At 35.1% G+C, this 229,322-nt stretch overlaps 5 protein-coding genes across 13 annotated transcripts; 1 reads left to right on the top strand and 4 right to left on the bottom strand.

Moving 5' to 3' along the window:
* The first annotated feature begins 2,039 nt into the window (after positions 1-2,039).
* On the top strand, positions 2,040-14,845 carry LOC138699647 (circadian clock-controlled protein daywake-like). The gene is made up of 6 exons (XM_069825687.1): positions 2,040-2,146; positions 4,397-4,489; positions 8,540-8,672; positions 9,641-9,774; positions 14,344-14,496; positions 14,577-14,845. Exons 1-6 carry the CDS (start codon positions 2,080-2,082, stop codon positions 14,732-14,734), a joined length of 738 nt encoding a protein of 245 aa, XP_069681788.1. The 5' UTR covers positions 2,040-2,079; the 3' UTR covers positions 14,735-14,845.
* Positions 14,846-17,845: 3,000 nt separating this feature from the next.
* On the bottom strand, positions 17,846-60,768 carry LOC138699646 (protein takeout-like). Of its 2 annotated transcripts, none has more exons than XM_069825685.1 (7): positions 57,033-60,768; positions 43,329-43,421; positions 40,365-40,515; positions 35,437-35,570; positions 29,442-29,591; positions 19,961-23,252; positions 17,846-19,722 (listed from the first exon to the last, which is right to left on the bottom strand). In XM_069825685.1, the coding sequence occupies exons 1-6, from the start codon at positions 57,097-57,099 to the stop codon at positions 23,092-23,094; spliced, it is 756 nt and encodes a 251-aa protein (XP_069681786.1). In that variant the 5' UTR covers positions 57,100-60,768; the 3' UTR covers positions 17,846-19,722; positions 19,961-23,091. The 2 variants fall into 2 exon arrangements, with proteins under 2 accessions (XP_069681786.1, XP_069681787.1); XM_069825686.1 differs by lacking the exon at positions 57,033-60,768 and adding an exon at positions 53,123-53,263.
* A 136-nt stretch (positions 60,769-60,904) lies between these two features.
* On the bottom strand, positions 60,905-120,405 carry LOC138699645 (protein takeout-like). 4 transcript variants are annotated; one of them, XM_069825682.1, is made up of 7 exons: positions 120,266-120,405; positions 93,117-93,234; positions 87,690-87,782; positions 76,140-76,290; positions 68,453-68,586; positions 66,233-66,382; positions 60,905-61,141 (listed from the first exon to the last, which is right to left on the bottom strand). In XM_069825682.1, exons 2-7 carry the CDS (start codon positions 93,178-93,180, stop codon positions 60,978-60,980), a joined length of 756 nt encoding a protein of 251 aa, XP_069681783.1. In that variant the 5' UTR covers positions 93,181-93,234; positions 120,266-120,405; the 3' UTR covers positions 60,905-60,977. The 4 variants fall into 4 exon arrangements, with proteins under 4 accessions (XP_069681783.1, XP_069681784.1, XP_069681782.1 ...); XM_069825683.1 differs by having other exon boundaries at positions 120,270-120,378; XM_069825681.1 differs by lacking the exon at positions 120,266-120,405 and adding an exon at positions 103,670-103,800.
* Positions 120,406-131,863: 11,458 nt separating this feature from the next.
* On the bottom strand, positions 131,864-158,086 carry LOC138699643 (protein takeout-like). Of its 3 annotated transcripts, XM_069825679.1 has the most exons (7): positions 157,594-158,085; positions 152,919-153,011; positions 149,675-149,825; positions 148,959-149,092; positions 141,998-142,147; positions 132,329-132,381; positions 132,120-132,252 (listed from the first exon to the last, which is right to left on the bottom strand). In XM_069825679.1, the coding sequence occupies exons 1-6, from the start codon at positions 157,655-157,657 to the stop codon at positions 132,365-132,367; spliced, it is 609 nt and encodes a 202-aa protein (XP_069681780.1). In that variant the 5' UTR covers positions 157,658-158,085; the 3' UTR covers positions 132,120-132,252; positions 132,329-132,364. The 3 variants fall into 3 exon arrangements, with proteins under 3 accessions (XP_069681779.1, XP_069681780.1, XP_069681781.1); XM_069825678.1 differs by lacking the exon at positions 132,329-132,381 and having other exon boundaries at positions 131,864-132,252; positions 157,594-158,059; XM_069825680.1 differs by lacking the exon at positions 132,120-132,252 and having other exon boundaries at positions 132,328-132,381; positions 157,594-158,086.
* Positions 158,087-170,649: 12,563 nt separating this feature from the next.
* On the bottom strand, positions 170,650-228,533 carry LOC138699642 (protein takeout-like). 3 transcript variants are annotated; one of them, XM_069825675.1, is made up of 6 exons: positions 228,411-228,533; positions 216,740-216,832; positions 198,873-199,023; positions 190,966-191,099; positions 184,421-184,570; positions 170,650-170,948 (listed from the first exon to the last, which is right to left on the bottom strand). In XM_069825675.1, exons 1-6 carry the CDS (start codon positions 228,475-228,477, stop codon positions 170,785-170,787), a joined length of 759 nt encoding a protein of 252 aa, XP_069681776.1. In that variant the 5' UTR covers positions 228,478-228,533; the 3' UTR covers positions 170,650-170,784. The 3 variants fall into 3 exon arrangements, with proteins under 3 accessions (XP_069681776.1, XP_069681778.1, XP_069681777.1); XM_069825677.1 differs by lacking the exon at positions 170,650-170,948 and adding an exon at positions 171,844-171,992; XM_069825676.1 differs by lacking the exon at positions 170,650-170,948 and adding an exon at positions 172,640-172,788.
* Between the last annotated feature and the right edge of the window lie 789 nt (positions 228,534-229,322).

The following is a 229,322-nucleotide window of genomic DNA, read 5'->3' as shown; positions in this document are numbered from 1 at the left end:
ACGCCTCTATATGAGTCTGGAGATCCAATCGAACCCTTACTTTTATAGATAGGATGAATGATGGATGTAGCCCAAATTTCCAGGTATTTCCCATACTTAAATAAATCATTAAACACAATTTGCACCCTTTGTACAAATTTATCATTGACAAGAGCAGCCTTAAATATTTTTGATGGCAGACCATCCCAGACTGGGGCTTTATTATTCTTCAAAGAGGAAACCGCTTTTCTAATTTCTGCCCGTGAAATATCTGCGTCCAGCTCCGGAACCTCCGGAAACCCCAATAATTCTTCCGGTCCTATCACTAATCCCCCCCACATCTCTCCTTCCCCATAAACGCCCCTAAAATATTCCCGCCATACTTCTGGTGTAATTTCGTTCCTTACCCATCCCCCACCTCTTATTCTTTTAATAGTGTGCCACATTTCAGATATATCCCCGTTCTCTACCACGCTAGAGGCTGTGCTCCAAGTTGTAGGTAAGTAAAGTTGAACAGCGGTCATACGTGAAAATTACAGTTCTTCGTGGCAGAAATGCTCGTCGCTGTCATTCTGAGCTACGAGATGCATTGGGTGATAGTGCGTTGGAACATTCTTCCTACTGCCTGATCTCAGTCCATGCGACTTTGATCTCATTGCGCAATTGAAGACATCGTTGCGTTGGAAGCGGTTTGCAAACAGAGATGGCATCTTAACAGCATTTCGACGAGAGGTGGTAGCCTACACATAGACGAATCGCACACATTACTTTTCATGGGGTTAATTGAAAGTAAGGTATTTGCTACGACGCCTGCTGATATTGAGGAGTTGAAAAGAAAAATACGAGTGGAGTGTAGAGAAACACCACCAGAAATCATTGCAAATGTTAAACAGGAATTTGTTGTGCGTCTTTCACATTGCCAGATCGTAAATGGGCAACATTTTAAACATTTAATTAATTGAACATTTGCTTCTGTAACACATTTATTTTAACTATTTTTTTACAATAGCAACGTTGGTTATAATCTCCGAGAGTATTCCAGTCTTTCGGTAAAAGTCCACATTAATTGTCTTGTTTACATTTTCGTCTTGTAACATTTCTCAAGTCCACATCTGTGGAGTAACGGTTAGCGCGTCTAGCCGCGAAACCAGGTGGCCCGGGTTTGATTCCCGGTCGGGGCAAGTTACCTGGTTGAGGTTTTTTCCAGGGTTTTCCCTCAACCCAATATGAGCAAATGCTGGGTAACTTTCGGTGTTGGAACCCGGACTCATTTCACCGGCATTATCACCTTCATCTCATTCCGACGCTAAATAACCTAAGCTGTTGATAAAGCGTCGTAAAATAACCTACTAAAAAAAACATTTCTCAATATTGATGACATTGTCTTTTTGTACGTTTTCTCATTGAAAGAGTAGGAAGTAATAAAAATGTAACCTATGAAAGTTGTTTGTTTTGAAGAGCTCTATCAAATGGTACCCTATTTGATCCCGACTCCCATTTGAAATTTTAAAGTGATACGACACTGACCCTACTTCCTGCTAAAGCTGATTGATGAAATCAAGCTCAAGTGAAAGTTTACATGTGATTTAGTTATAAATATTTTTGTTTTGAAAATTTTAATGCACTATTTCCGAAATAAATTACTGTTACGGGTGGTCTGAATCACCCTGTATGTTATATTAATCGCCTTTATTAAATAAGATTTAGTAAGTTTTTCGAAAAAATTTCCATTTAGCTGTAGCAGAAAATATGCGTGACTTTTGAAACGCACTGTATAAAAGTATTACCGAATCACTCATGGCTTTTACTGAAATACGTAGTAAATCTTAATCCAACTAATACGGGGTGAGTAAAAATTTTATATAATTTATAACGCTAGTTTTAACCCCAATTCTGTCACACGCTGTAGATATTTACGTACATCACTGTCACAAATTATTCCTTGAAGATAAGTCTCTTTTAAAAATATTGGAATTGATGTAACAAAAAGGGTAATCGATTTTTAATAAACGAATCATCATTATGTTCAAGGTAACCAGCCTAGGTACTTTATATAAAGAGTAAGCAGTACCGAGCATTACGCATATTTCAACAGACATCATGGAGAACTTGATACCTGTTTTGGTTTATGTGGTCGCTGTGTCAAGTGCCGAGGCTCTTAAGTTACGTACGTATTGAAACATTAATTTCAAGCTCATATGCAAACATTCTGATGGCGGCAGATAGACAAATTAATTTTTCTTCTTCCATCATGTTAATAAAATGGAAAGAAGAGCTTTTTCAAATTTTGACCACTCTACCGCAATTGCTATGTCTGTTAAAATAAATTTTTCCAATGAAATTGTGTTTCCTTTCTGTTAACGGCCCCTGGCGAACATATTTTTTACGGCCCTTGTAATTGCAGTCGAGTGGCCAAAATTTGTATAAGCACTTCTTTTGACATTATTAACATGGTAAAAGAAAAAAATAACTTTTTTATCTGTCCCCATCAGAACGTTTGCTTGTCAGTCCAAACTTTCCTACATTTCTTGTTGTAACGAAATGTAGTTCTTGGTATAAAACCTCAGGAACGAAAGTCGATCGTCCAGTCTTGAATAATTTTCAGACTCTTTTAGACTAAAATTAATTAATATAGTACCTTATGTTATGTTATTAATACAGACGCAAGGAATTATATTTTAAGTTGATTATTAATGTAATGAAATTACATAAACATATATGTATATATTTGTACTAAAAACGAGGTGTACGCTCAATTGTGAGAGCCACTGTACCTGTAAAATGTCTGCATTAGATCAAATAAGAAATATCACAGTTAAAGAATTTACGATGGTTGAAAAGATCAGATATAATGAACATAATATAAAAAAAAAATTGTATTGGAAAGGGCATGTTCAATGGATACCTGAGAAAGATTACCACAACAAATTATGTCATACCACAAGAAAGAAAAAAGTGGACGTCAGAAGAAATCTGACAAAATCGAATAACTGAAATAATGAATGTGGGACAATTACAATACTTGGGGATTGGCAGGCTCGAGAAAGATGACTTTTGGGAACCGAAACACGACAGTCGCAACCTCGTATGTATGTATGTATGTATGTATGTATGTATGTATGTATGTATGTATGTATGTATGTATGTATGTATGTATGTATGTATGTATGTATGTATGTATTTTTATTTTAGTAGGTTATTTTAGACGCTTTATCAACAGCTTAGGTTATTTAGCGTCTGAATGAGATGAAGGTGATAAAGCCGGTGACATGAGTCCGGGATCCAACACCGATAGTTACCCAACATTTGATCATATTGGGTTGAGGGAAAACCCCGGAATAAACCTTAACCAGATAACTTGCCCCAACCGGGAATCGAACCCGAGCCACCTGGTTTAGCGGCCAGACGCGCTGTTACTCCACAGGTGTGGATTATGTATGTATGTATGTATGTAAAATTAAATTATGGTTTATTTAACGACGCTCGCAACTGCAGATGTTATATCAGCGTCTCCTGTGTGCCGGAATTTTGTCCCGCAGGAGTTCTTTTACATGCCAGTAAATCAATTGACATGAACCTCTCGCATTTAAGCATACTTAAATGTCATCGACCTGGTCTTGGATCGTACCTGCAACCTCGAGCACAGAAGGCCAGAGCTATACCGAGTATGCTACCCAGGCCGACTGTATGTATGTACTGTATGTATGTATGTATGTATGTATGTATGTATGTTTTTTTTTTATCTTGATATATTACGAGTACTTAATCATTTGTATTTGCATGCCATTTAGTACGACTTTGCTAATGAACATTTTATGTCTTGTAACCCACATGTTTTCTCCTATTAGTATATTAACTGTATAGTATATCTGAAGTGAATTAATCGTCGAATTTATCTCGAGCATTTCAGGTCTTATAAATTGTGTGTGTGTGTTTGTGTGTGTGTTTGTGTGTGTGTGTGTGTGTGTGAGTATGTATATTCCCCTTATGTTATGTAACTGATTTTGATTATGTGTAATTTTCTACTTTGTTTTATATATTACGAGCATGTAACCGATCTTGACTATTTTTAATTTTATATTATGTAACTGATATTTTCTATTGTAATTTTCTACTATATTTTATGTAATTTCTAAGGTATTTTCTTTTGTGTTGTTTTGTAATCTAATTTTGTATTTCATGTATATTATTGAAACCTGGTTGAGTGGAAGAGAAGGCCTCATGGCCTTAACTCTGCCAGGCAAAATAAACCTCCTACTACTACTACTACTACTACTACTACTACTACTACTACTATGTATGTATGTATGTATGTATGTTATGTATGTGTGTGTCTATGCACTGTATGTGTATGCACGCATGTATTTTCTCCTTATGTAGTGTGTTGCATGGTACTTAGAACGTCATCATGTTTCAGCGCCGTACATAACTGCTTGCTCTGTGAAGGATCCTGACCTGAACAGCTGCGTCTTGAAGCAGGCAAAAGTGGCGCTTCCCGAGTTAATTAAAGGTGAGGCATCAGCATTTTTACTGGATATCGCCCTTTGTGAGCTGTAATAAATGTTGTTAAATTATAAACCTAATATGTTTTGTTCTAGTTCAAGGCTGTGATTTCAATTACTTTACTGAAGTGTGGAAAACGATCTTAAGCGAGAGATTTTCGGGGATTTTCATCATGCCGTAGATGTAAAAACGTTAGGGAACTACAAATGAACCCTAGATGTGGGACCCACTATGAAGAAGGACAGTGATTAACATTGTTACAGTCTGACAAGAGAACGGTCAACACTGGAAGGTTGCGTAGGACCTTCAAATTTGCACATTGATAATTACGTCTTATTAGTATAAGACATGCCAAAGAAAGTTGCGATAATAATAAGCACGATATTAAAACGATGTTCCGAATATCGCTGTGAATCTATGTGAATCTAGTAGTTGAGCTTAGCATCTATCAGAGATGAGGGACAAACAAGACTGCAACTCAACCTCTGTAAACAGCAGAGTTAAATAGGGTCTATCATTACGAACAAAATATTAACTGATTTCATGAAATTAAACAAACCCATAGTACAGGGACATCATTTTATGTTTACTTCAATTTTTATTATACCTGAGTTTTTTAATGTACTTCACTCCCACCCCTTCTACTAATGAAGTTCAACCGTCCTCCACACAGATCCAAGACCTCATATACAGTCATAGTAGCCTTACGGTCATAGTAAACAGTACGTTCCAAAAATATGTTCGCGTTTTCCAGTGACGAAAGAGCTTTCAGTATTGAATCATTTTCGCATAGGTATTGTCGTCCATTTACCTACGTCGTATCCCGGCTTCCCCCACCAGCTTTTATTCGCCAGCTAGCCTAGTGGCTGGGCTGTCTTAGCTCTTTTCTGAGAACATTAATTTATTTTAGGAACTGGACGTCTACGTAATATTATACAACTGTTTAAAATAATTAAATAAAAGGACCTCGTTAAGTAATTAACTGTCACGTGATTTCCTCCCTTTCTACGACCCTACGACGTAACCACTTGGACGGACAGTAGATAGCATGTGTGAGTAATTTTATTTTTTCTGATCGGGCAGAAGTGAAGATTGAATTTATAGTACGTAAGGTACTCTTTTATAGAGTAGGTACAGAATTATTTCAACATGAGTTACTAGTACGAAGAACGAAACTGGTAATTGGGATTAAGTACAATAGTCTATAGTGCGATAATATGCACATTAGAACTGAAGCCTGTATGGAAATGAATGGCCACCATTTTAAAAAATGTGTTTGAATATCCATATTATGATTATTTTTCAATTTAACTTCGTTCCCTATATTTAATATACAGGGACATCATTTTATTTTTACTAACATTTTTAATATTAACTTGCCTATCCATATTATGATTATTTTTCAATTTAACTTCGTTCCCTATATTTAATATACAGGGACATCATTTTATTTTTACTAACATTTTTAATATTAAGTTGCCTATACCTCTGGATCAACGCCGTTTGCTACCCCCTTCCACAAGTGGAGTTCGATGATACTGGCGTAATATACCCATACAAACAAATCACTTTACTAGGTATAGGAGGGAAGAAAAGTAGTTCATCGATTTACGTAAACTAGGAAATATTGCGCTTTTGAATTTGATCATTTTCATTACGTTTTTGTTTAATAAAAATACAGGACAGTATTAACAATGAGTGTTTTTACTCACGAACTGAGCTGTCAATGTGGACGTATTCCTTATGCAGTGTATATTATACTGTCTACAGCACATCCGACCTACCAAACTACTACTAATATTCCATGTATTTAACTGTCTTATAAATCGATTTCGAAAAATTTTTTTTCATGGAAAATTTGTTATAAGTGCGACCTTTCAGTGTACAAAATTTGAAGTTCCTATCCAACCTTCCAGTGTCGAACATTCCTTGTGAGTGTACTATGCAGGCTATGTGTAGGGCCTACACATATAAAAATGGTGCTTGGGAATACTGAAAAGGTTTGCCGAAGATCCGCGCGTATTGGCTTTAGTATAAGCATTCTATTACCGTATTTCTTGTGTAAGAAAGAATCAAATACATTTTAAATAAAAATACAATATTTTTCTCAAGATAAATTTTACATTCTTTCCTACTGAAAGCCCAAGCCAAACTGTACGTTCTCTTGGAGTATCTTTGTGATTGTTTTGATTTTCTGTGTCCTATTGTGTATTTGCTGACCCCGATCCTTAATACTTAATTGCATTAGGTAAAAATTGTATTGACCTTATTCAGAAACGAAATTTTGTTTATGGTATCCATATTTGCTTCGAAAACGGCAGAAAATTTAAGAAAAATAGTTTGATTTCATTTCCATTTTTAATTAGTTTTTGGTAGATTTAAGTCTTGAAGAGAAAGTTTTCTAATAATTATTTACACATAAAGATTGTACAAGACTTTGAATACGGGTACATAGATGTTCAGAAGATCTCTTCTTTCATACAGTTCTTTTTCAATCAATAAAACCTTTCTTCGGAATATGTATTATATGTCTTTCTCGTGTTGAATTTTACCGTAACTGGTTAACATGTTTCGGCCTGCTATTGGCCATCTTCAAAACTGGTTGTTGCTGGTCTTGGCGCCTTTTGTTTTGTTTTCTGTGGGGATGTGTCTGTGTAGTATAATGTGGAGTCAAAGAGTGTGTGTGTTCTAAATTGAGTTGTGTTGAGAATTTCATTTGGATGTGTTTTTATGTGTCTGTATATTTTGTATTGTTCTAGTGTGTTTAGTTTCTGGCTTTTTGGTTGGATGTGTAAAATTTCCATGTCTGTGTTTATGTCTCTGTAGGTGTGGTTAGCATTTATGATGTGTTCTGCATATGTGGAAGTGTTTTGTAATTTTGTTACGGCTGTAATGTGTTCTTTGTAACGTGTTTGAAATGATCTGCCTGTCTGTCCTATGTAGAAGTTGTTGCAGGTGTTACATTTGAGTTTGTATAGGCCTACGCCTGTGTGGCTGTATTTGTTTGTGTTGTTTGTGTGTTGAGATGTTTTTGTAGAGTAATTCTATTTGTCTGAAGAGGACGCCGTTTTTCCCAGTGTTAAAATATAATGGCTAGCTCTTTTGTATGTCTGCTCAATTTTCAAAATTTTAAAAAATATCCAAGATAAATATTAGTTTTTTTTTGCAGAGTATGATTCTATCTTGATAACTGTTCCTGAAAACTGGAACTCCAAGCACGTTTTATGTAGTGATGCCAACATTCGAAAATTACAGGATGATTCACGACTTTTTTAAGCACCCAAGGTTCCTGTTCTATGGAATTCGTGGAGCAAGAAAAGTTATGTTAACAAGGGTCTGATTTTCACCAGGCCTAGTATGTTATTTATTTGTAAAAAATGTACTCCGTCGCACTATGAAAAAGGCATGTGGTTCGTTCATGAACGTGTGTACTTCCAACGCGCATGCCTTGCCAGTGTATACCATATGCGAAACTCTATGTCCGTGGTTCACTTCTGTGCGGCAGAGTGCTTCGAAATAGAAGGATAACTTTTTTAAACATCTGCTTTAAAAACGGGTCGACCAATTCTTTCATTAATAAATGTTTTTTTTTAAGCATTTTGCATGTTTTTGTTATTGATTTCCATTCGTTCTGATCACAATCTTTCCATTGTGTTTATTTTCAAACAGCTGTGGCTACTGACAATAGGACCTATGTTTACATGACACTTTGTGCTCAAAATAGCCCACATAATTCTATCCTTAAGCTCTTCAGTCGTGATGAATCCTGCATATGAATATAAATAAAAATTACGTTAATATTCACTGATTTAGTGCCTTCAGAAGCCCTGTATAGTTTTTACTTAGCAACCATTTTTCTCTTGTTTTTTATTATATGGATATAATAAACTGATATTCCCATTATGTACTCGTATGTTGTAATATTATCTACACTAAACTTTCCATCCCCTTTGCATTTAGAATCTGCAATATGGGAAAATTAAAAAGAGAAGGTAACAGACTGCAACATATGTGATTCCAAAGTTTGATGAATGATTCTCTTCACATTTGATTCCAGGTGACCCCAAGTACAAGTTTCCAGTCCTGGATCCCATGATAGTGGAGAAGCTGGTGATCAAAGGAGCTCTGAATATAGAGGCAGAGGACCTCGTTGTCAAGGGGATCCGGAACACCACACTCAAGAGCATCGAGTAACTTTTTCTGCTTTAAAAATGTAGTGGCTGGGCAGAAAATGAAACCCATACTTGAAGGGAAGACTCAAACACGGTCAACCTCAGTTCGAGTCTTCCGATTTGCTGTATAGGCCTATATCATTCGGTCCATAACTGAATGTTTATAAAAGTCGAAGAAATCTATATTCAATCGTCTTTTTTACTTTTCTCACAATTTAAGTTTTAGATACAATAACTCTCTTTCTTCCCGTAATATTATTTTTGTTACTTCATTATAAGTTTCACAAATATTAAATAATTCATTCACCGTTTAGTTTATGGCCTACATAAGATTGGATGGTAGTTGCTTTAAGGAGCTATGTCTGTGTTTTATTTCATCTCCTTTTGTTAGAACTAAAACAATATATTTTAGTATATTATTTTAATGCACCGAAGTACATATGGTTTTTCCATGCAGATATTCTCCGTCATCATACGATGAAAGAGTAGTGGAACGGAGAAAAATTCTCTCCGGTACCGGGGTTTGAACCCGGGTTTTCAGCTCTACTTCTGATGCCCAAGCCACACCGGATTCCCATCCCGGTGTCGGATCGAATCCTCTCGGTTTAAGTTCCATCTCTTGGGTTCCCTCTAGTGCACTACGTCATAGATGTCTATGAACGTCCACATAATATGTGGACATTAGTCCTACGTTCATAGATATCTATGAGGTAGTGCAGAGGGCGGCCACTAGAGGGAACCCAAGAGGTGGAACTTAAACCGAGAGGATTCGATCCGACACCGGGATGGGAATCCGGTGTGGCTTAGTGGATAAAGCATCAACACTTAGAGCTGAAAACCCGGGTTCAAATCCCGGTGCCGGAGAGAATTTTTCTCCGTTCCACTAATCTTTCATCGTACTTTTTCATAATATATTTTAGTCTTTTTCTTGGCACAGAAGCTAGATCAACAAATATTGCATTTGACACAGATTTCTTGTCTTCCAGCTTTGACCTGAAGAAGAAGACGATGGTCATGGAATTGATTGGCCCGGAAGTGCACTTCGAAGGGAAGTACCGTGTCGAAGGAAAACTTGCGTCGCTCCCCATGAATGGCAAGGGCACTCTGGAAGTCTCGTTATGTAAGTACCTATCAAGTGGTTTGGACTTAATTGTCCTTTTTGACTCCTTAGAACTGTTTTATTTATTTTGCTTTATTGCCCATGCCCTGAAGATGGTCTTCTCATTTCATTATACCAATATGAATTTATACCGTATCATTAAAGGTTTTTTCATTAAACCGTGTATAACCAGGAGTGTCTGTAGTTACTGTTTCACTTCTATAGATTCTATTCAACCTAAATTGTTCTTCTTTACTGTCCGAGATATACAACAAAATAATAATGAATATACAGTTATTATTCTTTGCGTTTTCATTACTTTTACTTTCTCATTTATTTTTAATAGATTATAAGTTGACAATACACAAGTTATAGAGATAAGTTATTTGTCAGTCAAAATACTTCCGAGATATTTAAGAGACATACACGCATAAAGAAGTGTTGTACATGACATTAGAATGTCCATGAATAGCAATTTGTTGGAATATTTTTGATGAGTAGGCATAGGCCTACTGTTTATATTGATATAAACAAGTAAATTCATCTGTAACTGTTGCATATGGAATTTAGCCTGAAATTTGACCGTCACATAAAAATGCAACCCCCTCTCGCCGCTACTGCTCGCAAATGAAAGACACAGAGAGAAAGTATATATGTAACGTTCGAAAATGAATACACGTCATAAGATGAGATTACGAACTATCTTTTTGCTGATTAGCTTGAGCGAGCTGGCAACGCCTTAAAATAGTGGTCGTCAGTAGTGATTGAGGAAATAAAGTAAATACCGATGTATTGATAATGCAATATATTGTAAGCCTAATTTCGATAAACGATAAATATCGCAGAAAATATATCGACATGTCGAACGATTATCGATATATCGCTATTCTGTAAGCAAATTGCATTTTCAGGCTACATATTTTACTCTATTACAATAAAATTACTTAAATTTGAATATTCCTTTTTACCATTGAAATTAACATCATAACAGTTAAAAGAATATATGTACAATTTTAACAGTAAACAATACATTTTCAATACCATATGATGTAGGTCCTAACCTAAATAAAAATTATGGTGGAGGCAAGGGAACTTAAATGATATAGTGGGAAAGAGTTAAGTGGCTGAGTATTTGATATTGGAACACGATTCAATTATTCTAATTTTATATAGGATTCAATCCAGGATACAGATATAATGCAATTTTCTACCTAACAACGTAATCATTTTTAAATGTAAGTAAACAACTTGTAATTGTTTTTAAATTTAAGTAAACCGTACTTAGAATGTTACATGTTTTAACAAACTTCACAGTTGGTTTGATATAATCTTTCTATAGTAAGTTTTCATTGCAAGTTATTGTTACACTCCAACATTCTAAACAACAATGGTGATGATTATAGTGATAGAATTTTTATGCACTAAAATATATAAGAAAAGAGAATGTCAGCACTAGGTTTTGCATAGAAATCATAGACGTAAACAAATGTCACATCGGTATTAAATCCTTGTTTCTCTTTCCATTTCAGAATATAGAAATAAAGGTATGATATCCGTTTTGAGGTCAGACGGTTCCCTTTCAGGGTAGGAGTTGCTCCTGCCTTGGAGAACATTAATAACAATATTAAAACAGTAGTAGATAAACCTCCTGTCTGTCTTACGTTCGCACACGCTGCATTTTGAATTTGGTGCTGCATATTAAACAGTTTGAATTCGAATTCCAGTCCAGCCAATTAGAACAAGGTATTGAGTGAGGTTGCACAATTATGTAACTATCCACCTTCAGTAGCGCCATCTCTCGGGAATTATCGGAGTTGTCTAGTGTGGATTTTGTTGTTGATAATGATAATAATTCCACAAACAAATCGATAAATTTATCACAATACCGATATATTATACGATATATTGAATAAAAATTTCGATATCAATATATCGCTATATCGAAACGAAAATGTTGGTATTTCGTAAAAACCGATATATGGTTCCCATCTCTAGTCGTCAGTACTCGCTGAAATGGGTAAAGGGTAAGCGGAGCAACATGATGTGCCCTGTTATGCAGTAAAAAGAGGTAGAGAGCATACCCGCCAGCAGCTACGGATGCACCATAGTGCAGTATCTTCTCCGAGGGTAAGGGACGCTAGCCCGAGGGTGCTCTGTGCTGATGACCGCTGCCTTAAAAGATAGGCGGCATAGGAAAGCTATGCTTTGCAATGTTGTCAGATGGAGGGAAATTTTCCAAAGAATGGGAAATTCATATTTCGAAAGGGAAAAACTTTGTTTAAAAACTGAAAATTTCTCTTGAATTACTAAACGTATGGTAGTACTTTATGATTTATTAAAATATGCTATTAATAAGAAATACGAAAACACATTTTTAAGGCTCATTCACAATGAAAATTAAACATAACGTAGGCGTTAACTTAAAAATGTAAACGTTACTGTAAAATCAAGAACATTCACGATGGGAACATAAACATAACGGCAAAGATACTTGGTAACCATGCAAACATAACAACGACGTCATTTCCTCATATTCTGTCCTAATACTTCAGCGCTCCACGATTGTGTACTTTTTGCAAATCACGTAAACATAAGCATGAAAGTGTGGAGTTTGCAAACTTTCATGTTAACATCTAACGGCAATGTTAATATCAGTGTTTATGTGAATCATTGTGAATGATCCCATTTGGTAACCTGGGCGCAAACTTCTGTGTTTATGTTACGATTATGTTTAATTTTCATTGTGAATTGGCCTTTGCAAGTAAAGTATTTCTCTTTATTAACGGTAGACTAGAGATGCAGGCGTTGAAGAACTGAAGCACACAACAGTTAAAATATGTTTTTATCTAATTTAGTATTGTCAGGCAATACTGAATGAAAACAGTTACCGCGCGAATTTTCTTGTATTTCAATGATTGATCATTGGACTATTAGTACCGAATTTTGCAATACAAACTAAAAATATTATGAAAATTAAAAATATGTATATCATTACTAGACTGTCACTGAACGAATGATTGACTCACATACCTAGCAGAATATAATAACATAAATGACTATATAAGACTTATAGAGGAAAATCGGTATATGTTTCTACCTTCAGAACTTCAGAGTCCTTTACTTTACAATTATTCTGCCTTTAAAAATGTATATTTTTGAACTGAAAAGTAGTGAAAAGCGTTTTTATAAATATATAATAGGGTAGGAAATTTCTCTCGGAATCGGAAAATTTTTAGACAGACTATTTGACGGGAAGATTCTTTTACTGAACCTGACAACAGGTGATGGCACCTACACCTACACTCCGTTTCTGTATTCTGTGGAGTAAATCCACGCAGTTGGGTGGAACCTATGACAAGCGAATGAGCGGAGAATGTCAGTGTGGAAGTGTATTACGGGCTGCATCGGCTCACGGTCGCTAAGGGGTAAGATGCGCGTGGCAAAAAGTGATAGGTAGGGGTGGCATTTTAGACGCTTGTCTTCAATTAATGCTTTTTCCCAGAGCGGTCACCGGACTGGCCCCCTCCATTCACAACTTGCGCAAAGGACTTGTTTGGATTCCTATATTACACAGATTCCAGAAACGGAGTATAGTTTTGCGTGCGATAAGATATGCAGTATAGTCAAGCTATTCACCTATCGCTCTTGTTAATAACTTTAATTAGGTTACTTACTTACAAATGGCTTTTAAAAGGAACCCGCAGGTTCATTGCCGCCCTCACATAAGCCTGCTATCGGTCCCTATCCTGTGCAAGATTAATCCAATCTCTAACATCATATTCCACCTCCCTCAAATCCATTTAAATATCTACAGTGCTTGGGAAAAGTGGCATAAGTCAGTTTCCACAATCCTTTTTTGATAATTTATTGACAACTTACACTGGTTTATGTCGATTTGATTTTTTTCTGTATGAATTATTGTAATGAGAGAAATACTTATGTATTTTTTTTTCAAGCGAGCAGATGTTCCGTAAGTTATCAACAAATTATCAAAAGAGATTTGCGGAAACTGACTTATGTCACTTTCACTGAGCACTGCAAATATTATCCTCCCATCTACGTCTCGGCCTCCCCAAAGGTTTTTTTCCCTCTGCCCTCCCAACTAACACTCTATATGCATTTCTGGATTCGCCCATACGTGCTACCGAACAAAAATTATATATATATATATATATATATATATATATATATATTTAATTAATTGTTAACTCTTATCTACTAGTGCTTTCTGGTTGTGGTAATTGATGGCTTTACATGTCAACAATGTGACACTGAAACATGTGTTCAGGTTTCTGCCCTGCATGAGTCCTGATATATTTTATTTCACATTTTTATGATTAATTAATTAATAATCCGGCACAATCGCAATATCACACTCACATTCAAGAAATATTCCTGGAGAGTTGAGCCCGGAAATCGAACCCATGAGCTCCCGATCTGGAAGTCAGCAAACTGACAACCAGACCACGGAGACAGTCCAAACAGAAAATTGAGAACTGAGTTGTTTCAGTGCCCCTTGCGATATCGAGACTTTGAAAATATACAACTGAATAATCAAATGAAAGGGCTTCACCATAAATTATGATGCAGATGACCTGTACGTCAAGTATACGACGCACTATGAGCTGAAAACGATGAAGGACGGCCTGAAATATTTGGACTTCAAGGACTACGAAGTAGAGTGCGAACCGAAGGGAGTTAAGTCCCAACTGAACAACCTCTTCAATGGAAATAAAGTGCTGGGTGAGTAGCATGAAATCTGACGCGATTTCTTAAGTTTGAGTGCGATGTGGTGCTGACGTCTGGTCTCTGTCTCTTTGAAGGTGACGCCATGAATGATTTCATCAACAATAACTGGCGCGACGTGCTGAAGGAGATCGGCCCGTCCTTGTACGACGCTCTGGCTGGGGTGGCACACAAGATCTTTCAGGACACCTTCATGACAGTCCCCTACAAGGACATCTTCATGGACACAGAATAAACGTCAGACTTCTAATTGTCTATTGTTCTTATGGTTACAATTGTTGTAAGACTTACTTGTAGATTATACTGGTGTATGAGGTAAATAAATTGAATAATGTAGCTATGCGCCGTCTCCGTAAATCTTCGGTAAGCTAACCTCTCTAACTTATCCGATCTTACTCTCATTGACCAGCACTGTGAACCGTGCTCCTATAATAAATAATTCATTCTGTGCCGACTATCCTTTGCAGTGTTGTCAACTCGATTCTTAAAAATCCGCTGTGAAGCCGTGCAGAAACCGCTAAATTGCTATATTGTCAATGTAAAATTATATTATTTTGCCGCTGTGAGTGCTAAAAATACCCGCTAAATCCCTATATCAGCAATACAAATTTCATAAATTTTAACCGCTAAACTAACGCCGAAAAACGCTAGATCTAGCAGGAAAACCGCTGAATTGGCAACACTGATCCTTTGATTGAGGTTCTGGCTGATATTTACATCTATTATCAGGCAGTACATCTCAATTGACGATATGTGTCGGAGGAAGAACAATTGTTTGTACTGTATACATCTGAAGTCTGACTAGTGTAATATGTATCTAATCGGCGATGTATGCAATGGAGGGGGAAAGGAACTGGTCACCCTACTCCATTTTCTCCTGACCTAGGTGCCTCATAAGTGGTGCCTTCTTGTTATCACTTCTAGGTTCAGACCTGTCTTCGGACAGATGACTAAACAACAAAAACAACTGTAACAACTTGTGTGATAAATTCGAAACTGGTTTTATTGTAATACAGGTTTGTCATTCAAATGTAAGTAATAATAATAATAATAATAATAATAATAATAATAATAATAATAATAATAATAATAATAATAATACTTATTTACTTGCAAATGGCTTTTAAGGAACTCGTAGGTTCATTGCCGCCCTCACATAAGCCCGCCATCGGTCCCAATCCTGTGCAAGATTAATCCGCTTTCTGTCATATCCCACCTCCCTCAAATCCATTTTAATGTTATCCTCCCATCTACGTCTCGGCCTCCCCAAAGCTCTTTTTTTTTCTCCGGTCTCCCAACTAACACTGCATTTCTGGAGTCGCCCATACGTGCTACATGCCCTGCCTATCTCAAACGTCTGGATTTAATGTTCCTAATTACAGTATGTCAGGTGAAGAATACAATGCGTGCAGTTCTGCGTTGTGTAACTTTCTCCATTCTCCTGTAACTTCATCCCTCTTAACCCCAAATATTTTCCTAAGCACCTTATTCTCAAACACCCTTAATCTCTGTTCCTCTCTCAAAGTGAGAGTCCAAGTTTCACAACCATACAGAACAACCGGCAATATAACTGTTTTATAAATTCTGACTTTCAGATGTTTTGACAGCAGACTAGATGACAAAAGCTTCTCAATCGAATAATAATGAATCCCACAGTAATAATAATAATAATAATAATAATAATAATAATAATAATAATAATAATAATAATAATAATAATAATAATAATATGTTGCAGAATTACACAGTTTATGAACTAAATAAACTAGCACTATCACCATTTATAATTTTTTTTACATCTTCGCGTGGATCAACATAGATATTCCCTTGCAAGAAGAGGGCACGCGTTTGGGGTCGCCGAGTTTGATCATTCTGTTTCGGGTGGAAGCTACTCGTATGTGAAAGAAAGCATAAGCTAAAGTCATCCCCATTACAGGCCAAATAGGCCGAGATGGTGGCGGGGGGTGAAGGTTCCCACCTTCAATGACAATCAGCATTAATGGCAGTAGGGATGTGAGCCCTCAGTGCCTGCAGCCTTTACTTGGTACTCATTTCTGATACAGGCTGAGAGAACGCCAGGGCCATAATGCGGCCGAAGGATTGGAATGGGATTTTCGGGAGGGGGCACTATATGACCAAGCACTGCGACCTTTTACGATCTATTGCGCTAACGGCCAGAGGATTATATAATTAAAAACAAATTATGACCCCATCGGGAATCGAACTCCAAACCTTCTTGATTTGCAGCGTTACGTCTTAACAGCGATACTAGTCCACTGCAGTGAAGTAACGGTTAGCATGTCTGACCGTGAAACGAGCGGATCCAGGTTCAAATTCTGGTTGGGACAAGTTACCCGGTTGGAGATTTTCCCTCAACCAATTGAAGCAGAATTGCTGGGTAACTTCCGGCGTTGAACCTCGAACTCATTTCGCCATCATTAATTCATATGTCATCATCATCATCCATACCTTAGCACGGTGCAGCGTGGCTGTACTTGTACAAGAGCGCGGCGGTTCGGCTATTTAATCGTTCATAGAATAGGAGTGGTAAGCACAATAAGCCTAAGGCTGCAGCGTCAGCCTTCAGGTTCCTCCTTCGTACAAGAGAAAAAAAAAAACAGCAACGCTACTGCGCGCCCCAGAACAAAGTATAGTAAAGCCAAATTATGCAGCGCTCTAAGGTTATCGTGTTATTGACAAAAATATTTGTTGTCTGCTGCCTTCCAACTCCTACCAGATGTCTATTGCATTAGCTCAGAGCTAGCATGCCGGTTAAGTAATGGAGGCGTCGAGATCTTCCAGCTTTACCATCTTTTTCATTTCGCTACGTTATTCTACCGTAAGAATGTTGCTATAACTGCAGTCTAATGTATCCATGGATATGATTTCCATGCGTTAAAAATAATAAAGGAACGAAAGAATTAAACATCCTACATTCTAAATGAAGATTTTTATTAGGGTACATTACTTTGAGGAGAAATGTTATTAAGTCACGGCAGTTTCATCATGAGCTGATGATCACGAAATATTTCATCACTCTTAAAAGTGTATGTGTAGCATTAACAAAAATATTGAATCAGTGTCACTTGACCTTTAGATTTTCATATTCTTCTATCCACGGGTTCGGTTACCGCTTGGACTGTTTAACTGGTTGGATTTTTGCGAGGTTTTCCTCAACCGTAAGGCAAATGTCAGGTAATCCATTGCGAATCCTCGGCCTCATCTCGCTATCGCCAATCCCATCTACGCTAAATAACCTAGTATTTGATACAGCGTCGATAATGAACAAGTACTTAGTCGGCTAAGGTGCTTGCCAGCCGATCAGAAGTTACTCTTGGGCGCGGGTTCGATTCCCGCTTGGGCTGATTACCTGGTTAGGTTTCTTTCCGAGATTTTCTCCAACCGTAAGGGAATGTCAGATAATCTATGGCGAATCCTCGGCCTCATTTCGCTATCACCAATTCCATCGACGCTAAATAACTTAGTAGTTGTTATAGCGTCGTTAAATAACAAAGTAAACAATAAAATAAACAAGTAAAAAATAACAGTTTAATGAAATCATTACTCATTGTACACAATAAGAACTTATCGTGAGTATATTATCAAAATCATATGATTGCTAACACAAATTCAGGACAAAATGGAACGGATATTTCTACTTAAAGCATTCCGTTTCCAAGGAAGAAGATACTGCGTCAGAAAATAAAAACAAAAGAAAATTTCTGTATACTCTGGATAAGGGCGGTAAAATGAAATAGATGGACAACTCGCGACATCTTGCGTTTTGCTTAGGAAACATTGCTTTAGGTTTAGGAGCACAATTATTAGACTTACCCATTTGGGCTTGTGTTGATTAGACGTATAGATCCTAGGACGTTGGCACTTGGAACGTCACTTATGTAGCACAAAGTGATCGTGTTTTATTTCCGACGTATTCAAATCTTTCGAAACTTCTTGCATCAGTTCTTCAGCATGTTTGTGCGATGTCCGCAAGAAAATGTAAGTTACATCCCAGATCACATATATAGGCCTAACAGAGTGCTCATTCCTATGTTAAAATCGGTAGCACTTTGAAGAGAACAACCGCCAAGATCGCCGCTTGTCCGCCATAAACGAACACGACATGGCAGTACAGTCGCTAATGCAATTCAAATGGGGGTTATGACGTATCTCTTTATGTAACAACTAGATGGCAGTAGGCCTATAGTAAACACACTGCTCTGAGTAAACATGACAAAAGTTGTTACCGTCAAAGTCTATAAGGCCGAGCAATCTTGGTATATATAATCTAGGGTTACATTTAGTTCATGTAAGCTTAGCTTTAGAGTACATATTTTTATGTACTTAAAATAATACTTTCTTCTGTATTAGTTCTTAGTAATTACCTTTTCCGAAGGAAGCGAAGTTCCAAGCATAAAATGCATGTAAGAAGCGTCGTGAATTGTTGGTAGGGAGAGGGAAGAGACAGAGACAGCTAGTTATCTCCACCCTGTGTGAATATGTGTTTCTCACCCTAAATCCCACAATTTCTTAAAACGAAGAATTATAAACGGAGTAGGCACAGTAGAAATTTGATGTGTTATGACTGGCTGGGAGAGACTCATTGCTTTAGAGCGGTCTCTAGCGGAAGCCGTAGAAATAATATTGGCAACATTTGAAAAGTGATAATATGGCTAATGGAGGGAAATGCTGTCCACTTATCTAACCTCACTCTAACCTTGTCACACTCCTGGACCTCCTGTTACTTTGTTATCCCCCCATCTAACCCACTCCAACCTTGTCTCAGTTTTTGTCCTCCTGTTACTGAAGTATCGGAGCATGTGCCCACGTCAAACCAATGGTAATAGTTACTCCATTTTGTTCTATTCTTGGTCCAGGGTAAATACCCGTCTATATTAACACTAAGTCGGTATTGCCATCTGTGAAATGGACGGTGAGAAGTAATGTTAGCAGACAGTGTGAACGAAGAGCTATTGAACAGTACAAACATTTTATATACGCTGGTTTTTCACGCAGTTCTGTAACACAGACACTGTTTCCGACATCTCTGCCACGCGTATAGCATAGCATGTGTTCATGTGTTCGAGGACATGTGAATGAAACTGTTGATATACAACAGAATGTAATGTCATTATGAAGCCCCTTTCGTGCAATGTGTCTGAAATGTTTTCACAGGTAATTGTATGTCTGAAATACTTTTCTAGCCTTCGAATTACAATTTTACTTAGGGTAAACTAGGGTCTGTTGGACAGTCGGGCATGTTGGACACTCCGTACTTTAACGTGTTATCACGCCACTTGTGGGCATCACATTCTGCTAGAAGTCAATGACGGAAGTAGCCACGACTGGGGCTACTTCCGTCATTGACTTCTAGCAGAATGTGGTGCCCACAAGTGGCGTGGTAACACGTTAAAGTACGGAGTGTCCAATATGCTCGACTGTCCAACAGACCCTAGTTTACCCTATGGCTTTTAAGGAACCCGGAGGTTCATTGCCGCCCTCACATAAGCCCGCCATCGGTCCCTATCCTGAGCAAGATTAATCCAGTCCCTACTATCATATCCCACCTCCCTCAAATCCATATTACAGTTTTATATTGCCTAAAAATACACATCCAAGAGTTGCCCAAATCTCGTAAATTTTGGAAGGATAATTTGTGTCTTAATTGTCTTACCCTGTTTAAAAGATAATCCGTGGCGCTACAGCCTTTGAAGGACCTAGACCGAACAGCCGGCTGCTGGCCTCACGCCCATATGCCGAAGCAGAGGTAGACGATCATCCAACCAGAATGGAGGTATCGTGTAGTCAGCACGATGATCCCCTCCAGCCGTTACAGCTGGCATTCGTAACCGGATTTCGCTACCTATCGTAGCTCCCCAAGTGCATCACGATGCTGGGTGGGCACCGGTCCCATACACTGGCCGAAATTTCATGAGAAAACTTCTTCCCACATGAGGATTCGAACCAGCGCGCATTCCGTAACGTGAGTCCTAGGCAGGATGCCTTAGCCCACGACGCCACTGCGCCAATCCTTCAAAAGTCAATGTAAGTTAATGTCATCTATCTGACCACTCCAGGAATCCAGAAGTAGTAGTGTGTCTTTCTTAACAACCGGGAGAAATACATCTCTTAAATATCTTCTCAAGAGATTTTTTGTCAGTTTTTTTGTCCGGAACTACTTCCATCGACCACGACATTAAATGGCTTATTGTGTACACGTTATTTTACTTCAGGTTCAAATTTCTTTAAAGAATATGTACAGTCGTGTTCCTAGACTTTCAGCTGCATACATATAGATTTGGACGGTGTACGAATGAGTGACAGATGCCATGGATTGCACTACTACTGTATTAATGTGAGTTAAGAGAAAACAAACATAGATTAGAGCAGTAATGCGAGATCTGTGATTATAAGGATGCGAGTGCGCACAAGAAGCGGCATAAGTAGCATGTAATTACAGAATACAGATTAAATTATCGTGAACATCCATCGAAAATCTATTTAAAATAACGTAGTCATCATTGTCTACATACTCATCTTCATCATTAGTAGCAGTAGAGGAAGGTCCAGGGATTAGATAACATTTCTGTCTTGTTTCTGCAAATGCAATTGTTCATTTCAGCGTCTTTCAGATAATCCTGTCTTCTTCCTGTTTTGGTCGATATTCTTAACCGTTTGAAGCGCTGTGGTTACAGTACGTAACCACCTTTTTAATTTGAGTTTTCCGTCTACTTACATGGTGGTTTCATTTCAAAACTACTTCGCTGCGTTCACTAATCCCTAGTAACGATAGAAGAACTTTATTTTTCCTATATTTGTGTTGCCCATCCTGTTCACTAAGATGGCCAATGTTGTTGTGTATATTATGCAAATCTAGTCTTTCAGGTAAGGCTCCCTGTAAAGCAGATTTGAATAATTTCAAGGGAAAAATTGTTCCGGGGCCGGGTATCGATCCCGGGACCTCTGGTTGAACGTACCAGCGCTCTGCCAACTGAGCTACCCGGGAACTCCACCCGACACCGTCCCAACCTTTCCCTTTATATCCACACAACTCGCGTGGGCTGACGAAACGCCAGAGACCACATCGAGTGCACACAATCTCTGTGTGACTTGGAATTGTTGTGTATAGTTGAGGTGAAGAAGACTCGCTACGTGTTTATTTCAGTTGTATGCTGAAATATCACAGTTAGGTAAGTTTTTATGTAGTATTATTTGTCTTTCGGACTTTTACAACATATTTCAGTAACAAGATTGTAATTTCTTCGACACATGTGGCATCAATATAGAAATAATGTGGTGGTTTCAAAAGAAAACCACCATGCAAACGGGTAGTTATGCTTACCATATCCAACAAAATGTTCCATTTTTGTTTTACTTTATTCATCATTGCTACAAGGAAGAGATAGTTGGTTACAATCACAAAGTGTTTTATGACAACTCTTTCATAAGTTTGAATCTAGTGCTCTCTCTAAGGCAGCAAAATATCTATGCATATGATGCAGTTAGACATTGGTTTACCACACGACGAAAGAAAAGACCGCGACATGAAACGTGGTGAGAGTGACAGCCGTACGTCATATGATGGAGTATCCTGGCTCAAGTGGAAGGATAGAAGGTCCATTCTTTTCCTTTCTAATTACCACGATCCAACTATTGTCGACACTATTTCAAGGAAAGAGAAGAATGAAACCACCATTGAAATTGCTTGTCCACAACTCGTGAAGGACTACAACAAACATATGGGTTATGTTAAAAAAACTGATATGTTCAAGTCCTATGAAATTGATAGAAAATGCAGAAAATGGTGGCACCGAATTTTTTGGCATTTTGTTGATGTCACTGTGACTAATGCCTTCTTGGTATATCCGTTGAGAGGTGAAGATGGAGAACTGACTCTGAAGAATTTCCGGTTCGCTATTGTTGATTGTTTAGTCGCAGCTAATACTCCAAAACCTATGGGGAGAAAGACAGTACTAAAACCTGTCCACCACTTCAAGCCAATGGTCCCATATGAGAAAAGATTCGACAGGGTGACACATATGCCTGTGCGTGGATCTTCAAGACGCTGTGCTTATTGTAGCAATAAAGTTCAACCACACGGGAGTAAATGGGCCTGCAACACATGTGAAGTCGCACTTTGACTTAATGAGACCAGAAACTGTTTTCTTTTGTATCATTCACAATAAGTCTGAAGTCATTGTGTTCTGCAGTATTGCATAGTGGTTTTACCATGAAACCACCCATTTTCTGTGTCAAAAATGGAAGTTTTTCAAAATTTTAAAATTTCAGCCACTTTTCTTAGACAAATAGAAGTTTAATTTCATTGCAAACAGAATTTTTTCTTTCCCTCTCGAATACGTGCATCAAAGGGATAAGTCATTTTCTTTAATTTAGTGTCTTTCATCCATGAAAAATTCCACATTTTTAGTAACATTAGTTACGCTATCAATATTCAATTATTATTTGTAGCGTTTGGCTGTAATTTTAAATATAATTGTAAATGCAGTGAAAAATGGAATGTAGGAAGGTAGGAACTGTTGAAAACTAAAGAATATAAACAGAGAACCATATGACAACACAATAATCAGATCGTCACGGCAATTTCTCGGGGAAAGCGACTTCGTAGGGAACAGAACTGGCAATACCGCTGATGATCGTGGTGATCATCTCCGTAAATGCTGTGAAAATCGCCGGTGATAACTCTGTGAACACATCCTTCCAGTTTTCGTCCAGGAAGATATTCATCTGCTTACCTGAAAATTGAATACATGACTTGTTATAGTTGTCCTTTCTATGACACACTAAAAAGTTCTTGTAACATTTGGTATATTGGCATCGACCGTGGTGTACGAGATCATGCAACGCCGGGAAGTAGGCTAATGAGGAAAGAGGCAAGTTTTACAAGTTACTTAAAATTTTCGTCAGATTCTCTCTTCCACATATGTGATATAGATATGCAGTTTCGGGCTCAGAGTTCATGCCTACAAATTGTTGTGTATCAACGTCGGTGTAGATTGTTTGAATCATTTGTTTTCTAAATAACATATTACACAGAGAATACCTTCAATTACTTTTTCTCAGCGTTTCAGACATTTTGTATTGTTTCCCTAAGTTTTCATTTGTAAGAACGTATAGGCCTCTCCATGATATATTATTATAGTATTGTGTACTGTCTGGTCCTTTCTGAAATATATAAAATAAAATAGCTATAAAATTATATCAAGAGTGATAAAAATTTATTTTATGTCTTAATTATATATAGGGACCGGATTTTTATTTAACATCGAGGTGTGAAATATGTGCATATTTATGTATGAAAAATAAGCTCAATATGTACCAAAATATGTAAAATCATGAAAATATTTAATATCAGTATCTAGTAGGTATAGGATAGGTAAGAATCTCCAGTTGTGATTTCATAGAGCACCCGACTTTTTTACCGACACACTTGACACATTACTAATTTTCCATCTGTAGTGAAAGCTTCGTCCATCGCAATCCATGATTTTATTTGTGTCGTTAGGGTTGAAGATACAGGGGTAATTTTAGTTAGTTAAAAGCAGTAGATAAACTCACTTGCACTTTATACTGTAAGTACTAAAACTAGAGAACTGAGTGAAATAAATGACACAACAGTACCGCAAGCACTGTTTCGCTTTACTGGATTAGGAGAAAATAGGAGATGTGGGACACATACATTTTAGCTGCTCCCTGTAAGAAACAATGTGCCTACTAAAACCTCAACCTATAGGCATTTACAAACTGTTGTTTGAAAAGTGACATTCCTGTCTCATTCAGAAGGGTAGGATTATTCCAGCCGAGAACCATACTTTGTAATTGCTCGGAAAATCCTATTTCCGTATAGGTCTACTATTTATTTAAATCTTTCAACATCTTTCCAGTTTGTTCCTTTACTCCAGATTCTTTTCAAAAGTCGGCTACTTTATTGCGGCTCATGTCACATTTGATATGGGTTTTCCCTGGAAGGATTAGAAGAGAGTGGGTAAGGTTGTAAATTGCATGGGAAAGGCTTGTTAAGACGTGTGCAGAACAATTATAGTTCGAGACAAACATGTCATCCTCATCCCACTCCACCGCATGAAGGCAACGCTACTTTCTGAGTGATTCTTTACAATACAAGGTAGTTGTATGAGAAAGGTTGCCTTTTGTTCACTCATATTTACAATGTACGGTATGGGGTGAGTGCCTCTATTACTTTATGGAATTAAGGACGTTATGTTCCGTCCCGAAATATATCCTTTCTTGGGTAGGTAAAAAGGCTTTTTAAATCTGTGTATTTCAAATTGTAAACTTCCCCAGCAGAAGTTTCTTTCTTTCTTTTTTTTTTTTTTTTTTCCTTTTAGAGAAGTAAAAATGAATAAATTCCCTAAATATGTTGATTTATGTAATAGCAAGCCATAATATGTAATGTGCGGTAAATATGTAAAAATATGTAGTATCAAATTTTATTATATTAATGGTAATTACAAGATTCGCAAAGATTTGTTATTTATATACGGTTAAGTTGAAAGGAATATAGGCCTAATATATAATTACATAAAAATCCGGTCCCTACTCATATATTATAGTAGTTTTACTCCTTAGATACGAGATACATAAGGAAGTACATTACACCCGCGCGTGCATTAGGGATTTATAACGTGCCCACGGGCCATTAAAGTTTACAGATTATTGCAAGAGAGTAATGTTTTCAATTTACACAAGTTCTGAAACTGAACAAAACACAAAATACAGAAATTAATCAAATGAAACACGAATTAGTCTTTGGTGGAATTTAAATATAAATTACATAGTTACAGACAATTTCGAGAGAGTAATAATTTGTATTCAGTTTCAATAGCCAATTCACAAACTTCTTGAGGAATATTGCATCCATTCAGTTTGTATGAGTTTGTTACTAACAAACTCCCTTGTTACCATTTCATTAGTAACTTCATTGTTGACTCTGACGTATATAAAATTGACAAACATTCATCAAATTAATGTGATATATTAATATTTATTTCCTTTTCTAGTAAAGAAGTAATACATAAATTATTGTGTGCAACTGGGAAATTATTCATAATTAATACACCTCGGGCCACAGACCCTCGGTTTAGCAAATCTGTTGCCCTCAGTGCTTAATTATCTATAGTAATGTCACAAGAGGTCTGAGATCTGGCGATAAATCCACGAGCGAAGCGAGTGGATTTATTTGGGAAATCTCAGACCTCGAGTGACATTTATTAGGACTATTTCGTGAATAAAATAAACATGTAAATAATATGTGCCTAAAATTGGCTCACAAAATGTTAATAATTGTATTTATGAATATTTAACCTATTTAGACATTGTGAAGTCGAAATAGATGTATAACGATTACTGCAATAAAGAATTTTAACGTTATTCAGTAATGCCAATTGAGAAAATGGAAATAAAGTTTTAAAAATGTTAATTACATGTACTGCGCTTTTCTCTTGTTATTACAACAGAAATACGTTTTTAATATCTGCTGAAATCATAATTTAATTTAAACATTTTATAGTATAATTACAAATAATCTAATTAATACATTAATTAAATGAACAATTTGTTATAAAGGAGTGTCATTTTCTTTAGATACAATGGACATGGAATTAGAAGATGAAGATGTAGGTATGGAAGTAGGATTTCGCACTTTATTTAGTAAAATGGATTCATGCTCATCGATTTACGTGGAAACTGTTGGTGACACTCAATAAACAAAAGAACGATCATGCATAAATTGATATTGATAAATCGAGCTGCAGAAATTATCGCGATGTATGACTGTGATAGGTTGGCATTCAAAATTTCATTACACTTTATTGGCCGAAAATGGAATGACGTCATATAAACGAAATAGTCAACATAATACACTTGATACATAAATAATTAGTTCGAATATGATGTTGAGACGTTGGTTAAGACATGGAAGTTTCATATCATTTTTTCTGCGAACAAAAGAAGTCGATTATCACTTAGCAATGACACAATAAACAAAACGCTGTTTACTGCAAGATAACTAGCAAAATGTGTGTTTCGGTTTGCAAAATTTGAACGTGTAACATCAGTTCAACATCGCTTTAAAAATTAGTGAGGTCGTGGCATCCAAATTCTTCAGATCTAACGCCACCCGATTTCTTTTTTTGGGGTTTAGTGGAGAATAATGCCTATACGCAGCGATCAAGGGATACTGATGATCTGAAAGTGAAGATTTTCTCAGCTTTTGGAAGCACCACGCCCGAGATGTTATATCACACATGGGAGAAATGTCTCATGGTGTGAATTGTGTTGTGTACACAATAGTGGCATGTTGAGGTCTAATGTGAACAAAACTCCTATTCCTCTAGAATATTTATACACATTAATGAAAAATAAATAGGAGTAGTTCTCATGATACAGCGTTTTTATTTTATGTAAGGTAGGTGTCCCTGATATGGCCATGCTAAGGTTTGAGAATGTTTCTAGCCGCCATTTTGAAAAAAAAATGTTAACCACTTTTTTTACTCGTTCTCAGTCTAATGGACGTTCTTAAAATAATTTCCTTTCCCCATAAAAATAGCATTAATTGTCCAAAAAGTCCCAAATTCCAAAAGTCTACATAGTGACCATATCAGGAACATGTGCACATGAAACGGCCACCCTTGTTCCATGTTCTACAAATCGTGATTGTTTTCAGTTTGATAACGCAGTTGTGCTAAAATTAAATAATTTTGGTGTAAAATGAATAAACATGACACTTAACAATCTTTTTTATAATTCAAAAGTGTAGTCAAAACAGGCTTTTCTATAAAAAATTAAGTTGTTTTTCTTAAAATACAAAATTTTTGCGTAATCCCAGCTATAAGGCATGTAAATTTGTCAGGTGAAAAAATAACAGTGAAATGAACTTGATATGGCCATGGTGCATTTGATATGGCCATATCAGGAGCGGGTAAGCTTTCACGGAAATCGTTTGATTATGAACAACCCGTAAAGGATACGCCACCGACGACAACACCAATCAACAGAACATTAAAAACTGAATGGAGTACTATGGTTTTCATGAAACAAGTCTTTGAAAAACATGCATAAAATAAAGGAGACTTACCAGAGAAAAATAAGAAGAGGTCACATGAAAACCGCAAAACAGGCAACTGTCGCCATATTGCTCAACCTGACTGGATGGAAAACGATCAAGTGACATACCAGGATGTCCTTTCACTGGATGCTGTTGCAATTTAGCGGATTTTTGGTTAACTAACTCACAATAGAGGGGTGGCCATATCAGAAACATGGTCATAACAGGAGCACCCACCTTATTCCCAAACGGTTTACGATTTTTTGGTTCTACAGAATTTGTTCCATTAATAACCATACTCTGTAGTATGCAGTGAATAATATGTCCAACTCTTAATGCGATTATGGAGTTTTTGCATTATACTGCTGGTCGTTGTTCTTTCTGGAACTTTTAAATACTATTTTCAATTTTCGGTTTCATCCCACTCCAAATAAACACCAACCCGAAATTCGCTGATCTAAATTAACATTATATTTATGTCAAGAAATTTTGACTTGCTTGCTAAGTGTCTAGAAACTGGGTTGGCAACACTGTGATTGTGGATTGTCGATCTTCCTTCTCGTTTATTTGCAGAATCTGTGCAATGCTAGGAAGTTCGCAACAAACCTTATATTTGTGATTATATTAGATCAGTGATGTCAAAGCAAGCGCATTTTTCTGACTTGACGTAGGGCGCGGGCATCAAGCGCTAGGTATGAAAGGAGGAAGGATTGTGTATATGAGTAAGCAACCTGTTGGATTAAGAAAACAGTGGTACACAAACTTTAAACGGAACGTGAAATTTTATGTCGTTATTTTTATATGGTTTCTTTCTGTTTGATATTAACTATACTGTATGTAAAACGAAACTACTAACACCAATTTCTTAATATTGCAGTTGTGTTGTAACGTTAATAACATAAGAAAGAGATAAGAAGGGATATTTATATAAATTCTATAGTAGTACAACTTACAATACTATAATAAGTGAATGAAACGCATAATTCTTAAAGAAAGTGTTATCCCAGAGAAAGAGATTGATTCTGGCATGATAAGTTTGAATTGATATTGATCCCATCTTTAGCCTTATAAAACAAGTGATCAATAAACTAATCGAAACAATATTATAGCAGGCTACAAACCAAAGTTACCTAGGTACCGTATATGTTTTAATTGTAACTAATATTACATAACAAAACTCTTATCGCATTATGCTTTTAAGTTGATATTGGTGAGCAAATTCCTATCATTAGAATATTAAATTATTTTCTCGAAATGTGCTGAAGCTATAGATCTGACGTTTTTACAACACATGGGCACATATCTTTTGTTTATGATGTAACAGTAGTTGCTTTGTTAATTTATTTCCTTACAAACATTTTCCATGCGAATATTTTCAAAATTTTCAGTACACTATCTTCAGTATTACAATTTTACGATACATTAGATTTCGGAAAAATTCTTTCAGTCCCTGCAAGGCTACTAAATAAACGTACTGTATCTGAAAATTTCACTTTTCTATAAAAAAAAGAGTTGAGAAAATATTCCTTTTGAATAAAAAAGCAAACTTGTGAAAAATGAGCATTAAAATTAAAACTTACACTCTTATAATACATTTATACTTTTCAGACAAATCTAAAAATTAACATGGATACAGTTTTAATAAGTTCTCTTGCTTTTATCCATTGAATCAATGCTGCCATCCCTATACATAGCTCGATCAAGCGGCATATACTACCTCTTTCGTCTGTCTCTTTCCTTTCCGCTGTAAAGCGCTCAGGCTCTCCTGAGCTGTAAAGCGCGCGTTTGCGCCTATGAGCATCAGTTGACATGACTGTAATAGATCCTTCATAGTTTGAATGGAGTATTTAGCGATACTTACCTAGAGTCTTGTCTCCGTTGAAAAGGTTAGTCATATGGAAATACGCTCTCTCTGGAAATACTGAAGCCCTCGGGTTTTTCTGAACCATGTAGTTGTTCCCATTCTTTGGTTCTATCGTGAAGTCATGGTCGTAGGTGACCTTAGAATTAACTGAAAATTAAAATATGGAAATTGACTCCGAATTAACATTAAAATCTCTCACAAATGAGGATGGATTATAACTCAATATCTCAACACTAAAGACAAAAGGAATGGTATTCCGAGGGTCATAGCAGAAAAATTAATATACAATAAAATCATAGATAACGTTTAATATTTTCCTGCCTGGAATGAGATATCACATGAGCTGAAAATGTGTACAAAATCTTACAAGCTAGAACTTCGAAAGGCATAACTATTAGAATAAATAAATGAAATGGAGTTCGGCGAAGTGATGGACGTGTCTGGTTCGACATTTGACTGCAGTACTTGAATAGTAAATAAAAATCAATGTATGAGACAGGGAATAATACAGATATCTGCTACAGCAGATTAACCAGTCGTATCAGAAGAGGAAAAAAAATTCTATTCTTAACGGAAGAAGTTGAGCTAGTTCTTAGGGAAATGAAGAATGGAAAAGTAACAGGAGTGATGAAATCTCCATTGAATTAGTTAAATGCTTGGACGAAGAAAAGAAGGGAATCATATTATTGTGCAAAGAAATATATTACAAAGGCAAGTGCATTGAAGATTTCGGAATACAGTGTTGCTGTCAGAAAGATAATACCAAGAAATGTGATGAGTTCAGGATCATCAGCCTGATATCGAAGTTGACGAAAATTCTCCTTCAAATATTGAATCGGCTTTTATATTCTAAGATGGAAGAACAGTTGGAAGAAGAGCAATTTGGCTTCAGGAAGGGAAAAGGTACAAGAGATTCAATTGGACTTTTGCGAACAATTGGCGAAAGGTATCTAGAGAAAAATAAAGAGGTGTATGTAGTATTTTGGACCTGAAAAAGGCTTTTAAGAGAGTGGATTGGAATAAACTTTTGGGGATCCCGAATAAAAAGAGAGGAGGTTATTAAGTAGACCTAATCTTTATGTGAAACAACGAGTTAAAATCAAGATAGAAGAAGAAATGTCAGAGAGGAGCGAAATGTGGAGAGGAGTACGACAAGGATGCCATTTAACACCTACTCTATTCAACATCTACTTGCAGGATTTAGTGAATAAATGTCTTCAGAACAGCGGAGGGGTGATAATAGGAGGGAGAAGAATAAAGTGCATAGGATTTGCTAATACATGGTGTTGTTACCAGAGGAAGAGACGATACTAAGGGATATGTAACAGGAGCTAAATGACAGTTCTGAGCAGTATGGGATCAAGATAAATGCATACAAGACAAAGACCATGGTTATCGGAAGAAAAATAAAGAAGGCAGACGTGCGAATCCGAAGTGAGACAGTGAAACAAGCGGACAGCTTTAAATACTTAAGATGTATGTACTATAAGCAGTAACATGAACCGTTACCAGGAAGTCAAAAGGAGGATAGCAATGGCAAAGGAAGCTTTAATAGAAAAAAGGAGCACTTCTGTACATCTTTGGAAAAAGAACTAAGGACTAAATTAGTGAAGTGCTTTGTATGAAATGTGATATTGTGTGGGGCAGAAACTTGGACATTACGACGAAGTGAAGAGAAGCGAATAGAAGCATTTGAAATGTGGATATGGAGAAGAATGGAACGTGTAAAGTGGACAGACAGAATAAGAAATTGAAGCTGTGCTGGAAAGAGTGGGTGAAGGAAGAATGATGCTGAAAATGATCAGGAAGAGAAAAAGAAGTTGGTTGGGTCACTGGCTGAGAAGAAACTGCCTACTGAAGAATGCGCTGGAAGGAATGGTGAACGAGAGAAGACTTGAGGAAGAAGAAGACATCAGATGATAGACGACATTAAGATAATATATGGATCGTATGCAGAGGCTAAGAGGAAGGCGGAAAATAGGAAAGATTGGAGAATTCTGAGTTTTCTGTGAAAGATCTGCCTTGCGCAGAAAACTGCCAGTGTAATGAATATCTTGATAACAGCTGTAGAAATACATTTATAAAAATTACCAAAGACTGCTGTAAAACGAAAAGGTTTCTAGCGATAGCTAATGTATATGAATCAAGCTTGAAGTAACGTAAGGTGTCGAAAATTATATATATGAGTGGGCTAGTCATGCACATAAAATGTGTCCCAAGTTCAAATTCTGGTTTATTCACCCTTAAATTATATGTGTTGCGTAAACCCGTGCTCCAGGCAACACAGGGTTTACCCGTGTATGTGTATGTATTTATTCACACTGCAATGGGTATATACCCGGTGGCAGTGGTAACTAATTACACTCAATAAAGACAATAATAAACACAATTAATAAAAAAATACAATTGAATCGGTCGGAGCTAAAAGGAATTAAGTCAAAATATGAAGTTTTGGATTATGCAACAATTTGAACAACTGATGTCATGCGCACCGAACGATGCAAGAAGGAACTAAGACTTTTATATATTCTTTTGTCTTCTATAACATAAAAATATAATATTTGTGTTATTAGTAGAAAATTTTTTGCTTCTCCTGAAAGGTTGTCAAAAGTGACTTGATTCCTTTCAGCTCCGTCTGATTCAATAATAAAAATACTAATAATTAATACTAGCAATAATTAATAATAATAATAATAATAATAATGCCAGGGAACATCCTAAGTTAAAATAACATTTAAAGTAAATCTAATTTGTGCTTTAAACCCAAGTTCGAACTAAAACCCACGAGTATATGTTCATACCTGCACAAGTACCCTTCAACACTACACTCATTTCGCTGTCAACTCACTCACTGCACTGGAACTATGACACATTTCACTGATTCTATCCTGATTTCACTAACACTTCAAAAATATTTCACTGTTCAAATACTTTGCACTGCCGCTATAAACTATAAAGCTTCACTGACAGGAACACGTTTCACTTACACAACACACTTCACTGACACTACATAATTCTTCACTGATAGTACACTTCAATAACAAAATATCAATTACACCCTTTAAATACTGCGTATAATTATCGTCTATTAGTAAAGTCCTTAAGCCTATTTTTAAATATATTTTTGGTTGTTGGTAAAGCCTTTAGTAAGTCTGCAGGTAAAGCGTTCCAGTCCCTGATAGCACGATTGAGAAAAGAAAACTTTCCAGTGTCCGTCCTCTGTCTTCTTTCCCTCAGCTTATAAGAGTGGTCATTCCTTGAAGAGTAATTTGGCGGCTGCAACCTATTTTTTATTTCTCTCCAGGCAGGCTCACCGCTGTATGTTTTGAACAGTGCGCATAATCGAATTCACGTTCTCCTGTCCGTGAGTATGTCCCATTTTGATGGTGAATTTTTCCGACAACACTTGAGAGCCCGTTTTTTAATCTTTTCCAGTGTCTTAATATGTTCTAGTCTGTAAGGATCCCAACATGCAGCACCATATTCCATTACTGGACGTACTAGTGATTTATATGCAATCTCTTTGGATTTATCAGAGCCTTTTCTTAGTACCCTCATCACAAAGTGTAACGCTCTCCATGCTTTTCCCGCTGTGTCTGTAACGTGTTCCCCCCAGCCGAGATCGCTGCTAAATGCTATTCCGAGGTATTTACATTTGTTAACTTCCGGAATGGTTTCACCCCCTAACGTATACGATGCGCTTATTTTATTTCTTTTCCTTGTAAAGCTGATGGCTTTGCTCTTTAGAGAATTTATTTCCATTTTGTTGGCTATTGCCCAATCTTTTATTCTATTTAGGTCAGTCTGAAGAAGAGTAGTGTCTTCATAACTTTTTATTTCCCTACATACCATACAATCATCCGCGAATAAGCGAACCCTAGACAAGATGTTAACTGGCAGATCATTTACAAAAGCCAGGAATAGAAGAGGCCCCAAGACACCCCCTGTGGGACTCCGGAAGTAATTTCAATTGGGTTCGATAATTCCTCTCCCACCCGTACTCTCTGAGTGCGACAAGTTAAAAATTCCTTGGTCCACTGGAGTACTCTTGAATCAATCCCCGTTGATTGTAGTTTAACCAACAATATATCGTGTGGGACTACATCGAATGCGCGTGAAAAGTCAATAATCACTGCATCTACTTGACTACTGGAATCTATTCCGTCTTCTAAATCCTGACATACAGTTACCAATTGACTCTCACATGAATAACCCCCCCCCCCCCCGAAATCCATGCTGACAGTTATGTAACCAATTTGAGTCATCCCAATGCTGCCTTAGATAAGCTGAAATCAAGTGTTCCCTCTGTTTGCAAACCACAGAGGTGAGGCTGACCGGTCTGTAATTTTTTGTATCTGAGCGAGACCCTGACTTATAAATTGGCACCACTATTGCATCTTTCCAATCTCGCGGGACAGTACCATTGTTAATTGATATTTCAAATATACGTACTAGATAGGGAATCATGGCTTCCCCTCCCAATTTTAGCACTTCTCCGGCGATACCATCAGGTCCTATTGATTTATGAGCTTTCAATTTAGAGATCGTTCTCCTTATGTCCCTAGGCTTGATAGAAAACTGACCCGTATTTTCCACAGAAGCTATGTGTGGTATTATTGTCCTAATCCCAAAAACAATGGCATAATAGGAATTTAATTTTTCTGCTTTTTCGCTAACCCGTACGATAAATTGATTGCGGTCATTTTTTAGGGGGAGGCTCGAATAGTTTTCCTTGCGTCGTTTCTTCACATATTTATAAAATTCCCCCCACCCGTTTTGTTCACCTTTGAAAAGTTTATTTAGGTAATTTTCCTGCGCTGTCTTCTTCGCATTAAGCAGTTCTTTCGATAGTTGCGTGAATTTTTTTTGTTTTGCAAAGCTTTCCTTGCGCTGTCTGTAGGATTTTCTTAGTTTTCTTTTCAGTTTCCGTATGTATTTATTATAATATTCCGGATCGGGATTGTTTGATAAGCGTTTAACCGGGATAAATTTCTGTATTCCTGTTAATATAATTTGCTTGAACTGCGCCCAGCATTCTTCTACACTACTGCCCTTTATTACCCATGATGAGTACTTTTCTCTAATATAATTTTGGAAGCCTTCTCTGTCCGCTTTGTTATATTGCAAGATACTTTTGTTCTTTTTTCCGCTTTGCTTGTACTTAGCATTCCATAATATTTCAAGAATTACCGCGTCGTGGTCACTAATACCTGGAATCACTTCAATACCTGCGACTATTTCTGAGGGTCTTAAAAGAAATATGTCTAGTAGGGAATCTCCCCTTGTCGGCCTATCTGTTACTTGTATTAAGTTATGTTTCCAGATGAGTGAGTTTACTAATGACTGGGCTTGACTCATCCATCCCTCTATTGTGCCCTACCAGTTTACCTGGGGCAAGTTCAGGTCTCCGGCAATGATAACATATTGTCCGCGGATTTGTCTGTTTTCCAACATATATCTTAATTTACACTGTACGTTCAAGCCTTCTTTCGGAGCCCTGTATAAACCGATGATGTGTAATATGTTTCGTGAATAAGCATCCGCTATGTCTACACCCAACATTTCGAACTCCGAGTCTTTAAAATTTTCAGCGCTCTGCAGGCACTCTTTTACACATATAAAAACTCCTCTCCCTGTTCCTACATGGTCGCGTCTGTATGTTACATAATCGTTTCTAAATACTTCTGAGTCTGTTACTTCGCTGGATAGCCATGATTCCGTTCCTATTATGACTCCAGTTTCCCTGTGACATTAGAGCAATTCTCCATCACCACCATTCATTACGAGTGTAATGTAGACCCACCGCCTGTGGTGCACTCTGGATAGTTTCTGACGAACTAAGTAGCCTACGCTTCTCTATGTTTTCTGGCAAAAGATTACACATTCTGCCATTTAATTTTTTTTTTTTTTTTGTACGATGAGAAACTGATGAAGTTTAAATGGAGAAAAAGTTATGTAGATTCTAGTATAACTTAACGTTCGAAACTCTCACCCATCGTGATGTTGATATCTCCATTTCCATTGATGGGCAAGATCAGGATACGGCCATTTACTTCGTATTTGCCGAGGACTTCTGCGCGCGGGAGAAACATCTCGTAGGAGACCGTCTGATTTTTGAAGTCAAAACTGAAAAATAAAATATAATAATAGTAATAATAATAATAATAATAATAATAATAATAATAACACAATCTTTATAAATTAATTGAAGTTAGCTTATACATAATCATAACAACTTGAATTGTCATGCTCACTGCCGACGTTTGATTCTTAAATCTTAAAATACTTATTGTTATTAACCGCTATATTTATAATTCAAAAGCATGAATTTAAATAACTTTGATTTAACGTGTCAATTTCGCAGTTACTGCACAAGATACAGTCATTTAATAGGTAGTCTCCCCTATTGTAAATTTAACTGAAACAATGGCTCAATATTTGCTGTAGATGTGTTAATAGATTGACGAGCAATGCCCATTAGGTTAGCTCAAAAAGATTTAAGTCTGTTTAAAAATTTGCTTACTGTCAATCCATTTTGTACCATTAATCACGTTTTAATTCCACACCTAGCATTGTATTTTAATATGTTTATCCATGTATATTTTGACTTTGACTTTATCTATAACTCTAGTGGCCTATAGTTTTTGACAATAAAATTTATTTATTCATTTAATATATATAGTATATATTAAAATAATGTAATAATATATACGATAACATTAATGGTCGAAACAGACAATTCAGTACCTTAGAGTAGAGTAGAGTAGAGTACAGTCTCAAACAACTAGGATATAGACATGGATAATTAGCCGTTTTTACTTACAAATAGCTAGGATATAAACATGGATAATCAGGCGTTTTTACTTATAAATAACTAGGATATAGACATGGATAATCAGCAGTTTTTACTTATAAATAACTAGGATATAGACATGGATAAAAATCAGCCGTTTTTACTTATAAATCGGAGCCGTGATACTAATTCTTGACTACTCATAAGTTTTAGATTGTACTGGTAATTGATGGAAGCTGAGTGACCTACAGAAAACTGTGATGGGGGTTTTGGTATGAAATCCAACTTTTTACACTTCTCGTCTTATAGCTATATTTGATTTAATTTTTATCGTCCAGATAGTTATCTTTAATCAGTTGCAAGCTTCTTCGAAGTTAGTTGAATTCCTTAATCCTTTTTTTTTATTTCTTCGTGTATCTTTCAGTAAGAAGGTTCCATTTTCGAACTAGATAATATTTTATAGGCCTACAATACTCTTTGATGTTGTTATTTTAGTTGCTACGTGGTTTTGTACCACGTTATTCCACGTATGGATTTGTTACGTTTTTAAATTGCAATTTACATTTGCAAGTTTTTCAAATTTTCCCGAAAAAAAAAATATTTCAAGAGTTAGTATTAAATAAGATAAAAATATATCACTGTTCGAGCTGAATGCACAAAATACAGTTTTAGAATAGCGTACAAGCTTAATCGCAGTAGGTTTATGTCAGAGTGTTGAGGCACATGTACTTGACGTAGCTTTGCGTGATACTTCATTTCTCATTAGTTAAACTTGTTGAACAAATATAAACTTTCTATCTTCGATATTTTTCAGTCTATCACACTGGACTACTATTGACAGAATTAGCATAACTCGCAGATAATAATGGAAACTGATCTAGTTACATTGTAATTAATAAGTTACATAAATTCATTTTTATTGTGACCAGTCTGGTTTGTATTCGTTAAAGACAAGTATAAATATTATTGGAGGACATCTCGGCTGTGGGTTTAAACCTGTTTTTGTTTCCTAATTATGCAAGTCACTTGTTTCTTTATTGAGTATTTACCAAACAGAAAACTTTCAAAGGGTTTTGCTCTCAAGTTTAGATGGTTTTCTTTTGAGTCAGTAGTGATTAGAGACGGGCAAAATATGAAATGCCATATTCTAAACCATTCCTGCTAGCGGTATAGGAACAAGGACTTTCACGATTCATGATGATTAGAATTCGATTAACGTTTAAATATTTTTCATGTTTCATAACAATTTGGTAACATGTTCATATGTCATTAAAATCTTAACATTTTCCCATGTTTTGCATGATTTGTTACCCTACATATAATTACCAGTGAACCGGGTTTTCCAGACGTAAGAAGACAATAGAGATGTTGCTGGGTCTGTAGTATAGGATCTGCCCTTGGACACGAAACTGTGTATGAATGAATGAATGGATAAATGAATGAAGGAAGGAAGGGAGGGAGAAATGAATGAATGAATGAAGGAATGAATGAATGAATGAATGAATGAATGAAGGAATGAATAAATTAATGAAGGAAGGAATGCATGAATGAATGAATGAAGGAATGAATGAAGCAAAGCATGAAGGAAGGAATGAATGAAGGAATGATTAAATGAAGGAAAGAATTAATCAATTACTTAAGGAATGAATGAATGAATGAATGAATAATTGAATGAATAAATGAATGAAGGAAAATAATTAAAGAATGAAGAAATGAATGAATGAATGAATAATGAATGAAGAACTGAATGAATGATGAATGAATTAATGATGAAAGGAAGAATGAATGGATGGATGAGTTATTGAACTAATAGAGATTTTTCAAGGAAACAATTGAGAAACTAAAGCCACCCATTCCACCAACATTCCGGGATATCCAGGGGTAAGTGAAATTTCAAAATTCCCCTTTCGATTCATTGAACTCGTAGCGTCATTGAATTTGAGGAGCCAAAACAAAATAAGTGTTTCCTTTTCCACAACTAGCTCATTCTTTCGAATCCAGTAAAAGTATTTTCAGTGTTGCATGCCATACCCAATCTTCTATGTTTTAAATGTGTTTCAAATTCAACCATCAGTTTTTCTGTGTACTTAACTTTTTCTCCATTTACAACTTCATGGGTTTTTCATATTAACTGACAGAATGTGTAATCGTCTACCAGAAAATATAGAAAAGTTACTTATGTTGCGCTGTCACCAGTGTTGAGTCCAGACATTGTAAGAACTATATACCAATATGTTTATTTTCTTTTGTTTTATTCTTTTCAGAGTAAAAAATTGAGGTACTTGGTTACTTGTATTTTTTGCGTTCAGGTAAGGATTTGATGATGATGATGATGATGATGATGATGATGATAATGATGACTACGACGATGATCTGTTAAATTATGCATATGTATTGTACTTTATTTGGTAGCGCATGAAATATAGACAAAACTACTGGGACATTCGAAAAGTAATGACAACACAGTTACTGTTTCACACTAAATTTATTTAGGTTACTTTTGACATTACATACTTCAAATACAGTCTCCTGCCATGTCAACAATACGTTGCCATCTGCAGCAGCATTTCTGGATATCCCTCTCACTGATCAGTCTAAAGCTTTTCTGATGTCAACTCTTGATTGAAAGCGATTGCTACGCTTCCACTCAACTTGCAATAGTTCAGTATGGTAGGACTTCTCTCCCACAGGCTTCTTGTAATGTCCTAAAGCACTGAGTTCCATGTTTTTCTCTTGCAACTTGGATTTTTCTGAAGCAACTTTGTTCGTGCCTTCAGGGCTATATTATTTACTACAAATCAGAAACAGCCTCTGTACTTACAAAGTATGGCTACTTCTAAACTTTCAATGTTGCAGATTTAAGAAACAATCGCTGCTCTATTATTTAGTACAAGATTCCAACGGTTACCGCTAGGAACAGTGATTTACAACATTGTTGCCATTACTTATCGAATGCCCTGTATTAATCTGTAAGACCTTATTTCGTAAACAATGATGTAGTCCTGCTCTATGTGTTTAGGAACGAAGATATTTTATGAACAGTAATCACACTAGAGGTTTTAATTTATCTAAAGAAAATCAAAACTCGAGTGGAGTTTAATTGACTATTACATGATTAGAAAAAATAAAGTACTCTAATACAATATAATATTAATTGACTTACTAAAATTCTATTTCACTAATATTAGCTTCACCAGAACGTTTGAACGGAGCCGCCATTTTCATTTGACTATCTATGCGGTAAACAAATGACGATCGCAACGCATGTTTTACAGTATCGTAAAGGATTTGCAGTTTGAAATGTTGGCTAACAAAGAAACAAATGCTAGGGAAGCGATAAAAGCAAAGTGATAAAATCAAACAAATGTTAGGGAAGTGATAAAATTGTAGCGATAAGTAGCCATGATTGGTTGATTGAAACACGTCCTTTCGTACCGTTGTATTGGTCAAAAGTAGTATGACGTATTAAAAGTGTAATAGTCATTGAAATATTTATTTCATATTTTGCCAAAATAAATTTCATTTTTTTTCAAAATGTGCTTCATATAGTGCCGGTAACTAGTAGGTCTAATGATTGTATTTAAAGCGCTGACTAACCTGGAAGCAAAATGGAGACCTGCAAGTTGGTATCAGAAGAAGAGATGGGAAAATTTGGTAAGGCTTGAGCCTAATACTCTAAGGCAGGGTGCGAATTAACGGGTGGGGGGGGAATGGGGGGATTTCCCCCCTGTTGGAACATTATCCCTTCTCATAAATTCATATTAACATCCCTCCAGGGATAACTTCTATCCCCCCCTCACAAAATATAATCGTTTCCATACAAGTATATTTTATAAAGTACAATGTAAAGTAAGCAAAGAAAATAATATTGGTGTGTTATCATCACCGGCAAGCTGACAACAATCAATAACTTAGGAATTACACATCTTATCTTAAGCCTGTTCATGGATATAATTATTATTACAATCAAGATGCAAGACAAGCAACTCAGTGCGACCAAGCGTTGAGCCGTATCGAATGAGGATAATAATAATTTTATGTGTGACATTCTCTATCTAGGATTTACCCCCCCCCCCTTAAGAAATCTTAATTCGCACCTTGCTCGAAGGTGACGTGTCACTACTTACTCTGTCTTCCGTATATCGCTGTCCATCATGCCGAAGATATCGGCGTCCTTCAAGATCAGAGTCAGACCGACTCGTTGACCTCCTCCATCGGTCACTTTAATTTCCTTGATCCGAAGTGGATTCAGAGGCGGCACGTTGTACTTCCGGTCACCTGTAACATCACACAACAAAATTATTTGGTTTATAACATCAGATTGTCGATCAAACGTTCCTACGACACACCTACGCACTGCACAGTGTGTTTTTAATCTATATTCCTAGTCAACTCCTAGGACATTTTGCGACTATCTGGAGTTTTACTGTTGGGAATACTAGTCGCTGTTGCAGCGTATATTATTCCATGGTAATTGGGGTCCAATCCGACATTTGTCTTTATATAACTGGTATATCAAATGCCGGGTAATCTTTTGGCGAATCCTCGGACCTCACCTCATCTCACTACATCTCGCTAATATATTCTAAAAAATTGCAGAAAATTGTAAAAATTGTAGAAAGTTACAAAATTGTGAAACTGTAAAAATTGTAAAATATTGTAAAAATTTGTAAAAATTGTAATTGCAATATTGTAAAATTTTGATTTGTTCCACGTCTTAAAGCTTCAGTGTTCATGTAAGATCTATGGATTACAATAAATGAATGAAATGAATGAATGAACGAGGAAAACCACGGGAAAACTGCGATCAGATTTGTTGACACCGGAGACTGAACCTGGGACCTCTGAAATGCGAGTCCATTGAGTTACTACTGAGTCATTTCGCTCGGTTACACTGTTTTTGCTTCCAAGTTGTTATATTGTGTTATGATTACATGGTTGATATGGGTTAGAAGTGGAGTGTGGGACAAGCCCTTCTGAGGAATGGCCTATAAATTTTAACTGGAGCCCTCTATTAGAGACAGGGTTCTCTTATGCGCCGTCAATGTAAGATATGGAACACGCATCTTTACTTTCCTTCTTCAGGAAAGCATATTAAAGATTTTATCTTCTTCTTTATTCAGCTATAAAATTTCAGCAGTTGCTTCTAATTCCTGTCCGCCATAAGGATCTATCATTCCACTGTCCATCTTCTAAGTCGAATTTAGTCATAACTTTTTCACACTACTACCCCAATTTAAACGAGTTCTTCCTCTTTTCCCTCTTTCTGTGGGGGACCAATAAATTATCCGTCTGGGCCATCTTTCCTCCTCCATTCTTTGTACATGTCCGTACCACTGCAGTATCCGTTCCTCAATCCTGTTTACTACCGTTTCTTCTGTTCCCATCTCTGCTCTAATAAAATCATTTCTTACATGCTGCAACCGAGAAACTCTCATACTTCGACGTATCCCATCCATTTCAGTGCTCTCCAACGTTTTCCTCCGTCTATCATTCAAAGATTTTATCACCCTTTAAATTTGATCGCGTTCAGTTGATCTGAGGCTGTCAACATTGAATCTTACGGCTAGCACGACAACTTCTAGACCACCGAAGACGGGTAATAATTGAGCCGTTCAGAGCAAAAGTGGTGTAAGTCAAAATTGGGTAATGAGATTTGAAGTAAAAATTCTGTAAAATAGAGCGCTAAGTAGCAATTAATATGTCCTTCTTGCTATCCACTGACTACTGATAGTTTAAATAAATTGAATATTAATTGCTACTTTGCGCTGTATTTTACAGAAAGTTTACTTTAACCCTCATTACCCATTCTTGACTTACACTACTTCTGCCCTGAACGGCTCAATTAGACTTCGAAGTTCAGGTCCCAGTCGGAGAGATACAGGTTAACTGATAGCAGAGTATTGAGCGGAGGTGAGGGGAACAGCCGAGGGTTTGTTTACTTTTTCCATCTATCGGAACTATCCACTGTGCTATGTGTCTACGACTGATTGAAAGTTTCGTACGTACTGGCACTGAAGGTGGGACAGTTTGGATAACGTGAAATTACTGCGATGTCTGTTGTTGTTTAGTCAACTGTGCGAAGACAGGTTTGCATCTCACAAGTGAAACCAACAAGGCACAACTTACGAGGCAACTAGGTCAGGAGATAATGTGGTAGGGTGGCCATGTATTTCCCACTCCATTGCATACATCGCCGATTAGCTACATATTACACTAATCAGACTTCAGATGCATACAAACAATTTCTTGCTCTGAACAATAACAATCCAAGTGAAACAAATTTTAAAATATGATTTACTAAATTTCTTCTGCAAGAAAAAACCTTACAAGTATAAATAAGTGTCATTATTTTATTTTATAAAGGCAAAAGGTGTCAAACTGCTGACGAAAATACAGAATTATGGACTAAACATTTATAATTACATGATTTTTGTAGTAACGGTATCTATATGATAAATTATAACGTATAAAACCAAATTAGAAATAGAAGATATTGAGAATACGTAATTTAAATTAGCATTAATATACTGTATTTAATGTACTGTATATTTTTAAAAAGTATCTTGTGAATTTGTGATACCTGTACATTTCAGTTCGTTTGATTCTCAGTTGACTCTCTTTTGTTGTCAAGTTAACCTACAAAACTTTCATTCTGACTTCTAACTAAATACAATATTTAAGTTATTTTCATTTTAAATTATCTTCGTTTTTCGTACTCTATGCTCAATTGTCCCCCCGAACGTGTCTCCCAGCTTCCCCTGTGATGTTCCGCAGGGCCGGTGAGGTGAGTCTCACACTGTAATTGATTATTTATTTGTATTATTTCCGTCTGTAACTTATTTATAACGAAAAAATAAGGATTTTATTACAGATAAGTTACAAACGAAAATAACGCCAATAAATAATGAATTTTTGGTTCTCTATCAATTCCCCAAAAGGTTCCCACATATTAGTTAGCATCCTATAGGCCTAAGTATCCTATATAAAGATTTAATATAACTGTGTAAAACACAAAACATGTTTTAACGACCTTCTTACGCGAAGAGGAATATTTCCTTTTCAACATTCCATGATAATTTCCCACTTACCTTTGATGACGCTTGCCACTGCTTTTTTACCGCTCTGTAATGCGCATGCGTTGAAGTTGGGATCGCTGCGAGCGCAGGGCGTGAGGTATGGAGCTGGAAAATGAAATAAATAAGTACATGTATTATGTTGAAAGAGTGGATGTAGTTAGTAAATTGAAATCTTGATACTTATAGTAATCATTACTGTAAAATAGCAGTTCTCTGGCATGACTAGCATACTTGTGTCTCACAACATATTTAGTCAATTTCTGTTATTTCCTGCGAAGTATAAACGATCGGAACATTAGAATTGTGATGTAACTTATTTTAAAATATTAATCATGCAGATCATTAAACAATTAAATTTAAAACTTACAATGATTTATTATTATTTTGTTCGGGGCTCCCTATTAAGGGAGAAGATGGTTGAAACTTTGGTCATTTTTTTTTCGAGAAAAGAAACATTTTCAAATTTTTGCAAAATAATAATCATTGATCTTTCATTTACATGTTGGCCAATTTTATAAACATAATCGTCCTCAAAATTCATGTTTTAGTATTATTTCACAATTGCAAACAGGTTTTCGTGACGAAATATCGACATCTTAAAATCATTCTCCATACCTTAAAATTGCTGTATTTATTTACATTCAATACTGTAGGTTCGAAACAAATTTCACGCCAAGAAATTGAAATATTTACTGTCTGTTCTGAAAGTTATTTCCGACAAAACTACAGTTCCTTTTTTTTTTTATTTACTTTTTGATCAAGGGAATATTTTAAGAAGTGAAAAATAAAATATATTATTCGGGCACTAAAAAATTAGATTTTTGACTGACTTTCAAGTCACTTGTACATTCACATTTTATATTATGGGTCTGTTGTTAAATTGCATGCGTTTCAAAGATCAATCAATCAATCAATCAATATTCCCATCATTCCTGCGTGGAACACTGGAACATAGGGGTCTCAGAAAGCTTCTCCATCTGACTATTCCTGGCCAACTCCTTGATCTCACTCCACGTCTTCCCCATCGTTTTTGCTTCTGTGAGAACAGTTCGTTTCCATGTTATCTTGGGTCTGCCAATTCCTCTGCTACCCTGCGGATTCCAGGCCAATGCCGTCCTGTCTGGGTCATCTGAAGGTCGGCGAAGTGTATGTCCCAGCCATCCCCACTTCCTATGCCGAATTTCAAGTTCAACTGGTTTTTGCTTAGTTTTTAACCATAGGTTTTCGTTGGATATCTGGACCGGCCAGAATATTTTTGATATGTTTCTCAAACATCTATTATTAAAAACTTGTAGTTTCTTCATAATAGTTTTGGTTATTTTCCAGGTTTCACAGCCATAAAAAGCACGGATTTGACATTTGTGTTAAAAATTCTCAGTTTAGTATTTATTGTATAGGCAGCAATCTTCCATATAGGCTTTAGCAGCCCAAAGACATATCTTGCCTTCTTTATTCTTACTCTCACATCGCTATCTGTACCACCATTCTGGGAGACTATACTACCTAGATATGAGAATTCCTTCACATTTTCAATTACGCCGCTGCTTAGAGTTAGAAGAGTAGGTTGGTTGGCACCTATGCGCAATTCTTTGGTTTTATTAATATTGGTTTGAAGACCCATCTTCTGTGCTTCCTTTTCCAATTGTTGCAGTTTGGCTTTCATATGTTTAAAGGAATGAGCTAAGAGACAGATATCATCCGCATAGTCTAGATCAGTGATGTCAAAGCTAGCGCATTTTTCTGGCCTTGACGTCGTGTGCGGGCATCAAGCGCTAGGTATGGAAGGAGGAATAAACAGCATGTTGGATTAAGAAAACAGTGGTGCACAAACTTCAAACGGAACGTGAAATTTTATGTCGTTATTTTTGTATGGCTTCTTTCTGTTTGACATTTTCTATATTATCTGTAAAACAAAAGTACTAACACCAATTTATTAATATTACGTTGTGTTTTAAACGTTAATAACATAATAAAGAGTTAAGAAGGAATATTCACATAAATTCCATAGTAGTACAACTATACTGTACCAAGTGGATGAAACACATCATTCATAAAGAAAATGATATCCCAAAAAAAAAAAAAAGAGATTGAGTATGACATGATAAGTTGGAATTGATATTGGTGGTACCTTTAGCCTTATAAAAGTAATCAATAAACTAATCAAAACAATATTACAGTACAAAGCAAAGTTACCTAGGTGCTGTATATGTTTAAAGTGTAACTAATATTCCATAACAAAACTCTTATCGCATTATGCTTTTAACGTGATATTGGTTAGCAACTTCCTATCATCAGAATATTAAATTATTTTCTCGAAATGTGCTGAAGCTATAGAGCTGACATTTTTACAACACATGGGCAGATATATTTTGCTTATGATGTAACAGTAGTTGGTTTGTTAATTCATTTCCTTACAAACAATTTCCATGTGAATATTTTAAAAATTTTCAATACACTATCTTCAGTAATACGTATTTACGGTATATTAGATTTACGAAAACATTGTTTCAGTACCTGTAAGGCTACTAGATAAATAGGCCTATATCTTAAAATTTCACTTTTCTATAAAAAAAAAAGAGTTGAGAAAATATTCCTTTTGAATAAAAAAAAACGAACTTGTGAAAAATGAGCATTAAAATTGAAACTTACATTCTTATAATGCACTTATACTTCTCAGACAAATCTAAAAATTAACACGGATACAGTTTTAATAAGTTCTCTTTCCTTTATCTATTGAATCATTGCTGGCCATCCCTGTATATAGCTCGACCAAGGGGCATATACTACCTCTTTCGTATGTCTCTTTCCTTTCCGCTGTAAAGCGCTCAGGCTCTCCTGAGCTCTAAAGCGCGCGCTTGCTCCTATGGGCATTAATTGACATGACTGGTCTAGATCTTCTAGTCTACCGGAGAGCCCCCAACGAATTCCTCTAGGGGAAACATTCACTCTTCTTAGAGTTCCATCTAAGATCAAGTTAAAAAGGAGCGGTGATAACAAGCAGCCTTGCCTTACACCTATGCCGACATGAATGGTTTCTCCAATATTATTCTTATGAATTACTCTGCAGCTGGCATTTCGATATAATTCTTTAATGATGTTTATAAGTTTGATAGGAACTCTTCTTTAGTGTAGAACAGGCATGTCAAAACCCTGCACATTGTGCATTCGCGCACTTTGTGCACTGGTCTCTGTGCAACGTGCAGTTCCTATTCCCCTACCTGGAGGGAGCGAATCGGCTTGGAGGGGAGCGCGACAGGGCTGTACAGTACCTATAGTAGCAGATCAGCTTTTGTTTCAGTAACACAGATCAGTACGGGTGCTCATTGAGCTGTGATTGTGAATGCGTTATGGAAAATAAAGTGAGGAGTCCACAGATATAACGAAGAAGAGAAATCACGAATCATATAACATAACTGTTATGATGTTTTCCTCAGCCAACAGTAATTATTTTAAAATGAAAGGCTTTCATCATATCATGTGGACCTAATAGTGAAGTGAGAATTTAAATCATATTAGTAAAGTTCTCAAAATATGATATTCGCCTGCTCTTATTTCTTAATTAGTACTCTCACGGCAAGACAAACATGACAATGATGTTGTTTTGGAGTCTGTACTAATACAGCCATCAATGGTAAGACGACTTACAACTTTTATTTGATAAGCTGATAAGTGATGGGAATATAGTGAGGAATACATGTGAGGATCTTGATGTTGTAAGGGAAGGAAGAAAGCAGCTATTTGTAAGGCGGAAATATTTTCTGGAAAAATAATACATAATGGCGAATTTTCCATCTCACGTTACCATATTATCTTAATATACTTACATTAATAAATCCTTAAACCTGACATAAAGAAAATGTCCTCGCTTCACAGCTTGTGAAGTACTCTTTTAACTCAATTCAGCAACGCTCCCAACTTTCTAAAACTTCTCTCAACGTTTTCCAAATAAACTATATACTGTATAAATTTAAATTCAAGCTTAATTTATCCAATTTATTAATAATAATGTGAATTTATATTAATATACAGGAAGGAAATGATTCCAGTGGAAAAGCCTCACAATGTCCTATTGCATGTAATTGAGAGTAAAATATTTTCTTTCTAAGCATTTGTGCAACAATGGACCAATAATGCTTGAGAAACAATGAAAAAGTATTACTTTGAAATAATCAGTACCTACTACGTAAAATGAAATATTGTGTTCGTTTTTTGTTGTTTCGAAATTACTGCAATATTTATATTTTCTTCAAATACTGTATACAAATCAAGTAAATAAATGATTCTTTACAAACGACTGCATTGTGAATTGTAACTGAGTAAGTCTATTGTTTCTTGTGTTACAATTATTGTAAAATATAGACACTGACAATAATTGTGTTTTTTCCTTCCGCTAAGTATGTTTATAATGTCCAAATGTCAATTTAATTGAACACTAGAAGCGCAGAATAGATTCTTGTACATCCCTCCCGCTAAGAACTGGTAAGAGCAACACGTGAATGATGCAATCTGCACAGACCGGCGTTCCGCGCACATACACTGCACTGTCAGTGTCTGATTTCTGACATGCCTGGTGTAGAGTCTGCCAGATGTCTGTGTGATTCAGAGTATCAAACGCTCTTACAAAGTCTATAAACACTAAGTACAAAGGTGAGCGGAATCGTGTCAAAGATGCTGTACAATTTTTTTTCAGGCCTGTAACTGATATTTTATGGGTGTAGATATATTTTGAAAAAGTTAAAAATTAGAAAATATATATATATATATATATATATATATATATATATATATATATATATATATATATATATATATATATAGGCAGCGCATTTCCGTTACAGCGGATCGAGTAGTTTCTTCTTGTACATCTATTACGTCACGTGGATAAATAAGCAGGGTAATATTGCAAGCAGGTACGCATGGGGTCATTGAATAACAATGATGTAATGTATTATAAATATGCCCCTGTAACTTCATATGACGTAGAAAGAACATTCACCTAGTTTAAACAAATTTTATGTGATGTTTGTAAAAGATATGCATTTCATAACCTCAGAATATATGTATTCGTTCACTGCAACAGGATAGGTTTTAATAAATTAATTATTTGTATATATTGTGTAAAATGTAAATATTGCTCATTTGTATATTGATTTTTGTTATTATTATTTTGTCCCTGTAACGTCATGTGACGCAGGAAGTAGGCCTACGTTTTCTTTAGCTTAAACAAATTTTTACTGGCAGTTATAGTAAAAGATGTGAATTTCAGATGTGAAAGTCAGAACATTCGTTTTTGTTCACCGTAATGGAGTTTATTTAATTAAATGAATTGATTATATATATTGGGAGTATAAGGGTACAGTACATCAGTTATTCATAGGTTTCAAAAATGCGTATGACTCGGTTAAGAGGGAAGTATTATATGATATTCTTATTGAATTTGGTATTCCCAAGAAACTAGTTCGATTAATTAAAATGTGTCTCAGTGAAACGTACAGCAGAGTCCGTATAGGTCAGTTTCTGTCAGATGGGTTTTCAATTCACTGTGGGCTAAAGCAAGGAGATGCACTATCACCTATACTTTTTAACTTTTCTCTAGAGTATGCCATTAGGAAATTCCAGGATAACAGAGAGGGTTTGGAATTGAACGGGTTACATCAGCTTCTTGTCTATGCGGATGACGTGAATATGTTAGGAGAAAATCCACGAACGATTAGGGAAAACGCGGAAATTCTACTTGAAGCAAGTAAAGAGATATGGTTGGAAGTAATTATATCCCGAAAAGACAAAGTATATGATTATGTCTCGTGATCAGAATATTGTACGAAATGGAACTATAAAAATTGGAAATTTATCCTTTGAAGAGGTGGAAAAATTCAAATACCTGGGAGCAACAGTAGCAAATATAAATAATACTCGGGAGGAAATTAAACAGTAAATAAATATGGGAAATGTCTGTTATTATTCGGTTGAGAAGCGTTTATCATCCAGTCTACTGTAAAAAATTGTGAAAGTTAGAATTTATAAAACAGTTATATTACCGGTTGTTCTTTATGGTTGTGAAACTTGGACTTGAGAGAGGAACTTAGGTTAAGGGTGTTTGAGAATAAGGTGCCTAGAAAAATATTTGGGGCAAAGAGGGATGAAGTTACAGGAGAATGTAGAAAGTTACACAACACAGAACTGCACGCATTGTATTCCTCACCTGACATAATTAGGAACATTAAATCCAGACGTTTGAGATAGGCAGGGCATGTAGCACGTATGGGCGAATCCAGAAATGCATATAGAGTGTTAGTTGGGAAACCGGAGGGAAAAAGACCTTTGGGGAGACCGAGACGTAGATGGGAAGATAATATTAAAATGGATTTGAGGGAGGTGGGATATGATGATAGAGACTGGATTTATCTTGCTCAGGATAGGGAGCAATGGCGGGCTTATGTGAGGGTTACAATGAACCTCCGGGTTCCTTAAAAGCCAGTAAGTATATATAGTATTTACAGTTAATGTGTATCATGTTTACTATAATGTTCTAAAATATATTGTATATACTAGATACTAGTTCAGTATTATTATCGATCTAATTATATTTTGTCATACGTAGCACTAATATTTTGTACAGAGCTAGTTTCGCAGTGTTAGTGCGTTTACCTATGTGGTTAAAAAGTAGCTATACAGACTATTTCAATTTAGTAGCAATCCCACTTACAGTTGCCATGCTCCATTATTATTATTATTATTATTATTATTATTATTATTATTATGTACCGAATCTAGGTTATACCTTTCGTAACGTCCTGATGTAAGCATTTACAGTCAGACTTTGAACCCTAAAACTCCAGGCTACACTAACCGATAACTTTCGTAATTCTTTGGGAACGAAAATGCACTGCCTGGTAATAACTGGAAAAAAAAAATTGATACGAATGAAGCTTGGGGACATTAATAGGCCTACTAATAACGAGAGGAAAAATTAAGTTTATAGTTTAAAAAATCTAGAAAATAGAAATCTCACCTATTTCATCCCTTAACTGCTCTTCGGCCACGGTCCCACGGTTGAGAATCACTGTTCTACTCTACATCTTGGGCCAGGGGTAAAGTGAGGAAAAGGGGGGTCTCATCATCAAAAATGTTGGGAAATGCTGCCCTAGATCGTCTTCTTTTATATTATCTGACTGTTATATTTATATTACATAATTAATGAAATAAATGCTTCTGGAGTATCTCAAAACTTCATTTTTTGTTCAAAGAGAAAGTTAAACGGTTAATTATTTATTCTTATTTCTATCGTTAAGCAGCATTCTTTACCTTGTCTAGCAACCTTGCAGACTGCATGCGTGAGGCAGAGGAACTCTGGGAGCCCAGACGGCGCCGATCAGCATCAGACTGCCTTGAACCAGATTAATTAATTAATTAATTAATTCATTCATTCAATGTTCTGCCCAAGAGTAGGTCTTTCACTGGAAGCCCAGCTTTCTCCAATCTCTCTTATTTTCTGCCTTCCTCTTTTTCTTCTCATGTGATCCATATAATATCATAATGTCGTCTATCACCTGATATCTTCTTCTGCCCCGAGCTTTCATCCCCTTCACCAGTTCTTCCATTGAATCCTTTGGTACGCAGTTTCTTCTAAGCCAGTGCCACAACCAATTCCTTTTCCTCTTCCTGATCAGTTTCAGCATCATTCTTTCTTCACTCACTCTTTCCAGCACAGCTTCAATTTCGTATTCTGCCTGTTCACTTCACACGTTCCATTCTTCTCCATATCCACATTTCAAATGCTTCTATTCGCTTCTCTTCGCTTGGTCGTAACGTCTTAAGTTTCTGCCCCCAAACAATGCCACACATCAGTTTCTACTACTATTGATATAGCTACTATCACTACTAACATCACGGATTTCTGCTACTATTATTACTAGTACTAAGCCTAGTTACTACTACTACTACTACTGCTGCTGCTGCTGCTGCTGCTATAGCTATCACTCTATTATTGTCACTACTACTATTACTACTACTACTACTACTACTACTACTACTACTACTACTACCGCCAGCACCAATGAAGCTATTACTACCACTATTGCCACCACCAGCAATGAAGCTGTTGAATTAAATTTTAGAAGAGGGAACTACGACTTACAGGATCTATTGCTCTAACCCTCGAACTGGAAGCACTGCCAACCCACACCGGCTGCTTACACTAAGGTTCACTGCATATCCAAGTTTAGAGCAGACAACCTCATCCGTCCTTAGGCCAGCCCCTTACGTTTGTCACTAGCCGACTTTCGGGGAATGCGTATGAATGATATTTGTCGCAGAAAGGTCGCGCTCTTGTACAAATAAGCCTATAGCATGCTGAATCGTGAACTTAACTAGGGTATGGGAATGATAAATGATGTGGAAATGAGCCCGAGGTCCAACATCGAAAGCTGTCCAGCCCTTCCGATTCTAACGGTTGACGGAAAACCACGGAATAAACCTCAATCAGCTACCTTGTCCCAGCCAGGATTTCAACCCGGGTCCACTTGATTCACAGTCGGACATGCTAACCGTTATCCCACAGCGGTGAACACTGTAGCTATTACTACCACTACTGTGACTAGGAAAATCTTTCTATTGCTACTGGATAACAGGTCACTTCATTATTAAATGTTTAATATTTCTCCCGTCTCTGATTAGCGATAAGCGAGGAGGCTATTCTAGGGATATGTGGGATTTCCTGAATAAATCCTGGGTATTCACTAACCTCACAATCAATCAATCAAGTGGCACACAGCATAATAATAATAATAATAATAATAATAATAATAATAATAATAATAATAATAATAATAATAATACTTTTAAAGTAGCCAAATGATGTATGCACAGATATAAAATACAAACCAATAACAGCATCATAACGGCGTTTGGTTACCTAGTGGCTCCAAGCAATTCGCAAAAGTGTAGGTATGTTTAAAGCGCGGCGTACACACTTCAGATCTGCTGTTCAGTGAACATGCCAAAACAAAACAAAGCTAAACTCTCGAACATCAGTGCTCTAATAGAAGGATTTGGTAGCGAACAGTTCATTAGGAAAAAAGAAAATGTATTTTATCAGAAGGAAGGATAAATTTATTAATTAAAACACTTAATATGTTTAGTCACTCGTTGTAGTAGGGTATATAGTAACTCATGAAGCAAGTAGTCTGTGTAAATATTTTTTTTTACTGTGATTTATTGTATTATTGTAATTTCCACCAAGTGTACATAGGCTACATAGACTGTATCCAGTTACAACGTTGGCTAAGGCGCTTGCATGTCGATCCGGAGTTGCGCTTGGGCGCGAGTTTGATTCCCCCTTGGGCTAATTATTTGGTTGGGTATTTTCCGAGGTTTCATCCAACCATAAGGCGGATGTCAGGTAATCAATGGCAAATCCTCGACCTCATCTTGCCGAATACATCTTATTATCACCGATCCAATCGATACAAAATAACCTAGTAATCTATACAGCGTCGTTAAATAAATCAACTCAAAAAAAGAATATGTTTGCAGGAAAAATATATTTTAATATTAGATTAATCAAGCATATGTGAATTACTGTTGTTATTGTTATTATTATTATTATTATTATTATTATTATTATTATTATTATTATTATTATTATTATTATTATTATTTCAGTATGTACCATTATCATTTTACCTGCTTCGGTGATATCTCGTAACAGTTGGCAACATTGAAAAGACGGTCATATTAGCTTTTAGGAAATAATCTTACGTGAAACCCACTATACCTAGTAACAGTGAGAATGAGGCTACACTCACGATGTATGTATGTTGTATTTTGTAACATACTATTGCTCCCTCTCAGGCTTCAGTATTTTTCTTCACTGCTTTGTCTCTCGGCACTCACTGATTCTATGTGTTGGCCTACACAAACCTTCGGCATGTACACTGTTACACCATCCTCGAGATGTGGGCAAATGACGTCATAAAATTAAATGTTAATTTATTGTCGTTTATAGCAGGCTTTGTGAACTAGCACCTCTTGCACTTTCACTTAGCGCTGTCAACAATTCAACTAATAGCTGTGTTGCGTCATTCTCTGTAGACAAAAAGTAACAATTCCAGTCAAGGATTGTCCCTCATTTTTTTCTTAAGTATCACGTGCTTCGGAACTTGTTATACGAAGCTCAACTCCTTATTAATTGCGTCAGGTTGCTTTAGTGTAGGCATGAGAAACTACAGCCAAGTCATTATCTATCAGACTGAATGGAATATTTTATCTCATCTAAGCCGCGGATTTTCTTCTTACACACCTCACTTGACGATATGTATCAGAGATTAGTGAAATATGTTACTAGTCAGCGATGTGTGAGGAATAGAGGGGGGAAAGGAACTGGCCACTCTCCTTCATTAAAATTAAATTATGTTCCATTTAACGACGCTCGCGTAGGCTTTGAACAGTATAGACTGACTTCTTGCTAATCTAGTTAAGGCAAGAAAATAAGATTCCAAGTTAGATTCTTCTTCTCTCCATATTCTTCGAACTGTTTCCCTCGTATTCATCCTTTAAGGGGTTAGGTACAGCTTACAGCAATACAATTTTGGAAATATTCAACATTTTTTTCCTCCATTACTTTATCTTGTACAATAATGAAAATTAGTATGTGTGGAACACTGTTCTTCTGCTATATGAAAAAATATTTTTACGATTTAAAAAATTATTTACATTTTTCTTGCAAAATTCACTTCACTGTGCAGTGATGAAGCGTTTCCCACATAACTAAAAAACTATCCAAGATTCTGTGATCAAATATTTTGTGTGTATTTATGCATATCATATCTACAGGGACATCATTTTATTTTTACTAACATTTTTAATATTAACCTGGCTACACCTTTGAATTAACGGATCGAGAACCAGAAACACCGTTTGCTATCTCCTTCCAGGACTAGAGTTCGATTATACTGGCGTAAAATACAAACAAATCACTTTACTAGGTACAGGAGTGAAGCAAAGTAGTTCATCCATTTACGTAAACTAGGAAATATCGCAATTTTGAGTTTGATAATTTTCATTAGGTTTTTGTTTAATCAAAATACAGTACTGTATTATCAATAAGTGTTTTTACTCACGAACTGAGTTATCCATGCGAACGTATTCATTATGCGGTGTATATTATACTGTCTACAGCACATTACAATATTGAGAATGAAGTTAAATTGAAAAATAATCATAATATGGATATGTAAACACATTTTTGAAAATGGTGGTCGTTCATTTCGATGCACGCTTCAGTTCTTTTGTGCATATTATCGCACTATAGACTATTGCATCTAATTCCAATTATTACCTGTTTCGTTCTCCGCACTAGTAACTCATGTTGAAATAACTCTGTACCTACTCTATAAAAGAGTACCTTTCGTACTGTAAATTCAATCTTCACTTCTGCCCGACCCGCACAGATAAAATTACTCAGATATGCTATCTACTGTCCTCCAAGTGGTTATGTCGCAGGATTGTAGAAAGGGGGAAAATCACATGACAGCTAATTACTCAACAAGGCCCTTTTATTTAAGTTATTTTAAACAGTTGTATAATATTAAGTAGACGTCCAATTCTTAACATAAATTAATGTTTTCAGAAAAGATCTAAGACAGCCCAGCCACTAGCCCTTACAGAAGGGCGAGCAGAAGCAAGTGGGGGACATCGGGATGCGACGTAGGCAAACGGACGACAGTACCTGTGCGAAAATATGATTCAATATTGAAAGGTCTTTCGTCACTGGAAAACGCGAACATATTTCTGAAACATACTATACTCACTAACTCACTGCGGTCTTCGTTCTGTGTGCAGGACAGTTAGAACGTCATTAGTAGAAGGGGTGGGAGTGAAGTACATTCAAAAACTCAGATACAATAAAAATTGAAGTAAAACTAAAATGATGTCCCTGTACAATATGATGCAAGATCACCTCTCTACCATTGATAGATTGTCTGATAAAAAATAAATTCATTTAAAAAATGGTCAAATATCAGTACTTTATTCTAACATAAAATAAAAAAAATATTATTTATTGAGGAATGTAGTTGAAAGAGCATGATATTGTAAACATGAGTTTCAGCAATAAAATAAAAGGGAAAGAATATGAAAATGTTAAGAAATTTATGAGTGATGAGGGAAACGCTTCATCACTGTACAGTAAACTGCCAATATTTTGAATTATGAAAAAAAGAATATAAATATTTTTTTTTAAATCGTAAAAATATTTTTTATGCAACAGAAGGATAGTCTTCTACACGTACTAATTTTCATTTTTTGTACAAGGTACAGTAATGGAGGAAAAAAAATGTTGAATACTTCCAAAAATGTTACTACTGTAAGCTATACCTAACCCCTTAAAGAAAGTATTTTTAATGTCATATAGCCTAAAATCCAACTTATTTTACATATCAATTTTCAGGGAAATCTGTTCAGCCATTATCAAGTGAAGAGGTAACAACTATAGGCTACGGACAGGCAGGCAAGCAGGCAGGTAGGTAGGCAGGTAGACAGATATATATATATAGATACATACAAACAAATTTAAATTTATCATTGTTTTGTATTCTCTCCGCAAATCATATTGTATTTTATTTTTAAGTTAGTTTAAACTGGTTTGTATCCTGGATCCTAGTGGTCAGTCCAGTGGTAGATGTCGGCCAGATGTCCCAAATTGTGGAATTAGTATTAGTTCAAGAGTGTGATTTTCGATCTCAGAATAGTTCATTATATATGTTAACACCGTTTTTTTTTGCAAAAGCGAAAATTACTAAAAAAATTTTGGTCACAGTTTTATTACTACCGTACATCTTCACTTTTGGGGTGAGCCTTACAATCGCATGAATCTTATATTCGGAAATATAAGGTATTTATTTATTTTATTTATTTATTTATTTGTTTATTTTTTAATTTTGGGATGAGCCATACATTCGCATGAACCATACATTATATTCGGAAATATAATTATTTATTTATTTATTTATTTATTTACTTATTTATTTATTTGCTAATAATTGTAACATAAAATATAATATATCCAGAAAAACTTTAGGTCGCCCCTGAAAGAGTAGAACTCGTGCTCAGGGGCGGATTCCTGAATTGAAATTGAGAAGTATATAATAGAATTTGTCTTATGTCTACTACGCAATAAGAATATGTAATTTAAATTTACAATTTTTCAATTTTTATAAAATCCATACATAACTTTTTAAATTTAATACTAGAACTATTAGAATTGACAAGATTAGGATATTTAAATATAAATTTGTTATATATTCTAGGGCCTAAATTAGCCGACTACTGTGATTAAATACTGTAGCAGTGTTACATTTTGGTTCAAACAGTCTTAAAGAATCCATACCTTTGTTTTACAACTGTGAGAATAAAATTCAAATTTATTTCGATTTTTATATATGAATTTTATTAATACAAATTTATCTTATGTTAAGAACATTGAAGTCTAAAAACAATTTTGAGGTGGAAAATCAATAGGTTTATGAAGACATATTTTAATTATTTTCTTCTGTAATAAATAAAGTGGATTAAAATTGGATTTAAATTATTACATGTGTTTTTCGGTAATGTGTTTCTACATATTTGACAATACATATAATACTACGGCGCGGCGTGTATAGTTGATATCGCGGCCGTCGACTGGAGAGACCTGCGAACATTGTAGAGCGTACTTACGAAGAGGCAGAGCCGCTTGCGAGATGCTGGTGCAGGTCAACAGCAGCAGGACAGACGAGTGCCGCATGGTGTAGTAGTCCAACACGACTGACTGTCGAATTCAGGGCCGTGCTGCTTTTACTCAATTCAGATTACCTCCTCTTTCTTGTTCTTTTGCTTTTTAGGTAGAAACAGATTGAAGGAGACGTTATTGAGACTCAAGTTTAAAATTAATGAGTGAGTGTGTGAGTAAATTAGTGAGTGGGTGAGTGAGTGAATCAATCAATCAATCAGTCAATCAATGAAAGAGGCAGAAATAAGGAATAATATCAATTAAAAGGTACACAATAAAAATTGCATCCTTGTAAGAGCTTTTGGGACTCATCTTATTAGCCTTTATGTGAACTCTTAGCTCAAATGTCATTTGTCTCACTTCCTTCACACTATCCCTCTGAAAGGATTTTAGTCAATATTGCAGGGGAAAAAGCCAACTATTAGATCGTAAACCATCCAGGCACGATTATCCGCAACAACATATTAAAAATGGACGGAGGAATCAAACATTAGACGCAAAAAGTATTGACAAAGAAACTATCTACAACTCCTCTGAAAGTCTGCACACGGTTAAATCACAGTCTAGTATATACAGTCACAAAGCTCAATACGTAGTAAATATGCATCCATAGATAGTTGCTAACCACTAGGATCGCTAATATCGCCTTATTACAGACAATGCGAAATATTACCGGCACAGTCTATTGTTCCTAGTATCCTCACAACTCAAGCTTCGTGACTGCATATACTAGACCAGACGTCTCCAAAACCGTACTCGCGAGTAAGCCCCTGAACGGAACCGAAGCCAGTACGTAATGAGCGCGTTCCGCCTCACCCATCCCCACCTGTACTGTACTCAATGTCTATGCGCAAACGAAGAGCAGTGGCGGACTGCCATTATCATTGTGTTGGTCGGAGTGTTCGACCGTTTCACAATATCTTCTAATCATGGACGTTATACATTCAAGGATGAATAATAAATTTTTCGTGTTAGTTGGGAGAATGTGAAATGCTTAATTTGTTCGAAAATTCTTAAGCGTGTGTTAAAATTCAACATACAACGACAATACTCGACTCTTCACAAAGAATATCATACAAGTACAGGTATGCTGGACATGTGAAAATAATTTATTTTGAGGCTATCTGTATAACTATTGGTTGTACATAATAATCAGTATATTACAATACGTTTACACTCAGTTCCGCATGACAGACAAATTTTTTTGTTTAATTTTAGGTGAAATGCTTAGGCCCACAAATATTTTGATAAATATAAAACAAGAAAATACAAACACAAATCATACACGTGTTCTCAATCTTAAACAAAAAACGTTTCTTGCTAGCTATGTTCTAGCTTGGAATATTGGAAAATCAATGAAGCCCTTTACAGAAGCATCATTTGTAAAATCGTGCATACAGAACGCTACTAAAATACTGTATCCAGAACAAAATCAAAGTTTAAGAAAATTAAATTGTTTCCAATTACAGTTCAAGGAAGGAATTTCAAGATTGTAAATGTAATTGAATCTGAAGTCGAAACCACAATTAGCCAGTTTGTAGCTTACTCACTTGCATTGGACGAAAGCACAGATAAAAATGACAAAGCTCACCTAACCATTTTCATCCGAGGAGTTAATGAACATTTCACTGTGACTGAATGTCTTATAGATGTAATTACACAATATAACTGGAGAAGATATTTTCCAGGCACTGAAAGTCACCATAGAACAGAAGAGATTGAATTTTCAATGGCTTGTGTCAATAGCAACAGACGTGGCTCCAGCTTCATAGTATGTCAAAATAATACATAAACGTATGATATTTCTTATTCTTTTGATGTTATTATTTGTAAACATACGCATACCGTTTCCGCCCCCCCACTGACCGCTCCCATCTGTTGAGGTATGAGTCTCTTCCCCTTCTCTAGTCTTACAGCACACTGTGTTCGGCGGGCAGCATCGAGAGCACGAATGACGATACGCTTTTTGGAGACCTCTGTACTAGACTGTGGTTAACTACTGAAATTGTAACCGCGGAACCAATGCAATCCATTGCCTTTATTTTTCTATTATGTATTATTATTATTATTATTACTAGTAGTAGTAGTAATAGTAGTAGTATTAGTAGTAGTAGTATTAGTAGTAGTAGTAGTAGTAGTAGTAGTAGTAGTAGTAGTAGTAGTAGTAGTAGTAGTAGTAGTAGTAGTAGACATTATTGAAGTGGGTGCAACAACAAAGTGTTAATAATACACATATTTTCAGACTCTTGCAATGTAAATATTACTGAAATTGCAGATTTGCTGTAATCAGGACTAGAGTATTAAATTTTATAAGAATTAACAAAATTAAGATAAAACATCTTTATAGTGCGACATTTGTTATATTTTTGTTAGTATTTAATAATTTTATTAACAAACACGTGTAAGCTTGTATTTCAGTTTTGTTTTCTAGAACGAATGTATTTGTTTTTAACCTGCAGATTCTGGTTTTAGGGCGGGAAATTGTAGCCCCATTTCTACTATGCATTGTAGAAAATTGGTGTGGATTGGGAGAAGAGGAAGCTGTTCATGAAACGAAACAACGACTTAAAATCGGGATAGGAGAAGAAATGTCAGAAGGAAGTAAAATTAGGAGAGGAGTACAAGGATGTCCTTTATCTTCTACCCTGTCCAACATTTACTTGGATAATTTAGTGAAGAACTGATTTCAGAGCATGGGAGGAGACATAGTAAGAGGAAGAAGAAAAAGGCTTATAGGCCCTAAGATTTGCTAATGATATGACGTTGTTAGCAGAAGAAGAGACGATACTAAGGGATATGCTACTGGCTACTGGAACTAAATGGCAGCTGTGAGCAGTATAGGATGAAGATAAATGAAAACAAGACGAAGAACGTGGTTATTGGAAGAAAAATAAAGAAGGTAAACGTGCGAATAGTTAGGAACTGAAAGCGTGAAGACAAGTAATTTGGAGAAGAGTTATGTGAAATTTTGTACAGAAGTGAAAGAGCGTGTATGATTCTTCGTTTCTTTAGACGAGCCCACGAGAGCAGCTCAAGAGACGGTGTTACATGGTCAAATTTCCGAATATTACAGACGAATCTTATACATACATTATGAACACGTTGTAATCTCTCATTTAAGTTAGAACTTAAGTTTGTTAACAAGGAATCACAGTAATCTGCAGTTTAATGATAGGGCTCTGCTATATTTTACGATACTATGAGTTTAAAATCCATATATTTTGTCTTATGGCATTCTACAGTTCAGTGAAAGAGTTCTGCTTTATTTTTCATTATGCAATTAAATTTTTTCCATATCGTATTTTACAGTTGAACGGCAGAATTAACGCTAACAGGTTTTTTTTTATTTATATATTTTTTTCTATCGTATTCTACACTTTAGCAGAAGCATTCTACTGTATTTTACGATACTATAGCTTTAAAATTTATATTTTTTTGCATTGTATCTTGAGTTTAACGGTATGGGTCTACTGTTTTATAATGCTAAGTTTTGAAAATTTATATATATATATATATATATATATATATATATATATATATATTTTTGATTCTGCAGTTGAGCGGTAGAGCACTACTGTATTTAATGATACTATGCTTCAAAATGAGTATTTTTTTCGTATCTTATTCTGTAATTAAGCGGTAGTGTTCTGCTATATTTTACGATATTGAATTAAATTTTTGTCTTTGAAATATTCCTATTTACCACACTTGTCTCGTAGTGTGTTTTGTAGGCGGAAATGTAATATTACGTTATTTTTGTTTTATCAGATGGTTATTATGCAGTTTTGTTGTATTCTTCATTAATCTTCAAACGACTCCGTTCAAAAACTCAAGAGTGAAAAGCTCTCCTTTATTTGGAAATAATCTACAAATTCCTGAAGTTTGGTATTCTTTCATTGTGGCAACTTCTCCGGGAACATATCGTCGAAAGACACTATCTCGTCGAATCGACTGATCATTGCAACCACGATTTTTGTAAACACTTGGAAGACGGTTGGACTCAACTCTTTGTAGATGTCCTTCCAGTTCTCGTTCAGAAACTCGTTCATTTGGTTGCCTGGAAACAAAAATTAATTTCATAATCCAACATATAAACCTACAATTAAAATATAGTTAGTCTATAGGTATTAGAAACGATTTGTCCTTGACCATATTGCGAAGTGAAAACTTTTCAACTATGTAATTAACGAATTACGTATAAAAGTGTATCCTTTTCTTTGCTTCATTTATGTTGCCTCTTCCTCCATTGCTAATGTCGGTAGTTCCGGATTTGATTCTCGATAGGGAAGAGAAAATTTCTGTCTCACAGAAAGTGTTTTCTTTCTCTTGTGTCTTGCATCAAGCCAACCACATATTTCTATTTTAGGAGTGTCTAATTTCGCTTCATGTTTTCTCAAGTTTTAATTCTTACAATGATATCGGTTCATTAGGGACAAAATGGTAGATGATGAAACTAACAATTTATAACCAGTGTCAACAGTTATACAGAGTGTTAAGGAAAAAGTATCCAATATTTTAGGTGGTGATAGTATGCATCAAAACAAGAAAATAATGTCTAATAAACATGGGTCCTACAACACATACTTTCTGAGATCTGAACACTTGTTCATAGGAGGTGCTCAATGTGCCGTCCATTCATGGCAATGCGTTTCTCTGCCAGACAGTACAGCAGACTATCAGATAATCATACCGTAGTTGACACCCCTGGCTTGGAACAATGATACGTTGCAAGGAATACTGAAAACAAAAGCCTGGTCGCGGATATGAGCGGAGTTCAGCTGAGATGGTGTTGTGAATTTTCGTAATCAGCATGTGTAGGCTGATGAAAATCCCCATGCAGTTGAAGAAAAAGGCATCAGCACCGATTCTCAATCAACTTATGGGCAGGCGTTCTTTGTGATAGATTAATAGGGCAATACGTGCTACCACAGAAATTAACTGGGGATCGTTATCAGGACTTTCTTATTAACGTATTAAAACAAATTTCAAAGCGTGAGTGATTCCTTACGGCGAAGGGCAGAGGAATGCATTACAATGAGTGGACGTCACATTGAGCACTCCTATGATCAAGTGTTCAGATCTCAGAAAGAATGTGTTGTAGGACCCATGTTTACTAGACATTATTTTCTTGTTTTGATGCATACTAGCACCTCCTAATATATTGGGTACTTTTTTAACACCCTGTATAAACTAAACAAGAGTTAATTTTCAAAATTAAAGTTTTATGTATAGAAATCAATTTTACATGCTCACTAGGGTCCCATGGTTCCATGATCATTATTTCTTGTCTTTGGCGAGTTCAAATTTCTGCTTTCAATATTTTAAAGGATTTTCTAGATAATTTATATAGGTTCGTTGCATATGCCTGTTTTGTATACTTGAATAAATTCAATTTTTTTACTCACTTGGAAACTACACTAAATATCATAATATAACTACAAATACAACTTTCTGTTGCTCTGTAAATATGTGTCCCAAGTTTGGAATATTAAGTAACCTTAAATTCGTATTAGTCTGCTTTTGACAGCTAAGTTTACCTGGAAGTACTAGTTATGTATAACTTAAGTGATCATTAACTTGGTTGATAGTTTTTTGTTTCTCCTGAAAATTTATGTTTCTGGACTGTTTTTTTTTTTTCAAGAAACCCTTCAAATATTCTGCCATATCGGCAAGTCGAAGACAGAAAATCGTGTTATCGGGCCTATATTATTGTTGGCAGGCGGGAAAATTCGAGTTTAGCGAGCGCAAAGAAGTCTATCAACACTTCTGCAATTTCCGCGCCTGCCAAATTGAAGCGTTCTCGTGACAACTATCAAAATCTTATGCACGTGCGAAGTACACGATAAGGCTGCTTCTTGTTTTTTTTTTTACTTGGTTATTTAACGACGCTGTATCAACTACGAGGTTATTTAGCGTCGATGAGATTGGTGATAGTGAGATGATATTTGGCGAGATGAGACCGAGGAGTCGCCACAGATTTCCTGACATTTGCCTTATGGTTGGGGAAAACCTCGGAAAAAACCCAACCAGGTAATCAGCCCAAGCGGGAATCGAACCCGCGCCCGAACTCCGGATCGGTAGGCAAGCGCCTTAGCCGACAGAACTACGCCTGTGGCTCGCTTCTTGTTTTGATTATCTGTTCTTTTAATCTCAACTTTCATCTATCATAACGTCTGTTTATTAAGTATATATTCGCACAATCAGCAGTGCAACTATGGAATGCTTTGTTGATTGCCGCAATGATTCGCCGACAACAGTACGCTGTTCTTTATTTAATTCTAACGTTCATTGATGTCACCCAGCACCAAAGTCGTACCGTGAGACGTGTACGAGGTTTCTGGAAAGACTGCGTTTTACACTTCTGTTACGCTCTGTCTCAGGGCGATCGGTATCTGTTATTTCTTGTATTGTGGTGACAAATCAGAGAAAATTCGGTAGTGCATAAAAATGAATGTATTTTTAGAACAGCTTATCGACAAGAAAATTATCAATTTTTAATTAGTTTTATCAACGATGCCGAACGAAAAATGTGACAAGTGTACTGCTCAAGCAGGGGTTGAAGGACACGCAACTTTAGCAACTGATGGTATCTTAGTATTCTTCTGTATAACAGAAAAAACAGCCAAGACCGACCAGCCGGCTGATGGCCTCACGGCCACATGCCGAAGCAGAGGTGGACGATCATCCAACCATAATGGAGGTATAGTGTGGTTAGCACGATGAGGCCCCCAGCCGTTATAGCTGGTTTGTGTAACCGGATTTCGCTACCTATTGTTGCTCCAAAATGTCAATAATAGTAATTTGCTTAAAATAAAATAAGTTTCTTTTTATTTCAACAGTGCATATTTTACTACTTTTAGTACATACATCCTGGTTTTTAAGTGCTTACGTACATGCATATTTTGTCGTTTTTTAGTGCTTATGAATCTGCCCTCTATTAATAATAATTTTCAATACACCAGACTTCGAATTACTGCAGTATTTCTGACCGAAAATAAAAAAAAATATTACTAGTCCTACAAAGAGAAAACCTTAAGGGGTTAGGTACAGCTTACAGCAGTAAAATTTTTGGAAATATCCAACATTTTTTCCTGCATTAATTGTATCTTGTACAATAATGAAAATTGGTATATGTAAAACACTTTCCTTCTGCTAGAATAGAAAAAAATATCTTTACGATTTAAAAAAACATATATATTTTTTTTTTCCTAAATTTAAAATGGTAGCAGTTCACTGTGCGTTTCCCTCATAACTCATAAACTTTTTAACTTTTTCATGTTCTCTCTCTTTGATTTTATTGCTGAAACTCATGTTTACAATACATTCCTAATAAATAATATTTGTTTATTTTGTGTTAGAAGAAAATACCGTACCGATATTTGATCATTTTTAAAACGAATTTATTTTTTATCAGACAATCTATTAAAGGTACAGAAGTGATTTTGCATCATATTGTATATATGACATGGATAAATACACATAAAAAATTTAATCGCAAAATGTTGGATAGTTTTTGAGTTATGAGGGAAACGCTTCATCACTGCACAGTGAACTGCCACCATTTTGAATTTTGAAAAAAGTATAAATAATTTGTTTTTAATCGTAAAAATATTTTTTTTCATGTAGCAGAAGGACAGTATTTTATACTACTAACTTACATTACTGTACACGGTACAAAATGGAGGAAAAAAATGTTGAACATTTCCAAAATTTTACTACTGTAAGCTGTACTCAACCCCTTAACCTCTCCTTCATTTCTTTGAATTGAAACGAACATTTTATTGAAGCTGTGTTAAATTGACAGGGGGTTTATAATTTTGTGAAGCGAAAGACTTCTGTTAGTAGTTGTCCACACTTTTATACAAGATTATGTAAAATAACAATACTAGTTATCGTGCTAAATTATACATGGCACCGATATTTTGTTATGATGTAGCACGGCCCTGGGCATAAAGGGGAAGAGAAAAGCAAAGGAGATACTCCCGTCCATGTCTTATTTTCCTATTTTTATCTTTTATCTCAATATGAGAAATCAGAGGATGCTAGAATGAGTTTTCAGCGATATACTACTTCTAAAATAAAAACCAATGAGGACCTTTTTAGAATTAGAACGAAAGGATTTCGTGGAGAAGCATTAGCTTCCATTGCTTTCATTTCTGAAGAGGAAGAGAAAGAAGCAGTAATCCATACTCTATAATTAAAGAATGTGAAAACTAACGATAAGCTAAAGCAGCCCTTCCACTCCTAGCTGTTAAAATAATTGAAGATTGATCAATTCCAACATCTTCTGGATTGATAATTTCATAAGTTTCTCTCTTCTTGAGATTTTTTTCTAATATATTCATAATTTTCTCTTTTAGGAACAGCATCTCCAAAAGCTTTTTCAATTAAACCAGAACTCAGAAGCATTTGAAATTGAACGAAGGTTAAAATCTGAACTAAATATTCCAGTTATGCATGACGATGTTTGCTATATCTGCTCCACTAAATCCTGGGGTTTGTTTAGCTAAATAGATTTTCTATTTTATGAGGAAGAAAAAAAGTTTGATAAACTTCATATCGATTTAAAAGAATATATTTTTTTTTGGAAAACTTTGTCATTACTCTTTTTAAGTAGATTATTTTTTCCGTGTCTTTAAAACTAAACTTAATCCATTTTGATTACTTCCTATAGCCGTGGCAAAAAAAGATTTCCCCCAAGATTTTCCATGAATGTAATCAGACATTTTACGTATAATTTGGTTAGCAGTGAGTTCTTCTTTTATTTCTCCTAGATTTAGATTGTCTTCTTTTAGGATGTGCCATGATAATGTACTCTTTTAATAAATCACTAATTTAGAAAGAAAATCAAATGCTTCCTTTTCGCTTACCCCGCTTTACAAACACACAGTGAGCACTGTGCATCAGTGATGGATTTTAGGCAACCAGCGAGAGCTGAATGTTAAGATACCTGCCTTTTACAATCCGTCACTCAGCAATGCTTACCTACCTGTGTACTCGTAACTTTCTCTGCCGGGGAAGGTAGAGTGGGCAGTTAAGGGCTAGTCTGCAATGATTAAGTTATTAACGCCCAGGCCTGATGTAGCATCACCGACAATATCGCTGAGACAGAATTACACAGCAAAGCATTTTTTACACTGAAACTTACTTAGGAATTTATCCCCGTTGAAGAGATTATCCATTTGAAAATACACCCTGGACGGCACAGCTACCGCCTGGGGGTTCTTGGGCCTTATGTGCCTGCGTCCGTCGATGACGTCTAGCGTGTAATCCTCGTCGTATGTGATATGGGCGTTATCTGAAACATTGTGGGTGTGTTAAGCATTGACGTATTAACAGGGAGGTCTTACTCTCGTGATTGTCTAGTCACTAGTGATACCTTCATGACTAGACGGATAATTTTGCTGTCTTTGGGATTTTTTTTTCTTCACAACTATGATTATGATCGTAACGGTGATTTTATCGGAGTACTATGCTAGACAAAACGATTGCCCGGCTACAATATTTCCAAGTCAAAGAATTCAACACTGCCCATGCCCAACGTCAAAAGTTATCCTTCACAACAGCTTCAGAATTGTACAAGCAAAGGTTAGATTGTCGTCATGTGACGTGGAATTTCCCGTGGCTTATGTGAACTACACGTTAGGATTTAGCAGTTTCAAAGACTGCAATATTTTTATCCAACATAGCACATTATGTACAATTGAAGCGTTGGGTCGAATAACGGTCAATGTTACAATTTTTCAAAATCGAATTGTTCCCGGGGCGGGTATCGATTTGGGGCCTCTGGTTGAAAACACCAGCGCTCTACCGAATGAGCTACCTAGGAACTCCACCCGACACCGTCTCAATTTTTTCCCTTGTGGGCTGACGAGACGCCAGAGACCCACATTGAGTGCACCCAAACTCTGTGTGACTTGGAATTGTGGTTTTCTATTAACGTACTTGCAGTAACGAATATAGATTTTCATAATATGTCACTAGTCACTTCTAGCGTATCCAGTTGTTTACATCGTAACGGGAGTTATTGCACGGGGGTTTCTCTGTACGAATACTGGGCACTTGAATTCTGTGTGTCAGGTTTCGACTGATCTATTAACTACGTAAAATGGACGACTGCAAGACAGTGACAATTTCTACGGTAGATATTGACTGGCTAAATAAACCTAAAAAAAAGTATCCAGACAAGTTAATATTAATAAGTGGAAATATGTGTCTCGAAAATCGCTGAGAGATATTGGTCTCGAGTATACAACAAAGAAGTCGCAAGTTAGTGGATAAGATTCCCCAAGTAATGTTAGTTCCTGTCCGTTATTTTTACAGTATTTTGTATTTGTATTCTAGTTTACACTTTACCTAGTGTTGGTTGGTCTATGTTGTGCTTTGCCACTATAGTTTATCTTAGATTTTTATCAAGTATTTCGTTTCAGGAAAAGATTTGTGGAAAGTCTTGTAAGGAGATACGCTCACAGCTTGCTCTTGATGTCAGAAAGGAGCTATTTAAAATGTATTACTCTCTTACAGTCAGCATTTAAAAATTGTGATTGTTATTGTCTTTATTATTAATAAAATCTATACTTAACAGATAAGCCATCTGTTGGGATGGATACTGAATATTCGGAACAGAGGTTCAAATTCCAACCCCCAACAATTTCTCAACTGGAATATTTAATTTTCTTTATTCATTTGTTATTGTTACAACTTTCATTAATTTAATGGTGTCCCTACATCTCAATACCGCAGTTATTTCCTAATAATGGTGTTATTATTTGATGAATATTGTACGTTCATTCATAATATGGCATTGAGTGTAACTTCAATAAATTACATGGTGTTTATTCATATTAATATATAGCATTTAAAAATAAATTTCATAATCATTTTGTTCACAATATAACCTTTTTATTGATTTTGTATATTTCTTAATATTCTGATCGCATAAAACTGTTTATTGTCTGTATTCCCCAGCAGCATTTCTATGGAGTTAAAAATGTACAAACTTCTATGACATGTAATATGACTTTCAATAACATACAGTCGTATACTTCGCTGGTGTACAAAACATACTGATGGAATAACGGTCTATGTTGCCCGTCCGATGGTAAATTTATGAGCGGAATTAATAACATTTTTGGTCCTCCTGCATATACCCACTGCAGTGTGAATAAATACATACACATACATACATACATAATTAGCAGATTGCAACATGGCATGGCCCAACGCTTCAATTGTTAATCTCAAATATCATACAAAAAAAATTAGACACAACCAGCAGAGTCCTGTTCTTAAGTACATCATATCTTCACGTCCGGATACGTACATAATTATAAAACATTACTTAGAAATGGCGAAAGTAATTAATTACCCAACGTGATGTTCATGTCGCCCTTGCCAAAAAGGGGCAGCAGCAGGATACGCCCCGAGGCCTCGTACTGAGCGAGGATCTCCACTTTCGGAATAAACAGGCGGTGTTGGATGTGTTGGTTCTCGAAGTCATAACTGCAGAAAAAAGCAAAGAATATTGAAAGATTTCAAATTTAAGGAAAATACCATAATAAGTTATAATTATGTATATCTACGAGGCGCGTCCATAAAGTAAGTTTCCCACTCGTCCCACAGCTAGCAAACCATATGTTGCGCGAAGCGACTGCGTGTACGTGATAGGGTAATGTCATGGCATGGCGCATGCGCTAACGGAACTTCCCGAGTGCTCTCAGTAGCTTCGTTGCATTGGTTGAAGATGGACGTTCCTATTCCAGCTCCCGCCGAGTGTGAAGTGCGGTCAGTGAATCGGTAACGCGGTGAAAAATTCTCTTCGGCACCTGGTCTCGAACTCGGGTTTCCAGCTTTAGGTGCTGGCGCTTTATCCACTAAGGAATCCCTCTCAGTTTAAGTTCTACCTACTGTGTTCCCCTTTGTTGACCTACCCTCGTGTACCGTGTATGTGTGACAGTAGACACAATGTCCAACCACAAATACAGAGGTGCACTCATTACGAGTGACTAAGTGGCCGGGATCTGACGGAACATGGCGCCGTCTTGAATCACAAAGTAATTATTTACGCTTTATCACATTACTGTGATCATCGCCGGCTGCTATATACTCCGCCCTCCCAATTGAAGGAAACATGCGAACTGCTGTTAGTACTCACCTTCTCCACGGAGGCGCTGACAGAGTGATACACTGTTGCCGCGGGAACACAAATCTGCCAGAAGATAAGCAAGATTTTCCTGCTTATTGGTTTTGAATTAAGGTATTTCACCCTCTCAAAACGTTCCGTTCTTTCAATACCAACATTCTCCAGGAATATTGAAATTGCAGTTTTCAAGATAATGTGTCTCAAATTTTCAATATGAATTGAATCGTTAGATTGGTGGGATTTTAGTACAACTGAATCCTTTATAACAGGAAGTATTGTCTGTATTAATGTTTCACACACTTTACTGTTTACAAATTTTACGGCTTCGCAAACAAACTGCTCAATAATATTACTCACTATACCAACAACTCAGACGGATGATATAATGTGTCAAAATCATCTTGCTTGAAAATTATGTCCAGCAGAGCAGAACTGAATGTAGTGTGTTGCAACAGATCAGGACAAGATTCACAAACTACTTCCTTCACAACACGTTTCACTATGAATCCACCAATATAAGCCAATGAAGCAAGTTTTATTGATGCTGAAAACGAAGAAAGTAAATAATTTAGACTAAAATTTAATTATCTACGATAATACTAATAACAATAAAAAGTTTTATTAATATCAATAAAATAGCAATAGCTAGCTTGAAAAATTAAATCCGTAGCCGGGCCCACTGGATTAGCTCTCAGACAAGCTAACCACTACAAATAATAATAATAATAATAATAATAATAATAATAATAATAATAATAATAATATAGGTATGGTAACCAATAATTTAAAGAACAAATTTAAGCGTGCATTTATAATAGTATGGCATTTTTACAATTTATATTATGTATTCGTTCTTACATGGCGCATTGTTCAATTTTTCCAGTAGGTCTATATTTCTTACAGCGCCAGCGTCTGGAAAACTTACAAGAGCTTGGGTTGAGGTTGCGCTTGTAGCTATTATAACGCTATGTTGAGCTATAATTCTTTTACAAGAGAGGGATGTAATCTTGAGTATCCTATTCAAGGCGAATATTACAGCCCTTGAATCCAGTATATCATTATTACCGGAAGTTCTTCTTAGCTCACTGAAAAAAACATTTCAATTGAATCACTGTTGAAGCATCTTGTTAATACAAAGTCAAACCCTGCTGACAACAGATATTTGATGCATTTCTCAGTCGATGCTGTAGTTAATAGAGTATTTTTTTCGCATGTCTCATTGTTTAAGAAGCCTGAGCCGCGTTCTTCATTTTCTTTCTTCATTTTCCTAAGATAGGCTGGAAAATCATTTTTAGCCAGATTAATCTTTCATCAATTACATAAAAAATGAACTTTGTCCTTATCGAGCTAATTGTTAAAGCTACATTTATCATGGATATTAAACCACTCCTGAATGCTTTTCATAAAGTGAATTGGTCCTCCGCACTCTTTAAAAGTATATGCCTTTTCTAGTCCACAGTTTTCTTTAAGATATTAAAGGGCTGTAATTACAGATGAAGAAAATATATTTTTTGCACGTTTTACATTCATTTTCTCCAGATTGTTAGGGCATACATGCTTACGAGTGAGGATTGGAACATGTTTAATTACCTGAGTTGACTGCAACTCATACAGATCTTTTACATGCTGTCCACTTATTTCTTTATCACCGTCATGCATTATTTTTTCTAGGAAGATATTCCTCACACTTTTTAAAATGTGGTATTGATCAAAAGCAACAAACAGGGATCTGTTTTGATCGTTAGGATGAACGACTTCTGATATTAGAGACTTGCTATTACAAAGTCGTTTCATCATATTTACATTGGTTTTGTGATTGTCTCAAACCAAACGTAATATGTCAATTATACAGACTTCCACTTCCTTTATAACAGAAAGAGTAAGTTTATGCAAATCCTCTTTGTAAAAAAGTAGGCAGCTGGTATTTTCAATTTTGAAGAAAAGCCACAAATAAAAAAAAAACAAAGAAAATTATTAGCTAAAATATCATAATTTACTTTTTCTTCCATGGGTATCATGGCATATCTTTCTACATTGCTTGATTCTGGAGTAAAACTGTTCTTTTGCCCGAAAATGTGTCCAATTCTTTGTCATACCGTAGTTGCTGTTCTATTGCCATCTCGTAGACTATTAATGAACAAACTCGCTCAGCTTGATTCAGTTGTTGACATTCAGTGATTAACCTTTCTTTCACGAGGTCTGTAACTCCAGTTTCACAACACGTGTTGCCTAAATATCGGGATAGACGGCAATTTCAAAATATTGTCCCTAACATGCCGATATCCTTTGGGAGATATAAATTCCCACATTGTGCATTCTTCGATGGTGTATTCTCTTCAGCTGGGTGACGTTTTCTCAAATTCAAGCATTTGTTCCAAAAGGAAACTATATCTTGCATCGGAATGGTTATTTTCATTACTTGTAATTATTTGCGAAGGCGAATAGTAATAGTAGTTATCGAATTTTTTAAATTTATATTGTGTTTGTTGCAATTGCCTTTCTAACTGACGAATCTTATTATTCGCGCTCCACAATTTAAGTTTTAATTTATTTTTCTCTTTCTGTGCTTGGAGGAATTTGTCATCCATACGACTTTACGTCTGAATACCGATACAACAAAGATTTTTATGAGAATCGGTGTCTGCATTATTTCTAAAAACTTCAGGGTCATCAGAAGTGCCTGAACTACGTTTTCTTTTATTGTTAGGGGGGAAGATGGGATGTTTTGTTATCTGCCTTCTCTCTTGTTTGTTTTCTGAAATTTTGTAAGACGGATAAGACGCAAAAACTGAAGGAATCACGTTCTTTAGCAACTGTTTCCTTTTTAATGCAGGATGATAATCTGTCTCACGGAAATGAAGATCACATACTACTGTACATACTACTGATGAACGTGAATTAAAATTGAGAGTAAAATCTGCTCGATACTGCTTTAAGCCATTTTTCTTTAAGTTCATTTTGGCTAGGGAACTCGTGGAATGAGACCTCTCTAACTAACTTTCCTACTGCCACTTTTACAGAAAGGGACGCAATAATAAACACTTGTAGAATTTTCATAAAACCTATAAGTAATGAGAGGGAAATATTCAGGTATTTTTACAATAAAATAAGCTATATGCAATTCCCTTAAAATATAATGACGTTATGAGATATGCTCAATTCGAAAGTATATTGTTATGTGTTAGGAGAATATAAGAGCGGGAAAAGAACAGTTAACTTACGGTATGCGGCATCACCGATTGCTACTTTCACTGATAAATAATATTGTTATAGGATGTAACTTCTTCTTTTCAGAATTTAACAATGTGTTAATTTCACGCATTCGATAATTTGCACATTCCAATAAAGTAGCTCGCTGAAATTACTTAACTTTACCCCATGGTCCACTGTATCACTCTCTCAGCGCTGTAGTGGCAAAATCATGCACTACGCTAGATTCGTTATTTAACACAGGCTGCTTGCTAAATGGGAAGGCGGAGTATATAGCAGCCGGCAATGCTATGATGTACCGAAGTACATATGAAGTTTCAATGCAGTAATTCTGCGGTTTTCTCCGTTCTACCAAGAAATTCATGGTTGTAACTCGTGTAGAAGCGCTTCTGATACAGATATTGATAAACAATTCTTTTGACAGCTGCGTAAGACTATACAGAGCATTATTCCATTAAAAACGCGATCCTGAAAAATTGTAACATAGACCGTTATTCGGCCCAACGCTTCAATTTGAGAGACTCTGTATATGTATTTATCTGTTTTCATCGTGATCTTTTTATTTTTTTATGTTTTAAGCGACTATTTATATTTTCTATTGTAATTGACGATTTTTCTTGTTATAGAGTCTGAATGAGACGAAGGTGATAATGCCGGTGAAATGAGTCCGGAGTCCATCACCGAAAGTTACCCAGCATTTGCTCATATTTGGTTGAGGGAAAACCCCGGAAAAAACCTCATCCAGGTAACTTTCCCCGACCGGGAATCGAATCCGGACCACTTGGTTTCGCGGTCAGACGCGCTAACTGCTACTCCACAGGTGTAGACTGTTATAGAGTGATGGATGGATGGATGGATAGATGGATAAGTAAAAAATGAACGAATGCACGAATGAACATATGAAAGCACGAACTAACTAACGAACGAACAAAACATAGATTTGTAGAACAAGGTGATCAATGCTATCTAGCTCCATATAACTGACACCTCCTGTTTGGAACAAAATTAAAACAAGACATCTAACCTAACATATTTTCAAAAGAAGTAGCTGAAATTGAACGTATGAAAAATAATAATTTGTTTAAGGGAGGTAATGAGTGAAATTTCCATTTTCTACGTTTTTCAAGCTACGTCTTTAATTTTTCGCACACATAATCACGGTGTGCTAGATAATGATGTAGTGAAATTCTATTTCTGTGAGTCAATAAGTTTCTGAGCTATTAACAAATATTTTTTGAAAAATTTGCATATTTCAAAATGAAATTTGTCGCTAAATTTTTCAATAAAATGTTTGAAATTTTTTCTCCAAGATCACTGGCATATTTAAAAAAACCATCACGCATTACTTTTCCTATATCTTTACTGCAAAAGGGAGAAAAAATTTTATAGCCACTGCATACCTAACAACAGACATTTTTCCATCGCTGCTATAAATATTTAATTTTTATTAAAAAAATATGCATTTAATCATAAAACTCATGCGCTATTTATTAACTACTGTATATAGAACAAGCAGTAAAAATTTCATGTTCCTATCATCAAAATTATAACAGCCTTTACACTTCGAACCTGACTAATTTGCTGAAAAAGAGTGTGAGAAAACAGCTTGTAAAATTTGCATGGAATTGAAGTTCAAGGGTGCAGCCATTTATACAGGGTGTTTCAAAAATACGGGGCATAATTTCAGGTATGTATTTCCCACATGTAGACAATCAAAATAGTTCATTACAACATGTGTCCGGATATGCTTCATTTCCGAGTTATGGAAATTGAAATTCACCGGAACGTTTTTCTTTCCGCAGGTCGTTGTCGTTACAGAAGATCTTCAAAATGTCCACCTCCTGCTTGAATACAGACCTCACATCGATGTCTCATTGACCTGTGAACACGATCCCAAACTCCAGGAGTACTGTATTGCGTATGTCCTCATAACATGCCACAATTCGTTTCCGAAGGGATTCCAAATCAGGCACCGGAGACAAATAAACCAATGATTTTAAATGGCCCCACAAGTAGAAATCGAGAGGGTTCAGATCAGGTGAGCCTGGAGGCCAAAGAATTGGGCCACCTCTACCTATCCATCGATCAGGAAACCTTCGATCCAAGTACCGGCGAGCCGTACGACTGAAGTGTGCAGGAGCGCCATCATACAAGAAGTGAATGTGTTGACGATTGATCAGTGGAGTGTCTTCTAAAACATGAGGTATGGTGTTTTCCAGGAAGTTTGTGTACGCCTGCCCCGTGAATCTGTTTACAAGTACATGGGGTCCAACTAATCGATCACCAATGATACCGGCCCACATGTTGAGGGAGAACCGCACCTGGTGATGAGATGGAACAGTTGCACGTGGGTTTTCATACGCCCATACACGCTGATTGTGGAAATTTGTTATGCCATCTCGTGTGAACTGTGCTTCATCTGTAAATAATATTAAGTTCGGATTTACACCACACTGCTGCAAGAACCACTGACAGAACCTAACTCGTGCAGGGTAATCTGCTGGTGACAGGGCCTGTACACGTTGCAAATGATAAGGATACAATTGATACTCTTTCAGCAGTCTCCAGACAGTCGTATGAGGAACATTGACTTGCAACGCTACCCTTCGTGTGCTGATAGAAGGAGTCATGTTCACGGCCTCCAGAATCTCCTCCTGTACTTCTGGAGTTGTAGATCTTGATCGTCCCCTTCCCAAACCAGGAGAGTTAAATTTTCCATACTCGCACAGACGGTAATGGAGACGTACAAATGTCTTCCGATCTAGACATTGTCGCTGTGGGTACCACTCCTGGTACAAACGACGAGCCAGCGCAGCATTGCCGTCCGCCTTACAGTACATGAAGTGTATCTCTGCCAGCTCTTGATTTGAATACATGTCGCGTCTAACGCCTACACAACACTGAATGTAACCTTCGCCTCGGAATGAACTGTCAGAGTGCCCTCTTAATGTCTCCTTTGACGGCAACGACCTGCGGAAAGAAAAACGTTCCGGTGAATTTCAATGTTGTGAAGGCCATAACTCGGAAATAAAGAATTTCCGGACACATGTTATAATGAACTTTTTTGATTGTCTACATGTGGGAAATACATACCTGAAATTATGTCCCGTATTTTTAAACACTCTGTATATTGCGTAATTTTTATGCTTTCGGGCACCGTAGAACATTGAAAGTTGCTCAACATATAAATAAGAGATTACTGATTCATTTTTACAATAAAACTAAAATGCTATTTTTGACTGAAAATTACCAAAATTTCACCGACATCCCCCTTAAACTATAAAATTAATATATGGTCTATGCTCTTTCTGATTGACCACGTAGCATCTCGGACTTATGTGAAATCGTTATCATTGGAAATGAGTGCAATAGAGACAGCATTGTTTCTCAATTCATCCATGCGTATTTGCTGAAAAGGGTACAAATTATTCGTTCTTTAGCTTGAGAAATAGCCTCAAGAAACGTTCTTTTTAAATATTATTTTCGTTTTTTTTTTTTTTTAGATTATTATTAGGTATCAAAATCAAAATTCCAGGGAAAACAGCTTCACATTATTTTATCTTTATGAAACAGAATTTTGCCAACTAATTAATTACTCTATGAGGTCTAATATTATTAACCAGTATCATTAGAGTTTTATGAAACAGGCTCCGAGAAGGTTTCATTTAACATTAGAGTTCCTAGAGGTGTTGGAAACACTCACGTAAAATTCTCGATGGTGGTGTTTCGAACTCCATATATCTTGGCGTTTCTGAGCACCAGGTTCAAGCTGGCTGCCCGTGGTCCGCCCTCAATCACCTTGATCTCATCTATCTGGATGGGGTCTAGTGGAGGGAAGTTATACTTTCTGTCACCTGTAAGTGAAAGTTGTCACTTCTTACAAAACGGTATTCACCAAAGTCAGGTACCAATTTACCATCATTTTCTGTCTGATGCTTTTTCAATTCACTGCTGGTTAAAGCAAGAAGATGCACTATCACCTTCACTTTTTAACTTTGCTTTAGAATATGCTATTGGGAAAGTCCTGGAAAACAGGGAGAGCTTGGAATTGAAAGGCTCACATAAGCTGCTCGTTTATGTAGATGACGTGAATTTGTTAGGAGAAAATCCACAAACGATTAGGGAAAACCTGGGAATTTTACTTGAAGCAAATAAGGATGTAGGTTTGGAAGTAAACCCCAAAATAACAAAGTTTATGATTATGTCTCGTGATTAGAACATAGTACGAAATGAAAAGAAAAAAAATGGATATTTATCTTTTGAAAAGGTGAAAAAATTCAAATATCTTTGAGCAACAGTAACAAATATAAATGACACTCGAGAAGAGATTAAACGCAAAATAAGTATGGGAAATGCCTGTTATTATTCGGTTGATAAATTTTTGTCATCCAGTCTGCTCTCAAAAAAGCTGAAAATTAGAATTTATAGAACAGTTATATTACCGGTTGTTCTGTATGGTTGTGAAACTTGGAGCCTTACTTTCAGAGAGGAACAGGGGTTAAGAGTGTTCGAGAATAAGGTGCTTAGAAAAATATTTGGGGCTAAGAAGGATGAATTTACAGGAGAATGGAGAAATTTACACAACGCAGAACTGCACGCATTGTATTCTTCACCTAACATTATTAGAAACATTAAATCCAGACGTTTGAGATGAGCAGGGCATGTAGCACATATGGGTGAATCCAGAAATGCATGTAAAATGTTAGTTGCAAGATCTGAGGGAAAAAGACCTTTAGGGAGGAACAAGACGTAGATGGGAGGATAATATTAAAATGGATTTGAAAGAGATGGGACTGGATTAATCTTGCTCAGGATAGGGACCGATGACGGGCTTATGTGAGGGCGGCAATGAACCCGGACTAAACTTTCTCTCGTGATGAATGAACTGCGAAAAAGTCGCATTGTTGAAATTCGTGAAGTTTTCGGGCACGTTCGCTAATAGAAAACTCTGATGTTGCGTGTGTGGGTACGAGCTATGAACTTTTCTCAGATCTCTGTGCAGTCTGTCTTACTCTAGTGCTTCTCCTGTTACTATTGAACTTTTATATTTTGTTTTTTGTTAAGCTATGTCAAAACAAGTGAAATCACATTTATTACGACAGTAGATAGAAAATGATTCCATCTTTACCACCGAGGAAAAAGTTACGTTATTTAAAATTGGCTGTAAGCGTAGACATTTTTAACCATCCGGCAATTTTTGCGACCCTTTTCACAGTTTGGACAAAAAAACCAAAAAAAAAAAAAACTTATTCCACTTATTACAATAATCTAAAATGGACTTCTTAAAACCCTGAAAATCCAGTCCCTAGTTGTAACTTTATGTAGGCTTGTTATATTCTTCACGATGCAGATACAATATTTAAGGCTTTGTAAGAAATGTTGGTATTACTTGTTCCATAAATATGTCAAAAGGATGACGAACACCACCTCACTAAGCAAACCAACAGACTATGTTCCAATCAGAGGCGTTTTTTGATTGCTATACAGGGTGATTCACGAGGATTTACCGTCAATTACGGAGCTTATTTCCGAAGACATTCTGAGCAAAAAAAGTCATATAAACATGTGTCCTAACCTTAATATTTTCAGAGTTACACTAATTTGAAGTTGTTAGTAAAATACATTTTTTCTTCAGTTTTAAGGGCAAAAGAATATTACGAATAGAGAATGAACTATTCAGCAGTATCATTTATTTAATTGGCTAGTGTTCTGAAGGTAAAAATGTGTCCTTAATTGCTTTGTACAGATTTTTTTTGTTTTTCAATTTTTAACTAAAAATTACATTATTCTTATGCACTTATCACAAAATTTGTTACAAATCATACAACTTCAGGAACTTGATTCTTTATAGTTTAATTATGAATCCTTGAAGAATTTATAAGAGTGGCGTGAGAAATGCATATAGACTGTTAGTTGGAAGGCCAGAGGGAAAAAGACCTTTGGGGAGGCCGAGACGTAGATGGGAAGATAATATTAAAATGGATTTGAGGGAGGTAGGATGTGATGGTAGAGACTGGATTAATCTTGCTCAGGATAGGGACCAATGGCGGGCTTATGTGAGGGCGGCAATGAACCTACGGGTTCCTTAAAAGCCAGTAAGTAAGTAAGTAAGTAAGTAAGTAAGTAAGTAAGTAAGTAAGTAAGTAAGTAAGTAAGTAAGTAAGTAAGTAAGTAAGTAAGTAAGTAAGTAAGTGAGTAAGTAAGTAAGTAAGTAAATAAGTAAGTAAGGCGTGATTTGTAACAATTGTTGTGACAAATGCGAAAGGAAAATGTAATTTTGTAGTTAAAAATCGAAAAAAAAAAAAAAAAAAAAGTGTCCGTACGAAGCAACTATAGACTTCACAACACATTTTCAGCTTCAGAATATTAGCTAATTAAAGAAATGATGCTTGTGAATAGTTAATTCTTTATCTGTAATATTCTTTTATCCTTAAAACTAAAGGATAATGGTATTTTACAAACAACTTCAAGTTAGTGTAACTCTGAAAATATTGAGATTAGGGCAAGTGTTTATATGACATTTTTTGCTCAGAATGTGTTCGGAAATAAGCTCCGTAAGTGGCGGTAAATCCTCGTGATTCACTCTGTATAAAGTATTGTTTTTATCATTTAACATTTCCAGTTTCTTGTTAAATGAAATTATTATTTTAAATTCCATATAACATTTTAATCCATTTATTTTAATAGTTACGTAGCAAAGTTACAGTCTCTGTGTTATTGAAATCTCGGTTCCGTACGACAGGCTATTTCCAAGACAGGGCATGTGATAACAGAAAGGCACAATCATCTCGCTTGGAAAAGAGTGCCTCATTTTTCTTAAGTATCCATTACCTTTTTATACTGAATTTAGTTAATGAAGTATTGTGACACGTTGTGAAGTGTTTCCTCAAATTTCTTTAAAACTGCCACATTAAGACGGTTTTGTACTAAGCACTGGACTAGTGACGACAAAGGAAAATGGAACAGCGTGCGCACACATTCTTGGCAAGTCATTTTATTACGTATGTGCTTGCTAATCTAAAAGCATACTTCTATACAAAGGCAGCTATCACGTAATAATTTATGGCACTCAATTGGCTTCTGACGGGAGCGAGATGTTGTTAATTAAGTCGTTCTTTCAATAGTCGACTAGTTTGCGCTCAATAATCGCTGATTTCTTTGTCAATGACGTAACGAACTAGTTCATTACCGCTCAAATAGGGAGTCGTACCAGGCATGCCCAGCTGATCAGATCTAGCCTTCAAACAGACATACGAGTAGCATCTCAGAACACCATCCAGGCACATGCATGAGAGATATTCTACGTCAATGATGTTCGATTCCTTGGCGTGCTTACGTGCTGGAGTGGGATTCCGTAAACACAGAAACGAGCAAGACTCAGGGGCGGAAAAAGTGAAAATCATCTTGTGTCCAGATGTAATAATTCCTTACACCTTTGTTTATACATTTATATTAAATGCAATTATATGATAGCTGAATAATTTATACAGGGACATCATTTTATTTTTACTTCAATTTTTATTGTACCTGAGTTTTTGAATGTACTTCACTCCCACCCCTTCTACTAAGGAAGTTCCAACTCCACACAGAACCAAGACCGCAGATAGTAAGCAGTATTGAGTTACTGAGTATAGTACGTTCCAGAAATATGTTCGCGTTTTCCAGTGACGAAAGAGCTTTCAATATTGAATCATATTTTCGCACAGGTACTGTCCGTTTGCCTACGTCGCATCCCGATTTCCCCCACCTGCTTCTGCTCGCCCCTCTGTAATAGCTGGGCGGTCTTAGCTCTTTTCTGAAAACATTAATTTCTCTTAGGAATTGGAAGTTTACGTAATATTATACAGCTGTTTAATTTAACTTAAATAAAAGGGCCTCGTTAAGTAATTAACTGTCACGTGATTTCCTCCCTTTCTACAATCCTGAGGCATAACCACTTGGACGGACAGTAGATAGCATGTCTGAGTAATTTTATATTTTCGGGTCGGGCAGAAGTGAAGATTAAATTTACAGTACGTAGAGTAGGTACAGAATTATTTCAACATGAGTTACTAGTACGAAGGACGAAACTGGCAATTGGAATTAGATGCAATAGTCTATAGTGCGTTAATATGCACAAAAGAACTGAAGCCTGTATCAAATTGAACGGCCACCATTTTCAAAATTGTGTTTAAATATTCATATTATGATTATTTTTCAATTTAACTTCTTTCTCTATATTGTACGCTAATGTGCAGTAGACAGTATAATATACACTGCATAATGAATACGTTCGCATGGATAACTCACTTCGTGAGTAAAAACACTTATTCTTAATATAGTACTGTACTTTGATTAAAGAAAAACCTAATGAAAATTATCAAACTCAAAATCGCGATATTTCCTAGTTTACGTAAATGGATGAACTACTTTTCTTCCTTCCTATACCTAGTAGAGTGATTTGTGTTTTACGCCAGTATCATCGAACTCCAATCTTGGAGGGGGGAGCAAGCGGTGTTTCCGGTTCTCTAAAGGTATAGACAGGTTAATATTAAAAATGTTAGTAAAAATAAAATGATGTCCCTGTATATACTTTACAATAATCAGCCAAGATTCGTTTTGTAGACTACTACAGCCGAGTACTGTTTTAGTAACTTAAAAATAACATAACAGATAGAATGATTTCTGAATATTCTTGGTTAATACAATTACTATCTTCAGTAATAGTGAAAATAGGAAAAATGAACATTGCAAAATGAAGTTTAATCAGAATAGTCAGCCAAGGTTAGTTTTGCAGACTATTATAGCCGACAGCCATAAGAAATTGGAATTTTAATCTGTTTGTTTTTATTGATAATTTTCTATAATTACGCTAATGTGATTCTGACAAATAATCATGATTTATTGATTGAATACTGCTTCACAAATAACATATATAAAGATTTCTGAACATTCTTGGTTATTAAAATTATTACTGTATCTTCTGTAACGGCGAAAATGAGGAAAATTAACATTTCAAAATGAAGTTTCACCAGAATCGTTACTACGATTTCTGTTCGATACCAGCCTTGTAATATTTGGTACTAGGCCTAAGTTATTTAAAGAAGCAAGTCGAACCGTAGCACGCATACTGTCATCAGATAATTTGTCCCTTAGTCTTGACTTTGTTAGCTTCATAAATTAAAAAAAAAAATTGTTCACATACATATGAGCTACCGAAAATTGTTATAATTTTGAGTTGCAAATTTACGGACCATAGGATTCAGTTCAGGGCTCAAACATTTGTAAAAGGTAAGGAGGCCTGATTATTATATGCATGTTTTAACAACGTTGTATTCCCAATATCTAGCTGCAATCTAGTGGTACAGTTTCTACGTTTGCAGCAAGAGGTCGATAGAAAGGTTCTAGTTTATTTCGCAGGGTGCATGATTAATGCCAACTGTACATTGTACAACCCTCACTGAAGCACGTATTCGTAGCTGGCGCGTTCTGCGTGCTCCGGTGGCGCAAGCGTTCTCGTAGCGCATATGCGCTCTGATTGACATCCCTGTTCTACGTCAATGTCCCACCTCTTTTGAAGGCTAGAGTTGCCTCGGCTCCCCGCAACGAGTACTGGCACCCGTTCATAGATCCGTGGTCAAAGAGAGAAGCAAAATTTCAAATGCTTACTGTAAAAAGACTATGAGCCACACTAGAATTCTAATATTATTAGCCTAGTAGGGGGCGGATGTTGATGACAAGCCATCTTCTTATTTTTCACATTAGGACGATGCTTACTAATATAGAAATCCTTTCTACGTTAATATCAACGTAAAAATAATACATCTTGATTACACAACTTTTAGCACTGCATCACTTCGGAATATGTATGATAATACTTTCTTGTGTTAAATTCTAACATACCTTGTTTACATGTTTCGACCTTTATGGGTCATCTTCAGAACTGGTCGTTGTTGGTCTTGGCGCATCTTGTTTTGTTTCCTGTGAGGGTGTGTTCGTGTCGTGTAAAGTGGAGTCAAAGAGTGTGTGTGTGTTCTGAAATTGAGTTGTGTGTTGAGAATTTCATTCGGGTGTGTTTTTGTGTGTCCGTATATTTCATATTGTTCTAGTGTGTTTAGTTTCTGGCTTTTTGGTTAGATGTGTAGTATTTCCATGTCTGTGTTGATGTCTCTTTAGGTGTGGTTAGCATTTATGGTGTGTTCTGCATATGTGGAGGTGTTTTGTAATTTTGTTATGGCTGTGATGTGTTCTTTTAACGTGTTTGAAATGATCTGCCTGTCTGTCCTATGTTTGTAGACACCTGTGTGGTTGTATTTGTTTGTTTGTGTGTTGAGATGTTTTTGTAGAGTGTTATTTGCCCTGTATGTGATGTTGTAATTTAATTTCTTGAATGAGGGTGCAATCTTGTGTCTGTTTTTGTTTTCGTATGTTAGTGTGATATATTTTTTGTGTTTTTGTGCTTGTGTTGTATTATGTGTTTTGTGGTTATGTTTTGTCTTATGTATTATGTTGTCTATTATGTCTTATATTGCATTTTTTGCGTTTTTTTTACGTTTTTGAACTAATAGGTCATTTTTATTTTTTTTCGGCATTTATTGGTCATTTTTAATACTCCGAAGAACTTTTAAATCATTTGGAATGCATTTTATTTTCTTCTTTACCGATAGGTCTGTTAAATCATTTTCTAAGCAAATAGGTCAGTAGTAATTATCTACTGAATAAGTGAATAAAAGTGAAGTTTGAGTTCTGTAGTCCATCTCTCATTCCACTGAAAGCTTCATTTCACACAACGGAAGCAATATTAAAATGCTTGACAACAGCTTAGTTTAAGTGAGGGCTTTGACCACTACTGTTCTTTTGTCGGTACGACGGTGTCTTCAGAATTTATGTTTGGAAGGGGGAAACTTTCATCGTGTCCTGGACAGGACGTGCTTCGGAAGGGATGTCTACTATAGTAGACAGTATTTTTAACACTAAGATTACAAGAATGCACGCTGCTCCCACAATGTGTTTTGTCATTCACATTCCCTCATCTGGAAGATCTGGTAACAAACGAGAAGAGCGGAAGGATAAGGAGACGGAGAATGAAGGCACTGACATGAACCACCCCTGATTGAAACACATTGTAAACCCTCCTTAAAATCTATAGTTTTCCCTTAAAACCTTCATTTTGTTGCATGTTCTTTTCCTTTATCTTAGTTAACTTCCAGGACGTTGCCTCCTCTTTCCGAGATTTGCTGAGCAGTCACTGAAACAAAGTGGCTAATTTTTAAGAAGTTGTGGTGTGAGTACGGTGAATAATATTTAAATGTCATTTTCTTTTAATTTTATGTCATTTTTCCATTAGTTTAAGAGCATTTTAATCATCATTTTAAGTAAATGTTTAGGTCATCAACATGCGCCATATAGTCACAGGCCATAAACCAATGCAACTTAACAGGCGCGACCACATCCAATGACTCCAGCTCCCCTCGCTGCGTGTAAAATTAGCCGTTCCGCGCTGTCTCTCTCTGTAATATCTCGGTATCGATAGCAACTATAGACCTGTGTAACCACTCGTTTGATTTGTAACTGCGAGTTCTGCAATACTAAAGTTATAATACGCGTACGATACACTTTGAATGAACCGTAATGAATTATTTATAAATTTCTGGACGAAAATGCAATCAACCACATCAAGTTCCTCAGTGAATGATAACGAAGAAGATTTATTCAAGGTCGCGTTGAAGATCCCTAGAATACGAGTAAAATCCTTAAACGATTTGTCTTTATGTTTAAAATTGAATCAATTATGATACGCCAGGTCAAAGATGGGCATTCCTATGTATTTGCACCCTGTGCAAACACTTGTGTCCACTATTCTGACGATTGCATAACTTATAGCCACTCTTAATTTTGTCTCATCGAAGTCAGACATAGGCAACCATCTATTGCAGCACTTGAAAATCGAATTAAATCTATACTAATAATAAATCTGTAGCCGAAATTTTTCTGATAATTTTCGATTTTCCAAAAATAATTGGTCCTAACATATATAATTAACCACCCTGAAACCGAAAATTGCATTTTTTAAATTTTTGTTTGTATGTCTGTCTGTATGTTTGTTACTTTTTCACGAGATTTATATGAAAATTAGAATATAAATTAAGTTCGTTGTAACTTAGATTTTAGGCTATATGGCATTCAAAATACTTTATTTAAAAGGGGGGTTATAAGGGGGCCTGAATTAAATAAATCGAAATATCTCGCTTATTATTGATTTTTGTGAAAAATGTTACGTAACAAACGTTTCTTTAAAAATGATTTCCGATAAGTTTTATTCTTTCAAAAATTTTGATAGGACTGATATTTAATGAGATAAATGAGTTTTAAAATTAAAATAACGCCATCTAAGACGGTGCAATGAATTAAGAACAAATGACTTCGTCTATAAGGGGCCTTGGACAACAACAGTCGAAACAGGAGCCTTGGACATCAACATTCGAAAGCTATTAAACATAGCCTACAGAGAATGTTTCTGTGTTTGTACGAAGTAATATCAGAAGTAAATTAACCGATTTGTATAATTAATTATTATTTCACCATTGGAAAGTGTAGTTTCTCTAGATGGACATAATGCTGTAATGTTATTACAGTAACGTCTGAGTAAATCGAGGACAGGTAAGATTAAAATAGCTTCTTATGCACAGAAAATTTGATAGGCTATTTTGTACATTCGTTTTCTGTATTTCTTAAAATAATATTTATGTACACTCATTTTAATGTCAGAGAATTAACGAACAACGAGAGTATATTGATTTAGTATGCAGTAATAGTACGTTAGCTTAGCAATCCATTATTTTATAATTCAAATTTTAACTATGCTCAATTGAATCGTGTTAAAATACATAAAATATATATGCAATAAATGCAATGCAAAAAAAAATGGGTAATGAGCGAAGCAGATCATCTTGCGCTGTTGTAAAGTTGTTCCCTGAATCAAACGTCCTATTTTAATTATGTAATTACTTTATATTTATTTCTAACAGGTGCAGCGGAGCGCACGGGTACAGCTAGTACGTAATAAATTTAATTAAAGTTGTATAAAAAGACAGATTTTGTGAGTTACTTCCGATATGACTATTAGAACTGTGCAATGAGCGAGTACGGGACACTGATTTAGCTCATTCTCCACTGTGGACACCAATGCAATCTGTGCTCGATCAAATAAAACATTGGTACCCAACCCAAACGCAGCTCATACAGCGGCGTTAAAATGGACTGGACAGTTTCGAATCCCAGTCGCCCGCTCGCTCAAACAGCCAGTGAGACGTATGTGGGTTCTACGTCCAGTTAGCAGAGACTACATCACGCAGTGTTGTCATCTAGCATATCAACTTTTGTGTAGCTCTTTGTGACTTTTCTTGAGATATTACGAATGAAAGTTGTGAAAGTGTAGAAAATAAAATCAGAGATCAAATTTATTTTTAATATTTCCTTCTTTCATCTGAATATATTGATGTTATACCTTACTATACATTGCTGCATCTGGACTAACGTTTTCGATTTAATTAAAATATCATCAGGTCCTATATATTGTTATTTGTAATGAAAACTATATTAATAATGGATCCTAAAGTATTAAATTGAAAGATATTATTACCTTATTACATTGTGCTAATCTTTGTGAACATGTTGAATTAAAATTAAACGAATTAAATTATATAAATTGTACAGTTTATAAACATCAATTTTATAATGTAATTAAAATTATGATGTGCAGTACATATAGTTTTCTATATAAAAATATTTTATAAATAGAAACTAATTTTATCAGTATATCTATCAATTTGATCATATTTCAGAAGATGTAATTTTATAATGTCACTAAATCACTCGTAATTATCAGTTAAGTTAAAATTATTTAATTTTAACAGATTTTTTTCGAAGAGGAAATTCACTCTAATCATAAATTATTAGTTTTCTACTGCTCAGTATCACATTATTAAAATTCAACAATTTGGAAGAAAAATAAAAAAATTACTCATTTTCTTCTTGTTTATGAAAGTTCAATGTAAATTGCTGTTCATTTATTATGAGCACATCTGTTATTATCACGAGCAATATTTTAATTTTAAATAAGCTTACATTTATTCTTTGTTTATACTTTTCCTTCACAGGGGCATTTAAGTTATAAAAAATATAATGTGAAAACCAGATAAAAACACATTTTCTTCCAGATGACATTGTATTTATTATTATTGTAATATGGGCATATAGCGTTGTTGCCTTAGAGTCCTTTATTAACAAATACGTTCCTTTGTTTGCTGTTTACTCAATACAGGTATTGAAATTGTATAAAGTAATTACTCTATTATTTTCGTACTTTATTTCATTAATTTATTATTAGAAACAATGTTGTATTATTAAAATAAATGCATACAGAAAACTCGAATTTCTGTTTTGATTCTGTAAGCGATAGACTTCGCAATAGTGCCAGTAAATGGGACAGGAAAAGCTTAAGGGGGAGCGAGTTTCTGAGCCTATCCAGGTCCCAAATTGTCCGTACCATCCACGCGTCTGGAACTCCCAATGGACTTTCCGAGCGAGTTATCCAAATGAACTGAGACTGCTCTATTCAGTAACATACTGTACAAATGGGTGAGCAATATAGTGTCCTTGAACACTTCTAATGATTAGCACAAAAGTGTAAAACGACGCTGCGTATTGTCACGTATTTTGAAATTGGCATGTAAGACGCATCGTAATGATAGTTCTCAACTAATAATATAGTACTGTCAAGGACTTCATATAGCTCGTCTTGCTAAATGGCATAAATAGAAGACTTCGGCACAATCATAGTGTGCTGAGTTTCATCAGTATGAAAATCCCTTATTTATACCACGACACTATCAAAGAAAAACATTTGTTACGCGATTATGGGAGAAAAGAAATTTAAAGAACGATAGCACCACAGTTAGTATATACAGTCACGAAGCTCAATATGTAGTAAATATGCATCCATAGATAGTTGCTAACCACTAGGATCGCTAATATCGCCTCATTACAGACAATGCGAAATAGTACCTGCACAGTCTATTGTTTCTAGCATCCTCACAACTCAAGCTTCGTGACTGTATATACTAGACTGTGGTAGCACCACATGGAGGTAGCTCATTGTTTACCTAGGAAACGTCGCATTCGTCTCAGTGACTGGTCGGTGTAATCAGAGTCCAATCGTAATGTTCACAGTTCTTTGTTGAGTGGGCTACTTCAGAGTACTTGGTTCTCTCACCTGGTATCAGATGGGGAAAAGCTTCCCGACCATGTTTCACAGCGCACTCGTTGAAATTAGGTTCCCCGCGTATGCAGGCCTTGATATAAGGAGCTGGAACAGAGATCATCACTACTGAATAACAGATTGCAGTGTTCGTCTTGTACAACAGTCAACATTATTTTTGTCTTCGACAAATTGAAATAGAGAATGTAGTGGAAACAAGCGCTGTCAGCATCCTCGTACAGTACGTAAAATATCTCCGAGTCCGTCCTTCGTCAGCGAGAAAGGAGGGCAGAGAAGGAGAAACAAACAAGTGATTGTATAGCGCGGATTTTTATGCGTCTTTGTTAAAACTGAAAATATCTACTAGGGTAGACCAGGGTAATTGTAAACACTTTTCACTGATTTCAAATATATTTCAACATTACACAACCCTCAGTAACGATAAGGATGACAAAGAAACATTGTGTTATTTTTAGATCTTTCTTTTCCCTGAAAATGGGTTTAAAATAATAAGGTTGACTTTTTCATCTTTTAATTGCTAGTTTACATTTACCCTTTTGAGAGGGGGTAATTGTAAACACCAATTTTTGCACGGGCTATAAGACACTGAACATTTTTTGTTCTGTTTCAGAAGAAAGAGCTGTACTCCTTCCAACTCCAATTTTGGTCACCGGTACATTTCGTCCCTTTAACCTATGATATATGACGATATAGGAACTCAGTATCTCTCCTGAGCTTCACGATAACTGTAGTTACTATTTTTCACATTTGTGACAACCCTCTCTAAATCTTCTACGGTGTTGTTGGGTGGGGGTCTCTTTCTAATATAATTTCTTCGCATTTTGATTACTGAAAAGTACGAAATGTAACCATAGCAAAACATGTTTACAATTATCCTCAAGCATGATGATGGATGGAAGAGTGGAATAGAGAAAAATTCTCTCCGGCACCGGGATTTGAACCCGGGTTTTCAGCTCTACGTGCTGACGCTCTATCCACTAAGCCACACCGGATTCCCATCCCGATGTCGGATCGAATCCTCTCAGTTTAATATTTTCATTTTGTGTAATTCTCCGATAAGCAAGTTGTAATATAATAATAATAATAAATTGGGCTAACCGTCTATACTTACCTAGTTTGTATTTGGATTAAACATTAACGTTTTCGGCTCTTATTTTCAAATGTATGGAAATTGCCTGTTACATGATCAAATAGATACACCTTGTGTGTGATATACGTGTATGTACCCTTGATGACCTGCCATCGTTTACAACATATATAAAAATTAAAATTAAAACACTTATTACATTTAAAATCTATACTAATCTACATCTACAATAAAAGTCCCTTGTTTTATGTAACAATGTGGTTATCTTGAGGTTGTTATCACATGTAGTTCCTGTGTTGTTAAAATGTTTTTGAGTTGCATTGTGTTGCACGTATTAAAATGTTAAAATTCTGTTTGTTATATATTAACACACCAAGGATTCATGTTGTTTCACTTGCACAAGTCGAAGCACTGTACCACGATGAAATGTTGCGTAATATCAGTTACATTGATGTTTGTTGTTGTTTTCCTTCGGTTTGCCAAGGTTAGATGTTACAAATTCATCATTGTCACCATACGATATTCAGTTAAGCCTTTTACAGTGCGAACATAAATGTTGTTGTTACGTATGTGAATATACTGGTGGTTAAATCACTTTGTGATTTAAGACGGCGCTTATTCCGTCGGATCCCGGCTACTTAAGTCACTCATAACGAGTGCACCTCTGCACTGAAAGCATTGCTTCAAATATAAATACTTTATATTATTTCTAAATAGACTTAGGCCTATATGCTACTTTAATTGTATTTCCATTAATCTAATAAATGGAGTAGATTTACTTGTTATTTTATATACGTTAGAAAATACGCAAATAACTTATTTAAATTATTATAGAAAGAGGGGGACTTGCGCTAAGAAAACGTCTGTATATCCAATGGTATTTTTTTTAATTCCGATCGCTCTAATAGTATGGATGCTGTTCCTTGGGCACTTACGAAGTTAATAGTAAGAGTTTTTTTGCCTCTAAGTCTTCTTTTAATTGCAGGAACGATTTTTTCATATAGGTCGACTCCATATTTATTTTTTGAAGAGGTGGAAAAATTAAAATATCTTGAGCAACAGTAACAAATATAAACGACACTCGGGAGGAAATTAAACGCAAAATAAATGTGGTAAATCCCTGCTATTATTCGGTTGAGAAACTTAGCTTAGAAGCTGAAAGTTAGAATTTATGAAACAGTTATATTATCGGTTATTTTGTATGGTTGTGAAACTAGAACTCTCACTTTGAGAGAGGCAGAGAGGTTAAGGGTTTTCGAGAATAAGGTGCTTAGGAAAATATTTGGGAGTAAGAGGAATAAAGTTACAGGAGAATGGAGAACGTTACATATCGCAGAACTGCACGCATTGTATTCTTCACCTAACATAATTAGGAACATTAAATCCAGATATTTGAGATGGGCAGGGCATGTAGCACGTATGGGTGATTAAAGAAATATGTATAGAGCGTTTGTTGGGAGGCCTGATGGTCAGTCAGTCAATTTAAGGGAGCAGTGCATTATGGTAATAAATAATTAAAAGAATTTCAGTTTTGTTCTTTAAATGTGAAGAAATTTGATTCGAACAATTGAAACTTTTCGTTCTGCAGAGGAATTTTTTTCAATAATGTAATTTATTATCATAATACACTATTCTCTTAAATTGATTTGGTATATTGGGAATTAGATCAATGGCTTTCCCAGAACACGCTATGAATTGTTTCATATAAAATAATTTTTGTCTTGAAAAGGAAGCAAAAGCAAGCACAATAGTTTATCAAACTTTTTTGTTTTAAATATATCAAAAAGTAAGTCCATGAAACTAGTAACATTACTTACGGTTCATTCTGTATATGAATTAAATAATATATGAGAGCTAGACTAAACTTTAGCGTATTTTTTCATTTATTTTTATTGTTTGGATACTTCTCTGACAATATATATTTTTGCTTCATCATACATACTCTACTTTCAATCACCTCAACAAGATGGTTCGCTATTCCTTTTCGCTCTAGTTTTATATAAAGTATGTTTCCAACTACAGTGTCGAAGGCTTTCACATAATCAACAAATAAAATATGAGTCTCTTTATTATATTCGCGGTGTTTCTCAATTATTTATTTTGATATGATAATATTTTCTGCACATAATTTTCCTACTCTAAAACATCTATTACTATCAAGCAGCATAGTTCTTTTGTAATAACAGAATAAATTTAATAGATTTATTTGTGTTAATTTTATATAAGTTACGATACAAAATACGTAAATAACTTATTTTAATTATACTACAGATAGAGGGAAGCCCGCAAAGAAGACGCCTATGTACCCAATGGCATTACTTAAACTCCGAACGCTCTATAATAACCTCAATTGCAGTAAATAATAATAAGAAAAACTTGTTGAAGGAGCGTGAATGCCGCGCTACATACTGAACAATGAGAATGAATTGGTCGGTGGTGACTTCTTGTTCACTTTCAGAATCTGGATTGAGTACAAATAAGCGTTTTGAAAATGGTTGTGTAAAACAGTGGTGGGAAGTGTGCTTCATATCAGATGGATTCATTTTTACCAGGCAGCACATTTTCATTCCCAAACATATAGCGGGTCGAGTAGTTTCTTCTGGTACATCTATTACGTCACGTGGATGCATAAGCAGGTTCGTACGGGATCATTAAATAATATGATGTAATGTATTATAAATATTCTCCTGTAACGTTATATGACGTATAAAGAACATTCTCTTAGTTTAAACAAATTTTATGTGATGTTCGTAAAAGGTTTGCATTTCATAACCTCAGAATATGTTTTCATTCACTGCAACAGGATTGGTTTTGATAAATTAATTATTTGTATATATTGTGTAAAATGTATATATTGCTAATTTGTATATTGATTTTTGTTATTATTATTATTATTATTATTATTATTATTATTAATATTATTACTATTATTATTGTTATTATTATTATTATTATTATTATTATTATTATTATTATTATTATGTCCCTGTAACGTCATGTGATGTAGGAAGAACATTTTCTTAGTTTAAACAAATTTTTACTGACAGTTATAGTAAAAGACATGAATTTCATAATCTCAGAATATATGTTTTTGTTCACCGTGACAGATTTGATTTCATTAAATGAATTAATTGCATATTTTATATAATAGAGTATTTACAGTTAATGTGTATTATGTTTACTATTATGTTCTATAACATATATACTATTTCAGTATTATCATCGATCTAAATATATTTTCTATAATATGTAACACTAATATTTTGTACCTTTACTTGAAGCAAGTAAAGCGATAGGTTTGGAAGTAAATTCCGAAAAGACAAAGTATATGATTATGTATCGTGACCAGAATATTGTACGAAATGGAAACATAAAAATTTGAGATTTATCCTTCGAAGAGGTGGAAAAATTCAAATATTTTGGAGCAACAGTAACAAATATAAATGACACTCGGGAGGAAATTAAACGCAGAATAAATATGGGAAATTCATGTTATTATTTGGTTGAGAAGCTTTTGTCATCTAGTCTGCTGTTAAAAAAAATTTGAAAGTTAGAATTTATAAAACAGTTATATTATCGGTTGTTCTGTATGGTTGTGAAACTTGGACACTTAATTTGAGAGAGGAACAGAGATTAAGGGTGTTTGAGAATAAGGTTCTTAGGAAAATATTTGGGGCTAAGAGGGATGAAGTTACAGGAGAATGGAGAAAGTTACACAACGCAGAACTTCACGCATTGTATTCTTCACCTGAAATAATTAGAAACATTAAATCCAGACGTTTGAAATGGACAGGGCATGTAGCACGTATGGGCGAATCCAGAAATGCATATAGAGTGTTAGTTGGGAGGCCGGAGGAAAAAGACCTTTGGGGAGGCCGAGACGTAGATGGGAGGATAATATTAAAATGGATTTGAGGGAGATGGGATATGATGATAGAGAGTGAATTAATCTTGCACAGGATTGGGACCGATGCGGGCTTATGTGAGGGCGGCAATGAACCTTCGGATGCCTTAAAAGCCATTTGTGAGTAATATTTTGTACAGAGCTAGTTTTGCAGAGTTAGTGCGTTTATATACTTAAAAAGTAGCTGGACAGACTATTTCAATTTAGTAGCAATCCCACTTACAGTTGTCATGTTCCATTATTATTATTATTATTATTATTATTATTATTATTATTATTATTATTATTATTATTATTATTATTACGTACACGAAGTTAGGTTATACCTTTCGTAGCGTCCTGATATAAGCATTTAGGATCCAGGATATACTAACCGATAACTTTCCAAACTTCTCTGGGAACGAAAATGCGCTCCCTGTTTATTACTTACGCAGTGGTAGAGATGATTGGGCGACGTGCACAGCGGCTGCAAAGAGTATTAGCACTTGCCACATAGCGCTGACCCACACTTCTTCATGCACTCGCGTCTGAACGAAGTTTCAGTCTCCCTGCAATTATACGGTGTCATTATATGTACATTGAACAGCAAAAATGAACATAAAAATATGACGATTACACATACCGATGCAAAATATAGAAGCTCTCTTTTGTACACAGGCTATTAATGCTTTCGTACATAAATTTCTTCTAAATAACAGTTACATAACACGAATAAATCATTGTCAACGTTCGTGTGACTTCATGGACCATTATAGTAGCGATGCAAGTCTTCCAGTGAAGTTACAACTGCATTGCTGTAGGTTACAAATAAAATGTTACATAATTGTGTAGAAGTCTCGTCGCCTTACAGTAATGACTAAGGTAATGAAAATATTTTTCATTTAACAAGGTATGATCTCATCCTTGATCACGTTTACCCTTGGCTGATATCCGTTCTTAAATTCCTTTATACCTTTATATAAATCTCTAATGTTTTTATTTTTACTATTTGTTTCTACCTCATTCAGTTTTTCCTTCAAGTAACCTCTCTTTTTATTCCTAAGTGTACGACTTGCTTCCTGTCTTTCATTGATGGTGACTTGCTTGCAGACTCTCCATCAATCCTAAACAGATGGAAAAACTATTTTGCGCAACTACTAAATGTACATAGGCCAAATAGAAATGATCGGGACGAAATTGAAATACAAATTGCTCTACTTCCTTGGCCACTGATAGTCTTTCTCTGAATTCTCCAATTATCAAATAATGGTCAGAATTACAGTCTGCACCCATGAGTGTTCGAATGTCTTCTATACTAGTATGCCTCCGTTTATCTATCAAGATGTGATCTATTTGGTTGTGTGTTAATCCATCTGGAGAAGTCCAAGTATATTTATGTATATCACTGATGATCCCCAATAATTTCATCTACGTACGGAGTTAATCTTCTCAAAAGAATATTGGACAAAATTTTGTACGACGTCAACAAAAGTGATATTCCTCGAAAGTTACCACAGAAAATATCAGAGATAGTATCAAAATTGCAGCTGAGCAGAGCATAGGTTATTATGAAACTAAGAAAAAGAAACCGTGGTTTGATGATAATATTCTGATGCTTTTCCAATTCACTGCGGGCTAAAGCAGGGAGTTGCACTATCACCTTTACTTTTTAACTTTGCTCTAGAATATGGCATTAGGAAAGATCAGGATAACACAGAGGGTTTGGAATTGAACGGGTTGCATCAGTTTCTTGTCGATGCGGATGACGTGTATATGTTAGGAGAAAATCCACAAACGATTAGGGAAAACGCGGAAATTTTACTTGAAGCAAGTAAAGAGATAGGGTTGGAAGTAAATCCCGAAAAAACTAAGTATATGATTATATCTCGTGATCAGAATATTGTACGAAATGGAAATATAAAAATTGGAGATTTATCCTTCGAAGGGGTGGAAAAATTCAAATATCTTGGAGCAACAGTAACAAATATAAATGACACTCGGGAGGAAATTAAACGCAGAATAAATATGGGAAATGCCTGTTATTATTCGGTTGAGAAGCTTTTATCATCTAGTCTGCTGTCAAAAAATGTGAAAGTTAGAATTTATAAAACAGTTATATTACCGGTTGTTCTGTATGGTTGTGAAACTTGGACTCTCACTCTGAGAGAGGAACATAGGTTAAGGGTGTCTGAGAATAAGGTGCTTAGGAAAATATTTGGGGCTAAGAGGGATGAAGTTACAGGAGATATAGAGTGTTAATTGGGAGACCGGAGGGAAAAAGACCTTTAGGGAGGCCGAGACGTAGATGGGAGGATAATATTAAAATGGATTTGAGGGAGGTGGGATATGATGATAGAGACTGAATTAATCTTGCACAGGATAGGGACCGATGGCGGGCTTATGTAAGGGCGGCAGTAAACCTTCGGGTTCCTTAAAAACCATTTGTAAGTAAGTAAGTATGAAGTAGTTACAAGACCACCATCAACCAGTTTCATTATAGTGTATGAGTAGCCTAGAATCAAACTCCACTTTCTCCACATTATGAAATATGGGTTTAAAACACATTTTAGTGCGGAATTTTGCAGGGAATGTGATAAACTGCTCGTTTGGAGTCAAACCGGAATTTACCTGCCTTAATTTTAGTAGTAAAATTGCCGTTTGGAGTCTAAAAGCAAAGTTTTTCGTCTTTCGTGAAAAATCAGATTTATTTTTTTGAAAAAGTGCAGTTTGATTCTAGGTGACTCATATATTCGATATTATTATTATTATTATTATTATTATTATTATTATTATTATTATTATTATTATTATTATTATTATTATTATTATTATTGTTGTATAAAGCACGTATAACTGTTCAATTTGTTCATCTCCTTATAATGATACATCAGGCCTCGTTCTCCTTTCCATCAATTCTTCACCGTCATGTGCTCTACATAAAGACTAATATTACAATTAACTGTCACCATATTAATAATGCAGCGACATGAAAAACTTCGAATACAAGTCTCAATATGAATTGAATCGGAAAGTAAGTCTTATACCAAGTCCAAGTGTGTGGGCATTAAGTTTAATAAATAATATAGCCTATTCTTGGATGAATAGCGGGAGTTTAAACAATCAGTGAACTTCATTATACTTAGGTATAATAGGAACAATATATTTCTACTTATTGTGCTAGAGATCGAAAAAAAATCACAGTATTTCCTATGAAAAATTTTTACGCGCCTATGTTAGTCAACAGAAATCGGCTGCGTTCGTCCCAAAGTCATGTGACTCGTCCCTGTTTCGATGTTGATACCCAGTGCTGCTCATCGGAGTGACTACAACCGCGGAGGAATCGGAGATTACGAATAAAGCTCTCCACCGGTGATCTCCGATACTACCGCAGGTGGAACTGTGGACATACGGAGGGATGCGGGGGTTTGGAGCGAAGCGACAGTTAGCTCAAGGACGACCGGCGCGTACGGACTGACGGTAGTTGTGAGTGGAATAAAATGGCACCAAATCGGATATCCATCGCATGGAAATTATTCAATTTAGTTGAAGGTAATAATAAAGTCTCAAACTGTAAACTTTGTGGGCGAATTTACTCTAAGGGTGGTAGAACTTCGAATTTGTTAGACCATTTGAAGCGATCGCACAATCGCGAACTTGATGAAATCAATTACGCAAAACATTTGATACGATTCCTTTTTTTTTTTAGTGCTATTGTTCCCAAAGGCTCACAGTCTATGAAAAAGTCTTGAAATTTCTCTAAAACGTAACTTTCGAGGCAATAAAAGACGAATGAAATATTTACAAGACGACTTGAGTTATATTTTACTGCTTAGACAACTTGAATTATATTTTACTGTTTTGATTAAAATATTTCTGAATGAAACTAAAGAAACATCTGGTAATAATAGCCTATAATTAAAATTATCCTTAAGTTGATACCCACTTATATTTTTATTACAGAGCAAGAGTGACGCGTTTTAGAAGAGGCATTTCAAATACTGACACCCTTTAACACAATAATCACAATCCTGTCCGGTGAAGAATCTGAATAAATTATGTTGGACAGTAAACTTTATCCCATTGATAGCCCACGTTTCTTTTGTTTCATTCTGAAGCTCCCTTAATATATTTTACGTTAACTAAACCGATTAGAATAATAATTGACAAACCCTGTTTGCGATTAAACGAGAGTTTCTAGGAGAATTAAAGTATTAGGGTGCTATTCATAGACATTTCGCTAGCCCGCGCTACGAGCGTGCTAAACAGGATTCATATCATATATTATAGCTAACACTGTTTTATGAATACGAAAAACGTTAGTTCGCTGATCATCCACCGAAAGCCAGCGCTAAGGATGTCTATGAATACGGCCCTAAATGTTTACATTAGCTACTGAAAAAGCTTTACTTCTGCGTTAGTTTTGCAGTTAGATTGAATGTTATTAATTTGATCAATGACATAAAACTAATACGCCTTTCCACATATACTATGAATTTCAAAACTAGAAAAAAAAAATCTGTCAGCTAACGTAGCACTTTAAGCAACACAAAAAAGAGCCGAAGAAAGAGAGAGAGATTAACATAAAAGAGAGATTAAACAAAACAAATTAGAACTTATTTTAAAAGATATGCGGACGTCAGCGGACTCGAATCACTACCTGATCCGATTAAAGGAATGCTCAACGGAAAGTGTATGTCTGCGCCACAGCACATATACAACCTGCGCGGCATTAATCGGAGATAACCGGAGGTCTCCGATTGAAAGCGTGCAAACAACCGCTCCGGAGAAAACCTAATCATAAGCAGCACTATTGATACCCCTTAGTAGCCTTCTGCGCAGCTCTACACGCTCTCTGTACTATACTAACTCTGTGAATTCAGCCGATCTGTGGAGGAACTTACGAACAATAGGCTTAGGACGCAGGTAGACGGGACACCATTCACAGTAGACGCACTGAAAGACCACTTTGTATCGACACAATCAACAGGTGTGAACGAAACAACGTACAATTGACGAACTAACCAGTATTCACCTACCAGAGAGGGAAAGGTTTCACTTTCTGTACCTCTCACGTGATGACGTAAGGAAGGCAATAAAACGTATCCCGATTAAAGCTGAAGGATCAGATCGAATAGGAAAAAAACTGCTCCAGAAAATTATTGACATAATACTGCCAACCTTGACGCACATTTTTAACGCCTCACTCATAACCTCTACATATCCTAGACTTTGGAAACAAGCCCTCATTAGACCAATCCTGAAAAATAAATTTCCTGAATCTCCAAACGACTATAGACCAATCAGTATCCTGTCAACTCTATACTGAGGATCACGTAAGAGTAATTCCTAAAAGATTAATTTGGCCGTCTCTTCAGTGTTACCAATACTAGATATCACCAAAAGAGGATAAAATCACACAATGACATGTACCATAATAATAATAATAATAATATAGTATTAACAATAAGATATCTTGGATATTTACCACATCTCATCTTTAAGTTGGGGTGATGTTTTCTAAAAGGTTGAATAATTTGTGAAATAGTATATTTTTCTTCTGGACCTCTCGCACATTATGTTAGTAGTTAGTAGATTAATGTATGATCTAATGTTAAAATATATTTTGTCTGACAACATGAAATTCATTGCTTTGATGAAAAAATTTACGAATCACGAGACCTAACCTAACAATGTATTTTGTTTGATCACGTGAAATGATTAGTATCAATATCGAAAACGAATGCCACTTTGAAGAATCTTTACTCTATTATTGTAATAAAAGTCTAAACACGAAAGAAATTAATTAAAATGTGAAATGATATTTCTATCGATTACTCAAGGGCATGTATCATATGAAATATGTTATATTTATAGGCCTATACACTTAGCCTTCATGACTCTAATGTTGAAATTCGAACCACAACACAAAGCAATACATACAATAACTATTATGTATTAATATTAATACTGATATTAGTTAATTATTAGTATATTCAAATTTCACTAGCTTCCTGTAATGGGCTCAGTAATATATAATAATTTGAATTTTCAGAATTTAAACTATTGACAACTTGTGTCATTGCTGTCAACATGACAGTTATAATATCACTACCACTTGTAGTATTTCTCAGTACCAAAATTCGAAACCAAGTTGGCAAAAGAAAATCCAACCTGCAAAGTAGAAAATCACCATAAGCTAGTAGATTATGGTGATTTTCTACTTTGCTAGCTTATGTAGTAATGGGGGGGAAAATGGTTAGGTTTCACCCTTACGGTATTAAGTAAGCTGACCCGGACTATAGCAAAAGCACTGGAGCGCGTAGTACATAAGCAACTGACGGGCTACTTCAACGAGCATCGCTTACTTGATGGCTGCCAGTCTGGCTTCTGATCAGGACATAATACTACTACTGCCCTTTTAAAAATTATTGAAAACACTCGAGAAGTGATTGAAAGTTATAGTGTGGTGTCGTAGGCTAAGGTAGCATGCGTAGGATTCACGTTACGGAATGAGTGCTGGTTCGAGTCCTCATGGAGGAAGAAATTTTCTCATGAAATTTCGGCCAGTGTATGGGATCAGTGCCTATCTAGCATCGTGATCCATTTGGGAAGCTCCGGTAGATAGTGAAATCCGGTTACGACAACCAGCTATAACTGTTGGGGAGGATCATCACACGACACCTCCTTTCTGGTTGAATGATCGTTCGGCCGTGTTGAGGCATGTGGGCGTGAAACCAGCAGTCAGCTGGTCTGTCCCGGCCCTTAATAGGCTGTAGCGCCGCTGATTTCTTATAGTGTATTTTTTTAGTAAAGAAAATATGGAGCCTCACGTGAGAAAGAAGAGCCGTATTTTCTATTTAATATTCTTCCGCTGTTATTAATTTTATTTACAACTAGCCGTACCCATGCGTTCCGCTGCACCTGTTAGAAATAAATATAAAGTAATTACATAATTAAAATAGGACGTTTGATCCAGGGAACATTCGTGTTTGATAGAAGGATAAATCGTTTAATATGTTACTTAATTGAAATTGTATTTAAATAATTAAAATGCGATCATTTTGGTCCAGAGAGCACTCATTTGGTGCAATGACAATTCCTTTAACATTTTTCTTATTTGTTATTACCAAAGCTCGGAAGTTGGGGACTTGTGTCTTTGAACGTGGCTAAGCGACCGGACTTCAATGTCAACAAACTCCCGCTTCCAGCACGGAGGTACTGTCAGGTCTGCTATAAAAGTGGTTCCTGGCTGGAACAACATAATGATAATATTATGATAGGTTGAAACATCTAATTTTATAGCATATATATAAATAAACATGCAAAATACATCAAATTTACAGTTCTGCTCTGTACATTTCATTACAGTGTATGACTACATCATTCGAAGATTTTCGAACCCATAAATTCTTCGTCTGTTAGTTAAACATGATTTGAAACGAAGGAAACTTATTTCCATGTCACATGAAGTGACGGGAGAAAACTTTAATTTTTTTATTTTATTTATTTTAACTAGCTACCTAGTGAGTACAAATTGCATTTATAAAATAAAAATGTTTCTAGCCACTACCGTAAGAGTCAGGCTCATGTACGGTGTGGTCTTAGTGAATAATATAACATAAAATTTACAAGGACAGTTTACTAAATACAGTAATTAACGTAATTCAAACCAATAAGTACAACACAAGAGCAAGAATAAAGAAGAAAGGGAAAACGAGAGAAAAATACACATTTAATATAAATTGACAATCCGACAGAAGCCAGTGATATTCAATAAAAACATGAATATAGTCGATAGAAATAAAAGGTAAAAAAAGTACATTTGTTACTATTATATATCATGGATAATTTTACAAAATTCTTTTTTAAAAGTTTCAATTTTAAAAAATTTCAAATTTGGAAAATGGTTTGAAATTTTATTATAAAGTCTTGGGCCTAAATAAAATACTGAATATTTCACTGTCACTGTTTCCTGTTCGATTTTCAGCAGAGCTCGTATCTGAGAAAGATAAGTATATCCTAAATTTTTCTCGCAAATAGTTTTCAATTAGTGTATCACTACTAGGGAAGGTCCCTCTACGACTTGATCCATGGCTATGGACAAATTCTCCATCAATTTAAAGGACTGCAATGTCTTTCAATGAATGCCCGTTTCCAGCTCTAGTTTATGTGTGGTACAACTTACAAGATATAAACTCTGCATTAGAAGAAAATAATGTATCTCCTCAGAATTCCTCCACGAAATTCTGTACCTAAAATTTAAGAAATGCATTTTCAAACTTCCATAACACCCATTCGAATAACACGTATTTTCTATTTCCTCAAACAGACCGTTTACCTGTAATTCTCTTAATGTCATTGGCTTCGACGTGACACAGTTTATTCGTTCGTCTTCTTGCCATTCGATGTGACCACTTTCTTAGTACAAACGACTGTCCCTGAGAACTTGCAGCGTGAGCTTTGTGTACGTTATGCCTGTAACCTTACTCAAGCACACGACACACAAGTCCCCAAGATCCGAGCTTTGGTTATTACACGCAACTATAGTTTAATAAAGATTGACGTATCATTTAGTTTTAATGTGTAAACTTTATATTACTTGCTATATGGTTCCATTGAATTATGGTAATAACTTAATTTTAACCCTTGTTTTCTACGTCTTCAGTAAATGGCGCTTGGCCCACTATGGTTCTGAAACCTTCAAATAACTTAAATAGTGATACAGCATAAACAGTGATATGTAATTACATTTCTTTCTTTCGAAAATGTAAGAATTCACGATCTCCTATGTACCATTGCCATGGAATGAATAAATGTGTTTTTTCTTCCTAGTCAAAAATTTTATATTTTGCACATGGGAATTACTGCAGGAACAACAACGCTACAATCTGAGGCGGCGGTGAAAACGTATTGTATTGTTATTTTAAAAGTCTATCAGACCTACCAAATTTTGCATAGAATAAAACTTATCGGAAATCATTTTTCTTATGTAACATTTGTCACAAAAAAGCAATAATAAGAGAGATTTTTCGATTTAATTCAGGCCCCGTTAAATGAAATATTTTGAATGCCATATAGCCTAAAATCTAAATTACAAAGAACTTAATTTATATTTCAATTTTCATCGAAATCCGTTCAGCCATTATCGAGTGAAAAGGTAAAAAACATCCAGACAGACAGACATACAAACAAAAACGTCAAAAAAGCGATTTTCGGTCTCAGGATGAATAATTATAGGCTACATGTTAACACCAATTATTTTTGGAAAAGCAAAAATTACCAGAAAATTTTCGGCTACATATTTATTATTAGTATATATTATATTATATTATATTATATTACATTATATAAAAAGTGCGTTGATAACGGATGTACTCCGATAAGAAAGTTTTTAATTTGTTGTGGGGGCTCTTGAATCTCAGAAGCAACAACTTTTACAACAGCGCAACATAGCCTAATCTGCTTGGCTCATTACCCAATTTTTTTTTGCATTGCATTTATTGCATATATAGTCTATTTTATGTATTTTAACACGATTCGATTGAGCATAGTTAAAATTTGAATTATAAAATAATGGATTGCTAAGCTAACGTACTATTACTGCATACTAAATCAATACACTCTCGTTGTTCGTTAATTCTCTGAGATTAAAATGAGTGTGTACATAAATATTATTTAAAGAAATACAGAAAACGAATGTACAAAAAAGCCTATCAAATTTTCTGTGCATAGGAAGCTATTTTAATCTTACCTGTCCTCGATTTACTAAGAAGTTATTGTAATAACATTATAGCATTATGTCCATCTAGAGAAACTACACTTTCCAATGGTGAAATAATAATTAATTATGCAAATCGGTTAATTTAGCTTCTGATATTACTGTACTTCATACAAACACAGAAACAATGTCTGTAGGCTAAGTTTAATAGCTTTCGATTGTTGCTGTCCAAGGCCCCTTTTTCGATTGTTGTTGTCCAAGGCCCCTTATAGACGAAGTCATTTGTTATTTCATTGCACCATCTTAGATGGCGTTATTTTAATTTCAAAACTCATTTATCTCATTAAATATCAGTCCTATCAAAATTTTGTAAAGAATAAAACTTATGGGAAATCATTTTTAAAGAAACTTTTGTATGTAACATTTTTCACAAAAATCAATAATAAGCGAGATATTTCGATTTATTTAATTCAGGCCCCCTTATAACCCCCCCTTTTAAATAAAGTATTTTGAATACCATATAGCCTAAAATCTAAGTTACAACGAATTTAATTTATATTCCAATTTTCACATAAATCGGTTCAGCCATTATCGCGTGAAAAGGTAACAAACATACAGACAGACATACAAACAAAAATTTCAAAAATGCGATTTTCAGTTTCAGGCTGGTTAATTATATATGTTAGGACCAATTACTTTTGGAAAATCGAAAATTACCAGAAAAATTTCGGCTACAGATTTATTATTAGTATAGATTTCTTCTCTGTTTAAATGTACAAATGCCAGCGCTGATTTAAACAATTGACTCCGTTTCATAGATAATATTAAGTTAGTGCTTATCACTGTTATCTTTTGAAACTGACACACAGCCTGTCTTAAGCAATCCAAGTAGATCTGTACCCAGATGTGTACATGACATAGGTTCGCTGCTTCTTTCTCAACCCATCATAGGCACAGAGTAGACATCATCACAAAATTCCAGGAAAGAGATGCAATTGTTGTTTAACACTAAAGTTGAGCAATAGTGCAATTAGAATAAGTACCTACAATTCAATGTCGGAAGAGTAATTAAATATTGCTTCAGCATGTATTAAATTAGCTGATTGTAGAACTGAACATGAATTTTGTTTGCCTGACGTTAGTAAACACAGAACAAATAGTGATGGATAAACGAACACATAAACAACTTGTTTTCTTTAATGGCGGGGAGTAATTTTCTGCATGTCAACAGCTTTTATGAATTACATAAAATCCTTGTACAGTCAGTAAACTGTCATAATTCTTACTAAAGCCCGGTTCAGACGGTGCGTGTTTCTGTGATGGATTCCAAGGTGGCTGCGCTGATGGCTAGCCTGCGTGCTCACTTGCTGGAAGTAATGCGCTCTGGTGGCTCCTTTGATGGCTAGCTTGCTGGATTCAAAGAGTTTGTAATATATAACTAGAGACATCAACGGCGCTAGTTTAGCGTACAAAATTGAACCGCTGTTCGGCCGCCATTAAAGGGAGTTGATGCTTCGCCGGGAGTGCGAGCAGTTCATGCTTATTGAGGAGTACGAATAAATATAAGTACACTTGAAGGGAAATAATAAGAAAATGGTGAAATACTGCGCCGCAAATAATTGTTCGAACATAGCTACTATTGTAGGATGCTCAGGAAAGCATGCATATCTTAATATTTGAAAGAATGTTCCAAATGCAGTTCCTCCTTTGAATGTGTTTACAGAATGTCGGAATATTTCTTGGATAAAGTTTTTCCAGAAACACATTAATCAGGTTTATAAGGTTGATTTCAACAATGTATGTAAGGGTTAGATGCCATCATATTACAGTGGATTATAATAGCAGAGTGCATAAGAAAATCCTCAGACTATATCTGTCTAAAACTCCTTTGTTTCACAGTAAATGAATTAAGCATGTAATTTCCGTACATTGTACAGTATGTACTTCTAGTTTTTGGTTGTATTAAATGCAAAGAAATTAGTGAAAATGTAGCTGATGGCCTAGCTAGGCCTATTATTACCACTGCTACTAGATCTACTATGGCCACTACTACTAGGCCTACTAATACCACCAAAACTAGACCTACTATTAGGCCTATTCTTACCACTACTACTAGACCTACTATTACCACAAAAACTAGGCCTACTACTACCACTAATACTAGGCCTATTATTACCACTACTACTAGGCCTACTATTACCACTAATACTAGGTTTATTATTACCCTACTACTAACTAGGTCTCACTACTACTAGGCCTACTAATACCACCAAAACTAGACCTACTATTACGACTACTGTTAGGCCTATTATTACCATTACTACTAGACCTACTATTACCACAAAAACCAAGCCTACTACTACCACTAATACTAGGCCTACTATTACCGCTACTAATTGTATTAACAAGTCTGTACTGACTTCTAACTTGGTGGTCACCAACTACACAATGAATAGATTGTTTTGTGATAAAATTTATTCTCATTATATTTTAAATCAGTTTCCAGAATTTTTATGATCTCATATTTCACCACTAAATATTTTCTAAGCACCATATGCCTTCCTCTTCCTTTGCATGAAAGGACTGAAATATAGATCATTTTAAATATTACAGTAAATATCCATTATTGTGTCCTTAAAACAATACTAGTAATACTGAAAATTAATGCTGACATTGCCATTATTCAATATTTCACATACTTATCCCGAGTGTACATGGGTGATTTAATTTATTTTTTAGAATATCGTCAAATATGAATCATTATAATACTTTAATAAATATAGCGCTCCTCTGCCATTCATGTTTATTTCATCACGACTCATCCTTTGTAAAAGATGTTTGAAACAGTGTCTATCACCAGGCTACATCAATGTATTGTGATACTGTTCTTGAATTTCGCGCCGCAAACACTCCCTTTAATGGCGGATGCTAGCCGATTCAATTTGTGACATTTTTCTTGCCTTCCACTCACGGGTATGTGTCTCTAGTAAGTATTACAAACTCTTTGGCTGGATTTCGAGGGTAGGTTCCTTGCTATTTTTCGTGAAGGTTTGCAGGCTGGAACCAAAGATGATGGTATAATAGCACCACTGTAACCGTGTCGACATGTTCGTTGTTTTCCAACTAAACCTGTTTTTTCTATATTCCTTAGTTTCTAAGAAACAGCAATTAAATATCGGACTTTGGCTGTTTTTCACTTATGGCTTAAGTACCTTATTACGACATTTACTATTGTTAAAGGCTGTGTGGTATATCTTGTCTCACTGTGAAAAGAGAGAGAAAGGAGGTATGTCTTATTTCGTCTGTATTGTTATGGCGAAAGGGAGAGTGGAGCGGTGCCGTCCATCCATCCAGTGGCGGAAGGGACTAGTTGATACATTCTCTAGCACAAAATAAAATAACAAAATATCTCTCTTCGTACTGTGTAATTCCGTCACTGAGCTTGTCTTTCAAGAAACTGACTTCCGGCAGCCTGTACAATAACAAGATTTTGAAAGGAATCCTGAAAATTTACAACTCTCCTATAATCTCCACCCTCATTTGAAGGGATTTGGTTTTATTGCTACTGAGACAAGATTAACCTTACCAGTTATAATGTAGGACTTTAGTTGTTTTTCACTCACGGTTTAGTTTCTTTTTGACCATGAGTGTTGGCAACAGATGAAACAGCAGAGCTTTTCCAATTCGAACTGTGAAAAGAGCCAGCTCCGTGAGAGCAACAACCATCACCGTAGCCAACACGGAAGCCAGCATCGTATCCACCACGGCACCCAGCTTTCAAGCCAGCAAGGAAACAAGCACCGTCTGAACCGGACTTTAGTTTAGATTGGTGTTCTTGTTGGGCGAGCGCAATGTAACGCGTTACCTATGACTTCCATGTTCTGAAATCTGAAATTGCTGAAACATTTCTACCACCAATGAACTTCATGTACAGTACCAACTTCATTATTTTATCACGTTGCAGCTCCTGCATCTTTGTCACTAGACTTTTAATTATTATTAAAAATACCTTTGATTATAGTTTCTACTGAATGGTGATAAAAACAGAATTTACAACAGCTTCTGCCTTTGTGTGACTCGGCACCTTGGCTGTAATTTTTTAATCTGGATATGTCTGTTTTAATAATCCAGACTACCGGCGTAGCTCAGGTGGTTGTGCTTTTTTCTGCTGATCTGGAGATCCGCTTGGTCATGGGTTTGATTTCCTCTTGGACTGATTACTTGGTTGGGTTTTTTCCGAGGTTTTCCCCAACCGTAAGGCGAATTTCATGTAATGTGTGGCGAATCTTCGGCCTCATCTCGCCAAATACCATCTTTCTATCACCAATTTCATCGACGCTAAATAACCCTGTAGTTCATGGATGTCCAAACGCCTATAGAACGAGGAGATATTGCACGTCAAGCATGCTCTGCTAAGGTCAATAACTTTCCATACCTATAAAAATAAACACGAAAACCGACCTTAAAGACTATGCACTGTAGGTTCCTTACGCCAGGGGTTATCTCTTACGAGTTACAGCTCGACCAAGTTAAGTCTGCGAGCCGAGAGGGGAAGTTGGAGGCAGTTCTGTAGAGAAAGGAGGCGGTAACGAGAGGAGACCAGTACAGTCACATATGACAGCACAGTTTTCCTACTGCACTTCAGTTCATAGAGCGGTAACAATTTAAGACGCTTTGAAATAGACTGTACTTCTGCTTCTGCTTGACAGTGAGGTTTGGCGTTCTGATTGGCAAGCGTGGAGAAAGTTGCATGAGGGGGAGGCTGGGAGACAGCGTAATTGTTGCCTTTATCTGAAGACAAGGACAAAAAATGCGTGCGCTCCGTAGTGTATTTTAAACGATATGCGCACGTTGAAATCTGAGCGTCAAGTGACCTATGTGGCAACTGTGTTTTGCCTCTACATTCCTCTACATTCCATCCCGATATCGCCACTCGCAGACGTGACTTGGGCAAGCTGTACAATAAGGACATCTATGCTGTAGTTGATAGTGCGTCGTTAAATAACCAAGTAAAACATTAATTCAGGAGTACAGTTAATGGACTTATAACTGCTGTGATGTGCAACAGTCCATAGAATCCGAGGACACCTTCAGCAGCACTAACACTATCTTTCAATTTCATATTTGGATTTATAGAATAATTCGTCAATTTTCTTGTTGAACTTTAACTCCTAACACACTTCAATTTTTAACGTGTAGGGGTTCACACCTGTGGAGTAACGGTTAGCGAGTCTAACCGTGAAACCACATGGCCCAGGTTCGAATCCCTATCGGGGCAAGTTACCTGGTTGAGGAATTTTTCGGGGTTCTTCCTCAACAAAATCTGAGCAAATGCTAGGTAACTATCGGTGTTGGACCCCGGACTCATTTCACCGGCATTATCACCTTCATTTCATTCAGACGCTAAATAACCTGAGATGTTGGTACAGCGTCGTACATTATCCTATTAGAATAAAAATTAACGTGTGCTGGGCAGCTAAAACATAGGTGTCTGGGCTGCATATTTATACATCATAGGTCTCCAAAAAGCGTATCGCCATTCGTGCTCTCGATGCTGCCCGCCGAACACATTGTGCTGTAAGGCTAGAGAAGGGGGAGAGACTCGTACCTCAACAGATGGGAGCGATCAGTGGGGGATCGCGGCAGCAGTATGCTTATGTTTACACATAATAATATCAAAAGAATAAGAAATATTATACGTTTGTATATTATTTTGACATATTATGAAGCTGGAGCCCCGTTTGTTGCTATTGATGCAAGCCATTGCAAATTCAACCTCTTCTATTCTATGGTGCCTTTGAGTGCCTGGAAAAGATCTTCTCCATTTGCATTTTGTAATTACATCTAGAAGACATTCAGACACAGTAAAATGTTCATTAACTCCTCGGATGAAAATGGCTAGGAGAGCATTGTCATTTCTATCTGTGCTTTCGTCCAATGCAAGTCAATAAGCTACAAACTGGTTAATTGTGGTTTCGACTTCAGATTCAATTACATTTACAATCTTGAAATTCCTTCTCAGAACTGTAATTGGAAACAATTTCATTTTCTTAAACTTTGACTTTGTTCTGGACACAGTATTTTAGTAACGTCCTATATGCACGATTTTATAATTGATGCTTCTGTAAAGCGCTTCATTGATTTTTCAATATTCCAAGCTAGAACATAGCTAGCAAGAAGCTTTTTTTTTTTTGTTTAAGACTGAGGACACGTGTGTGATTTGTGTTTGTATTTTCTTGTTTTATATTTATCAAAATATTTGTAGGCCTATGCATTTCACCTAAAATTAAAGGAAAAACTATATGTTTGTCATGCGGAACTGAGTGTAAACATATTGTAATATACTGATTATTATATATAACCAACAGTTACACAGATAACTTCAAAATAAATTATTTTCTCATGTCCAACATGCCTATAATTGTACGATATTCTTTGTGAAGAGTCGAGTATTGTCGTCGCATGTTGAATTTAACACACCCTTAAGAATTTTCTAACAAATTAAGAATTTCACATTCTCCCCACTAACATGTCTCTTCCTGTTCATCCTTGAATGTACTACGTCCATGATTAGAAAACATTGTGAAACGGTGGAACACTCCGACCAACACAATGATAATGGCAGTCCGCCACTGCTCTTCGTTTGCGCATAAACATTGAGTACAGTATAGATGGAGATGGATGAGGCGGAGCGCGCTCATTACGTACTGGCTTCGGTTCCGTTCAGGGGCTTACTCGCGAGACTCTTTTGGAGACGTCTGCTATACATTCAATATCCCAACCTCACACACTGGGCGAAAACCTGGAAAATTTTCCCTATGTTTTTTATTAAACGACCAATTTCTTTTACTCATAATACAGAAAATCTTAAATAAAGAAAATAATAATTTGCGGAACCTTATTGCGTAATCGAAAAATTTAACACGATTCTCGAAATAATGATAGTTACTCATACTTTTTTGTGCTTTATGTCTTAATACAAATTACAATTACTTATTTACTTGATAAGCTCAGTGCTATTTACAATTAACTAAATGAAGGATGTATCTGGATGAACAGCATTTGCATGTTTAACAATCACCCGTGTTGTCAGGTTCTGTAAAGGAATTTTCCCTCCAAATATCTAAAAACTTTCCACCTTAATATACACAGTGTGATCCGTTTGAGAAGATATAAAATAGAAACGTGATAAAATGAGAATTGTTGCTATTTATTGTTAAACAATTTGTAGACCTGCATGTATTCTAGAAGAATGGGAGTTTTGTCCAAATTAGACTTCAACGTGCCCACCATTGCGAACACGATACAGTTCATATCTTGAGGCTATTTCCTCCCATGTGTGTTCTAACCTCTTCGACGTTCGTTTGGAAAAGTCCATCCTAGCGTAAAAGGGATGGTAGTTCAGGTTAGGCGAGAGCTTACAAATTAGTTCTTGCATCATTGTTCCCCTGTTATGCGAAATAAAATTGTCCAATCAGCAGTTAGCCTCTCTCACTTGTAGAATTTGAGTCTTCTGTTCAGTAGCACTCACTGTCAGCATCAATTTTTGTACATAAATTACATATAAAATACGATATTTACTAAAATTAAAATTATTAATTCTTAATTTTATTTAAATTCATAAAAGTTCTAAATTGGATTTTATAAAGTCGCAAATCTCTCTTTTAGCACCTATAAATCTTTTCTCTAGTAATAAAAGACTGCCAGTTTTTAACAGACAATTGTAAACACCGCCTTTATAGTCGTGGGACATAAAATATTCTGCTCTTAAGAAAGTTCTTTCCATGGCGACTGCTTGAAAAGTATACTTAAACATAAGATCTCATGGAGCTATTCGAATGAGTTTGACATTAAGGAATAGAAGCTTTAAGTAAGACTTCTCATCACATCAGTAGACAATAAACAGTACTAAATTATTTCTGTATAGATATCTTTGAAAACTTAAATAAAAAGAAAAGTAGTATAAACAGAGAAACAAATACACGCAAACAAACAATGAATAAAAAAAAAAAGAGAGATGAGGCAAAACGTGGCTAGGCGAGACGAGATATGAGACCAAATAGCACTTCAAAGTTACAAAAAATTTGTTTGTTCAAGTTGTCGATTCCAATGTCTGTCAAGTGTACATGAATTCTTTGGTAATGTGTCACTTCCTATAGTGTAATGTCTTACAACAGTAATGAAGTGAATTTTACAATCATTCTTAAATAATTCTAATATTACGCTTTAATTTCGTTCCCTCTTTAGTAGTTGGTAATCTACTCCTACCCTTCACATCCACATTTATAACACTTGCAATTTTACAACCGTTCCCATTAAATCCGTGGCGTGACAGGTCATGGAGAGCCAAGTTCCAACAGTCGCCTGAGATACTTCTGTAAACTGTAAAAAAATAACCGATACTAGTAACACGAATCCTAATGTAAACTGTAGTCAGTGAATTGAAAATTTCCAGTACTTGCGGTGTCATAATTACTTGTATAAATTGTACGCAAATAACCGCTACTAGTAACACGAATCATGATATAAACTGTAGTCAGAGAACTGAAAATTTCTAGTACTAGTAGTGGTAGTTACTTCTATAAACTGTAAACAAATAATCGATACTAGTAACACGAATCCTGATCTAAACTGTGGTCAGAGAATTGAAAATTTCTAGTACTAGCAGTGGTAGATACTTGTATAAACTGTAAACAAATAATCGATACTAGTAACACGAATCCTGATGTAAACTGTAGTCGGAGAACTGAAAATTTCTAGTACTAGCAGTGGTAGTTACTTGTATAAACTGTAAACAAATAATCGATACTAGTAACACGAATCCTGATGTAAACTGTAGTCAGAGAATTGAAAATTTCTAGTACTAGCAGTGGCAGAGTTACTTGCATAAACTGTAAACAAATAATCGATACTAGGAACACGAATCCTGATCTAAACTGTAGTCAGAGAATTGAAAATTTCTAGTACTAGCAGTGGTAGATACTTGTATAAACTGTAAACAAATAATCGATACTAGTAACACGAATCCTGATGTAAACTGTAGTCAGAAAATTGAAAATTTCTAGTACTAGCAGTGGCAGAGTTACTTGTATAAACTGTAAACAAATAATCGATACTAGTAACACGAATCCTGATCTAAACTGTAGTCAGAGAACTGCAAATTTCTAGTACTAGCAGTGGCAGAGTTACTTGTATAAACTGTAAATAAATAATCGATACTAGTAACACGAATCGTGATGTAAACTGTAGTCAGAAAATTGAAAATTTCTAGTACTGGCAGTGGCAGAGTTGCTTGTATAAACTGTAAACAAATAATCGATACTAGTAACACGAATGCTGATCTAAACTGTAGTCAGAGAATTGAAAATTTCTAGTACTAGCAGTGGCAGAGTTACTTGCATAAACTGTAAACAAATAATCGATACTAGTAACACGAATCCTGATGTAAGCTGTAGTCAGAGAATTGAAAATTTCTAGTACTAGCAGCGGCAGAGTTACTTGTATAAACTGTAAACAAATAATCGATACTAGTAACACGAATCCTGATGTAAACTGTAATCAGAGAACTGAAAATTTCTAGTACTAGCAGTGGCAGAGTTACTTGTATAAACTGTAAACAAATAATCGATACTAGTAACACGAATCCTGATGTAAACTGTAGTCAGAGAATTGAAAATTTGTAGTACTAGCAGTGGCAGAGTTACTTGTATAAACTGTAAACAAATAATCGATACTAGTAACACGAATCCTAATCTAAACTGTAGTCAGAGAACTTAAAATTTCTAGTACTAGCAGTGGCAGAGTTACTTGCATAAACTGTGAACAAATAATCGATACTAGTAACACGAATCCTGATGTAAACTCTAGTCAGAGAATTGAAAATTTCTAGTACTAGCAGTGGCAGAGTTACTTGTATAAACTGTAAACAAATAATCGATATTAGTAACACGAATCCTGATGTAAACTGTAGTCAGAGAATTGAAAATTTCTAATACTAGCAGTGGCAGAGTTACTTGTATAAACTGTAAACAAATAATCGATATTAGTAACACGAATCCTGCTGTAAACTGTAGTCAGAGAATTGAAAATTTCTAGTACTAGCAGTGGTAGGGTTACTTGTATAAACTGTAAACAAATAATCGATATTAGTAACACGAATCCTGATGTAAACTGTAGTCAGAGGATTGAAAATTTCTAGTACTAGCAGTGGCAGAGTTACTTGTATAAACTGTAAACAAATAATCGATACTAGTAACACGAATCCTGATCTACACTGTGTCAGAGAACTGAAAATTTCTAGTACTAGCAGTGGCAGAGTTACTTGTATAAACTGTAAACAAATAATCGATACTAGTAACACGAATCGTGATGTCAACTGTAGTCAGAAAATTTTAAAATTTCTAGTACTGGCAGTGGCAGAGTTACTTGTATAAACTGTAAACAAATAATCGATACTAGTAACACGAATCCTGATGTAAACTGTAGTCACTGAACTGAAAATTTCTAGTCCTGGCAGTGGCAGAGTTACTTGTATAAACTGTAAACAAATAATCGATACTAGTAACACGAATCCTGATGTAAACTGTAGTCAGTGAATTGAACATTTCTAGTACTAGCAGAGGGAGAGTTACTTGTATAAACTGTAAACAAATAATCGATACTAGTAACACGAATCCTGATCTAAACTGCACTCAGAGAATTGACAATTTCTAGTACTAGCAGTGGCAGAGTTACTTGTATAAATTGTAAACAAATAATCGATACTAGTAACACGAATGCTGATCTAAACTGTAGTCACAGAATTGAAAATTTCTAGTCATGGCAGTGGCAGAGTTACTTTTATAAACTGTAAACAAGTAATCGATACTAGTAACACGACTCCTGATGTAAACTGTAGTCAGAGAATTGAAAATTTCTAGTACTAGCAGTGGCAGAGTTACTTGTATAAACTGTAAACAAATAATCGATACTAGTAACACGAATGCTGATCTAAACTGTAGTCAGAGAACTGAAAATTTCTAGTACTAGCAGTGGCAGAGTTACTTGTATAAACTGTAAACAAATAATCAATACTAGTAACACGAATCGTGATGTAAACTGTAGTCAGAGAATTCAAAATTTCTAGTACTGGCAGTGGCAGAGTTACTTGTATAAACTGTAAACAAATAATCGATACTAGTAACACGAATCCTGATGTAAACTGTAGTCACAGAACTGAAAATTTCTAGTCCTGGCAGTGGCAGAGTTACTTGTATAAACTGTAAACAAATAATCGATACTAATAACACGAATCCTGATGTAAACTGTAGTCAGTGAATTGAACATTTCTAGTACTAGCAGAGGCAGAGTTACTTGCATAAACTGTAAACAAATAATCGATACTAGTAACACGAATCCTGATCTAAACTGCAGTCAGAGAATTGAAAATTTCTAGTTCTAGCAGTTGCAGAGTTACTTGTATAAATTGTAAACAAATAATCGATACTAGTAACACGAATGCTGATCTAAACTGTAGTCACAGAATTGAAAATTTCTAGTCATGGCGGTGGCAGAGTTATTTTTATAAACTGTAAACAAATAATCGATACTAGTAACACGAATCCTGTTGTAAACTGTAGTCAGAGAAAACAAAATTTTTCGTACTAGCAGTGGCAGAGTTACTTGTATAAACTGTAAACAAATAATCGATATTAGTAACACGAATCGTGATGTAAACTGTAGTCAGAGAATTGAAAATTTCTAGTACTGGCAGTGGCATAGTTACTTGTATCACTGCCATCGTGATCTAGACCAGGCCGTAATGCAGGTTGTGTGACGTCACTCGATGAATCGGGCTTTTCTATTTGAGTATACGGAGCTGAGTGAAATATATTACTTTATAGCGTGTCGGCGCTCAATTTTATTTAGTGTAATGTGTGTATAAGACCCCTTCACACTTCTTATTGCATAATATGTTGCAGAAATAATTACAAAACTGTGTTATTTTAATGTGAACGGAGTTTTACATGGTAACATAACCTGGTTGCATCAACATTTTAAGTTTGGAATGGAAGCTATTTTGAGATTTAATAAAGAAGAATTATTTATATTGTGATTTTAATTTAGCACGTCTACCTTCCTTACTTGTAGGTACAAAATTTACCACAGTCCCTTCTATGAAATTAGTGTATGTACAGTTGTGTGTTAATCTGGTAGGTTAGATAAATACAATTCATTACAACCCAATAAAGTAGGGAACAAATAAATAATACAATTAAATTTTTATTCAATGTAATATGTACATAAGTTCAATTTATGTGTTGCATAATGTGGCAGGAATAATAAATAAAACTGTGTTATTTTTATGTGAAGAGAATTTACCATGTTAACATAACCTATCTGCGTCAACATATTAGGCTTAAGTTGAGAACGAAAACGGTTTTGAGATTTAATAAAGAAGAATATATTTTTAGGATAAACTTCAGAACACGGTTACCGTCTTTACTTATAGGTACAAAATTCACCACAGTCCCTCATTTGAAATGTACATACGTTATATTACTTAGTAGCGCTGAGGTATAGTTCCGGTAATTTCTGAACTGAAAACAGTTGAATTTATTTTTTGTGGAGATGCATTTGATCCTATAAGCAAGGCATATTAAAATCCTGAACGAACCGAACTAATTTGTATATGCAAGATGTATGAATACGAAGGGAACTACCTCAGTTCTAGTTTAGCCCTAGTAACATATTAAACTAATCAGACTTCAGACTGGAGTACCGTCTGAAACGAATAAATACAATTGAAGTGTAGACAAATTGCATTTATAAGTTATACGTAGCGTTATGCTTAATTATAATGCATAATTGCGAATATGGAAATAAGACAAGTACTGATAGAATAAACATAACCTATAACTTCAACACATTAAAATATGCGTGCGATGCAACTGAAAATTGTTGAAACGTGCATAAATGAATGTGCAAGAATTTCGTAATGAAGCATGAGTGCTTTATTTCAACTAATTACAATTCTAGATACCGTAACAATAATGAAAACTATAGGGTATAATTTTTCGTAATATACTATATGTATGTCGTTTTTAGTTCAAATTGTGTATATTATCAAACGTCGTATTATTTACTCGTATAATATAGGTTATTCACAATAAAAAGGACGCAATAATTTAAATTTAATAAGACAAATACGGTAAACTAACAATAATGGATTAGACAAGAGTAACATCGGTAACGCTGCACTTAGGCCTAATCACAACTTTTACATGCCAGTCAATGTTTCACTTTCACGTATATATTATTACACATATTTAGCCTACTGTTTATAAGACCAAAATTTCACTTAACCACATAAGGGCGCAATATTTAATCGAAATAAAGGCAGGTATTACACATACGAACTTTGCCTGCAACAACGTAATTTTCACACCAAAAATAATATTATACCTTAAATTGCAAGTAAATTGTGTCTCAAGTGTCTCACAATCACTGTTTAAAATTTTACTGACGCAATTACACTGCATTTCAGAGAAATATATGTTATTCTTCATGCACTACAACTAATTCATATGGTTGAAAGACCGCCTTTCGCGATCAGCTGTTAAGCGAGTCACGTGGTCTGCCTTACGGCCTGTATTAGATCACGATGGCAGTGCTTGTATAAACTGTAAACAAATAATCGATACTAGTAACACGAATGCTGATCTAAACTGTAGTCAGAGAACTGAAAATTTCTAGTACTGGCAGTGGCAGAGTTACTTGTATAAACTGTTCACAAATAATCGATACTAGTAACACGAATCCTGATGTAAACTGTAGTCAGAGAATTGAAAATTTCTAGTACTGGCAGTGGCAGAGTTACTTGTATAAACTGTAAACAAATAATCTATACTAGTAACACGAATCCCGATCTATACTGTAGTCACAGAACTGAAAATTTCTAGTACTGGCAGTGGCAGAGTTACTTATACAAATTGTACACAAATAATCGATACTAGTAACACGAATCTTGATGTAAACTGTAGTCAGTAAATTGAAAATTGTCAATACTTGCAATGGCAGAGTTACTTTTTAAAGTGTACACAAATAACAGGTAACACGAACCTTGGTATACTATAAACTGTAGTCAGTGAATTTGAAATTGTCAGTTATTTGCAGTGGCAGAGTTACTTCTGTAAACTATACACAAATAACCGATACTAATAACACGAACCCTGATGTAAACTGCAGTTATTGAATTGAAAACTGTCAGTACTTGCAGTGACAGAGTTACTTCTATAAACTGTTCACTAATAATCGGTACTAGTAATACGAAGCCTATGTAAACTATAGTTAGTGGATAGAGCGTCAGCACGTAGAACTGAAAACCCGGGTTCAAATAGTATTGATATTAGTGTAATAGAAGCTGAAATTGAGCACTGTAATTCACTTCTTTTTAAGATTAAGCTTGATAAGAGTGAAATTTTTTCACCGCCATTTATAGATCCCCTAAAAACAATAAAAAGGATTTCATAGACAATTTAGAGCAGTATTTATCCAATTTAGGTTGTCGCAACCATATTATTGTTGGAGACATAAACATAGACATATTAGAAAATAGTATAGATTTAATTGGCAGTAAATATATGAATGTTCTCCATGAATATGGTTTTGTAAATTATTTAAATGCCATCACTAGGCTTTCAATAATTTCTGGCACATGCATCGACCATATATTTCTAAAAACTCAAAATAATTATAGCTTCATACCTGACGTTCTATCTAGTGCTATTACCGATCATTATATTGTTTTTAGTTCATTAAAAATGTCTAACAATGAATACAATTCCAGGCCGTCTGTTACTCTCTCATCACAAAATATGCAACAAATTAATTATCCTGATTTGATTTCAGATTTTCTAAAAGAAACCTGGGAATCGGTCTATAATTGTAATGATGCCAATGCCTGTTTTCAAATTTTCTACAATTTAATCATAAAGTATATAGATAAACTTACTATTATAAACAGTAATCAGAAAATTTCTAATAAATCCAAGAAAAAACCCTGGATCACGGCCGGCATTATTAATTCTATTCGTACAAGAGACAAACTTGCTTTAAAAGTTAAAAAGAATCCAAGTAACGTACAACTAAAAAATTACTACAGAGCATATAGAAATATGTTAACTCTTATCATTCGAAAAATGAAAATTAAATATTATGAATCCAATTTTGATAGATACAAAAATGAACCTAAAAAATTCTGGCAAATTATAAATGAAGCTACAGATGTAAATGTACAAAATGAACAGCCAATCAAGGAGTTAAAAAACGATAAGGGTGAAATATTAAATTGCAGAAAAGAAATTGCAAACGAATTTAATAATTATTTTTCAGAGATAGGACACAACGTTACTTCTAACATTAATAAGTCAAATTTTAACTCTTCTCTACAAAATGAGACACAAGATGAACATTTAGCTTCCTCCATGTTTCTTTTCCCTGTAACTGAAGATGAAATTATTATTTTGGTTAAGAAGTTAAAAAATAATGTTGCTCCTGGTATAGATGGAATTAAGAATAATACTTTCAAAATTATTATCAAATATATATTAAAACCCATGGTTCATATTTTTAACTTACGTTTTGTGCAAGGTATATTCCCAGATGTTTTGAAATGTGCCATAGTAATTCCAATGTACAAATCTGGAGATAAAAATAATTTAAATAACTATAGACCTATATCTTTACTTCCAACATTTTCCAAATTGCTTGAAAAATGTTTAAAGAATAGATTAATAAATTATTTAGAAAAACATAAAATCCTCTCTAAAAATCAGTTTGGTTTCCGCAATAATATTTCTACTGATGATGCTCTTATTAATTTTACTGGAAAAATTATCAATGAACTAGATATCGGAAACAAATGTTTGGGTATTTTCTTGGATCTACGGAAAGCTTTTGACACTATCAATCATAATTTACTTTTGGACAAACTACATACTATTGGAGTTAGAGGTATAGTTTTAAAATTATTCCAATCATATTTTAGTAACAGAAGGCAAATGACCAAACTTGAAGATCAATTTAGTGAATACAAATATATTGATATAGGTGTACCGTAAGGAACAATTTTGGGACCTATTTTATTTCTAATATATGTTAATGATCTGCTAAATATAAATTTAGAAAAATTTAATGGATCTATATATTCATATGCGGATGATACAGTAGTTATTTTCAGTGGTTTTTCTTGGCAGGAAGCATATAGAAATGCTAATATAGGTGCTAACATTGTTAAAAAATGGCTTAATTCCAACTTCCTTTCTTTAAATATATCTAAATCAACTTTAGTTCCTTTTTCGTTGACAGCTGCCAGTGTTCAAAATTTAAAATTTAGCGATAAATATAGACTAATAATACACAGTGAAAATTGTTTAGATCCCAAAAGTTGTAAATGTCCACCTTTGAAAGAAGCCACGTATGTCAAATATCTGGGTATCATTATTGATCAGAATTTAAAATGGCCTCATCACATTACTTATCTTTGTAAGAGGCTTCGTAAAACAATTTATAAATTCGTTAATCTTCGATGCTACTTACCTATTAGAGTTCTACGAAATGTTTATTTGGCCATTATTCAGTCTATCATTCAATATGGTATAATTGTTTGGGGTGGAAGTACAAAAATTAATCTTAGTCCGTTAAATTTACTACAAAAACGAATAATTAAAATTTGTTTGAAGAAACGTTTCGATTATCCAACTAAATTAATTTATTCCGAATTTAATGTATTTAATATTGAACAAATTTATAAGTATACGCTGTTAAAATTTTATCGTAAAAATCGTAATAAGTTTGTATTACAGACACACAATTATGACACAAGACGAAATATTAATTCAACATTAGTAGAACCTAAATGTCTCACATCTGCTGGTCTAAAGCATAGCATAAATTTTGGCCCTCGGTTGTACAATGCTTTGACTAAATTACACCCAGAACTTCTAACATGTAACCCACTAACATATATTAGCTCATGCGATAAGTATAACATTGTAAACTAATTTCATAATAATGGTCCATGGGCGTGAATTTGAACTGCCACTGGGGGAGACCCTGGTGTACCAGCATCATGCGGAAGTACTGCATGAAGTCTGCAGCCAGGTAGTGCCACTCGAAACTTCTGTCCAGCAGCCAGATCTTGGGGTCCTCTCGTTTTAGATCGGATTCGCACTCGCACAAGAAAATTAGAAACGTGTTAATATCTTCAATTTGATTAAATAAATTTATAGCCTATGTATATGAATTAATCAACCTATATTATATTTGTATTCTATAATTTTGAAATATATATTAGTCCTACTTTTCACGTGCGATATTATTCTTCTCTAGTGTTAATATTATATTATATAATTCCATTGCCGCTGTAATTATATTTTAGTTCCTATTTTATTTTACTTATTTATTTATATTATTATTATTATTTTTTATTTTAATATTATATCTGAACTGCGACCGAGCACGAGCGCTGCTCATTCGGTCTCAAATTTTGTTAATACTACTGTATCTTCTTTTTATATTGCTTGTATTATTTTATTTGTATTTGTCTTTGTTTGTTTTGTAATTATATTTCTTTATTCTGTATATTTGAATTTAAATAAATAAATAAATCCCGGTGCCGGAGAAAATTTTTCTCTGTTCCATTCATTTTTCATCATATGATGACGCAGAATTTATGCACGGAAATATCATATGTACTTCGGTACATCATAATAATATATGAATTGAAAATTGTCAGTAGTTGCAATGGCAGAGTTGTTTCTATAAATTGTACACAAATAACCGATACTGATAATACGAACCCTGATGTAAACTGTAGTCAGTGAATTAAAAATTGTCAGTACCTACGCAGTCAGGATGTGTCTGGGATAACCGACACTAATAACACTAACCACACGCCGACGTTCTCTCTAGAAAGTAGATGAAGTTACCAAACACTCGCTTGTAGGCTCCTTATATTTGGTGCGCTCTTTATATGCGAGAATTATTCAAGGCGAATGGAAGTACAAACCTGTTTGAACCTGTTGTTACTTTTTGTGAATACTATACAGGGCTCATACAAATGACCTTTCTGGTTTCGAACACATGTAATTTACGTTCTGTGAATCTGATGTGAATGAAAATAGCAGCAATGGAAAGAGAAACTCAAAAAGATTAGCTGTGATAACATTGTTTTCCTAATTGGTAACACTGTCTCATACTAGCGCATATAAACAAATTTATTCATTTTTGAGGCGAAATGGCTGCTATAGAGGACAGAATAGTAATATGAGTTACAAGAGCGGTATGTTGATGTTTTCATGGTCGAGGAAAAGATTGGAAAAGCGAAACGTAGTTGAGCTTTTTTAATTTCCGAGAACATGAAAACAAACATACCGCTCGTGTATCGTACAATATTTTGTGATCGTTTATTACATACCTGAAAGAGGAATTTCTAATTAGTTGCAATGAAATCTCCATCTTGGTTTCTGTTCAATGACGGCAACTTTGGAAAACAAATATATCTATCTTCAACATTGTTGCTATAAAATATTTTCTCTGTTTACTATATTCCAACAGGCCGTGATATACGTCTGTCTTTTTTTCCCCCAGTCTATAAATGCGAACTTAAAACAAACGGTAAGGTTATGTAATGATTTATTTTTCATTTTAATATTTTAACAATATTATTTATATAACATATTGCAGTAATAACATCGGCATCTGGAATCTTGTTGATTTTTTCATGGCTTCCTTAATGTTACTTGCATTACAAATGTGGTGTTGTAGAGTTTACTTAATTTTTGCAAATATTTAAAAACAATAATTAACAGTGCAATTTAGGTGAAATTGCAGTGGTAAATCTCCAATTTATAATTATTTCTATGTTAAACGTCTCTAAATATAACATGTTAAAAGCCTAAAGCAGTAAAATGAATATGGCGCTTAAGCGGTAAGAAGAGAGAAATTGTGATGTGTGTTACGTTGGGAATACTGAATGTGGTATTTCACACTTACCGCACAAAAGCTTTTTGTGTAGGCTTACTTGATTTTCATATGAACCAGCAGGTTATTAATGTGCAACAGAATTACCGAACAAAATTTTGTACATATCCACCACCCAGGGGTCTACAATCAGTAAATGGTACACTGATTTTAAGGCAAGATTCTTCGCAAGCGGTCTCGATTTCATCCGTACCGACTACAGTTGCTGCAAGCCCTAATACCAGAGGACAAAGTGCTGCGAAGAAATTTCTGCATAAGTATGCAGACTGTAATTGAAAACGATGATGAATTTATTCGTTCCGTGGCGTTTTCTGACGAATACACTTTTCATCTTTCTGGTAAGGTGAACAGACATAATCTCAGAATCTGGGGGTCGCAAAATCCGCGTACCTACGTGGAACTTGACTATAGGCTTGATGTGTGCCGTGTTACCAAGTAGGGACACATTGAACATTTGTAACGTAAGGAACTAAACCTTTTGAGTTTCTCTTTCCATTGGCACTATTTTGATGCATTTCAGATTCAGAGAACGTAAATTACACGTGTTCGAAACCGGAAAGGTTTTTCAGCCCTATATTTTGCTTTGAAGTCAGGATGTGTCTGGGATAGGAGATCAAGACACTTCTTCGTCGAAAATTATTGCATGGCTTCCTTTGGAGGAAAAGTAAACCCGGGAGACCCCTGTCACAGATTGCTCACACTTAAAGTAAACCTATCCCTGGTAGAAGGGTAATTTATACCCTGATTAAGTACTGAATGAGAACCCTCGTTTCTTCACATTACTTTAATGTGTTCCCTTAGCCTTAGGTGTAGAATGTAAAGCATATTCAATCATTCATTCATAGTTTTCTGCCCAAGGGCAGGTCTTTCACAGCAAACCCAGCTTTTTTCAATATGTCCCATTTTCTGCCTTCCTCTTAGTCTCCTCATATGATCCATATATCTTCATATCGTCTATCACCTGATATCTTCTTTTGCTCCGAACTTTTCTCCCGTTCACAATTCTTTCCAGTGGATCTTTCAGTAGGCAGTTTCTTCTCATCCAGTGACCTAATCAATTCCGTTCTCTCTTCCTGATGAGTTTCAACATCATTCTTTCTTCACCCACTCTTTCCAACGCAGCTTCGTTTCTTATTCTGCCTCTCCATTTCACACGTTTCATTCTTCTCCATATCAACATTTCAAATGCTTCTATTCGCTTCTCTTCACTTCATCGTAATGTCCATATCTAAACTACATTCAATGCCATATTCTACACAAAGCACCTCTGTATATTCCTTAGTTGATTTTCCAGGTGTCCGCAGAAGATGCTCCTTCTCTTATTAAAAGCTTCCTTTGCCATTGCTATTCTCCTTTTGACTTGTTGAGAGCAACTCATGTTACTGCTTATGGTACACCCCAAGTATTTGAAGCTGTTCCCTTCCTCTACTGCCTCATTTAGAATTCGCAAGTCTACCTTCTTTATTTCTCTCCCGAAAATCGTGGTCTTCGTCTTGTTTGCATTTATCTTCATCTTATACTGCTCACAGCTATCATTTAGCTCCAGTAGCATATCCCTTAGTATCTTCTCTTCTGCTAACAACACCATATCATCAACAAATTTTATGCACTTTATTCTTCTTCCTCCTACTGTCACTTCTCCCACGTTTTGAAAACAGTTCTTTACTAAAGCCTCGAAGTAGATACTTAACAGGGTAGGTGGTAAAGGGCATTCTTGTTGTACTCCTCTGCCTAGTTCACTTCCTTCTGAGATGTTTAACAGGGTAGGTGGTGAAGGGTATTCTTGTTGTACTCCTCTGCCCAGTTCACTTCCTTCTGAGATGTTTAACAGGGTAGGTGGTAAAGAGCATTCTTGTTGTACTCCTGTGCCTAGTTCACTTCCTTCTGAAATGTTTAACAGGGGATGTTGTAAATGGCATTCTTGTTGTATTCCTCTGCCTAGTTCACTTCCTTCTGAGATGTTTAACAGGGTAGGTGGTAAAGAACATTCTTGTTGTACTCCTCTGCCTAGTTCACTTCCTTCTGAGATGTTTAACAGGGTAGGTGGTAAATGGCATTCTTGTTGTATTCCTCTGCCTAGTTCACTTCCTTTGAGATGTTTAACAGGGTAGGTGGTAAAGGGCATTCTTGTTGTACTCCTGTTCCTAGTTCACTTCCTTCTGAGATGTTTAACAGGGTAGGTGGTAAAGGGCATTCTTGTTGTACTCCTCTGCCTAGTTCACTTCCTTCTGAGATGTTTAACAGGGTAGGTGGTAAAGGGCATTCTTGTTGTACTCCTCTGCCTAGTTCACTTCCTTCTGAGATGTTTAACAGGGTAGGTGGTAAATGGCATTCTTGTTGTACTCCTGTGCCTAGTTCACTTCCTTCTGAGATGTTTAACAGGGGATGTTGTAAATGGCATTCTTGTTGTACTCCTGTGCCTAGTTCACTTCCTTCTGAGATGTTTAACAGGGGATGTTGTAAATGGCATTCTTGTTGTATTCCTCTGCCTAGTTCACTTCCTTCTGAGATGTTTAACAGGGTAGGTGGTAAAGGGCATTCTTTTTGTACTCCTCTGCCTAGTTCACTTCCTTCTGATATCTTTAACAGGGTAGGTGGTAAAGGGCATTCTTGTTGTACTCCTCTGCCTAGTTCACTTCCTTCTGATATGTTTAACAGGGTAGGTGGTAAAGGGCATTCTTGTTGTACTCCTCTGCCTAGTTCACTTCTTTCTTACATTACTTCTCCTAGTTAGACTTTGATTTTTCGGTGATACAAAACTTTATATTATAGTTTACTGCACTTGTCCTTCTTCCAATAGAGTAATGTAAAAATTTGTAAGAGGAAAATAATAACGTTCAAATCTTTTGTACAAGGAAGATGCATAATAATGTATAGGTTGTCCGACTCAAGTCGTTCATAAATTGTTTTAAGCACCACGCACAACACAAATAGGGTATAGGGGTAGATACTTTTGTCGTTGAAATTCTCTAATTCGTATCGCATGTATTTTAGTTTTAAAAATGATTGAAAACAACTAAAATAATAAATAAAGAGAGACGGTTAGGCTGATTAATACATTGATTCATGGGATGAGTTTTAGATAAGAAACATACGCGGATCTCTCAAGGTAGTTAATGGCTCTCAGCTAGAGTAATGGGTTCTATGAATATTTCGACTGCCTATGTAGGTCGATCCCCGGTTGTTCTTTTCATACGCTTTAATTTCGAACTCCGATTTCAGGTGATTCTAGACCGTTCTAGTTAAAACTACTTTAAAACGGAAATATGTAATCGATCGAAACATCACATGAACGAAAATGTTTTCTACAGAAAGACCTAAAAAAGCTCGAATCCTGTTTCCGGTAATAATCATTGACGTTTCGAATCTCTGAAACTCGTGACAACAAACGTAAAATATAGTGAGAATAATATTATCTCATTATAATGAATATAACGTGTTCCAGCAAGCAGAATACGTCATGCGGGTTGTCATCGATCTGGTATGTCGTAGACAATATACTTTGACATACTCTGAATCCAACGTTTTTCTTGGTCTATCTAGATTATGACGTTCTCATGGTAGTGTCGCTAGGAGTGACATACTCCAAATATCTTTATATGAATTAATAAATTGTGCTAAAACTTTGCGCTGTCTGTTCTTTATTCATTCATTCATTCATTCATTCATTCATTTATTTTATTCCATAGATCTTACAGGAGCAATGAAGCTTTAAGATGTGGAACATGTCAACATTTTACAATATTACAATTACAATTTTTACAAATTTTTATAGTTTTACAATTTAGTAATTTTCTAGAATTTTTACAATTTTGTACAATTTTTTTACATTTTTTTACATTTTGGCGAGATGTAGTGAGATGAGATGAGGTCCGAGGATTCGCCAAAATATTACCCGGCATTTGCCTTTTCGGTGGGGGAAACCTCGGAAAAACCCAACCAGGTAATCAAATCAAAGGGGGTAATCAAATCAAAGGGGTTGATGCCAAGGACTCGCCGTAGACCATCCGGCTTCAGTCCCACGGCTGGGGAAAACCTCGGAAGAAACCAAAGTCCAAAGGGGGATCCAACCCAAGCCCGAACGCAGCTCCGGATCAGCAGCCCAGCGAGTCTGTCGACTGAGCTACATCGATGGCTCTACTAAAAGTATGCAATACATAGCCAATCAGATTATTAAATTTACAAACGCAAACGATCATTCATAAGTTGAGCTATATTATAATACAAAACAATTTAATTAAATTTAAGGCATAAACAATTCAACCAGTTGTGATATACAGAAATTGATAATACATATCATGCAAACTACTTCAAATTACAAACACAAACAATTTATCAGTAGAGCTATATAGATTACTATTCAATTTAAAGCATATACAATTCATCGGCCAAAACTATACAAATATATACAATACAAAGTAGCATACTTTCATTAAGCTATACAAATTTGTGCAATTAATATCAAGTAGATTAATTCAATTTATAATCATAAACAATTCATCAGTTGAGCTATACATATTACCATTCAATTTACAGTAGGTCTATATACAATTCATCAGTAGAGCTACACAGACTAGTAATCATTTTAAGAACATATACAATTCATCAGCCAAACTATACAAACATATACAATCAAATTATTTCAATTTACAAACTTATTTTCGTTAAGCTATACAATTCATATGAAGTAGATTAATTAAATTTATAAGGGGTTAGGTACAGCTTACAGCAGTAAAATTTTGGAAATATTCAACATTTTTTCCTCAATTACTGTATCTTGTACTATAATGAAAATTAGTATGTGTAAAACACTGTTTTTCTGCTATGTGAAAAAAAATATATTTTACTGCTTACTGCAGTACAAATATTGCACGTGTTGTCGTACGTTATCTGTTCACAATCCTTCCTCCTCAGTCCGCTCTCGTCTTCTCCTGAGTCACCGACAGTAGAGTTCATTTTTACGAAGAATGTTTGATATGCGTCGGGATATTAAGGTTGGAAGCGCGTTCTTCGGCTGTTAATAATATCATGCGCTATGCCTATTGTCCGGTATTCCTTCTTACGTAGGTGCGCAGTATTCTGCCTCATGCTTTCGTGTTTATTTTAACAGTAGGAACAGTAGGAGAAGCATGTGACACTGCACAGTATTTCCTGACATTCTGGCCTGTATTTCTTTCTGTCCTCAAAACAGCTGCGCAAACATTAAGATAACTGAGTATCGAAAAGTATTGGGAATAAATTTGAAGAAGGAATAAAAAACGTTTCCTTCCCAGACAAGATTCGAACCACGAAAGTCTTAGTTACCAGTCTATCGTGCTCTGGAGTGAACAAGGCTCTGAAATCAGCTACAAGAGTCGGTCCGGTTTTTTTTTTTTTGCCACAACTGTACATTTCTTTTGGTCTGCTTCTCTACTTTATATTTAATGATTATCATCCTCTAGTCTCACTCATTCATATAATGTTTATATATTTTCTAGGTTTTGATCTGAGTTAACTCATTTACACACACGCACGCACGCACGCACTCACACATCTTTATTGTTGTTTTCTGCTATAATTTATAGTTGTTATTACCTTGTTTTATTTAATAAATTATCAAGGTAAAGGTTATATTCTTGTTTATTGTTAACATCCTTCTCACCCAGCGAGATATTTATCGTTATCTAACGATTCATGGCCGGAGATGGCAAAGGTAACGTTCCACCATGTGTACAATGACTTACAGCAGACGTCTCCAAAAGCGTACTCGCGAGTAAGCCCCTGAACGGAACCGAAGCCAGTACGTAATGCGCGTGCTCCGCCTCACCCATCTCCACCTGTACTGTACTCAATGTTAATGCGCAAACGAAGGGCAGTGGTGGACTGCCATTATCATTGTATTGGTCGGAGTGTTCCACCGTTTCACAATGTTTTCTAATCATGGCTGTAGTACATTCAAGCATGAATAGGAAGAGAAAAATTTTTGTGCTAGTGGGGAGAATGTGAAATGCTTAATTTGTTCGAAAATTTTTAAGGGTGTGTTAAAATTCAACATGCGGCGATACTACTCGACTCTTCAGAAAGAATATCACACAATTACATGCATGTTGGACATGTGAAAATAATTTATTTTGGGGCTATCTTTATAACTGTTGGTTATACATAATAATCAGTATATTACAAAACGTTTACACTCAGTTCCGCATGACAAACATATAGTTTTTAGTTTAATTTTAGGTGAAGTGCGTAGGCCTACAAATATTTTGATATATGTAAAATAAGGAAATACAAACACAAATCACACACGTGTCCTCAGTCTTAAACAATAAAAGCTTCTTTCTAGCTATGTTCTAGCTTGGAATATTGGAAAATCAATGAAGCCCTTTACAGAAGCATCATTTGTAAAATCGTGCATACAGGACATTACTAAAATACTGTGTCCAGAACAAAGTCAAAGTTTAAGAAAATGAAATTGTTTCCAATTACAATTCAGAGAAGGAATTTCAAGATTGTAAATGTAATTGAATCTGAAGTCGAAACCACAATTAACCAGTTTGTAGCTTACTCACTTGCAATGGACGAAAGCACAGATGCAAATGACAAAACTCACCTAGCCATTTTCATCCGAGGAGTTAATGAACATTTTACTGTGTCTGAATGTCTTCTGGATGTAATTACAAAATACAACTGAAGGGCACCATAGAACAGAAGAGGTTGAATTTGCAATGGCTTGTGTCAATAGCAACAAACGGGGCTCCAGCTTCATAATATGTCAAAATAATATACAAACGTATAATATTTCTTATTATTTTGATGTCATTATTTGTAAACATAAGCAGATCATTGCCGCGATCCCATACTGACCGCTCCCATCTGTTGAGGTACGAGTCCCTCCCCCTTCTCTAGTCTTACAGCACACTGTGTTCGGCGGGCAGCATCGAGAGCACGAAAGACGATACGCTTTTGGAGACCTCTGACTTACAGTATGTATTATTTTATCTGTAATACGCACAGTAAACGTAACTCTTCTTAAAAAATATATTAATTAACATTGTAAAAGTGTACGTACACGTTAACAAAAAAAAATCTCGAATTGATGTTCCTAGTGTTCTTCTTTTAAGTGTAATTCTTGACAAAGTGCAATCACACATCTTGAAAAGAGTACTTAAAAAAAACGATTTTGAATTGATTGCTAGTAGTTTGTTTATTTCATACAGTGTGCTATTAACACAAAGCTAAATTATACATATTGAGAAGTGTCCACACATGTAAACAACTACTTTTGAATTGATTCAGCATAGTGATGTTTTCTATGAATCAAGTTATTTTTCAAGATAGTGCCGTACTATTCAACACAGTAGGCTACGTATGGATGGTTTTATGTAAAAATGAGTTAACGCACGAATCTAAAAAAAAAGAGCTAATAACAAAGCAGGGTAAATACAATAACGTGATATAAGTAGAAAGATTTAAGACCCATTTACTATTGTTTGTCATTCAGTTAAAGAAATGTCAACCTGCTTTCCATAAGCTCCCTCAGTAAGTTACACTTCAACTAGATGGATTGATTCATTTTTGCATAACACTGTCCATATGTTAATTAAACGTTGTTCAGTAATAGGGTGTTAACTCAAATGATGTTCCAACTGCCATCCCTCCATTTCTAAACAAAGCCTAGCTCGCCGTTTAACAGAGTCCTGTACTCTGTGAAGCATATTTTCACTAAATGTAGCGATGGCAGCATGAACTCTTTGAATAAGATCTTCTGGACTATATGGAAGCTCCCTGTATACAAATTCTTTAAGATGTCCCCCAAAAAAAAGTCTAGAGTAGTTAAATCTGGAGATGTTTCCGGCCAGAATACTGATCCACTTGGACCGATCCAACACGCTCCAAACTGGTATAGGCTATTAACTTATTAATGACTAACCATCATACTGTAGTAAGCTGGTGCTCCATCATACTGCAACCACAACACTTGTCGCATAGCCAGTGGTAGATTTTCTGGTAGTTCAGGCAGAACATCACTGAAAAACGTCATACACCTTGTACCAGTAAGATTTTCAAGTAAAAGATAAGGTCCAACTGTTTTGTTCCCGACGATGCTATACCAAACTATTAATTTCCATTGCACTCGATAACACCTCTCACGAGACAACACCTCTCACGAGACATTTATGTATTTCGTTCTGCCCAGTAGTGGGAGTTACGTCTATTAAAACTCCTTCGCGTGTGAAAAAGGTTTCATCTGTCCATAAGATATATTGGAGGACGTTCACATTGTTTCGCTCCAATTGTGATATAAATTTGCAGAATTCAATACGACGAGATTCAGGTAGCAAATTGTGAAGTCCTGTATAATTGTATGGATAAAGGCCGTCTTCCAGGAATATCACAAGTACAATTCGATGATCAACGCCGATTTTCATGGCAACCACCCGTGTACTCAGAGTTGGATTTGTAGCAAATATTTCCAGAACTCTATCTTCCAGTTCTGGAGTCCGTCGCACCCTTGGACGACCCCTATCTGCTGTTGCCGTTGGTGAAACACTGCCTGTCTCCCTCATGCGACGATCTAGTCGGCGAAAAACATTTGTCGTAGGATGGCGACGGTGAGGATATCTTTCCGCATAAGTCCTTGCAGCGACACCAGCTCGATTATTACAAAACCAAGTAATTGATACATGTCACAGTACTCAATGAACGTGAACTCCATAATGTCTACACTACACATGTACTGTTACTAACTAGTGTATCTTTGTACAAAGCAGTTTAGAACATTTTTATTTGTTGATGACGGAGAAAACTTCGCTCCGGCGCGGAGTACTGGGTGCTCTACCACTGAGCTACGCCGAAGCTCAATCCACAGCATCGGATCGAATCTTTCTCCTTTGGTCTTTCCCCTTTTTTGGCCTTACTCCATGCTCGACATAATTATATTATGTCATCATACAAGGAGCGCATTCATACAATATGAGGGACTCCACAGTTTATTTGCATTGTTAGGCGAATAATCTATATAAAGATTTTTATAGTGGTAGAGCATCCAGTGCGTAGAACTGGCGGTCCCGGTTTCGATTCTCGGCTGCGGAGCGAATTTTTCTCCGTCATCAACAAATAATAACCATAACAGACACTTCTGTAGGACTAAAAAATTAAAAATTTTTGTTTATGTTTACATAGCGCTAGTGTAGTTGTTCATATTTACACAGCGCTAGTCTCGCAGTTGTAGTCAGTCTTTTACAGTTATAGCTGTCGCTCCGGTTAGAACGTGGTTCTCGATGAGTACGCCGTTTCCATAGGCAACACACATTACTCAGACAGTTGGAAGATGAGCAGTTTGGCTTCAGGAAGGGAAAGGGTACGAGAGATGCAATTGGACTGCTACGAAAATTCTACAAAAGATACCTAGAGAAAAATAGAGAAGGTAGGTAGTATTTGTGGACCAAGAAAAGGCTTGGTGAGTTGGAATAAATTGATGGGGATCCTAAAAAAAAATTGGTGTAGATTGAGAAGAGAGAAGGCTGTTCAGTGATTTTATATGAAACGAGTCAAGCCAGGATAGGAGAAGCAATGTCAGAAGAAAGTAAAATTGAGATAGGAGTACGTCAAAGATACCCTTTATCACCTATACTGTTCAACATCTACTTGAAGGATTTATTAGAAAACTGTTTTCAGAATATGGAAGGTGTGATAGTAGGAGGAAGAAGAAAGTGTATAAGGTTTGCTGATGATATGGCGTTATTAGCAGAAGATATTTTACTGAAGCTAAATGACAGCCATGAGCAGTATGGGATATAAATAAAACGAAGACCATAGTGATAGGAGGAAAAATAACGAAGATAAACTTGCGAATTCTAAATGAGGCAGTAGAGCAAGTGGACAGCTTCAAATACTTGGAGTATACTATAAGCAGTAACATGAGCTGCTGCCAGGGAGTCAAAAGGAGATAGCAATGGCCAAATAAGCCTTTAAAAGAAAAAGGAGCAACTTCTGCGGATCTCTGGAAAAAGAACTAAGGAAGAGACCAGTGAAGTGCTTTGTATAGAGTGTGGCATTGTATGAGGCAGAAATATGAACATTACGACGAAGTGAAGAGAAACGAATAGAAGCATTTGAAATGTGGATGTGGAGAAGAATGTAACGTGTGAAGTGGACAGACGGAATAAGAAATTAAGCTGTTTTGGAAAGAGTGGGTAAAGAAAGAATGATGCTGAAACTGATCAGGATGAGGAAAAGGATTGGTTGGGTCACTGGCTGAGAAGAAACTGCCTACTGAAGGAAGGAATTGTGAACGGGAGAAGAATTCGGAATAGAAGGAGATATTAGATGACAGTTAATATTAAGATATATAGATCATATAAGGAGATTAAAAGGAAGGCAGAAAATAGGAAAGATTGGAGAAAGCTGAGTTTGCAGTGAAAGACCTGCCCTTGGGCAGAACACTGAATGTATGGATGAATGAAATAATGCATTAATTAATAATAATAATGTTTAATATTCAGTTTCCAAAAGTAATTTAACAAGTAAAGCTCATGATTATCCGTAAAAGTCGCAAATTCGAGCAAAAAATTGGCAGTGGATTTGAGTGTTTAATTATTTTATAATGGGAAGATAATTCACATGATAACAACGAATATTAACATCATATTTTCTGCTAAGGGAAATGACAATGTTCTCTATAGCTTACGTTAGCACTATATTTAAGAATGTACTGTCTTTGGGAACATCTCGCTCACAGGCACGGTTTCGTAGAGTCCCTTGAAGACGGTGCTGATGATTTGAGAGTAAGCGGAGAAAATAGTTGGCGATAGTTCTTTGTACCATTCTCTCCAATTCTTGTTCAGGAACTCGTTCATTTGTTTCCCTGCAACAATGAGTGAAAAATAAGCTATAACTTACATTTAATGAGGGCGATGTAAGTGAAAGCGAATAGTATCCACAGTTGTAACCACTTCCCATTTGTTCTCGTTCAGAAATTAGTTCACTTGTTTCCCTGCAACAATAATAATAATTAGTGATAGCATAACACAATAAGCTATCAAAGTCATGAAGAGAACTTCAGATACTTAACTCTACATGTAACAATTATTGTAACCGAAGTATTAGTGGCATAGGAGCACACTGGTCAGCTCATTCAATTTATATTTTCATCTTAAACAACATTTAAAAATCGTTGTCACGGATTTTGAGTCCACAGCTATTTGTGTTCATGAACTCTTTAATGCTTTCGTTAACATGGTTTTATATTCCTCATTCCCGAATAAATTGACTCGTAGATACTGAATACCAACCACAGACGTCTGATAGCTAAGGTGAAATAGCTGTAGGTATAGTCCTTCAATTGGGCATAGAGGCAATCAGATGTATCAAAAATCAGTTTAGGGCATCGGATAATATGCTATAAAGTGTTTTGTGTATTGAAACTTTCTGTAAAGAGAAAGCACAGTTCACTAAAAGGTACTACAGTAGACTTTTCTAACGGAAGTAGGTAAATTCTCATTTTTAAATAGAAATAATTGAAATTACCTAACTGCAGCGGTCTTTGAGGGCTGCCCTTCCTTAAGGAGATATAAAAATAAATTAAAAAGTTGTGTATAAAGTGTAAATTGAAAAAAATGACGTTACATTACTTAAGGTGATATGTATTTACTTAGCCTGACGAGTTATTCCCTCGCACAGTGGTCTAGAATACAAATTTAGCGGGACATGTTAATAACTTTTCAGCTACCTAACAGATTTTTATGAAATTTTACACAGAAGTTACTGGTAGCATATATGTTTTGTGTGCAAGCTCTCGTTACGTTGGTATAAGGGGAACTACCCCTTATAGGGGGGCGCATTTAGACAAAATTAGAAACTTTTCTCCTATCTAAAAGATTTTTATGAAATTTTACAAAGCAATTACAAGTAGCATATATGTTTTGTATAAAAACTCTGATTACGTTCGTATAAGGGGAACTACCCTTATAGGGGGCGCAATTAGACAAAATTAGTAACTTTTCTCATATTTAACAGATTTTTATTAAATTTTACACAACAGTTACAGATAGCATATATGTTTTGTATGCAAGCTCTCGTTACGTTGATATAACCACCCCTTATAGTGGGGGCGCAATTAGACAAAATTAGTAACTTTTCTCCTATTTAACAGATTTTTATGAAATTTTACAGAGCAGTTACAAGTAGCATATATGTTTTGTATACAAGCTCTGATTACGTTCGTATAAGGGGAACTACCCCTTATAGGGGGCGCAATTAGACAAAATTAGTAACTTTTCTCCTATTTAACAGATTTTTATGAAATTTTACAAAGGAGTTACAGGTAGCATGTATGTTTTGTATACAAGCTCTCGTTACGTTGGTCTAAGTGTAACTACCCCTTATAGGGGGGCGCAATTAGACAAAATTAGTAACTTTTGTCCTATCCAACAGATTTTTATGAAATTTTATACAGTAGTTACACTTAGTACATTTGTTTTGTATACAAACTCTGTTTACGTTGGTATGAGCAGAAGTGCCCCTTACAGGGGGATGCATTTAGACAAAATCTTATGGGGGGGAAAAATAACATTTTAGGTACTATTGCACCTTTTGGACACTCGGAAAGCTTATTTGGTACATAATTAACAAGCTGTCATCTTGAATTCCCTGAATTATACTGCGGAAGCAGATTCGGTTCACAGATATTGAAATAACTGCAACCGAGAAAAATTGCACTACTGCACCTCGAAACAATAATGCTCATAAATTATTACTTCCGCAAATCTGCGCACCTTAAGACTAGATTTAAAATAGAGGTAAATAGTGGAGGAAGTGAAAAAAATCATTTTTGGACGAACCAAAGGGTTTTTTTTTCTCTCTACCTTAGCAAAGTCTGCACTCAATGGTTATATTTATATTTTGTCCCGTGTCCATTCATGCTAATTTGACATGCTATAATAACATTAAATGTAACACAAACAAACATTGTTACATACCCAAAGAATTACTTGACATGTTGATACCAAATATGAATGGAATCGACCACTTAAAACAGAGTTACAGCACAAGGAAAACGGCAGACTCGCGGCGCTTGCTGAGTAAGAATGCTGGGTGGCGAAATGTGGCATGTTACCGGCTTCTTATCTCGCTATGCAGCCACCTCCGCTGATTAAGATTATCAATTCAGTGTTACTCAGTTATATAGGAAAAATAATTTAAGGGTTTAATTTCATTTTTTTACATGTCATTTTTCTCCATTTGTCCTCCTAAATATGGATTTTTAGATCACTGTGCCTCGGTTTGAATTGTAAATTATTTTAAAATAGCTTGTAAGAGAGTCTTAGACTAGAAATGTTCAGTTTAATGTAGTTCTGTGTAAGTATTAATAAAGGTGTAATTGTTTGTCTTATTTGAACCATGGTATCAGTGAAGCGTGGTAAGTCAGTGAAGTTATGGTTTACAATGGCAATGAATAGTTTCGATCAGTGATAATTTATAGTGTTCTATAGTGTCAGGGAAATGTGTTATATAGTGCCAGTGACATATGTTCTAAAGTGTCAGTGAAATGTGTTATATAGTGTCGGTGAAATGTGTTCTAAAGTGTCGGTGAAATGTGTTGTATGTATAGTGTCAGTGAAATACGTTCTAAAGTGTCAGTGAAATGTGTTATATAGTGTCAGTGAAATACGTTCTAAGGTGTTAGTGAAATGTGTTATATAGTGTCAGTGAAATGTGTTCTAAAGTGTCAGTTAAATGTGTCAATGCCAGTGCAGTGAGTGAGATGATAGTGAAGCGAAAGGCGATTGGTATCAATGTGAAACTTATTTTGAATTATCTGAATGAAGGTTCAATAATAGTAATGTATAATGCAAGCTATCACTCAGTTCAATTAATTAATTTCCCGTCCAAAAACACAAGAAATTTCTTGCCTCACCGTTGCCGCTTCCGCTCTACGTCCTCGAGCGTGGAAAAATAAAATATATTCACTGCACAATATATTTAATAACATATGGGCTAATGTTTTATAATGGGCAAGTTTCTGATTTCCTGAAAAAACGGGTATATTTTATTTAGGGTTAATCTATTTCGGGCAGTCATATTATATTTAACATAATTATATGGAGAAATGTGTGGAAAACATATATTTCTGATACAATGTTAAGATTGAAATATACCGTCTGTACTTATCTAGTATTATATGATTAATTATAACATAAACGTTTTCGGCACTAATGTGCCATTTTCAAATGTATGAAAATTTGCCTAATTACATGTTCAAATAGGTGCACATGAACTGTGTGAATGAAACATATATTGTGTACCCTGGTGATCTCATGTCACATGTAAAATAATCTGTTTGTAGATAATTAATGATTAAAATTAATAACACACACTTATTACTAACATTTAAAAACATTTAAAATATGTTGCAATTATCCATCAATTTGTGGAACACTGGGGTTATCTTGACGTGTATGTGGTCAAATGCAGTTTTTTTTTTTTACTTGTAATGTTGTAACCTTACACTAAAATATTAACTATTAAAAATTAAAAACTTTATGTTGATTCGTTATTTTCGCACCAAGGTTCCTGTTTTTTGTTCACTTTCACAATTGGAGCACTTTACCATGATCGTATGTGGTGCGTAATATAAGTTTCATTAATACCTGGTTATTGTTTTCCTTGCTGTGGTTGGATTATTACATGTTCATGGTTGTCATCGTCCGATTATCAGTCAAGCCTTTACAAATGGCTGGACGTGTTGCATGCTCGACGTTGACCAGGCTATGTTTCTGAGTTTTAAAGAGTGACTGTATTGTACTGGAGTTTAATCTATTTTTGGAGGCGTATATTAAACATGTATGATCCAATCTTTTCATAATACAGGTATGCATATTTCTAATTTTTTTAAGAACAGCTAAACTATTTTGTACAGCTATATTATATTAAATATTAGGGGTCGATGTTTTCAAGAACGGTTATATTGTACTGGGGATTAATATATTTCATGCAGGCATAACGTATGTAGTAAATATATATAGGTTAATGTTTTCATTCTTGGGTGTGGCGCGCAGGGCATTAAGTTCGCAGGAATTTCTGTTCCAGCACGCATCTTATGACTGAACCAAAGTGGCAACTATGAACCGACCTTGAAGTGAATATTCAGTTGATTTAGATAACGCTGATTTGCCTCGTGCAGTTTTAACCTTGAGACTGCACTCATTGCAGTAATGATTGCCGGCGGAGCGTAAGTATCGTACAGTACTGGACGAAAACAATTACTCGCCTTCAGTTGTGATCGCCGTGGAAACTTCTAAGAAGAAATCATCACGTAAAGATGCATTCTGAAGGTAGGACTGCGATATACAAGGTGCTACAATTCTGGAGAGGAGAAAAGAAGAAAGGCCTCGTCATTCCTTTAAACAACCAGTAGAAAGAACTGCAAAGTGTGTGGGGAAAAGTGTTCGAACCATTCGAAATACATCCAGAGAGTTTGATAAGGCAGAAAGTACTGGGGGGTAGAGAAGTTTCCACGCTAGGAAAACGTCGGCTACATCCGAAGAAAGTACTGTAGATTTGGACGAGTTTGAAAAATGTGTCGTGCGCAGAACTCTTCTAGAAATTTATGAACAGCGAAGAGAGATTTCAACGTTGCGCAAACTTCTCAGTGTTATCAAGGAAAAGATTACATTTCAAGGAAAGAAACACACCTTATGGCGTTTAATCAAAAGTATGGGTTTTAAATTTAAAAAATATAAAAACAGGCGACATATTTTAATGAAGCGTCTTGATATATTGCACTATGGGCAGCGTACCTAAGGGCACGTAGCAAGAATGACAAAGGTCCTAGAATACCGGCGAGACATGGACATCCACTAAAAAATGTTGGCAACATGATTTAGTGCCAGGCGTGAAAGTTAATGAAAGTGCAGATCAGAGAGCGATAATTGTCCATGCTGGGGGTGAGATGGAATTGATTAAAGTGGCAGAATTAGTATACAACTCTAAATCAAAATCCGAAGACTACCACAACGGAATGAACAGTGAGAATTATACAAAATGGCTACAAGAACGTCTTATTCCAAATCTTCCGTCCGAGAGCACTGTTTTTGTGGATAATGCCCTCATCACAAGGAAACATAATCCCGATAATGGCTGCTCTTAAAGAAGAAATTTTGTTGTGGTTAAAAAATATAAATAAAAACACGTAGATGTGGATTCTTCGGCATGGGTAGCGTAGTCGGTATTGCGCTGGCCTTCTGTGCTCGAGGTAGCGGGTTCGATCCCGGCCCAGGTCGATGGCGTTTAAGTGTGTTTAAATGCGACAGGCTCATTTCAGCAGATTTACTGGCATGTAAAACAACTCCTACGAGCTGATATAACCTCTGCAGTTGCGAACGTCGTTAAATAAACCATAATTTTGTTGATGAGCATTCAGACGCAATCAAGAAGGAATTACTTGAAACAGTGCAACAAAACAAGCCCTAATCTGTATATAGAGTTAACAGAATGTTGGAAGAGAACGAATTTACTGCACTAACACTTCCAACTTATCATTTCAATCTCAGCCTTATAGAGCTGATTTGGAACATAGTTAAACAAAAAATCGCAAATCAAAATGTTGTTGTTGTTTTCTAATGCCAGGCATTTGACAATAAAGTCATTTGACCTCTTGCACTCCAATATTTTTCAAAGATATTATCATGGCCAGCCACTGAAGCACAGATTTTGAGGTGTTCCGAATCCATTTCTTGGTTTGAGTTGCACAATGTGCAGTTAGGGGACTGATATATTCCAATTCTATGCAGGTGTTTGGCCAAACAATCATGGCCTGTTGCCAATCTAAATGCAGCTACAGACGATTTGCGTGGTAAATCGGGAATTAACTGTGGATTTTGATGCAGAGATTTCCATTTTTTCCCTTGTGATTGTGTTATCAAATTTTGTTTGTTGAAGTCTAAGTATGTAGATTTAATAAATCTTTTCACAGAGTAATGCGTAGATTTAGTAACAGGTCTGTAGGTAGCAGTGCTGCCCTTCTTTGCTAAAGCATCCGCATTCTCGTTTCCCAGGATTCCACAATGGGATGGTATCCATTGGAATACAATTCTTTTATTGAGTGATATTAACTGAGAGAGCATTTTAGTTATTTCTGCTGTTTGAGATGAAGGTGTGTGTTCAGAGACTATTGATAGAATAGCTGCTTTGGAGTCTGACAATATAACTGCATTCTTAAATTTATTGACGTGGCATAGAAGATTCCTGAGACTTTCACTTATTGCAATGATTTCTCCATCAAAACTTGTTGTTCCATATCCAAGAGATCTATAAAGTGAGAAGAGACAGCAGAATGTAGGCAACCTATCACTGCCGAGCCTGAAGAAACTCACCTCACAAGATATGACGTCAGTAAAAAAAGATTGGGTGAAGGCCTGAAACTTTGTTAAGAAGATTGAAAATGACTATTGGCATCTCGACACTTTAATGGAAGAAGAACTTGAACCGCCTAGTACCGACCTTGTAATTTAATAAAATTAATCTGACACAATATTAAATGTAATTTGTTATTTGTTAAAAAATTGGATGGCTGTGAAAAAAAAAGTTTCAAAGATTTTATAAACATATTCATGAATAAGTATATTCTATTAGAATATAGTATTGTTGTTTAGTCAACTGTCCGAAGACAGATCTGAACTTCACAAGTGATATCATGAGGACACCATCTGAGAGGCAACTAGGCCGTGAGATAATGAGATAGGGTGGCCAGTTCCTTTCCCCCTCCATTGCATACATCGCCTACTAGATACATAGGCTATTACACTTGTACAGTATTAATAAATATACCGTGACATAATAATAATAATAATAATAATAATAATTATTATTATTATTATTATTATAATTTATTTATTTATTTTATTTATTTACTAATATTTAATGTGCTGTAGGGGAGTAGTGGGTACAGTGAGACACAAAATATAAAGACATATGTATGCAAGTGATAATTCAAGTATTTTTAAAATCAAGTGCAATAGAAATATATATTAAAACATGGAGTACAATAATACATAAACAAAAATGTTAATAGATAAAAACATAATATACAATACGTGTTTGTCAAAAAAAATGCAAATGTCTCACTGTTCCCATTCAGGAAGGTACAGTGAGACACCACAGTGTCTATTAACGGACATTGAAATGATTTACTTGCTGTCTCTTTATCTTGACATGTTCTGTAGGCTTATTTAGAATAAATTTGATGTCTGACTTCGAAACCATTGAAACATTTGGAAAAGTGAATTTTCCATGACATTTCAAAGTTTTGCGAAGAAATGAAATGAATTTTTGGTGACAACAAAGCATATAATTATAAGAACTTAATTTAATTCTTTTTTATTTTTTAACATTTTCTTAAATTTTATGAATAATTTTTTTATTTATGAAACCATTAAAATGTAATGTATACATTATTTTAAGCTACAGTTCCTAAATTGGTTACTAGTATGTTCATTTTTAATGTTAGTTACTGGTAAATGTATTATAATTACAGTTTGCTTTGCAAATCATTGGTCCATTGGAACAGTGAGACGTCTCAGCGTATCCTTCAATGGCATGTCTCACTGTTCCCTTTACGCATAGTTCGTTTAAAAATGACGCCATCACTTCAAAATTAAAACAAGAAAGACGAAACTTTGCCAAACATAACCTCAAATACCATAGTATTAGGTAACAAAACATTCATATGTATATCTAATTTGTAGATCCAATATAACCTTCATTAAACACAAGCCAAAATTTTAATTCTAGAGTGAAAAATTACGAATTATTTTTTCATTACTCACCTTTATAACTAGAATAAAATCGAGTATTAAAATATTGTTACTTTACTCATGCAACATACAACTCCACTGTTACTAGCATCTCAACATCAAAATTTACCATCTAATAAAAAAAGGTCTCACTGTTCTCCCTGTCTCACTGTACCCACTTCTCCCCTACAACAGCCAGGGGCTAATAATTGTTCAGCACAAGAAGACATAATAATAATAATAATAATAATAATAATAATAATAATAATAATAATAATAGACAAAATTTAAAATACCGATACTGTAAATTGTAAACAATTTTAATAATGACTCCCTTTGACAAAATTCTGCGTACGCCACTGTTTTCAACTATCACATTTTTTAAATATCAATATTTGTAAATTGCAGTATAAAATGTGGAGGAAAGAAGAACTTTGGACTGTGAAATACTGCAGTTATATGTTCAAAAAGGTTAGAATATTCATATGCTGAGGTAACGAATGAACACCAGAAAATAGATTTCTCTTGATATTGTGCCTCTCGAAAAGAGACATGGACTAGTAGCAAACAGATGCTAAAACCTGAAAAAGAATTAAAAACACATACTGTATACGTTTTTCAAAAAAGCCAATTTTAACAAAATATTATTTTTATACAGAATAACTATGTAATGTACAGTGAGGGACATAAATATTTGTGAGTTTTATACATTACAAAACTTAGAAAAGATTAAAAGAAAAGTGTTTCATACCTAACTTTTTTTTTTAAATAACATAAAGCTTAAATAAAATATTTGGTTGTAGGGAAATGTTACTTTAGGAATTGGTTACACATGTGCAAATTTTTAGGTTTATTGGTTAACAAATTTTTAGAAAAAAGTTAATCAATTTCAATTTTGTTTAATAAAACATTTCAAAAATAAAAACTATTATTCATAAAACTCTCGAAAAGAAAAATCGAAGATAAAGAAAATTCTATTTTAAACTAATATTTCAAAATTTCAAGGTACTAGATCCAAATAAATGAAAGTTACAGGCAATTCAGTAACATAATGTTATTTCTCATCCGTTCCCCTTTAACTCATTCCAAATACGTTGTAATAATCATTAATATTATACGGTAAGCATGTGAAATTCAATGGTTTTAATTAATGTTTCAAAGAAACAGTCGTTAAATAAAGTAAAATGTTAGAACATTTAATTATTTGGGTAATACAGTATCAGTATTTAAGAATAATTATATAGTAAACAAGGTACCGGTAAATAAATATAATGAAGTAAACAGTATTATCAGAAAATATTTTGAAAAAAATAAAGTGTCTCGAAATGTCCTGCTTAAAATACATAACATAATAGCTAAATCAATGATGAATTTTCTCAGAAACCTGAGTCCTAAAGAAACAGGAAGAAAAAAGACTAGAGACTTAGCAAATGCGATTTCTAAGACCACTTTTTATGATCATACAAATGAAGTGACTGTTTCGACATGTATGTGAAGCTTTAAAACCGTATATGGAAGGATTCTTACAAGACAAAGGCGAACTGTGGTGGAAATAGAACGAGGGGCGCAGTTGAGGCATCTCTCGTTGCAGGCTGTGCTCATAAGAGGTTTGACTTTGAAAGTGATAGGGTAGTATAACGAAACTTTACCAGCAACAATACTTCTTTAAGTGTTGTTTAATGATTATAACGAACAATCGTATGTCACTTAATGACATATTTTATTATCTATATTCCATCAACTCAATGAATTTTACTACACATGAGTGACAGAAAATGACTATTTCCTTTTAAACTTAAACATGTGTCTGGTCGTTACCTAGTAGTTTATCCCCGTTGAAAAGGTTTGTGAATTCGATGTTCACGTTCGTCGGAGTAATTGTAGTTGCCTGGTTCCGCTCAGAGAAATATTCCTTTCCATCAATAGTTTCATAAATGAAATCGGCGTCATAAGTAATTCTGCAGTTATCTGTAAAACAAGAAATACCAGGCTTAAATTAATTACCAGGATATGTTGAAATTTAATGCTTAGTAAACAGGCGTATTACACTCAAGACTGAAATTTGTTTTCTATAGTACCTACGCTAAAAACAGCGGTGACCAAAGTGGGTGTCGTGATTACATTGTATAATCACGGATATTCAAACGGATGCGAGGAGTTTCCTGCACATTGCTGTGTGTTTCGTTCATGTACTGAAGGCAAGCAGTGGCGGTATCATGTCGCTCTATAAACTCTGTCTCTACAAGTAGTAAGAGATGGTTTCGTAAAGAATGAGAACTTTTTTATTGTTCTGTCGGACGAAATGTAATATGTTTACTTTGCTCAACGGTTCAATTAGGAGTATATAGAAACATTAATTGCCACGCTGAATAATGTATTATTATTGTTGTTATTATTATCATTATTATTATTATTATTATTATTATTATTATTATTATTATTATTATTATTATTACTGACCACTAAGTATGTGTTTCTATACTTCATCTGTACGTGCATGAATATTGATATTTAATATCTTCTCCCTTGAAGGATAAAATTATTAGGTTTTATGTCAATTTCGATCTTTAGACGAGGGTAACTATTTATCAGTTATTCGTTTAATAATAGTATTGTAGGAAGACTAATTCAATATTATGTGCCAACGAACTATTAAATGCCAGGAATTGACATGTCTTAAATCATAGCCAGGAAGAGAAAGATGAGATAAATAAATGTAAGGAAGTCAGTTACCTAGTGGGGTTTGAAATATCTCGTACTCTAAAGTCTTTTAATAGAACAGAATTTCTCAAAAGAGCAATCATTAAAATAGCTTAAATAACTTGTCCATAAGAAGTTTCTAATTTTGAAAAACTACAAATTTCTCGACCAAATATCGAGAGAAGAATTTAGAAAATTCCTGATTACATTCAAGAGGAAAAAAGAAACAAGAAAAATCGTATATTATTCACTGGCTCTTGATGACAGCAGTGACATTACTGATACAGCAAAGCTTGAGGTCTTTATCGGCGGGATTGATTAAGATGTTAGTACAGTAACCACCACTGGTTGTAGTTTTCATAACAAGTATTTTTTCTTCGTCTTCTTACTTCATAGACTGTCTGTCGCATGTAATCACTACAGTTCGAGTTTTGGTCACCCTGGCTAAGAGGCGTGAAGTTACAGGAGAATGGAGAAAGTTTCACAACGCAGAACTGCATTCATTGTATTTTTCACCTGACTTAATTAGGAACATTAAATTCAGACGTTTGAGATGGGTAGGGCATGTAACACGTATGGGTAAATTTAGAAATGCTTATAGAGTGTTAGTTCGAAAACCTGAGAGAAAACACCTTTGAGGATGCCGAGACGTAGATGGAAGGGTATGATATGAGGGAGGTAGGTTATGATGCTAGGGACTGGATTAATGTTGCTCAGGATAGGGACCGATGACGGGCTCATGCGCGGGCGGCAATGAACTTTCGGGTTCTCTAAAAGCCATTATTGTAAGTAAATGCATAAATATTTCTAACATTTTTGGTATATAAAAATCCTTGCATTAGTTATCAAACTGTGCAGCGAGCGTAGCTCCTCCATTCAGGGGCGTAGCCGGATAAGTTTTGGAGGACTCCAATCAACGAAACTAGTTAGGCCTACCTCTAATTACTGCCCTCATAATTCCAAAGTCTTGAATTTATGGGAGTAATATAGCAGTGCCCTTGATAGACTAGTTACCGCTATTTATTGTCTGCATAATTCCAATATCGTAAATTTGTGGTATTAAAAGAACTTTGTCCCTGACAAAGGACTCCAGGTAGATCTAATGTTTGTGGGACATTTCTCGTTCCTCTTGAATTTTAACGTTTTTGAATCTCTCAAGTTAAAAACGTTGCTAAAAATGTAAAATGAAGAAAAGATACATTATTAAATTAAAGAAGTAATACACTACACTACAGTGACTGTCAGTTCAGAAATATAGGGCGAACTGCAAGTAATGTCGTGAATTTCAGGAGGTTATTCTTTGAGATATTTCAAACAAAAATATTTAGTATAATTTTGCTCGGTCTTGCTTCCTTTTTGAGATAAGAATTGTTTTACATTAAACATATCATAGCTTGTTTTGGGAAAGCCATTGATTTATTCCTCAATATTCTCAATCAATTTAAGAGGATACTGTATTATGATAAGAAATTATTGAAAGAATTTTAGTTTTGTTCTTTATATCTGCAGAAATTTGATCTGAACAAATGTAACGTTTCGTTCTGCAAAAGAACTTTACAATGTCGCATTTGTTCGGATCAAATTTTTGCACATTTAAAGGGCAAAACTAATTTTTTTCAATAATTTATTATAAAATAATGTACTGATCTCTTAAATTGACTTAGCATATTGAGAATTAAATCAATGCTTTTCCTAAAACACTCTATGAAATGTTTTACATAAAACAATTATCTCCAAAAGGAAGCAAAAATGAGTAAATTTGTAATAAACTTTCTTGTTTCAAATACCTCAAAGAATAACTGCCAGAAAATAATTAATGACATTACTTATAGTACACCCTGATACCAATTCGAACAAAGCTACTTCAGCATAACTTCACTTCTAAAGATCCTGTTTTATACGAAAGTGAAGTCTGGATTATGAAAGTCTCTGTAGTGGCTGAGTGGTCAGACCTCTAGACGACCCGGGTTCGAGTCCGGTGAGGTCTGGGATTTTTCATTGAAAAATCCATAATGCCACTTGTGACGGATAAGATCGCAGTTGGGTTTTTTCTCGCGGTTCTCCCGTTTTCCCCTATTAGGCAACTACATCATCCCATCAACATTTCTCCATTTCGTCATCATTCCATAGCATTCCCCGATCGCCGGCTGGCGACGCACAGAGGGAGTTGGCTTAGGGACAAGGGGGTTGTCTGCTTGAAATCTGGGTACGCAGCGAACCTTAGTGTAGTCAGCCGGTGTCGGTTTGGGAATGCGCCTAGCTTTTGAGGGTTAGCGCATTAGATCGTAACAGGTCGCAATGCTGGGCCATAGTGCCTCCCTCCCATAAATTCCGTATCATTTCCATTCCATTCCTGGGCTATGAAGAGCATTGAGATCCAGTTAAGGCTTTTGATACCTTTACTAGGTTGCACTGGACTCTGTTGTCGGAGGAATGCAGCAATTAGTGAGGACTTAGAAATGGACTCTGTGAAACCATATGCCTTAATATACTGTATTTTATGAATAAATATCCTAGTAAAAGTGTCCTTCAAATGGGATTTTCAGTATGATCTATTGAGCTAGTGATCGCCAAAAGCTGTATCGCGACATATGCTCCTGCCTCTCTACTTAAGTCTAACGAAGGCATCATACCCCCACCCTCTTCTCCTCTTCTTTCCCCCTTCACTTCGTTAGAAGTAAATAGACATATCAACAGCAGACCTGCAGTTCTAATACTGTCAGTGAGTAGGATACTGTGTTTCGGAAAGTCTCTTTCAAAACAGAAAATAAGTATGTAAGACAGTAAATTTTTGAGAAGCATGGTAGGAACAGATTTGTTTCGTGTTGATATAGAAAATATGATGTGTTTAATTTGTTATCAAATGTTAAATGGGGTAAAAAACAACAATGTACAATTATTCTTGGCATAAAGATTATCATACCCTTACCTGTAAGTTGAATATTTCATTAATAAACAAACAATGGAAATCAATTTCATGTTGTAGTATGCCGATAAGCTGTTAATATTTGACTGTAATTATTTATTTACTGTGCCACCTTTGCTTATCTTAAAAGTTAATAATTAACATTAACGTTTTCGATACATTTGTATCATCTTCAGATGTAGAGTATTAAATGAACATTTATGTTGAAAACCTTGCCTTATGGTATGGAACTTATTATGATGGTTTTCGGATCATGTTAGTGTGAATTGCTCTAACTTAACTTAAGTTAATCTATGATACACATGTTATATTAAGTTAAAATCACTTGCAGTGCATGTAGTACAATTAAAAGATTTAAAATATTTAAAAGTTGTATAAAATTATAAATGTAATCAGAGGAATGTGAAACGTTGCAGAAAAACTTTTAAAAACACTGTGAACACTTGTTGGCTATGTTAGGCAGTTTTTGACTTCGTTAGATGGGGCTGCTTCTGTTGTCAAATATCAAAAGTGTTTCTGCAACGTTTCACATTCCTCTGATTACATTTATAGTTTTATACAGCTTTTAAATATTTTAAATCTTTTAATTGTACTACATGCACTGCAAGTGATTTTAACTTAATATAACATGTGTATCATAGATTAACTTAAGTTAAGTTAGAGCAATTCACACTAACATGATCCGAAAACCATCATAATAAGTTGCATACCATAAGGCAAGGTTTTCAACATAAATGTTCATTTAATACTCTACATCTGAAGATGATACAAATGTATCGAAAACGTTAATGTTAATTATTAACTTTTAAGATAAGCAAAGGTGGCACAGTAAATAAATAATTACAGTCAAACAATGGAAAGTATAGGCTTCTGTGTTTTAGAGGCAATTTCACCAACATGTTACTAATCTATTAACTACTGCACAACTCCAATTCTGTATAAAATCCTTCACAGAAAGAGCCCACCTCTTTTGTTCACCGAGGTTGCAGGGATGCAGGCGCTCTAGGAAAAGACCCATAATCAATAGTATCACAAATAAGTACGCAGTGATTATATTGTAACATTTCGATGGTGCTGAACAGCAACCTCGTAAATAAAAAAATGAACAAATAAGATTTCACTTGATTCCCAAAAAAGAAATTTTTCGTAACTTCTGCAAACACATCTTAAGTCAAGACATAGGTAAAAACTTCACAAGAAGAGATTGAAATAAATTAGTTTTTTATGTAATGTAATGGAATAATTTTTTAAAATAATATAGAACTATAGCATGTGGGAAATAACGAGAAAAAGTCATGAAGACACGACATAACCCTACTAAACCATGTGTTAAAATAGTCATTTTTACAAGTTGACATTATTCAAGATTTAAAAAAATATAGAAGGATTACATTATTTTGTTGAAAAATGTATTTCTATCTATAATCCGTAACATATTACACTGATTCATTGTATCACGTGTAATTAACTTTTCAATTGTTTGGTACTGATATTAATTTTTTAACTGTTTGTTTCTGATGGTGAAATATGACAGCAGTATGGCTAACAAGAGCAGACGACACAATGATGCCAAGTTAAGTCTTCCGACTTTCTACTAGAGTCGAATATGCCTTAACCCATTTAGAGCAAATGCTGGGTAACTTTGGGAGTTGGACCCTGGACTCATTTTGCAGGCATTATCATATTCATTTCTCAGACGCTAGATAATCATTGCAGTTGTTAGAGCAATAAAATATACATACATACATACATACATACATACATACATACATACATACATACATACATACATACATACATACATACATACATACATACATACATACACACATACACACATACACACATACATACATACATACATACATACATACATACATACATACATACATACAGTACTACAAGAGGAAAGCATATCTCAGTGGGAAAAGGACTGGCAGACAATAACTAAAGGACCAGTCACCAAATCATATTTTCCCAGTGTAAAGGACCGACTCCGGGTCAATATCCCCTTCAATAATAATCTTACGACATTCCTAACCGGCCACGGCAAATTAAGGGCCTACTTCCACCGTTTTCACATATTGGACAGCCCCGAATGCCCTTGTGTGAAGGGCGATCAGACAGCTGAGCATCTAATGTTCCAGTGTGCCATTCTTGATAAACAAAGAAGTGTGTTCAGAAACAACATCCTAAAACTAGGTGGTCACTGGACTAACACATTGACTGAACTAATACTTAAATATAAGAAACAATACACAGAATTTGTTCAATATGTAAATTTAGAAAAGCTATAACCCCAAAAAGAAGAAGAAGAAATCAAAGAAAGAAACAGAGTTGTAAATAGTGTATATAGTGTAGTAACAATATAACAAGTGCAATCAGTAGCCATAGTGAAAATTGTGTAACTATATAATACTCATCTCTTAGTAATACTAGCGATATAGAAGTGTATTAAGTATAAACATAAATGGGAAGTGAACTAGATAATTATGAACCAGACTCAAAGAACAGTGAAGCCATATGTGACATTAATCTAATAGTGATTATCTAATAGTAATTTAGAATTGTATTGAATGATCAACAAGGCATGTAGTATTACTAACCTTGTAATGGAACATGCTGTCCAATAAAAAACATACATACATACATACATACATACATACATACATACATACATACATACATACATACATACATACATACATACATACATACATACATACATACATACATACATACATACATACATACCTGGTTGAGGTTTTTCCGGGGTTTTCCCTCAACCCAATACGAGCAAATGCTGGGTAACTTTCGTTGCTGGACCCCGGACTCATTTCACGGCATTACCACCTTCATTTCATTCAGACGCTAAATAACCTAGATTTTGATACAGCGTCGTAAAATAACCCAATAAAATAAAAATAAAATAAAAATATATTCGTACATGCACATGCACATAGGTAATACGGATACATACATACATACATACACACATACATACATACATACATACACACATACATACATACATACATACATACATACATACATACATACATACATACATACATACATACATACATACATACATACATACATACATACGCATACATACATACAGTTGACTTCGCATTCAGTTAGTAAACTTACCCAGAGTGATGTTGAAGTCCCCTTGACCAAAGATGGGGAGAAGCAGCAATCGTCCTTGTATTTCATACTTGCCGACGTTATCCACTCTTGGAATGATCACTTGGTGGAAAATGTGCTTCTTTTTGAAGTCATATCTGGAGGCACAATCAGTGAAATCCAGTTGGAAATGCATGTTATGAAACACTCATATTCTAGCAAATAATAGGGAAGATAAAAGAATACAGCGTATCTGAAAAAATTTTATGACAGCCTATTGAGAGAATCACATACACGGTTTTTCAGAAGGACTAGTACATATATTAGGAGGTGGTAGTGTGGACTATTTCCAGTAAAAATATTCATATACATAATAAGAGTCCAATTTTCATTAGGTGTTGACATACAGCTGTTTGTACACTACACACAAGAAACCTTTTTTTTTTTTTTTTTTTAATTGAGATTGAATCTTGAGTGCATTTATGAGCAGACCTACATTTTTGAAACGAAAATCATAATTTTTAAAACATATTACATTGAATCTACATTGTATGGTGTGCTGTTTTAATATATTAAGGTATTTTTAAGTACACTATGTGTAATTTTTTTCTTGTGCGTTGGTGTAATTTTTCACAGATTGTCCAATTGCATTAAAAATACTTTGTAAATTACAGTTCAGAAATTTTCCAAAACTGTAATTGTATACACAGGTTTCACAGCGAAGACATGTTCTCACTTACTCTGATTTCTCAAGGAGTATAACCTTGTTGACGTAACTGGACATATTCTTGAGCAGCAACGCGATGCTATTCCGAGGTCCTTCTCCCTGCACCAATTTCAATTCGTCAATCTTGAAGGGATCTAATGCGGGCATCTTGTATTTGGGGTCGCCTAAAACATACAATACCATCAGTCTCACAGGATATTTGGTAATATAAGGACCACACCATTCCTTACCAAATGGGTGTAAATCTTAAATTTGAATTTCTGCGCCTGGAATTGAGCCCGAGTTAATTCAATCACGGTGAATATTATTAGTTAAACGAACTAATGAAACTTTGTAGTGAGATTTTAAAATACTTCATTGCAATCGAAAATATTCAAAATAATTTTAAATTGCTGGGAATTTGTTTGCCGAAGAAATCAATCTAATTCTGTCGCTATCGGCTCAATTAATGGGGGATGATTTCAGTAGATTTGTTTGTAGGAAGCTTATGGAGATATTCGACTTCAAGAAGGATGCCTCCTATGGGATTATAGTAGAGTTGGTCCACAATAAACCGGGAACGAGAACCAAAACGAGAACGGAAAGCGGAGGATGTGAACGTGAAGACTTTTGATTCACAATACACCGAGAAAGGAAGCGATTATGTATATCAATAGGTATGTCAATAACAATATGTAAAGTCGATATTCGGCATTTCTGATGTTAATTGTGTATAATTGACCATGGCGTTCAGCGTTGCCAACGCGGTGGTTTTCCCACTAAATCTAGTTTTTTTTCTTTCTCTGTCGGTGGGGAAAATTTATTGAACGGTGGGCAGTGGGAAATCGTTTTTTTTTTTTCACTCTCAGATCAGTGGGAATTTGTTTTTTCTTTAAACAACTAAATTCGACTTTATCCTGTGTTAACATTCCTCTCGTCTGTAGTGAAGGGGAAGCCCCGAATCGTATATAACACGTGGAGACACCACACCATGTTTTAACAGCGGTTTTTGGTGTGAAGTTTTTCAGTACAAAGGTGCTTAAGATATGAACCCATTCAAAGGATTAACTGAGTTGTCACTTCCTATGCTCTGTCTTCCTTGGTCAAATGCAGAAGTAGAAAGGCTATTTAGCCAAATGAATATAATTAAAACCAAAATTAGAAATAGAATGGGGACAAAGATATCACGGTCAATTTTGACAGGTAAGGCTGCACTAACACGGTGTGGTAAATGTTGCCATGAATTTTACTTGCCTGAACACACTGTTAAAAAAATTGGAACAATGAAAACATACTGATCAGAAACTGCAAATGCTTCAACTTTCAAAACTGTGGCTGAAATTGAAGAAGAAAAAGAAGAAGGAGATGATAATAGTTACTATGAAGAATTTCTTCTTTTGTAATGTTGGTAAATGTTTAATAATTGAAGCGTCGGTGGAACAACGTTGTAAGTTACAAAATTTTCATTCGGCGTGTTTCCGTGTAATAATGTTGTATGTCATGTTACCTTTTTATACTCCTTAGCTTGGAACTGTCCATCAATGCAGTACGTGAAATTTGTCCACTCAAAAGTTTGCTACCCTATAAGAACAACGTTGTATGTGTACACATTTTTGCAGCTCCTATAAATTTTACCAAATGTAACTTATAACGTCGTTCCAGCCGACGCTTCAATTATTTATAGCCTATTACTTGTATATTTAAATATCTAAAAATCTAGTGGGTTGTATGCCATATTTAGTGTTTTTTAAGCTTTTAGTGTATTTCTACAAACTGGAGTTGGCAACGCTGATGGCGTTCTCTCATGAACACAAGTTTGCCAACATGAACACAGGTTAAGCAACTTCAAAATTTGTGACACGAATATTTAATAATTCAATTCACATAGTAATCTGGTCACATATACACGTAGCATATATTGAAAGTGGTTCTATTGAATTTCTGAATTATAGTTAGATGCAATGCATGAAGAAGAAATTATGTCACGGCCTCCTTGCTACAAAATATACGACGACCAAAACATCTTTATGATGACAACAGATAGAATCTAATAGGCTGTGATCTGAAAAGAGAACGGCAAGTTAAAACTTCGCCAACTTTCACGCTCCCGTTCCCAGGCTCCGGCAAGCTTCTCGTTCGCTAATATTGTGAATCCTCTCTCACATTTAAATACATTTATTTTTAACCATTTTTTCATTCTCGTTGTCGTTTCCGTTCCCGGTTTATCGTGGACCACGTCTCAACAGGACAAAACCTGGTAGCCAAGTTCTCGATTTCCTATTACTTCAGTTACAACTAATAATAACATAAAGAGGATAATTTTACGAAATGGAAAATTTTCCGCTTGAAAAAATTGTTGCTTTCTTCTCTTCGTTGCTTATAATATTATAAAGTCAAGAGCTCTAAAGTATTATTCACTCAGTATTCTCACTATGCTTGTTTTTTTTTTAAGATGGGACATGACAGGAGCGTTGCGATCGGAAAAACAACTGAATGTCACATAGCGTGGTAGGCCTGTTGCTATGGTAACAACGGTTGAGTTGCCAAACTTACCGTTCCCACATGGCGAGTGCTTAATAGCTCTCTTGGCGACATTTATTGTGCACATAGTGTTAGCATTGGTACGTTTCTCCTTTGATTCTCTGTCGATTTTTGTGTTTTTTTCTTACCTTTGCGTCAATTGTCAATTAATGTTTTAACGTCAGCCATCGTAACGTCAGTTGATACCTTCCATCAGCTGGCAGCGTGGTAGTCCATATTGGCAACACAGCACTGTAGTTCCAAGTTCGGCCGCTAAACTGTCATGTCCCATCTTTCAAAAAAAACAAGTTGTCAGTTTAACCAATGTAGTTCACCGCTGTGGAGTGTCACGTCTGACTGTGAATCTAGCGGGCCTGATGATGGAACCTGTATGTAGTTCTGAAACATTCAAAGCGTTAAGTTCCACAAGGTAGAATACCCTACCCTGAAAGTCTGTTTCTGAAATATCCAATGTTACTCCTGTTTATTCTATCGACGTTATACAGTGATAGTAAATTTTATTTGGTTTCTAAACAGAAAGAGTGCAAGAAAAGTGTCATTATGAAACTAATAATTACGATAAAATAAATAAAATATAAACTGAGTAATATTTACACTATATAACCTAGCAGAACACTTCGCTAGTACCATTAAGAAGATATGTTATTGGCGAGTTTCTTTTTTTCTCAAAATTAACAATTTAAAACTTACATCTAATCATAAATAAAAGATTCAGTTGATCTGTCGACGAGTCTCACCTTTCAGAAGATGCGATATCGCATCGTTGGCATGTTTTGCAGAACATTCGTACAGTTGGGGGTCATTACGAGCACAAGGCTTAATATAAGATGCTGAAAATTAAACAATATAATCCATTACACTAGCTTGTTATTGTACTATTGTATAAAACAAATAACATGTTACAAAAACAATGATTACAAAGGGAAGTTTTATGATTTGTTAATCACATCAGGAAATATGCATGTAAAACAATATTAGAAAACATGTTAAGTGTGAAAAGCAGGTATGAAAAGAATATCAAGTAGGAAGGTTATAATTTGTAATAAGTTTAATTCAATAATACAACTTAAAATAAAAGGACAGCGTGCGACTCGCGAAGGGTCTTCTTAGCTGTGAGATGTTATCTGCGCATGCGTGAAATACGCGGACTTGGTTAATAAAAACCTAAACTAACCAAACCTAATCTTCGTATATGCAAAATGTGTAATCAGAGCACGAAGGGAACTTTTTTATTTGATCTTTTTTGGCCTGGAATGTGCACGCGAAAATAAATTCAGGTGAGAGTGACTCTGGCACTGCATGAGGTCCGCGCATGCGCCACAACCAAACTGTTCCTGTCACGAGCCCCTCCTCACATTATAGGCATTCGTTATCCCGTGAAACCTACCTGCGCGTGAGGAGAAGAAAAATGTGGACTGAGAAGCTTCCCTCCCTCGCTGGATTCCACTTACATATCCCCACCATAAGATTCTTACTATAAGCATGTCTGCATTTGGTTTCACAAGGTCTTAAAGGATTTTAACTACTTATGAATAGGATTGTTTATTTTTAGGTAATTGTTTTCAGAATTTTAGATCATTTTCAAACATTTTCCGGGTCATTTTATAGGGTTTTTTTATTTTTAACTACAAAATTACATTGTAATGCAGGGCTGCTCAAAGAGTGAGGAGACTTATCACAATTGTTACAAATTACGCCACTCTCTATTTAAGACTACGCATTAGGATGCAAAATTGAACTGTAAGGAATAAAGTCACTAGAAGTGGCGTGATTTGTAACAATTGTTGTGATAAGTGCATAAGAATAATGTAGTTTTATAGTTAGAATTAAAAAAAAAATCTGTACGAAGCAACTAAGGAATTCACAACACATTTAGTTTTATAATACTAGCTAATTAAAGAAATGATACTTCTGAATAGTTCATTCTCTATTTGGAATATTCTTTTACCCTTTAGACTAAAAAAACAACTTAAAATTAGTATAACTCTGAAAATATTCAGAATAGAACCCATGTTTATATGACTTTATTGTTCAAAATGTCTTCAAAAATAAGCTCCGTAAGTGACGGTAACTTCTCATGAATCACTCTCTACGTAGCCTAATACTGTTTATTGGACATAAATTTTTCTGGCATTCATTCATATGGATCGTGTGAAGTTTGTAAAGAAAAATTAAAATTTAGTTGCAGACTAGGTAAATGCTAATGCAGGGTGAACAATAAGTATGGAATATTGCTAATAACTTCTTAAATTTTAGTTTCACAAAAAAGAGTTTTATACAAAAGTTATTGGAGATAAACCATACAATATGATACCAGTGTTCCAAAAAAGTATTCAGATATACAGGGTGTGACATTAAACGTTATTTTTTAAGTGACACCCTATATTAAAATTTACATATTCCGAATTGCCATTAAATTATACGTATGAATATGTAGTAATTAAACTCATTCATCCGTTTCATCTCTTTTAACTATTTATTAAAGTCGTTTCGTGGGCTTCAAACTCGGACATTGTTTGCCTGTGAATGGTTCTCATTTTGAGCACTTGTGCTAATTTGGTTAGTCACAGTGTTTTGTTTACTTTTATGTCCTACTCAACATGATTTTACATACTTATTTGTCTCAAGTTTGAAGTCCACGAAACAAGTTTAATAAGTATATGTAAATTTTATTATAGGGTTCTACTTAAAAAAATAAAGTTTACTGTCACGCCCTATATGTCTGAACAACCAACATTTTTCGAACACTGATATCATATTGTAGGGTTTATCTCCAACAGCTTTTGTATAAAACTTCTGTTTGTAAAATAAAATTTTTAGAAGTTATTACCAATATTTCATATTTCTTGTTCACTCTGTATAAATATCTCACGACTTTTAATGTTCTTCCTTCGTGTCCTAAGTGTCGAATTTTACATTATTTTCTCACAGATTTCTTTTACTTTCAACTGAACTTTGTAGCGTCTGGTTCATATTGTTTAGCACTATAAGTAACACTAAAATGCAGTAATTGGCAGAACTAATATAAAGTAAATTACAGTTTTGTGAGAGTTGCTTAAGTGTTTACAAAATTATTGTTTATTTAAAGTAATAAAAGTCTCATAGGCTTTTGGCCTATCTGAAGTGTATCCTTTCCGGTTAAAGTGTCTTTGAAGTTTATAATTTGAATGAAAACTCAGCGGTTTAGAAGTATTTATTATACACATTGGAAGTTGGACAGACAGACGGAAGAAGAGGCGAAGAGTACAGAGAAAGAGGTAGAGAGAGAAAAAGAGAGAGAATGTTTAAAAATGTATTTTCGTGTAAGGGATGATAAAAACGTGTCTCTGAACAAGACCTTAAGGTACACCTACACGGTTCAATTTTCCATACGCGTACGCATGTAATCTGGGTAGAATATTAAAAGAATCGAGTTGAAAATACATGTTCAATTAAGAGGCATGCAGTTTTTGTGTCTGTATGGTGCACCGTGTTGAATGTCATCTTCACTACGTATATAAAATATTAAATATCAATCCAATACTTAGGCCTGCTTGGTTCTCAAAATTACGATTGAACACTCTATAGGCAGTAGTAGTTGCAGTAATCTTCAATAAAGCTAATCGTACTTGCCGCCATTTTCAGCTTAAAATGTCCACCATCACCAAACAAAATAATTTTCAGTTTATTCACGGCCACCTAAGCAATCAGCTGTTCGCTACATGTTGCTGTGGAACGAAATAACGCACAAGATACACATCGGCAATAAGTATCTTTCAATTGTTGCGTGCGTTCTGATTTTTAGTGGAAAAAAGCATGCAGAATTTAATGTATTTCGTTCACTCCTGCATGCATTGCTTGAATGCGTAAAGATAAAAGAAAAGTTTAACCGTGTAGATGCAGCTTTACAGAATCACAATCCACATAGAAAGTAGGCCTAGACGTTGATAGTCCATAATTTGCATAAATATAAACAAATGATGCATCTGATAATTGAGGTTACTTTCAAAACAAAAAAAAACAGTTTTGATAATATCTTAAACCTAGAACCATTCTATCTGTATATACTATACTAGTGTCTTGTGCAGCAAATGCTGCTGCAAACTTAGTTCGTTAGACGTTCAAATAAAAATTTTTCAGATTTATTTTCAATGAAGAATACTTGCCTTTTTAATAGTTATTTGCTTCCATAATAATGAAACATACTATGTCTGAATGGATTTTTTAGGCCAAATACTTTCTCTTGAACCTATCCAACTTCAATTTTTGAGTTTCAACGCGAAAACGCAAGTATCAATGTCAGGACGATAGCAGTAGCTATTTCAGATCATTGTGGATTTTAGGCGAAAGTTAAAAAAAAATGTCAGGTTTGCTAAGCTTTCGAACAATAGCATTTTCATATACTGTAGCTGCTGCATGTAGAACTTGAAATGTAGAGCGTAAAATCACTTTATCCTACTAAGAGATCTTGCTGAAATGATCTGGAGACTACAAAATTTTCTAGGCCTCTTATTTTATCAGTAAGTAATACCTTTTGATCTTTCCTTAGGAACTGTAATTTTTGCGCTCTCTCGAGCCAATACTGAAGACAATGACACATATCAATATCTAAACTACACCGTCATTAAGTATATGAAAAAGACCCAACCCCACTGGGCTAATAAGTATAAAAATATTTGATTTTTAATAACAATATTATTATCTTACTTACGTTTTGTAGTTATATCTAGCAGGCACTCAGTAAATTATAGAAATGAAGATCTAAATTAAGATATTCTCTACATTTACTTACATAATCTCAAAATGTTCCACTTTCATGTCATCAATATAGCATTAATATTATGTACAATTAATGAAAAATAGATGCATCATTATATTAACTATAATAATATTTAATTTCTAATGATGATAATAATGTCATCAAACCACCTCAACTTTCGTAGATTTGAATATCCAATACACAGCTGTACTCAGAAAATTATTATACACTGCAGAATCAGTTTTTAATAACAAATTGAATTGAGCTCTAAATATGTTGGCAATCCTGCAGGTCATGGCCTTCGTGTAATAGCCTATTGTTTATTGTAGTGTGTAGTGTGATTCGATAAAATTAGTTCTCAAAACTGAAAACAGATGGATTTTGGGAAATAGGAAAATTATGTAGGAAAATTGACATTTCACTGATAACTACTACTTTTCCGAAAAACTTTGGGTTCCAAGCTTCAAAATGAGGGGCCATTTATTAAAATCCGTTCAGCTGTTTTCCCGTAATTTCCATTATCAGTTAAAAAAAAATATATATATATATAATGTTACATGTATTAGCAAAATATTAGCAAAATTAATATTTTAATAAATATGAAATTTGTAATTCATGACTTTGCATATTTTCTGTTAATTTTTGCCAATATGGTGGAAATTGTCAATACTCACGTAGTGGCAGAGCTGCTTGTGACCACTGAACACAGACCATTGACACCAGAATCACGAACCACATGGTTGACGTCTCTTCTGCGAACTAGATGAAGGTACCTCGCACACGCATTTGCAGATTTCTGGTTTGGTGTGTCCTTTTAAAAGCGCGGATGCAATTCAAGGCGAATGCTCTCAAACCTGTTTGAAACGGTCGTTTTATTTTGCGAATGTAGATTGATACGCTGCACAGAAATTATGAGCTAACAAGGAAGATTAAGACAATTTTTGGTCGTGAATTAGTACTTTTAGTAGACCCTATTTATATATTGAATGTAGCTTATTTTCCTAATTTTTAAGCCTTAATCCCGACTGGTCCTTTTCTCATATATCTGCCTGACAGTTTTTTCGAGGTAAAATTTTATAAAAATTACGGCACCACTGGCTTTACCTACAGAAATGGACAACGAAACAGAAAGATATTAGCAAGATCCAAACAGCTGAAATTAAATTTCTACGAATATTGAAAGGATGCTTTAAACTAGATAAAACAAAAAAATATAGAAATAATTCAAAGTACATAGGCAAAATACGGCCTAAAATAAAAATATACCGAAGACGAATACATTCAGAGCCATCTACACTGGCTCCAAAAACTATTAGCACACTTCATTTTGTTGTAATACTGGGTTCAATTGAAGACAATTGAAAATGCAGTTTATATATGAGCAAGGATAAGGTAGTTAAACGATTTTAATTACGAAATTATTCAGTGACATTTATTTATTTATTTATTTATTTATTTATTTATTTATTTATTTATTTATTTATTTATTTATTTATTTATTTATTTATTTATTTATTTATTTATTTATTTATTTATTTATTTATTTATTTATTTACTTATTTATTTATTTATTTTGCTAATAATTGTAACATAAATTATAAAATATACAGAGAAACTTTAGCTCGCTCCTGAAAGAGTAGAACTCGTGCTCAGGGGCGGATTCCTGAATTGAAATTAATAATTATACAATACAATTATAATTAATAATTATACAATACAATTTGCAATTATAGTATATAAATTTAAATTTACAATTTTTCAATTTTTATAAAATCCATACATAACTTTTTTAAATTTAATACTAGAACTATTAGAATTGACAAGATTAGGATATTTAAATATACATTTGTTATATATTCTTGGGCCTAAATTACTACTATGATTAAATACTGTAACAGTGTTGCATTTTGGTTCAAACAATCTTAAAGAATTCATACCTTTTGTTTCATAACTATGAGAATACAATTCAAAATTATTTCGATTTTTATGTATGAATTTTATTAATACAATATAATAAATTTGTCTTACGTTAAGTACATTAAAGTCTATAAACAAATTTTGAGATGGAAAATCAATAGGTTTATGAAGACATATTTTAATTATTTTCTTCTGTAATAAATAAAGTGGATTAAAATTGGATTTAAATGAGCTACCCCATCCTATAATTATATACATAATTACCGATTGAAATAAAGTTAAATATATTGTACGTAATAAACCTATTGACAAGTAATTCCTCAATAAAACAAAATAATATAGGCCTACTATTTTACATTATACATATACGTATATATGATAAACAACCTTTCTAGAAATAAAATATAGTATTAGAATCGACAAAAAATTATTGGCACAGTGGCATCATCGTACGTTTCTGTCATTTAAACTATATTAAATACAAGGTAATGTTATTGTACCTTCACTAAGGGTTGTTTACCAGTCAGTCGTAAGTCTGGTGTGGTTACTGTCAACATGGAATCGAAGAGAGATTAGCATTCATCCTCTGTTCGAGATAAAGCTTCTCCACTGTAAGATCTGTAATATGTACATAAACACAGAGAACAAGGATCCACACGAAACAAGCAGAGATCTAGTTGCGCGTGAAAATTCACATGTCGAGAGAAAAGAACCATCATACGTTTAGCTCAAAACAAACCTACAAAAAGCGCTGCCTCTTTAGCTGCTGACATTGCAACAACATCTAACAAGACGGTAAATGCCCAGACTGTACGGAATGTCTTGAATAGTGCCAGCAAAAACCAAGTATTTCCGAGGTAAACAGGCAGAAACGCCTTGAGTTTGCCAAGTAATATTGTGGAAAACCATTGGAATTCTGAGACATTGTCATTCTCAGACGAGTCGAAGTTCAACTTGTTCGATTCTTAAGGACGGAAGAAAGTGTGGCGAAAACCTAACACAGAATTATAGCAACAACACATAGTTCCAATAGTAAAACATGAAGATGGTCATGTTATGGTTTGGAGATGCATGGCATCCTCGGGAGTTAAAAATCTGGCCTTCATTGCTGGAGATATGGATCAGTACACATTCATTGCAGTGTTGAGAGATATTTTGTTCAACAGTGTGCACAAGTTCGACCTGGATGAGGTCTTCCCTTTCCAACAAGATAACGAACCCAAACACACCGCTATAAAAACAAGGGCATGGTTACTATATAATGCCTCCACAAGACTTCTTACTCCACTACAGAGCCCAGATTTGAATCTCATTGAGTATTTGTGGCATTAACTTGGAAGAGAAAAGACCAAGAATCCAAGAGGGTTCTTGGATGTATGATCTGAAATTTGGTTAATTCAATGCCGAGACATCTGGAAGCTGTTATTCGTGCTAATGGCTTGAGTACAGGATACTGAAAATATATCGTTTGTTTCGTCAACTGTCCGAAGACAGGTTTGAACCTCATAAGTAACACCAATAAGGCATCACTCAGGAGACAACTACGGCAGGAGATAATGGGGTAGGGTGGCCAGTTCCTTTCCCCTTCTAATGCATACATCGTCGATTAGCTACTTATTACACTAATCAGAGTTCAGATGTACACAAACAATTGTTCTTCCTCTGATACATATCGTCAAGTGAGATGTACTGCCTGGTAATAAATATACATATCTGCCAGAATCTCAATCAAGTATGAAAATACATTACAGAAGCCTATTATGCGTATTAGTATAATGTGCCAATACATTTTTAAAATCAGAAAATGGATTTTCTTTTGTAAGGAATTATTTTGTGTTATTGTTGTAATTTCAGTGAAATATTTTCATTTTTACATTATATTAAGGAATAAACATATTATTTTCTTAAACTTGCCCTTTATACATATCTTACAGGGAAAATATTGAGTGTGCCAATACTTTTTAGTTCCACTGTACATAGGAAGCCGAAGCCTTGGGTCGACAATACTGTAAATAACTGTCAAGCGGAGGCCTACAATACAAAAGCATGTGTTTGTGTTAATGTTGAGTTTCAATGTAAATTAATGTTATAACATAAGTATGTGTCAATGAAATTATATTCGCGGTCGTACCAAACGTTAATTGTTTATTTATTATAAACTAAGTGCGTAATGCCGACAAAAATAAGGCAACAAATTAAAATAAAATGACTGCAGTCTTTGGAAATTTTTACGGTTAATGATGAAAAGTGATTGACAATTCTTCTAGATATTAAATGCTTCATAAACTACATTTTTATAGTTTTACTTGTGGTTTGTGGTCTAGAGAAATGTTGTTCCAGTCAAGTTGTAGGATCTCACCTGCTAAATATATCAGTAAAGTTACTCAGTTGATTTTCAAAGTGGTGGTTCATTGTAAACGCCTATTTTACGATCCCACCAGAAATGTTACAGTTTTGTTGAAGACTCGAAATGCCTGCTATAGGGTAAACTAGGGTCTGTTGGACAGTCGGGCATGTTGGACACTCCGTACTTCAATGTGTTACCACGCCACTTGTGGGCACCACATTCTGCTAGAAGTCAATGACGGAAGTAGCTTGTTTTCTGTAGTTACATTTATTTAAAATTGTATTTGAAAAATTTATAACAATTCAGGAGAACAGTAGCCTATTGTTATGGTGACTGACCAGCTTCAAACCAAAACTGGCTTCCTAGCTATGTGAAATATGTAAGAGCACGGCAGATAATCGCATGAAATTAAAATGTATAAGATATCCTAGACCTTTCATGTTACAGGTGAACACCATTAAGCGGCAAAACATTGCCAATTTACTAGCCACATATTAATTAATTGATTGGAATAGGTTAATGCGGAAGTACTCGTCATTGCATTACTGAATAATATTTTTAGTACAAGTAACATTTCTTTATGTATTTATTTATTTACCAATGTACCGTCAATAAAAAACCACGTATGCTTTTAATTTTTTAAGTTATTTTAAGTGGCACAGTCTTCCTGAAACTCAAATAAAGTACCATTTCGGATTACTTAATAAATTACATACATAAATATCTTGAATCTTGATCATATCCACTTACTTTTGTTTAAATTAATGTCGAAAATGTACACTGACAACGAAACCAATGCAGTATAATATCAAATTGTCAATACAGCTTTCAAACCTACTATTTCACCTCCGCCTTTGCCTCTGCTCAACGTTGCCAAATGTACCAAATGCTCCGGCTTGTAACTTAATGTGGCTCTGGTACATTTCATTTGCAGCTTAATGGGAAAAAATTATTGGCGGTATTATTAATTGTTACATCAATTATTATTGGTGTTGATGAAGGCTGTGAAAGACACGTCATTTTGACTATTTCATAGTTGAAATAATACTCAGTATTCCAGAGAAAAATTTCCTTGTAGAGCATTATTTTCGTTTAGGCCTATATACACATAGTTTATCGAGGTGGTAGAGCTAGTGTGAACACAGTATGCGAACTTTGTAGTTTCATAAAGATCCATCATCAAAGAGTGCAATATTACTCTTGGTGAGCAAATCCAACCGAACTGACTCAGTTTTGTGTCAACGTAAAGGAAAATAAGAGGTGGAAAACAGCTACAGACAATGCATGTATAGGCATAGCATTTTAAAGAAAATTGCATTCTCGTAAGGAAACCCAATGACAGTTTTACCACAGTCTAGTATGTACAGTCACGAAGCTCAATTCGTAGTAAATCTGCATCCATAGATAGTTGCTAACCACTAGGATCGCTGATATCGCCTCATTACAGACAATGCGAAATAGCATCGACACAGTCTATTGTTCCTCGCATCCTCACAACTCAAGCTTCTTGACTGCATATACTAGAATGTGGTTTTACAACATGTACCTTTATAAACAGGATTACTGCAATTAAATTTTATGTTCTTGAATTTCGGTATAGACCTACTTTATTCCGGGCCATACTCTCCATTCCATAGTTACAAAAAATTAATGAGAGTAAATAAATCAGGAAAGGACATGTAGATCTACAAAGAATGAATGCAGGGAAATCACCAAAACGAATTCTATCTTATAAACCGAATGAAAAACAATGTTGGTAGCCCACATTAAAGATATAACGACTTCCGAGTTGGGAACAGGAATACGTTTTGTAAATCGAAGTAGAAGAAGAAAAAGAAAAAGATTTATATAGGCGAATTTGTTAGAATTCTGATAGTTTTATGTTTATGCCAAACATTATTTAACACTCATACTCACATCTGATTAGTGTACTCGTACTTGAAAAACTTTAAAAGTACCAAAATGGCAGCCACGTCAAAATAACTTGTGATTTTCACACTCCCGGCAACTAAAACATTTAATATAACTCTTAAACTACTCAATATACGCTAAGAAACACATACTCTTTAGAAGGCTTTAATCATGACTAACAATATGCAGAAATAAAATTTCCTAAGAAATACAAAACCAAATTTAAAAACAAACATATATATATATATATATATATATATATATATATATATATATATATCATTATCATCGTTATTATCACCATATTTCATGCATTAGACATTTTTGTCTGTAGCAACTATATTGAACCCTTCCATCTTTTCGATGGTCATCCGATGTCTCTCTTGCCATTTGCTTGGTAGTTATAAAACTGATACGGAGGTCTGGAGCTGTTCATTCTAATAGTATGATTTCCATCTGGTTTTTAGTCACTTATTTTTTCGTTTATGTCGGAAATTCCTTATCTGAACGAATGTCTTCATTTCTCTCGTGGTTTAATTTAGTATATCCTACAATATATCTGAGGAATTTCTTTTCATTTGCTTATAGGCTGGATTTATCTTTTTTTTTCTGGATCCATGTCACTTCCATAGAGAAGGCTTCAGACTGACATCGATTTGTAAAACTTGAGCATTGTTTCTTTCCGCACTTTGTTGTTCAGGATTCTTCTAATTGTGTCATTTCTATAGCCTAATTGAATTTTTCAACTTTTCCTTCCTGGTCAGTGCTTGTTATGCATGTATGTCATGGTGGTTTTCACTTGCTCTATTGTTTGGTAAGCTAATAATTTACATCTGTAATGGAATGTGTAAAGCGCGAAATTTTATTTCCGAAAGCTAACGCGCTGGATCAACGCTAAGAGGGCTGTTGCTTCCCTATGTCACTTTTGGAAAGGCGTCGTACTAAGCAAAACCTGTTTTCAGGCGTAGGCTACACACGTCATCAAACCTTAGCAATAGAAATTTCTGTTTGTATTTCTCCTCGTGATTTATTTTAGAGCAATCTTAAACATGGCTGTCACTCGTGGTTGTCATCCCTACCGGTTACAACGCCTATATATATATATATATATATATATATATATATATATAATTCCTTATCATTTTCTACAATTTCCTCACTTTCTAAAATCAAGTCATTGGGACAGTTCAGCAAAAATCAGTAAAATTTTATAAGTGATTACTTGGCACTGAATATTATTACTGATCAGTAAAATCAATCATTGCTTTTGAAATTGAAGAAAAGTTTACATTTGCTGATATATAATAACTTAAATAATATAAAAAAATATTTTCTGCTGTGAACTTAATGTTCCCCGTCTTGTTTCATTTCTATCAGGTAGAAAGTAGTCTCTTAAGAAGTTAACACTTCCTCTTTCAAAATCTCAGAAGCTTCTTTGAATTACTGGGACTGATATCACTTCTGTTTTTGTCCTTCTTTCCAAGTAGAAAAGCGTCACAACCTATCTGACAACAAACATTCAAGTCAACTCTTTAGCAAACTACAAAAATTGTAAATAATTACTGAATAAGAAAGTAATAAACTGATCGGTATTCAGTGAACTCCAAAGTGAATGTCACTACATAAATCTTATTTAGTTTTCAGCAAGTTATCACAGAAAAGAGTTTACTTATTTTTATTCAATTGACTTGTTAGCGCCATCTACTGAGAAGTAGTACAAAATATATATAAGTTCAATCATAAGATATATATCTTTGCAAATGTTTATTTGCTATGAAGGCATTAAATATATATTAACGTTTTCGCCTTATTTGGCATCATCAGATATAATAAAATATGTGATCTGAAACTTGAATAAATTGATAAACAAACAGTATAATATACATGATAAATGAATCTTCATGAGTTTTATGTATGAAGCTATATACAGGGTGTAACAATTTAATGTTTAGAATTTCTGGAACATGTTCCCTGACATGTTCTACGTCGATTAAACCTAACATACCTATATCCAAAGTTCTATAGGTTTGAATTATTTGTACTCCAAAGTTAAATTTTTGTGTTTAACTTTATCGCTGAATACTGAAAGAAGTAACACCAATTTCCGAAAGTGACATGTCTATGTCATTATTTTTATTAGTACCATATTACATTTTAATATCAACTACTTGTGAGTATGAAAGAAGCAGTGCAAAGTTGAAAAAAAAATGTCCTTAAGATTCCAAACACTGTACTTCTTGAAATATGCCAATATGCACGTGAAAATACCTGTACACTAGGAATCCTACAATTTGGGAACCGTGCTTGATATGCCAAAACAGCTGCTGTTGCATTGCCATCACACAGTCCATACACATGAACTATGACGGCGTATTCCTGATGTGTGTACACAAAAGGCATGTTTTAATGGTCAAAACTCAATAAAAAGACTAGTCACAATACGGTTTATTTTTCTCACAACTGTTATTTTAAACTGTTGTCTGTTTCGTTTCCTTAGCAACCTAAACAATTTTAATTTAATTTCTGTTAATAAAAAATTTCCTTCATTCACTGCTTTTCAAATGTTTCTTATGTATCTCTACTTAGTAATGCCATAAAATAGTCCTTGTATAAACGGTATAATGCTTGGAGCTGCAAGAAGTTCTATTTTTTCCAGCTCTGTTATCTCTGTAACCTCTCAATTTCGGATATAGGTATGTTAGGTTTAATCAACGTAGAACGTATCAGGGAACATGTTCCAGAAATTCTAAACATTAAAGTTGTTACATCCTGCATAAGGTTGTTATAATTGATTTTAATGTAAATACAAGTTTGAAAGAATTGAAAATAATTGTATATACATATAACTCATATTACAGGTATACATACAAAATTAAATAGTGAGCAATTGAATTATGCAAGTATCGGCGGTGTTAAAAACATCAATTAAAATTTGATTATGATTTGCAAAGGGTAAAATGTGTTAAAATATTATATAATTAGTGTAATACTATGTTACAAATCTTGTGTTTTATGTTGACAGTTAATCATTATCTGCTGTGACGTAGTATGTGTACGCTTAGATTTGGACATGAATATTCTATTTGATATTAATGCGTGCTAACATAGTTGTCATTGGTGGTTTGTTGTGCGTAGTCATAATTACCAGGAACTGTATATACGGAGATACTTTGTATGTGTACGCTTAGATTTGGACATGAATAATCTATTTGATATTAATGCGTGCTAACATAGTTGTCATTGGTGGTTTGTTGTGCGTAGTCATAATTACCAGGAACTGTATATACGGAGATAATTTGTATGTGTACGCTTAGATTTGGACATGAATATTCTATTTGATATTAATGCGTGCTAACATAGTTGTCATTGGTGGTATGTTGTGCGTAGTCATAATTACCAGGAACTGTATATACGGAGATACTTTGTATATATGTGCCTCTATTTGTTTGTAGATGTGTGTTGCTCGGTGGTTTGAAGCTTCAAACAAATAGAGGCACATATATACAAAGTATCTCCGTATATACAGTTCCTGGTAATTATGACTACGCACAAAAAACCACCAATGACAACTATGTTAGCACGCATTAATATCAAATAGAATATTCATGTCCAAATCTAAGCGTACACATACAAAGTATCTCCGTATATACAGTTCCTGGTAATTATGACTACGCACAACAAACTTCCAATGACAACTATGTTAGCACGCATTAATATCAAATAGAATATTCATGTCCAAATCTAAGCGTACACATACATAGTATCTCCGTATATACAGTTCCTGGTACTTATGACTACGCACAACAAACCACCAATGACAACTATGTTAGCACGCATTAATATCAAATAGAATATTCATGTCCAAATCTAAGCGTACACATACATAGTATCTCCGTATATACAGTTCCTGGTACTTATGACTACGCACAACAAACCACCAATGACAACTATGTTAGCACGCATTAATATCAAATAGAATATTCATGTCCAAATCTAAGCGTACACATACCTAGTATCTCCGTATATACAGTTCCTGGTACTTATGACTACGCACAACAAACCACCAATGACAACTATGTTAGCACGCATTAATATCAAATAGAATATTCATGTCCAAATCTAAGCGTACACATACAAAGTATCTCCGTATATAGAGTTCCTGGTAATTATGACTACGCACAACAAACCACCAATGACAACTATGTTAGCACGCATTAATATCAAATAGAATATTCATGTCCAAATCTAAGCGTACACATACAAAGTATCTCCGTATATACAGTTCCTGGTAATTATGACTACGCACAACAAACCACCAATGACAGCTATGTTAGCACGCATTAATATCATATAGAATATTCATGTCCAAATCTAAGCGTACACATACAAAGTATCTCCGTGTATACAGTTCATGGTAATTATGACTACGCACAACAAACCACCAATGACAGCTATGTTAGCACGCATTAATATCAAATAGAATATTCATGTCCAAATCTAAGCGTACACATACCTAGTATCTCCGTATATACAGTTCCTGGTACTTATGACTACGCACAACAAACCACCAATGACAACTATGTTAGCACGCATTAATATCAAATAGAATATTCATGTCCAAATCTAAGCGTACACATACAAAGTATCTCCGTATATACAGTTCCTGGTAATTATGACTACGCACAACAAACCACCAATGACAACTATGTTAGCACGCATTAATATCAAATAGAATATTCATGTCCAAATCTAAGCGTACACATACAAAGTATCTCCGTATATACAGTTCCTGGTACTTATGACTACGCACAACAAACCACCAATGACAACTATGTTAGCACGCATTAATATCAAATAGAATATTCATGTCCAAATCTAAGCGTACACATACATAGTATCTCCGTATATACAGTTCCTGGTACTTATGACTACGCACAACAAACCACCAATGACAACTATGATAGCACGCATTAATATCAAATAGAATATTCATGTCCAAATCTAAGCGTACACATACATAGTATCTCCGTATATACAGTTCCTGGTACTTATGACTACGCACAACAAACCACCAATGACAACTATGTTAGCACGCATTAATATCAAATAGAATATTCATGTCCAAATCTAAGCGTACACATACATAGTATCTCCGTATATACAGTTCCTGGTACTTATGACTACGCACAACAAACCACCAATGACAACTATGTTAGCACGCATTAATATCAAATAGAATATTCATGTCCAAATCTAAGCGTACACATACATAGTATCTCCGTATATACAGTTCCTGGTACTTATGACTACGCACAACAAACCACCAATGACAACTATGATAGCACGCATTAATATCAAATAGAATATTCATGTCCAAATCTAAGCGTACACATACATAGTATCTCCGTATATACAGTTCCTGGTACTTATGACTACGCACAACAAACCACCAATGACAACTATGTTAGCACGCATTAATATCAAATAGAATATTCATGTCCAAATCTAAGCGTACACATACATAGTATCTCCGTATATACAGTTCCTGGTACTTATGACTACGCACAACAAACCACCAATGACAACTATGTTAGCACGCATTAATATCAAATAGAATATTCATGTCCAAATCTAAGCGTACACATACATAGTATCTCCGTATATACAGTTCCTGGTACTTATGACTACGCACAACAAACCACCAATGACAACTATGTTAGCACGCATTAATATCAAATAGAATATTCATGTCCAAATCTAAGCGTACACATACATAGTATCTCCGTATATACAGTTCCTGGTACTTATGACTACGCACAACAAACCACCAATGACAACTATGTTAGCACGCATTAATATCAAATAGAATATTCATGTCCAAATCTAAGCGTACACATACAAAGTATCTCCGTATATACAGTTCCTGGTAATTATGACTACGCACAACAAACCACCAATGACAACTATGTTAGCACGCATTAATATCAAATAGAATATTCATGTCCAAATCTAAGCGTACACATACTACGTCACAGTAGAAACCACAAGCATATGTTCTTGATAATGATTAATTGTCAACATAAAACATAAGATTTGTATCATAGTATTACACTAATTATATAATATTTTAAAACATTTTAGCCTTTGCAAATCATAATCAAATTTTAATTGATGTTTTTAACACCGCCGATACTAGCATAATTCAATTACTCACTATTTAATTTTGTATGTATATCTGTAACATGAGTTATATGTATATACAATTATTTTCAATTCTTTAAAACTTGTATTTATATTAAAATCAATTATAACAGCCTTATATATAGCTTCATACATAAAACTCATGAAGATTCATTTATCATGTATACTGAGTGTTCAGTTCAAAGTGTGTCATGGCTCGCTGTATGCCGTCATGTGGCTAGTCGATGAACCTAGAGAATTCAATCTTCCTACACTTCCGCAGTGGTGTATTACGTATGTGCCAGAGAAGTTGCCTAGAAAGTACGGCGTTTATTCTGAAGAGTACTTACCGATACGTACGGTAACACCTGTAGTGGCAGGAATGTGAACTGTTTCGAAACACGTACTGAGGTGAGTTTTTTTCTTACTGTCGAGATATGGGGGAGTGGGTTAAGACGATTACTTACGTATTTGTTGACATTAATTTCGACGGTCAACATGGACACGGAGCATTTGATTTGTGTTGTGGAATGTTGCCGTACGCAAACGATAATAACAAATACCCTGCGTACGACTTGGCCTCGCAAAACACAGTTCAAAAGAGGTTATGGTAGCACACAGACCGTACAGACCGCCATCTGTTGCTACGACGTTCAAGTTATACCGTACACGTTCTCAAGTTCAGATTGAAGGCCTTGATTAATAGGCAACTTCTCTGACTTAAAAGCTGAAACTCGCTTCAAATCGCTGACTCATCGACAGTGACGTCATGACACACTTTGAAATGAACACCCAGTATTATACTGTTTGTTTATCAATTTATTCAAGTTTCAGATCACTTATTTTATTATACAGTATCTGATGATGCCAAATAAGACGAAAACGTTAATATATATTTAATACCTTCATAGCAAATAAACATTAGCAAAGAGATATGTCTTATGATTGAACTTATACAATATTTTGTACTATATTACTAGACTTATCTGAACAAAAATGAACTGTAAATTACTGATAGTTTTATTGTGTAAAAGCAATCCTTTAATGTTTGTGTGCTATTTTAAATGAAAAAGAAATTGAAGATAAGTTCTCGAAGCCCTCGAAGTGATAGTTGCTATGTTGAACAGAGTTACCATCACACTTCTCAAGATATAATGAATATTAGAAAGCAAATTCAACTCATTAAGATAGATGAACATATTGAAGTTTTTGCAAGTAAGTGTAGCTATGTTTGAATAAATTAAGATTTTTGTATTTATAGTTTCGTATGATAATATGATAATAATCAGATATGGTTCTCATTGCCTGCCTCAACATTAGCTCTCATACGAGAATAATCAACATCAAGTGTCAAACAGTAAATCGTACATTGTTATTTTTATTTGCTTTATTTGCAAAGTTTTTATAAACTATAGAAAAGGTTTAAATTGAAAGTAAAAATAAGATAGTATTACTTCTTTCTGTAAAAGAAGCAGCTCAGATCAGAATTGCATTCAATTTAAAGCTGTATTTAGGAATCAACTTTCTCTGGGAAGATCTCGTCGGCAGGAACGGCTCGATCGAGTTCCTTGAAGACGGAGGAGCTGATATGAGTGAAAACGGAGAACACAGTTGGGGATAGCTCGTTGAATACATCTCGCCAGTTCTGGTTCAAGAATTCGTTCATTTGTTTATCTGCAACATTGAATGAATGAGTAGACGATCATTATCATGAATATGATCCGAGTGAACTTGGGGATAACTCATTGAATACTTCCCATCAGTTTTGGTTCTAGAACTCGTCCATTTGTTTATCTGAAACATTGGATTAATGAGTAGGCGATCATTATCGTGAATATGATCCGCGTGAACATGGAGAATACAGTAGGGGATAACTCATTGAACACTTTCCACCAGTTCTGGTTCAAGAACTCGTTCATTTGTTTATCTGCAACATTGGATTAATGAGTAGATAATCATTATCGTGAATATGATCCGCGTGAACATGGAGAATACAGTAGAGGATAACTCATTGAACACTTTCCACCAGTTCTGGTTCAAGGACTCGTTCATTTGTTTATCTGAAACATTGGATTAATGAGTATGCGATCATTATCATGAATATGATCCGAGTGAACATGGAGAATACAGTAGGGGATAACTCATTGAACACTTTCCACCAGTTCTGGTTCAATAACTCATTCATTTGTTTATCTGCAACATTGGATTAATGAGTAGACAACCATCGTGAATATGATCCGAGTGAACATGGAGAATACAGTAGGGGATAACTCATTGAACATTTTCCACCAGTTCTGGTTCAAGAACTCGTTCATTTGTTTATCTGAAACATTGAATGAATGGATAGGCGATCATTATCATGAATATGATCCGAGTGAACATGGAGAATACAGTAGGGGATAACTCATTGAACACTTTCCACCAGTTCTGGTTCAATAACTCATTCATTTGTTTATCTGAAACATTGGATTAATGAGTATGCGATCATTATCATGAATATGATCCGAGTGAACATGGAGAATACAGTAGGGATAACTCATTGAACACTTTCCACCAGTTCTGGTTCAAGAACTCATTCATTTGTTTATCTGCAACATTGGATTAATGAGTAGACAACCATCGTGAATATGATCCGAGTGAACATGGAGAATACAGTAGGGGATAACTCATTGAACACTTTCCACCAGTTCTGGTTCAAGAACTCGTTCATTTGTTTATCTGAAACATTGGATGAATGGGTAGACGATCATTATCATGAATATGATCCGAGTGAACATGGAGAAAACAGTAGGAGATAACTCTTTGAAAACTTTCCACCAGTTCTGGTTCAAGAACTCGTTCATTTGCTTATCAGCAACATTGGATGAATAAATAGACAATCATTTCGTGAATATGATCCGAGTGAACATGGAGAATACAGTAGGGGATAACTCATTGAACACTTTCCACCAGTTCTGGTTCAAGAATTCATTCATTTGTTTATCTGAAACATTGGATGAATGGGTAGACAATCATTATCATGAATATGATCCGAGTGAACATGGAGAAAACAGTAGGAGATAACTCTTTGAAAACTTTCCACCAGTTCTGGTTCAAGAACTCGTTCATTTGCTTATCAGCAACATTGGATGAATAAATAGACAATCATTTCGTGAATATGATCCGAGTGAACATGGAGAATACAGTAGGGGATAACTCATTGAACACTTTCCACCAGTTCTGGTTCAAGAATTCATTCATTTGTTTATCTGAAACATTGGATGAATGGGTAGACGATCATTATCATGAATATGATCCGAGTGAACATGGAGAAAACAGTAGGAGATAACTCTTTGAAAACTTTCCACCAGTTCTGGTTCAAGAACTCGTTTATTTGCTTATCAGCAACATTGGATGAATGGGTAGACGATCATTATCATGAATATGATCCGAGTGAACATGGAGAATACAGTAGGGGATAACTCATTGAACACTTTCCACCAGTTCTGGTTCAAGAATTCATTCATTTGTTTATCTGAAACATTGGATGAATGGGTAGACGATCATTATCATGAATATGATCCGAGTGAACATGGAGAAAACAGTAGGAGATAACTCATTGAAAACTTTCCACCAGTTCTGGTTCAAGAACTCGTTCATTTGCTTATCAGCAACATTGGATGAATGGGTAGACGATCATTATCATGAATATGATCCGAGTGAACATGGAGAATACAGTAGGGGATAACTCTTTGAATACTTTCCACCAGTTTTGATTCAAGGACTCGTTCAATTGTTTATCTGCAACATTGAATGAGTGAGTAGACGATCATTATCAGGAATCGAATTTCAGTGAACACGACGAACATAGTAGGGGGTATCTCGATGAATACTTCGCACCAGCTGTGGTTCAAGAACTAGTTTATTTGTTTACCTTCAACAATAAGTGAGATAATTGACGATCATTATTGTGAATATGATCTATGTGAACACAGAAAACATAATGGTGGAAAGATCTCTCAATACGCCCTATAAGTTTTCGTTTAGGAACTCGTTCATTTGTTTACAATGCAAGAAACATACAAAATTGCTGAAACAGGCACAAAATGTTACAAACAGAAATGTCCAATGATCTTAAGCATAGCTATATTCCCTATATATACAATATAGTACTACAAGCAATAGTTTTATTTCTATATCATAATTTTATAACTATTTACTCATGAATGTGAGAAATAAGTCATATTTTACTTTCAGAAGGTTAGTGAGAAAGGCATTGATGGCAAATCCACTCTACAGTGTCAATGAGTTTAGCAATATTACATTTTTAGGTACTATTGTTTTAACCTCGTGTAAATGCCACACTTGTACATTTAACATGATCTTATACCATTTCTTTTAACATTTTTAATCTGTCTTTGTAATTGTCTGGTAATTGTATATTCATTTTGATTTTATTTCAATATCTATCCATATTATTGTAGGCCAAGTTATTATATATATGTGTATTTTGACATTGTCTATGGGCTGTATATTTGCTGAATGACATTAAATTTATCTATCTATCTATCTATCTATCTATCTATCTATCTATCTATCTATCTATCTATCTATCTATCTATCTATCTATCTATCTATCTATCTATCTATCTATCTATCTATCTATCTATCTATCTATCTATCTATCTATCTATCTGTCTGTCTGTCTGTCTGTCTGTCTGTCTGTCTGTCTGTCTGTCTGTCTGTCTGTTTGTCCGTCCGTCCGTCCGTCCGTCCGTCCATCCATCCATCGCACATTTTACTCGGTGTCGCAGCTTACTCATAAGATGTTATCTTCATACAGACTTCATGTTACACTATTGTCATGTATCTTATTCAGCCCTAGTTTAAAATCCGTGGCCGGCCAATCTGATTGGGACTTTTCATGGTTTTCCTCAGTCACAAAGGCCGGATTGGAAATTTACATACCATAATTCATCAATGCCTTAAACACCAATGTTATAAACATTAAAAAAACTCTAAATCTTTTATATAAGCACAAACTCGATAAATATATTATTATTATTATTATTATTATTATTATTATTATTATTATTATTATTATTATTACTATTATTATTATTATTATTATTATTATTATTATTATTATTATTATTATTATTATTCCCAGAATGGACATTGGTTCGAAACGCGAATATATTGGGACAAAATTAAATTGAAAATCCTCCTGAATATGCATTTTATTGACTAGATAGTATTGTAAACATACTTGAACCTTCATAATCCGTAAGCTAAAATATAATAAACAGCGGTATATCAGCACCTGCTTATCGTGAACGTGGCCTTGCATGTAGTGAGAGAAACTTATTCAGAATGAAAGAAAGAGAGGGATGTGTTCGACAATGTGGAGGACTAAATGTTACATTTCTATTGCAATTTTAGCTTAAGGTATGTATCGTGTTTTAACATATTGGACGGAATACAGAAACTCATGTCTTCATGCTGATGACTGACAGTCATTAAATAAGAAATAACAATTTCGTGTTTATTATGAATATTGAAATATAGCTTGCTTTTACCCTGATGATGGAACCTGTAAGTAGCTGGGAAACGATGGAAATGTCAAGTTCCAGGACACAGTGGAACACCCAAAAGCCTGATTCTAATTAGTAATTACTAATATTGTTGAATTTTATTATTGAAATGTAATTACAATTATAGCTTTTCTTTTTGCTTGCTTGTTCACAAATGACGAGCAGTTCCCGTCATTCTAATATATGCATAATTGGTTTTTTAGTCTTAATTTTTCTATTTTTTTGTGATGATACCATTTTGTGTGTTTCTTCAAATGTTATAGTTTCTATCAATGCAATACTGCATTAATTAATTGTTTAGTTTTTAGTGTTCATTCTTTTGAGATATTTTCATGTTATATGCCGTAAGTTAGGCCTGCATGTAGCTACTGCAATTGCTGCATTCCTCTGTTGTAACACACATATAAATGAATAAATAAATAAACAAATAAACAAGCAAGCAAATTATTGAATAAATACATAAAATTATTAAATAAATAAATAAATAATTAAACTATTAAATAAATAAATTATTCAATAAATAAATAAGTAAATAAATTATTAAATAAATAAATAATAAATAAATAAAATAAATAAATAATTAATTAAATAAATGAGTGAATAAATGAATGAATAAATAGGTATATAAGTAAATAGAAATATAAATAGGTATATAAATAATTGAGTAAGTTAGTAAGTACATAAATAATTGAATAAGTTATTACATAAAAAGTTAATCGCATATTTACGATATTTACAAGACAAATCCATAGAGAATAGAACTGAATATAAAAGGAGATGTGCAATTGCTAAGAGAGAAGTAAGAAGGATACATAGAAAAAGTTGGGAAACAAATGTAAATGAATTAGAATGTGATTTTCATGGAGCCCAAAAGTACGCATATAAAGTCCTAAAAATGATAAATTATGAGGAAAAATATAAAATACAATTGAATCCAATTATAGAAAGTAAATGGCTGGAATTTTACAAAGAATTATGGACTCAATCCGATCAAGAAGATGTCTACATAAATACTGAGGAAGCAAATATAGACTATATAACAATGGATGAGATGATAGAAGTAATAAAGAGTAGTAAAAATAAAAAAACGTCCTGGTATTGATGATATTAATATTGAACTGATAAAACATGCGACACCAGCTGTATTATATCGCCTCCTTAATTTAATAAATATATGCTGAAGTCATGGATACATTCCAGAAGAATGGAAAACTGCTGTCATTGTACCAGTCTTCAAAAGAGGTGGAAGAAGCAATTGCAATAACTATAGAGGTATTAGTTTACTGGGTACTTGTTATAAAATATATGCAAAATTAATAACAAGAAAATTAAATAAAATTACAGAAGTATTGTTAAAAAACGAACAGCATGGATTCCTGAAAGGACGATCAACAACAGATTGTATCCTCACCATAAACCAGATAATTGAAAAAAGAAGAGAATATAACTTAGAAATACACTTATTATTATTCATCGATTATGAGAAGGCTTTCGATAGAGTGAATAGATCAAAATTATGGAAAATAATGGAGAAAAGAGAATACCCACAACATCTGATAAGAACATTACGTAGCATGTATCTTAATACCAATATTTGCATTGACAAAGGGAAAGGTCCAGGTAAATTAACGAGAGAAATTAATGGGGGTGTTAGACAAGGGTGCCCACTATCACCCACTTTATTTAATATATATCTCAACGAAGCCATTGATGACTGGCTGAATATTTTAAACTGTGATTTTATCTTAGATGAAACGCCTGTAAATTGCCTACTTTTTGCAGACGACCAAGTGGTGATTGCTGATACAGAATACAACCTCCAAAGTGCAGCTTATAAACTGAGTCAAATAACCAAAAGCTATAATTTAAAAATATCACACACTAAAACAAAAACAATGGCTTTCATAGGGACCCAGCATAAAAGGTCGAAAATAGTTATTGACTCCAAAATTATTGAACAAGTTAGTAATTTTAAATATTTAGGATGTAACATTTTTTATTTGTAAAAAAAGAGATATGGAAGAAAAGATGCATAGATTTCAAGGTATATGTGGAACAATTAGACGGAGCTTAGGAAAAAGAACAACCAAAGAAACACAGTTAAAACTCTACAAAACAGTAGCCCTTCCGTACTACTTTACGGAGCAGAGACATGGACCTTAACAGAAAAAGACAAAAGACGACTAGAAGCCTCAGAAATGAAATTCCTAAGATCAGTGGCGGGATATTCTTTATTACAACATAAGAGGAATGAACATATCAGTAAAGAATTAGGGATAGAGGGAATAATATAAAAGTTAACAAATCAAAGAAATAGGTGGATGGAACATCTAGGAAGAATGGAGGATCACCGAATTCCCAAGAAAGCTTTCCAGTATGCTCCAAGAGGAAGGAGAACTGTTGGTCGTCCTAGGTTTCGTTGGAGAGAACAATTCTAATGGGGACGGAACGGGCCTACCGGCTCAACCCGTGATCTTGATGATAATGATGATGATGATGATGATGATGATTATGATAAAAAGTTAATAATAAAAAATAAATAAAATTATGTGAATGCCAAATATGAAAATGAAAACAGCTTTGGTGTGAACATTCATAGAAAGTCAGATAATTTTGAAACGCATGCAAAATTTTTAAAATGTATATAAGAACAATAAAATGTTGGTGGTCGAAGCAGATCACAACTTTGCAAAATGTTTCGTTAACTATATCATCATCATCATCATCATCATCATCTTCTTCTTCTTCTTCTTCTTCTTCTTCTTCTTCAATCAGTAACTCGACAAAATTAAATTATGTTGACTATTACACTTTTACTACATCATATTACTTTTGACCAACAAAACTGTACGAAACGACGTGTTTCAACCAATCATGACTGCTTATCCTACAATTTGTATCACCTCCGTAGCATTTGTTTTTATCACCTCCCTAGCATTTGTTTCTTTGTTTGCCAACATTGCACTTACCTTTTTTAATGATTCATGTTTATTTCATCATCCTTAATTAAATATTTTATATCATTTATTTTGTTTATATTATTTAGGTTATATTATACCTTTTATTGTATGAGATTAATGGATAGTCACATATCAGAGATTTTTTTAATATATATACTTACTTACAAATGGCTTTTAAGGAACCCGGAGGTTCATTGCCGCCCTCACATAAGCCCGCCATTGGTCCCTATCCTGTGCAAGATTAATCCAGTCTCTACCATCATATCCCACCTCCCTCAAATCCATTTTAATATTATCCTCCCATCTACGTCTCGGCCTCCCTAAAGGTCTTTCTCCCTCCGGTCTCCCAACTAACACTCTATATGCATTTCTGGATTCGTCCATACGTGCTACATGCCCTGCCCATTTCAAACGTCTGGATTTAATGTTCCTAATTATGTCAGGTGAAGAATACAATGCGTGCAGTTCTGCGTTGTGTAACTTTCTCCATTCTCCTGTAACTTCATCCCTCTTAGCCCCAAATATTTTCCTAAGAACCTTATTCTCAAAAACCCTTAACATATGTTCCTCTCTCAAAGTGAGAGTCCAAGTTTCACAACCATACAGAACAACCGGTAATATAACTGTTTTATAAATTCTAACTTTCAGATTTTTTGACAGCAGACTGGATGATAAGAGCTTCTCAACCGAATAATAACACGCATTTCCCATATTTATTCTGCGTTTAATTTCCTCCCGAGTGTCATTTATATTTGTTACTGTTGCTTCAAGATATTTGAATTTTTCCACCTCTTCGAAGAATAAATCTCCAATTTTTACATTTCCATTTCGTACAATATTCTGGTCACGAGACATAATCATATACTTTGTCTTTTCGGGATTTACTTCCAAACCGATCGCTTTACTTGCTTCAAGTAAAATTTCCGTGTTTTCCCTAATCGTTTGTATATTTTCTCCTAACATATTCACGTCATCCGCATAGACAAGAAGCTGATGTAACCCGTTCAATTCCAAACCCTGCCTGTTATCCTGCACTTTCCTAATGGCATATTCTAAAGCGAAGTTAAAAAGTAAAGGTGATAGTGCATCTCCTTGCTTTAGCCCGCAGTGAATTGGAAAAGCATCAGATAGAAACTGACCTATACGGATTCTGCTGTATGTTTCACTGAGACACATTTTAATTAATCGAACTGGTTTCTTGGGAATACCAAATTCAATAAGAATATCATATAATACTTCCCTCTTAACCGAGTCATAAGCCTTTTTGAAATCTATGAATAACTGATGCACTGTACCCTTATACTCCCATTTTTTCTCCATTATCTGTCGAATACAAGAAATCTGATCAATAGTCGATCTATTACGCCTAAAACCGCACTGATGATCCCCAATAATTTCATCTAAGTACGGAGTTAATCTTCTCAAAAGAATATTGGACAAAATTTTGTACGACGTCAACAAAAGTGATACTCCTCTAAAGTTACCACAGTTGGTTTTGTCCCCCTTTTTAAAAATAGGTACAATTATGGACTCCTTCCATTGTTCTGGTACAATTTCCTTTTCCCAAATAGCAAGTACAAGTTTATAAATTTCACTATATAATGCACTTCGACCCTCTTGTATTAATTCTGCTGGAATTTGATCGATACCTGGAGACTTGTACTTTTTCAGATTTTCTATCGCAATTTCGACTTCTGAAAGCGTGGGTTCGGGTATAAATTGCTTAGCAGTTTGTATTTCAATTTCGTCCCGATCATTTCTATTTGGCCTATGTACATTTAGTAGTTGCGCAAAATAGTTTTTCCATCTGTTTAGGATTGTTGGAGAGTCTGCAAGCAAGTCACCAGTCTCATCCTTGATCACGTTTACCCTTGGCTGATATCCGTTTTTAAATTCCTTTATACCCTTATATAAATCTCTAATGTTTTTATTCTTACTATTTGTTTCTACCTCATTCAGTTTTTCCTTCAAGTAACCTCTCTTTTTATTCCTAAGTGTACGACTTGCTTCCCGTCTTTCATTGAAATAATTATCTCTTTTCTCCTCAACTGGATCCTGTAAGAATTTCAATTTTGCCTGTTTCCTTCTTTCTACTACCATGCAACAATCTTCATCAAACAAGGTAATCTATGGCGAATCCTCGGCCTCATCTCGCCAAATATCATCTCGCTATCACCAATCCCATCGACGCTAAATAACCTAGTAGTTGATACAGAGTCGTTAAATAACCAACTAAAATAAAAATTCATCAAACCACGGTTTCTTTTTCTTAGTTTCATAATAACCTGTGCTCTGCTCAGCTGCAATTTTGATGCTAGCTCTGATATTTTCCCACACGCTATTGATATCTAATTCTTTCTCAACTTCGTCGGAACTTTCTAAAGTGGCAAACCTATTCGAAATTTCGACCTGATAATTTTGCTTAGCTTCCTCATCCTTTAATTTCAAAATATTGAATTTAGTAATATTAACTTCTTGCTCTATTCGCTTGGCTACTGATAATCTTTCTCTTAATTCTCCAATTACCAAATAATGGTCAGAATTACAGTCTGCACCCCTGAAAGTTCGTTTATTAATATGTATATTGATAATTGAAATGGAATGCAACTGTTTTAATAAAAACGAAACTGAATCAACAAATCCTATAAAATTCAATGAAGATTTTATAGTTGGCACAACTGGTAACAAGAGAACAACTCATCATACACTACTTCCATCTAGCGGAATATTTGTAATGCTGACATGGTACAATAATTTTGAAGACAGTTTAGTATTTTCGTAAGTCAATTAATATTTTATTGTATTAGAATACTTTATTTATTTTAATTTTTATATATTCTCTTCTAACGTCCGAACTTAATTTAAATGCAAGTAAGTAGCAGGCTATCTTTATAGAACTTCAGAGATCAAAGTGTGACGAACAAAATTTTCCACGATAATTGTAAATAATACTACTACATACAGTACAGCTCGACTGTGAAGAACCTTGGAATTTATATGGATTGTCACCTAGAATGGAATGAACCAGTGAATCACACTTCCAAAAAAAAAATATTTTCGATTATTCACTCATTAAAGCGACTGAAGCATTTTCTTCCTGATAAATTAAAATTAATCCTTGTACAAACACTCGTGATGCCACACTTCGACTACTTCGATGTTATATTAAGTAACCTAAATGCAAATTTGAGCAGCAGGCTACAACGTGTGCATAACGCGTCCGTCCGTCACATTTGTAATATTCGTAAGTATGATCATGTTTCCCCATCTTTCCAGACTTTGTCTAGGTTAAGACTAAGCGATCGACGAGCCCTGCATTCTCTTATTCTCTTATTTCAAATTCTGCGCACCTTTACCCCAATCTACTTGGCTTCTCGTTTTCAAAATGTATCTGCATATCATCAGTATCAGGTTTCATAACAATTTACTCATTATACCTTACCGCAAGATATCTTTATGTTCTTCATCCTACACAGTTTCAGTTGCTAGATATTGGAGCTCACTTCCGAGTGACGTAAGGGATTGTTGGACAATAACTTCATTTAGGTCAAAATTACATAAATTCTTACTTAACAGATTAATCACTGATTAATATTTGTTACTTATAATAAAACTAACATCTGACCATTCTTGTTTTTTTAATTGGATTATTTTACGATGCTGTATCAACATCTAGGTTATTTAGCGTCTGAATGAAATGAAGGTGATAATGCCGGTGATATGAGTACGGGGTCCAACACCGAAAGTTACCCAGCAACCATTCTTGTTATCGCCATTAATTTCTCTAAATATAATACAAAACCTCTAATGGCAAATCTCATTACATTAATATTATTTTCGTTATATTCAATATATTTTAGATTTATATTTTGCTTCTTAGTTCTAGTAAACTACTTAAATTAATTCTCATCATTTAACCAATTAGCTATCTCAACTTAATTGTAATTCTTTATATATTGCATATAGACTAAACTGAATTACATTAGCTCATAAATTATTACTTTTTCGTTTAGGTCTTATCTCAAATTAAATAAACATGTACTAGCCGCTAGTTTTAACTGAAGAATACTGCTGAAGAATCTTTAGTGTATTGTAAATATTCATAATTTAAATATGTATGTCATTATTGTATTGATTAAGGTTGGTTGAGTGTTAGAGAAGGCCTTATGGCCTTAATTATACTTGCGAAAATAAAATATTCTATTCTATTCTATTGTACTCTAATCTATGCTAGTCTATACGGGCCGTAATTTTAGACATTCTTAGCGCGGGCTTCCGGTGGATGATCAGCGAACTAACGTTTTTCGTATTTATAAACCATTGTTATCGATGTGATATGATATGAATCCCGTACAAGTAACAGTCGATAGCCGGGGCTAGTTTAGCACGCTCGTAGCGCGGGCTAACGAAATGTCTATGAATAGCACCCTAGTATTCTATTCTATTCGATTCTATTCTATTCTATTCTATTCTATTCTATTCTATTCTATTCTAATCGTGTAATAGTCAATTATATCCCACTCGAGTTTTGATTTTCTCTAGATAAATCAAAACCTCTAGTGATATTACTGTGGATAAAGTAATTCATTATTTGTATGATAAATAATAATTACATTGCTATCTGTATTTTATTTTGTCAAAATCGTACAAAGAAAATAAATACGAATGAGACTTAACTTAATAATAAGAAAGAAGCCATCATTGAAATCCACAAATTACGTTGATGTCAGCAAGAGCGTGGTGGTGGGGGATAGGACGCTTTGAAGACATGATAATATCACTCCTACTGTCGTTAGAGTTCACCGCCCCTGGCATGGGGATTCACTTGAATAGGTTGAAGAACTTGCCGAAATTCAAGGTTCAAGGCGAATGAGTGTTAAAACCTGTTTGCAATCAAACAGATTTTATTGCATTTTCAACATGGAATTTACATTCATCGCACAGCTGACACAACGTCTGTAAAAGCCGATTTGAAAATTTGAACTCGTGCTGGTTTAGTTCACAGTTCAATACTTTCATACAAATGTTTCTTTTGTGGAGACGAATTTGAGTTAGTTTTGTAAGTATATTCAGAAATTTGACTTGTCTGCAAACATATATTTAGATGCGATGTCCTAGATAAAAACAATTCTTAATATATGACATGTGTTTTTTTTTCTTTTCCTTAAACGTATTTAACGGCGAAACCTACTCCATAGATATAATGTATCTTCAATTTCTTAATTGTCTTTGATGTAAATGTTACGTGTGTAGATATTACCTAATTACGTATGGGTATCTATATATTCATTTACTTAGTCATTTATTTATTTACTGAGTAATATATTTATTAATTTAGTAATTACTAATTTAATTAATAATCTACTTGTTTACTTAGTCGTCCATTATTTTTCATTATTCATTTATTTATTTATTTACCTATCTAATTATTTATTTATAAATATATGGTAATTATTTACTTCGAAATCTATTTATTTACTTAGTAATCTAATTATTTACTTAGTAGGCTATTTATTTATGTAGTTATCTATTTATCTGTTTACTTACCTACTTACTAATCTACCCACTTACCTACTTATTCAGCTACTTATCTACTCACTACTTACCTACTTATTTATTTTATTTATTCATTCATTAATTTCATCTTTTATTCAGTCGTTCGTTTTTAATTCATTCATTCATTCATTCATACATTCATTGAAAGGTTTATTGATTGATTGATTGATTCATTCATTCATTAATTCATTGGTTTCTTCATTTTTATTTGTTTTTTTTTGTTTTATTTATTTCGTTTGTTTTGTTTGCTTGTTTATTTATTTACTTATTTCTTTATTTATTTTATTTATTTTTTGTTTATATATACTTATTTATTTATTTATTCATTTCTTCTTTTATTTAATCGTTCATTTATTTGTTCGTTCATTCAGTCATTCATTCATTCGTACATTGAATCAATGATTGATTGATTCATTCATTCATTCATTCATTGGTTTATTCATTGTTTTGTTTGCTTTGTTTGTTTCCTTTGTTTTTATTTATTTATTTATTCATTATTTATTTATTTATTCATTCGTTTCTTCTTCTACTTAATCATTCATTCAATTGTTGATTTATTGATTCATTCATTCATACATTCATTCATTGGTTTATTCATTTTTTATTTGTTTGTATGTTTTGTTAGTTTTTGGTTTTTTTATTTATTTACTTACAAATTTATTTATTTATTAGTTTATTTATTTTTTAATTCTTTGATCTATTTATCTATCTACTTATCTATCTGTCTGCACGCCTGCACACGCTGTGGTTCTATCAACATCACATACACCACCAATCATACCCTGAAATCTTCGAGTTGTGGCGTAAAATCGCAACGCTATGAGAAGGCGAGGCGGTATGGGATAATTTCCTCTAGTTGGGAACTGCAATCTACTACCATCACCTACTACCAGTGGTTGAGAATAATTATCTTCTATGAAATTGTATCTCATTCCGATAGGCATTTACGGCTAAAAGGATTTACATGAATTACTTGAAATAGTGATCGTAAAGTGATTGGCTAGCGACACTTCCCATACAGTACATGTCGAAGTACCGACACCTGATGCATACTCACTTAGCATCTTATCTCCGTTGAAGAGGTTGGTCAGCTTGATGTGCATGTTCTCTGGATTAGCCTGGGTTTTCTGGTTCCTCTGAGAGATATGGTCCTTTCCGTCAATGGTTTCATAACTGAAGTCGGCGTCATAAGTAATTCTGCAGTTATCTGTACAACAAATACACAACATTAAACTAATAACTGAGGCGTGTAGTTGTACAATCAGATAAATCATTTTTTCAAAAATGAGTTAATGCTATATTTCATATCTTCATATGATTCTACATACAACTGCTATAGTACTATTATGCTCCAAAACCAGATACATCACATGGATGTGTATGATGAAAGAATAGTATTGGTTGCAAATTCAGATGTCATGTAAGTTTTCAAAACCAGATACATAAAGGATTTGCGCATACGTTCATTGTGCATCAGTATAATTCTCGCGCAGAAACAGCTGAAAGAAAAACGGCAAGTTGTCATCATTAGCTCTAACGAGTAAACAGATATTTTCTCTGATTTTGGAACAGTCATAACTTTGTCAGATGAAACTTATGGCCGGAAAAAAACTGTTTCCAATATAGTGCGACCACCAGCTCAGTGGGACTTTCCATGTAAAAGGTTTTTCTTTCAGTCGAAAAAAGAAGAAGGATGACGTCCTAGTGAAGGATGAAGTTCACTACAGAAGTGAGTCTGGCCAATACAAGAGCATTTGTCACAAGAACAAAAAAAAAAAATAAATATTACATCACCAAGCATAATGCTGCCAGGAGTACAAGTGTCACAATTAAAAATAAATTATATAACTGGTTTGCTGACAAAACTTTTTGGCAATGACTAGAAATCACTTAAAACATTAGCTACTATGCACGTATTGTTAACGGACTGTAAATCTTTGATGAAAATCAGATTTCTTCTAAGAATGAAGAAGAAAATGTGTGTGACCATGCCTGTGAAATAGTTGATCTTGTTGTTTAATAATAATTTAATTTCTTTTGTGATGAAACAGTGGGTTTAAAATAATACATTGTATATAATAGAATGGTTTTTTGCTTTCAAACCAAGAGAAGTCCTTTTATTCATTTGCAAACCCAGATAGATCACAGAACAATTTTCAAAACCAGATACATCAAATACATTTTCTCTATTATCTACTAATTATGTAATAATGTCACTGCCATACGTCATGAAACATTACAATATTCCATAACAAACGTATCCTCCAAGTATTAAAATTTTACCTCTTGGTGTATAGGAGTTATACGTTTTTCCTTCATACTGAAAAATTATGTTTTAGTGATGTATCTGATTTTGCAACTAAACGCCTCAACTAACTTAACTTAACGCTTAGTGATTAGTAAACAGGCGCGTTGTAATACAGAAATGAATGTATTTTCTACGGAATTTTGCTCGATTATTTAATGTCTTAGACGAGAACGGTAGCATTGTGCTTTACTCATAAAATATCTTGACTGCTGATCAGTTACAGGCTTTAGAGACTCGGGTCAATTTCAATTTTTATGACTTATTGATAAGTAAGTGCAAGTTTCGTCAGCTTGCTGCCTGATGTTCCAGTTTACATTTATTTATTTCAGTGTTTCCGAATTGGCTCCCTTAAAATACGTCATCCGAATTGGCTCCCAAATACTAGTATTTTCGGATGTTACCTGCAAAGATAAGCAATCCGAGTCCGAATAGGCTCCCACAAATTGATGATTTTTGTGATTAAGTATTAGAGACTTATATATCTCCGTTCTCGAATTTCCCGCCTAAAATTTGGACTGAATTTTCGGATTCTATTTGCTGTACGACTAACTGCTATGAGTCTTTCCATTCAGAGTTCTATTCTACTCATCCCAATATTTTTAATTTTATGTTTTAATTTGTATTCAAAGTAACACACAAAGAAAGAAAACATTCTTAAAATTATTACGCAAGATTACAGATGCAGTTTTTTTAAGTGAGCTATAGTTTTTACTACAAATTTAAAACAAACGAAGCTACTGGTTTAAGTTGGCCTACTGATTACTGCAAGAACATTTTTAATCAGATCTACGTAATGTAGATAGTCCTAAGTCTGGGAAGGAAAATGCTGATTCACTTTAGTTCCTTTGGAACCAATTCGGATTTTAGAATTTCATAATTTAGGAGCCAATCCGGAAAATAGAAGCCAATTCGGATGCACCCATTCATTTATACCGGCAGAGCTAAGGCCATACACTCTACCAGGTCAGAAAGTACAAAAGCAGTGAAATTTAACAAAAAGTGAAAGAACAAAATACTAACATATTACAGAAAATAATAACATAACAAGAGTTGACACTGTACAAAATGGAAATAATACCATAGGCTAATATAAAAAAGTAAAATGCAGATCTAAAGACTGGACTATACCATAAGCAACTCAATTAGTACAAATAGTTAACAGGGAAAACGTAAGGAAGAATACAAGAAATGGAATGTAATAAAAAAACGAAATTTAAATGAAATCCACAATAAAATGTCTATGGTAATAAATTAATCTGGCGATCAAGACAGTGTAATGTTGAACAAAAAAGGAAAAAAAAAATAGATATATTATTTACAAAACTGTTGCAGGGAAAATGACTTAAAATTGAAGAGAATCTGAATTGGAAAAGTGTAATTTTAGTTTATTTTTGAAACTGTGGTCCCTACCAGGAATCTGTAGAGAAGAAAAACGAAACAAGACTACTGTGCAAGTGGTATGTGGGAGGGCTAGGGCAATGATCGTTCTGTAGGAAGGTGTTGGTTGAACGAAGCTAGCAATCGTTTGCAGGGATTGGATCATTTCTATCTGAACTCTACCGTCTACCACGAGCATCTTGCCCCTTAGCGGCCTCGAGCTGATGCTGCCCGCAGTACACTCCGTCACAGATAGACGTGAAGTTACTCTACAGATACCTGGGACGGACCATTGATAATGTCCGACAGTCTCTGACATGTTGTGGTAGAGTTCCAGAGATGAACTGCAGAGACGATGAAAGTTGAAAAGTAGGAGGATGTTCTGTGTAGGAATGGAGAGTGTGATATGGTGTTGTGAGCGAGTATCTATTGCGTGATATGAGAACAAATATTGAAAACAAGAAGCTAAATAGAATAGAGTTATGAAGAATAATGAAGAGTAACGTGAGAGAGTGAATAATTCTTCGCTCTTTGAGACGAACTCAGAAAAGGTCACGTGCAATGTCAGTGTTGCTGTCAATGGAGAAATGGGAGGAGAAAGATATAAAAGGTATCTACAAGAAAAACGTCCTTGCAAGGGAGTTTGGGGCTGAGAAACAATGAATATGTGAGCTCTAAGCCTGTTGGCCACTTTTCTCACTCCGAGTTTCGCTTTCCACTCAATAAACAGAGAATTTTCAAAGGGAAATCGAAAATGGACATACCCTAGTAACTACCACATGATTGGGAGGAGAGACGCAAGACATAACAGCATCAGGACTGGAACACCGAAAGATGGTGAAACCTGCACATTGAGGGGAATATGCGAAAGCCAAGGCTTCTATTTCGAATGCTTTAATTAAAAAAAACAGCCGAAACTTGTGTGCGGAGGGAGATGTGGCCCATTTCTGTTAGGGCTCATCCCGATATTTGCCTTAGTGCCTTGGGAAAACCACGGAGAACCTCAGGCAGCATGAGTTGTCTCAATTTAGGACACTAGCTATTTGACCGTGAGATGACTCTATTGAAATATGATCAGATCGACCCCGAGGACAGATTTCAGAAACATTTTTTTCTACACGAATTCGTTAACTGGAGGAAATTTTTCACGCAATATGTATTTCTTCACATACTCGCACACATGAACCATTTTTGTGTAAAATGATTTAATTGTCGTGCTGCTTTCACCATTCACACAAACTGAGAGAAAGATGACAGGAGACGGACACTGGAAAGTTTTCTTTTGTCATTCGTACTATCAGGGACTGGAATGCTCTACCTGTAGACTTACTAAAGGTTTTATCAACAGTAATCTCACTAGAGGTTTTGATTTATCTAGTGAAAATCAAAACTCGAGTGGGATTTAATTGACTATTACACGATTAGAAGAAAGTATATAAAGATTAGAAGTAACGAAGTACTCCAATACAATAAAATATTAATTGACTTTCGAAAATACAACTGTCTTCAAATGTATTATTGTACCATCTCAACATTACAAATATTACGCTAGATGCATGCTAGATGGCAGTACTGAGTTATGATTACTAGCAATGTCTTCTCGTCAAGAAGTTCTCGATCTATATCACGATGGCAGTGTTACTAGTCAAGAAGGCTTTGTTGATTCAGTTTCATTTTTATTAAAACAGTTGCATTCCACTTCAATTATCACGTCACTTGACAGATGATTTTCAATAAATCTTAACATTAAACAATCTCTGATACGTGACTATCCATAATATCATATAGCAGAAGCTATAACATAACCTAAATAATATACACAAGTGTTAGAAAAGTTTTAATTAACGACGATGACATAAAAAATAAACATGAATAATTTTAAAAGGAATAATTATTGAATGTACAATTTTCAAATTTGAATGTGGTTGGTGGTTCAATTGATGTTATATTGGAAGTGTGCGTAATACAAGTGGAACTCGTTGATGTAGGCCTTCATGGTGTATTCAACTTATTCAGGATTTCCGAATGGTGCTCTTCATTTATTTGTAAATAGGATTTCAGAAGATGCATAGGTATGATCAGTGATTTTTATTAATTCTTGTTCTTGAATGCCAATGCGAGTCATATTTGAAACTGCTGTGCATCGACTGGAGTGGTTTGTAATTTTATATATATATATATATATATATATATATATATATATTTTTTTTTTTTTTTTTTTTTTTTTTGCCGTCCAGACCAGCCCAGTGTGAAATGTTGGCAAACAAAGAAACAAATGCTAGGGACGCGATAAAATTGTGCGATAAGCAGTCGTGATTGGTTGAAAGACGTCCTTTCGTACCGTTTTATTGGTCGAAAGTAGTGTGACGCAGTAAAAGTGTAATAGTCAATACAAAAATGTATTTAAAAATAGGCTTAAGGACTTTACTAATAGACGATAGCATATTATACACACTATTTTGTTGTTTTACAAGTATAGTGAGTAAGAAACATAGTGAATCTTCAGTGATTTATATTGGTGTGTGTTGTAGTGAAAATGTAGTGAGCTTCAAAGCAAATTCCGAGAGTTATAGTGGCAGAGAACTGAGATTGATTTACAGTGAAAGGGTGTGAGTTATAGTGAACGTGTTAAATAAAATAGCTTGCAATAGGATCTAGGCTAGCGATTTTGAGGTTAATATAGTAAGTACGATTCTACGGAATAATAAGGGTGTAATTGATGTTTTGTTATTTGAACTGTTGCATCAGTGAAGAAGTGTGTTGTGTCAATGAAGTTTTATAGTTTATAGTGGTAGTGCAAAGTATTTGAACAGTGAAATGTTTTTGAAGTGTTAGTGAAATCAGGATAGTGTCGGTGAAATGTGTCGTAGTTCCAGTGCAGTGAGTGAGTTGAGAGCGATATAAGTATAGTGCTGAAAGGTACTTGTGCATGTATAAACATATATTGTATACTCGTGGGTTTAAGCTCGAACTTAGGGTTAAGATACAAATTGGACTTACTTTAAATATGTTATTTTAGGTGATGAAGAGTCAAGAATGATACAACCATAAAGAATTTCTGCATGATGCAATGCATGATGATGATGACCACAACGTAAAAAGTCCGTTAAAACAGATAAGGACAAAATGCAACAAAAAGTAGAATATTTGCTTAAAAATAACCAGTAGACAATAAGAGACCGAAAAATGCAAAATGAAAGTAGGCTATCTTAGTTTAGGTTAGATTAGGTCACAGTGGCTACGAGCGAGTTAGGACGACTCTTTGCACATCGGCCATACAGAGGTCTATTGTGCACCCCGAAGTGTATGGGATGAATGAGGATGAGGGTGTACCAGCCCACCGGCCGGATGTGGCCACTCATCCGCTCGCGGAGAAGACATCCCCTTCCGTAAGTGGATGAAGACGTCCGTCTTGAACTGAATATGGCTATTGAATGAGATGAGAAAGATGAACGATATGATATGAAAATCTAAATTCTTTTTCTACACGGGAGGGAAAGGGAAAATGGACCGTGGCAATGAAAATTCCAACCCTGCATTTGCCTAAGTGACTGTGAAATACCACGGAAAAACCACAGTCAGGTTGGTTGGTCCGGGAATCGAACGACGGACCTCACGAATGCGAGCCCCCATGCGATACGTATGATCCAACTCGTTCGTTTAGGCTATCTTTGTTCGTGTTGAAGTGAAACGAGTTTGTATTGCATCCTGCATTGTCTGTGATGTCTCAGAAAAAAGATGGTATTCCATCAACTTCCGAGCCCTATTCATAACTGTGTTTAGCATCACTCTCGATGCTCACGGCATTAAATACAATAAAAATTCACTCACACACTCCCTCACGCATAAGTTACATGCAAACCATTGACTGAACACTTCGTAGTACTTATTGTCGTTCAGTAACACAGTTAATTTACCCAGAGTGATGTTAATGTCTCCATGTCCATTAATGGGTAGCAACAGCAGTCGTCCGTACACCTCGTACTTTCCGATTATCTCCACTCTAGGTACGAACACTTGATGGAAGATGTGTTTCCTGTTGAGGTCATATCTGGAGGAACAATTACATAAATCGAACAATAAATGCTTGTTATTTAATATTAATTTAGGACTAAAATATATAGCCTATATATTACTTTCACGTGTTAATTTAACTAAGTTTCAAAATAACTGAGATGACTAGTTTCGGCTTGGGAGCCATCTTCAAAACTGCGTGGTCCTTGCGTCTTCCGGTGTCTTCGCCCCCCCGGTGAGGGTGCGTTTGTGTTGTGTAGTGTGGAGTCGAATAGTGTGTGTGATCTGAAATTCAGTTGTGTGTTGAGAATTTGTTGTGGGTGTGTTTTTGTGTATCTGTATATTTCGTATTGTTTTAGTAAGTTTAGTGTCTGGTTTTTTCGGTTAGATATGTAGAATTTCCATGTCTGTGTCTATGTTTCTATAGGTGTGGTTGGCGTTTGTATGTGTTGTGGAAGTGTTGTGTGATTTGGTTATAGCTATGATGAGTTCTTTGTAATGTGTTTGAAATGATCTCTCTGTCCGTCAGATGTAGAAGTTGTTGCAGTTATTGCATGTGAGTTTGTATACACTTGTGAGGTTGTATTTGTTTATTTGTGTTGTTTGTGTGTTGAGATGCTTTGTAAAGTTTTTATGTTCTGTATGCGATGTTATAGTTTAATTTATCGAATTAAGATGTGATCTTGTGTCTGTTTTTGTTTTCATATGTCAGTGTGATGTACTTTTTTTTGTGTTCTTGTGCTTGTGTTGTGTTCTTATGTTTCTTTTTATTATGTTTTGTCTTTTTTATTATGTTATCTATCATGTTGGGATTATATCCATTTTCTTGTGCTATCTTATGACGGTATTTATTATTTCTTTATAGTCTTGCTGGCTCATTGGTATGTCCAGTAGTCTGTACACACACACACACACACACACACACACACACACACACGCTACTTGATTCCAAACTACACAACACAAACGTACCCTCACCGGGGCGAAGACACAAGGACCACGCAGTTCTGAAGATGGCTCCGTAGCCGAAACTAGTCAACTAAGTATTTTAAACCTAGTTCAAATTAACAAGAGAAAGTAATATATATATATACATTTTATTCCTAACTGATATAGTTAAAAAGTTATAATAATCAAGATGTATAATATTAATTCCTACAGGAAAGTAATGCCACTCTATTAAAGAAAATGCTTTGAGGAAACTTGTGAAAAGTAACAACATATAACAAAATATATTGTAAGATGTGTTAGTATCTAACTAAGAAAACACAATACAATGAAGAAATTATTACTTGATAGCAGAAGAAATCGAGAAAACTATTGTTCCCGTATCGCTAATGGGAATGGTTTAGAATACGAAATTTCATATATTTTAACTGTCACTAGATATTACTACCTATTTGGAAAATACGAACCTAGTAACATTCAACTTTAAGCGGACACTTGTGTGAGTTTTAAAACTTCTACAATATTCATCCAAGTATGAACTTTAAATTACATAAACATGTATAGGCTACAATAATACCAACTGTTCAAAATTTGGTGCCACTAGAGGTAATAATTTTTAAATTACATTTTTAAATATATTTTATATTGACGTCACTAAAAAGGCTCATTGCGATGAAGTTTTCAAAATGTTTATTTCATATTGGCTCCAAAGCTTCAAAATAAAATTGTCATTGGAATATAAATTAATTAACTTTTTGAGCTCAGTCTAAATAGAAGGTCGCAGTAAGTTTTTAAGTGAGTTTTTTTTTTAATTTAGCACTATTATTTCACCGTAGTTTTTCCCTTAATGCAAAAGGTACTTATCACGCAACAGAATTTGTTTATACTAAAGGGTGTGTCTGACATACGAGACAAACGAACCGGTGGGGGGGGGGGAGAAAAACGTGTAAAATATGAGAAAACAAGTTTATTTTATGAAACTCCTAAATTTTACCGAAACATTTTGAATCGTGTACCTTTTTCAGTTATCTTTCAAACTGTCTTTGTATTTATTATCATGAAGATGATGTGAAATTTTATTTAAATACGATAATGCATAACTCTTTCTCTGAAGTAAAATTTTTAATCTTCAAGTAATTGATTTTCTTCTGTCACTTCTGAAATTTTTGTTTATATAATTGATACATAGAGAATATTCTTAACTTAATTTCAATACCTTGCTATTGCTGCAGATTTTCTGTGATCTATCGATCTTTCCAACCATCGATCTAATCCACCTATCGATCTATCCATCCATTTATCGATCTATCAGTCTATCACCTATCGATCTGTCCACCTTTCAATCTATCGATCTACCCATCCATTCATTTATTTATTTGTTTGCTTGTTTAATTTATATAATTTATTTAATTTATTTAATTCATTGATTAATTTGTTTATTTAATTTATTAATTTATTTAATTCAATTTATATAATTTAATTAATTTAATTTAATTAATTTAATTTTATGTTATTAATTTTGATTAATTTACTTTATTTCATTTAATTATATTTATTTAATTTATTTAATTAAATTAATTGATTTATTTTATTCATTTATTTTATTTATTTATTTATTTATTTATTTATTTATTTATTTATTTATTTATTTATTTATTTATTTATTTATTTATTCGCCCCCAACATTTAAATGATCTCACATCCAAATCTGCTGGAGATTCTGGTAGGCGACTCCTAAATGCTATTACTAGATTATGTAATCTAATGTTGGCCGGTAAAGTTAATCCTGAAATCTGTCCTCATTTATATGGAGCATCTTTAATTGCCATTGAAAAGAAAAATGGCGGGATACGTCCAATCGCAGTTGGAAATACCTTTCACAGATTATCGCTAAGTTAGCTTGCACTTCTGTTAAGGAGAAAGTTGGTCAACATTTACGTCCTCAGCAGCTTGGTTTTGGCACCGCTAAAGGATGTGAAGCCATCATTCACTCGGTACGTTAATTTCTAAATCAGAACGAAGGCAATCAAAATGTTCTTCTTAAGGTCGATTTTAGAAACGCATTTAATTGCCTTGAAAGAGACACAATGCTTGAACTTGTTAAGAGCAAGATTCCTGAACTTTATGCATTCTTGTGGAAAGCGTATAGAAACCCATCTAACCTGTATTATAATTCTGACATCATTTCATCGCAGACTGGAGTCCAACAAGGTGATCCGATAGCTCCACTGCTATTTAGTCTAACCCTGAATTCTGTCATTACCCATTTGAATAGTGCCTTGAACCTCTTTTACCTGGATGACGGTACTTTGGGAGGGGATCCAGATATGGTTCTTTCCGATCTTGAAAAACTTATAGATTTCTGCAGATCCATTGGTTTGGAGATTAATCCCGATAAATGCGAATTATACTTCTGCTCTACACAAGACGATACTGTAGTGCCTGTATTCAATAATATAGCTCCAGGGATTAAGATAGTATCTCGATCTAATTTGACTCTCCTTGGATCTCCCATTTTTCTTCCAGCTGTAGAGTCAAGTATGCGTGAAAAGTTTGAAATTATTAAGCAACTGTTTGATGGTCTGCAATCTCTTTCCACACATACAGCGTACTTTCTCTTAAAGAACTGTTATTTAATTCCTAAATTAACATATTTTCTTCGCACCACCCCATTATGGCTTTTTCCATTCCTACTTCAAGAGACTGATGATCTACTGAGAAACTGTCTGGAATCGATTCTCAATATACGTCTTGAAGATAATTGGATTTTAGCCACTCTGCCTATTGCCTTTGGAGGTCTTTGAATCCGGAATGTGAGTGATGTTTGTCTGCCTGCTTTCTTGGCTTCTGCATATGGAGTCCTTGATTTCGTCAAGTCGACTCTCTCAATTAACGGTGATGAAATCGGAATCTGTTATGTGGACGAGACTTTGGAGAAATGGTTCAGCATTGCAGGAAACAACAACCTCCCAGCTTCTCGTGATGTTCAGAAACAATGGGACCACATCCATGCCTCTGATATCTACCAGGCTCTACGAGCATCTTCAATGTCTGAGGTCGATCAAGCTAGATACCATGCAATACGACAGAAGGAATCAGAGTCTTGGCTTAAGACAATACCATCTTCCAATATTGGCACATTAATGGACAATATGTCCTTTAAAATTGCTGTCGCTTTAAAACTCGGGTGCAAGATGTTTCCCACATAAATGTCTTTGTGGAGCCACTGTTGATCCATATGGTCACCATGGCTTAAGTGCCCCAAAAATACCGGGAGATTTTCCAGGCACTTTCAATTAAATGACATCATTAAAAGAGCACTTGTCTCTGATGGTTTTCCATTAATCCTGGAACCTATTGGAATCTGCCGTTCTGATGGAAAAAGACCAGATGGATTTACCTTGATACCCTAATCTCATGGAAAATCTCTGCTATGGGATGCCACTTGTGTCGACACTTTAGCACCATCCCATTTGCCTGTCACCTCCAAAGTTGCTGGTTCTGCTGCAACATCCGCAGTGAGCATCAAAAGGAATAAGTATCGGGATCTCCAGGACAGATACTTTTTCTCTGTTTTTGCTGTTGAGACGTTGGGACCTTAGTGCTCAGAGGCTAAAATGCTCGTTTCAGACATCGGCAAAAAATTTCAAGCGCTCAATGGAGATTCCAGGTCGACTGTCTTCTTGAGACAAAGAATCGCTATTGCTATCCAGCGTGGGAATGCTGCCAGTGTTATGGGGACATTTCCTCAAACACTGGCTTTGGAGGAAATATTTTATTTTTGAAATTCAAAATATTGGCCTAATACCGGAACTACTGCGTTTGTTGAAGCAGCATGACTTGAAGAGTCTTGAAGGAATTCTGTTGGAAAAGTTCAGGAATCTTTGCCACATTGTGATAAAACCCTCAAGGCTTTGCAGAAAGAGATCATTATACATCTCGCGACCGATTGACAAGAAGAAAATTGTGTTCTACAAAAACAAGACAGCAGCTCTGTCTGTGGACGATGAGTTCCAGAAACTCTGGCGTTCTGTGGCAGTTAGAGAGCACGGATAACCTGAAGATAGAGGAATATGTGGAGAAACAGGGAATCCGCTCCATGGAAGTTCATGGATCCAAGAAGCCGATACCTCACAAACGTAAGAAACTGAACCAGCGCAAGAAGCAGCTCAAGAAGCCGTGAGACAACGAGCACTTGGCTGACACCCTGGAAACGTACGATGACAAGTGAAGATCGGTAGAAGTGAGAGTGGGATTGATTATTTATTGTGACGTTGGTAGAGGAGACTGATGCTGTTGACTGAACACGAAGACCGGTAGACAATGCGTGTGCATGTATATTTAATCTCAAGTAATTTATATTAATCGTTGTTATTAAATATTTATTCACTTTATTTATTTACTTACTTATTTAATTTATTTGTTTCTTTCTTTACGAATTATGTTTCTAGTTCACATTCGTTTGCTTAGTCACAGCTGCATTGATGTTCAAGAACAAGGGTTGGCTAGAAGGAGTACAATGACACTTTATTTATTTATTTATTTATTTATTTATTTATTTATTTATTTATTTATTTATTTATTTATTTATTTATTTATTTATTTATTTACTTATTAATTTGTTTGTGTGTTTGTCTGTTTGTTTGTTTGTTTGTTTGTTTGTTTATTGGTTTTTTGTTCTCTTCAGTGAAAAAAAAAATGATTGATCTAGTTCTTGGATTCAGGTAATGATCTGATGGTGCTGAAAACTGTTTAATTGTACAGATATATTGTATTTTATTGAGTAACATATTAAATGTAGACAGAACTATTCATTTCTAAAAGCTTATTTGATAAATATTGATGCGAATCTACTTCAAATGGTTTAGAAACGAATACATTTTTAGCATTTAAATATTTATTTAATATTTTAATAACACAAGCTTATATATCATTTAAAGTAAGTCGTTTCGCAGCCATCCCAGAGCTCCCCAGATTACATCCTGTCGAGCAGATGGCTACCTATACCGCTGTAGCAGATAAACAAAGCGTTCAGGTCTTCGTCCTTATTTCTCCGGACAAGGGGGTCACTTCTCTTCTCTAACGAGAAGGATTTTTTTCGGACCATATTCAGGGTCGCCCACTCTCGGTCAAACGCCCCTGTGCCACTTTAGAATATTTCCTTTTCTTCGGGTGTGGCAGGACGTTCCCCTCCCTGGTACTCCTTCCTCATGCGAGGCCATTGACATAATAGAAATGGATCACATATTTTTTTTATTATTTAACACATGCCATATTTACAATCCGTCTACAAGAGACAATAAGTAAATATTATAAACGACTATGACATGAGTGGAGATGTTATCTCATGACAACACTCCAAAAGAAAAATAACAATGTTTCAAATAGCTGTATTAAAAATGAATGGAAGGTCAGGAGCATTGGTCCTTTGAAGTCTTCTTATTGTTTGATTATTATCCAGCAAATTTAATGCATGATAATTGGGATGTTGATTTAATCGGTGCAGGTATTTTTACTGAATTTAAAGATTTCTTCTTTCACAGTTGAAATGTTGAGGTCCGATGAATGACATCATTACGGACATACCATGGTGCAGTGACAATGGAACGTAAAGTTTTAGACTGATAACTCTGCAGCATTTCAGTGTTTGACTTGCTAGCAGTTCCCCACAGTTGGATACCGTATGCCCAGATCGGTTTTAGTATGACTTTATAAATAAGAAGTTTATTTTTTTATGACAGTTTTGATTTAGGTCCCAATAACCAACAGATTTTGATGTTTTAAAATGTAATTCTTTACGTTTAGTTTCAATATGTTTGCGCCATGTTAATCGGCGATCTAAATGCATACCTAAATATTTAACATCGTCTGCTTCGGGAAGTTCTTCGTTGTAAAGTGTTACAGGAGGACAGTTTTCAATTCTGGTTCCGAAAGTAACATGAACTGATTTGTTTTCACTCGCTTGTATTCTCCATTTAGTTAGCCAGTCTTCTGTTTCTTTCAATTCATTCTGCAGGTTTTCAGATGCTGTTGATGGATCTTCATGTGAAGCAAGAATAGGAGTGTCATCAGCGAAAGTAGCCACCAATACTTTATTAGAACATATTTTTTAGGGATTAAAAATTTATTTGTTTTGCTATTTCTTGTAATAATTGCCACAGACATACTAGTTAATAGTTCTCAGATTTTAAGGCAAATACCTATTTTGTTTTGGCGAGTCTATGGCGAGTCCTTGGCATCAACCCCTTTGATTTGATTGCCCCCCTTTGATTTGATTACCTGGTTGTGTTTTTCCGAGGTTTTCCCCAACCAAAAGGCAAATGCCGGGTAATATTTTGGCGAATCCTCGGACCTCACCTCATCTCACTACATCTCGTCAAAATATTGTAAAAAATTGCACAAAATTGTAAAAACTGTAGAAAATTACTAAATTTAAGACTATAAAAATTTGTAAAAATTGTAATTGTAACATTGTAAAATTTTGACTTGTTCCACATCTTAAAGCTTCATTGCTCATGTAAGATCTATGGAATAAAATAAATTACAAATCTTCACGATTCATGAGAAATCAAAGCTACTGGAAGAGTTTAGTAGTGCTTTAAAATAGTGATTATGACCTGTTTCAGTGACTTATTGCCTGAAATATCATTTTGCTTTGAAAAGTGCTCTATAATGTCATAAAATGATGATTGGTCCCTATTTTCGTGATTTATTTTCTTAAATACCAAAATTCTTTACGAATTATGTTTTCTTCAAATCAATACTGATATCGTATAGCGAAGAAATAGTGAAGGATTTCAAAAACTTAGACATTTCAGTGTGTTTGAGGAGGAAGGGAAAGGTCTGTTTGCATTTTACTTACTCCACTTTCTCTACATGCATATCCTTAGCACCATAAATAGACGCATCCTTGACTACCAGGGTGAATCCCGCTTGAGTGCGTTCTCCCTCTGCCACTTTGATCTCGTCAATCTTCAGAGGATCTAGTGAAGGCAGCTTGTATTTGGGATCGCCTGTTAAACACATACAATCTCATTTATCCTGGTGCAACTTAAGACAACACGCTAGAGCAGTGGTAGGCAGATTCCTACACTGTGCAACACTGATGGTAGGATTCACCAACCTCCTTTTAATCAGCACAAATGACATATCAATAAACGGGTCGTTTAATTTTAACGAGATCTTTAACCGTTCATAAAGGATTTCAGCATCGAATACGTCCGTCATGTTGTTGACTTATTAACGAATCCTTACAGTTTTAACGCAACGAATTAGGTCCTAATAAGTTAACGATGAGTTCTAAGGAGCATTAGCAATAAAGACTACCGTATCATTAAGTTATTTAACGAGACGTTATAATGATAACAAAGGTTGGTGAAACCCAAGGCTTTTCAACTCTCTACAGGTTGCCTAAAAATGGAGCTTGGTGACGAGGTTTTGGAGGAGAGCGGGGATAGTGATGGATGTCACAAGTTTCCCGCAATTAGTTGGTTATAGCGGCATTTAAATGTATTCTGGGTCATCCTTTTGGTTTTCTTAATAACATAAATGTTTTGGCTTTATAAATATTAACCAACTGATTGAAGTGCTGCGTTATAAATTACTTAAGCCAATGTTAAATGAATTACGACTCGTTTGTGAACATTAAACTTACATTCCCGCGCGATTTTAATTTTTCGTATTTCAGTCTAATACCATTATTATTTTTATCGTTGTTATGTTACGGAAAAACTAGTAAATTAATTACTGTATTTTTAAATTTTAATAATTTTGTACACAATGTATTTCATATAAGTAATATGTATAACAATAATACTTACTTACTTACTTACTTACTTACTTACTTACTTACTTACTTACTTACTTACTTACTTACTTACTTACTGGCTTTTAAGGAACCCGGAGGTTCATTGCCGCCCTCACATAAGCCCGCCATTGGTCCCTATCCTGAGCAAGATTAATCCAGTCTCTACCATCATATCCTACCTCCCTCAAATCCATTTTAATATTATCTTCCCATCTACGTCTTGGCCACCCCAAAGGTCTTTTTCCCTCCGGTCTCCCAACTAACACTCTATATGCATTTCTGGATTCGCCCATACGTGTTACATGTCCTGCCCATCTCAAACGTCTGGATTTAATGTTCCTAATTATGTCAGGTGAAGAATACAATGCGTGCAGCTCTGCGTTGTGTAACTTTCTCCATTCTCCTATAACTGCATCCCTCTTAGCCTCAAATATTTTCCTAAGAATCTTATTCTCAAACACCCTTAATCTCTGTTCCTCTCTCAAAGTGAGAGTCCAAGTTTCACAACCATAGAGAATATAACTGTTTCATAAATTCTAACTTACAGATTTTTTGACAGAAGACTAGATGGCAAAAGCTTATCAACCGAATAATAACAGGCATTTCCCATATTTATTCTGCGTTTAATTTCCTCCCGATTGTCATTTATATTTGTTACTGTTGCTTCAAGATATTTGAATTTTTCCACCTCTTCGAAGGATAAATCTCCAATTTTTATATTTCCATTTCGTACAATATTCTGGTCACGAGACATAATCATATACTTTGTCTTTTCGGGATTTACTTCCAACCCTATCGCTTTACTTGCTTCAACTAGAATTTCCGTGTTTTCCCTAATCGTTAGTGGATTTTCTCTTAACATATTCACGTCATCCGCATAGACAAGAAGCTGATGTAACCCGTTCAATTCCAAACCCTCTGTGTTATCCTGAACTTTCCTAATGGCATATTCTAGAGCGAAGTTAAAAAGTAAAGGTGATAGTGCATCTCCCTGCTTTAGCCCGCAGTGAATTGGAAAAGCATCAGATAGAATCTGGCCTATACGGACTCTGCTGTAAGTTTCACTAAGACACATTTTAATTAATCGAACTAGTTTCTTGGGAATACCAAATTCAATAAGAATATTATATAAAACTTCTCTCTTAACCGAGTCATACGCCTTTTTTAAATCTATGAATAACTGATGTACTGTACCCTTATACTCCCATTTTTTCTCCATTATCTGTCGAATACAAAAGAATATGATCAATAGTCGATCTATTACGCCTAAAACCACACTGATGGTCCCCAATAATTTCATCTACATATGGAGTTAATCTTCTCAAAAGGATATTCGACAAAATTTTGTACGACGTCAACAAAAGTGATATTCCTCGAAAGTTACTACAGTTAGTCTTGTCCCCCTTCTTAAAAATAGGTACGATTATGGACTCCTTCCATTGTTCTGGTACAATTTCCTTTTCCCAAATTGCAAGTACAAGTTTATAAATTTCGCTAGATAATGCCCTTCCACCCTCTTGTATTAATTCTGCTGGAATTTGATCAATACCTGAAGACTTGCACTTTTTCAGATTTTCTATCGCAATTTCTACTTCAGAAAGTGTGGGTTCCGGTAAACAAGTATTTTTGTACGACAGAGTAGAAGAAACCGTTTGAAAGTTTAGTGTTCATATTATATTACAACGTTATAAACTGAAGATCACTTTCTTGAATTTCATGGTATCACTGAATTTCAGGGTGGCAAAAATATCCTAAAAAAACAGCTGAATATATTTCAGTAGGCCTACATATGCATCAAAGGTATTTCTACTGATATTTTCGAAACCACAGTGAAAACTAGATAGAGCAAACATACATAATATGTATTGGTAAATATTGTATAACTGCGTATAAATGTCACATTACAAGTTATAATTTTCATTACTTTAAATTTAATTTTAGGTTTTCCTTAACTATCATACCAGCTGACACTACATACATTGTATTTGTATTATATCTACAGATTATGTTGTCTTTAAACTAAAAAAATTAATTTCCGCCTCTTCATAATAAAATTGCACACGCTCACACGCAATATAGGCAGAACATGATTATGGCATTCCATCATGGTGAAACTACCGTAAAATTCTGACTCATGAATTAATTGAGACATAACAAGAATAAAATTGGGAAAACACGAGAACATCCTGCAGATACAGAAGATGTTGGCTATTACCACTATCAATTGAAAAATAAACAGTGAACAACACAAAAAAACATAATATGTAAGTACTATTTTCTATATATTATACGAGTATATATATTTTAGAGTTTCACGGGTGATATTTTACATTATTTTCAATTTATTTCGAAACTTCTCGGCAAAACATAATATTAACAGATGCAAGTCGCCATATGCCAGGAACTGCACATTGGGACTGCGCTCTGATTGGTCAATACATATTGTTGCAACCTGGGTTGAAGTTAAAAGGCCTTGGGTGAAACCGGCCGTGAAACTGCGTGCATATTTCATGCATAAGAAACCGGTTCTCAACTGAAGCGGTGAGAATGGGTTAAAAATGAGCAAGTAGTGACGATGGTGCATACAAAATGAAATAAATCATCACTACGACCATTCAGAAAGGCTTCGCGATCCAATTCTACTCTGTATCCTTACTAATAATATATGTTTTATAATGGCACCCTTAAGAGACGTTTCTAGATGTTATTGTTTAGTCTAAACCTTTTAAGTGACGCCGATAAGGCATCATTCATGAGGCAACTAAGCCAGGAGATAATGAGATAGAATGGCCAGTTCCTTCCCCACTTCATTGTATAAATCACTGACTAGTTACATATTACACTAATCAGACTTCAGATAATACAAACAATTGTTCTACCTCTGACATATATCGTCCAGTAAGATATATTGCCTGATAAAGGATGTAGGCCTTCATATCAGCCAGAATATCAATCAGAGATATTTTCTAACAGTTGTAGGGAATTTTTCCACAAACTAAACACTGTGCCCCATTTTTTACCTTGAAAATAAACAATCACTTTCCTACAGAGAATTCAGTTGAGACCCTGGGCGTCGCCTAATATGACTCGTTCTATAGTCCGGGTCAGCTTACTTAATACACTAAGGGTAAAACCTAACCATTTTCCTCTATTACTACATAATGTGCATTATAGTGATTTTCTAGCTCTCAGGCTGAATTTTCTTTTACCAATTTCGTTTCGAATTTCGGCAACAACTGGCAGTTATTTTCTAACTGTTATGTTGGCAGTAATAACTTCGGTTTGCAGTAAAGTAAACTGAAGAGAATGCAAGTGAATTAATAATTAATTAGTAATACCGATATTAATATTAATATCAATATACATTCAGTTCTGTTGCGTTGTGATTCCAACTCAACTCTATATCCAGGTAAATGTAATTAAATAAGAAATAGCTTGTAGAACTACATGGTACGAAACATGCATGTAAATATATTTGACATTTTAATGAAATTCTTTCGTGTTTAGATTTTTATTAAAATGTCTAAGAGAGGAAAAAGCATGGTAGCGAATTCTCCAAGAAAGGAAGTGCTTGTAAGTATTTTAAGTAAACTACACATTTTAAAATGTTGTTCTGTTTTCGGAATTCGTACTAATCATTTCACGTGATCAAACTACATTTTTAAGTTAGATCTCGTGAATCGTAAACTGTGTAGTTAAAGCAATGAATTTCACGTTGCCAGACAAAATAAATTTTAATAATAGATCATACTAATCCTAATAATATGAGAGAAGTCCAGGAGGAAAATATACTATTTCATATTTACCTACTTACTGGCTTTTAAGGAACCCGGAGGTTCATTGCCGCCCTCACATAAGCCCGCCATTGGTCCCTATCCTGAGCAAGATTAATCCATTCTCTATCATCATATCCCACCTCCCTCAAATCCATTTTAATATTATCTTCCCATCTACGTCTCGGTCTCTCTAAAGGTCTTTTTCCTTCCGGCCTCCCAACTAACACTCTAGATGCATATCTGGATTCGCCCATACGTGCTACTTGCCCTGCCCATCTCAAACGTCTGGATAATGTTCCTAATTATGTCAGGTGAAGAATACAATGCGTGCAGTTCTGTGTTGTGTAACTCTCTCCATTCTCCTGTAACTTCATCCCTCTTAGCCCCAAATATTTTCCTAACAACCTTATTCTCAAACACCCTTAACCTATGTTCCTCTCTCAAAGTGAGAGTCCAAGTTTCACAACCATAAAGAACAACCGGTAATATAACTGTTTTATAAATTCTAACTTTCACATTTTTTGACAGCAGACTGGATGATAAAAAGCTTCTCAACCGAATAATAGCATGCATTTCCCATATTTATTCTGTGTTTAATTTCCTCCCGAGTATAATTTATATTTGTTACTGTTGCTCCAAGATATTTGAACTTCTCCACCTCTTCAAAAGATAAATTTCCAATTTTTATATTTCCATTTCGTACAATATTCCCGTCACGAGACATAATCATATACTTTGTCTTTTCGGGATTTACTTCCAAACCTGTCTCTTTATTTGCTTCCAGTAAAATTCCCGTGGTTTCCCTAATCGTTTGTGTATTTTCTCCTAACATATTCACGTCATCCGCATAGACAAGAAGTTGATGTAACACGTTCAATTCCAAACCCTCTGTGTTATCCTGAACTTTCCTAATGGCATACTCTAGAGCAAAGTTAAAAAGTAAAGGTGATAGTGTATCTCCTTGCTTTAGCCCACAGTGAATTGGAAACGCATCTGACAGAAACTGACCTATACGAACTCTATACTATTTCATAATTTACTGAATCGTTTAGAAAACATCTCGCAATATAAAGATGAGATGTGGTAAATAAATAAGACGTTGTTATTGTTAATGATATTATTATTATTATCATTATTATTATTATTATTATTATTATTATTATTATTATTATTATTATTATTATTATTTGAAAGAATTAAATATTGACTGAGTTTTAGAGAAAATTCAAAATTATAGACAGAAATGGAAATCTCTTATACTCAGGACGTCCTAAACAAGGATACCACGCCAAGCACTAGATTACTGCCCATTAGGAACAAGATCTTAGCGCTGTCCGCTGAAACAATTGAGTGAGACCGTAGCAGACCACCAGGCTTAATAGATGATAGGAAGAAGAAGAAGAAGATTATTATTATTATTATTATTATTATTATTATTATTATTATTATTATTATTATTTCAGTACGTAGCATTGTGATTTTTCCCTCTTTGGTTGTAACTGGTATTAGTTGGCAACACTGAAGAGACGGCCAAATTAGACTTTTAGGGCCGTATTCATAGACATTCTTAGCGTGGGCTTTCGGTGAATGATAAGCGAACTAACGTTTTTCGTGTTCATAAACCAGTGTTAGCTATATGATATGATATGAATCCTGTTTAGCACGCTTGTAACGCGGGCTAGCGAAATGTCTATGAATAGCACCCTTAGGAACTACAGTCACGTGATTGTCACTATAGCTGTAATGTAATTACTTAACTCACAAAGCTCTTATTATATGCAACATTATAATGGAATGGGGTGGCATTTCTGGAGGGAAGGCATTACGACCCAGCACTGTAATCTTTCACGACCTATTGCTCTAACTCTCGAACTAAACGCATTCCCAAACCACACCGGATGATTACACTAAGCTTTCGCTACGTATCAGATTACACTTTGTCCCTAGACCAGCCCGCTCTGTGCATCGCCAGCCGGCGTTCGGGGAATGCTATGGAATGAAAACGAAATGGAGAAATGTTGACGGAATTATGTAGATGCCTAATATGGGGAGACGGGAGAACCTTGATAAAACCCCCAACTGCGATCTTGACCGCCACAAGTGTGGCTATGGATTTTTCAATGAAAACTCCCAGGCCTGATCGGGACTCGAACCCGGATCGCCTACGTGACAAGCTGAAGGTCTGATCATTCAACCACCGCAGGGGTATATACAACGTTGACTTACGTAATTTAGTTCGCTTTTTAAGCTCTGCAATAGATGTGTGTGTCCCGCGCCGTGGCGTCGCGGTCTCAGTCATCCCGCCTAGGACTATCGTTACGGAATGCGCGCTGGTTCGAGTCCCCATGGGGGAAGAAATTTTCTCATGAAATTTCGGCCAGTGTATGGGACCGGTGCCCACCCAGCATCGTGATGCACTTGGGGAGCTACGATAGGTAGCGAAATCCGGTTGCGAATACCAGCTATAACGGCTGGGGGGTTCATCGTGCTAATCACACGATACCTCCATTCTGTTTGGATGATCGTCCACTTCTGCTTCGGCATATGGACGTGAGGCCAGCAGCCGGCTGGTCGGTCTAGGCCCTTCATGGGCTGTAGCGCCAGGATTATAGGCCTAATAGATGTATGTGGGTCACTGACTAGCGAAACAAGAATTTCAAGAGCGCCTACAGGTTAGACAATCTTCAGAACATTGCAGACTTATGAAAGCACTTAGGCTAGAGTTTACAAGGTAATTCATTCGTTACCTACGTTTTTCCTGTAATTACATATAATTTACTAGCAATTTACTTGTCGTAGTAAAGGAATTTTATTTATTTCTTTCTTTCTTTACCTTAGTTTAATCTCTCCCTTTTTTTTTTTTAGGTTCATTCATACGACCCACGCCACACGGGCCTTACAGGGCCGCGACCTGTCGGGAGAGGAATTAATCTATGGATCAAATACATACTTTCTGATCACACAAGGACATGGAGGGTCTCCCCGTATGAGAGATCAGCTCAATGCCAGGGCCACCTCCGATACAACACAAACATTTAAGACATTACACACCATTCATTCACACATATAAAAGGATTAAGGGAAGGATCGCAGCCCATGGCCGGACTTTCATGAGATACAATCCCGTCATTTTTTTGGAATTAACTGGAATTTTACGAGTATTTCATGACTAATAACTTAAAAACTACTTTAATTCTATTATATTTAAACTTTAATTTTCTTATATTTCAGAGCGAAATCATTATTTTCTAAAGATTGTTTATACAGTCGCAAATTAAAAGATTAAAACATATTATACATATTGCTAGTTCAGGTTTTTAAATTGATAACTCTGGTTTTATCTACTTCTTGCACTAGTAATTATACAATGATAATTTGTTTGGGTTGTACTTCAAATTTTAGTAAGTTATAACAGCTTTAAATTTTTTCGTGGAGTGTATTTTCATATATAACCAGTTATGTAATTCAGTCGGTTCGCCCAAACTGCTTGTTTAATTTTTTGGAGCTCGTAGAACCGGTTGCTAAATGCTTCAAGTTAAAAAAATAGATTTTACAGATAGGAAGAACAATAATTTAATACTAAATTATAGGGCTCTTTAAAATTGGAGAAACATCCTGTAAAAATAAATGACAACTCAGCTTGAGGCTATCTTATTTCTTTATTTTTATATTCTTCATTCCTGCCCAAGTGTGCAGGCATTCAGGAAAGGAATCTGTAGGCTGATTCACAAGAAACCAGGAACCCAGAATTGTGAATGCTCACATTTAAATACATTTATTTTAACAATATTTCTGTTCTCGTTCCCGTTGTAGTTTCCGTTCCCGGTTTATTGTGAACCAGCCGTATATGCCTGCAAACTTGAAACCCGTCTATGATTATTTCGACAGTCGTCTAACATTTTTCCTTCCTATTCTAATATCGTGTGCACAACAATGAAACGTAGTATTCACAAACATAATTTATAGGGGGATGTCATGAATTTTATGTGAAAATCGATTCTTTGGAAATGTGTTTTTCGTAATGTACATAGTGTAATTTACATTGTGCATAAATGTTATGTTTGTAGAAGGCCTGGAAGTATATTGAAAACGTTTAAATGTTAAACTCTGGACCTGCCACCACGCCTTTTTTTTTTTTTTTTTTTTTTTTTTGAGGTTTCAGTGCATTTCTCTATAATATACATTTTTTAACCCGCCAGCACACGCACATTATTTTATAGCAGTAGCACACGCGTTGGGTATTTTTACCCCAAAATAAATAAAGTGTTACTAAAAGCAAAACGTAATTAATACTGAAATGCTACAACTTTATAATTGTTAGGAATATTTTATAGTAATTTGAACACTTTTTTTTTAAATTTAACAATTAATCATATGAATACTAACTTTGAGTGAAAGTCTTCCACAGAAAAACACCACAATATTATGCTTTTTATCTCAGTGTTAACACAAATGTAAAAATGAAAGAAAAACTATTTATGGGCGTCACTCATCCACTCGCTCACTATCACCACTTCCGGTATCAGCACACTCCTCACAAAAAGGCACTGAGTGTTCTTTACAAATCATCTTATTGCACCTATGGCATGAAGTAGTAGTTTTACGATCCTTCTTCCTAGGACATACCTCACCACTTGAGGACATCTTCATTCGTTTCTGTGTTGGTTGGGTTAGTTCCTCCACACCATTCATTCTTCGAATAGTGGATCTGATTTCCAAAGGCAAATTCTTCAATGTCAACCGATGAGCCAAATGATTTTTCACCAATCCAAGAGCCAGTTCCTTCAGAAATGATCGGCGGATGATTGGTCCTTGTGAAGTAGCATTGTTAGTTTTATAAACAACTAAAGAATTAATTGCTGTGATGTTGAGAAGACCAAAAAATACGGTAAGTGGCCAACGTCGGGATTCCCTGGACACGGTGTATGTACCGCATAGTTCATCCACTACATCAATTCCTCCTTTAGTAGCATTGTAAAACATTATTTCCGGTTTCTTTTCCTCTCTGGTGTCTGGATCAATTGCATCATCATAATGCATAGTGGAAGCTACTAGAACAACTTTTCCTGGTTTTGGAACATAGGAAGTGAGAGTCAGTCTATCCTGGAATCAAAAAATACTAGAAAATTGTTCACGCCTTTTCTGCACAAATTCAGGAGGAATTTCACGTTTATTTAGTCTTAAAGTTCCAACACGTGTTAAGTTGTGTTCACTGAGAAGTTCTTTGGCAAGTGGCACACTCATAAACCAGTTATCAAACGTAACATTTCTTCCAGTTCCACTAATAGAAGTAATCAGCCGTTTGACCAATTCAGATGGAGAATTTGATTGACGGTATTGGCCTTCTGGTTGCATACCACAGTATATTTCCAAGTTCAACACATAGAAAGTGCGGGAATCAGCTAGTCCAAATATTTTTATGCCATATTTGGCTGGTTTGTTTTTTATATACTATCTGAATAAGCAGTGTCCTCGGAAGGGCTCCAATTTTTCATTGATAGTGCAATATTCAGCAACTGTATAACTTTTCTGGAAGTTCTTTATGATAGAGTCAAAAACACTTCTTATTGGAGCAAGTCTATCAGTCGCTTTTCTAATTTCTCTTGTAGTAATGTCGTCGAAACGAAGGCACAGCAAAAGAAAGAAGAATCTGTTTATTCCCATTGTTGCTGGAAACAAAGGAATTCCTGTTCCATCAGTTGTCCACAAATCTTCAGCGTTGAGTTTAGCTGACCTCAGTGCACCAGCAAAATATAACTGACCAAAAAGTGCTTTTATCTCAGTCTAATCAGTTATCGAAGCATCTCGTTCGCGAACAAAGTTGTTCTGGATAGATCTGATGTAAATATTTGTGTATTGACAATATCATCTACGATGTTATCATCTATTAGACACGACCAGGTTTCTAATGGTAACTTTGCTTGGCGAGCTTGTCTCTTACAGCGCAGAAGGTGAGTAACTATATTGCACGCTCTGGTCCTAACATTTCGATGTGGCACACTCTTCCTCCAAGAAGTCCCGTCTTTACCTTTGTAAGTAGTAAACTGAGATAGTGGAGCGTTGTCGTCACAGTCGTCATCACTACTCTCTGCTTCCTGTTCCTGTTCTGTATCGGTGTTATGTTCACTTTCCGAAATATGATCATCTTCATCTTCCGATTCACCTTGAATAATTTCTTATTCGTCTTCTTCATCCAGCCAGCCTACTATTTGACGACTTTTTCTAGACTCTAAGTCCATTTTGAAATGTAAAATACAAATGGAACACTATCAAAATTATTCGCTACTACTGCTTCTTAAGCACACGCGAGGGGTATTTCTTACCCGGTCTTTATATAAACATGTGTAAACTTGTGCAGCCACAAGAAAACTAACTCAATCATACGTACAACAATGCACAAATATCTAAAAGAAAGATACTGAAAACACGGGATGAATTTAAAATTGATGGACAGTGTTGCCAACAAATAAAATAACGCCTGGGTATTTTTTTACCCCAGCGCGTGTTCTTGCGGGTTAAGGATCTAAAGCCTTTTCTCAAACACTATAAATTCCAGTGCTATGATTTTTTTAGGAGTTGTTCATTACATATTAGTGAAAATCTGCAATTACAATTATAATAATTCATTACTCGCATCATTTTTATTTATAAGATGAACAAAATTATTATTTTTGCAACACTAGGTTCAAAACTTTACATATAAAAAACTAATATGCATATGGTATTTACTATAGTTCAGTAATCTTATAGCAGTGTTAGCTTCATAGAATAAACATTTCAAATGAATGCATCATTCATGTTATGGCTTTAATACAAATTGGACATAACTGTTAAATATTTTATGCTCGACCATGCCGAAATGTAGTAATTATACACCTGGTAGCAGTCCTTTAATGCATGTCATTAAAGTACACCTACTCATTAAAGTACAGGTGTTCAGCCAATGACAAGTCAGCTTTGTACCGTTATAAAACCTCAGCCAATGACAAGTCAGCTTTGTACCGTTATAAAACCGCAAGTATCGATTATTCTCGGATATGCAATCGAAAGAGAATTAGCGAAAAGTCACGGAAGCTGGAAATCCAATACTGTCGCAGAAGGTTATGTTCTGTTACTATAATAATTAGAGTTAATTGTAAATAATATTCAAGTAAATTCAATTTGTCATCTCGTTTTTCAATTCTAAATCAATTTTCAGGTTATACCAGAGTAATTTCATCTTATTCTCTGCCAAGGTCAATGAAATTCGGTCTCGGAAAAAAGCAATACTTTCGCGTCTGCGTACATCTCACAATTCAGGTCAGCTCGCACATAACCATAATTTTGAATACTTTCAAGTTAGAAATATGGTCGAGCATAAAAAGTCGTATGAAACTTGCCTATAATGGTAATTAAGACGCCCGTATGAAAATTATGAAACTCGCTTGCGCTCGTGTCATAAACAATCATACTTGCGTCTTAATTACTGCCATTATAGGCTCGTTGCATAATGTACTATTATAATATATTTATGCACATGTCTTATTCTTAGGTATTCCATTACATCTTTTCCATTGAATACAGTTCTTTGTCTTTATGCACACAAAATTTCATGCCTTTAACTGACAAGACGCCTTGAGATGTGTGGATATAAAGGGAAAAATTGAGATGGTGTCGGGTGTAGTTCCCGGGTAGCTCAGCCGGTAGAGCGTTCGTGCACTAAGGGAAAGTTCCCGGGATCGATACCCGGCTCCGGAACAATTTTTCTCTTTAAATTATTCAGGTCTGCTTTACAAGGAGCTATACCTGAAAGCCAGATTTTCGAGATAAAAATTGTTTTATATGAAACACTTCATAGCCTGTTTTGGGTAAGCCATTGATGTAATTCTCAGTATGTTCACGTAATTTAAGAGAGCAATGAATTACGTACTATAATAAATGATTTAAAGAATTTTAGTTTTGTCCTTAAATATGCAGAAATTTTATCTGAACAAATACAACTTTTTGTTTTGAAAGGAGTTTTACAATGTTACATTTGTTCGGATCAAATTTCATCACATTTAAGGGACAAAACTAAAATTATTTCAATCATTTGTTATCATAATACATTGTTCTCTTAAAGTGATTGATAATAATGGGAATTCAATCAATGGCTTTCCCAGAACACGCTACGAAATGTTTAATATAAAACAATAATGTATTTTTATTTCGAAAAGGAAGCGAAAATGAGCAAAATTTTATTAGACCTGTTTGTTTGAAATATCTCAAAGAATAATCCCAAAAAATTAATGACATTACTTACGGTTCACTCTGTATAACTGCAGAAAATAATCAAGTTTGATTGTTATATCCTAAAGAAATAACTGCTGGTTGAACAGAATATTTAACTATTACTCGACCAAGGCGAGTGGAGCCACGAGAGTAATGTGAACTATAGGGATGACGCTATACGAACGTAGGAGCAGTGCAAGTGGCGCTCCGGGCTGCAGGTCTCCACTGGCCTCGGTCGAGTAATACCTATATATACAGTGAAACCTGTTCTAATCGAAACCTGAATAATTCGGAATCCTGTCTATTTCGGAACAATTTATTGGTCCTGACGAAATTTATATGTATTATGTATAATTTGTCATGAATAAAACGGAAACTGTCCAACGCGGAAACAAACTATCTGATACTGTTCAAAATGGAAATAATATTTTGGATACACTATTATAATGTAAACTATATTTTGAAGCAGTGTGTAATTTCAAGAAATGTACGAAATATGTAGGTCACTAAGATAAAAACAAGTTTTCTTTGCAAAATTGAGAGAGTGCGAGGGTGGAATTTCAGTTGTGGAAAATTCAGGTGTAACCCTTTGAAAAATAAAGACCATCTCATGAGTGAGTGAAAAATAAAGACCGTCTCATGAGTGAGTGGCTTGCGAACATTAATGGTGCCATAAAAAGGAAACAGAAAACCGCTGGTTATGTGGAAATAAATGAACGGTTGTGAGAGTGAGTTTTTCATGCCTTTTCAAAGACCGTGCCAATTTCTGGACCTATTCTGCAAAACAAACCCTTGAACTGCCAAAAAAAATAGATAAGACAGAATTCAAGGCTTCTAATGGATGGCTCCTAGAACAATAAATTATATAATGTGCAGTGATATACAGTACACTATTACAGTATAGCGTTAGATATTAAATTTAGTATGATTTAATAGTGTTTAATGAGTGAGTTACGATAGCATTAAACAGAAAATGAGATTTTTCTTCAATATGATGCACCACTGGAATAAGCGACAGAAAGCTGATTTAATGTCAGTAGTGTTAAACGAAATGTTTTGTACTTCTTGCAGTTTGCGGCATGCCATTTTGTTTTTCAGTTATACAAATGTTAAAATATTGCATTTTAACTTCACACCTGAATAATACGGAAACCTGTCCATAACGGAAAAAAAATCGGGACTATGTTACTTCCGTCTTGAACAGGTTTTACTGTATTATTCAATTTAATAAACCCTATTTCGCCCTGTGGTATATTAGGGTTATATGTAGTTGACGTCAAAATACATATTTTATAACCAATAAACAATAGTAAAGTTATAATATAAAATTGTGGTCATTCACATGAATTATGTATAAGAATGCACCTTAATGAAAGAATGGATCCTGTTAAAGATTAATGAGATGTTTGAGGAATAATCAATGCAAAAGATATACAAGAATGACTAACCGTTTCAGAGTAAATACACACTTTAAACATTTATAATTGCCATTCTGGCGCATTCTTAATCACGGCAGTATTCATCACTCGTATGGTCTTGTAACTTAAGTGTAGCTTATAGTATGTTTAAAGCAGTATATTGGACCTGGTTTTTTGTGGCATTAAGTACAAAGAACCAATTCGAGAAAAATCTTTCAAGTTGGGCACAAGATGCTGTGATGTTAAGTAAGTTCAGTGCAACTTCTGGCACCCCTTATGCTGCCGAATAGCGAAGTACCAGAATGTTCGATGTAATATAACCTCTTCTTAAGTTCCAGATTTTCTTCCGATATAGATGATAATTGGTTATGACAGATGTTCTAGTTTGATTGTTCCAATCGTCTCATTTCACCACAGCGTGAGATAGTGGTTTCGGAGTTCTGAGTTTTTTCTCCGATCACATTGTAAAAAAGAGAAGGTTTTCTTACATAATGTCAAGGCTAGACTTGAAACATAGAATATTATAGGCAAGGACGCGAATCGCTATACTTATATAATCATTATGATATGAATGTGGAAGTTTGTAAAATCCAATGAAGGTCAAGAGCACATAAAAATCCCGAAAGTAAAGTTTGTTTTTAAAGCCTTTTTTTTTTTTTTTACTGTTGTACCACAGTCTACTATATACAGTCACGAAGCTTGAATTTTGAGGGTGCTAGAAACAATAGACTGTGACGGTACTATTTTTCATTGTCTGTAATGAGGCGATATTAGCGATCCTAGTGGTGAGCAACTACCTAATGTTTGCATATTTACTACGTATTGAGCTTCGCGACTGTATATACTAGACTGTGGTTGTACATAATAATAATAACTATGGCAAAAATCATGTTTTTTTGTATAATGTTCTATTGTTTCTGGATTTTTTGCGTACTTTAAATTTTCTACGTATTTTACATGCCACGTAGAAAACAAATTTCTACGCGTAAATGCATAACCCTGCTTAAGACACACGGCAGAATTACGCAAGTACGAGGGAGAGTCAAAAAGTAACCTTAATAATTGTTTTATTAATTGAATATGTACATCTTGACAGGAAAGTCTTATCATACATATTCCGAACTGAATATGTACAATGAGACTACAAACATTTACTATTATTTATTATTATTTTATTTATTTTTGGTACAAGTAATATTTCCTTAATTATTTATTTATTTTTCCTTGTACCATCAATAAAAACACGTATGCTTTTAATTTTTTTAAGTTATAAGTGGCTGTATGCAAGTACATACGCGGTATTCTGAAACGCACTCATCGATCACTCATAGAAATTGAGGGTAAGAAGACAGAGGACGGACAATGGAAAGTTTTCTTTTCTCAATCGTACTATCAGGGACTGGAATGCTTTACCTGCAGACTTACTAAAGGCTTTACCAATAACCAAAAATGTATTTAAAAATAGGCTTAAGGACTTTATTAATAGACGGTAGTATATTGTACACACTATTTAAAGGGTGCAATTGATATTTTGTTATTTGAAGTGTTGTATCAGTGAGGAAGTGTGTTGTGTCAGTGGAGTGTGAAGTGTGTAGTGTCAGTGAAGTCTATTGTGTAAGTGAAGTGTGTTTGTGTCAGTGAAGTTCTATAGTTCATAGTGGCTGTGCAAAGTATTTGAACAGTGAAATGGTTTTGAAGTGTTAGTGAAATCAGGGTAGAATCAGTGCAGTGAGTGAGTTGACAGTAAAATAAGTGTAGTGTCGAAAGGTACTTGTGCAGGTATGAACCTATCACACTCGTGGGTCTTAGTTCGAACTTAGGATTAAGATACAAATTAGATTTACTTTAAATGTTATTTTAAGTGATCGTGCTTCATTTAATTTAGGATCCTCCTTGTTATTATTATTATTATTATTATTATTATTATTATTATTATTATTATTATTATTATTATTATTATTAGTATTATTATTATTTTTATTAATGTTTTTTATTAGTTGCGTTTATTATTAATTGTCATTATTGAGTGTAATTAGTTACCACTGCCACCGGGTACATAGCCATTTGCAGTGTGAATAAATACATACACATACATCATTTTTCAACATAACATAACAGGAACACTTGCATTGAACGTAGTGGGGACAATGTTGAAAAGTGATAAAGTGTTTGTAGTCTTACTGTACAGACTGAACTAATAAAGCAATTATTAAGGTTACTTTTTGACTGTCCCTCGTATGTCCATCCCTGCTCTAGAGGGATTTAAACCTGAAATTAAATCCGCAGGTCTATAAGCAGAATCACAATGAAGTAACATATTAATACTGTTTTCTACTGAAAATTGGTAGTATTTCAATACTATTGAAAATATTCAGTTACTTAAATACGGAGAAAATTTGTTTACCCAGAGAATGAAACTGATACTAGAGCCCTTAGCTCGAGTAACTGAAGATGATTTATTTATTATTATTTAGTTTGTTAAAATTCTTTGTAGGAAGACTAAAGAAAAATTTTACAGCGAAAACAATACTTTCTTTGTGTGAAGCAGAGGAAAGTATTTTCAGAAGAATTTAAAAGCTTATTTAGAAGCAGTCTTAATAGGATACTTAATTGTGAGGACAATATATTATTCCCACTTTACTTTTATTAGTCAGGGTTCACGAATCACCCTGTAGAAATCTAGGTATTTAAGAAACTGGTCATATTATGTTTATTAAATTCAATATGATAGTAGTAATACTTTCATTCAGTGCTATATTTAATCTCTGGGACATTTTGAGGCCCATTTTCCCTTATCATATTTCTCTACATGAATTTACAAATATAAAGCTATACGAGTTCAACATTTTACGAACTTATGCAACGTTTAACATGAGAAACAACTAGGGTAAATTGTCCATGCTATATGGAATAGAAACAATAAATAATAAATTATCAATTTTTTAAGCGTTCGAAATAATTGAGTCATACTTTTCAGTCTTTTACTTTCAAACTTGCAGAATACTAGTAAGTTTTGAATAATTTATCGTTAAAGAATCCGAGGAAAATAATACTCAATGAATTGAATTGAAATGAATGAATGAATGAATGAATGAATGAATGAATGAATGAATGAATGAATGAATGAATGAATGAATGAATAATTAATTAATTAATTAATGAGCGAGCCTATTTTGTCCCGTGAAGTGCTAAGGCCTCCTAGAAAGGGAGAGCTCGGTTTAAAACTCATGTGATGAGCTAGTTCACATCTGTAGTAGTTTCCTTTCTTATACTGCATTTTCTACGATCTTTGAACTATCGTTATAGAAAATAAAAATTACTATTAGCAAATGAAATAGAGATACTTACACTGGTTGAAGTCAGCGCTTACAATAGAAAGTTTTCTATAGAATAATTTTGTATATATATTTTCTCCCAACAAACCTTGTGTGATTTTACAAATTACTGATCCAGTTAATATATCGATATTGAATCTCACCTTTTATAATATGCGGGATCGCATCGTTGCCATGCTTTGCAGAACACTCGTACAATTTTGGGTCATTCCGTGCACAAGGCTTAATATAAGATGCTGAAAGAATAAGGAAAAATACACAATTCAATATGTTATTGTATTAATTAATTCATTCATAGTTTTCTGCCCCGCATTTTTCCAGTCTGTCCTATTAATTTTTTACTTGTACACAACACAAATTGCCATGACTGAAGAGACAATCCACCGCAAGAAGTTCTCAGAAACTATTACTCTTGGTTTCACAAATATTGCGTCATAATTTGCTTCATGAACATGCGCTTTACAACTGTTAATTTTGTAAAGTCCTGTTAAAATCAGAACTGTTTACCAACAAAAATAAGAAAACAATCCGTCAGTCTTGAGATTAATGTACAGGGTGTTTCTATGCATATCGATCCTACTCCAGTCTCTAATCTAACAAAATCTGTTGGAGGGCGGCGAGTGGCCATTTCATGCTCGTAGGGAATAATACTTTGTAAGTCTGGACATTGTGCAAAGAGTGTATCGAAAAGTTGCGACTTGTGGCAGAAAGAACGTAGAAAAAAAGAAAATGATAATTCGACAATATCCTGTGTCTCCGCATCAGCTCTAAAGTTTCGCGAGCCCAATCCTCTATGTCTGTTTTCAGTTTTTTTTCTGTAGGCCAGCTCCATTTATTTCTTTTAAATTCACACTCAGAAATAACCAGGACTCACTACGAGGAGGTGGTTGAACTTCCAGCCCCATGCCTCCATCCACCCTTAGTAGTATCAGGGCGGGTAAATCACTAAGTGAGGGAACATACATAAGAACCCATAGTTCAGCTGACATAGTTCCAAATTTCCTCAACAGATGTCGTAGCGGACGATATGGCTGGGAGTGACTGTGGACTTCACGTAGTAATGTGAGTGGAATCGCTGTCGTTTTTATGAGAATAGTGTGTTTTATGTGAATTAAGCGGAATTAAGTGAGAGTAAATGCATGTGAGTATACTAGTTGAGCGTAATGTTATGCTATAATAGTATATTTATGAATTTATACTTTATATTGGACAAAAGGTTTAAGTATTAGTCAACTCTCACGATGCCCAACTCTTTTGTGCCTGGTTGTAAATCAGGGTATGTGACGGGAGATGGTAGACACTGCTTTAAACCCCCCCCTCCAAAATATTTTAGATGAATGGAACAGGGTAATTCCGAGAAGTGGCCGCTCATTGACAGAAAAAGATCGGGTTTGCGATGTTCACTTTAACAATGACATGATAGTGAAGGTGGATTCATTTGTAATACAAGGGAAAACAGTTGAACTAAAACGTGATAAATGGAAATTAACAACAGATGCTGTACCACACCAATTCCCTGGAATTCCAAAATATTTCAATTTTAAACCGAGCAAAAGAAAGGCTCCTAAAATTCGAAATAATCACGCTCGTCAACAGAAGACAAAAAAGGACTGAGGAACCCAAAATTATATCACAAGAATCGAATGCAGTTAGTGAAGCAGTGGATGAAGCCGATTGTAAGTATTCGTCGATTATGAACAGTGATCTTTCAGATGAAGTGATTCAACTTCGAAAAGAAGTAAAGCGGCTGCGACTTCTCCTCTCTGAAAGTAGGAAAAAGAAGCGGGGTTATGTAAATGAAATAAATAAATTAAGAAGGTTGTTAAGCAGATATAAAATAAATTTGTTAAATGATAAACAAAAACTCGTGGTTCGAACTATGACTAAGAAGAGTGAGACATGTCCACGTGGAATGAGGTATGAATCAGAATTCATCTTAGAGAGTTTGATGCTATTAATAAAATAGAGAAAAGGTTATGAACACTGTTTGAACCATCAGTTATTGCCACTGCCTTCACTTTCTTTGTTAAGGAAGCTATCCCGTGGGATGAAATGCAATATTATGGTATTAATCCATATGTACTCTCAGCAGTAGCTAATGATATGGAAGGAGATGATGACAATCGCCGTAATTATGTTCTAATATTCGATGACGTGAAATTAAGAGAGGCTATCAGATATAATTCGAGTAGCTGCACTTTTGATGGATTTGTTATATGGGCCAATTCACAAAGGAAGAAGCCAAAAATGTTCTAGAAGAATATTTTTCCTCGTCCCTTTAATGAAGAACTGGTTGCAGCCTATTGCTATTTATTTAAGTAAGAATGCAACTGACGGCGCCACACTAGCAAAAATAATTGTACAAGTCATTGTAGAAGTAGAAAAGAACAATATAAGGGTGGTGGCTTTCACTTGTGATGGTAGTCAACCTAACAAAAAAGCGTGGAAGGAACTTGGAATTTCCGGGAAAATTAACCAGGTTAATAATTATGTAACCAATCCTTGTGATTCCGACAGAAAAATTTTTGCTCTTGGAGACATTTGCCTTGAAATGAAGTGTGTGCGAAATAATTTCCATAAGTCAAATAACGTTGTGTACAATGGCAACATCATACAATATGATTATTACAGGAAACTCTACAATTTTAACATATTGTCAGGCGATGGGAAGAGGCTAGCTCCACACATAACATCAAGTCATTTAGACCCTATGGCATTTCAGAAGATGAGAGTAAAACTAGTGACGCAGCTCTTTAGCAGGTCCGTGGCTTTGGGAATTAAATTTTGCAGAGAAATGGGTGTACATGGATTCGAGAACAGTGAGAACACTGAAATGTTTACAAATGATATGAACGACTTATTCGTTGCAATGAACTCTAAATTACCAATTAAAGGACTGCAAAATGATGATAAGCAACACAGAACCCTGAAAAAATTCAACGAAGTTCTCCAGCGCAACGATAATTCATTTGCATCGAATCAGACCTTAGAATCTCTTAGAGTTACTGTGAAGAGTACACTTGACTTGGCTGAAAGTCTTTGGGCGGTAGGTTATACATGGAGCCGGGGGGAATAACGGTCAGTGGGCAATACCGGTCAGGCACTTATTTCAGCTCTGACTGCTCATTCTCGCTTCTGACAAGTGCTGCCATCTCCGTTACCCCTCGAAAGTTACCACGAAAGCGACTGGCAGTGCTAGGTAAACAACGATTGTGTTGGCGTCACGAAAAGTGTTTTCTGCAGTTTTGTTATAATACCAGCCCTACTTAAAAACCACAGTAAGTACCGAATACTTTAAATTTACAGCTTGTTAAACATTTTCTTTTGAAAGATCATGATGTGAGATATATTTTAGTTTGTGAATGATTTCATTCGTAAGTTGCTGTTAGGCTTCAGATCCCGTGAAAGTGAAAATGGCGCGCGGGGGGAATGCCGGTCACGGTGACTGGTATTACCCCGCGTGTGACCGGCATTTCCCGCAATAATTAACCCTAGTAGAATCAATTCATTTTCAATAACATACAATATCGACAGGCGATTTGTATTAAAATTTAAACAATTATCAATATGGCGAAAGACGTATAAGATAACTAATTAATTCATTAGCCAATCCATTCATTCACTGATTCAAGTTTTATAATTTATTGAAGGATAATTGGTATGACAAAGATTTCAAAATTATTTTCACAGACAATTAGGAGTGATTTTATATAATATATACTCTTTCGAATTGATTTAGATGCCTCGAAATTACCAAAGAAAAACAGAACGAGGGAAATGGAGTCAGGAACTTCTGGAAACTGCCATAAAACAAGTCCGCGAAGGTGCCTCGATCCGTGCTGTTTCCAAAAGTACTGGAATCCCCTTCAGTTCTCTTCAGGAAAGAATACAGAAAGGAGTTTTCAGTGAACCATCACTAGGACGGTCGCCTGTGTTCTCAAGACAACAAGAGGAGGAAATCGCTAATCATTTAAAGGTATTAGCGAATATGTTCTATGGTCTAAGTCCTCCTGATCTTTGTCGCGCTGCATATGAATTCGCAGAACGCAATGGAATCAAACACAATTTTAACAAGGATTCCTGCATGGCTGGTCGGGACTGGTTAAATGGATTTCTTCAAAGGAATCCAACCATTTCCGTCAGGAAACCTGAAGCCACGAGCATGAGTCGTGTGAAGGGCTTCAACAGAACCGAAATGGGCATATTTTTTTCCAATTTGGGAGAAGTGATGGATAAATATAACTTCTCTCCCGTCAATATATATAATATTGATGAGACGGGCATCGGGACTGTCCAGGAACCGGGAAATATTATGGCTCCAAAGGGTCAGAAACGTGTGGGATCCGTCACCAGCTGGGAACGTGGAAAAAATATCACGATTATTTGTGCAATGAACGCTGCTGGTACTTTCGTACCCCCTATGTTCATATTTCCACGAGCGAGAATGAGTCCAACACTGGAAAAAGATGGACCACCTGGGGCATTTTATTGCTGCTCAAAAAACGGTTGGACCAATGAGCACCTTTATTTGCAGTGGTTGGAACACTTTTCAAAATTTGTCAAGTGCAGCAATGAGAATCCTGTCCTCCTACTCCTCGACAACCACTATAGCCACATGACACTCGAGGCATATGAATTCTGTAAAAAGCATGGCATAGTGGTAGTTTCCATTCCACCTCACACTTCTCATCGGGTCCAGCCTCTGGATGTAACGTTCTTTGGGCCTCTGAAGAAGGCATACAGCCGAGAGTGTGATCTTTTCATGAAAAGTAACTTTCAGAAAATGATCAGACCCGATAACATTGCTGGATTGTTCAATAAAGCCTACTCTAATGTAGCAACTATTGCAAAGGCTGTGTCTGGGTTTAGAGCGTCTGGAATATATCCTCTAGACCCAAACATATTTTGCGATGAAGACTTCATCGGAAGTAGCATTTCCCAACCAGATACCAACCAGCCGGCAAATACTTCCGAACCACTTCCTAACCACTCTAGTTCCAGTCCACAATTAGTTCCCAATCACCCTACACCACCCTCTCTACAAGCTATCCCGAACCACATTGCAGCCTCTCCACGCCCAGTCTCAAATCAATTTTGCTCACAAGAAATTCCGAATCAGCCGGGAGGGATTCCAGAGTCAGATCGTAACGATCCCACAGTCAGTCCTCAACCAGGTCCCTCTAAATGCTATCTTCCGTTTGAAACAGTATCGCCATTGCCTTCCAGGCCTAACAAAAATAATGTGGGAATCTGCAGAGAACGAAGCAAACAGCATTCCCAGATTTTCACAAAAACTCCGGTGAAAGCTGTCTTAGAAGACAAAAAACGGAAGAGAGAAGAGAGAAATAAGAAGAAAGTCTCAAGTCAAAACAAAGTTACTGTAGCCCATAAAACCAAACAAAAGAAGCGTTACCGTAGAAATCTAAACAAAATATTTGATTCTGACAGTGAATTGGACGAGGAACCAGTTTGTGATGACAATTCGGATGATGATATACCAATAGAATCAGAATGTGAGCAATGTTTGATTTGCAATGAGTTTGGTAGAGATGGCGAACTCTGGTATAGATGCACAACCTGCGGGCTATGGGCACATTCTGAATGCAGTGGGTGGGACGATCCAGAGAACTACATGTGCGATATATGTCTCAAAAAAGTAAAGCGAGACAATAAACTTTCTGGTAAATAACAAATGTAAATCTGGCATGTTCTTCATATGGTGATTAATTTCTCATGTTTTTTTTAATTATTGTAGTAATTACTGCATTAATTGCATTATTGTACATTTATTATTGTATATGTATTATTGTAAGTTTTGTTAATTATTTTACTAACTCTTGTTACCTTATTTGTTGTGTTCAATAATTAATTCTTCCTAGATATTGTAAATTTAACCATTTGAACTTTGTTATCTTAATTGTTTTGAATATGTTAATTAATTATTGAACTAATTTTTATTTGATCATAATTTTGTTCTGGTACGTTCATTATAATGCTATTCACTTATTTGTAGCTGATAACTGTATTATTAAAACAAAATTACACTTAATGTTGCATATAGTTCTTTATTCTTATGTATTGTAATGGTGACCGTCATTACCCACAGGAGTGGGTAATGGCGGTCAGAGCAGCATTTTGAGTTTCTGTATTTACTCAGTTTTTTAAATTTAAATGAAGTCATGTAATTTATCATACCAAAACTACAATTAGCGAAGAATATTGCAGTGCATTTATTTTACTTCGTCAGGTAAAATACATGCCGTAAATGACTATTCTGCTTAAGTGACCGTCATTCCCCCCAGTTCCCCTAAATATGTTCTAACTGCCAAATTAAACCAAGATCCTGCTGAAAGACATTTTGGTCTTATCCGAGGTTTGAGCAGTGATGACCATCGAACATCAATCGATTTCCTAAACTTACACCAGCTCCAGCCCATCTACGTGCCAGTGAAAGGTGTATTGTCATCGAAAGCAAATTATGAAGATACAGTTGATAATAAGCTGACGTCATTTACGCAGCAAATCCGAAATATGGCACGCATTAATGTTGAGAAAAGTAGGAACATTAAGGCGGATATCGAGAAACAAATCAGAGAAAAAATTTCACTGACAGACATTGAACCAGAGTTGACGCCTTTGGATCTGTCATTTGATAACAGCGCAACAAGGTCAGCCAACAATATTGTTTATTATTTGTGTGGGTACCTACTTCACACAGCAGAAAAAAGATTTTTGCAATGTAAGGAATGTTTAAAGTCTTTGCAGAGAGAAGAGACTGAAATTAGTTTAGACTTACAGCATCTTAATACAGTAAGGGACTTTGGAGAAACGACAAAATTTCTGAAATATCCTTCTCTGGCTTTTTATGATGTAATAAAAAGAATCGACACAACTCTTGACAGTAAGTTAAAGAATGACAACGCATTGTGGGGTGATGTATTTTCAAATTGTGTCGAAATGATGTATGAACTCCCAGTTTTTCGTTCTCTGTGTTGTTCAGAGGAACACTTATTTGTATATTTACCTCAACTGGTATTTCCACTACCATTAAGTGTCGGTTCATTTTCCGCGCTAGAGAAATATCAAGAGAGAAGAAATCCAAGACAAGTGCAAAATCCACGCGGAAACTCGCAAAACTTTCTTCTACTTAGAGGTAAGATTTCTTTCCACTCAATTAGTTTCGTAATTTGTTTAGTTTAGCTTCATAGAAATAATTATTCTCTTTTTAGGAAACAAAACACATGCATATTTCCATACATTGACGATGTAGTAAGTGGAGAAAATATTCTCACTCCCTTTAAACACAGTCGAGCCAGGGCGGTTAAATCACATAGCTTTACGCGGAGCGCCACACCAAACAGAGCTAGCACCACCACGTGGCGGAAACGGTGAACTACAACAGTTCTCACACTTATTATACTCCGGTGTAAAATATTAGTTTACGCTGCATAGTCAGACTTCGTTCCGAAGCATGGTATTTCTTAGCTATGCACAATGAATTATGTGAAGGATTTCTACAGCTCACATACAAGCGGAGAATCCTACAAGCAGTTGTAAGTAATCGAGATTGAACAACTGGCCCTGGTTTCTTCCTTTCAAGCTCTATCGGACAGTGACCAGAATGAACGACTTGGGAGATCCCTAGAAGATACTCCTGATCAGTAGGCCTACTAAGATCGGAGATCCTTCCGCGTTAATTTTGTTGATCCAATGACTTTGAAATTCGCCACTGATTTCGCCTCACAATGGAGTAACTCTGTCCAGAACGTGTGTCTGGACCTTTAGTGATACCAGCGAAATGTTTCATGAGATAGTGGTGTGGAAGTTCATTTCCATGGAGAAGACAAATTAATCGTTGGAGTGGTCTGCCGATTTCCTTTTCGATTTCCAATCTGGTCTCCATGTTCAGAGGAAGGGGAAGGGGAATATAGTTCTTCTAATAAAGTTATAATTATGCTTCTCTTCTTTCTCTCGGCGATATAATCGGCTGTCTTTCTCCTGTGTTTGTGCCTTGTCCTTTCGGCCAACAAAATATACCGCTCGAATGAACTTATTATTAGGCGTTTCTTCTTTCTGAATTTTATCTCCAATCTTCATTTCTCTCATGATCATCTATTATAAGACCCTTATTCCTAGTAGATATTATTCTCGCGTCTGGTAACAGCTATCGCAATTAGAGCCACATCTCTCCTCGAGGCACCTGTCCTGAAGGCTGCTGAAAATAATTTTGGTACAGACAAGCGAGCCTGAGCGACAGAGGGCTTAGATTCGAAGTCAGAATCCGCACTGGTTCACTGCTGTTCCAAGTGGTGCGAAGGCGAAGACTCAGAGCTTGTAACTGATGTCTGTTATCTCTTTCTTGGAATCCAAGACGCATTTCTTCAGATCGATGGTGAATGGGCCTCTTCGCTTTTCTCTCTTCACTCTTAAATAGTGTCTTGGTCGTCACAATGTCGATATTATCAATAACCATATTTCGTTAATTCCTCTGGCCTATTAGAAAGGATAGTTCTATCGATGCAACTTTTGTACTTAACTCACATTCACAGAGGCTTTCCGGGTCCGGGCACTTACAAGTACATATATCAAACAATTTTCAACCTTTATTAATAAACCTGCTCATGCGTCCTTGAGATTGACCCACTTCGTTAATGCGACTTCAGAATATTCTGATATTTACTATGATACAATTTCATCTTTTCCACTACTCTACGTTTCCTGATGGTAGGAAGGCTTGCTGTTTTTCAAACCTCAATAAGTTTTTCGGTAGTAACATGAGCGATATCTTATATTGAAAAGTGTTTTCCACCTAGTTAGTTTGTCTTTAACTCTCTGATCCAAAGAAAATGTGTTGTCACATCCTTATAGGTTGGAAGTTGCGACTCTCTTATCGATCCTTATGTACTGAACAAAGGACTGTCAGCAGTACGGCGAGTTGAATTATTTTTTCCATTATGACAACACGATGCATAAGAACTATTGCATGTACCACTAAACCACTGATATGATACACTATTTTACAGGAACAACAGCGTTACAAATCTGGCCAGCGTAGCTTACCAAATACGACTGCTGGGGAGACGCTACCCTTACTGCCAGCATCCCTCTCTTCTCTCACCCCACAGAAAATACTGGTGCCAGATGTTTTTCTTCTTCTTGTACTATCTTCGCTAACTTTTGAAAGATCTGATTGATGGGGGGTAGTTGTATAAGTATGCAGACTGTCGTCATAATAATTTTTACAAGTGTGCGTTATAAATTCGAATCTTCAGTATGGATGCGGAGACACAAGATATTGATTAAATTTAATTTTCTTTCTCCTGCAGTCTTTCTGCCACTAGTCGCAACTTTTCCGCACTAGCCACCTTCATTAAAAAAAAATCGATACACCTGTGCATCAGTACATTTTGATGTAATAGTCCTTCGTACAGGCAGGAAACGAGTGCTTATCACTAACTAACATTCGGACGTAGTGAAAGGAAGTTTCAGGTACACGGGTCGTAGAGAAGGTTGTGGAGTGGGGTATTCTGCACTACCAGAGGGCGCATTTAATTTGAGGAATATTTATTAGGGTCCGCTAATCCGATATGTAACTTGAGGAAAAATCCTTCAAAGTGTCATTGTAATTTGAATAAAAGGCACGAAATATTTGAAGGCAGATCATACAACATTTTACACGAAACAACAAATTCCTTCCCACTTTTCCCAGACTTAAGACTTGCAAATTGGTCTGGTTAAAAACGTTGTTTCTGTTTTTTGCAGTATAATTTTCTATTTTCTATTTGAACGATCAACGAAATTCTAATATACCGTATAATATTTTCTTTTATTTTAACGATGAACGAAATTCTAAAATATAAAATTTTCTTCTATTTTAACGATCAATGAAATTCTAAAATATAAAATTTTCTTTTATTTTAACGATGAACGAAATTCTAAAATATGAAAGTTTCTTCTATTTTAACGATCAACGAAATTCTAAAATATACAATTTTCTTTCCGTTTAACGATGAACGAAATTCTAAAATATAAAATTTCTTCTATTTTAACGATCAACGAAATTCTAATATACCGTATAATATTTTATTCTATTTTAACTATGAACTAAATTCTAAAATATAAAATTTTCTTCTATTTTAACGAACAACAAAATTGTAAAATATAAAATTTTCTTCTATTTTAAAGATCAACGAAATTCTAATATATGAAATTTTCTTCTATTTTAACGATCAACGAAATTCTAAGATACCGTATAATATTTTCTTCTATTTTAACGATGAACGAAATTCTAAAATATAAAATTTTCTTCTATTTTACCGAACAAAGAAATTCTAAAATATAAAATTTTCTTCTATTTTAACGATCAACGAAATTCTAATATATGAAATTTTCTTCTATTTTAACGATCAACGAAATTCCAAAATATAAAATTTTCTTCTATTTTAACGATCAACGAAATTCTAATATATGAAATTTTCTTCTATTTTAACGATCAACGAAATTCTAATATACCATATAATATTTTCTTCTATTTTAACGGTGAACGAAATTCTAAAATATAAAATTTTCTTCTATTTTAACGATCAAAGAAATTCTAATATATGAAATTTTCTTCTATTTTAACGATCACTGTAATATACGAAATATATGCAATCCTTCCGTAGTTATGTTGAATGTTCATTTTCGAATTCACAATCTGCGAACTATTTCATCTTGGCTTGGCTTTTCGAAGAATATTTACATTGTCTCATTGTCGCGATAGGCGATGATTTTCCAAGTCGGACAGATGGCCTGGGTAGGGGTAGCATTCGTGAATCCGATGCTGATAGACAGCCCATCCTTCTGTGATAACCAGGTCCCATAACCAGCCTAATTTAACTATAGCAGATGATGGATAAAACGAGGGAAGGTGGAGAGTGTTGGTGGAATGGTAGAGACAAACGAGAATATCTCGAGAAGAATTCTTTATAATATTTGTTTTGTCCATCACAAATTAAATCATGACATGGGCGCGGATCGAACCCTGACCGTCTGGATGAAAGACTAGCGCACTAACGCTTGAACTACAGAAGCGGCATGTTCTTGAACTTCAGTTAGGTTCTCTACGATGATTTAAATCTTAAGAAAAGTAATTTAATTTTTTGTTTCAATTATGTAAAACTCAAAATATCCAAATAAATCAAACAACAGGTAGGCCTATGTGTCTTAAATACGAAGTTTTGGAAGATTTTTATGAACATTATTCTAGGGAAGTATTTTTATATACCGGTATTTTATTCTAGAGAAACTTTCCTCATTTTATTTCGTTGATCATAAACTGTCATTAATGTATTTATAGTATAATTTATTCTGACGTTCCCAATACTCTCTCTTGTGCGCTTAGTAGTCACATTTAATTTTGTCGTTTCTATTGAATGTTATATCTCATATGTCGTAAAATAACAAATAATGTAAGCAATACATGTCATTATATCGTACCTTAGAAGCCACCGGCGTAGCTCAGTCGGCTAAGGCGCTTGTCTGCCGATCCGGAGTTGCGTTCGGACGCGGATTGGATTCCCGCTTGGGCTGATTACCTGGTTGGGTATTTTCCGAGGTTTTCCCCAGTCATAAGGCAAATATCAGGTAATCTATGGCGAATCCTCGGCCTCATCTCGCCAAACATCATCTCGCTATCACCAATCCCATCGACGCTAAATAACCTCGTAGTTGATACAGCGTCATTAAATAACCAAGTAAAATAAAATAAAGTAAATAAATTAAAAAATCGTGCCTTAGATGAGATTCGAATCCAAAGCCATATGACATACTCACGCAAAGGCAACGCTCCATTCGTCACGCCTGTGCAGAGGACGAAGAGAATTAAACTGCTGTACCTCATGGTGAACAAAACACAACTGAAAGGTGCCTGACTTCGACAGCTAGTGTTACAATCATGGTACCTTTCGACGGCGCAGTTGAATGGCAGTTATGACTTGCACTAAAAAAGCGGCATCTTACATAAGCACATACCGAATTTGCATTAACAGGGGCGGACTGTGTCGTCTTGCACCACACTCCTTGTGAAGTCAATCTTAAATCCTCACAGTCCACAGTTGTGGTCTCGTGTTAGCGTCTTCGCTCCCGAACGCAGCGGGCCGGGGTTCGATTTCCCTCTTGCCTGGATGAGGTTTTTTTCGAGGTTTTTCTCTTACTCATATGGATGAATATCAGATAACTTTATCAGGCGCTTGGAATCCCATTCATTTACGCCACTTCCCTTCCCTTATCATCATTTCATCTTCATTTCTAGTTGTCTTACTTGGTTTTCAGATCACGCCTGCGGCGACCCTCCGAAGCTACTGACTCTCTCGGTCGACCTCCATGGATATATCCAGAAGTGATAATTGGTAGCCAACAGCGGAATTCACTCTCCTCCCATCGGAAGAGGGGGCTTACACCTCAGACTGTTGAGGGGGAAATGTGGGGGGCTATTGGCGTAGAATGGTTCACTAGTTCGAAGGATGGCAGGGACTGGTCGTAAGGGTGTTAACGATTAGGTTGGTGCGGCGTAGGTGGGGTCGGTAGGCATGCAACTCATCCCAGGGGCGCACAATAGACCTCAGGTCGCGGTGCATGACGTGTTCCCCTCCCGCCCTCGTAGTGAGAGAAAAAAATTCTCATAGGAGCGACAACAGAAGGACCAAAGAGACCAGAAGTGAAAAGTGATGCTCAGTGTTGTATCCC

Source organism: Periplaneta americana, chromosome 5, assembly GCF_040183065.1.
Source record: "Periplaneta americana isolate PAMFEO1 chromosome 5, P.americana_PAMFEO1_priV1, whole genome shotgun sequence".
Lineage (NCBI taxonomy): Eukaryota > Metazoa > Arthropoda > Insecta > Blattodea > Blattidae > Periplaneta > Periplaneta americana.
This window is presented reverse-complemented; position numbering and strand designations above follow the sequence as displayed.

Bases quoted from the DNA above. Each gene is read 5' to 3' on its own strand.
- LOC138699642 (XM_069825675.1), bottom strand. From the start codon at position 228,477: ATGAGGTACAGCAGTTTAATTCTCTTCGTCCTCTGCACAGGCGTGACG. The intron at 216,833-228,410 runs GTGAGTATGTCA...TTATTCTTTCAG, and splicing joins GAATGGAGCGTTGCCTTTGC to CATCTTATATTAAGCCTTGT. The intron at 199,024-216,739 runs GTGAGATTCAAT...TGTGTTTAACAG, and splicing joins GATCCCGCATATTATAAAAG to GCGATCCCAAATACAAGCTG.
- LOC138699645 (XM_069825682.1), bottom strand. From the start codon at position 93,180: ATGTGGCAAGTGCTAATACTCTTTGCAGCCGCTGTGCACGTCGCCCAA. The intron at 87,783-93,116 runs GTAAGTAATAAA...TCTCTGTTCCAG, and splicing joins CCAATCATCTCTACCACTGC to CTCCTTATATCAAGGCCTGC. The intron at 76,291-87,689 runs GTGAGAGAACCA...TTTCACTTACAG, and splicing joins TTTTCCCCATCTGATACCAG to GTGACAGAAAGTATAACTTC.
- LOC138699647 (XM_069825687.1), top strand. From the start codon at position 2,080: ATGGAGAACTTGATACCTGTTTTGGTTTATGTGGTCGCTGTGTCAAGT. The intron at 9,775-14,343 runs GTAAGTACCTAT...ATTATGATGCAG, and splicing joins CACTCTGGAAGTCTCGTTAT to ATGACCTGTACGTCAAGTAT. The intron at 14,497-14,576 runs GTGAGTAGCATG...GTCTCTTTGAAG, and splicing joins CAATGGAAATAAAGTGCTGG to GTGACGCCATGAATGATTTC.
- LOC138699643 (XM_069825678.1), bottom strand. From the start codon at position 157,657: ATGTGGTTCGTGATTCTGGTGTCAATGGTCTGTGTTCAGTGGTCACAA. The intron at 149,826-152,918 runs GTGAGACTCGTC...TGTATGTTTTAG, and splicing joins GATATCGCATCTTCTGAAAG to GCGACCCCAAATACAAGATG. The intron at 149,093-149,674 runs GTAAGTGAGAAC...TTGTGCCTCCAG, and splicing joins ATACTCCTTGAGAAATCAGA to ATATGACTTCAAAAAGAAGC.
- LOC138699646 (XM_069825685.1), bottom strand. From the start codon at position 57,099: ATGCGGCACTCGTCTGTCCTGCTGCTGTTGACCTGCACCAGCATCTCG. The intron at 43,422-57,032 runs GTAAGTACGCTC...TTCATTTTCCAG, and splicing joins GCAAGCGGCTCTGCCTCTTC to CTCCATACCTCACGCCCTGC. The intron at 40,516-43,328 runs GTAAGTGGGAAA...GTGATGTTACAG, and splicing joins AGTGGCAAGCGTCATCAAAG to GTGACCGGAAGTACAACGTG.